At 44.3% G+C, this 288,358-nt stretch overlaps 1 protein-coding gene across 1 annotated transcript; it reads right to left on the bottom strand.

Annotated features, from left to right (window-relative positions):
• Nucleotides 1-81,263: 81,263 nt before the first annotated feature.
• Nucleotides 81,264-216,048, bottom strand: LOC126160746 (uncharacterized). Its single transcript, XM_049916926.1, has 3 exons — nucleotides 215,611-216,048; nucleotides 154,378-154,468; nucleotides 81,264-81,679 (listed from the first exon to the last, which is right to left on the bottom strand). The coding sequence occupies exons 1-3, from the start codon at nucleotides 215,662-215,664 to the stop codon at nucleotides 81,264-81,266; spliced, it is 561 nt and encodes a 186-aa protein (XP_049772883.1). The 5' UTR covers nucleotides 215,665-216,048.
• Between the last annotated feature and the right edge of the window lie 72,310 nt (nucleotides 216,049-288,358).

Raw genomic sequence — 288,358 nt, 5'->3', positions numbered from 1 at the left:
AAAGGAGGGTATAAGATGAACATCAACAAAAGCAAATCAAGGATAATGGAATGTAGTCGAATTAAGTCGGGTGATGCTGAGGGGATTAGACTAGGAAATGAGACGCTTAAAGTAGTAAATGAGTTTTGCTATTTGGGGAGCAAAATAACTGATGATGGTCGAAGTAGAGAGGATATAAAATGTAGACTGGCAAGGAAGGCGTTGCTGAAGAAGAGAAATTTGTTAACATCTTGTATAGATTTAAGTGTCAGGAAATCGTTTCTGAAAGTATTTTTATGTAGTGTAGCCATGTATGGAAGTGAAACGTGGACGATAAATAGTTTAGAGAAGAAGAGAATAGAAGCTTTCGAAATGTTGTGCTACAGAAGAATGCTGAAAGATGGGTAGATCACATAACTAATAAGGAGGTATTGAATAGAATTGGGGAGAAGAGAAATTTGGGCACAACTTGACTAAGAGAAGGGATTGCTTGGTAGGACATATTCTGAGGCATCAAGGGATCACCAATTTGGTATTGGAGGGCAGCGTGGAGGGTAAAAATCGTAGAGGTAGACCAAGAGATGAATACACTAAACCGATTCAGAAGGATGTAGGTTGCAGTAGGTACTGGGAGATGAAGAAGCTTGCACAGGATAGAGTAGCATGGAGAGCTGCATCAAACCAGTCTCTGGACTGAAGACTACAACAACAACAACAACAGGCCGTGCATAGACTCAGCCTTACTGGTGTGGTGAGATGATGACTGGAGGGGAGGAAGGGAGGACACGGGTGAACAAAGAACTCCGAAAATGGCAAATTTTTCTAGACACAGTCTTTATCATGGAAATGAATAGCTGGAAGAATTCTCCGACCATATCTTCAATATAGATACCACATCAAGTTCACGATCTAAGCGGAGACGGACTGTGGCTTGCAATTCTTTGACGTCCTCATCCGCCGAAAAGCAAACGTGTGTCTTAACTGCAATGTTCACCGGAAGCCATCTACACGGACTGGTATCTGCACGCTAGCAGCTAGTAACACCCGGCACAGAAACGTTCTGTCCTGACGACCACGCTCCGCGTAGCAGAAGTTGTTTCAGAAGCTGAAAACAAAACCTGCTTAAAGGACTCATCGACTTACGGACAGTTTTCAAACAAAACGTCTACAATAAACAATAGGTTTCGTCAGCTATTTCATCAAAGCCTCGTAAACAGAAGCCCCGAGGAGGATACGAAGGAACTTCGGGTTTTGCAGCTCTGTAACTGATTAACAGGAAAGATTAACTTGCTCCTAAGACATAAATCGATTTAATCTTCAGGACTCCAACAAAAATTTGACGATTCACAGGTCTGTGAAAGACGATGTGGCCACAGAACTCCAGTAATGTACAGAATCCCGTGTGGTTGCACACAGATTTATGTTGGATAAATGTGTGCACCAATGAAAAATGATGCATAGAACCGGAGAGATGTCTCCTCCAACAGCGTTCTGAGAAATCAGCGGTAGCATAGCAAGCTCGAAAATGGGCAACAAATTAAATGGCAAATGGTTTCTAGGATTTCATCGTAAAAGAAGCGATCGAGATCAAAATTTCTGAAAACACCGTCGATAAAGACGAAAGGCTGCAGCTAAGCACAGTTTGAGACCCGGTCATAGGAAGAGTTAGGCGGGCACGATGGTGTTGCAAGCAAAATACTATCCTACATGACGCCACACTGGGGGCCAGTGACGTCACAGACTAACGCTTCTCTGTAACGACGGCAGCAGCAACCAGACGAGTCGCCACTTGACAATGGCCGAGTAGTACTTGGCCGAAAGCCCGTGGATTTTAAACCACATGTCATGGCTGGAAGCCCGAGAGAATTGTAGCTGCAATTTTTATTGTTTATTGCAAAATCGCAATAGAGTCACATTCTAACTAGACAAACGGATTCGGTTGACCGACAATCATCCTTAGCTCATACTTTTACTCTTATTCCAGTTACAGTGAAAGTATGATCTGAAGGTGATTGTTGGTTAACCGAAACCGGTATTGTAGTTGCTATTGGACTGTGCTGTGATCAACACTATTACAATTTGCATTAACTAGGACACTTTTCACTTGATTGCACACGCCAATGGACTACTGCCCTAACAGCCTGCAGAAAACATTCTGGTGCGAACAAGAAATTGTACACGGTTCGTCAGTCCACATGTAGAATCAGGGCAAGCCATTGGATGTTGAGATGGCAAGACAGAACGTGAAAGACCATCCACAACGAAAAAATTTACAGAACCACTGATTTCTCTAGTGTAGGTCACAATCTTCTTTACAGGAACTCTTGCATCGTTCGAAATCCTTTAGTTTTTCTTTTCTTCCATGGTCCTTTCTGGTGTCGATCTGAAACACATGAAAAAATCTACATTACCGTGTTATTGGACCATGTTATTATGCCAACTTTTATGGCCATTTAGTAGTATCGCGGCGCTACACCCTGGTGCCCAGGTTGCCGACATGTCGGTTCTGTGACGTTCCATCTTACTCACAGGTCACGGGCCGATCGACCAAACCTCTCCCGGAGGTAAGGCATTCCGGCTATGTGATGGAGTTCCGCTGCCGGAGAATCCCGAGTTACGGCTGAATTTTGCATCCCCCGCAGGCGGTCGACAAGGACATTGACCTCGTTTCCCCAGCAAAATTTTGAAAATATTCGTCTGTATTATGCTTTTTCTCTTTAACTGTTAGTCATTATTCTTTAACTATTTGTTCAACCAAGTAGAAAAGTTCATTGTTGTTAAATGACACTTTTGAATAAAAAAATGGTTCAAATGGCTCTGAGCACTACGGGACTTAACATCTATGGTCATCAGTCCCCTAGAACTTAGAACTACTTAAACCTAACCAACCTAAGGACAGCACACAACACCCAGCCATCACGAGGCAGAGAAAATCCCTGACCCCGCCGGGAATCGAACCCGGGAACCCGGGCGTGGGAAGCGAGAACGCTACCGCACGACCACGAGATGCGGGCACACTGTTGAATAGTTCTCAGTTATGTTAAGTGCACCTCTTTGTGTTAGGTACCGAAATTAAATAAGTTAATCACTTTCAGTATTTTACTATTCTTGCACTGGTGGTGTTCTCGGAGTCAGTAATGTCGACACGATAGGACCCTGTTAGGTGCATGATAGAAATGAAGTTCATTTACGATATAACAGTTGCTACACTAAAGATTCTGTCATTCAGTTAAGACTGCCTTGTGCAATCTATGGATGAAACCGGTCGGATCTTACTTTGATGAGTTGCTGCTGGTTCGATGGAAGGTATTATTCATCGACATGTATGGTAACGGTCTCTTCTTTTATCGTCGCTCCATATAACATGATAGGACCCACAGCACTCTTCTTGAATATTGATTCATCTCTATGACTATGTACATTTACAACCGCATAGTACGCCTGACCATATATTGAAAATCTTGCAGTTCATTCGTTACATCACCGCCCATCGCGTCTGCACTTCACCACTTGTCGGTAGTAACTCCTCTCCACCGTCTGTTTCTGCCCGATTCTGCGTTTACGCGCCCAGCGACAATACGCCTTACTTCAAATGTCTTCTTTGCCTCTATACAATAGCAAACTCCCTGACTAGGCCAGCGCTTCTTATTACAACAAAGTTACAATTTTTTTAATTAGTTCCTCTGAATTAGTTCTTCGACATGCAATTCTGTGGCAACATTAATAAATTAATAAAAGGTACACACGACAGAAATTACATCACACTTACATTATTGTTGCAGAATTAATTATGAGAAATATGTGTTGTTGTGGTACATAATTAGTCGAAGATACCGAGCGCATCACCTTGAAGGACTCCCACGAAGGTCTGGCGCTCCGAGGATAAGCCACCCTGAGGCCCGACTTGGAAGGTTCTTCCATCCAAGTAGGAGTTCAAAGGTACGCACGGCATTAGAATTCCCTGCACTAAGGTTTTGTACAAGAAACCGTCTTGCCACACTAAGTAGAAAGTACGCGAGATTTCTTGGAACAACGCTCCAATTCAACGAATGTCAGCCGTTGGCTGGTAGTGGCATGTCCCTTTCTGAATCCAAACTGGTCTTCAGTAAGCAGGCGCTTGGTTTCAACATGTGCGGGAGGTGACACAAAAATGTGGAAACACCAAGAACTCATTAAAATACCTAATACGGTGTAGAAAAAGAACTGTCACTGAGAATGGAATTTTCACTCTGCAGCGGAATGCGTACTGATTTGAAACTTCGTGGCAGATTAGAACTGTGTGCCGGATCGAGACTCGAACTCGAGACCTTTGTCTTTCGCAGTATCCTTTCTTCCAGTAGGGCTAGACCTGCAAGTTTCGCAGGGGAACTTGCGTGAAGTTTGGAAGGCAGGAATCGAGATAATAGCGGAAGTAAAATTGTGAGGACGAGTCGTGAGTCGTGCTTGGGTAGCTCAGTTGGTTGAGCACTTGCCCGAGAAAGGCAAAGGTCCCGGGTTCGAGTCTCGGTCCGGCACACGGTTTTAATCTGCCAGGATGTTTCAACTGGCACTCAAACCACTTTCCAGTAGACTCGGAAAGGATAAAGTGCTATGTGGTGTTTAAGGTTATCTTACAGCGTTCTTCCTTCATAATAGTGGGAATTTCAGGTATCGATGAAGGGAATGGATAGCGATCACGCAGCATTCACGCCAAAGCAGACCACAAAGGCTGAATAGTATTAAGTACTTTTGATTGTGGTGCCAAAGGGAGATGCGACAGTTCATCCTCGTGCTCACAGAACCTGTCCTGGACCATTCCATATGTGTGATCAGAGCTTTGTTGTCTTAGAACATAGAATCACTACTGAGGAACAAAGATGGCACCATGGGATGGATCTCATCACCTAAAGTGGTAACGTAATCCTTGGCAGCAATTCGACCTTGCAGAGCAGCCATGGTGGGCATTGAATACCACAGTATGTCTGCCCGAAAATCACCACCAGACACCCGCCATTTTTTCACTTTTGGGGCGTAAACTCCGCCAGAAATTGTAAACAGTGTGAAACAAGACTCATCCGACCAGATGACTCTCATCCATTGCTCCGTGGTCCTGGTTTTATGGTTTCGGCATCATATTTTCCTGTTACGGCCATTTGTATCACTGATGAGCGGCTTGTAATTCAGTACCACAGTATGTCTGCCCAAAATCATCACCAGACCCCCACCATGATTCACTTTTGGGACATAAACTCGGCCAGAAATTGGAAACAGTGTCAAACAAGACTCATCCGACCAGATGACTCTCATCCATTGCTCCGTGGTCCTGGTTTTATGGTTTTGGCATCATATTTTCCTGTTACGGCCATTTGTATCACTGATGAGCGGCTTGTAATTCAGTACCACAGTATGTCTGCCCAAAATCATCACCAGACCCCCACCATGATTCACTTTTGGGACATAAACTCGGCCAGAAATTGTAAACAGTGTGAAACAAGACTCATCCGACCAGATGACTCTCATCCATTGCTCCGTGGTCCTGGTTTTATGGTTTCGGCATCATATTTTCCTGTTACGGCCATTTGTATCACTGATGAGCGGCTTGTAATTCAGTACCACAGTATGTCTGCCCAAAAATCACCACCAGACACCCGCCATTTTTTCACTTTTGGGGCGTAAACTCCGCCAGAAATTGTAAACAGTGTGAAACAAGACTCATCCGACCAGATGACTCTCATCCATTGCTCCGTGGTCCTGGTTTTATGGTTTCGGCATCATATTTTCCTGTTACGGCCATTTGTATCACTGATGAGCGGCTTGTAATTCAGTACCACAGTATGTCTGCCCAAAAATCACCACCAGACACCCGCCATTTTTTCACTTTTGGGGCGTAAACTCCGCCAGAAATTGTAAACAGTGTGAAACAAGACTCATCCGACCAGATGACTCTCATCCATTGCTCCGTGGTCCTGGTTTTATGGTTTCGGCATCATATTTTCCTGTTACGGCCATTTGTATCACTGATGAGCGGCTTGTAATTCAGTACCACAGTATGTCTGCCCAAAATCATCACCAGACCCCCACCATGATTCACTTTTGGGACATAAACTCGGCCAGAAATTGGAAACAGTGTCAAACAAGACTCATCCGACCAGATGACTCTCATCCATTGCTCCGTGGTCCTGGTTTTATGGTTTCGGCATCATATTTTCCTGTTACGGCCATTTGTATCACTGATGAGCGGCTTGTAATTCAGTACCACAGTATGTCTGCCCAAAAATCACCACCAGACACCCGCCATTTTTTCACTTTTGGGGCGTAAACTCCGCCAGAAATTGTAAACAGTGTGAAACAAGACTCATCCGACCAGATGACTCTCATCCATTGCTCCGTGGTCCTGGTTTTATGGTTTCGGCATCATATTTTCCTGTTACGGCCATTTGTATCACTGATGAGCGGCTTGTAATTCAGTACCACAGTATGTCTGCCCAAAATCATCACCAGACCCCCACCATGATTCACTTTTGGGACATAAACTCGGCCAGAAATTGTAAACAGTGTGAAACAAGACTCATCCGACCAGATGACTCTCATCCATTGCTCCGTGGTCCTGGTTTTATGGTTTCGGCATCATATTTTCCTGTTACGGCCATTTGTATCACTGATGAGCGGCTTGTAATTCAGTACCACAGTATGTCTGCCCAAAAATCACCACCAGACACCCGCCATTTTTTCACTTTTGGGGCGTAAACTCCGCCAGAAATTGTAAACAGTGTGAAACAAGACTCATCCGACCAGATGACTCTCATCCATTGCTCCGTGGTCCTGGTTTTATGGTTTCGGCATCATATTTTCCTGTTACGGCCATTTGTATCACTGATGAGCGGCTTGTAATTCAGTACCACAGTATGTCTGCCCAAAATCATCACCAGACCCCCACCATGATTCACTTTTGGGACATAAACTCGGCCAGAAATTGTAAACAGTGTGAAACAAGACTCATCCGACCAGATGACTCTCATCCATTGCTCCGTGGTCCTGGTTTTATGGTTTCGGCATCATATTTTCCTGTTACGGCCATTTGTATCACTGATGAGCGGCTTGTAATTCAGTACCACAGTATGTCTGCCCAAAATCATCACCAGACCCCCACCATGATTCACTTTTGGGACATAAACTCGGCCAGAAATTGTAAACAGTGTGAAACAAGACTCATCCGACCAGATGACTCTCATCCATTGCTCCGTGGTCCTGGTTTTATGGTTTCGGCATCATATTTTCCTGTTACGGCCATTTGTATCACTGATGAGCGGCTTGTAATTCAGTACCACAGTATGTCTGCCCAAAAATCACCACCAGACACCCGCCATTTTTTCACTTTTGGGACATAAACTCGGCCAGAAATTGTAAACAGTGTGAAACAAGACTCATCCGACCAGATGACTCTCATCCATTGCTCCGTGGTCCTGGTTTTATGGTTTCGGCATCATATTTTCCTGTTACGGCCATTTGTATCACTGATGAGCGGCTTGTAATTCAGTACCACAGTATGTCTGCCCAAAAATCACCACCAGACACCCGCCATTTTTTCACTTTTGGGGCGTAAACTCCGCCAGAAATTGTAAACAGTGTGAAACAAGACTCATCCGACCAGATGACTCTCATCCATTGCTCCGTGGTCCTGGTATTATGGCTTCGGCATCATATTTTCCTGTTACGGCCATTTGTATCACTGATGAGCGGCTTGTAATTCAGTACCACAGTATGTCTGCCCAAAATCATCACCAGACCCCCACCATGATTCACTTTTGGGACATAAACTCGGCCAGAAATTGTAAACAGTGTGAAACAAGACTCATCCGACCAGATGACTCTCATTCATTGCTCCGTTGTCCTGGTATTATGGCTTCGGCATCATATTTTCCTGTTACGGCCATTTGTATCACTGATGAGCGGCTTGTAATTCAGTACCACAGTATGTCTGCCCAAAATCATCACTAGACCCCCACCATGATTCACTTTTGGGACATAAACTCGGCCAGAAATTGGAAACAGTGTCAAACAAGACTCATCCGACCAGATGACTCTCATTCATTGCTCCGTTGTCCTGGTATTATGGCTTCGGCATCATATTTTCCTGTTACGGCCATTTGTATCACTGATGAGCGGCTTGTAATTCAGTACCACAGTATGTCTGCCCAAAATCATCACTAGACCCCCACCATGATTCACTTTTGGGACATAAACTCGGCCAGAAATTGTAAACAGTGTGAAACAAGACTCATCCGACCAGATGACTCTCATACATTGCTCCGTGGTCCTGGTTTTATGGTTTCGGCATCATATTTTCCTGTTACGGCCATTTGTATCACTGATGAGCGGCTTGTAATTCAGTGCCACAGTATGTCTGCCCAAAATCATCACCAGACCCCCACCATGATTCACTTTTGGGACATAAACTCGGCCAGAAATTGGAAACAGTGTCAAACAAGACTCATCCGACCAGATGACTCTCATTCATTGCTCCGTTGTCCTGGTATTATGGCTTCGGCATCATATTTTCCTGTTACCGCCATTTGTATCACTGATGAACCGTTTGGAATTCCAAGTCGCCCTGCAGTTCCCAGCTCATGGAGCTCCTTTCGTGTTGTTTTGGTGCCGACAGGGCACGCGAGTGCGTCATTCATTCCTGCAGCGACTTTTGCGCTGTCGTCCTCTTATTTTTCGCCACAATCCTCTTAAAGGGCATAATTTCGTAAGTGTTGTGACTTGGCGCATTATATTGTCGCCACTTTCCCTTTGCGTGGTACAAATCTATGGAAGGGTGCCTCTTGGAAAACCGACACTTTGGAAACTTTAGTTATGGAAGCACCCACAAAATTAGCACAAACTATCCCCCCCCACGTTTGAATTCACTTAGCGCCAACTTAATGCACTCACAACAACACAGAACACTGTTGTGACCACGACTGACGCTTGCAACGGATTGAGGGCGTACCGTCCATGGTAAATACACTCCTGGAAATTGAAATAAGAACACCGTGAATTCATTGTCCCAGGAAGGGGAAACTTCATTGACACATTCCTGGGGTCAGATACATCACATGATCACACTGACAGAACCACAGGCACATAGACACAGGCAACAGAGCATGCACAATGTCGGCACTAGTACAGTGTATATCCACCTTTCGCAGCAATGCAGGCTGCTATTCTCCCATGGAGACGATCGTAGAGATGCTGGATGTAGTCCTGTGGAACGGCTTGCCATGCCATTTCCACCTGGCGCCTCAGTTGGACCAGCGTTCGTGCTGGACGTGCAGACCGCGTGAGACGACGCTTCATCCAGTCCCAAACATGCTCAATGGGGGACAGATCCGGAGATCTTGCTGGCCAGGGTAGTTGACTTACACCTTCTAGAGCACGTTGGGTGGCACGGGATACATGCGGACGTGCATTGTCCTGTTGGAACAGCAAGTTCCCTTGCCGGTCTAGGAATGGTAGAACGCTGGGTTCGATGACGGTTTGGATGTACCGTGCACTATTCAGTGTCCCCTCGACGATCACCAGTGGTGTACGGCCAGTGTAGGAGATCGCTCCCCACACCATGATGCCGGGTGTTGGCGCTGTGTGCCTCGGTCGTATGCAGTCCTGATTGTGGCGCTCACCTGCACGGCGCCAAACACGCATACGACCATCATTGGCACCAAGGCAGAAGCGACTCTCATCGCTGAAGACGACACGTCTCCATTCGTCCCTCCATTCACGCCTGTCGCGACACCACTGGAGGCGGGCTGCACGATGTTGGGGCGTGAGCGGAAGACGGCCTAACGGTGTGCGGGACCGTAGCCCAGCTTCATGGAGACGGTTGCGAATGGTCCTCGCCGATACCCCAGGAGCAACAGTGTCCCTAATTTGCTGGGAAGTGGCGGTGCGGTCCCCTACGGCACTGCGTAGGATCCTACGGTCTTGGCGTGCATCCGTGCGTCGCTGCGGTCCGGTCCCAGGTCGACGGGCACGTGCACCTTCCGCCGACCACTGGCGACAACATCGATGTACTGTGGAGACCTCACGCCCCACGTGTTGAGCAATTCGGCGGTACGTCCACCCGGCCTCCCGCATGCCCACTATACGCCCTCGCTCAAAGTCCGTCAACTGCACATACGGTTCACGTCCACGCTGTCGCGGCATGCTACCAGTGTTAAAGACTGCGATGGAGCTCCGTATGCCACGGCAAACTGGCTGACACTGACGGCGGCGGTGCACAAATGCTGCGCAGCTAGCGCCATTCGACGGCCAACACCGCGGTTCCTGGTGTGTCCGCTGTGCCGTGCGTGTGATCATTGCTTGTACAGCCCTCTCGCAGTGTCCGGAGCAAGTATGGTGGGTCTGACACACCGGTGTCAATGTGTTCTTTTTTCCATTTCCAGGAGTGTACAACAGCGCCAGCATCTGCATTTATGTTCAAACGTGCATATCTGGTAGTGTTTTCACATTTTTGTACAACTTATGTATGCTTGCAGGTTGGGTATTCAGGCGCCAAATAATTGTTGATATTCATGGTGAAACCTCTAGCTGTCATTTATTTTGCACAATTTCGGTACTAGTTTCGGTCAAGCTAAGCCTGAAAATGATCATTGACCAAAACTGGTAGCGAATTGTCCAAAATAAATGATAGTTGAAGGTTGCACCACGAATTTTAACGATCTTGTAATATAGCCTGTCGAAAACTTGGGACTGTCTTGCTAGCAGGCTGGTGGTCCGGTTACTCTTCGACGAGAGATGATCCTCACCATCCTTGAGTATTGGCACCCCCTCACCCGTGCTGCCACGCGGTCGGAGGGATTCTGTTACGCGGATGATGGTGTTGAAAGCACCACCACATGCACTACATCTAGTAGTGCGCTTCCAGTCGGCATTTATTTCCACATTACATTCAAGTAACTGACAAAAAATAATCATAATCAAATTGAATAAGAAAATAATAATCAGCATAAATAAATAAATGAAGAAAGAAAGAACAATGTACTCTAATGTCAATAAAACCATCAATAAATGTTTACGTTTTGAAGAAAAGACGGTCGCTTCATAAAAGTAAATTACCTGATTTGTAATGTAAATCTTTTAACCAAATAATTAACAGATTATTTATACCACTTTAAATACCTTTGACATTTACTGTTAAATCATACCTTTATATCATCGCCTTAACTCAAAACGTTCCGATGTGTTGCTTTAGTTCTATAACAGTGGTTCCCAACCTAACGGCAATTTCCCTATGGGAGGAAAATGAAACTTTGCGAGGAGTAACCCAATATGGATTCAGTGATGCTTTAGTGACCACTCAAAATGATTTTTTTGAAAGTAATCACTATTATGATACTCTCTAACGTGTAACGGAGCGTCATCATAAGCCGTTTGACAACGGCTGACCAATAAAGGCATCCTCTAGACATTTTCATGCACTGCGACATTGAGCGATACGCATCCCTGCGGCTCCTGGTTATTTTCTATTTCCAACTACCTACCCACCTTCTATTAGTGTTTCACAGTCTTCGGTTATTTCTTGGAATCCATAAGAGAATTAATTAGCTTTGGCCGTGTGCCATCCACCTTCATGGCTGCTGTCCACCAAACCTCGTTGCTATTTTGTTTATTTATTTATTTACACGACAAGTTCAGTAGGACCAAATTGAGGATCAAATTCCAGAGTCATGGAACGTGCCACTACACGTAATTACAACATAAAAGTAATAACAGATAAAAATAAAACGTTTGTGAACCCGAAAAAAGTCAATCCATAAGTTTAAGTAAACGCAATCAACAATACAACAAGAATCAGCTTAATTTTTCAAGGAACCCCTCGACAGAATAGAAGGAGTGACCCATGAGGAGCCGGCCGGAGTGGCCGTGCGGTTCTGGGCGCTACAGTCTGGAACCGCGAGACCGCTACGGTCGCAGGTTCGAATCCTGCCTCGGGCATGGATGTGTGTGCTGTCCTTAGGTTAGTTAGGTTTAAGTAGTGCTAAGTTCTAGGGGACTGATGATCTCAGCAGTTGAGTCCCATAGTGCTCAGAGCCATTTGAACCATTTTTGAACCCATGAGGAAACTCTACAGTTTCGATTTCAAAGCGCGTGGATTACTGATGATATTTTTGAATTCGAGTGGTAGCTTATTGAAAATGGATGCAGCAGTATACTGCACAAGAATTAAGGAAGCCCGATCCAAACGCAGTTTTGATTTCTGCCCAGTATTAACTGAGTGAAAGCTGCTTATTCTTGGGAATAAGGTAATATTGTTAACAAGAAATGACAGTAAGAAATATATATACTGAGAGGCCAATGTTAAAATACCAAGACTAATGAACAGGGGTCGACAAGAGGTTCGTGAACGTATTACCCGAACCGCCTGTTTCTGAACCAAGAATATCCCTTTAGATTGGAAAGAGTTAACCCAAAATATCGACGAGGTGATAAAGGGATTAACATTTTGCTTTGCTTATCTTGATGACATTTTGGTTTTCTCTCCGGATAGTCAAACACATGAACAGCATCTGTGTCAACTTCGCAAGCGTCTATCTCACTACGGAGTCGTTTTAAATGAAAATAAATGCGTCATGCACAAGAACCAAGTCACTTTCCTCGGCCATACTGTGTCATCAGAAGGTATATTGCCTCTGCCAGAGAAGATCGCGGCGATACAGGCCCTTCCGAAACCGACAACCTACCAAGAGCTACGACGATACATGGGATTAATAAATTTTTATAGACGTCACCTACCAGCAACGGCTGCGGTGCAAGCACCACTCACTGATGCACTCAAGGGACGGCTATGCAATTATTTGTTGTAAAAGTAGACTAATTTTCATGTCGAACGATCACTGACTTGAGATAGATGAATAGTAAGAATGGCAGCATTAAGTCTTTGAACAAGATGCTGAACGTAGGCTTTCCACGACAGTTTACTATCTACCTGAAAACCTACAAATATGAACTGTTCAGTTTCACTAATCATATGCTCATTCTGTGAAGTTAAAACGTTCAGGTTTTGTTGAATTGTGTGTTAGAAACTGTAAAATCTGACTCTTACTGTGATTTAACGTTAGTTTATTTTCTACAAGCCATGAACTTATGTCATGAACTGCACTATTTGAAACTGAGCCAATGTTGCACACAACATCCTTTACTACCAAGCTAGTGTCATCAGCAAAGAGAAATATTTTAACGTTACCTGTAATACTAGAGGACACATCATTTATATAAATAATGAACAGGAGTGGCCCCAACACTGATCCCTGGGGCACCCCTCATCGCTAGCATAATTATGTGTTCGAATCTAGTCTGTTCCCTAACCCGTTTATTTGGTTTCCTGTCTTTCCAGGTAATACGCAACGTGCATCTCTCCATGCGTAGCTGAGCAGCACTCAAAGTTTGAATAGCTTTCATTTTAAAAGGCCAGGGTCTAATGTCAGGGATCATGAGCACTCGAAACATCTTAATTTTCTTTTTTATTTCTTTTGCTGTTCGTCCAGTAGTAGTAGTTATCACTCGTCGGCATTAATAAATTGTGATCGCAACTTTTTCTGATGTGGAAAAGTGGCAAGTAGATATCAGGATTCACGGAATATTTTCAGACGATGGAGTTCGCGCGAAAGCTCTATTTCTTGCACCTCAAAAAGCAATACACTTCAAATAGGTTTCCTTGAAACGTTCGGTGATTAGTAGCTATTATTGATGGGTTGATCATTAGTAGCTATTATTATTGGAAGAACTCTTAAGAAAACGGATTCCATTCGCAGCTTACAGGTGTAAACGTACACCTTCGACTACAGTGGCAATGGAAACAAAAGAGAAGAACTGAATTAACATTATTTCCTGGGGTAGTGAAAAACGGAGAGAACATCTTAGTTTCAGTTGAATATCATTTGCATTTTGAAAGACGAGTGTCAATTATTTGCAATTTAAGTTTTAATTAGGTCCCAAAGTTTGTTCTGGATATTGGATATCATCTGATGTGGTCTCAGAAGGGTTGGTTCCACTGTTCTATAAAGACATTGTTGTATGATTTGTCTAACATATGAAAATGATTGTTCTCTTCTGTGCCTTCCTGTACCATTACTCCGATTATCTCATTATTTTTATAACTGCTCGTCTAAAAATATTTTATGGATAATAACCATCCATACGGATGAGAATGAGAAACCATGTAAAAATTTGCGATAACGATCGTTGTTAGTAACAAATCCATTCCATGCTCACTAGACTTACTGAAGAAATTCATGATGACGTATTACCGCTATAGTTTTTGATATATGGGGAAAGGTGCAAAGTCAGTGACATATCTGAGTAGCAAAACTGGCACACATATCACTTGATTTCTGGACAGATTCACTGCGATAGTGAGACACCCCTGGCAGCGCTGTGGCTTAGGATCTGGGTTGAAAATACGTGACGTACAAGCACCTGGAGCAATTTAAAACAAATTTTGTGTATATGTGACTCATTATTTGTATAAAAATACTGTGTGTGTAATTCAGCCAATGATAAGGAAAGCGTTTCTTAAGAAGAGAAATTTGTTAACATCGAGTATAGATTTAAGTGTCAGGAAGTCATTTCTGAAAGTATTTGTATGGAGTGTAGCCATGTATGGAATTGAAACATGGACGGTAAATAGTTTGGACAAGAAGAGAATAGAAGCTTTCGAAATGTGGTGCTACAGAAGAATGCTGAAGATTAGATGGGTAGATCACATAACTAATGAGGAAGTATTGAATAGGATTGGGGAGAAGAGAAGTTTGTGGCACAACTTGACCAGAAGAAGGGATCGGTTGGTAGGACATGTTCTGAGGCATCAAGGGATCACCAATTTAGTATTGGAGGGCAGCGTGGAGGGTAAAAATCGTAGGGGGAGACCAAGAGATGAATACACTAAGCAGATTCAGAAGGATGTAGGTTGCAGTAGGTACTGGGAGATGAAGAAGCTTGCACAGGATAGAGTAGCATGGAGAGCTGCATCAAACCAGTCTCAGGACCGAAGACCACAACAACAACAACAACAACAATTCAGCATTACTGCCGCAAGGGCTGGGCTGATGATGGAAAGGGTGACATGTAGAACCATGGATGTGTGTGATGTCCTTAGGTTAGTTAGGTTTAAGTAGTTGTAAGTCTAGGGGACTGATGACCTCAGAAGTTAAGTACCATAGTGCTCAGAGCCATATGAACCATTTTAACTTGTAGAACCGCCTGCAAACGACCTGTACCAACCCGCAGTAGGCCCGAGTTAGCGTTCGAGTGTGGATCCACCCCGCGTTATGAACAATATGCTACATCCAGGATAAGGTTTGAATGTGGATCCGCCACGCACAGTATACGGAGCGAAGTTGGGATGCAGATCCACAAGATACCACATCCGAGTTAATGTTTGAGTGAGTATCTGCCGCTCACTATATATCCAGACCAATGTTCAGAGGCGCTTCCACCACACGTCAGGTCAGGGATAGGGCTCGCAGGTGGACCATCTACGCGTTACGTCCGAAGATGTGTTCTATGTTCGAGGCTGGGTCCACCAGCGGGAGAACCGAGACCTGTGATCCGTCCGCGGCACAAGCACCTACACAGACATACAGAAAACAGAGCAAACGCGCTGCAAATGTTAAATAAGTGGGTAGAGACGACTGGATGCAATCGAATACAGTGCTATACTATGCCGCCCTATCAGAAAAATGGTTCATTTGCGCTAGGTGTCGGCAGCTGTACTACATTTACAAGCAATTTTAGGACACGGAACGAGAGGTGATGTCATGACCGCATGGGTAGAAGTGACATGAAAGTGGATAAAATTGCGAAAAACGATGGGAAACACGTATAAGTTGAGGGGAGATACACCTAAATGTGGCGAATATGATGAAGTACTTCTGGTTGTACATCTGGTTGTACATCGGAAGAAGTATACGACAGCAAGAGGAATCCGAGAAAACGTCGACGTGGAAGCAAAGGGAACCAGGGAAACAGTCTCTTTTTTTCTCAACGAAGCACCATTCTACTGCATGTCGATTGAGGTAAAAGTGATACACGCGTTTTGACTACTGTCTTTGACGCTTTTCAGTAAAACAGAAAACCATCTTCCCTTAAACTTACATGCATGTACGTTAAAGGATAACAGAGAGTGGACGGAGTGATCACATGAGATGGAGCTGTAATGAGGTACGATTTAATGGCAGACTGATGATGCATTCTAGTGAGGGAGAGAGATGTTGCTGCAGGTCATTTGACCATTTTTTCCGCTGTTCTGTTAGGATGCATCAGTCGCTTGACATAGCCTGCATTCGACTCGTATACAACCACGTGTTCTGTATGTGACTTAGCGCACTGTCTACTTCCGATCGTTAACAACAAACGTCTCTGTCATCAGATGACTTCCATCTCTTGTGTGATGAAACGTGATCATCCTGTTCCGACACGTTTCTCTGAACGAATGAAGATTTATGCAATGTACTCTATTCCTCTGTAGCATCTTGGGTGTAAGACTGAGACATTTGTTTCACAACTAAGATGATTCTAAGTTAGCGATAGGTGAATGTAAGGCATTGCAAACCCCCTGTATATATCTTCTTGACAGGTGTTCTGTTTACAGAGTTAGTGATGGCATGACGTGTAATTTCACACGTCGGACGTCGCTGCTATGCGTTTATCTGTTTCCTTGTTAGAGGCATTCCTCTTTACTAACGACCATTTTATATAGGACTGATGCGGGCATAGTATAATTTTTGAACCGTGATCTAATGTGAACAGTGGACGCTATACATCTCTGGAAAGCTATATTGTGCATGTATCACAGAGAGCTGAAATTTTAAGGAAGTAGTTTTTTTCATTTTACAGTTTTTGTACCATAGTTTATCGCAGAGAAATCTGTAAGAAGGTTGTTTGTCATGCGCTGGAAATGTATTTCTTACATTGGAATATTAACAGCGTTGCATTCCACACGACTAATAGGTTGGAACTGAAGCGATCTAACACTATAGCCTGTTTTAAGTGCAGAACCGTGTAGCCTTAAGAGTGCGTGTGTCTATTTTCTTTCTTACCAATACCCTCCTGGTACAGATCCTAGATACTAGAACAATACTTTAGAAATGGTAACGTAGTTCATTTACGTAAAGTGCTGCGAACTCCATCCGTCCGAATTCCCATCATGTATGAAAACCACCTGATTCTTGTTCTCCTTAACCGCCTGCTATTACATCACAACACTTTCAAATCTGTTGCTATACACCGACAAGGAGTGATAACCTCCTCGACATGCTCACATCTCCGAGTGGTTCTAGGTGCTACAGTCTGGAACCGCGCGACAGCTACGGTGGCAGGTTCGAATCCTGCCTCGGGCATGGATGTGTGTGATGTCCTTAGGTTAGTTAGGTTTAAGTAGTTCTAAGTTCTAGGGAACTGATGACCTCAGCAGTTAAGTCCCGTAGTGCTCAGAGCCATTTGAACCATGTTCACATCTGGGGAAATCTTGTGCACTTGGATGGGTGTGGACTCCGCAGTCTCCATCCATTCACTAGACGCTGAATGTAGCGGTCTGCTCCTGATCAGCTGCAGATTAAACCAGTAACGGTGCTGCAGGCAGGTTGGCCAAAGACTGTGCGAGAGGATCTTTCGGCCTCTAATTTTATCCTAAGACTACGAGAATGCCCTGTACTAACATCCGCATAGAGACATAGTAAATTATGAACTACGCTCGAGGTGTTAGAAATACGTAGATCGCTACCTGGTATACTTGGATGATGTATATGTTTGAGAATTAACAATGTATGGACGTACTGCAGTCATCTGTCTACATTCGCAGAGCTACTCGCAAAATACAGGAGCGGCGGTTTAGCGATGATACTGAAATTGAGAAGCATGCTGTCGCAACATTTGTTAGTGTTGAAGTTACTGTGAAATTGCTAAAATTGTTCTCACTAACGACTGTGATACCAATTATTACAGTACATCGACGGTGTCTTTTCTATCCTATCTGTCCACTAGTATGCTGTTGATTACCACATACTGAATGACTGACTTCGCTTGTTTAAGATGGAGAAAGAGTCTTGGTGGATGGGCAACACCTTCTGGGGATGGATGGCTAGCACCAAAAGAGTGTTCACGTACATCACTGCAGTGTGAGGAATCAATCGAAACGGAATGCAGACTCATCAGCTATCCCATCAGTGTGACAGAATAGTTTAAATGCAGAGATCGTCAATCACCTTTGGCGAGCAGTTTGGAAACGCTCCACTACGCGAAAAACTACTCCAGTTTCCTTACATCGTAACTGCCTTTTATTTAAAATCATTCAGTGTGTGTGTTATGGTAGCAGCAGCAGCAACATGATTTACACCGTGCGACGTCTAGTTTTCTGTGTGATGCAATGGATCAGGACGTGTTAACGTCAGTTTAGAACCTGAAACAGATCTGGCACACAGTCTGTATTTGTTTTAGATATATGGAAGAGGGAGATGCACTAAAAATCTTATCAAGTTGTCTATCGGATAAAGGTAGTGGAGCTTTTGTAGTTCGAAATTTTTCTCTGTTAGATAGTACAGAATATGATGGTAGAATGCTGGGATGATAGAGGTGAATGTGTAGGTAGGCTGTTTAGGTTTTTATGTTGGCAACGCCACGTAGCGCTCTGTGTGAAAATCACTGACTGTGCTGTGTGCAGTCTGTGGCTGGTTTGCATTGTTGGAATTTTTGCTATTGTAGTGTTGGGCAGTTGGATGTGAACAGCGCGTAGCGTTGTGCAGTTAGAGGTGAGCCGCCAGCAGTGGTGGATGTGAGGAGAGAGATGGCAGAATTTTGAGAGCACATGATCTGGATGTGTGTCCATCAGAAAGAGTAAATTTGTAATACTGTATATCATGAACTAATATATATATATATATGATGACTTTTGAATATTATTAAGGCAAATACATTGTTTGTTCTCTATCAAAATCTTTCATTTGCTAACTATGCCTATCAGTAGTTAGTGCCTTCAGTAGTTAGAATCTTTTATTTAGCTGGCAGTATTGGCACTCGCTGTATTGCAGTAATTCGAGTAACGAAGATTTTTGTGAGGTTAGTAATTCATGCAAGGTATAGGTTATTGTTAGTCAGGGCCATTCTCTTGTAGGTATTATTCAAAGTCAGATTGCGTTGCGCTAAAAATATTGTGTGTCAGTTTAGTGTTGATCAAAATAGGTAAAGAGAGAAATGTCTGAGTACGTTCAGTTCTGCTCAGCTGTTTGAAAATCAGGTAAGGTAAGAGGTTTATCAGCACAGTAATTCATTAATTTTTCTAAGGTGATGTTTCAAATGGACCCTAAGGGATGCGGACCTGCTTCTGCCTGCAGTGCCTGTTTGATGTTGGGTCTTCCTAATTTTCCCGATAAGAAACACCACTGTAACTTTCATACTCTCTTTATACTACCTCGAGTTGCAGGAATTGGTTTCGTTTGGCGTCGACCTTACAGATCGTACACAGTTGGCGGAGCTTGACAACATTTTCCCATTTCCATCGAATGGTCAAAACATGGCCCTGTCGCACTAACTCAGCTTAGTAGATGTAGCTTTCTCCGACTTCTACTCAGTTCCAACTTAAATTGAAACGATCACATGCGCAAAGCTGCAGGGATGGCAGTGCAGAGTCTAAGGGACATTTGCAAGATGCATAGAGACTATCTAAAATTTTACTGTAGCAGGTTCGAGAAAGGTGACTCGTTTCGAGACATGAGAGTGCAAGAAATGTGATTCACTAGTGGCTGTAATCATTAGAAAACTTCCCCATAGGATCCAACGCAGGGATGTCTCTGAATGGAAACACTTGATTGCAAATCACGGACAGCATTTCTACCGGAATGCGTGCACTACGACCTCAATCAGCACACCATCTAGTGTTTGTGATCGTTCTCTACCAGTCATCAGCTATATCCCAGTGGATTTATCGCAGAACCGCTGACGTGGCATCGAGAAAGAATGCGTTTCAAATCCTGGAGAAATATCTAGCGGTGGAATGAGGGAGTTGCAAATTCGTTAGCTGAATCACTTTCTAAATTTGGCAAATTTATTATGAGCTTAAACCCGTTGACGACGTGTAACCGCACCGCTGGTCTGATAATATACGTACACTCCAGAGATCACCATCTATATTAACTGTCGTGGTATTTGTCTGGAAAAACCATTTCATTTGGAGATAATGTCATACCTCGATTTATAAGGCTTCTATCGTTAGCGATACTTGTTAGCACCTGTAGAACCAAGAACACTTGCAATAGTAACATGGTCGTTGCAATCATGTTTTCAACAACTGGCGGCTTGTAAGATGATTATGTCTTTCTCTCCAAGACACGGCGGTACCACTCGGAAGAAAAACTTATGAGACACATACACCCATCGCCGATTTTCGCTCAATGTTATTTTGTATCACCAGCAATCAGTTATTTACGAAGTACTAGTAGTAGAGGATGCGTGATAGGTTCGCCTTGTGCATCAGGCTTATAAAGTATGTGCGTGTCTTTGTGTGTGATCCGACATGTGCAAAGAAAGTGACTATATCCAATCGTAAGGAAGGTCTCGATTGGACTTGGAATACTGTGATAGCAGAGGGAAAAGTATGTCAAGTCATGGAAATGGTACAGATATTTCCATTTCCAGAGCCAAAACTGTCAGCAGTGGGTATTTCCGATACTTTTCTCATTGTCGAATGTCGCTCAGTTGAGACTGCAACCATAACCTTTAATTGTAAATACAGCGATAAATTATATATGTAGCCGGTTTCCTATGAAGATTCTGTCTGGGGGTGCATGGCACCCAGCGGCGGGGACGTGTGGATGGAATGATTAACGTTTCCAGGCAATTGTAGGAGCTGTCCGAATGAAAGGTCCTATTGGGATACAGGTATGTAGCTGACTTGATCGTGTCGTCCTCTAGATGGCTGAATAGCAAACTAATACTTAGAAAGTGTTGGGCAACCTTCGTGATCAGATGTGTTCTCAGTGGAAATTTGAGAAGATTCAATATAGACATGTGTTTGCGCTCGACTATTATTCCCTCCCATGTAAACTGGCTGTTGAGTGCTTCTGCACATATCCCGTCTTTATTTGGTTGAGAGAACATCGATTGCGGTGTGTGTTGCGTGTATCTAGCAAGTGAAAGACGGGTGGAAGACACATTTGCTGGCTCTCTAGGCATGAGAAACATCTTAGCTGATTTTGTAAATTATAACGATGCTTTTTAATCTTTTATATCACTGACATCGGTATTCGCGAGTGGAAATATCAGTTTCCTCTATTTTTTTCGAGTTTTCACGTGAAGATCTTCGCAGGTACAAAAGCAATGCATCATAGCCCCAGCAACAGTAAACATGTTTGTGACTAGACGCATCTTGCATGTGGGATGGGCTGTCCTGTTCGGATCATTGGGGAGAATGCACTCTATTATTCTGGGAAGCATTGCAGCAGATTTCTAAAGCACGACCAGAGGATACTTGGCTGTTATTTACATAGACATATGACGTCAATAAAACACACTAAGAACTCTAACTGTATACCCAAAAATAGACACGACTTTCACCTGCTGGCTACAGGTGTCAGCTGCATCTGGCTCGCATCAAATGGTTCAAATGGCTCTGAGCACTATGGGACTTAACTGCTGAGGTCATCAGTCCCCTAGAACTTAGAACTACTTAAACCTAACTAACCTAAGGACATCACACACATCCATGCCCGAGGCATGATTTGAACCTGCGACCATAGCAGTAGTGCGGTTCCAGACTGTAGCACCTAGAACCACTCGGCCACTCCGGCTGGCTGGCTCGCATCCAGCTGGTCCTGCAAAGCACATGTATGGAGTTGGCAGCATCGGCATGAGGGTGCATTGGATCTCTGTAGGGAACAATTCACTGATACGTCATGGTCAAATTTCTTAACGACAATTCGAAAGCGATTTTACATGCAGGAATGAGTGTTAGTGCACTGCATTATTTTCGGCTGTTTAAGTGTTGTGAGTGTCTTGACAGAGCGTTATATATGAATTATTTTTTGACAGTTTACGAGTTGTTTGCATTTCTGTACAGCAGTCTACTACATTATTTCGGTGGTTTACTATGCTTTGCAGGTCTGTAGGCTGTGTATTGTGACCCAAAGCATGTCAGTGCAAGTGTTTCTATCTGTGTAACAAATAAACTATGTGAAATCCGTCGCTAAATAAATTACTCCAAAATAAATAAAATGTAGTGCCTCCTATCCAGCAGCCCAGAACAGGCTGAGTCCTTTCCCCGCCCCTTTCCCCCCAGACCGCCATGGAATGACAGTGCCCTCTGGTAGCAGTACTGTGTGCTAGGTTAGTTGGACTTCGGTCCGCATGGTGAAGACATTGGATGGAGCTACTGCCTAAGACAAATTGTTTAAATAAAGACTTATGTCCATCCTATCCCGTAGCCCAGAACAGGCTGAGTCCTTTTCCCATCAACGCCACGGAAGAGGTGGTGGTCAGACGATTTAGGTTAGTGGAGGTGGCCATGTGACCTATTTTACCGCCAAATTTCAACTTACCCTATACGTCATTGTGATGTTGGCACTTCTATCGCCGCCATCTTGGATCCACCATGTTGTACAAATTTGGCAACAATGCAGAGTGGGGCCATACGAAGTTTGCCCTACTACTGTTGTAGTATTTTATGGTATGCAAAACAATAATCATAGAATCATTTGTGGTTCACTTCTTGTACTTTAATTTGAAATTATTTTTCGGAATAAATCACATATCCGAGGGAGTAGTCATAAACCTTTTAATTATCACCCGAGTCGCCGTGCCAGGAAGTTTATAAACAATATTATCTCTCTTTTTGAGTTTAGCAGCTGCATTTGGAAGATGCTGTAATGAAAGAATGTGATCTCACAATGGTAGGCCTATGTTTTCATTTACTTGGCTATACGTCATAATTTTATAATGAAGCCTACCTATGCAACTGCTTCTGTTACATTGCTACTCCGCTTATGTGTGGGTATGCTGGTGAAATGCACTAACAGCTGTAAGACTACAGCTAAGTCATTTTTAACAAGAGTACTAAACAACTTCATTAACCTGGTTATCAAGTGATAAGAAGATATACTAACATCTACTTTTTTTTCTTTTCGTGTCAAACGACGAGCTTATATGTTGAGAGAGGACCTGTCAGCTATACGACATGGAAGTGAAATATAGCTACAACTAGCAGCCACAACTATGGGTAGTCATCAGTACAAAAGCTGCCGCTACATGGGTATCCAATCACAATGAAGAGAACTCAAAGCATAAAATAAATGAAATATCAAACTTTTATATACGGAAATAAATGCACGGCGAAGGCGGCAATTTTGTCTTTCTCGTAGTAATGTAATGTCCGATCTTAGATCATAAGAACTGATTATTGATCTCTTTTCGTTAGTATATGCCGATTAAGACTGATGAATATTGTCACTCATCATAGTTTATTGTAATAAGGTAATATGCATTTTGACCGTTGTCCAAATTGATGATTAATTATTAAAGCCTGACTGGTTTTGGCGTTTTGTGCGAAACTGAGTACTTAAATGTGAATGCGGTATTTGCTGCCTAGCGAACAAATATAGGGTTTTGTTTTTCTTTTTTGAATAATAAAACAAATTTTAGCGGTATCTGAATTCTTCTCACTGAAAATAAATCGGGGATTAGTTGTATTCATTACCTTGTTATCGTAGTATGTAAACACAATCGAAGTAGCACGGAAATATTGTTTACTAGTGGGATATTTCATTAAATGTTCTGCGGGCGTACTGAGTGTTTAGTCACTAATAAAACTGACTTAGGCTTTGCAGTAAGAGTCTACCTCAGAGATGGGGTCGAATGATGATTTTTTCCAGCAAGTAATTTGTTGGAGTGAAGACGTTTCTAAGAATGTGGTGATTCTAAGAAGTCCAAGGACAAGTTTGAGATTTGCCAACTAACGTACAATACGAATAACTATTTTCAACGAGAATTGGTGAGCTGAATTTCCAGGAATAAGGTTACTACTATAAAACTAACCTGAAACAGCTGCTTATGATTAATATCATCAACGTTATGTCTAGTGCGTTTTGGGAACTCTCATTGCACACTGAGGTTCCTCGTTATTATTCATGTTCAGTATTGGGTGATGCAGCAGTGACTCGAGCTGAGGTGCTTTTCTGCAATAATAAATCTGATCTTGACTGCAAGCCAGACAGTTACACTGTTTTGTACTTATCAGAATCACCACATCTTTCTGAAAAGAGTATTCCATTCATACTTAACAATACTTATAGTACAAACGAAGGGAAGCTGGGAATATTCTTAAGTTATTGTTTAATTACAAGACAGTATCGACGGTGCGCTGTGTTTGGCATTTTTAAAAGTGTTAGGCACATTATACTCAGGAGAGATTTGTTACACAGGTCGACTTCAGTGTTGTCAACAGGCAAAGCTTAATACCTTTAACTTACTTTAATGAGATACCCATGTCGACAATGGAAAAAAAGGTACCTGGATAGTTTCTTTTCCGTTTCTCACAAATATTGAATTCACAAAATCAGATTCGGAGAGATTGTGTGCATATGGGGCTCACTATTACTTATTTAGACAGACGGTACGAGACGGAATTGAGCGAAACCCCTAACGCCGCTTCAAAATTTGTTACGTGCCGTACAATAAGATAAGTAAATTAAATAAAGTGATAATTAAAACTTTACGACCACTTATCGTAAACCTACAAGCAATTACACCGGACCCAAGCTGCTGCGATACAGAGCGAACGTCCCTGTAGCCTATAAGATCGGGAACGTTCCAGAAAATCAGCTTGCGAGGCAGAGCAGGCACTGGGCTTTTGTGATGTCGCGTCAGAGGCTGAACATGAAGTCATCGTGGCCAGAGTCGGCTACCGGGAGCAAGAATGCGCTGATGATACAGTCCATCAGTGCAGACTGCAACAGCAGCAGATAGTTCGCACTGAATCAGATCAGTAGCTGCTTCAATGCTGAACGACGACGGTCTAACCATCCAGAACCACCTCACTACAGGGTACAAAAGCCACTGCGCATTTACTGTATCTGCTCACAGGGTACTTACGAGAACATCTCCACAATGGGTCGGAACGGTGCCTGTTGGCAAGCACAGCCTAAAGTGGTTTCCAACTTGTTGACCCTGACTAAGGAGTTCAGCAACGAGTACCGTGATTCAAAATTCGAGAGAAATTTTAAGCATTCGGAGGGGGTCCTGCACCAACTGCACCAATCTTAGTTCGATATCTACATTTATTACAGGAAATAACAGGAATGAAAAACCGAAAACCGGTTATTTCTGAAACCGGTGGTTTTGAACAGTTTTATCACTCAGGTTAAACTCGCATGGAACAATCCTATATAACCGAAAATCGGTTGTTTTAGCGATAATCGCTATCCCTCGAATACATGGCTATCTGTGGTAGATCTGTCTACTTTTTACGTTAATAATTGATATTGACAGATTACTATTTTGACAAATTCATATGTTAAAATTAGAATTCATTTATGTAAAATTTTTTTCTACAGATAGTGTTGATACTTCGTGATTCATTTATATTTATTTTAATTTTTCTTGTTTTGGTTATTTGTGTTTCAATTAGTGTAGTTTTTTAACTTTATTGGAGCGTTTGGCACAAGTGTTTGGAGAGCACTGTTCAACAAGTTGCCCCGCAGCTGAATGACCCCTCCATGTCCTCATGTTAACCCGTGAGATCATAGTGTATGGACTGTAGATAAATTTAAACATGTAACGTTATCGGGTGAATAACTTTTGTTGTTACACCAGATTTACGACCGGTTCTTCATCAGATGGTGCGCTTCTCGTCTCGGAAACCCGCACATTACGTCTACCCACAAGCTTGTACCCTTGGTACGTGAGCGCAGGGACGGAAATCCGCACGTTGCTCGCACCTAGTGAATACGAGAGGACATAGCGACAATACCGTAGAACTCAGTGAGGACAAACAAATCAGCAATACATCCATCTCTCCCACTCACAGTTTCGATGCACAGCTCAAGGAATTTGACCACAGCAGCCGGACATGTGAAAAAATCTCGTTATTTGCAGCGCGACAGTAATCGTTTCCGGTTACGCTCTTATCCAGGCGACCGGATGCTCTAAGCATCAATCGCACCGAGAAGGGCAGTATTATCGCAAAAATCGTGTTAAACAGAAACAGAAACAGAAACAGTGTGACGAACAGAAATAAATTTCCAAGAAAGTTCTATGCTATGGTGCCGGGAGGCAAATGCGAATATTATTCAAAGATTTTTCTGTCTACTTTGGTAGTGAACCAATGTCACAGAGGAATTATGAATTTCGAAGTTGGCGATACTGTCCATTGATGCTTTATTTACTCAGTGACAAACATCGGATGTGCTGTTGAGTTTGTTTACTCAGAATTTTTTCTGTATGTACCCATCTAAATTGTTTTCTTTTAATTTAAGTACCTGGAAAGCAAATCTGCAATTCAGATTCGTTAACTAAAAGTTCAGTTGTAATGTATATACTTCAATCTGACTTGTGTTTCAGTTAACTGAAAACGTAGGGTTACGTTTTATGACTTCGTTGTATGAATAGAAACAGTAGTCGTCAGTGTTTCTACAGAGGAAGACTAAGAATTTTACGGAAATGGCACTGTTATAAACCCAGGAGATAATGCTGTGGTTAAAGCATATGCAAAAACTAAGCAGTCACTGAGATTGTCTGCAAGCAAAATTAGTTATTTGTAAGCCAAAAGTTATGCCGAACGAACACGTACATTTGATCAGATCATGAAGCATAATTTAGTCTAGGAAATTTTCGAAAGTTCTCCATTACGTCTGATTCTACCTCCCACTTCTAGATTCAGACACATGATCGTTTTTAAAGATGATGTTAATGGCTTAATGTATTAACAGAGAAACCAAGTTCATCGGTTTAATGTTACAACAACGAAATTAGACATAAACCACTGTTTATTGGGAAAACAGATATTTTAAAAATCAGAATTCATGAAATATTCCTAGTTTTGTACTAAATAAAACTTTTCTGAATCAGATAAATTTTGTTTCTTACTCTCCTAGGACCAAAACAGATTTTTTTTTTGACACGCCCCTTTTCACTCTAAGGTCCAATAGACGGGAACAACAAAAATATTAACATTGCTATTTCTATTCACCCCTTTGTGTGGGATGAACAGAAAAACCAAATGTTTATTTTTGTTTATGTTATAAAATCATGAGCTAGGCCACAAAATCAATTATAAGTTGGAAGTTAGGCCCAAGAACCATAATCTCAAATATATTTTTGATTTTATTACTCCTTTTTAAAATTATCAATTTTTCCTTTTAAAGTTGAAATTGTTCTTATTCCCCTACTTTACAGTGTCCTTAGGTAGACACCCATCTGTGATTCCCTGGTACCTGCGCAGTAATTGATAACATCATGTTTGCTGTGGACTACAGAAACGTTATTACGAACACCTGCATCCGTTGTGGTGTGATACCTTATCCACACGTGGTCTGCCGGCACTGTAGCTCAGCGTGTTCGGTCAGAGAGGCGTAGGTCCTCTGTAATAAAAAAACTTAGTAAAGGAATCAACGACCCACTTGAACGGATGTCGTGTGACGTCCGCCCAGACCAGACGAACAACATCGAACAAAATAAAGAAGAAAAAAGAGGGGTATCATTGTTGATTGGTAATCAAAACATCCTCGGTCCCGAGTTCCAAACACGCCACCGCTTAAGTTTTGATTAATAATCAGCACTGACAGCCGAAGACTTCCGGCATAAGAAGTAACCCTCGTACTGCCAACGGCCTCGTCAAAGAGGGCGGAGGAGCGAACAGAGGTTCAGGGCACACTCTTGTCCTAGGGGTGGGAAACTGCACCAAAAGGCAGAAGAATCTGCAATGATCAGCGACATGAGAATGCACAAGGCAATGGAAACCACTGCATTAAAGAAACATAACGTATATCCATAGGAGACGTGGCCTGTAATTAAAAAAGTCTCATGATGATGTCTCCATTGGCAAAAGATTCCGGAATACTCCCCCATTCCGACCTTTGGGAGGGGAATGCCAAGGGTGAGATGACCATGAGAAAAAGATTGAATAACAAACGAAAGGATAATGTTCTACGAGTCGGGGAGTGGAATGTCAGAAATTTGAACGTGGTAAGGAAACCAGAAAATTTGAAAAGGGAAATGCTAAGGCTCAATCTAGATATAGTAGGGGTCAGTGAAGTGAAGTGGAAAGAAGACAAGGATTTCTGGTCAGATGAGTGTAGGGTAATATCAGCTGGAGCAGAAAGTTGTAAAACGGGGGTAGGATTCGTTATGACTAGGAAGGTAGGCCAGAGAGTGTGTTACTGTGAACAGTTCAGTGATAGGTTTCTTCTTATCAGACTCGACAGCAAACCAACACTGACAACGATAGTTCAGGTGTACATAGCGACGTCAGAAGCTGAAGATGAAGAGACAAAGAAAGTATATGATACTGAAAGGGTAATACAGTACGTAAAGGGGGACGAAAATATGGACTTTGGGGGCTGGAATGCAATTGTAGGGGAAGGAGCAGAGGTAAAGGTTACGGGAGAATATTGAATTGCGCCGAGGAACGAGACAGGAGAAAGACTAATTGAGTTCTGTAACAAGTTTCAGTTAGTAGTAGCGAATACCCTGTTCAAGAATCACAAGAGGAGGAGGTATACTCGGAAAAGGCCGGGAGATACGGGAAGATTTCCATTAGATTACATCATGGCCAGACAGAGATTCCGAAATCAGATACTGGATTGTAAGGCGTACCCAGGAGTAGATATAGACTCAGATCACAATATAGTAGTGATGAAGAGTAGGCTGAAGTTTAAGATATTAGTCAGGAAGAATCAATACGCAAAGAAGTGGGGTACGGAAGTACTAAAGAATGACGAGATACGATTGAAGCTCTAAGGCAATAGATACAGCAATAAGGAATAGTTCAGTAGGCAATATAGTTGAGAGGAATGGACATCTCTAAAACAGGCCATCACAGAAGTTGGGAAGGAAAACATAGGTACAAAGAAGGAACTGCCAAGAGCCCATGGGTAATATGGGTAATAGAAGAAATACTTCAATTGATCGATGAAAGGAGGAAGTACAAACATGATCCGTGAAACTCGTGAATACAGAAATATAAGTCGCTGAGGAATGAAATAAATAGGAAGTGCAGGGAAGCTAAAACGAAATGGCTGCAGGAAAAATGTGTAAACATCGAAAAAGAAATGACTGTCGGAAGGACAGACTCAGCATACAGGAAAATCAAAACAACCTTCGACGACATTAAAAGCAAGGGTGGTAACATCAAGAGTGAAACGGGAATTCCACTGTTAAATGCAGAGGAGAGTGCGGATGGGTGGAAAGAATACACTGAAAGCCTCTATGAGGGGGAAGATTCGTCTGATGTGATAGAAGAAGAAACAAGAGTCGATTTAGAAGAGATAGGGGATCCAGTATTAGAATCAGAATTTAAAATAGCTTTGGAGGAGTTAATATCAAATAAGGCAGAAGGGATAGATAACATTCCATCAGAATTTCTAAAATCATTGGGGGAAGTGACAACAAAACCACTATTCACGTTGGTGTGTAGAATATATGAGTCTGGCGACATACCATTTGACTTTCAGAAAAGCATCATCCATACAATTCTGAAGACGACAAGAGCTGACAAGTGCGAGAGTATCGCTCAATCAGCTTAGCAACTCACGCATCCAAATTGCTTACGAGAATAACATACAGACGAATGGAAAAGAAAATTCAGGATGTGCTAGATGACTATGAGTTTGGCTTTAGGAAAAGTAAAGGCACGAGAGAGGCAATTATGACGTTGCAGTTAATGGAAGCAAGACTAAAGACACGTTCATAGGATTTGTCGACCTGGAAAAGGGGTTCGACAATGTAAAATGGTGCAAGATGTTCGAAATCCTGTAAAAAGGTGGGGTAAGCTATAGAGAGAGACGGGTCATATACAATACGTACAACAGCCAAGAGGGAATAATAAGAGTGGGTGACCAAGGTCGAAGTGCTCGTATTAAAAAGGGCGTAAGACAAGGATGTAGCCTTTCTTCCCTACTGTTCAATCTGTACATCTAGGAAGCAATGATGGAAATAAAAGAAAAGTTCAGGACTCTAATTAAAATTCAACGTGAAAGGATATCAATGATACGATTCGCTGATGACATTGCTATCCTGAGTCAGAGTGCAGAAGAATTACATGATCTGCTGAACGGAATGAAAAGTCTAACGAGTACACAGTAATGATTGAGAGTAAATCGAAGAAAGACGAAGGCAATGCGAAGTAGTAGAAATGAGAACAGTGAGAAAATTAACCTCAGGATTGATGGTCACTAAGTAGATGAATTTAAGGAATTCTGCTACCTAAGCAGTGAAATAGCCAATGATGGACGGAGCAAGGAGGACATCAAAAGCAGACTGGCAAGAAAGGCGTTGCTGGGCAAGAGAAATCTACTAATGTGAGATATCGGCCTTAATTTGAGGAAGAAATTTCTGAGAATGCACGGGAAAACCGGAGCAGAAGAGAATCGAAGCATTTGAGACTTGGTGCTACAGCTGGCCGGGGTGGTCGAGCGGTTATAGGCGCTACAGTCCGGAACCGCGCGACCGCTACGGTCGCAGGTTCGAATCCTGCCTCGGGCAGGATGTCCTTAGTTAGGTTTAAGTAGTTTTTAGTTCTAAGGGACTGATGACCTTAGAAGTTAAGTCCCATAGTGCTCAGAGCTTTTTCTTTTTAAGGTGCTACAGACGAACATTGAAAATTAGGTGGACTGATAAGGGAAGGAATGAGGAGGTTCATCAGCGAATCGGAGAGGGCAGGAATATGTGAAAAATACTGACAAAGAGAAGGGACAGGACGGTAGGACATCTGTTTTGGCACCAAGGAATGACTTCCATGGTGCTAGAGGGAGCTGCAGAGGGCAAAACCTGTGGAGGAAGACAGAGATTGGAATACATTCAGCAAATAATTGAGGACGTAGGTTGCAAGTGCTACTCTGAGATGACGAGGTTAGCACAGGTGAGGAATTCGTGGCGGGCCGCATCAAAACAGTCAGAAGACTGATGAGGAAAAAAAATATACCGATATTTTATCGAACAGCCCTAGCTCCTAGCGCGGGAACGAGGCGCTCTCAGCCCCGCCGCGCCCCCCGGCTGGGCGCTGCGATGCTGGCGCGCCAGTCGGTCTTTTACGGCGGCGCCATAAAGGCCAGGCCGGCTCACGCACCGCACCTCACGCACGCAGACGCAGCGCGGTGCCAGATGCGTGGGCAGCATATGGCGAGCGGCCGCCGCAGATTGGAATCGAAAGGAGTCAATTACGGCGCCTGGGCCTCTGCCCTGCCGCTGCCGCTGCCCCTGCTACCTGCCCGCCGGGCTGACGTCTCTAAATCTCTCTCGCTGCTCGCTCCGGCCGAGTGCTGCGAACCACCCCGGCAGCGCCACAGGTCGGAAGCGGCGCGTCCTCCGTCTTCCTGCTCCAGCGAGCCGCGTCCAACTCGCGGCGAGGCAGTAGATCACGACCGTGACATGTCCCTAGACAACGTTTGCTCGCTAGTCCGCTCATCAACGTTTCTGAAACAATGAAGACTATAGGGTGATTTTTTCCACCGTGTGCAAACTCTACGGATTGATCGATGAGAGTGTGGTGTCACCGCCAGACACCACACTTGCTAGGTGGTAGCTTTTAAATCGGCCGCGGTCCGCTAGTATACGACGGACCCGCGTGTCGCCACTGTCAGTAATTGCAGACCGAGCGCCACCACACGGCAGGTCTAGAGAGACGTGCTAGCACTCGTCCCAGTTGTACAGCCGACGTTGCTAGCCATGGTTCACTGAGAATTACGCTCTCATTTGCCGAGACGATAGTATCATAGCCTTCAGCTACATTTGTTACGACCTAGCAAGGCGCCATTACCAGTATAGATATTGAGATTCTATTAATGTATCATCAAGAGCGATGTTCTACAAATGTGGATTAAAGTTAAGTATTCCAGGAGCTACGTACTTTTCTTTATAGCATTCATTACGTATCCTGTTTCAGACCTCACGCCAGCCTGCGTGAGTTTAAGCGCGTGCCTTTCGGCTTCCTCGCATTGTGTCTAGGCTGTCTTGTCTAGACACAACAGAGAGGATACGGAACAAAAAAGATCTAATCGACTTATGTCCGTAAATGCGTGGTTTCCATTCCAGAGACCATGTATTCAACATACATTGTTACAGAGACTGCGGCCTAATACGCGCTGTACGATGCAGCCACAATTAATGTTTTCCATACCCCTCAACTATGCGTGTACGCGCCGTAGCATCTTCTGTCTCACACGTTTACATAGGCCAGGCTGCATCCGAATAGAGTGGCAAAAGGCAGTAGAATACGCTGCTCGAGGACCTCCGTATCTCGAATGTGCTCTGCATACACGATACTTTTGAGATGGTCCCATAACCAAAATCGCACGGGTTGAGACCCGGTGAACGAGCAGGCTATGCAACTGGCCCCCTCCTCCGATCCAACGACCAGGGAAGACACGAGTGAGATGCGTCCGGACGTTAATGGCTAAGTGGGCTGGAGCACCACCATATAGCAGCCACAAAACCCTTCGAGTCATCAATGGTACTGCTTTCAAAAGGGAAGGCAAAGTCACGCCGCAAGAAACACCGACAGTTCCGCCCTGTTACGCGACGTGCAAGGAAGACTGGACCCAAAATATGGTAGCCAATTATCCCGGCCGACAAATCCCAGCTGCACCGATGCCGATAATCGCTGTCACCATACCATGGGGTTTCTGCATACTGTCCCACAGATGACTATTATGAAAGTTGAAGATACCACTCTACGTAAAGGGGGCTCATCTGTTAATAGAATGTATGACACAAATCCCGGAACAAAAGTGCTCCCGATGTGGAAAGTCTGTCGCTAGTAGGCCCTGCATGCATTGTACAGGCTGTTTCAAAAATGACCGGTATATTTGAAACGGCAATAAAAACTAAACGAGCAGCGATAGAAATACACCGTTTGTTGCAATATGCTTGGGACAACAGTACATTTTCAGGCAGACAAACTTTCGAATTTACAGTAGTTACAATTTTCAACAACAGATGGCCCTGCGGTCTGGGAAACTCTATAGTACGATATTTTCCACATATCCACTATGCGTAGCAATAATCTGGCGTAGTCTCTGAATGAAATTACCCGAAACCTTTGACAACGTGTCTGGCGGAATGGCTTCACATGCAGATGAGATGTACTGCTTCAGCTGTTCAATTGTTTCTGGATTCTGGCGGTACACCTGGTCTTTCAAGTGTCCCCACAGAATAGAAGTCTCAGGGGTTCATGTCTGGCGAATAGGGAGGCCAATCCACGCCGCCTCGTGTATGTTTCGGATAGCCCAAAGCAATCACACGATCATCGAAATGTTCATTCAGGAAATTAAAGACGTCGGCCGTGCGATGTGACCGGGTACCATCTTGCATAAACCACGAGGTGTTGGCAGTGTCGTCTAAGGCAGTTTGTACCGCCACAAATTCACGAAGAATGTCCAGATAGCGTGATGCAGTAATCGTTTCGGATCTGAAAAATGGGCCAATGATTCCTTTGGAAGAAATTGCTGCCCTGACCAGTACTTTTTGAGGATGCAGGGACGATGGGACTGCAACATGGGGCTTTTCGGTTCCCCATAAACGCCAGTTCTGTTTATTGACGAAGCCGTCCAGGTAAAAATAAGCTTCGTCAGTAAACCAAATGCTGCCCACATGCATATCGCCGTCATCAATCCTGTGCACTATATCGTTAGCGAATGTCTCTCGTGCAGCAATGGTAGCAGCGCTGAGGGGTTGCCGCGTTTGAATTTTGTATGGATAGAGGTGTAAACTCTGGCGCATGAGACGATACGTGGACGTTGGCGTCATTTGGACCGCAGCTGCAACACGGCGAACGGAAACCCGAGGCCGCTGTCGGATCACCTGCTGCACTAGCTGCGCATTGCCCTCTGTGGTTGCCGTACGTGGTCGCCCTACCTTTCCAGCACGTTCATCCGTCACGTTCCCAGTCCGTTGAAATTTTTCAAACAGATCCTTTATTGTATCGCTTTTCGGTCCTTTGGTTACATTAAACCTCCGTTGAAAACTTCGTCTTGTTGCAACAACACTGTGTTCTAGGCGGTGGAATTCCAACACCAGAAAAATCCTCTGTTCTAAGGAATAAACCATGTTGTCTACAGCACACTTGCACTTTGTGAACAGCACACGTTTACAGCAGAAAGACGACGTACAGAATGGCGCACCCACAGACTGCGTTGTCTTCTATATCTTTCACATCACTTGCAGCGCCATCTGTTGTTGAAAATTGTAACTACTGTAATTTCAAAAGTTTGTCCGCCTGAAAATGTACTGTTGTCCCAAGCATATTGCAACAAACGGTGTATTTCTATCGCTGCTCGTTTAGTTTTTATTGCCGTTTCAAATATACCGGTCATTTTTGAAACACCCTGTAAGTCATAAGGGTAATAACAATTGTCATGAGAATGTTCCACATGGTCGTCTGGTTTACCTCATCTGGTGTCCGAACATTTAGGGTACGTCTTTCATGAATTCCTGATTCCTGAAACGACCCTATCTCAGACAAACGGCGAAACACTGTTGCAAACATGGAATGCTGTGATTGTTGTAGCGGGGATAGGTCTCCTGACAAAACCTTGTTGCCCTCCGCCCATTGGCTTTCCGTAAGTGAACACCATGTCGGCATGCTCTCGTTTCGAATACGGAACCATTGTCTACAACGATGAATCACATCCACTACAAGGTGAGTCAGCAAGAGAAGTGCATCGGACACAACATTACCAATTACTATGGCAGGAGATGGTGCTAGGGCATGACGTTTGAGGAACAGCACCACCCTCTAGGAGGAAGCCATGCATACCGTTAACTGTGACTGCATGTTAGAGCGCGTATTAGATCGTAGACTCTGTAACAACGTATGACTGAATAAATTGTCTCCATCATGGAAACCATGCATTTCCGGACGTAAGTTCATTACACCTTTTTTGTTCCGTATCCTTTCATCGGTCAATTCCTAGAGTTTGAACACGGTGGAAAAAATCACACTGTAGAGACATGTACCGTGAAATTCACTGACTGAAAAAAAGTGAAACACTTACAGTACATGGTCGGATGTCAATGAAATTCTGTGTACTCACACACCGTCGGCGAGTAAGCAAATGATTAGAGTCGCAATTCCCTGTGACAGTTACAACAGCAACCAGAATGATGTTCGTTAAAGAACATCTTCTATATATTACGAGCTGCACTAGAAATGTTTTCTTTGCTAAAACCGGTTATCGGATTTATAACCCATCATCAATGGCATCTGACACAGAGGAAAGAATACTGTATGTACATCGGTTTTTACAAAATAAGTGTACATATAGCAGCAGTAATTTAAGTCAACTCACATTATTTACGTCTCTAGTAGTGACATTTATGTCAGTTAATACGAAGGAATATGAAATCTGCCCTGTAACATATCAATGATGCGATTCGCTGTACATACAGTATTTGACGTGTGTTACTGCTGTCAGATGTTTGGCAGTGACAGTGTTTGATAACGTGCGACACATCTCTAATACGGAGTAAATGTGGAATTGACTGTCAAGCAGTCTACATTACCTGTCCTTTGTTATTTCTAAGATTATATATATAGTGTGTCTGTGTGTGTGATTCGCATTCATATACGTAATTATAATGCTTCGACAGTTGGTACATGAGGGTGAAATATAGAAAAGATATCAAATTGCGAAATAATACAAAATATCACGCAACATTACACAACTTTACATGCAAGAGAGATCCGCCAAACGAAAATTATTCGGGTAAAACCCTGTTGAAAATTTGTTTATACATATAATTCCGCTATTACGTTTGTTCATTAAGTGCTTGTGAACTTGTTTTGTCATGTGGGTGTATATTTCAGTATCCTCAACCTTTTTCTGCTTTATGGAGAACATTGATGTTTTTGTTACTGTCATTAGCAGAAAGCTTCTATTCTCTTAAATGAGAACTGAATGCTGAGGGATTGGATTCAATAACATTATATGTTCTCCGACTACCGTTTCCAATATTCTCCCTGTTTGTCCAACGTAAAACTTATAACGTTCACTAGTTTATACACTCTCGACATAAATATTTGGCTCTTATAGTGTATGACACGTGATCATACATTGTTCTATCCTGAAGCCAAATTGCAGCCTAATTTTTCGAAAGAGACGATTTATTGTCGGAAATGTGACACCAGTATGGTAAAGTTATAAACTTATCTTTTTCTACTTGCTTCTCTTTTGTAATGAGATCCGGTTTTTATTCTTACTGTGTCCGTTTTGTCTTTTTTTTCTATAATATCTTAACTAGTTTTGGGTCATAGTCACTGTGAGATGGTATCTTGCCCAGTGTACGTAGTTCAGCTTTGACATTCGCCTCGTTTAAAAGGTATTTAATTGTCATTCGCTGAATGTTGCTCGTGTTTAGTGTTCTTGGCAGGCCTGGTAAGTTAGATAAGGAGCATAAACAGTGTCAGATCGTCGGTGAACATTACGAAGCACACGAAGATGTAGCGTAAACGTGTGAGACAGTGTTATCAGAAAGTGTTGTTGGTATTGGTGTGACCTTCAGTCCGAAGACTTTTTTGGTACGGTTCTCTATGCTACTATATTCTGTGCAAGGCCCGTCATCTTCGCATAACTACTGCAACTTCCATCCTTCTGAATATGTTTACTGTATGCATCTCTTGGTCTCCCTCTATGATTTTTACCCACACCACTTCCCTCCAAAAATAAACTGGTGATCGCTTGAAGTCTCGGAATGTGTCCTATCAACCGATCTCTTCTTTTGGTCAAGTTGTACCACAAATTTCTTGTCTCCCCAATCCTATTCAGTATTCCCTTATTAGTTACTCGATCTACGCATCTAATGCTCAACATGTTTCTGTAGCACAAATTGTCAATAGCTTATATTCTTTTCATGTCTCAACTGTTCATCGTCCATGTTTCACTCCCATACATGGCTACATTCCATACAAATGCTTTCAGAAAAAACTTCCTAACACTTAAATCTCCATTCTATGTTAGTAAATTTCTCTTCTACAGAAATGCTTTTCTTTCCATTGCCAGTCTACATTTTATACCTTCTCTACTTCGGCCATCATCAGTTATTTAGATGTCCAAACAGCAAAACTCACCTATTCCCTTAAGTGTCTTGTTTCCTAATCTAACTCTCCCGACATCATCTGATTTAATTCTACTACAGTCCATTATTCTTGTGTTGCTGTTGTTGATGTTCGTTTTATATCTTCCTTTGAAGACACTACCCATTCCGTGCAACTGCTCTTCGATGTCCTCTGTTGTCTCTGACAGAATTAGTGTCATCGGCAAATCTCAACGTTTTTATTTCTTTTCTCTGAACTTCAATTCCTATTCAGAATTTTTCTTTGGTTGCCCTTATTGCTTGCTCATTATATGGACTGAATAACATAGGGGATAGGCCACAGCCGTGTTTGAATCCCTTCTCAACAACTGCTTCCCTTTCATGCCCCTCGACTCTTATAACTGCAATCTAGCTTTTGTATGAATTGTAAACAGCCTTGCGCTCCATATATTTTGTCTCTGCTACCCACAGGATTTCAAAGAAAGTGTTCCAGTCAATATTGTCAAAAACTTTCTCCAAGTCGACAAATGCCATAAACGTAGGTTAGCTGTTTTTTTCTTAACCTGTCGTCTAAGATAAGTCTCAGGGTTAGTATTTCCTTGTCCTACATTTCATCTACATCTACATCTACATCTACAAGATTACTCTGCAATTCACATTTAAGTGCTTGGCAGAGGGTTCATCGAACCATACTATCTCTCTACCATTCCACTCCCGAACAGCGCGCGGCAAAAACGAACATCTAAACCTTTCTGTTCGAGCTCTGATTTCTCTTATTTTATTTTGATGATCATTCCTACCTATGTAGGCTGGGCTCAAAAAAATATTTTTGTATTCGGGAGAGAAAGTTGCTGACTGAAATTTCGTAAATAGATCTCGCCGCGACGAAAAACGTCTTTGCTTTAATGACTTCCATCCCAACTCGCGTATCATATCTGCCACACTCTCTCCCCTATTACGTGATATTACAACACGAGCTGCCCTTTTTTGCACCCTTTAGATGTCCTCCGTCAATCCCACCTGGTAAGGATCCCACACCGCGCAGCAGTATTCTAACAGAGGACGAACGAGTGTAGTGTAAGCCGTCTCTTTAGTGGACTTGTTGCATCTTCTAAGTGTCCTGCCAATGAAACGCAACCTTTGGCTCGCCTTCCCCAAAATATTATCTATTTGGTCTTTCCAACTGAAATTGTTTGTAATTTTAACACCCCGGTACTTAGTTGAATTGACAGCCTTGAGAATTTTACTATTTATCGAGTAATCGAATTCCAACGGATTTCTTTTGGAACTCATGTGGATCACCTCAGACTTTTCGTTATTTAGCGTCAACTGCCACCTGCCACACCATACAGCAATCTTTTCTAAATTGCTTTGCAACTGATACTGGTCTTCGGATGACCTTACTAGACGGTAAATTACAGCATTTCTCCGGAATCGAAACTGATCTTCCCCGAGGTCGGCTTCTACCAATTTTTCCATTCTTCTGTAAAGAATTCGTGTTCGTATTTTGCAACCGTGACTTATGAAACTGGTAGTTCGGTAATTTTCACAGCTTCCAGCAACTGCTTTCTTTGGAATTGCAATTATTAAATTGACAGACGGACTTCGAAAGGGGTCTCTTTGTGGGTCTCCATTTAGCCGGCTGGTCGAATCGTGCAATACAAAAATTCGTGGGACATTCGGATGTAACTGTGACCCGATGTTCGACTGAAGGGGAATGTGAGTGAAGACATTTTCGTCGTGAACGTACTAGCTGAACGCGTCTGACCACCACAACGGAGGATCGCCGTGTTGTCCACCAGGCACATCGCAACCCCTTTACGTCTGCGCATGCCCTCCTCAAGCAAGTAATGGAGTCTTGGCAACTTCCTATGTCATCCTGCAACATTGGCCGAAAACAAGCAGCAGCAGCTCTAGGGCCTGCCATCTCAATCGTAGGCTGCCGTTACTGGCACAACACAAATTGCTGTTTTATGATTGGTGCCTTGGCAGGCATAGATCACTGACGAATGGTGTCACGTGGTGTTCAGCTATGAACCGCGGCTGCTCCATTACCCAGGATGATCACTATCGGCGAGGGTGGCGGCGACCTGAAGAAAGTTTCCACTCTACCACTGTTTTGGAGAAGCACAGAGCTGTTACTACTGGCGTGATGGCCAGGGGAGCCTTCGGATGTGACTTCAAGTCACGGCTGATTGTGATTGGAGGGACTCTGACGGCACAACGGAGCCCCTAAACGTCCATGGAGAAAAAAAGAAGAAAACTGACTTACGGGTGTTGAGGAAGTGGCATGCGAGATGGTGAGATGCAGGAGCTGGTCATCGGAAGAGAGTGTGAGATGGAAGCCACGCTGATTAATAGGGAGGAGGGGGAGGAGGTGCTGGTTCAGGTTTTAATGGATGCGTCTGGAGAGGGTGGATTCGAAGACGTTACAAAACTCTGAGATGAAGCAGATGGGGCGTTAGGACGAGGTATCAGTTGGGGGTTTGAGTGATTTGAGGAAAAGTAGTATTTTGGAGTTTTTCCTCAGTTCGGGATAGTGAGCTATGGAGAGGACAATGGTATAAAAAGTTGAAAGGGTGACTAGCTAGGATACAGGACATTCTTTAAGGTGTCTATAGGTAAGGCAGCAGTGACCAGGGGATGTTTTGCGTTTTCTGTGAAGTACTTGTTTGATGTCATATGCTGTGATTGGTGTGTTTAATTGTTTGTGCTATGTTGTCCAAGTACTGGAAACTGGGAGCCAGGGGTGAGGCAGAGGTGTTTGTGCATTCGTGAACGGTGCAGATGAGGGAGTAATCAAAGTGAGGGTCATCAGGGATGGAGAAGACGTCGGAGAGATAGGATGGAAAGGTGTCAGTTTTGCTCAGGTTGTCAGGTAAGGAATGATTGTTATGGAAGAGCGGATGGTATGGGATGGAATTACTGCAATTGAGACAATGGAATGCTTTCCATTACTTGGAAGAGTTAATGGGGAGTGTAGCGTTGAGTCTCGAGTATGTCTGACGCCAGTACCGACGTGTGTGTTTCAGGCTAGCCCAGAGTATTTAATTTTTTCGGCACTGTACACATCTTGTAGGCATTATCATTTCCCCCACAAGCGAGATGAGCGTAGGTTGCATAAAATTTGGAAAGCATTTCTGGAGTGCACTTTTACCTTGCTCCATCATGACAAAAATGCCTGGTCACCTGCAGATAAGGGACGCCGGCCTATCTCCGCCATCGGCTACAGGCCGGTTGACAGTAGTTGGCGCCCATCGCAACTGGACGTCGGTAGTTACCTGGGCAGCCGGTAGGCACCAGCACATGCGCCCAGCCGGTCACGTTTGCACCATTACGGCTATCCGCATTCCATCAGATGTTTGGCCGCAGCTAAATGATACTCATTTACTTCTGCCGCGTGCCTCATTACCCTGATAAATGTCGATTTTGTCGAGTAAATACCTTCCTCAGACGTGCAACCAGGAAACTGTGGCCGGGGGCAGCCTTATGAGCGAAAGAGACATAGCCGACTTTATCGGCTTCTCTGATTCGGCAAAATACCCTTATTTCTGATAATGTTTTGATGTAAACTGCGACAGTAAAACCTAAATTTTTTTACATCTTAATTATAGGGAATTTTTTTTACTTTATTAAATAATCACATTATCTATAAGGAAACATAGAGAGGTACGGAAGTGCCCCTTCAGGCATTTGATAAAAGCAAATTATGTTATATAATAGTATAGTAATAAATCACGCATACACACACACACACACACACACACACACACACACACACATATATATATATATATATATATATATATATATATATATATGTCCAATGATGGACACGCAATGCCAAGAGAATAATATCGTGGTCAAGTAGTAGCAGCTGCTTTTCCAATAAAAAAAAATCCGTACACAAATGTTCTCTCAGCACACGCAGCATTCTTAACAGGTGCAGCACACTTCAGTGATACGCTAGAATTCTCCAAGAAATCACAGGTACATTTCAAAAACTCAGTTATCTAAACTGATGCATAACTTCACATCTTGAACTTTAAAAATGACAAATCGATAAACTGGAGTATATATATATATATATATATATATATATGACAAATGACAAATCGATAAACTGGAGTATATATATATATATATATATATATATATATATATACTCCAGTTTATCGATTTGTCATTTTTAAAGTTCAAGATGTGAAGTTATGCATCAGTATATACTGGAGTATATATATATATATATATATATATATATATATATATATACTCCAGTTTATCGATTTGTCATTTTTAAAGTTCAAGATGTGAAGTTATGCATCAGTTTAGATAACTGAGTTTTTGAAATGTACCTGTGATTTCTTGGAGAATTCTAGCGTATCACTGAAGTGTGCTGCACCTGTTAAGAATGCTGCGTGTGCTGAGAGAACATTTGTGTACGGATTTTTTTTAATTGGAAAAGCAGCTGCTACTACTTGACCACGATATTATTCTCTTGGCATTGCGTGTCCGTCATTGGAAACACGCGGTGACGTTAGAGTAGACAAGTGCAGTGGTGACTAAGGAAATCACTTCACGCTGAGAATAATATCAAAACAGTTGTGCATATACTAGCAAGGGTTTCAGCGGTCCTCGTGAAAAATCATGATGGGGCCTCCCGGCCAACGACGCCATACGCTCATTTCATTTATCACGATAAAAACTTACGGTAAGCCGACTGAACCGCCCTGTGCAATAATGTCGCGATCGCCGCGCGGGGTAGCAGCGCGGTCTTGGGCACCTTGCCACGGTTCGTGCGGCTCCCCCCGTCGGAGGTTCGAGTCCTCCCTCGGGCATGTGTGTGCGTGTGTTTGTTTGTGTGTGTGTGTTGTCCTTGGCGTAAGTTAGTTTAAGTTAGATTAAGTAGTGTGTACGCTTAGGGACCGATAACCTCACCAGTTTGGTCCCATAGGAACTTACCACCAACCAATGTCGTAGTCTACTAATACAGTACCTGCAGAGAATTCTGTAGAGGATTCCATAACCCCAGAGTGCCATATTCAACAGTGGTTACTCTGTGTTTTTGTAGACTGGTGCAGTGCCCAGCTGTCATATTTCATCTGAATAGCTGGTAGTTCTTTGCTGTTGCTAGACGCTTACAGTGAACCTTCACCCACATTTCTATATATTTGTGTCCCGCCTGGTAGGCGGAGCATGGGTCTGCTCCTGTAAAGTGAAGGGTAGGCCGAATGTAGGAAGCTAGGAGGAGCAGGTGAGGTAGAACTCTCGGTACTGCAGTGTGAATTTAAATCACCTTCACTTTAGCAAGAAGATGAATACGTACCTCTGCACTGAGGAGAATGTAGCTGCGAAGCCGGATGTCTCAAAGCTCACAGAAATTACACAGGCAAAATCTGCAGTGACTCGCCCACTATGAAATAGAAACAATGTTGCTCGGTCGTCTACTCGCAATCAAATGGGCTGAATCTGGAGCGGCGCTCGTAGAGCTGCACAGCGCCGACTAGAGGGCGCTGTCGTCGGTGTCGTAGTGACAACCCAGCAGAGCGCGTCTACGTTGTAGCATTGTAGTTATCGGTACCACATATACAGGGTGAGTCACCTAACGTTACCGCTGGATATATTTCGTAAACCACATCAAATACTGACGAATCGATTCCACAGACCGAACGTGAGGAGAGGGGCTAGTGTAATTGGTTAATACAAACCATAAAAAAATGCACGGAGGTTTGTTTTTTAACATAAACCTACGTTTTTTTTAAATGGAACCCCGTTAGTTTTGTTAGCACATCTGAACATATAAACAAATACGTAATCAGTGCCGTTTGTTGCATTGTAAAATGTTAATTACATCCGAAGATATTGTAACCTAAAGTTGATGCTTGAGTACCACTCCTCCGCTGTTAGATCGTGTGTATCGGAGAGCACCGAATTACGTAGGGATCCAAAGGGAACGGTGATGGACCTTAGGTACAGAAGAGACTGGAACAGCACATTACGTCCACATGCTAACACCTTTTTATTGGTCTTTTTCACTGACGCACATGTACATTACCATGAGGGGTGAGGTACACGTACGGACGTGGTTCCGTTTTCAATAACGGAGTTGAATAGAGTGTGTCCCGACATGTCAGGCCAATAGATGTTCAATGTAGTGGCCATCACTTTCTGCACACAATTTCAATCTCTGGCGTAATGAATGTCGTACAAGCCGCAGTACATCTGGTGTAATGTCGCTGCAGGCTGCCACAATACGTTGTTTCATATCCTCTGGAGTTGTAGGCACATCACGGTACACATTCTCCTTTAACGTACACCACAGAAAGAAGTCCAGAGGTGTAAGATCAGGAGAACGGGCTGGCCAATTTATGCGTCTTCCATGTCCTATGAAACGCCCGTCGAACATCCTGTCAAGGGTCAGTCTAGTGTTAATTTCGGAATGTGCAGGTGCACCATCATGCTGATACCACATACGTCGACGCGTTTCTAGTGGGACATTTTCGAGCAACGTTGGCAGATCATTCTGTAGAAACGCGATGTATGTTGCAGCTGTTTGGGCCCCTGCAATGAAGTGAGGACCAATGAGGTGGTCGCCAATGATTCCGCACCATACAATTACAGTCCACGGTCGCTGTCGCTCTACCTGTCTGAGCCAGCGAGGATTGTCCACGGACCAGTAATGCATGTTCCGTAGATTCACTGCCCCGTGGTTTGTGAAACCCGCTTCATCGGTAAACAGGTAGAACTACAACGCATTCTCTGTTAATGCCCATTGACAGAATTGCACTCGATGATTAAAGTCATCACCATGTAATTGCTGACGTAGCGACAAATGAAACGGGTGAAAGCGGTGACGATGCAGTAAGCGCATGACACTACTTTGACTCAGTCCACCGGCTCTCGCAATGCCCCGTGTACTCATGCGTGGGTTCATGGCAACAGCAGCTAACACACCAACTGCACCCGCTTCTCCTGTGACGGGCCTGTTACGGACCCGTTTGCGTGCTACGACCATACCTGTTGCATACAGTTGCCGGTAGATGTTTTGCAATGTGCGGCACGTTGGATGCTCTCTGTCCGGGTACCGTTCTGCGTACACCCTGTAGGCTTCAGCTGCATTTCGTCGACACTCGCCATAGATGAGTATCATCTCCGCCTTTTCAGAGTTCGAATACACCATGGTCACAGTTCCTACAACACTACACTATCACAGACGTCAGGTAACACGGTGTACTACAGTTGGTCTGCGTGCGGAGACGAATGCAGAATAACAATAGCAGCAAGCGCTACATGCGGACACTGCGACAGCTAGACCAAACCACAACAGTGCACTACAGCCACACTCGTAAACACGGTCGTCATCGTAAACATGTCCCTGCAGATGCTGCTCGCCGACCGTGGCCCGTGTTTGTTACAACACGCAACTGAACGTCGGAGGTTTCAAGCGTCAACTTCAGGTTACAATATCTCCGGATGTAATTAACATTTTACAATGCAACAAATGGCACTGATTACGTATTTGTTTATATGTTCAGATGTGCTAACAAAACTAACGTGGTTCCATTTAAAAAAACGTAGGTTTGTGTTAAAAAACATACTTCCGTGCATTTTTGTATGGTTTGTATTAAACAATTACACTAGCCCCTCTCCTCACGTTCGATCTGTGGAATCGGTTCGTCAGTATTTGATGTGGTTTACGAAATATATCCAGCGGTAACGTTAGGTCACTCACCCTGTATATTGGTTGCAACTGTCTTCTGACTGGCTATTGAGGCCGCCACGAATTCCTCTCCTGTGCCAACTTATTCACCTCAGAACAGTATTTGCGCCCAACCTCCTTAGTTACTTGTGGGATTTCTTTTTACAAATCCCTCAAGTCCTAGGAACTTATTCCAAGATGACTTAACAAGTATCTTGTCATCCTGTTCCTTCATCTTGTCAATGCTATCCCAGTATTCTTCTTCCCGCCTATTCTGCGAAACTCGTTCCAATTTTTATCAGTCCAATTAATCTTTACATTCTCATATGGCACGGCGTATCAAACACCTCTTCTTCAGCTTTTCACTCAATATAGCACTTCAAGCGTGGTCAAAATGTTTGAATGACGTAGACATTTTCCCGCCTTTCACTCAAGAGGCTCTTCTTATGAAGTATTAAAATTTGAGACCTAGAAAGTAGTATACCTTCCTATTGTGTACCAGGCTTAAGAGTACACAACAAATACGATGAAGGACCACCACCACACAGACACAACCACTTTCCTGGCACCTGTCAGTTTCCAGCTGCAGTCGCCAGATATCGCTCATAAATTCGGGCCACTTTCTGCTTTTGCGCCACATCCATCTGCAATAGTGCTTCCAGCTGCCAAATGGATTGCTGTCGACCGTGGACTACATTGCTTTCGCCTTGTACTGATGGAGATAAAGAACCCTCCGCTAACAGGCTCAAAACACGAGGTACTGGAGACACTCGCCGAGTGTGGTCAACAGTTTAGTTTAGTGCCGGCAGACAGCTCAGTACAGGTCATGTCATTGCGATGTGGAGAACAGTTTTGTAAGTTCTTCTGAGAAGACAGCATTCCGACTTAGCAGTCATTGTTTACAGAGTAATAGGACAAACCCGAGTGTATGCAATATTATATGAAGTCGCAGTGACAGTATCATAGAATACTAAGAGGCAAAAGTATTTAGATTCCATTGCATTAGATGTAGGACATCCAGGGTCTCGCTTCAAACTGTACCGAGGTTAAGTACTATATTACATCGTAACTCTAAATAAATGTTATTGTTTATTTCTCACTCTGCTGCCATATTTCTGTTATAACACCGCCCTGCCAAAGCAAGTGTTTAAGTTGATATTTACAGCGAGCATTCTGCCATCGTTTAAAGAACTATAGCAGTAAAATCATTTTTCTTTTGTCGCGAATGTCTGGGCTGAACTAACAAAACCATTCAGTTACATCATTCCCAACATTTTCTTCGACAGTTTAACAATCTTGTAGATAAAATTGCAACAAAATCTCAGATGGTCAAATGGGAACCCCAAGACTTTATTGGAATCATCCAAAAAAGTTTCGTATATAAATCAAGGAGTCCAAAAAGTACCGAGACTGGATTCGTAAAAAAAAGAAACGTTAAGATAGGTTGCAAACCTTCTAGTGTTATACATAGTCTCCTCCCACTCCCCCCCTTCAGTGCAACACACAGAACGTCCATACAACCACGTGACACTGTCAAAAATATCCTTCTTTGGAACGTGGTTCAGCTTGAGGATCACATTGTTTTGAATGTTGGTTATTCGTCAAAGCGTTGACCTTCCATGTGGATTTTTACACTTCGTCGTTTTGTGGTCAGTCTGTATTGTTAACACCAAGTCTCGTCACCAATGATGACTTTTTTCCAGAAAAGAACTGCCTATGTTTTGGATTTCAATCAACTCGCGTGTGCGGGACAAAATATGCATACAATTCTCTCCAAAACATTCTGGAGAAGGTTTTGAACACTTGATTTAAAGATGTTGCTCCACTGCGATACGTGGCCCAGCAACGTTGACACACTGTGGCCACATGTACACCGATTAATACTTCCTGCTCACAACTGACTGGTCGAATACACATCTGTTGCTTATAGTTAGTTGAAGCTGACACCATAGTATGTGCGCTGAAGTCGCTTGTACACCACAAATAAACTCATTTTCAGAACATTTCGGACAGACCGTGTATAACTGTTTTCGTTACCCTTTCCTCCTGGTGGAATAGAACTTCTTTTCATTACTCTCTTTGGAATCATAGTGTTATCTACCGTATTATTTTAAGCTATGTTCTTTTTCTGATTTCGTCAATTAACTATATCTTCCTTATGTCAGTACTGTAATTCACGGTTACATTATCGTAATCTTCTTTCTCTCTAAAACTTGTAATTCATGGTTATGCTTTATTATCGAATCCACTGTCTCTCACAAACTTCCATACTTCTTTCGCAAGATCTGTCCTTCAAATGTTCTTACGTTGTTAGCGTCTATCAAGATTCATCCTTCCGATTTAGTAACACGTATTCGTGGAAGGCAATAACATGGCCTCGAGGAGTGGCAACGTCGTTAGAGGCGCCATGTTACGGATTGCGCAGCCCCACCCGCCGGAGGTTCGTCATCCCTCGGGCATGGGTGTGCGTGTTGCAACAGTTAGTTCAAGTAGTATGTAAGCCTAGGGACCGATGATCTCAGCAGTTTGGTCCCTTAGGAATTCACACACATTTGAACATATTTCAGCAGTAACATACTTTTAATTTTGTTGTTCTTACAACCGAAATTTCTCAAAACACCTCCAAGTTTAAAATTAGGTTCTATTACCTGTTTGTATCCGCTTTCTGATATCCTTACTCTCGTTACTATCGTTCCATACTTCGATATCCAATAGCTGGCAACTCTGAAATCTTATTTAGTTAGCTTTTCATTTTGTGGTTGTTCATGTTTGCTGCTGTGAAGCACATCTCCTTTACTGAGCAACTGCTCATAGCCCTTAAGGTACGTATTTTAGAGCCAATGTTTACTGGACACGTTTTCTTGTTTTTGTCCATGCTGCCGCCTCTGAAAGTTGCCCACTCTGAAGTCTCAGCAACAACAGTACTGGTACAAGTCTGTATTTACGTATTCCACTGTCAGAGGTATCAGAACGATTTCGATTATAATTTAGGACTAGCTCGTTTCCAGACCAGAGTCACTTACCTCAAATTAATTCATTTACCCTTCTCAATCACCCGTGAGAGTTTGTAACATCATCACGGTATCATCCCATATACTACATACAAAGGGCGTTCAAAAAGAAACGAGCCTGAGTCAGGAATGCGAAAACCGGTGACAGGAGGGTAATATCGTGCCGGGTTTAACGAGATGTGGTTCCGACCAGAGCGTGGAAGTCCACTGCCCGTCGCAAGACGGCACACGTGCACGTCACGTGACGATACATAGCTAGCAGCAGCATGCATCAATCGTCCAACGCTGCCAGCCGCATTGCAAACAGTGACATAGAGGCGTCAAAAGAAGAGCAAAGAGGTGGTGTTCGTTTTCTGACAGCGGAAGGAGAAGGAGGAACGGACATTCATCGACGAATGTCACAAGTGTACGGCGAATACTGAATGTCCCTTGCAAGGATCAAGGCGTGGCACAAGCGCTTGAGGCTAAATTTGTAAATTTGTGGTAAGACCTTTATGGGACCAAACTGCTGAGGTCATCGGTCCCTAAGCTTACACACTACTTAATCTAACTTAAACTAACTTACGCTAAGAACAACACACAACCATGCCCGAGGGAGGACTCGAACCTCCGACGGAGGGAGCCGCGAGGACCGTGACAAGACGCCCAAGACCGCGCGGCTACCCCGCGCGGCACGCCTCAGGGAAGGACGGGTGTCGTTAGCCGATGATGCACGGTCTGGAGCACCACACTGCATTACCGATGACATCGTCTAGCTGATGGATGTATTCATTACCCAAGACCGCCCGTTCGTTGCTCGTGGTCTAGAGGCTATCGTTGCTGCCTCTTGATCATGCGGTCCCAGGTTCGATTCCCGGCCGGGTTGGGGATTTTCCTCTGTCCGCGGATGGGATATTTTCGTTGTCCTCATCATTTCATCATCATTCGTGCTAGTGGCTAGATTGTATTGTGAAAAAAAATGGAATGCGTAAAAATTGGGACTTTGCAAGGGTGCTGATGACCGCGCATTTGAGCGCCCCACAAATCCAACATCATCAATACCGCCGAGTGACTGTGAGAGCCATATCCACCGTGGTCGGATTGAGCTCCGGAAGTTTTCACACCGAAGTGAAGGAACGACTTCACATTCGCAAAGTGTGTGCCCAACGCGTGCCCCACAGTCTTCAACCAAGCCAGGAAGCATGTCGAATGGCCCACTGTCTTGCTCATCTGCAGCGCTATGCTTGGGAAGGGAATGCGTTCCTGGCACGGGTGGTGGCTGGAGATGAGTCATGGTGTCATCACTTCGAACCAGAATCAAAACGATAAAGTGTCCAGTGGAAGCATCCATAGTCACCACCACCAAAATAATCCAAGAATGCAGGAAAGGTTACGCCGATGTTCTTCTTTGGCCAATATGGCCCACTTCTGATTCACGTCCTGCCGCACGGGACAACAGTGAATGCCCAGCGTTGCTCGCAAACTTTGACCACCCTTCGCCAAGCGATCAAATCAAAACGACCAGGCAGTCTCACCCGTTGACTCATTCTGCTCCACGACAATGCAAAGTCTCTTACGGCCAACACAGTCGCGGCACTCCTGCAGAGGTTCAAATGGGAGGTTCTCGGCCACCCTGAATATGGAAGTTAATAGGAATATAAAAAAAGGGAGGAAGGTTTATCTGTTTAGCAAGAGTAATAGAAGGCAGATTTCAGACTTCCTAACAGATCAAAACGAAAATTTCTGTTCCGACACTGACAATGTTGAGTGTTTATGGAAAAAGTTCAAGGCAATCGTAAAATGCGTTGTAGACAGGTACGTGCCGAGCAAAACTGTGAGGGACGGGAAAAACCCACCGTGGTACAACAACAAAGTTAGGAAATTACTGCGAAAGCAAAGAGAGCTTCACTCCAAGTTTAAACGCAGCCAAAACCTCTCAGACAAACAGAAGCTAAACGATGTCAAAGTTAGCGTAAGGAGGGCTATGCGTGAAGCGTTCAGTGAATTCGAAACTAAAATACTACGTACCGACTTGACAGAAAATCCTAGGAAGTTCTGGTCTTACGTTAAATCAGTAAGTGGCTCGAAACATCATGTCCAGACACTCCGGGATGATGATGGCATTGAAACAGAGGATGACAAGCGTAAAGCTGAAATACTAAACACCTTTTTCCAAAGCTGTTTCACAGAGGAAGACCGCACTGCAGTTCCTTCTCTAAATCCTCGCACCAACGAAAAAATGGCTGACATTGAAATAAGTGTCCAAGGAATAGAAAAGCAACTGGAATCACTCAACAGAGGAAAGTCCACTGGACCTGACGGGATACCAGTTCGATTCTACACAGAGTACGCGAAAGAACTTGCCCCCCTTCTAACAGCCGTGTACCGCAAGTCTCTAGAGGAACAGAAGGTTCCAAATGATTGGAAAAGAGCACAGGTAGTCCCAGTCTTCAAGAAGGGTCGTCGAGCAGATGCGCAAAACTATAGACCTATCTCTCTGACGTCGATCTGTTGTAGAATTTTAGAACATGTCTTTTGCTCGAGTATCATGTCGTTTTTGGAAACTCAGAATCTACTATGTAGGAATCAACATGGATTCCGGAAACAGCGATCGTGTGAAACCCAACTCGCTTTATTTGTTCATGAAACCCAGAAAATATTAGATACAGGCTCCCAGGTAGATGCCATTTTCCTTGACTTCCGGAAGGCGTTCGATACAGTTCCGCACTGTCGCCTGATAAACAAAGTAAGAGCCTACGGAATATCAGACCAGCTGTGTGGCTGGATTGAAGAGTTTTTAGCAAACAGAACACAGCATGTTGTTCTCAATGGAGAGACATCTACAGACGTTAAAGTAACCTCTGGCGTGCCAAAGGGGAGTGTTATGGGACCATTGCTTTTCACAATATATATAAATGACCTAGTAGATAGTGTCGGAAGTCCCATGCGGCTTATCGGGGATGATGCTGTAGTATACAGAGAAGTTGCAGCATTAGAAAATTGCAGCGAAATGCAGGAAGATCTGCAGCGAATAGGCACTTGGTGCAGGGAGTGGCAACTGACCCTTAACATAGACAAATGTAATGTATTGCGAATACATAAAAAGAAGGATCCTTTATTGTATGATTATATGATAGCAGAACAAACACTGGTAGCAGTTACTTCTGTAAAATATCTCGGGGTTTATGCGTGCGGAACGATTTGAAGTGGAATGATCATATAAAATTAATTGTTGGTAAGGCGGGTACCAGGTTGAGATTCATTGGGAGAGTCCTTAGAAAATGTAGTCCATCAACAAAGGAGGTGGCTTACAAAACACTCGTTCGACCTATACTTGAGTATTGCTCATCAGTGTGGGATCCGTACCAGATCGGGTTGACGGAGGAGATAGAGAAGATCCAAAGAAGAGCGGCGCGTTTCGTCACAGGGTTATTTGGTAACCGTGATAGCGTTACGGAGATGTTTAACAAACTCAAGTGGCAGACTCTGCAAGAGAGGCGCTCTGCATCGCGGTGTAGCTTGCTCGCCAGGTTTCGAGAGGGTGCGTTTCTGGATGAGGTATCGAATATATTGCTTCCCCCTACTTATACCTCCCGAGGAGATCACGAATGTAAAATTAGAGAGATTAGAGCGCGCACAGAGGCTTTCAGACAGTCGTTCTTCCCGCGAACCATACGCGACTGGAACAGGAAAGGGAGATAATGACAGTGGCACGCAAAGTGCCCTCCGCCACACACCGTTGGGTGGCTTGCGGAGTATAAATGTAGATGTAGATGTATACACTCCGGACCTCTCTCCCTGTGATTACACCATTTTGGTCCCCTTAAAAATGCTCTGAGGGGCAAACGTTTCACCTCGGACGACGACTTCCAGCTGTACGTACGGAACTGGTTAACATCGCAAACCCGGGAATTTTATAACACAGCCATTCAGCGCCTTGTGTCATAGTGGTACAAGTGTCTCAACAGCCAGGGAGAATACTTCTAACATACAGGTACTGATTTCTGTAATTATACCTCCGGCTCGTTTCTTTTTGGACGCCCCCTATACATGGACAAGCGCCGGCACCTGTAACTTCAAAGTCCTGTAGCGTAGCTGGATGACGTCTACGGATCCAGGTTCCTATTCTCATTTTGTTCATCAAGACAGTGTAAGGTTGTTACTTTGATTTGCTATGATGAAAGCGGTACTGATGGACAATAAAAGCGGGTTAAAAGCTGTGAGCTGCCTGGGGATGTTAACCTTGCATTACTGCGCAACTGTTTCACCAGGTATCCAGTCTAGCTTACCAAATTCCCAACCAGACTAACATTAATTATAATCTTTTAATAGTCATACGACAACCGGTGATATATATATAAAAAGTGAATTCAAATAAAAAGAAATAAATCAGTTTATATTTGGAAATTTATTTTAACATTGATCATTGAAATTTCAGCATATTAAACGTGAGTTATAACTGAGCTGGTGCCTTATTTAGGACTGTGAAAATGTGAGTTTGCAATCTTACGGAACACATCAAATATGGAGGCAAGATCGGGAGACTGCATACAACACTGCATTCATAAAACAACACACAAAGAACGTTGAAACGTATGCAAGAGAAAGTTAACCACTACCAACAGATTCAAATTTTCACCCAAAGAAGATACGTTCGTAGCACAATCCTGTCCGTCATGTAATTACCACACACTGGTATACTAAATTCATACTCTGTGAAATATTGGCGAAAAGAATAGCTGAGGGCTACTTTGATGATTACACCACTTGCTTCCCGTGGTCAACTTGGTTTACACAAAGAGTGTAACTGCACAATAATTTTGATAATTAAAATAAATTAGATCGAAAAGCAATTTACAAAAGAAAAACCTCGAACTGGTTACTAACGTCTTACTGTTAACCTGACGGGTCAAACAGTTATATAAGCACGTGGTACTGGTCTCGCAAAGTACACCCCACGTGGGTTGAACATAAAGAAAAGTTGCTATATTGAAAAATATTGTCAAGACGAGACGTTATAATCACACAAGCATTCGCATTTAAGATTGATCTTAGTTAGAGTTACTGATCAACACGTGGTTCCACTTTACTCACGAAGTAGTGACAAAGCAACTACCGGAAAATAATCTGAACTTCACACGAGAATTACACTGCGCTGCAATTTAAGATAACATTAGATATTTTAGAGCTAAACCTGAAATAAAGGTGATTAAATTTTCAGTTAGGCTGAACTTAAGAAATCCATTGTCCTACGGACTTAGCAGACACGCGCTTAGCCGGAGATCTTACCACTTCAGACGCTCGCCACGGTCCGACTGACCTGCGCCCCTACCGAGCGTGCTTCCCAAATACAAACGGAAGTGACCAGAGGGGCAGCTTCATATACCAACATGACAACGGACGGACAGGACCATACTAAGGATAGAAACCTCTTTGCTTTTAGAAAGCGTAGCTACCTGTTCCGACGTTGGTCCTACTGTTCTCTAGCAGACAGGCTTGTCTGCTACCCTCAAGCATGCAACTACAAATACATTTGCTCATTCATCCTCTCACACAGAAGGGAAGGGGGATGACAGTATCTTATCATACACAGTGTATAAAAGAAAGCGGATGTAGGTTCCGTATGAGACTGTGTGACATGAATTACATATAAACTGTGTTTTAAAGTGTAGTAGTGTGACAGATCGTTCTTGTTTATGTGTAAAAGTAACACGTTCCACTACTCAGTCTCCTCCCAGATAGTCAGAAACGCCACAATAAAGTTAGAAGAGAAATTTATGCCGTAAATGACAACAGATTTAAGAAATTAACATGAAAGGAATCCAACAGAGACCTTTCAACAGCTTCTACATCACCTCGAAGTCTGTCTGTATATGAACATGTGAACGATGTGGCTGTAGTAATTTTGTACATAATGCAAGAGATGTTCCTTTCCACTGAACGCGTGCTGACTGTAGCCGCACTATGAAATCAGTGCGGTAGTTTGATACTGCTACAGATCAGGGCCCTTTCTTTATTGCACCACGGAGTATCCATTACCTCCTCCAGACCCCGCCGCCAGCAGCTGGGAGTACACATGGAGTAAATAATTTGTTACGAGCTTGTCACTTTTTATCGCGGCCTCGAAGACTTGTCACATTCCCCGCGAATGCTCCCGAGGGAGAAAAACGACGCCGCAGCTGGCGTCGCGGGACGCGGTGTCGGCCACCCGCGTCATAGTTCCGTCCCCGGCAGCAAGTGGCGGCGGAGGAGCGACGTATTTGTCTTGCGGCTCGCTCGTTCTCCAGCGGCGCGCACCTTCTTTGCTGCGCTGGAACTAGACCGTCCACCAGGACTAGACCACTCGCAGCGTGCGCGCTTGTTTTGCTCTGCGACACTGTGGAATGTACGCCGTGGTGTCCTCGCCTCCTGTCTCTGTGAAGCCGGAGAGTGCCGGAGCTTTTCATGAAACTTTGAAACTTGTATAGCACACGCAGCAGCTGTCCTTTCTGGGATCTCCGTGCGAACCGCGTCTCGCCTTTCTATGCAGAAATCCTTTCGCTATTTTTTTCACTCGCATGCGGAACACGAACCTTCTTGACGTTCTCGGATATCGCTGTCGATCTACTTGAAACGGAGGAAGATTTACTAGCATTCTTGAATGGGCTAGATCTTTTGCTTTTGCTCTACAGTTCGCAAGCGTGGTACCGTGGAGGGTACTTCTAGAACAGTCGATCCCAGCCTTTCTTAGACCATTACACCTCGGTGCAATAAGACATTAACTAGTACGCTGCCCTCCTCCCCCCTCCCCCCTTTCGTCTATTCCTTCCTCCCACCCATATTATCAGTAACTTTAGCACCTAACTGAACTGTAGGATGAAACACTTTTATTTTTAAAATGATGAAAGATGAATGATATTTAGTTTGTGTGTGTTTGTGTGTGTGTGTGTGTGTGTGTGTGTGTGTATGTGTGTGTGTTAGAATGAATGACCAAAGAATTCGTAGTGCATTGCAAGTGCTACCCACAGCTCCTTCTCAGATAAGAAAGCTAACTATCCACAGTGAAGGCAGACACTTATCACAAAACATACTTCCCCTGTATTGCGCCTCTTCATTGTTGAACTTGCTCGTCCGCCGCTCGTGGTCTCGCGCTGGCGTTCTCGCTTCCCGAGCACGGGGTCCCGGGTTCGATTCCCAGCGGGGTCAGGGATTTTTCACCTGCCTCGAGATGACTGGGTGTTTGTGTTGTCCTCATCATTTCATCATCATCCAGGACAGTGGCGCAATTGGACTGAGCAAAGGTTGGGTAATTGTACGGGCGCTGATAACCACGCAGTTGAGCGCCCCACAAATCAAACATCATCATCATCATCATCATCGTCTTGAACTTGCTTGACCTGCACACTGCAATTGCATTTTAATCCGCCAAGCTAAAATGTGTGCGCTGTATTTACTGCTCGTAAATCACTAAACTGCTGCACTCTTTACTTCTGAACTGGTAGACTTTAGGCAGTTAATGCATCGCGTCTGATCACAGCCACTAAGAGAGATAGTAATAATAATAATTATAATAATGTGTACACCACTATAGTATCTCTTATCTGTGTCACGCTGTCAATTAATTCGTTTACCTATTTCGAAGCGAGCAATGAAGAAATTTCTGGACTACTGCAGGTACTATCTATAACTTGGAGGAGACATTTTCTTGAGATATTTAGCATTTTTTACCCATGTGTCTCACTTTTATGTTTAGTGATGTACGGGACTAAGCAAAACATTTGTGTGTAGTGGTGGACTATGTGGGGAACCTGTAACCTCCACCGCATTGATACTACTAATTGAGAGAAAGTAATTATTGGTAACTAACATATTCAGTGTTAGAGTCTTACAAAATTGTGATAACAGTAATGATCTTTTGAAAATAATTTAGTTTCGTGACTGAAACAAAATCAAGTCATTCAGTTATTACCCTTTAGAATATGTCAGTTTACCCCTCATGGGATAATTACCCCCAGGTCGGGAACCAACGTTCTAATACTACCATTTCCTCCTCCTCTTGTCCCATTCGGGAATTATGGCGTAATGGTTTTTTCGCGAGACAAACGTTCGAAAAATTTATAGGAGGTATAGTCATATCACCTCGCAAAAACCAAGCTGCGACCACGAAACTTTGTGATACTGTTTACCCCTGTCTACAAGTTCATTCATCAATGTGGCTGCAAGTTCATTCATTTGTGCGGCACACTCTTTCCAGTGATCTATAACTTGGAGGAAACCTTGGTTACACAAATCTGCGTTTTCGATAGTGAGGAAACGCTCCACCTCGAAAATCATTTCGTCATCGTTTTTGGAAGTCCCAGCCACGCAATCGTTACTTCATCCGACGGAGGAGGAAGAAGTCAGGAGACTATAGCGGTAAGGCGAAACTAGTCGGGCCAAAGAAGCAGCACGTGTTGTCCCACGCAGAGTGAGCTGAAGCACCGAAGCTCAAAAAGTTATAGGTACGGAAAGCTGGCTAAAGCCGGAAGTAAGTCGAGGTGAAATTTTTTCAGACGACCTAACAGCGTTCAGAAAGGATAGATTAAATACAGTTGGTGGTGGAGTATTTATTGCTGTCAGAAGTACACTCCTGGAAATTGAAATAAGAACACCGTGAATTCATTGTCCCAGGAAGGGGAAACTTTATTGACACATTCCTGGGGTCAGATACATCACATGATCACACTGACAGAACCACAGGCACATAGACACAGGCAACAGAGCATGCACAATGTCGGCACTAGTACAGTGTATATCCACCTATCGCAGCAATGCAGGCTGCTATTCGCCCATGGAGACGATCGTAGAGATGCTGGTTGTAGTCCTGTGGAACGGCTTGCCATGCCATTTCCACCTGGCGCCTCAGTTGGACCAGCGTTCGTGCTGGACGTGCAGACCGCGTGAGACGACGCTTCATCCAGTCCCAAACATGCTCAATGGGGGACAGATCCGGAGATCTTGCTGGCCAGGGTAGTTGACTTACACCTTCTAGAGCACGTTGGGTGGCACGGGATACATGCGGACGTGCATTGTCCTGTTGGAACAGCAAGTTCCCTTGCCGGTCTAGGAATGGTAGAACGATGGGTTCGATGACGGTTTGGATGTACCGTGCACTATTCAGTGTCCCCTCGACGATCACCAGTGGTGTACGGCCAGTGTAGGTGATCGCTCCCCACCATGATGCCGGGTGTTGGCCCTGTGTGCCTCGGTCGTATGCAGTCCTGATTGTGGCGCTCACCTGCACTGCGCCAAACACGCATACGACCATCATTGGCACCAAGGCAGAAGCGACTCTCATCGCTGAAGACGACACGTCTCCATTCGTCCCTCCATTCACGCCTGTCGCGACACCACTGGAGGCGGGCTGCACGATGTTGGGGCGTGAGCGGAAGACGGCGTAACGGTGTGCGGGACCGTAGCCCAGCTTCATGGAGACGGTTGCGAATGGTCCTCGCCGATACCCCAGGAGCAACAGTGTCCCTAATTTGCTGGGAAGTGGCGGTGCGGTCCCCTACGGCACTGCGTAGGATCCTATGGTCTTGGCGTGCATCCGTGCGTCGCTGCGGTCCGGTCCCAGGTCGACGGGCACGTGCACCTTCCGCCGACCACTGGCGACAACATCGATGTACTGTGGAGACCTCACGCCCCACGTGTTGAGCAATTCGGCGGTACGTCCACCCGGCCTTCCGCATGCCCACTATACGCCTTCGCTCAAAGTCCGTCAACTGCACATACGGTTCACGTCCACGCTGTCGCGGCATGCTACCAGTGTTAAGGACTGCGATGGATCTCCGTATGCCACGGCAAACTGGCTGACACTGACGGCGGCGGTGCACAAATGCTGCGCAGCTAGCGCCATTCGACGGCCAACACCGCGGTTCCTGGTGTGTCCGCTGTGCCGTGCGTGTGATCATTGCTTGTACAGCCCTCTCGCAGTGTCCGGAGCAAATATGGTGGGTCTGACACACCGGTGTCAATGTGTTCTTTTTTCCATTTCCAGGAGTGTTGTTTACTTCGTAGTGAAATTGAAGTAGAAAGTTCCTGCGAAACAGTATGGGGAGAGGTTATACTTGACAATTGGACTAAACTATAAATTGGATCGATTTGCCGATCCAACGACTCAGAAATTATAGTTGCTGAACAGTTCAAAGAAAACTTGAGTCTCATTTCAAATATGTACCCCACTCATAAAATTATAGTCGCTGGTGACTTCAGTCTCGATATGCTGGAAAAATTATACGTTTTAAGTCGGCAGCAGGCATAAAACGTCATCCGAAATTGTACTGAATGCTTTCTCAGAAAATTATTTTGAACAATTAGTTCATGCGCCCACTCGAAGCGTAAATGGTTGCGAAAGCATACTTGCCCCCTTAGCAACAAATAATCCTGGACAAATAGGGAGAATCGTGACGAATACAGGGTTTAGGTACCACAAGGCAACTGCTGCTAGGCTGAATACCGTAACACCTACAAACATAAAAAAGAAACACAAAGTACATCTATTTAAAAAACCTGATAAAAATGCTCGTAAAGCCTTTTTAAGAGACGGTCTCCACTCCTTCCTATCTGGTCATGTAAGCATACAAAGATCTGGAATGATTTCAAAGAGTCGGCCGGGGTGGCCGAGTGGTTCTAGGCGCTACAGTCTGGAACTGCGCCACCGCTACGGTCGCAGGTTCGAATCCTGCCTCGGGCATGGATGTGTGTGATGTCCTTAGGTTAGTTAGGTTTAAGTAGTTCTAAGCTCTAGGGGACAGATGACCTCAGAAGTCAAGTCCCATAACGCTCAGAGCCATTTGAACCATTTGATTTCAAAGAGACAGTCTCGACTACAATTGAGAGATATATACCACATAAATTAATAAGCGACGGTACTGATCCCCCATGGAACACAAACTGGGTCAGCTTGCTGTTGCAGAAGCAACGAAAAAAGAATGCCAAATTTCAAAGAACGCAAAATCCCCAAGAGTGGCGAAGTTTTGCAGAAGTTCGTAATATAGCGTGTACTTCAATGCTAGATGCTTTTAATAATTTCCACAATGTAACTCAGTCTCGGAATCTGGCATAAAACCCAAAGAGATTCTGGTCATTCATAAAGTACACCAGTGGCAAGACGCAATCAATACCCTTCATTGCGCGATAACAACAGTGAAGTCACTGATGACAGTGCCACTAAAGCGGAGTTATTAAAACACCGTTTTCCGAAACTCCTTCACCAAAGAAGACGAAGTAAATATTCTTGAATTCCAAGCATGAACAACTGCCAAGATGAGAAACATAGAAGTAGATATCGTCGGTGTAGCAAAGCACAGTTTGTATACCAGTCAGGTTATTTTCAGAGCAGTAGCTGATACAGTAGTTCTATAAAACTGCTCAAGTCACACCAATACCAAAAAAGAGAAATAGTAGTAATACGCTGAATTACAGGGCCATATCACTAACGTCGATTTGCAGTAGGGTTTTGGAATATATATTGTGTTCGAACATTATGAATTACCTCGAAGAAAACGATTTATTGACACATAGTCAACACGGATTCAGAAAACATCGTTCTCGTGAAACACAACTAGCTCTTTATACTTATTAAGTAATGAGTGCTATAGGCAGGGGATGTCAAATTGATCTCCATGTTTTTAGATTTCCAGAAGGCTTTCGACACCGTTCCTCACAAGCGTCTTCTAACCATACTGCGTGCTAGTGGAATATCGCCTGGATTTGTGATTTCCTGTCAGGAAGATCACAGTTCGTGGTAATAGACTGAAAGTCATCGATTAAAACAGAAGTAATATCCGGCGTTCCCCAAGGAAGTGTTATAGTCCCTATATTGTTCCTGATCTATATTAACGACATAGGAGACAATCAGACTAGATCTATTAGATTGTTTCCAGATAATGCTGTCGTTTACCGTCTTGTAAATCATCAGATGACCAAAACGACTTGCAAAGTGTTGTAGATCGGATATCTCCATCGCGCGAAAAGTGGCAGTTCACCCTGAACAAAGAAAAGTGTGAAGTTATTCACATGAGTACTAAAAGAAATCCGGTAAATTTCGATTAAGCGATATGTCACACAAATCTGAAGGTTGTAAATTTAACTAAATACTTAGGGGTTACAATTACAAATAACCTATATTGGAATGATCACATAGATAATGTTGTGGGTAGAGCAAACCAAAGACTGCGATTCATTGGCAGAACACTTAGAAGGTTCAACAGGTCTACTAAAGAGACTGCTTACACCACGCTTGTCCGCCCTATTCTTGAGTATTGCTGTGCAGTGTGGGATATGCTTCAGGTGGGACTGACGGACGACATCGAAAAAGTTTAAAGAAGGGCAGCTCGTTTTGTACCATCGCGAAATAGAGAGATAGTGCCACAGACATGATACGTGAATTGGAGTTGAAATCATTAAAACAAAGGCGTTTTCCGTTGCGACGGGATCTTCTCATGAAATTTCAATCACCAGTTTCCTCCTCCGATTGCGAAAACATTCTGTTGCACCCACCTACATAGGGAGAAAGGATCATCTCGATAAAATAAGAGAAATCAGAGCTTTCACAGAAAAATTTAAGTGCTCGTTTTTTTCCGAACGCCGTGAGAGAGTGGAACCTTTGAGAGACTGCTTGAACCCCCTACCAGGCACTTTATAGTGAATAGCAGAGTAATCATGCAGGTGTAGATGTAGGTGTTGGCGTAGAACAAAGACACCCCTTTCGGCTAGATATGTTCCCGTAGCCTCTGTAATTTGTGTTAAAAAGGTTATATGTCAGAAACTGAACTGGACTTGTTTTTCTGTTCTTAAACTCTCGTGTATGTCTATGTTGATTGTGAACCTGAACAACGCAAGCGTTGTGGTTAGGTAAAGGCTATCTAATAAAATGAATCGCCAAATCCACTTGAATCTGTGTAACTGTTTTCCAATTATCTTTTGCCAAAAATAATTAGAAAACGTACCGCTGTACGCCTAATAAGTCGTTCTGTGAAATTCTGTATTGTGCAGTGCAGTTAACAGTGCTACAGTGCGCGACGACACAGGAACTGACTTGCAGTTCCAACACACAAAGTTAACAGAACAAAAAATTCTACATAAAATTATAAATTGAATTTTGAAATAGCAAATGACCAAAACGCTTATACAAAAAATTGCGCTGTAAATTTAATGTGCGGAAACTGACTAAACAAAATTCCTAACATGAAATGGTGCACACACTGATGTAACACTGCAGTGTAAGGATAAGGCTGTCTGACAAAAAAAATGAAATCTGCACTGAACTTTAATTAGACTGGGCCTGATAATAATTTTGGAATGCAATGTTTAACTGTTACTAGCCTTACTACGTTCTCACTGACGTTAAACTGGCCCTAACAGATTTTCATGATTTACCTGTGGCAACGGAAGCTCGGTTCTGCTCGAAAATGATGAACGTTGAAATAAAGTGCAGCACGACGTCCTGTGCAAGTGCCATGCTGGGACGCACAGCAATGACAAACAGACCGTGCTCCAGTTCTAGCCTCTGTGCTCCGGGAAACGCAATGCGGTGGCACACAATTACAAAACAAAACTTTTGTTAAGACACAGTGGAAGATGTTGCATTTACTGTATGATGTAGAGGAGACGAGCATTCAAAACCTATACTGCGAAACTCATTCCTCAATAAATACAATCACCTTTACTAAAATTTCTTCCTATCAAAAAATATTACTCTGCAATGAAATTAGTTAATAGAATTGTATTGGAGTGGTGCATATACAGGTCTGACTGCTAGCTATGTGAAAAAAATAATTTTACTCAGTCACATCTCGGCCATCAAAATATCTAACCGAAACTAATAAAGAGAAAATGGGTTAATACAGGATGTGGCACATAAAACTGCCCATTATTACTCAACGATAATGTTCCAGTGTGTGCGCACGTGTGAATACGAATGGGAAACGAGAAGCTTTCCAAACAGTCGCGCACGACTCTCTGATGTACCGACACTGCGCGCAACTTTGTTGTTGCGTAAAGTTACGTTGTGCAAGACGCGACAGTTGGCTGCGACTGCGACGCTGCCCCCTCCTCTTTTCCCACCCTGGCAGACGGCGACACGGCCGCAACACGACTGGAGTCGTCGCTGTTTCCCAAGCTCGGGTCGGCGGCGGCGGATTCAAATACATAAGAAAAATAAGAATTCCGATTTTCTTGCTGTAAAAAATACTGTATGTTAATGCAACAAAGTTACATCGGCTCCCAGAGTTAGTTTTTCGATACAGATTCTCCTTTTACTTTAAAAAATTGAAAAGTATCTCTTCCGGTTTTGCGTGTTTTTTTTCGCTGTATATTACTTTTCTATCAATTGTGAGGAAAGTAAAAGGCACAAAAAATTGATGTTTGCGTATCTTACAGTTTCACATCACAGCTTGATAATGAGGTGTCTATTTTTCCGATATTCGTCACAGTTATTCCGATACCTAATTTACAAGTAACCTATTGCATAAAATTTGAATTGTGTACAATGAAAAATGTGGTCGCTGGCTACCTTACGTATGGTTCACGTTAGGTCATACATCGTTGCCGATGAAAAGAAGCTAACATATCGAAATTATTTTTAAAGTTGAGATCAGAATGATATCGATGTCCGTTTCCGAGATTTGGGCTCATATATCTCCGGGAGCGTCGCGACTAGCCGCCAGTTCTGTCGACGCGCAACGAGAATCGTGTGGTCATCACACGATAGAGAATGCATTTTTTTTTGTTTCGCTGACACATTTGGACCTAATTAAACCATTTTATGAAACTTCCTGGCAGATTAAAACTGCGTGCCCGACCGAGACTCGAACTTTCTTCGGTATGAGTTACTAATATTTCTCCATATGCTCTTGACAATTTCATTTAAAATGCCACGAAATGTAGGTTTCTTAAAGCCAAGTGATCAAGCAGAACCCATTTTCTTGGTTTTGCTGAGGCATCTGAACCTGTTCCAAGCTTTCTTTCTCGTTTATTTCTCTGATACGAGACCCGAATATTCCTCCATCTGTTTTTGCACATTTCACCTAAAATTCCAATGAAAGATAAGTTTATTAACAATAAGCGCACGATAGCGTCATTGCATTGTTTCAAGTTCTTGACAACAAGATAGGGTTACACCTTAAACATCTCTATAATTTTCATTCTGAACGTCTACAGTATACACTGGCAGAAATGTGGAAGAAATAATGTCCATGCTTGTTCACAAAATTTCCCCAAATTATAATTGTCAGTTTCTCCCATGCAGAAACTTTTGGAACAAGCTAAGGCAACTTTCATAGCTGACTGACTCTTTATTCCCATCCAAATGAACTTCCATATTCTTATATTCTGACAGCATACATCGTTATGGATGACATGAACATTTAATCTTGCCAAGCTGCACTCAAAAGATGACTCCAGGATTTACAAACGACGAATTTCAATTGTGAACTGTGTCAGACCAGAAGGGCCTTGTGAAACAGTAGTGCACTTTTGGCACAAGTTTTTTGAGCACCATCTTCTACCAATGAATTGAAGTGAATGTGACAAATTACTTATTGCAGCATACTGTTTGCGCAATCTGTTGAGAAACGCCTTCCTCAAAAACGAACATCTATTGATTACAGAAAGCTGTACAACAATCTGGTGGTGGTTTTTCACAACTAGGAGGTATCATCAAGACACCAATCTACCGTTTACTTTCAAAGTGAAGGTATTGTAAAATGTAACTTTCTCGTTGTACTTTAGATTGTTCATTTTATAATGTACTTGCCGTTTTCAATTTTTATCGTCACAAAAAAGAGTAATGCGAAAATTGACCTTCAAGTTCATTTTCATCATTCTAATTCTACATCTGCATGGATTATACTGATTTTCATAACAGGCCTGAAAAATTTGCATTAATGGGAAAATATTATATATTTCACTCACCTGCCAGTTTCAACTGTGCACCAATTTCTTCCTAAATTCTGTCTCTGAACATAGTGTCTCTATATTTAGGGTTCTTCAAATCGTAAAGGCAAGGATGTTGCGAGACCAGCTCACAGAGCATCACATCCTGTGACTGGCTCATTTTAGTTTTCCTTGACTGGCTCGACATGTTTCTGGCAGCCGTATGTCTTTGCGTCGTCCGACTTCCGTCGCAACACTGCTCACTGGTGCAGTGCTGCGGCAGCTGCCGCAACAGTCGCGCGTTGCATCCCAAACTCGAACTGCGCATGCGCCAGCAGGCAACTTCTGACGTCGCGTAGCGACCCGTCGCAGTCGCTAGTGTGCATCGCGTCTTGGACAACGTACCTTTAAGGCAGCTGCGGCCGCAGCCATTGAAACTTGTCGAAACCAGTTGAGAAAATGGCCTCATCGTGTGAAGCTGGTCTGTGTGAGTGTGTGATAGTGCCGTATTCGTTACCCAAGCGTGTTGCCAATTTTGAATCGTTCGTTCGCACTGGACCTTATGTGAAAACAAAAAAATTCTTTCAGGAGAAATTTCCAGGAAGTTCTGTGCCAGCAAAAAACACCAAACAGGAATTGATTGAAAAATGGCGGCGTACAGTATGGGTTCAAAACGCTCCCAGGAACAGGCCACCACCTGTCTGCACACCTGAGATAAACAGGCAGGTGCAGGAGATAATGACAAGAAGTCCTGGTAAGTCAACCAGAGACTGAGTCAACAGGTTCATACTTACAGACGCATCATCTTTTGCATTTGTATCTCTGCGCTCTGGTAGCTATTTCCAGACAGCTCAGAAGCGTCACAAACACCCAACTCGCACCCTCACTTACTTCTTACTGAATGGTATAGGCCACGACAATGTTACTGACATCCAAGAGTCACATTATTTTTAGTCAGAACTTCCGTGGCATAACATTTCGACTACTGGAGACTTCTGTTTGAAAAGTATCCAGTGTACAAATATTAGCTATGACATACGAATGAAAAATGCAAATTTGTATTTACAAATACACAAGAAATTAGTTATATAACTTAACTATCTTGAGGTGATAATTAACAACTCTTTTACTAGCCTTCGCCGGCCGCGGTGGTCTAGCGGTTCTAGGCGCGCAGTCCGGAACCGCGCGGCTGCTACGGTCGCAGGTTCGAATCCTGCCTCGGGCATGGATGTGTGTGATGTCCTTAGGTTAGTTAGGTTTAAGTAGTTCTAAGTTCTAGGGGACTGATGACCTCATATGTTAAGTCTCATAGTGCTCAGAGCCACTTGAACCATTTTTTACTAGCCTTCGAATACTCATCTTTTTTTTTTTACTCATGCTCTCGGAATTTCTACGGTGCGTGCTTGGTGCTGTGTTTTTTACAGCACGCACCACCAGGCAGCACCACAGGCGTCGACAGGTCCACTGCTGAGAGAGCGTACGTATAGCTCAGCGATTGCCACACCAAGAAGTCGCAGAGGTGGTGCCGCCAGACAAGTGGTATGAACCGGCGCCACAGCAGAGTGGGCAGTCCCAAATCAGCTCGACTGCCTAGGAGACCGCCTTCTACTTGTGTACTTCGCGCCGCATCGTCTGCTTCTAGTAAGTCCACGCCAGCCCATATTCAGTCAACATGCTAGTGGCAGGAACTGCTGGTAACCCCGCCTTAGGTTCTGGAATAGTAGTTGAGCTTCAGGATCTGAGACGATTTGTGCAAAGTTGAGTATTCGTCAACGGAAGTGTGTATTCTTGTCGCTAATCTTTATCAGTGTTTCTGTTTCTCCTCTTTCTCCTCTCACAGTGTTTCCCTAGGACGCTGCAAATAGTTGAGAGTGGCGACAAGTAAAATCTCCTTTTGTGGTTGTATCAAAATTACAATACAACAGAGACTATACTGAAACATCCCACGTAGGTGGGTAGAGTGGGACAAACTATCCTTCTCTTAGGTTAGCTATTTGCAATGGCGCCTCACGCACAAACCCGTGGAAGAAAGGTCTTCCACTGTGACAGCGTGGCTGCGAATACAGTTTCAATGAAATGGTGTGCAATAGCATTCCTATATCCCGGGGGCAAACGGCAAAGCCACTAGTGGTAACAACCCAGATTTCCCCCGCCAAAGAAATCCATAGCTGTTCACACAAGTTCCGGTAAGATCATGACGATCTCCTACTTCGACTGCGGAGGCCCTCTACTCCTAGAGTTTCCTCGAGCGTGGAATGCTGTCAGATGGAATCATCCTGTTGCACGATAACGCCCGTCCTCACATAGACAATCAGGCGAAGGCCACGCTTCAGCGATTTGGTTGGAAAACATTTGCAATATCCTGCGTACAGCCCAGATGTCTCACCGTGTGATTTTCGCACCTTTGGCGAACTGAAGAAAGATATGCATTAAAGTCGGTTTCAGTCGGACGAGGAAGTACAAGAGTGGGTGCGGTTGTGGATCCGCCATCCGCTGACCACATTTTACGAAACAGGAATCGATCGTCTCGCCTCCCAGTGGGATAAATGTCTTGATGTATGTGGCGATTACTTTTCAGTGGTAGCATTCCATGATCCCATCTTGACTTGTGTTAAGTTTTCATTTGACTGCCTCTTATATAAACCAAGAATTTCGGAATCCCCGCCAATTCAAAAGGAAACTTAAAAAATAACTACCTCATCAGTTACTGCTACTGCTATTTATCGGATTTTTTCTACAAATGAAAGTTACGTTACTTATATTAATTATGAAGCTACACAACAAATAATAGGGTTTGTAAGGAAGCCTCTCCTTGTATCATTGTAACTAGTTCCTTCGAAAATAGTCATCATGTGAATATTAAGGTGCCAATATGAGATAAACAATATCCATTTAAAGCAAGTGTGAAAGACGGAGAATTTTTGAAAGGACCTACACTCCGCTGATTTATTAGCTGTATGTAGCTGACATAGGCGCAAAAAGTATTAAGAAGTACGGTAATGTTTGTTACTTAGTTAATTTTTGTTCCATGAAACATTTTGCTCGATTAATAGCAATGGAAAATGGAAATGAGGATTTGGCGTCATTGGCTGGGAGGTCCCTTACGGGGCAGGTCCGGCCGCCTTGGTGCAGGTCTTATTGCATTCGACGCCACATTGGGCGACCTGCGCGCCGTATGGGGATGAAATGGTGATGAAGACAACACAACGCAACACCCAGTCCCTGAGAGGAGAAAATCCCCCACCCAGCCGGGAATCGAACCGGGGCCGGTAGGACGGCAATCTGTCAAGCTGACCACTCAGCTATCGGGGCGGCCATTAATCGTAATGAAGTGGAACGAGTCATTTTACATTCACATCGCCAATTAATTTGCAAGTTAGTAATTCCCACTCACCCACTTTTTCGATCTGTTTTCAAATTTTACTTGCATTACTGTCAGGTATTTTGTATCACTGGGTACGTGATCAAAGATTTTAGTTGCAGCATTGTGCACCCTTTTTGTGGTAAAGACAACCTTCATGTGAAGTGATGAACGTCATTTTTCCTTCTGGTATTGCAATTATTCCATTTGAACTGTTGTGGATCTTAAACAACAAATTTCATGATGCAATAAATACACTGCGAAGCAGCAGTGAGAATGTCTAACTCTTGAAAAGGATGTGTACAAGAAGATCGTGGTAGTGTACCACGTATTACTTTTACAGCAGGATTTTGAGCAACGAAGACTTTCTTTCTTAAAGATGAGATATCGCTGAACATCGTTCGATATGAAATTATTGAATTAATATGAACGCCTAAGAATATTGAAGTTTCTACCCTATTTATTATTTTCTCATAATGTGTCACATCTATTGAAGCAGTAGTCCAAATGTAGAGAACTGAATATGTTGAGCCTTTTTAAAATTGAGGGTGAGACCATTCGCACAAAACAAGTCATTGGTATGCCAACAGTGGACCTAAGACTGAGCCTTGGGGGACCCTGCATGTAATTCCCCCCCCCCCCCCCCCCAGTCAGAATTACATTCTTTTGGTGAAAACCATGTTATCCACTGGTTGGCTATACCATCAAACCCCAAAACTTCAATTTCTCTAGGAGAATAATGTGATCCACACAGTCAAACACCTTAATGGGTATTAGCTTTCTAACAAATAAAAGATGTTATTTTTTTTATTATTTCACTTTCGACATCCCTGAAGGTGTTTTTTCTTGATGGAAACTTTGGAACACAATGAATAAATATATGAACTGACAGTGCATTCAAACACACGTGTTAGCGGTAGATAGTGTGACTTGGCAGACAGAGGAATGCAGTAAATCGTTCTTTCTCAGATGTTGTATTTAGCCTTTTATCTCCAGATTTCAAGGATCCGAAAGAAGTAATTTCAAATAATTTACGATTCTGCTTTCCTATATAATAACTAGCTTTCCATATTCAGATATGATTGTTGTTTACAGCCACTTACTGCTACGATGCATAAACCCTTATTTGCAAAGTATGCACAGAAGGTAGGTTAATTTTAGATCACCTATTAATATCTCACAACTGACAGAATTTTTATTGAAATGAGGATGATTTTTGTGGCCATAATCTGAATTGTATATATATATATATATATATATATATATATATATATATATATATATATATATGTGTGTGTGTGTGTGTGTGTGTGTGTGTGTGTGAATTCCACACTTCCTAACTTTCACTACATACAAACACAGTAAACACACTTGGCTATAGCCTAGGCACTATTGTACACACTTTCGTACGCATTTTTATTGTTAATGTCTTCCAGTTTCTGAGTTATTGTACGTCTTTGAGGATCTTTTCTCTCGTGATACATAGAATAAGCATTAAACATAAGTGCATAAATTGCCGTGAAGAACAGACATTATATATTTAATTTTTCTTCGATGCGCAACATACATGAGCGTTGGGTTTGTGTAAAGAGCAGTGCTTGTCTTAATATAGGAACCACATTCGTTCTCTTTACTTCAAAGTATACGATCTTGAAATTCAGTTCACAATTCATATTTACATATCCTAAATTTTACTTAGCAAAGTTCGCTGACTTCAGCGATTTTAAGATACAGTGTACAGTTGCATAAACTCTTTCAGGAAAATAAATGTCAAGTAATTTTTAACTCTCTATTTCGACGAGTTCCTTTCCAATGTTCCTGTCAGAATGCCACTCACTTCAGACGATTTTTCAGCCTTTTCAGTAATGTAAGCTTTGCTTTTTCAATTCTCCACCCTACATGTTTCGTAGGGATGCTATGTTCTGAATTGAATTGTGTAGAATGAAGAGGTATGGAGTGTTAATTACAGCAATTTTTCTTCGTTATGGAAAGGATTCCTGAATGTTTTGTATTTTCTTAGCAATGACAAAACTTTGACCACGAAGATTTTCTTAAAGAAAAAGAGGTGAAAATAAGGATTCTGAAAGTGCACGTCTCGTTTTTGTAAGAGATTTTGAATCTAGACTAACTACATTTATGATTTGAATGGTTTTATTCACATATAACATTTGGACAACGAATCATTCAAAAAATATTTACAAAACATACCATACATATATGTCTTTACTCACACAGTGACACCTGCACACAATTTTATACTCTTATTTCACATATTATACACAACAGAAAGTGTTTTACACAGGTTTGTACAATGTCAGTTATAGTCTCCGATACTCAGGACTTTCACAGTTCAGCAGTACAGTACAGTACAGAACAGTTTGATTCGTTCTGAAACTGTTGCCAAACCCAACAAATAATATGAACAGGTAATTTGGGCTCAGAGACACAAACATTCAATTGAGCCTTAGTTCTCGCGACAACAAAACAACAGACAGAGTTATTAAAACTACAGTCAGATCAGTGGCATGGAAAACGTTTCACTACTTCTTACATGTCTGGCAAAAACTGTTAACAAAAAAAACTGCCATCGGCGGCACAGAAGCGAATACAAGTATTAAACGACAGATATTTCTATTAATGTCTGAGATCACGATAAATTGCTACGTAAACATCATAGTTAGAGATCTTCAATTGGCAAATTGTTCACGTGACACATTAGCTTCACATAGGTAAATGTCTTTTAAGTCGCACTGCTTCAGATAAGGGAAAATAGGTACAAGATGAAGCAAGTTCCTTAGCGTAATTTCTAACAGTTATGTGGACACGTAACTGAATGCTTTACATTCTGTACTGTTACATGGCAGAGTATCAGTACATTGCACACTTAAAAATAATTTCTGTGGAGCAGAGCATTTCAGAGATAGGATTACAAAACATTTGAAATAAAACACAGTGGGTAGTATACATTTTAATAACCTCCACTGCCGTGGCATGATCATACACTGACACTGGTTGTGAAAAACTCGTGAAATAATCGTTACACTGTCAGATTTGTATTTTACACTATGTTGTGTACTTTGAGCAATGTTCCATCACGTGTACGTTTACTTCTCGGTGCTGTGATGTATGTTGACAAATATTGTGTCAAATTTCATTTATCGTGCAATGTGAAACACAGAATGACGAACATCTCCAGTCAAAAAAAGCATGTAGGTGTACGTCGTAAATTTGTTGCACCAACGAAAAATAACGTATGTCTATGTGACTGCATTTCTGAAAATGTCATAGGCAGACGCACATTCATGAAAGGGCAGTGTATTATTTAAAGGAAAGTTCTGGATGAATGATTCACAACAGTCGCAACAAAAGCGCAGCGCCAGTGCCATATGACGTCAAATCCGTCAACAGAAAGATTTTCATATTTATTTTGGCCGTTTAGCAACACTTGCTGTAAATTCAAAACAAAAGAGGGAACAGGGCTACTGCTTTAAAACTGTAATTACAGTTGTAGTTGATTGTGCTGTAACTAATAATGTCATTATTTACTTCTTTGATAAATGTTGCTTGCGAACATGAAAAATGTAACAAAGAAAACTGACAATACGTTAAGAAAGTTAAAGTATATTTTATAATTATTTTCTGATGGCTTGCTTCAGGTTACCGAAAAATGGAGAATCAGAGCAAAGAACATTTACGTGAGGAGAAGTAATACAGCACGTCACAACTGATCGAGGTAACAGCCAGGAGAAATTTTACTTGTTGAACACCGTGCAGCAACGCGATGTTGATAAGGAAAGCAAATGGAGCGAAACAGATGGGTGTGAAGCAATGAATAAAAGTTTGTATCGATGTTCGTGAAGAAAAGCATTCCTGTCACCTTGCTTTTCGGAATCATCCCAGAGGAATGATGCTGTAGCACTTTCAGTGAAACTCCAAGTGTGCTGAAGTTAGCTAATGCTCGACTTCAATAGTCCTAACGTCAAGGCAACGTAAAATAGTAAATGACGAGAAAAGTCTTGAAAGCATCACATCATTACGCAATCAGTTTTACACTTCAGTCATTTGCGTTTTGGCTGCTGAGTTCAACAAAGCCGTTAGCGAAATAAGACTGGCAATACTGCCAAGAAAAAAAAATTGCTAAGCAAGCGATGTGTCGTAGTAGAAACATAGTCCTTACTTCTAGACTGTATGCATGTTTTAGTTGGTTTGTTTTACACTTCACCGACTGAGCAATAGACTGAATTCCAACCTCTGCTTCATTTAGCGTGTTAATTCTCCGCAGATTCTGTTCTCCTAGTGAATTTGTTACATTCTGCGAAGCGTGTGACAAGATTGGGAATGAGTCCCTATTCCTTCGTAAAAGCCTCCAGGCGAACGTTCAACAGCTAGCGATCGAGATGGACTGTAAAACAGGTATGCTGATTGCAGTCTACAACCTGTAAAGATCACCGCGGCAGCCAAGACAGTTTCAGATTGCCCATACCGTAAACGTTGACTTCGTTAAAGGTGGAGCAGTAGCTCAATTTAAGCAACAACGGTAGACGAAACTGCTCATGGCCAGGCGTTCGTCCTCAACTAACTTCCAATCTAATTTTGAATCGGAATACCGAAATAGAATGTTAAAAATTGCTTCTTCAGTACAGGTGTTGTTTGTCGTAAGTACTACGTTGTCTCGTTCTGTCACACGCTGCTGAACATTAGCGGCGTGCAAATATTGAGAAAGGGCAAAAAATAAGAAAATGAGAGAGGTAAACTTGTATTACTGTTATGCGAAACTACATTTCACTTATAGGTCAGTTACTTGCAATAATAAGAAAATTAATGGGGTTACGTTATTTGGAGTGTCAACAATTAAGAACGAGAGAGCAATATATTGAAACTTCGTCGTAAACATGTCGAACAACTAAGTAATTGTTAAATAAATTTACAATGTAGTTGGCTGAGTAACTGAGAAGGTAGAAGTTAAATGTACAGGGTGTTTTCATGATAACAAAAGTTTCCGGGATAATGTAGGAGGATAAGTCCATTAATTGAGCTAAGGGACCCCGGTTCGGAAACTACCGAGACGAAAGTAATAAGCGAAAATAGTTCTGATACCCCTGACGGTGCAATACACGTACGAGTACTGGTATTGCTAAAGATTGCAGGGTAGGCAATTTTCAGAGGTGGTATAGTATGCAGAAAAACAAGGCAAAAAGTGCCTGGTAAACATGAGCTCTAAAATACATACCTGAAGAGCTATGGGCACTTCTTCGTCTTAGTTTCTGTGAAACACCTTTCTTCTGCTCAACGAGTGCCTATAACACTTAAGGTGTGCGTTTTAGAGCTCGTATTTATTGGGAATTTTTTTTCTTGTTTTGGTCCACACTACCTCCTCAAAAATATGGAAATCAAAGGCCTTGCTGTATAAGAGATGTGTTTCGCAGTATCGGAGATGAGCAAGTGCTCTTAGCTCTTGAAGTACGTATTTTAGAGCCCATGTTTAGCAGACTCTTTTTCCTTGTTCTGATCGATACTAACATCTCTGAAAGATACCTACCCTACAGTCTTGGCAACAACAGTACCGGTACATAAATTCCACTGTCAGAGGTGGCAAAATGGTTTTCGCGTATGAGACTCGACACGGTCGTTACCCGACCAAGGTCCCTTACCTAAAATCGATACACTTACCATCCACCATCATCCCTGGAAGTTTGTAACACCATCACAGAATCACCCTCTATATTATTTAAAAAAAAGATATGAAACTATTTCTACAGCACCAGACGGGCTAGCGAAGTGTTGTCTGTACTCCTACAAGACAACCTGTGGTTTAATACAATCATTACGTAATGGCTGTTGTTTACCCCGCGTTTCGCTACGGAACAGATTGGCTGGGCTGGGCAAACTGCAGAACTTGCCACTCCACGGCAGACATTAATATTCAGGGCCGTTTCCCGGCCGGCTTTGATGAATTGCGCTTACGTTAATCGTCCATCAAGCCATTAAACGATCCTGCGCAGCTAATAGCAGGTACAGGGCGTTCCGGCAGTCGTGCGACTGTCCAGTTGGCAGCGGTACTGCGCGGGGTCTCCGTACTCCCAGCTGGCCAACGGAAACAGACGACGGCACACCCGTTGAAACAAAAGGCTGTGGTGGGTTGCTGCATAGCGCTAGTAATTACTCACCGGATAATCGCGTCTGTGATTAATTAGTCTTGGCTGGACCCCGAAAGAAGGGAGGCTGTTGTCGACAAAGAGGGAGCACTCCGCTTGTTTCACCTACCCCCCACCCCCAAAAAAACCTCTAACTCACCATAGACAAACCCAGTATTCAGTATTCAATGGCGTGTACTGAATCATTAGCAGTCTCTTATAACAAGTTGTTGAATTTGGCGTTAACCTACTCCCAGTTTGGAAAACAGTGGACAGTATTTTACCCATCTTCAGCAACTATAGTGGGGTGTATCGAAATAATCACCAACCAGTTGCATAATAGAAATTTTATTTCCTTAAATGGTTTCAGGTACTTCAGCGCACCTCTTCAGAAGCGTCTGAAACCGTTTAAGGGGATAAAATTTCTTTTTGCTGCTGGTTGCTGATTATTTTGATATAGTTAATGGTCAGTCTGAAAACTTGTGATAAATTCTGTGGACGCTCTTGGGTGGGAATGTTAAATCTCTATAATGTACCCAGTCACGCACCCAACTTCCTACACGGAGAACTCCCTGAAATTTCATACATAGTCAGTCAGTGTAACTTTTTATCAGTCAGAGTATCTTTGTACCAGTTATTAGTCTTGTTTCAGATGGCTACTGCGCCACAAACGTGCATTATTTTGTGTTAAGGGCAACAGTTTTATTACGTCTGTGATTTCCACGTGGTATTTCAGTTGTCTTTCCACCGTCTGCCAAGGTCTTAGGCTTTTGATTGTTGTTTAATTGCGTTGGCTATGGAGAGAGCTTCTGCGATTGTGATTTATGTTGAATAATGCCAGATCGAGACAAATATCTTGATATTTCAAAGTAAACTTGCAATACTGAATTAACAGTGATTTTAATTTCAGGTATGATCTAAATCTACCAGAGCATTAGACGTTAGAAAAATACTATGTTTTTTAAGACTTGTCTAAATTTGCCCTGAATGACAGTCTAACTTCGTACCCGTACTAAAATTGAAATTTTACTATAATGGGGCATGTTAGTACACGTTTTCACCTTCCCAAACATCCAGTAACTATAGACGTAAAATGTTACAATGCCTGTTCTGATGTGTAATTTATTTTGTGTCCAGTATTAACAAAAAATGGAAAAAGTGATACGTCGCCTCGATTGACTCTAACTTGTTCAATATGTTTTTTTACTCCTTAGCATCGAACGAACCAGTTTCAAACGAAATCCCACCGATGATACGCCATGGCACCAGTAATAGATGCCAAAAAATCTTGGTCAACGTCTCTTTCACTCCAAACTTTTTAATAAACGATGTGTATTAGAACAGTGTTAAGAGAATGAATCCATGATTGCGGTGTTTGTGATCCAAGATTCTACTCTGTCTATTTCGCTATTGATACAGAAGTCCTACAAACACCACAATGCAATCTTGACCAAATACGTATTGCAATAACTAACGTGCATTATACTTTGAACAGTTACTGTATATATTTTGTACTGATTTGGTACTTCCACAGCGTGACGCAACACAGACTGTCTGATACCGCTAACTGCAGGAAGCCTAGATCGGTAATTAGCGTAGTTATTTGTCAATTTATGGCGTATCCCTTGACATTTAGAACGATGTTCTTTGCATGTGATGCAGTGATTGCAAAACTAAGGAGAGGATTGAAGCTAAAATATTTCGAGAACTGTTTAAGATATCGTGGCAAGGATTACGATAAAGGACAGCTCGTTAGCAGCATATTTCACACTTCCTGTTACAGGCTTTTAGGGATTATAGAAGGGACTTAGTAGATAAACTTTTGATAAGGAACACATGTCAGGAAATATACCGTTGGGACGTAAAATACGTAGAACGGATCAGTTTCAAATCTTCCTCTTCACGGTACGCACACAAACTGAGAAGAGGGCGCCGTCGTCAGACGCCGTTGTAATTGTGACGTCACGTACCATTTTCTTCCTATTACAACAATGGCACTTTCTTCTTCGAAGCGGACGTCCTTCGTCAACTAGAAGAGAACCCGACGACCAGTACTCGAAACACTGCCCGTGCCATCGGCTCCCGTAGAGCACACAGTTTAAAAGTTTAATGTCTCCGCTGTGTGCGTACCTTGAAGTACGAGATTTGAAAGTCATTCGATCTTCACACTTAATTTTATATCCCAACGGTGCATTTCCAGACATCTTCATCTAAACTTTACCTTCAAGGACCCCTCCACAACCACTGGAAGCCTGGAATACAGACTGTGAAACACGCTGTAAAGGCAAATCCAGTTTCATGTTCTTGTTTTACCCGCGGAGACATTGAAGCAATCATGTTTTGGGTAAATGTAACTGAAAAGATGGGGGGAGGAGTATACTGGAACGGAGCATCTTTTGGTTAAAACTGGTGGGGAACTACTGTTCAGAAAGCGACAAGTTTTGCCCTGGCGATCAATGTTTGCATGTCAAAATTTGTGACTTCGGATTGTGCGGACACTTGTGGCTTTCAAATTCAGCACTTCCGTCGCCTCTTGAGAAAAAGATTCGCAAGAAAACTGTAACAAGCCTCATTAACATTATGGCCCTCTTTTGTGGGCTCCTGAACGACGTTAAAGAAACGTGCTTGTGGCTTAATTTGAAAACTGGGAAAAAATAAAGCTGCATTCTACAACTCACTCCTGCGAATATTACTGTCGAAATATTTAGCTTCAGCATCTTCAACATATCGCGAAGTATTTGGCACTTTATGTGAGTCATCTTCTAAACATAGACACGACCTGACCCTAAAACTGAACAGGAATTTACGGGAATGTAGCCTTTCTCGCGAATTCTATTGATGGAATCTTTTCAGATTATCAGCCGACTCGTAGCTCCGTGTTGTCCTAACGTCTGCACAAGTTGCCTATTCTTCATCGTCAGGCGAAGACTTTGCCTGAAGATGACTAGCAGAGAAATCGTAGAAACATTGAGATAACACCACGCCACGGGCTCAGCCGATAATGCGAGAAGATTCCTCGATGAATGGGAATGTTTCTCTCTGAAATATTCTGAAGTAACTGCCCCCTCTTTGTCTCCAAACGCCCTATCGGCACTGAGAAAGTGTCTACAGTGGTTGTCTGGCCACGAGGTCAATCTTAGATGTCAATCTTTTGTCGGGGTCCGCTCCTGAATCAATATTTCATCCTGCAAAGAAAATTTATGCGAATACTAAATAGAATAAGTGCTGGCTAGGATTTGAACCTGGTTCTTTCCAGTTGACCCATCGCAAAGTTTCATAACGGCGTACATTCTGGCACGAAGCAAAAGATTCATAGTGGAAATGACTCCCTAGGCTGTGATTTAGCGGCTCTCCACTTTTCCCAAGGACAGCCAGTCCAGGGAGCTATGCACGAGAGCTTCTACGAGTTTTGGGGAAGAGGGTTCGATACTGGTAGAGCGTACCCGTTGTGGCCCGTGATTCGCTCCTGGATGGCTACGACGACATGAACACTGCCCGGCAAACGCAAGTGACCAGTTTCAAATCCCGGTGTGGCTAACAGCTGCAGGATACGGAGGTGCTTCGCTGCTTCAAGCTGGCGTTTTGGTGCCTGAACTAGCAGCCGTCGTCTGGGACAAAAACTGCGGCCAGCGGCCACAGAGAAAGAGTCGGCAGGTGGCGCAGATGCGGCTGCGGGAGGTCGTGTGAGGAGCCGGGACGCTCCGCTGAGCAGCTCCGCACCTGTATCGCGCTCCGGCACGCGTTCCGGACACCGCTCCGAGCGCCGTCTTCAGGACTACACAGGCGGCTGACGGCCGACACAGGGGCAATGTTGGATCGATCCCACTTTACGCAGCTTCTTGTGAAACTAAATCTGGAAAGGTACAACTTCTGGAAGTTCCTAGGCTTTCGCGGCTGGAGTCAACATCCATTATATTATTCATTGTAAAATATGCCAACGTTCCAGCCGCTATTGCAAACGGCTTCCATCTTTACACCACTTGCCGTAGTGGCCGAAACTGTCGTACACGTTACATGACGCAGCCATATAACCGAAAACTTATATATCATCCTCAGACCTAATATGTAACCATTATGAAACGCAGCCCGTCATAAGGGCGAATATTCAAAGAATTTTGCCACTCTGACAAGATGCGATTCGCAGTAATCAGATGTCTAGATCTAAGGATTACCTGTAGCAATGGTCTAAATCGGTTACGGTACTGAAGGGCACCGTCGTTCTTCATTATCATGTTGTCTGCAACCCTGAATAATTTTATGGAGATAGAACTTCTTATCATTCATTATGTGTTCAAATTCCGCAACTGCGCTGATTCCTAAAATTTATCGTTTACTTAGCCATCTCGGTAACACATTTTTTTAAAGAAATGATTAGTTTCGGTCAAAGTTAATCATCTGCAGATCTGAGAGGTTACATAATCAACCTGTCATGTCCATAAAGAACTACACACCAGAATAACGTATTCTGTTCACATGGCTACGACAGGTTGCTTATGCAGCTACATAGGTCTGAAGATGATCAACTTTGATTTTAAAAAGTCGCATCAAGAAAGTAAAGGTGCGACTGAGAGGGCAAAACAAACGATAAGTTGTAAGCATCACGTGTTCCTTAACATGTTTCCTTCAGCGATGTAGATGGACAAATAGAGTTACCCGAAAGTAGATAATTTAAAACTTCTAAAGAAATTACAAGTTTGTTTGTTTGCACATCATCCGTAGAAGTTGCATAAACATTAGTCTCATGATCTTAAACCGCTTTATCTTTTTCCAGTGTAGTTTACTTGCTGCAGACGTATTTCGCCTTTACTGAAGATGCATTCTGTAAAAGGCGAAACGCGTATGGAGCAAATAAAAAGCTTTGCAGCGAGATGATGGCGTTTAAATTTATAAAAAGATGCTTTAAAAATTGATGTCAGAGAGGCCCCTTCTAGGTTCCGCTCCTACGTCCACTGGTAACAATGAGTATGCATCAAGATACCTGCAAAAATGTCATAACAACCAAATTAGCAACAAGAGTGTCTAACTGGTGGCATGTGTCATATGAGGGAATATTGATACGCGTTCGCTTCCTTCACGGTCTTGTAGTACCATCAGACGAACTTTTAAGCGACATTTCATTGTGTTTCGTCTTTTCACCAGAAGGATGGGAGCAGGAACAGTCGCAACAGGACACAGAAGTTGCTTGGTTGGTAATCGGAAAACATTCCGTTGTCGCAGTTTGCCGAGACAGACCGCATTCATAAAACTTGCCTGCGTGAAAAATATGGCCACTTGTAAAAATGTCTGTAATACACGCAACGAACAGATATCAGAATTGGCAGCTAATGGGTGTTACTTTAGAAAAGGGGTGCCTGATATGGAAGGTTGGGGTTTACACTGCTTTTCGGGATTGAAGGACACGTAAAACGAAAGGAATTGAAAATAGTACCAATCGAATTCAAAAGAAAACAGAGCGTTTAACTTCTTTCAGAGAACTTAATAACGCATTATTTTTTTAAATCACTAAAAGCTATTGAAACCTTAATGAGATAATAATATTTATTTTGCAGTCACCTGAAGGCAAAGTAAGTGAAGAGTGGTGCGATCATATGAATTACCAAAATTCTGTCGGACGTCTACCAGTGTCAGTTTTAGTGTTCCTGAACAGTAAACCACTTGACAAGGGTAGAAACCCAAGAACGTTATAGTATTCGCGCGCTGGTATGTACAGTCTACGTATTCCCAACTGCCAAACATTGCTGCAGGAAAATCCAAGACCTTACCACGGTATTGCCTTACTCTCCTTGAGACCTCGTAATACTCGATTCATTGTATTAGTCTTACGTGGCTGACTTTATGACATATGTTTTGTAGGCTGGAGAAGCCTTTTTGTACTTTACGCTCTGATTCTCCATATGTGGATTTTCCTATTAAATGTTGTAGGTAAAATGAAGTCAACAAGACATTTAAACTGAATTTCAGCCGACACCTTTGCATGCAGACGAGGAAAGACTGATTCTTGGTGGAGAGTTTCGTTATTCTGTGTTTCAGGTTAGTACAAAACTATGTTCATTCGTTACATTGTTTTCTAATTGCAGATCAAGTGAGCAACAATTGGTTACGTATACTACTTCAAATATGACATCACAGCTATGAAAAGAAAACTGGTTATTTTAAGATTTACATTTTACTGCAGTGATTCAGTGGTCAATAAAAATGTATCAATTAACTTAACGTCATTACATTAAGTGATGTTAAAATAATTTGGAAAGAAACAGTCGTAGATTAAGTAGACATGTGACAGCAACAATACATTATAACATTCAGCAACATTAAACACTTGTAAGCAATTGTTAGAAAAGTCACCAACACTAAGTGCAGTAGTATGAAGGAAAATATAGTTGATAAATGACGTTGCTATTTTGACATACAACTTTTGAAATCTGATCCACTTCTCGTGTTGCAACTGGAGACATGGTACTGTAAACAACCATGAAGCCGACATTACGATTTGTGTAGTCTAGTTCAAGTCAAGAGATTGGCAAAAGCTTTATGACATTTCAAAATGAACAAATTTTGTTACGACGTTCCACAATTCGCTTACAATTGGACATTATTTAACTCTTGTTTTGGTACACAAGTCATACTTAAGATATTGAACAGACATATGCATGTATGCTTATTGCCTCGATTCTGGTTAAAATACCTTCAACCATTGTTGTTACACAGCGCCTAATGTCGCTGACGCTATCTGTAGGGAAGAGGCGTGCAACGAAATAGCTTGACAAGGTACAACACATAAAGAGCTGCAGAATAATTTTAAGTTTATTCTTCTACGAGATCCTTCTGAGACACATTGCACTCCTATAGACATCGCTCTCCACGTCTTCATTACTCGAAGACCAGCTAACTTGTTTTCGTGTTTTACTTGACGTAAACCTCTTCTTGCTGTGTTTTGTGAAGTTTTCTGCAAGGTATTGAAGAGAGAAAAAAAAATTAGTATTCCAGTTCTAAAGCTTTTTCCGACGTACATGTTCTTCAAAAGATTCGTTTGTTTCACCGGAGAGTTTCCATTGCTTTGCACGATCAATCAGCAGTGGATGTTTAGTTCAATGGTAGCCAGTGCATGGCTTGGCCATGTCTTGATGACGACGTCAAATTAGGTTGTATTACGCAATAAGTTTCACTTCACACTTCTAGCGCCTACACAGTCTAAATGAACCATACAATACTGAATATCTACGCTGTTGCGCGTATTCTCGCGAAGATAGAAAACATAATGATTGCCTTCACCTTTTACGGTCACTGTACACTACTCAACATCCCTTATCGCAAAGGCACACCGGGACGAACAGGTTCACGCATTGTTCAGTGACCTCCGTGAGTCACAAAACGTCCAAAGAAAGACAAGAAGAAGGCTCCTCAAATGACTGTTCATTCGGTATGAGGACGACATCAGTTCATCAGGAGAGCGCAGGTAGTGTGCTGGAGGTGGTTGGTGGTTGATGAACAGTGGACCATCTGTACAGATGGCTCAGCAGTCACAATGATGGAGGCAACAACCAGAGTCTGGCAGGGTTGGTGGGCCAACAGGTGCTTCTGGAGCCCCACCATAAGATGATCTCTTTGTCACTTGCGATACTGGGTCACCCACCATAAGATGATCTCTTTGTCACTTGAGATACTGTGTCAAGGATGGCACAGCCAAGTTTGGAGGGCAAACAGGCGCTGCTGGAGGCCAACCATGAGAGGACCTCTTTGTGGCATTAGACATCGGGTCGCGGATGGCACAGCAAAGTTTGAGATCGTTGATGGCAGCTGGACATCATCCAATGAAAACTGTAGAGATGTCTAGATGGTACTGTCCAGCTTGAGGTCGTCGATGGCGGCTGGACGTCGTCCAGCACCAGTGGAAGATGCTGGGGACGGGACTGTCAGTAGAGATCTCCTGAGGACTGGACGCTGAGCCGAGGCGTTCACAGCGAAGGCGGGCGCACCTCGACCAGAGGCAGCCTGGGCTGGTGGTCGAGTAGGTGCTGGCGCAGGCCCAGCACGAGCGGGTCGTGCGCCGCGAAGCTCTCCTCCTCGACCAGGAAGCGCAGCGCCTCGCGCATGCAGTCGGTGTAGCCGGCCAGCAGCAGCGCCTCCTCGAGGCCCGCGGCGGACGCATCGGCCGCCGCCAGCGTGTGCGACGCCACCTCGCGGCCCTCATCGCTGTCTGAGTCGCTGTCGGAGTCGCTGCAGCCGCCGTCGCCGCCGCTGCTGCTGCTGCTGGTGCTCAGGCTGACCGCCATCGCGTCACTGCCCGTCGTGCTCGAGACCACGTCCTCGTCCTCGTCGATGTCATCGGGCAGCCCGTGGGACAGCAAGGACGCTATCCTGTCCGCGACATCTGCCAACACAAACAGTAGCACGATGGTAAGGAGAGATATTTCACAGGTGCGGGTGCAGGTAGCCAGACCACGAAGCGTAAGACCTACACTACTGGTCATTAAAATTGCTACACCACGAAAAAATGCAGATGATAATCGGGTACTCATTGGACAAATATATTAGAACTGACATGTGATTACATTTTCACGCCATGTGGGTGCTAGATCCTGAGAAATCGGTACCCGGAACAACCACCTCTGGCCGTAATAACGGCCTTGATACGCCAGGGCACTGAGTCAAACAGAGCTTGGAAGGCGTGTACAGGTACAGCTGCCCATGCAGCTTCTACACGATACCAGAGTTCATCAAGAGTAGTGACTGGCGTATTGTGACGAGCCACTTGCTCGGCCACCATTGACCAGACGTTTTCAATTGGTGAGAGATCTGGAGAATGTGCTGGCCAGGGCAGCAGTCGAACATTTTCTGTATCCAGAAAGGCCCGTACAGGACCTGCAACATGCGGTCGTGTATTATCCTGCTGAAACGTAGGATTCCGCACGGATCGAATGAATGGGAGAGCCACGGGTCGTAACACATCTGAAATGCAACGTCCACTGTTCAAAGTGCCGTCAATACGAACAAGAGGAGACCGAGACGTGTAACCAGTGGCACCCCATACCATCACGCCTGGTGATACTCCAGTATGGCGATAACGAATACGCGCTTCCATTGTGCGTTCACCGCGATGTCGCCAAACACGGATGCGACCATCATTATGCTGAAACAGAACGTGGATTAATCCAAAAAATTACTTTTTGCCATTCGCGCACCCAGGTTCGTCGTTGAATACACCATCGCACGTGCTCCTGTCTGTAATCCAGTGTCAAGGGTAATTGCAGCCATGGTCTCCGAGCTGATAGTCCATGCTGCTGCAAACGTCGTCGAACTGTTCGTGTAGTTGGTTGTTGTCTTGAAAACGTCCCCATCTGTTGACTCAGGGATCGACACGTGGCTGCACGATCCGTTGCAGCCATGCCGATAAGATGACTGTCTTCTCGACTGCTAGTGATACGAGGTCGTTGGGATCTAGCACGGCGTTCCGTATTATCCTCCTCAACCCACCGATTCAAAAATTGCTCTGAGCACTATGGGACTCAACTGCTGAGGTCATTAGTCCCCTAGAACTTAGAACTAGGTAAACCTAACTAACCTAAGGACATCACACACATCCATGCCCGAGGCAGGATTCGAACCTGCGACCGTAGCGGTCTCGCGGTTCTAGACTGCAGCGCCAGAACCGCGCGGCCACTTCGGCCGGCCCCACCGATTCCATATTCTGCTAACAGTCATTGGATCTCGACCAACGCAAGCAGCAATGTCGCGATACGATAAACCGCAATCGCGATAGGCTACAATCCGACCTTTATCAAAGTCGGAAACGTGATGGTACGTATTTCTCCTCCTTACACGAGGCATAACAACAACGTTTCACCAGGCAATGCCGGTCAACTGCTGTTTGTGTATGAGAAATCAGTTGGAAACTTTCCTCATGTCAGCACGTTGTAGGTGTCGCCACCGGCGCCAACGTTGTGTGAATGCTCTGAAAAGCTAATCATTTGCAAATCACAGCATCTTTTTCCTGTCGGTTAAATTTCGCGTCTGTAGCACGTCATCTTCGTGGTCTTCAAATTTTAATGGCCAGTAGTGTATTACAGCGCACTGCAAAGCTTAAGGCAGAGATACACTGAAGCGCCACAGAAAGTGGTACAGGCATGCGTATTCAAATACAGAGATATGTAAACAGGCAGAATATGGCGCTGCGGTCGGCAACGCCTCTGTACAACAACAAGTGTCTGGCGCAGTTGTTAGATCGGTTACTGCAGCTAAAATGACAGGCCATCAAGATTTAAGTGAGTTTATAGTCGGCGCCAGAGCGATGGGACACAGCATCTTCGAAGCAGCGATGAAGTGGAGATTTTCCCGAACGAGTGCACCAGGAAATATCAGGAATCCGGTGAAACATCATATCTCCGATATCGCCGCGGCCGGCAAAAGATCCTGCAAGAATGGCACCAACGACGACTGAAGAATCGTTGAACCTGACAGAAATGCAACCCTTCTGCAACTTGCTGCAGATTTCAGTGCTGAGCCATCAATAAGTGTCAGCGTGCGAGCCATTCAACGAAACATCATCGATATAGGCTTTCGGAACTGGAGGCGCACGTGTCTGCCGGCCGGTGTGGCCGAGCGGTTTTAGGCGTTTCAGTCTGGAACCGCGCGACCGCTACAGTTGTAGGTTCGAATCCTGCCTCGGGCATGGATGTGTGCGATGTCCTTAGATTGGTTAGATTTAAGTAGTTCTAAGTTCTAGGGGACTGATGACCTCAGATGTTAAGTCCCATAGTGCTCAGAGCCATTTGAACCATTTTTTTTTTTGAACCCACTTGTCTACCCTTGGTGACTGCACGACGAAAAAGCTTTACGCCTTGCGTGGGCCCGTCAATACCGAAACTGGACTGTTGATGAGTGGAAACATGTTGCCTGGTCGGACGAGTATCGTTTCACATTTTATTGAGCGGATGGACGTGTACGGGTATGGAGACAACCTCATGAATCCATCGATCCTGTATGTTAGCGAGGCACTGATCAAGGTAGTGGAGGCTCTATAATGGTGTGGAGCGTGTGCAGTTGGAGCGATATGGAGCCCTTGACAGGTCCAGATACGACTCTGAGACGTGACACGTACGTAAGCACCCTGTATGATCACCTGCATCTATTCATGTCCATTGTGCATTCCGCCGGACTTGGGCAATTTCAGCAGGGAAATGCGACACCCCACACGTCCAGCATTGCTACAGAGTGGCTTCAGGAACACTCTTCTGGTTTTACACACTTTCACCGGCTACAAACTCCCCAGACATGACCATTAATGAGTAGATCTGGGATGCCTTGCAACGTGCTGTTCAGAAGAGGTCTCCACCCCCACGTACTCTTACGGATTCATGGTGTCAATTCCCTCCAGCACTACTTCAGACATTAGTCGATTCCATGCCACGTCGTGTTGCGGCGCTTCTGCGTGCTCACAGGAGCCCTACACGGTAATAGACAGGTTTCTTTGGCTCTTCGGTGTACGTAAAATAAAATAACGTATTTAACAACTCGGTGGAAATGAATGAAAATGTGGGAGCATGTTGCCAGAGGTCTACCAGTCGTGCAAATGGTTCAATGGCTCTGAGCATTATGGGACTTAACTTCTGAGGTCATCAGTCCCCTAGAACTTAGAACTACTTAAACCTAACTAACCTAAGGACATCACACACATCCATGCCCGAGGCAGGATTCGAACCTGCTACCGTAGCGGTCGCGCGGTTCCAGACTGTAGCGCCTAGAACCGCTCGGCCACTCTGGCCGGCCCTGTCGTGCACCATAAGCTGGACGTCATATGGCCAGATAGGCCCGGTCGCACAACGCGAGGCATTTGAAGGAACAGGAAAAGACAGTCTGTGTCAATTAGCGAGCAGTTATGTTGCACTGTGCTTGTGTTCTTCGCTACAACAGCCTAAAAATCAGCCGAAATAGCAGGTTCCAGTATCGGCCGAGAATACGGTTTTAATGTGCCACGAAGTTAGATTTTGATGTAACTTGTCATCGCACTTGGACACAGTTCAACGTCGAAAAACGGTCTCGCAATAACACGCCACGCCAAACAGTCCTTTAGCAAAGTGAGCAGTACCGTTTCTTTTTGTCCGACTGTTACTATTGGCAGTCACTGTGCATATAACTTAAAGATTCCATCGACATGAACGAATTACTTTAGTGACTGGTAAGCACCTTTACACGACGCAGGAGAACGATCTAAGAACTATGGCGCCTACATACCTTTAACTCCACACGCAGCAAGCGTTTTCCAACTCTATACATTCACTGACTGTGAATGCTGCCCTTCTTACTGAACAATCCCGTTACATTACAATAGGGACTTAGCCGCTCAATGGTGCCATATTTGGAGCAATTAATAACATTCATCTGCATCAAAGGCGAGATAAGTACGCGTCGAGTGCTACCAGAAGATTAATGGCAGTGGACCGAGATGGTAATGGGTTTCCGAACTGGTTTACAGCTCGTGGCGGTACGTCATTCATTTGTTTCGTCCAGCGACGTTCTGCGCGCCCGAGCTTAACGCTCTGGTTCCTCCTTTTACGGTCTCCGTGAACGACGCTGCTCACAAATAACTCTCGTCATGTGCTGCTGCTGCTGTTGTCATTTTACACGCTACCTACCGGAACAGCCGGAGAGCGCGCAACTATTCGTCAATATGTAATGAGGTGTCACACTGCAAACAAATGGTCCGCACCTAAAACGTGTGTCCGCCCAGCATGCGCCGTGCCATTACAAAAGCTCCTATTTTCCGTCAGTGTTATTAAATGAGCCGCCATCTTTCACTCGTGGCTGCCTGGTGCTGATCAGTTATTTTACATACCCGTTCGCTACTGCCGCTCTAAGCCATCATCATTTGCTCCATAAAGAAGACACCAACGCTATACATCTAGTAATTCGTACAAGATTAGCTGTAATTAGGGGAAAAAATGACAATAGATGTTGGGAAGATTTATGTCTGGCAAATGCGCATTCATTATGAGGCTCTCAGTTACTCGTTCCTCGATGGTTTTATTAATATTTAAGACCCTGTAGAAGGTCAGGTCATTCTAGTGGGCGCAATGGCCGAGTTTCTACAAGAATTGCAGACGTAAGCTCTCGAAAGGTTGAAGGATGCACCTCAGAGACAAAAAGGCGAAGTAGGTCTTCCATTCCCCAAAGATTCGGCGCCGTGCTTCAATGTTTATGGTCGATGTACACTCATGCTCATAAATTAAGGATAATGCTGATACATGGTGAAGCAACGCTCTGGTTGGCGGTTTAATGGTTTAAATCACCTCGGGGTATGACCATGCGGTGCATTTGACCTGCGGTCGTCGCACGGTGGCGCTGGCAGCAGTCCACATACGCAGAGGTGTGTTGGTGCATATCAGAGTAAGGTGCAGCGAGTAAGTGTGCAGACATTTTCAGACGTGCTAATGGTGACTGTGTGTTGAAAATGGCTCAAAGAACGCGTATTCATGACGTTATGAGGGGCAGAATACTAGGGCGACTGGAGGCTGGTCAAACACAGCAGGTTGTAGCACGGGCCCTCCGTGTGCCACAAAGTGTGATCTCAAGATTATAGCAACGGTTCCAGCAGATAGGAAACGTGCCCAGGCGCTACAGTACGGGACGTCCACAGTTACAACAGCACAAGAAGACCGATATCTCACCATCAGAGCCCGCAGACGGCCACGGAGTACTGCAGGTAGCCTTGCTCGGGACCTTGCCGCAGCCACTGGAACAGTTGTCTCCAGACACAGTCTACAGACGACTGAACAGACATGGTTTAGTCGCCCGGAGACCTGCAAGGTGCATTCCACTGACCCCTGGTCACAGAAGAACCCGTAAAGCCTGGTGTCAAGAACACAGTACATGACCATTGGAACAGTGGTCCCAGTTTATGTTCACAGACGAGTCCAGGTGTAGTCTGAACAGTGATTCTCGCTGGTTTTTCATCTGGCGTAAACCAGGAACCAGATACCAACCCCTTAATGTCCTTGAAAGAGACCTGCATGGAGGTCGTGGTTTGATGGTGTGGGGAGGGATTATGATTGGTGCACGTACACCCCTGCATGTCTTTAACAGAGGAACTGTAACAAGTCAGGTATATCGAGACGTCATTTTGAACCAGTATGTCCACCTTTTCAGGGGTGGAGTTGGTCCCACCTTCCTCCTGATGGATGATAACGCACGGCCCCACCGAGCTGCCATCGTGGAGGAGTACCTTTAAACAGAAGAAATCAGGCGAATGGAGTGGCCTGCCCGTTTTCCAGATGTAAACCCAATCGAGCACGTCTGCAACGCTCTCGGTCGACGTGTTGCTGCACGTCTTCAAACCCCTAAGGCACTTCTGGAGCTCAGACATGCACTGATGCAAGAATGGGAGGATATACCCCGGCAGCTGCTCGACCACCTGATCCAGAGTATGCCAACCCGTTGTGCGGCCTGTGTACATGTGCATGGTGTTCATATCCCATATTGATGTCAGGGTACTTGCGCAGGTAACAGTGGCGTTTTGTAGCACGAGTTTCCGGACGGTTTTCTCTACTTATCACCAATAGTGTGGACTTACAGATCTGTGTCGTGTGTGTTCCCTACGTGCCTATGCTATTAGCGTCAGTTTTGTGTAGTGCCACGTTGTGTGGCACCACATTCTGCAATTATCCTTAATTTATGAGCATGACTGTACTTAGCGACTGCGTAAAACTGCTAACGAATTGTAATACAAACTCCTATTGGCTCCTTCAAATATTTCATCCCTCCACTCTCGAGTGCTAGACACAAAGTCTAGCAAGTCACGGAATATATGCGAAATTTACATTGCTGAGCAAACCTTAAGGACGAAATTAGCTTTCGCTTGATACGTCCCTGCTACCAACATACCTGGATTAAAGTTGGACCATACATATTAAAAAAAAACTGTTGCAATATAGTACAGAAGATAAACGAAAGAAACACGCAATGAGACGAACAGAATGATACTTTCATTCAAAGGCGATAATTACACTGGAGCCCCCGTGATTCGTGATGGTCCCCCGAACATTACAAATGTGGGACATAGGGTATGCGTTCAACATCGACGACAGAGCATGCTCTGCAACTCCCATGCTGACCACGACGTTAGTAAGGAGCTGTCAACGCCAGGGCGGGTGACAAATGCTGGACGGTCGTTGGTGCAGGTGGAAGTGTTGGAATACGTCTTGCAACTCACGCCACACGTTCCCCATAGCATTTAGGTCGAGGGAATTGGCAGGCCAGTCCATTCACCGAATGTCCTCTCGTTCGAAGAGTTCCTCCGTCTGCCAAGTTCGACGCGGTCGTGCATTATCGTCTACAAATATGAATCCAGGGCCGAGTGCATCCCTGAAGAGTCGCACATGGTGAAGGAGTACAGTATCACAATAAAGTTGACCAGTGAGCCTTCCATGTGCAAATACACTCGGAGGTCAGTATCCTCCCATGCAACATTATGCCGTTATGCCAAACACCTCGACCACCGAAACAATTATATTCGACAATGCTGGACGCCGCTTCATACGTCGAGAGGTGGGAACATGTGATGCACCCAGGAACATTCTCGAACACTATCATTTCACATGCTCATTTCCGTTCGTCTCCTTGTGTATTTCTTTAGCTACCTTCTGTGCTATACTGTACCAGTTCTTTCTATGTATGGTGGAAGTTTCATCGAGCCGTGTTACATAATGCAAAAGGTTCTAGCATTTGTAGACTTAGAGAAAGCTTTTGACAATGTTGACTGGAATACTCTCTTTCAAATTCTAAAGGAGGCAGGGGTAAAATACAGGGAGCGAAAGGCTATTTACAATTTGTACAGAAACCAGATGGCAGTTATAAGAGTCGAGGGACATGAAAGGGAAGCAGTGGTTGGGAAGGGAGTGAGACAGGGTTGTAGCCTCTCCCCGATGTTATTCAATCTGTATATTGAGCAAGCAGTAAAGGAAACAAAAGAAAAATACGGAGTAGGTATTAAAATCCATGGAGAAGAAATAAAAACTTTGAGGTTTGCCGATGACATTGTAGTTCTGTCAGAGACAGCAAAGGACTTGGAAGTGCAGTTGAACGGAATGGATGGTGTCTTGAAGGGAGGATATAAGATGAACATCTACAAAAGCAAAACGAGGATAATGGAATGTAGTCCAATTAAGTCGGGTGATGTTGAGGGTATTAGGTTAGGAAATGAGACACTTAAAGTAGTAAAGGAGGTTTGCTATTTAGGGAGCAAAATAACTGATGATGGTCGAAGTAGAGAGGATATAAAATGTAGACTGGCAATGGCAAGGAAAGCGTTTCTGAAGAAGAGAAATTTGTTAACATCGAGTATAGATATAAGTGTCAGGAAGTCATTTCTGAAAGTATTTGTATGGAGTGTAGCCATGTATGGAAGTGAAACATGGACGGTAAATAGTTTGGACAAGAAGAGAATAGAAGCTTTCGAAATGTGGTGCTACAGAAGAATGCTGAAGATTAGATGGGTAGATCACATAACTAATGAGCAAGTATTGAATAGGATTGGGGAGAAGAGAAGTTTGTGGCACAACTTGACCAGAAGAAGGGATCGGTTGGTAGGACATGTTCTGAGGCATCAAGGGATCACAAATTTAGTATTGGAGGGCAGCGTGGAGGGTAAAAATCGTAGGGGGAGACCAAGAGATGAATACACTAAGCAGATTCAGAAGGATGTAGGTTGCAGTAGGTACTGGGAGATGAAGAAGCTTGCACAGGATAGAGTAGCATGGAGAGCTGCATCAAACCAGTCTCAGGACTGAAGACCACAACAACAACAACATTCGTCTTACGTTTTGCACACCAGAGTATACAGTTCATGAGCTTATGAGATCTTACATGCACTTGGATGGGTCACCGTCGGATCTGCCGAATGCCGTTGGCAAGCGGGCTGCATTCCGCCATTGTGAGGCCAACTGAGGAGCTACTCGATTGAGAAGAAGCGGCTCCGGTCACGAAAACTGACAACGGCTGAGAGGGCGGAGTGCTGAGCCCTCCTTATCCACATCCAGTGACGCCTAAAGGCAGAGCACCGAGCGAGGTGGCGCAGTGGTTAGCACACTGGACTCGCATTCGGGAGGACGACGGTTCAATCCCGTCTCCAGCCATCCTGATTTAGGTTTTCCGTGATTTCCCTAAATCGTTTCAGGCAAATGCCGGGATGGTTCCTTTCAAAGGGCACGGCCGATTTCCTTCCCCATCCTTCCCTAACCCGAGCTAGCGCTCCGTCTCTAATGACCTCGTTGTCGACGGGACGTTAAACAACACTAACACTAAAGGCAGAGGGTGGCACGGCGGCCGGTCTGTACCGTTGGGCTTTCAAGGCATTTTCGGACGGTCGTCTAAACAAGTCACGCAATGTCCTCTACAGAGAGCTCTTCCTTTCGCAACTGTGAATTGAACAATTCCACGTATCACGTGAATATAATGTCGCTGAAGATAGTATCGGCTGTGAGCGTGACGACTTCTGGCTGGGTGAATACGATACGTGACACTGCTGAATTATATTCAAGTGTTTGCAATACACAGAACACTCCATATCTAAGGCCATACGGGCCGCTGCACCAGCAGTTTCTAAAGGACCTCAAATCGCCGAAAACGATCGCCACCAAATGTTAATGGGTGAGAACCTTTTAATGACAGCGGTCAGCGTTGTCAGCACAACGACCAGTGAGCAGCCATTTTATCTAGAACCTCACCACGTTTACCAACGGTCACTTCGTGTCACGTGGAGTGGAGTGAAGAAATACCGTTTTTCGACGCAATATCAGCTTTCAGTTACGTTAGCCTTTGACCAGATAGTGCAGCTCATCGAAGGCTTTGGTGTCAACTTTGATGCAACTTATATACAGACAACATGATATTTTTCTCTTTTCTTGTGATGCACTGAGCACAGTAGAGTGGAGGTTTCGTTGAGGGAGGAATGGGGTCCAGCGCCTCCTCTCCCCCCCCCCCCCCCTCACCAATCGCTTCCACCACTCAGATTTCCACATATCTTCAGGTGAACCTCAGTTGGCTTACTGAATGAACCTGCAGCCACAAATTTAAAAAAAAAATAGTAATAATAAATATTGTTATTAATCCGTGTGGCTCAACAGACTGGTGCTAGTCTCTCAGTCGGACGGCACTACTACGACTTGCGTGAAATGGGAACTTAAAATTTAAAATGCAGTCCAAACCACGTGTTGTTTCAGCCATATCTTGACATAATGGACAAGTGAACGCTGAAATATTTCGTGGTACGACCGGGATTCGATCCCGCGAACTTTCGGTTTCTAATCAAGTGGGTACGGGACCACCAGGCCCGATGCAGTCTTCTGAATGTCTGTTTCTGCTTGCCTTACTATTGTACTGACGTGATAATTAATAAAACTAACAAATCAAACAATATTTGGAGAGAAAAAAATATTTAATGCAGGAAAGCTGTAAACACTATTTTCAGAACTTGCGTTCTTCTGATTCCTTTGACTCTTTTATTTATTAGTTAATGAGGAAATAAATAAGAACTACTCTTATTAACAACAACAATTGTCATTTTGGGTGAGTATGTTTTGTAGCAAATGTATTCAGTATTTAGTAAGCTGACACTTGGGGTAAGAATAACAACAGAGTGATTGTGTTAGTAAATTTGGCGACCGTGTCAGGATACTGAAGATTGGGTTCATCTCTTAACGAATGCTGTGCGTGAGTAGCACACACTACCCCAAATAGAGGTGCTACTCACAGTCTCGGACGTGTATTGTTTACAACGCTGGCGAAGTACCATCACGCATGTGTGCTTCCTACCCTTACAGTTCCCAGACCTGATCGTCCCAGTTCGATGCATCTCTTTCCAAAGCCGTTACCCGGCGGCCGCTTCCAAACAGGAGGGCGTTTAAGACAATGCGACCGTGACTCGGCGCCTGTTACTCGACACGATCTGCCTGGCGCGAGAAGACAGCCGGCCTTCAGATACGCATCGGGAAGCCGCTCCGGAGAGCCGCGTTGAATCGGGAGGGACGAGGGGTCAGGCTCCATTACCGGGTCGAGTCAACACTTCCCTTTTTTTCGCGCAGCGCGCCGCCTCTGCCGGTTTACTTACCGAGGTGCGGGACGTGAGCCGAGCGCCTCGGACGGACCATTACTCTGCCCGCCCGTGTGGAACATCTCCGGACAAGTGGCCGTCTCCCATTAGCTGCCTGACCCTCCCTGGCGCGTGATATCTGCCAACCGTGACCGCGGCGAGCAGTAAACGCGCGGTCCGTAGCGCCAGGCCTCAGTGGAACGAATGGAAACCATACCCTTCGACTACTTACGGACATTCGACAGCATTAATGTACGTAATTATCTTCAAGTGTCTGGAAATAACGGTAGGTGAGGATAGAGAGATTGGTTACCGTTCTGTGTCGGCACTGGCCCGAGGCGAATGAGAGCTAGTGCCGAAGAGATTATCCAGCTGCCTCCTACATCAATCTGCCACTTAACTGAGCACGCTTATGCTGCCTGTTGCTCCTTGACATACGCCTGTACCCTGTTCAAAACTAGGACTGACAGCGACGAAACAAGCAGTGGGGTGAGGGCCGTGGGAGAGGCACGTCACGCATTCACCAAGATGTATGGTTACCATGACCATCAACACTTTCCAAATCTTCACTTCCCAGTAATACAACATTTCCAGCATGTTTTAAGCGTCAGTTTCAGGTATCTTGCTGCCCTTCAACCGTATCTACATACGTAACCCACAAGCCACCATACGAAGCATGCGAGAGAGTACTTTGTGCCAATTCTGGTCATTCCCTTTCCCGTTCCAATTGCAAACAAGGAAAAATCAGCTGTCTATATACTTCTGCACGTATAAAAGCAAACACCAGCTGCAAATATGAATTAGAAAACGCCTTCAGTCACAAATGTTCGTGTTTTATTAAATACACAAAGCATTTCACACCCTGGGGGTGTTCATCCTCCTAGCCAACTGGATCTTCATCTTTTTCCAGTACTATTTGCCGGTGCACTTTCCTAAAATTTCCTTTCCCCAGAACATCTATTTTGTACACCTAAAACTTTTTATAACTGCCGCTGTCATTTATCATTACCATTATTATTATTTCTTTCCTTTCTCAGACGTTATGTCTGGTTAAAAATGGAAAGCTTTACGGTATATGTTACATTGCATTTAGGAACTTTCGGGTAATTGAAAATGTATCAATAATTGTATGTATTAATAATTGTATGTATACGTTTGGATGTAGCTGTATTGCGTTGATGTACTGGTGGATATTTTGTGGTATGACTCCTGTACTTGATAGTATAATTGGTATAATGTCAACTTTATCCTGACGCCACATGTCCTTGACTTCCTCAGCCAGTTGGATGTATTTTTCAATTCTTTCTCCTGTTTTCTTCTGTATATTTGTTGTATTGGGTATGGATACTTCGATTAGTTGTGTTAATTTCTTCTTTTTATTGGTGAGTATGATGTCAGGTTTGTTATGTGGTGTTGTTTTATCTGTATAATGGTTCTGTTGCAGTATAATTTGTATTCATCATTCTCCAGTACATTTTGTGGTGCATACTTGTATGTGGGAACGTGTTGTTTTATTAGTTTATGTTGTATGGCAAGTTGTTGTATTTGTACATTGTCATGTCTTCTGGGGTATTCTGTATTTGTTAGTATTGTACATCCGCTTGTGATGTGATCTACTGTTTCTATTTGTTGTTTGCAAAGTCTGCATTTATCCGTTTTGGTATTGGGATCTTTAATGTTATGCTTGCTGCAATATCTGGTGTTTATTGTTTGATCCTGTATTGCAATCATGAATCCTTCCGTCTCACTGTATATATTGCCTTTTCTTAGCCATGTGTTGGATGCGTCTTGATCGATGTGTGGCTGTGTTAGATGATACGGGTGCTTGCCATGTAGTGTTTTCTTTTTCCAATTTACTTTCTACGTATCTGTTGAAGTTATGTGATCTAAAGGGTTGTAGTAGTGGTTATGAAATTGCAGTGGTGTAGCCGATATATTTGCATGAATGATTGCTTTGTGTATTTTGCTAGTTTCTGCTCGTTCTATAAAGAATTTTCTTAAATCGTCTACGTGTCTATAATATAGGTTATTATTATTATTATTATTATTATTATTATTATTATTATTATTAGTAGCAGCAGGAGAAGTAGTAGTAAAATTACTTTATTAGTTCATAGTCAGTATTATTTATTCACATTGCCACTTCAGACACGCAGATCATTGTAATACTATTTGCCATATTAAAAATCGATATTTATTAGGAAACTGTGATGTAAAAAATGTACTGTATGTGTGAAAAACTGGTCTGATGTAAGAGGCAGCGTGATGCCCCTAATCAGATCGGGCTAAATAAACAAATAAAAATAAAATTCGCGTAGGAAACAAGGGAAGAGGAAAAAACTGTGCTGCCAGAAGCATGCTCCTCCACACACCATAAAGGGGCTTGAGGTGTGTCGTTATAGATCACCACTTCGAGGGGACGTTAAACGTTAATCTTCCTTCCTTCTTTCATTCTCGATGCGAGAGTAATTTTCTGCTGACCACCGTATCCTCTGCGAACGCGTCGAGACTGCAACGGAAGTTGGCCGGCAGGTAGTTAATATTCATTTGTTGCAGATGATGCGGAGCAGTTCCTCAGTGGCGCGCGGCGCCCCTGCCGGGGGCACAGTGGAACCTGCGTGCAGACGCGGGGGAACTTCGCAACGGCCTTGTTCCCACCGCACCGGCCAGCCCTGGACGTCTGCGGAGGGGTCTGGAGAAGGGGCTGGAGGCCAGCCGCACCCGTGGGAATTCCGGCGGACCGCGCCTCTGCAGTCGCATCGCAACCGCGACCGTCGCCGGAAGTGACCCCTGACTGCACGCAAAGAGTCCGTCTTGGGGGAGGTGAGACGCTCGCAGGGAAAGCGTGGAGTTTCGCACTGAGTGCGTAAAACGGAGTCGGCAGGCCATGGAAATCTGATACAGCAGCACCCCCCCCCCCCCAACACTCTTCCCCACAGAGCTATCCTTTCACGCGATGAGGACCTGCCAAGGCCAAACTGCCGCCTGGACTGGGGGGTTGGGAGAGCTGCAGACCGGATGGCAGAGCGCAAGAGTCTGCCAACCGACCAGGTAGTTCCGTAGGGGAGGGAGGTGGCATTCAGTCAATGTCTCGCTAACTATTGCGTCTGTGGCACCTGATGCGACCTGTCGCTCAGTGGCGGACAATACTGGATGCCAATGAAAGCCGCCAAGGGTCTCACGTTCACCAGTCTCGTCTCGGTTATTCCATTGTGGTCTACTCTCCTGCTGGACACAAAGACACTGGGAATGAAGTACAGAACTTAATGCAACAGTGCTGGTGGGTAAGGAGGGTGAGACCGTTTTGTATTGTTCCCAGATAAATTATCCCAGCCCAAAACAGAAAACTGGTGGGCCTTACAACTGCACATCAATTCTTGACATTTGAGTGTCAATATTCTTAGCGCGTTACCAGTGGAGACTAAAGAATGTGACATATTTTTAATACATCAAACTATTTGCAGCAGGAGAGGCAGTGGCACAACTGCAACTATACGGACACGCCTGAACAGCTCAGTTAGTAAAAGCGTTGCTCCCAAAAGTTTAAGTTCCAGGTTTTAAATTCCAGATTCGGATACTGGTGTGCCACAAAGCTGTAATCTGCCACGAAGTGTTTATGTAGTTTCACGAATTCTGATGAGGCTCTACATAGTTTTTATGACACTGCCTCCTCCGAGGACCAAATAGTTTCGTTTTCATTTGTTACCTAGAAGTGTTTTGGCAATATGAGCCACCTTCAATGGGTCCCGCTTCATTCCCTCAAGTGCATCATATTAAAGCAAAACCCTTGTAAGGTAGCATGAAACTTGAATGCGAATTTCTAACATGACAAGCCACGGATCAAGACATTGAAGTGGATGCAGTATTTGTTGACTTCGGAAAAGGACGTCAGTTAGTACTAAACATACGCTTATTATCGAAACCACGATTGTATGGCGTATCTAGCGAACTATGAGACTGGATTGAAGATTTCGTGGTAGGGAGGTAGCAGCATGTTATCTTGGATGGAGACTCATCGAAAGATGTGGAGTAGCGCCGGGTGTGCCCCAGGGAACTGTACTGGGACCTTTGCTGCTCATGTCCTACATTAACCACCTTGAAGACAATTTTTTTTAGTCATCAGTCCTCAAACTGGTTTGATGGAGCCAGCCACTATTATTTGGTGGATGTGTTCCAATCTCTGTTTTCCTCTAAAGCTCCCTCTAATACTACAGGAAGTATTTCGTAATAACATATGTCCAACCATACTATTCCTTCTTGTTGTTACGTTTTTTCCACATATTCCTTTCCTAAGCGATTCTCTGCAGAACCTCGACATTCCTCACCTTATTAGTCCACCTAATTTTCAACATTCTTCTGTAGCACCGCATCGTAAATGTTACGATTCTCTTATTTTCCGCTTTTCCCACAGTCCATGTTTCACTACCATACAGCGCTGTACTCCGACGGTACTTTCTCACAAACTTCTTCCTCAAATTAAGGTCTATGTTTGACATTAGTAGACTGTCGTGTCCCACTGACGTGTCCTGAGAGGGAGTGGAAGGACTGCGTTGGTGCGCGTCAGAGAACTTACTTGGCATGAGGTCTCGGTGGTGTGGGCCGCCAACTCCTCACTGCTCCGTTGTAGAGAAGGCTGCAAGGTGAGCTAGATTACGGAACTCGGGTAGGATCTTAGGGAAGCTTTCATGTATGAACACTCGATGTATAGAACGATTATACTGGAAGTACCCCTGGCACTTGTGATTTAAATAAGATTCTATATACAGTCTCCAATGATTGTCTATCTGGCTATGCAGTTGCCATTCCTAACTTCCCAAACCTAAGTCCTAATACAGCAGAGGCGAGCGCACCAGACTAACTGTCAGCTGTGTCGATTCAGCCTAAGTCCCTACTTGTTGCTGTGCTCGATATTCTCCTGCAACTCTTGCAGCATCCCCACGCAGACTAACGTGGACCGGCGTCCTAAGTACCTCACTCCATCACTGTCCTTCGATCTAGCGGCTATCCACTTTTATAGGGGGTAGTGCACCCGGCACCACTTGTTCTAGAAGGTTCTAGCAGGTTCTAGCACCCCCGAACTTTGAGCCCTGAGTAGGCTAGTCACGCGGCAGCATGACGATGATTGTTTACGCTGTAGCACAGTGATGCAGGGGAAATGTGTGTGTGTGTGTGTGTGTGTGTGTGTGTGTGTGTGTGTGTGTGTGAAAATAATATTGGTCCTAGAACTCATCCCTGAGGGACTGTCAATATTTTTGTTTATGTTTTGCATTCCGTTTCCGTCGCTCCCACTTTACTGTAGCTGAGAAGTTCGCTGTCAACCGAGCGTTAAAGCCCACAGAGAGGAGAGTGTTTAACGCAAAACCGAAAGCAGTAGGTTGTAATAATATTGGTTCAAATGGCTCTGAGCACTATGGGACTCAACATCTTAGGTCATAAGTCCCCTAGAACTTAGAACTACTTAAACCTAACTAACCTAAGGACATCACACACATCCATGCCCGAGGCAGGATTCGAACCTGCGACCGTAGCAGTCCTGCAGTTCCGGACTGCAGCGCCAGAACCGCACGGCCACCGCGGCCGGCCTGTAATAATATTCATGGTCCTTAATTTATTCCTCTTTTTCAGCATCTTTTTTTTTTTTTGTGTCTTCTGCTGACACGGTTGGTTTTTCGCGGCGCAGTACATTATTAGCATCGAGGGCGCAGAGGGGGTGGGAGAGCGGCGGCTGAAACAAGTTTGCCGACAACAAAGGGCGCGGGCCGTGGATGTGGAGCAGCAGCAGCAGCAGCAGCAAGCAGGGTGAGGGTCGCGCACCGCAGTACCTGCCCGGCCTGGGAGAGGCCTGATTACCGCAGTCTCAGGCCAGGGGGCCGGGGACCGAGCTCTCGCGCGCTGTGTCTGCCGCGGCGTGGCGTGGCCGTTGGGCGGCGCATCTCGCCAGGACAAAAACGAAAGGAAGAAAAAAAAACTGGTACAAAAAAGAGTACGGAGGGGCGGATCTGTAGCACGGCTGATGGACAGCGTGTCCTGCGCGTGGAAAAGAGACCAAGAACTAGGGATGGGAAAAACCGACCGGTTAAAACCGATACCGGTATTTTAGTTATGAATAACCGATGTTTTCGGTACTTGTTTCTCTCAGTTATAACAAGTATTTTTTTTACAAACATCCGAATAAAGAACCGAAATATCACAGCCATCATACAACAGTGCTAAAATTTTTAGTGTTTCAATAAATGTCTTTTTAAGAAAAGTGTAATTTTCATTCATAAAAATTACATTGGCTTGAAAGACGGAAAATGGGAAAAGTAAGCCGGCCGCGGTGGCCGATCGGTTCTAGGCGCTTCAGTTCGGAACAGCTCCACTGCTACGGTCGCAGGTTCGAGTGTTGCCTCGGGCATCGATGTGTGTGATGTCCTTAGGTGAGTTAGGTTTAAGTAGTTCTAAGTTCTAGGGGACTGATGACCTCAGATGTAAGTCCCATAGTGCTCAGAGCCATTTGAACCATTATGCTGCCCACCCCATGTACTTCCTGCTCATGGAATATAAATGTCTGTCATAAAGTTACCTTCACGTCTACCACAAACTGTAATTAGGAGGCAATAATGCAATGGGTGTTCTCTAAGACAGGAATGACATGCAGAAACCGACGAAAGCAGCGGGACATTGATAATGGGGTAGCTCAGGTATAAAATATGACGCGCGAAAAGCGGTGAAGGATTTATAATTTTCAACATGACAGAGAATAGCCCAGTTACACTCTCAATGTCTGGCAAACTTCGCTATAAATCTCTGAATTGCTTACCTTCAGCAGTAATTTTTTTCTACTTATGGCGATATTTGTTCGCCGTTACCTGTAAGCAAGGAGGCGTCTACCCCACTCCGAGTTCCCATGCAAATTCTGTTGTGTCCCGGACGCAGCGGTGGCGGCTCTTTCACGTGTGTTGTCCCGAGTAATAGCTCCCTATTAGCATCTAAAGTGGCGAACAGCCGCATTTGGAAGAGTAATTTTCCTCGACATCTGCGTAATCGGCAAATATCTTTCGCCACCCAGCAAGTGCCAAATAAGATAATGAAATATGCGTACATCCCGGAAATATGTGCATTGCCGTTTTGCTGTGTTTGAACGACACTCCCTCGTCAGTCATACAGCCATACACATAAGAAATTCGTAAACTTACTTGGCCATAAGCGTAACTGCCCCACGTTGTTATTCTTTCATAATTATTGGTTTTTGAGAGTGAAACCGGGGTAAGGATGCCAAGTACAAAAATAATTTGAAAAGACGAATTAAAGAAGTTGCCGTAGAAAGCGATGATGTCCAGCCAACGTGCTGGAGTCACGCCCCTGAGACGTGCTTTGCGAGACACCATAGTTTCATATATTTGAACTACAAACGGCGATGCAATTCCCACAGGAAGAGAGGACTCAAATCTGACGAGAACACGTATTCTAAATATGTACGCTTTTTACGGACGTACTAACTATGGATGACATCATGGAATGATCCAGCTACGGCACACATAAATTACGAAGCTATCCAAATTTATCAAATATTCACTAATGAATATGCAGGATAACAACAGTTGTTTTTGATCTGTCGGTGGTAAAATTAGTAACTTCTGTTACTCTCGCTTTGGTGTAATGATGAACAAATTCCGAGTATGCGCTTCTGATCTACCTTCAAGAACAATTAAAAACACGATAAAGGTAATTCCTCTTTTATATTAGAAATGATGAAATACAAGTTATCCTTAATGTTAAATATTTACGTAATTTAAAAAACTAATCAACACCTAAAAATTTTTTCTATTAATATTTTCGAGACTGATTTGTTACTGAGTAGAGAACTCACGTCACATGGCGAAATTCTAACCGAATGGAACAGCATGACAGTTATTACGTTCTACCAAGCTCGTATAGCATCGTTCATGGTTGTTCAAAGCAAAAAAATGGTTCAAATGGCTCTGAGCACTATGGGACTTACCATCTCAGGTCATCAGTCCCCTAGAACTTAGAACTACTTAAACCTAACTAACCTAAGGACATCACACACATCCATGCCCGAGGCAGGATTCGAACCTGCAACCGTAGCAGCAGCGCGGCTCCGGGCTGAAGCTCCTAGAACCGCTCGGCCACCCCGGCCGGCATTTAAAGTAAAAGCTGAGCACGATACGCAGTTTACACATGTTGACCAATTACTAATAAAATCTGTTGACCGAACAAGACAGAAACCGTACTCACTCTGCATCTATGAAGAGGTGAAACAAACAGTGATCCCAAGCATTTTACCTTTTTTGCGTAACTGTCTTCTGCAATTCCTCACTACTGCGATGAAAATCAAACCTTCCGTTTTTCCTTGACAATCATCCGATACCTTTAAGTTTTTTTTTTCTGAAGTATCTTCGTTGATAGTGTAGAATATACAAGGTTCGAAAAATTGAACTGGCCCGAAACATATCATGCATCTTAAGACAAGCATGACATATTTTTCGTGCCAGTTTTACAGGAGGTGGACAAAATATGGAAAGACCACAAACACAAAACAAGGATGATGAAGGTGGACAGCGATCACGCACTTTTCTCTCCAAAGGAAACCACGAAAGCTCAGTAATATTGAGATCTGGTGTCTGCGATGGCCAGACTAGAAGTGACAATTCGCCTTCACAAAACCAATCCCTGACGATGGGAGCTGTGGCAACTGAGGCCCTGGCGTCTTGGAACACAGCATCACCACTGGGGGACAAACATTGTACCATGGGATTGACCTAATCAGTCAAACAGACCACATAATCCTTAGCAGTCATGCTATCTTCCAGAGCGCACATGGGTCCCATGGAATACCACGTTGTGGCTGCTCAAATAAACACCGAACCACCGCCACGTTTCACTCTGCGGACGTAAACTCGGACAGAAGTTGGAAACTGTGTGCAACAAGACTCACTGGGGCCAAAGGACATTATCCCACTGCTCCATAATCCAGTTTCCATGGCTTCGGCACCACGTTTCCCCGTTATGGGCATTTTCATCACTGATGAGTGGGTTTGGAATTCCAGCTCCCCCTGCCATTCCCTGCTTAAGGACCTCTGTCCTTTTTTGGTCGTGACTGCGTCCGCAGTGGTTGGGAAGGGAGTGAGACAGTGTTGTAGCCTCTCCGCGATGTTATTCAATCTGTATATTGAGCAAGCAGTAAAGGAAACAAAAGAAAAATCCGGAGTACGTATTAAAATCCATGCAGAGGAAGTAAAAACTTTGAGGTTCGCAGATAACATTGTAATTCTGTCAGAGACAGCAAAGGACTTGGAAGAGCAGTTGAACGGAATGGACAGTGTCTTGAAAGGAGCATATAAGATGAACATCTACAAAAGCAAAACGAGGATAATGGAATGTAGTCCAATTAAGTCGGGTGATGTTGAGGGTATTAGGTTAGGAAATGAGACACTTAAAGTAGTAAAGGAGTTTTGCTATTTTGGGAGCAAAATAACTGATGATGGTCGAAGTAGAGAGGATATGTAACGTCCCTTAGCAAAAGACATATTTTGCAGTAAAGAGAAAATATTATGCATCGTATTCAGTTATTGTATGGAATTATGTATTTTTTTTATTATTATTTATTTTAGATAATATCTGTGTCGGCGAGTACTGAAACCGCACAGACGATAAATATCATACAGAGATGAAAAATATCCCTAGTATAAATAATACATAACGAACATTAATTTCTCTGTTTTCTTCTTGGAGTTACGTGAGAAGGATAGCCTGTGACGTGATATTGTATGCTAGCGTAGCATTCTTTGGTCAAGTTTGTAAGAGGGACGCCATTAGGCAAGATTGTTAAAAAGGTGTGTACTACTCAAATTGTTTAAATGTTTGAATAGAGTTATTTAGTGAAACCTTGCATTATGATTCATGTCAAGCTTGCCTGGTATTTATCCCATCCCTTTAAGACATTTTCAGCTGTTTAAATATTATTCGTGGCGCAGAGCGGCGCTACGAACGAGCCAGCCGCTGCCGCGGTTCATTTAAATTGCAGTACATGAAACCTATCATACCGCAAAGAAGCGGTCAGGTAACAGTGAAGTGAAAATTTATTTCTTTCAGCCTTCGAAGTTGCAGAGCAGAGCAGCAGATTTTATGATGTGTTTTACAGGCTGACGCGGGCTGCTGATAATATAGTACTAATAGTGAAAAGAGATAATTTATTTTCATCACATGAAAGAAATCTTGCTGTGCGTAGTTCTGGTCTGGCAACCTTATAGTAAAAAACATCATTTTTCTCCGATAATAGTCTCATGTTCTCGGGTTAGCCGTGATACTTATTGTTGTCTTACTATTAACAAAAATCCACTGCAAAATTAAAATGTTGAACAATCTTTGCGAACTGTAACATCAGTATTTCATAACAAAGTAATTATCATTTTTCAATAACTATAAAGTAGGGAAGATATGTTGATTTTTTATAGTGAGTTACAGTAACCAAAAATGTTCCTTCAATAGAAAGCCAGATACAGAACAATAAGAACCCAATATATTCTGTTTTGTTGAAAATTAATGATTATAAGGAAATTCTTGGCCCAGCATTACTAAAAGGTATTTCGCGGCTCTTTTCGTATATGCGTTATTACGCAAATAATAATAATCACAATAATAATAAAACAAAAACAAAATAAATAGAAAAGAGTAATTTACGAGTTACGCGAAAGATATAAAATGTAGACTGGCAATGGCAAGGAAAGTGTTTCTGAAGAAGAGAAATTTGTTAACATCGAGTATAGATTTAAGTGTCAGGAAGTCATTTCTGAAAGTATTTGTATGGAGTGTAGCCATGTATGGAAGTGAAACATGGACGATAAATAGTTTGGACAAGAAGAGAATAGAAGCTTTCGAAATGTGGTGCTACAGAAGAATGCTGAAGATTAGATGGGTAGATCACATAACTAATGAGGAAGATTGAATAGGAGATTCAGAAGGATGTAGGTTGCAGTAAGTACTGGGAGATGAAGAAGCTTGCGCAGGATAGAGTAGCATGGAGAACTCCATCAAATCAGTCTCAGGACTGAAGACCACAACAACAATAACAACAGCGTCCGCGAGCGCGACATTCAGTTCTGCAGTGACTCTTGCAGATGTCGTTCTGTGATTTTTCGTCACAATACTCTTCAACGACCGTCCATCAAGGTCACTGAACACACATTGTGACTTAGCGGATAATGTTTTCCGCTTTCCCTGTATGCGATATAAATGTTCGATATGGTGCCCCTTGAAACACCAAACACTTCGGCTAACTTGGTTTCGGAAGCACCTATTATACGAGCACCGACAATTTTCCCCTGTTCGAATTCATTTAGCTCCAACATAAGGCTCTCACAACTACACAGAACACCGTTCGGATCACGATAGACACTTGCAACGTATTGAGGTTGGTTGGTTGGTTGGTTTATTTGTGGGTGGGAGGGGGGGGGGGGGAAGGGGCCAAACAGCGATGTCATAGGTCCCATCGGATTAGGGAAGGACGGGAAGGAAGTCCCGGCCGTGCCCTTTCAGAGGAACCGTCCCGGCATTTGCCTGAAGCGATTTAAGGAAATCACGGGAAACCTAAATCAGGATGGCAGGGTGCGAGTTTGAACGGCCGTCCTGCCGAATGCGAGTCCAGTGTGTTAAACCAGTGCGCCATCTACCTCTGTCGTACCGAGGACAGTGGACAGGTGCCGCTCATGGCTAAATACGCAACAGAATCTGCAGTCTTGGCTAGCGTCTACATTCATTTTTAGGCACGCATTTCTCGTTGTGTTTGCATGTTTTTGCCCAACCCCTGCATTTTGACCGTTCTGTATTTTTAACATACCATAAGAGGCTCTAATGACTTTTATGCTAACAGTGAAACTAAATTAATCGTGCTTTTAATCCTGCTACGCCACTGACGATGCTGTGGTAGAAAATTAAGAGCCTGCATAGCGTGGTGGCATTCCTTCCTTGTAAAATGCGAGTCATGCGATCTGCGCTCGCAGTGGACGTGGCGACGAGTCTTAGATACTGCACTCCCTTTCATAAGGACAGCGACTGTTATCTTCATCCAGCCATCCAGATTTACGTTTCCCTGGTTTCCCTAAACTGCTTACGTAAATATTGGACTGGTTGCTTTCAAAAACGCCACGGCTCACTTCCATCCTTCATCGATACGAACCTTTACTCCTTCTCTAATGACCTCAACGTCGACGGACCGTTTTAACCATTGTCTTCCTTCGTTCTTGGTAAAACAATTTGTACTAACTGGATGATCACACAGTCAGAGGTCAGTTTATCCATTAATGTCTTTCGAGACTAATGTGTGGTTTGACGCGGGAAGATCGTCTTGTGCTGAAGAACAGGACCTTCCTCTCTCCATGCTTCCAATGTGAGAAGCGTGAAGAGGAGCAATAAAAACTTTTTATAATGTCTGACCTCTCTGTTTTCTTTTAAAGTCGTATAAAATAGCCACTTGTTACTCAGTATAAAGTGGGCAAACCTTGATTTAAATGGAGTCTTGAGGAACAAGTAGAGTTTCGGAACACAGGTCCAACGATTCTACGAAGTGTCGAAATTATAATCGGCCCCCTTCGACAGCAAACATTTATCCTCTTATTCTGCTGACAGGCGTGAACACGTTCGATATACCTAATGCACTCTCAGAAGCATTACAATTCCGCTTGCAATCCGCCAGCTTCCATGACCACATTTTCTGCTGCAGTGGTCTCCTAGCGGCTTGATTTAGCGCCTGTAACTTCGACAAGCCGTAGCGCTATTTCCACATATGACTGCGTATACTCAATCTGTTCCTCGTGACACCCAAGATAACCTCCCCAAGTTTGTCAGAATTGTTACTGTCCACATGCGGCTGACTACCTGTAGAAAAACATCTAGAAAGGTTGTCAAACAGGTTCACGAACCGCTTTCACAACCTCAACAGATACGAGAACAAAATTTTGACGCCACAGGAAGTACGAATGCCTGGTTTTACGGCATTCTACACTGATAAAATTTTGTCGAGCTTCCAGCTGCGTCACGTAGGTAAAACTACACGAGCTTTCGTCCGAGCGCCCCTCAGCTATTGTCAAGTGGTGACCATCATGTGACTGCTGTAGCCGCGCTGCAGTCTGTGACGTCACTGATGCTCAACACAGTCCGTATAAGGTAATATTCTCGTTGCAAGGTGGGCCGGAGTGGTTGGGCGGTTCTAGGCGCTTCAGTCTGGAACCGCGCGACCGCTACGGCCGCAGGTTCGAATCCTGCCTCGGGCATGGATGTGTGTGATGTCCTTGGGTTAGTCAGGTTGAAGTTCTAGGGGACTGATGACCTCCGATTAAGTCCCATAGAGCTCAGAGTCATTTGAACCATTTGAACCTAAAGATTGGAAAACTGCTCAAGTCACACACATACGCAAAAAGGGAAACAGGAGTAATCCTCTGAATTGCAGGCCCATATCGCTAACGCCGATTTGCAGTAGGGTTTTTGAACCGTATACTGTGTTCGAACATTATGAGTTACCTCGAAGAAAAACAAAATATTGACACATATTCAGTACAGATCAGAAAAACTCGTTATTGTGAAACACAACTAGCTCTTTATACTCTTGAAGTAATGAGTGCTATCGACACGGGATGTCAAATTCATTCTATATTTTTAGATATCCAGAAGCCTTTGGAAGCCGTTCCTTACAAGCGTCTTCCAACCAAACTGCGTGCCTATGGAACATTGCATCAGCTGTGCGAATGGATTCGTTATCTCCTGTCAGAAAGGTCACAGTTCGAAGTAGTAGTTGGAAAGTCATCGAGAAAACAGAAGTAATATCCGGCGTTCCCCAAGAAAGTGTCATAGGCCCTCTATTGTCCCTGATCTATATTAACGACATAGGAGACAATCTGACTAGCCCTCTTAGATTGTAAGCAGATGATGCTGTCGTTTGTCGTCTTGTAAAGTCATCAGATGACCTAAACGAATTGCAAAGTTATTTAGATACGATATCTGTATGGTGGGAAAAATGGCAGTTGACCCTGAATAAAGAAAAGTGTGAAGTTATTCACATGAGTACTAAAAGAAATCCGCTAAATTTCGATTACGCGATAAGTCACACAGACCTGAAGGTTGTAAATTCTACTAAATACTTATGGATTACAATTACAAATAACCTAAACTGGAACGATCACATAGATAATGTTGTGGGCAGAGCAAACCAAAGACTGCGATTCATTGCCAGAACACTTAGAAGGTGCAACATGCCTACTAAAGAGACTGCTTACGCCACACTTGTCCGCCATATTCTGGAGTACTGCTGTGGGATCCACATGAGGTGGGACAGACGGATGACATGGAAATAGTTTAAAGAAGTGCACCACGTTTTGTATTATCGCGAAACAGGGGAGATAGTTCCACAGGTATGATACGTGAATTGGAGTGGCAATCATTAAAACAAAGGCGTTTTTCGTTGCGACGGTACCATCTCGTGAAATTTCAATTACCAGTTTTCTCCTCCGATTGCGAAAACATTCTGTTGGCACCTACTTACATGGGGGTAATGATCATCACAATAAAATAAGGGAAATCAGGGCTCGCACAAAAAATCTATGTGTTCGTTTTTCCTGGGCGCCGTTCGAGAGTGGAACGGTAGGGAGGTGGTTCATTGAACCCTCTTCCAGACACTGTATTGTGAATAGCAGAGTGATCACCTAGATGTAGATGTAGATATAGAATTGTGACATTTTCGGCCGTGAACGTTTACACATTACGAGAAAAGTTTACCAGTATATCAGGAAGCTACAGTGACATCTCTACTTTCTTACAGCCGGCTAGATGTCTGAAAGATCATACTGCGTCATTCCCACGCTCGCGCGCTGGGTCTGGGCAGGGGTTGGCCGGTGGCAAGTGCCCGACCTCTCGTACGGTCTCGGGTCGGCGACGGCGGGCAGTCACGCTCGGTGACCGCAAGAAGCGGAACGAGTCCTTCTGGGAAGAGGACACACAGGAGCGGCAGCAGCAGCTCCAGGGGCGGGACAGGCGTCTCCGTGCCGCTTTGTGGTTCCGCTCTGCGCTGACGACGCAAACGCACCGCGACGGCGGCCAGAGCAAACAGGCAGATGTCCGCAGCCGGCCGGGTACAGTGGCGTACCGCCTACAGTGGCGTACCGCCCTGTTCGCTGGTAAACAGCCAGGCAATCGATCCCTGTTCACAGGTCCGTTGCGAGTGCTGATTTTCAGATCTCGGAAACTTGGAATGCCCAGAAGTTGAGAAACACTGTAATCTGTTTGCACTACTTCCCAAGTAAAGCAAGCAGGTTTTGCAAGTTGCGATGTAACTCTATCCAACTCACCGCACTTTAAGTAAACCCGAAATCGACTGCGACCAGTCGATCCATTCCGAATGGACTGCGTCAGATGAAAACTGTTTTTTTCACAAAAACCAAAATTCTACATAATAAAAGGCGCTTCTCCCAGTCCCATACAAAATTCTATCAAAAGCCCTGCTCAATCGTGTATCACCAATTATAGAGGGAAAACTTGGAGAATATCAAGCTGGCTTCAGACCAGGAAGATCCTGCGCCGAACAAATTTTTAACCTCAAAACAACAATGAACTATTTATCTACAAGGAGCAAGAAATATTTCATAACATTCATTGATTTCAAAAAAGCTTATGACTCAATCGATAGGGACACACTCATCAAAACACTTCGAGAATATGAAATAGATGAAACAACAATCACCATAATCAAAGAAACATTAACAAATACAGCATCAAAAGTAAAATTCCAAGGAGAAATTTCACGGCATTTCGAGGTCAAAACCGGCGTCAGACAAGGAGATGCGCTGTCCCCAGTACTCTTCAACTGTGTTCTGGATAAAGTCGTAGCAGAATGGAGAAAACTCACGCAAAAACATGGAGTTGAGAAAGTCCAAATTGGAGGGAAGTGCTACAAAGCCATTGAAACCAACTGTTTTGCCTTCGCTGACGATCTCGCCTGTTTAGCTTACACACAAAAAGACACAATAAAACAAATAGAATTACTTAAAGAAACTGCTGAAAAAGCAGGCTTGCAAATTTCATTTGAAAAGACAGAAATCATTACAAATATCAAAAGTCCACCAAAGAAAATAACAACGAAATACGGGAAAATAGAGGTATCTAAACATTTTAAATATCTTGGTGAACTAATTCAGCCTTTGGCAAAAGGTCATCCAGCCTGCAGGGCTAGAATACAAAAACTAGGGACAGCAACTCACTACTGCAGACAAATGTATTCAAAAAAATGTATATCCAAAAACATTAAACTCAGACACTACCAGACTGTCATTAGACCGCAGATACTATATGCATCAGAAACACTGGCAAATTTTACATACGCAGAACAGATAGAAAATCGTGAAAGAAGAATTGTGAGGACAATTCCTGGACACAGGAAAATAACAGATGATCAAGGCAAGCCTGTATACAGACTAAAAAGCAACAAAGAAGTGTATACGAAGTGCAGCAAAATTACAGACGAAATTAGAAAAAGAAGATGCTCCTTTTATGCTCACATCATGAGGATGAACCCGAATAGGCTTACAAAACAAATATTTTCGTACATTGAAAATCTAAAAAATAAAAATTTATGGTTTATCAACACAGAAAGAGATCTAAAAGAAATGGACATAGATCAGGAAACAATATTTAACAGAAACCTTTTTAGAAAAAAACTGAATTCATTCACGGGTTTCGGTGTGAAAATTAAGAAGACTTGTGGAACTAAATGGTCTGAAGAGAGAAAAGCCGCCTTCAGCGCAAGAATGAAAGAAGTGTGGATTGAGAGAAAGAAGACTTCCCAGAAGCGCAAGAAATAACTGTTTTCACGGTCTTTAACGGCCAAATTTGTATAATAATAATAATAATAAAGGTGCTTTTGATGTATCGGGTTGGTGCGTAAGTTCTTAGAGTTTTTCCATAAGTTCAACAAATGCACGTAACAGTGGGGACTTCGCAGTAGAAGTGAGCAACGTGAGGCGATTTGTACGGCCTTTTCAAGGCGATGAAACGGGTGTGCATGACAAGCCACGGCTCGGTCGACCTTGCACAGCTGTCATCCCTCGCAATGAAGAGCGTCTTGATCAACTCACCCGTGCTGATCGGCGGATAACGACCAGAGAATTGTGTGCAAAGCTGAATGTCGGCTGTAATGCTTTAGATACAATGTTGGAACATCTTGGTTACCTCCAAGTCTGTGCGAGATCGGTCCCGCGGATGCTTACAGAACAACAAAAAACTTATTGAACGGAAATTAGTAGGGACCTGCTGGATCAAAATGAAGCTGAAGGTGACAATTTCTGAACAGCATCTTCACGTCACCACTATGAGCCGGAATCCACAAGACAGTTCTTGAAATGGCGACATGTAAATTTTCAGTCAAAGAAGAAATTCAAGACACAACCGCCTGCAGGCAAACTGATGTGCACAGTCTTCTGAGACAGCTAGGGTGAGGTTCTCGTGGATATCCTGGAGCCTGCAGAAACTGTCAATACAGCAAGCTACAAGATGACACTGTCCAAGCTGAAAGCCCGGCCAGAGAAAAAGACAAACTTTTACCTGCAACATGATAACGCCAGGCCTTACACCAGTTTTGCGACCACGTAACTGATTGCAAAACTCGGCTGCACTGTCTTACAACATCCACCGCACGATCCTGTTTTAGCAGCTTCAGATTTCCATCTCTTAGGGCCTCTGAAAGATGAACTACCTGTCGAATATTTTCAAGACTCGGAAGCTCTTGTCAAAGCTGTAAGGAAGTGGTTAGCCTCAGCTGGTTCCCATTTTTACAAGCGTGACATACAGGCTTTGGTTCATCTTTGGCAAAAGTGCATAGCGAATGGTGGTGACTATGTGGAAAAATGACTGTCTCTAACTGAAATATTGCTCTATTTAGCTGTGGTGTTATGGTTTATGTATCTCCTGTAGCTTCCAGGAATAAAAATAGGAGGCATTACGTTCGGAACGACCCTCGTATGTACAGTGGTGGCGTTGGGAAATAGCGTCTGTCTGTCCAACTGAAGTATGCGATTCGTATGCTCTAACGAGGACACTTTATGCATTTGCCTGCATAGTCTAATCTTGAAACTTCTTTTCATGGCGAAGTGCATTTCTTACACTTACGCTGCATTTACATGCACCACCAGAATTTATCTTTTTCTAGACTATTTTCAACAGTCGCTGATGCAGTTTTCCGAGGCATCCTGTCACTGAGAAGATGTAATTGCCGTTCACCGCATACACCACGCAAGCTCATTGTTTTCCGGTTATTAGGCAATGCAGATAGCAGAAGACAAAAACATTTGTCCTTTCACAGATCGCACCTATATGGTGCGGTGTGCTACACTCTGAGGCCGTATAGTATGTGGTTTGCGTTTCATGTACGCGTTCAGTATTCACCTGCGTCACTTCACGCCTTTTCGCTACGCTTTGCGTAAGCTTGCCATTACCAATTGCTATTCAAGTCAGATCACGTTATCAGTGGGTCATGTTCACTGTCTGGTGGCATAGTTCATAATGTCGTATGACCACGCTTACTTTCAAAACGAGTAGGAGCTTACAGTCTGTTCATCTTATTTATGCGATACATATGCAACAGTTAACAAACGCAGTTCATGGTAGATTCAATTAATAGCAAGTTCGTGTATTAAAAGGAGGGGAGAATTAGAGGTACAAGGTTAGTTAGGAAACGCAACTCCTAAATATACACATAGAGAGAGAGCCACCCGGTGTAAGTACAAAGTGATACCGTGTCAGAGCCGTATCGCCATGAGATCGGTTGGGAAACTCTGGTTTACCCAGGGTCATCCATCCCATTAGTGCCGGCGAGAGCGAGTTCAATCAACGTCCTCTTCGCGAGGCCTCTACAAGGGTGCGGAGCCGGAGCGAAGAACAGGGAGGGTCATGTCCGAGCAGTATTAAGCGGGAACGCGCCAGTCGACCAATTAAACGCAGAGCGCGGCCATGTAATGAATTCCGCCCATTAGCATGGCGGACGGGTGCCCGAGGCATCTCTGCCTTCACTCGCGGCACAGCGCCACGCGAGAGAACAATGCGCCAGTACTGCTGCCGCCTGACGGAAACCCATTAAGTTCCACGCGCAGCAACCGGTGGGGCCACCCGTCCACTTAGCAGCTGTTACCCGTAGATCTGCAGACAACGGATCAATCGTGAACAGTTGAAAGACTGCCCGATCACTGTAGCTCTTGGGAAGAGGAGCATTTATCCAAGCAAGCTACAAAAACTTCAGTAACAGGGTGCCAATGATACTTGAGGCTGCGTGGGAGGTGTTCCGGCGAAATGTTGTTCCATACATCGCTAATTACAGTGTGTAAAATGTAAATAATTATTTGTAATTTAGTTTTTGAGACTCTTTTCACAGGGGAAATAACAAGTAACGGTTGGATACCAAGAAGTTAGTTGGAATCATCTTTTGGATGTTACATCTCTTCTTATTTTCCGTGGGCGCTAAGAAAAAATTGAATTAATGAATTCCGCCTTATACAAGAGCCAGTTATATAGTTCTTGTACGAACAAAATACGGTCCAGAACTTCATGTGGTACCTTCAGTGAGAATTTTCGTTCATCTTGTTTCTCACATGATATTTGTCAACAAAGTTTCTACCTTGTACTTTGCTTGTAAATTACACATGCGTATGTAACAGCTATAAATGACAGCGGTAAAGGAAGTGAGTTCTTGAACACGTTATAAACAACGTTATAAACACGTTATAAACAACACAATATAAAAAGATACGTAATAGGCTGTGAAATTTATGGTAGATGTAAAGTTACCAACATACAACAACTAATAGCGTCATGTGAGGAAGAAAAGAAGCAAAAAACCACACATAAAGTGCTGAAACAGAGCTATGCAACGGTGTCTTGTACAAGGCAAAAGTGCTCTCATTGGAAAACAGCGAAGCTGTCTTATGAAACAAGTTCACTGTTACCAGTCACTGTTTATATATATCCACAAGACATTTCAAAGATTTACACCTCCATCATCAGGTGGATTTATGTGTGTCAGTATGATATATGTGTCGTGTGTTACAACTCTCAGGTAACCTATGCACTGTCTAGTAGAGCGGGTTGAGTTGGGTTGTTTCGGGGCAGGAGACCAGACAGCGAGGTCATGGGTCTCCTTGGATTAGGGAACGATGGGGAAGGAAGTCGGCCGTGCCCTTTCAAGGGAACCATCCCGGCATTTGCCTGGAGCGATTTAGGGAAATCACGGAAAACCTAAATCAGAATGGCCAGACGCGGGATTGAACCGTCGTCCTCCCGAATGCGAGCCCAGTGTGCTAGCCACTGCGCCACCTCGCTCGGTGTCTAGTAGAGAAATAAAACTAAACGTAAATGTGAAAATAAAACAACTAAAATAGAAAACCTCCGGTGGACACGGGCTTATTTATCTGTTGTAATACATTACATATGGACAGTCACACTTTGTAAACAAAGACGGTGTCTTGAAATTACTAGATGCAAATAATACATAGCAAAAGCAGAAACACTATTTCAAGGTACAAAGAAGAAATAACAAAACAAAACTGTTATTTCGGAGTATGTATTAAAGCATTTGTGCAAATCTTTGATTGTATAGATGGATAGATGCGTTATATACATTTCAAGTGGTACACAAATTCTTTTCTGTTAAGTGTGTAGTGTTTAAACTGTGTACTCATTTATGTAAACAGGTAAAATTAAATGCAGTAATTACGTTGCCTACAGTGGCAAAAATATATATAAATTTAGGCTGGGATTGATGGAGGATGAAAGGAGTGAGAGAAAGAGAGCGAAGCTTTGGCTATGCCACAGCCGTTATTCTGCGAAGTATGCAAGATATTAATGCAGTGTTAATGTAATCTATGTAAGCTGTGTAGCATTGTGACTCTCTGAGTCTGCAGCAGGGTGTTCACTGTGGTGAAACGTCTCAGTACACACTGATTGTGTGCCGGAGCGGGAATGGAACCCAGAGAGACGCAGAGTGAGAAATAAAGCTATGATGGCGGATCACGAGTCAAGTGTGGTTAAAAGACTAAATCAAATCGTTGTATCTCTCCAGAAGAAAACTCGTGGTTTCTTGTTTAGGACTATGAAAGACTACGCAACCATCAACGGTAGTTTCGGGGGCTATTCAGTTATGTTCTCAGAGAGTTTTGGTACATTATAGGCCCTAAGGGCTCTTTACAGAGTAATAATGTACGAGGTCTATTCCAAAAGTAAGGTGCGATCGGAAACCACTGTGAGAATCAAAATTGTTTAATTTGCTACACTTACCTACACATTCCAGCTGCCTCTCGACATAATCGCTGCTCCGACTTACACATTTGTGCTGGCTTTGTACCACCTTTCCAGTACCCTAGTCATAGAAGGCAGCCGCCTGCGCTTTTCGCCAATTCTCTACGCTGATCTACAGCCCGTTGGCTGTGCCAAAAAGTTCTCTTCAAACCCAGCGGTTTATGCGAGCAGAGCTGAAATTCAGGGACATATAGTTACCGGCTGTATTGGGAGTGATCGAAGACTTTCCTTCGCAAACGCTGCAGGAGCATCTTCATTGCCCCTGCAGAGTGTGGCCGAGAATTGTCATGAAGAAGGAACCGCATGACAGTTGTGTTATGTGGGATGCTTGACATCAGGCGAAATCTCTTACTTGGCCCTCATACTTCGCCGGAGACACTGTTTACCTAGGCATCTTTATGTGCGCACTGTGCACTCAGAACTGAAAAGAGAGACGGGCATACTAGAGACACTGCCCAACACATATGTACAAAGCTTTATCGAATTTTCACTGTGGTTTCCATTTCGCGCCGATCGGATCTTACGTTCCGGATAGCCCTCGTAAGTAGAACTTACTCGGATTGTTACCACATCACATTTGTTTTTTAGAAACAAACTTCACAATACTGAATACACATATACAGTCACGAAAAAGTACACAAAACCAAGTGATGGATCAACTCCCAGATGCAAAAGTGTGTTGTGAGTAGCAAGCACCGTGAGTGAATGGATCAAGTTGTTTTCAATGCAGACACACAACACATAACCGTCGACTTTTGCGTTGTTTGTTCAGAATTTCAGTGCCATAGAAATACGAAGGTAAATGGCGTAAGGAATAAAACGAATTACCGCAAACCACTTGTTTCTTATACCAAAACCCTGAACAACCGACATTTTGTTGCTAAAATTCGGGTTCTCCCCGCGTTTCGTCACATTCGAATTCTTGGAAATCTTTACTGTACTTCTGAGACGTAAACGATTACATTTTAAAAAAAAAATTACAGTGTGATGTCTGTCGACAACATTAGAAAACTTGAATAATTAATTTAGTGGTAGTTCGAAGTAAGTCGATTCCGTTGGAAAACAGTAAAACTTTATGTGTCCTGCAGTACTGCATTTTGTTCTGGTGCCACGTGACCGTTTTCAATCCCGCCCACCTGTGAAATCACGAGACCTCTGCCCCTGTTCCAGAAAACAGAATGTAATGTTTCTTCTGTAGGTAAGTTTGATAACTGAAAATTACAAGAAACAGAACTGGACGTGGTAACGAAGGAAATAAGTAAAACCATTGAAATTTAACGTCTCGCCGGCAACTGCGTCATTAAGTACGTAGCGGTAGGTCAGGTATAAAGGGATAACAGAAGGAACTATTTGGATTTACTTTGAACTCATTTAATGAAACCACAGAATATATATTTGAAGATCCCCCCAAAGCAGAACTAGTACGTCAACTAGACTCGTATGGCCACAGGTTTGCCAGATGGAAAATAAACTTCAAGGAGACAAAACTAGGACGAGGCAAGACTACCGATATATGAAACAAAGTGACAATGTAGGACAAGTATCTAAGAAAATTTTTTGGACACTATCAAGGAAATTTCTGGCAATAAGGGACTTTGGAAAGAATGAACAAAAAATGACGAACAACTACCATATATGAAAACGAAAAAAGACGCAGAGATAGAGGAGGTGACAAAGTAGGATCAAGTGCAAATACAGTCAGTTAAAATGTTTTTAGTAAGAACTTCTTTTAATTAAAATGGGAGAAGCAATGAAATGTTTAATCAGAACTAGTTAATTGTATTTTAACGTCTGAATCAATACTAGGGTATTCGGAGCTTTATTTATTCTTATTAAATAACTGCGCTCCTCTCGCTGCTTTGCTTCCAGTTCTTATCTCCAGAAATTCCTAACTTCATAAAAAAAGATCCTCCCGAGCTATCGAGGAACAATGTTGCAAGTTCTTATCGCAATAAAGTTAGGAAACTCATTTCGACTGGACGCGGTGTAGGTTTAAATCCCAACGCGGCACAATTAGCGCCTGCGGAAAGCTACTAATTAAATTGGAGATCTCTGCGACAAATTAGGCCCCGCTCTGGATTCTGGCTCTTCGCGGTTCGTCGCTAATTGAAGAGGCTCTCACGGTACGCGCTTGCAGAGTAATCCGAGCACTCAGCGAAACGAACGAGAGCTGCCCTCCAGAGCAGGGCGTGTTACGTGAAAAAAAATTGCTTTGCATACTGCTCTCATTTGACTCCGTACTTCACTTTAAACTTGTCGTGGTGGCCATTTTCGCAGCAGCTGTATATAAATTGCAATAGTGCGAAAGAAAACACGTTTTTCTTGCTGCACATTAAGGTCTTTCATTTAATTTGTGCACCCAAGCGCGGTTCACCTTAGTTACAAGGTATCTTCAGCGAACGTCCTGAAATATTACAGGAGTATTTTCGTTTGTAAATATAGATTATAAATTTAAAGTAGTTCTTTGTAGTACTTATAATAAACTGGAAAAGTACTTACTCATCGAATTTTCTCATTACGCGAGTACTGAAGGGCAATCGGTTTCAATTGTTAAAAACCATTCAAGAGCTAAGATCGTACAAAATATTTTTTGTTCAAGGCAATCGGCTTCAACAGTCTTATCTGTCATCTTCGGGTCACAAGAACATTTTTTTTTTGTAGTAAAACATGTTCATTTTACAATGAACCTCCTGCCCAAGATGTCAAGTGGATAAAACCCAGCACCTTATAAAAGTCTGTCACCGCTAAAATATTTAAAAACACACAACACCTTGTCCAAAAACCCATGTATATGGACATGGTGCTCTGACTTTTTAAATATTTTAGTGGTGACAGACGTTTATAAGGTGCTGAGTTTTATGTCAAGTGGTTGACATCTTTAGGCATGATATTCAGCCTAAAATGAAAACGTTTTACTACCAAAAAAAATGTTTAAGATCTGAAGATGACAGCTAAGACTGTTGAAACTTGTTGCCTTGATTGTTTTTTTTATTTTTTATTTATTTATTTATTTATTGCGAACCTGGCTTTTGAATGGTTTTTAATACTTGCGGATCAGAGTCTAATTCATTATTCGTATGCCAAACAAACAGCTTTCTCTCATGTGGAAAACTGTTTGATTGCAGTTTTCTTTGTGGTCACTCCTTTATACACAGGACGATTCCGTGGTGATCTTACAAACTTTCGGGGATGAAGGAGAAGGATAAATGAATCAGTTTCTGATAAGGGACCCTGGTACGCAAAAGCCGGAGTTGAAAGTTATAAGCTCAAATTGTTCTGCGAGCGGAGTGCATGTACCAGTACTGTTGTTGCTAAGATTGTAGGTTAGGTGGAGGTGGAGGTGATGCTAAGGAACAAAAGAAGAGAAAGATATGTAGTGAACATAGGCTCTAAAATGCGTGCTGCATGAGCTATGAGCACTTTTTCATCTTTGCTATTGTGGGACACATCTCTTCTGTTGAACAAGTGCTCGTAGTTAGTCAGGTATGCATCTTAGAGGTCATATTACCAGACGGTGTTTTCTTGTATTGGTCCATACTCCCCCACCTGAAGTTTTTTTTTTTTTTTTTTTTTTTTTTTTTTTTTTTTTTTTTTTTTTTTTTGAGTCATCAGTCTTCTGACTGCTTTCATACAACCCGCCACGAATTCTTCTCCTGTGCCAACCTCTGCATTTCAGAGTAGCAACCTATGTCCTCAGTTACTCGCTGGGTATATTCCAATCTCTGTCTTCCTCTACAGTTTTGCCCTCTACAGCTCCCTCTAGTACCATGTAAGTCATTCCCTGATATCTTAACAGTTGTCCTATCATCCTGTCCCTTCTCCTTGCCAGTGTTTATCACATATCCCTTCCCTCTCCCATTCTGCGCAGAACCTCCTCGTTCCTTATCTTATCAGTCCACTTAGTTTTCAACATTCGTCTATAACAACACATCTAAAATGCTTCGATTCCCTTCTGTTCAGATTTTCCGAAATATGGAATGCAAAAAGCATGCAGTAGAAGAGGTCCACTGTCAGAGTATCAGGGCGACGCACCAGAGTCCCTTATCTCAGATTCGTACATTTACCCTTTTGCATCATCCCTGATAGTTTATAACATCATCACGAAATCACCCTTTATGTACAAATAATTTAAGTTTATATTTATACATTACCATACCACAATGATTTTCAGGTAGAGCAAGGGTAATGCAATGATCGTATGGCACTATTAGCCAGGAGAGCTGTCTGAAATGTTACGGCCGCCAGGTTCAAGTCTTTCTATCTGACGCCTCTTCGGCGACTTGAGCGTCTTTGTGATGAGGAAGAGATGAAATGATGAGGACAACACAAACACCCAAACCCCAAGAAAAGAAAATCACCACGAAAAGAGCTCAAACACAAAACATGCTTGAGCAGAGAAAAACTTAACAGAGCCTTACATAATGCTTAATATCTCTCCAGTAAGGCGGACGCGTTCGATCTTCTCGTCCCAATCAGGAGCGAAGTTTGCGCAAAGGCAGGTGTCGCCTGACAGGGGAGCTGTCCGTCACAGGACGATCCGGGCTGTTGCCGCCGCTCGTAATAACACGGCGGGACCCCTCGGGAGCGCTATTATTCCACTGTCGCGGGCATCCAGGGAGAGGCCAGAGCAGAGAGACAAAAACCTCGCCGCCAGGCGTCCGCCACCTGCCGCGATGCGCCGCTGTCTCCCGGAGCGATTGTTGCTGCTCCAGCGCCTCCGCTGGACAGCCCCTCCCCGTCACCCCTTCCCTCCCACAAACAGAGCTTATCTGTGAGAACACGGCAGATTTGTCAGGAACGGAGCAGCTTGACGGCGGACCCCTCCGGCCGTTTGCTCCCCTCCCACTCTAGCTCCCGGTCTGTGTGTTCTTGACACACCGGGCTTCCTCCGGAGGTGTCTTTTTTTTTTTTCTTTTGCTCGCGCAAGACGCGCGGCGCGTCCGTTTTGTTTTTAAGACGGAGTCCGCGTGAATGGCGAGTCCGGGCAACCAGGTGCGCACACAATGAGCCCAGAGCGAACGCCGGAAGCCGTTGGCCCCTCAGGGCGAAATCTCAGCCGCCGACGGCAGCGCAGGACCATCGGCCAGACTGTTTAGGCACTATATACTCTCGCAACGTTCATGATTGTTGATGGTGTTAGGACAGCAACCAACCGAATCGTTGTGATTCATCCTCAGACTGTTTACATGCTTTCTTTATGACTTGTGGCGTGTTTTTTACAGATTAATTGTCCTAAAATATAAATAATACATAATTATAAACACGCCACACACAGATGGTTACGTTACAGATTTTCGTTGCATGTGACTTACGTAAAACATCGGTTTCGAGTGTTTGTTTTCATAAAATTCGTCCACCAGATTTTATGAAAACAAACACTCGAAACCGACGTTTCACGTAAGTCACATGCAACGAAAATCTGTAACGCAACCATCTATGTGTGGCGTGTTTATAATTATGTATTATTTATATTTTAGGAGAATTAATCTGTAAAAAACACACTACATGTCATACAGAAAGCATGTAAACAGTCTGAAGATGAGTCACAACGATTCGAAACCGGTAACGGTATCCTTTGAATAAAGGAACTGAAAGTAAATTTGTGACTGGTTGCTGTCCTAACACCATCAACATTTATCTTCAAACAACAGCCACGGTCTCCATCATGTCATCATATGATAAAATTGCACGTTCATGATTTCTCGCATCTGGGAAATAGGAGCAGATCGAGGAAGAGGACAAGGAGGAGGAGGAGGAGGAGGAGGAGGAGTGTGAAGGGGGCGGGGAGCGCGGGGCGCTTTCATGACCCCCCCCCCTCATCATTTTAGAGCGTATATATTTTTAAGATAACTCTCAAGTATTATTCAGTCTCAGTTGTACATATTAAATTAGATCGTATGTTTCTATAACTCAGGATCATCTTCAGATCTAACAAGTTGCGTCAGCAATGTGTCTTGTCCCTTCAGGAAAGTCTATCATATTACTGGCAGTGCTCTAATCTGTCACTTGGTGAGGACGGAGAAATTTTCAGGACCACAGATCAATTATTGCCCATAATTGGCAAGATGACGAAATCTTGTTGGAGTTCTGGTCCTTTACTTTGAATTTCAGGCTTCGGTACCTCGATGCTTAATTACACAAGCACTTCCTGCCTTCGCAGAATTGGCTCTACTTCTGCTCCCGAACGCCAGAGCTGGGAGCCCAATGTGTCACTGAACAGCGCAGATTGTACACGCTACCCCCTCCCTGCTAGTCTGGCTACAGGACTCCAAGTGTGGTGAGGCGTCCGAATCTACGAGGTGTGCCCAGAAAGTAAAGCACCGCATTTTTTTTTTCAGTCTAAATCAATGTTACGGAAGAAAGACGTTACGTATGTATTATCTGAAGTCTTCTGAGTTAGCGCGCCAAGTTTCCGTCACTCCGACAGATAGCTCAGCTGCAGGACAGTTTCAAAAAGGCGTATGTAGGTGATGTACGTTACAAGCAACGAGCAGTCATTGAATTTCTCACCGGCCGTGGTGGCCAAGCGGTTAAAGGCGCTACAGTCTGGAACCGCGCGGCCGCTACGGTCGCAGGTTCGAATCCTGCCTCGGGCATGGATGTGTGTGATGTCCTTAGGTTGGTTAGGTTTAAGTAGTTCTAAGTTCTAGGGGACTGATGACCTGAGAAGTTAAGTCCCATAGTGCTCAGAGCCATTTGAACCATTTTTTTGAATTTCTCACTGCAGAAAAAGAAACCTTGGGGAATATTCATAAACGCTTGTGCAAAGTCTATGGAGCATCTGCTGTCGACAGAAGTGCAGTTAGTCGCTGGACACGGAGGGGGAGGTCATCAGAAGGCGGTTCGCCGGAGTTCCACGATTTGTAGCGATCGGGGAGACCATCCACGGCTGTCACACTTGAAATGTTGCAGCGACCTGATGTTGTCATTCGCGACGACAGACGCGTTACGACTCGCCAGTTGGCCCTGCATCTGTCAATCAGCAAACGAAGTTAGGATACAATCAATCACAAGCACTCCTGGATATTCAAAAGTGTGTACACGATGGGTCCCGCGGTGTCTAACGGTGGATCACAAATCAAACAGAAAAAACATTTGTCTTGAATTTCTTGCAACGCTTTGAAACTAAGCGGAAGGCCCCCTTGCCCCGGATTGTGATAGGTGATGAAACCTGGGTTCACCATTTTGAGCCCGAAACAAAACGACAGTCGATGGAATGGCGCCATTCCCACTGCCCTCAGAGCAAAGAATTCAGAGCTACTGCTTCCGCCGGTAAGGTCATGATCACAAAATAATTTCGCATCGGAGGAGAAAATTGGTGACTGGTATTTCGTGAGAAGGTTCCGCAGCAACGAAAAACTCCTCTGTTTTAATTATGTCCATTCCAAATTCTGTATCATTTCAGTGACACTCTCTCCCCTGTTTCGCGATAATACAAAACGTGCTGCCCTTCTTTGAAATTTCTCGATGTACTCTGTCAATCCTATCTGGTGAGTATTGAAAGGTGGCTACACTGAGCCACAGCGCCAGAAATCGCGCCAGCGTGCATGGGGGCTTAATTTTTTATATATATAATATGAATGCAAATATTTTTAGTAGCTGTATGTCCGATTACGCAAGTCTCGTAAACGGCTGGCCCTGACTAGTATTATTACGCAATCTGACTGCTTAGAATGACAACAAGAATGTAAGAAAATTTCTGTTAGCACAATTAATTAATTAAGTCCCCAGCAACTATAAAATCTACGAATCCAACAAAGCACAAGTGTAGCTGTTCTGTATGTGGTAGTATGACTCAACGCACATCTGGCACGGTTCTTCTTCAACAAGACAAGAATTTTTAAATATCATTTATACTGACGTGATAAAAGAAAATTAGAAATACTATAATTGTGCAAGAAACCCAGAATTACACTCTAATACAAGAACACAAGCCAGATGCTTTGTTGACTGAACCTGTAATGACACATTATTCAGGACACACAAATAAATAGACAACATAATATTTATTACCTTCATATATATTGACGAAAAGCACTCTGACCATTACAATATCTCCATTGGAACAACATCTGCTATCTCTCCCATCAAATAACTGCATAAACATGGAACAACACTCTCCACTACCACATCTCACTCCAACTTCACGACAAGCAGTGTCCACCACAACTTCTCGGTAAGAACTGCTTGCCGCTACGTCTCAATAATCACTGCCAGTGGAGGCGGCGGAACAATACTCTCTGGCGCGATTTCTGGCGCTGTGGCTCAGTGTAGCCACCTTTCATATGCCCTTCTCTGGCGCGATTTCTGGCGCTGTGGCTCAGTGTAGCCACCTTTCAGTATCCCACACGGCGCAGCATTATTATAAAAGAGCACGGACGACCGTACTGCAGGCAGTCTCTTTAGTACATCTGTTACATTTTCTAAGTGTCCTGCCAATAAAACCCATTCTTTGGTTAGACTTGCCCACAACATTTTGTACGTGTTCCTTCCAATTTAAACTGTTCGTAATTGTAATTCGTAGGTATTTAGTTGGATTTACGGCCTTTAGATTTGAATGATTTATCGTGTAATCGAGGTTGAACGGATTCCTCATGTGGATGACTTCACACTTTCCGTTATTTAGGGTCCATTATCAACTTTCGCACTATACAGGAATCTTTTCAAAATCGTATTGCAATTTGTTTTGATATTGGTATGACTTTACTGGTCTATAAACGACAGCGTCATCTGCAAACAACCTAAGATGGCCACACATATTGTCTCGTAAATCGTTTATTTAGATGAGGAACAGCAGAGGGCCTGTAAAACCACCTCGGGGAATGCCAGAAATCACATCTGTTTTACTCGATGGCTTTCCCTCAACTACTGTGAACTGTGACCTGTCTGACAGGATATCACGAATCCAGTCATATAACTGAGATGATATTCCGTAAGCACGCATGCTCACTGCATGCCGCTTGTGTGATACAGTGTCAAAAGGCTTCCGGAAATCTATAAATATGGAATCAATTTGAAATCCCTTGTCAATAGCACTCAACACTTCGTGTGAGTAAAGAGCTAGTTGTGTTTCACAAGAACGATGTTTTCTAATTCCGTGCTGATTGAGTATCAACGGACCGTTTCCATCGAGCTAATTCATAATGTTCAAACACAATTTGTGTTCCAAAATCCTGCTGCAAATCGACGTTAATGATATGGGCCTGTAATTTAGTGGATTACTCCTACTGCCTTTCTTGAATATTGGTGTGACCTGTACAACGTACCAGCTTTGGGTACGGATCTTTCCTCGAGCGAACAGTTGTGTATGATTGTTAAGCATGGAGCTATTGTATCAGCATTCTCTGAAAGGAACCTAATTGGTATACAGTCTGGACCAAAAGACTTGCTTTTATTAAGTGATGTAAGATGCTTCACTACTGCGAGGATATTTACATCTACATTACTTACTTTGGCAGCTGCTTTTGATTTGAATTCTGGAATATTTACTTCGTCTTCTTTGGTGAAGGAATTTCGGAAGGCTGTGTTTAGTAACTCTGCTTTGGCAGCACTGTCCGACGACAGTATTTCCATTGCTATCGCGCAGAGAAGGCATTGATTGTGTCTTACCGCTAGCATAATTCACATACGACCAGAATCTCTCGGGATTTTCTGCCTGGTTTCGAGACAAAGTTTCGATGTGAAAACTATTACAAGCATCTCACATTGAAGTCAGCGCTAAATTTCGAACTTCTGTAAGAGATCGCGAATCTTGGAGATTTGGCGCCCGTTTAAATTTGGCATGTTTTTTTTTTTCATTGTTTCTGCAACAGTGTTCTGATCCGTTTTGTGTACCAAGGAGGATCCGCTCGGTCGTTTGTTAATTTACTTGGTGTAAATCTCTCAATTGCAGCCAATACTATTTCTTTGAATTCAAGCTACAACTGATCTACTCTTACATTGTTAATTTGGAAGGAGTGGAGATTGTCTCTCAAGAAGACGTCAAGTGAATGTTTATCTGCTTTTTTGAGTAGGTATATTACACTTAATGACAGACAGAAAGAAAATATTTGTTGTGGTGGTCTATTTAGTTTGTGCGATGTGTTTGTACATTGAAGTAAAGTATAAAGTTTTTGTAGTTGATGTTCGATAACTTTTGACCGGCAGTGTATCTATATACAGATGAACAGTTCAGATTGTCACTGGTCATCTTCAGATCACGTAAGCAGCATGTTGCAGTTGCTTGAGACTATTCACTTGAACATATTTTATGGAAAAAATTGTCTTTTAGATATTTCATCTTAAAGTAAATAGTTGCAGTTAGAAATTACTTTCTGTGCCAAAGCCGGTTCCGCTCATTAAGCGAAGTTTCTTTTATTTCTCTCCCTGTGGACGAGAAGCTCCATAGTTTTTCTTCTTTTAATGGTGTGGTGATTTACCTTGGCGACGAAAGCGGTTTCGCGTAAATTAAATGCTCTACCAGACCAAATTAAGTTGTTAAATTAACCAAGCACTTATCGTTAAATCGTTCAGATTTTATTAATTGAGTCCTTAGCAAATAGAGGTGGACTCATAAATGTGAGACGTTCCGAATTTCACTTTATTTTCAGTGGACGGATCGACAGATTAACAGCGTAAGTGATTCCGATACTTAAACTGTCGCTAAGAATCTTAATTTTTCTTTCAGCTCGCAGGTAGTGGAAGAGGCTAATAACGAGGTAACTTGAATATTTCGATAGTGATATAAAGGCGTCAATAAAGTGAGGTTCCTCTCACGCAACCTGACCGTAACGCCGGAATGAGAGTCCGTAAGGAAGTGCACTGACCGCAGCCACGGTTTGTGGAGAGCAATGAAGAACTAATGGTCTGCAAATCACTTCGTTCTGGGAGCAGCAGTCGGCGGCTTATTTACATTCTTATTGGAGGTATCAACTCTCTGGGCTGCCTCAGAGGGGCGACTAATTGAAGGACTAAAGACGTCCCTAATGAGTTAATTACTTTGAATAGGAGGAGCAGGAGCGTTTGCTGCGCGCTTAATTGAGAATTCTGTGGACGCTGGCACGCCTGTCTCCAGCGGGGCTGTTCGGTCCCCACGAAAGTCCGTCCAGCGCCTCGCCCAGCGTGCTTATTAAGGGCGTCCGGGTGGGCAGAGGGTTCATGACCTGCCCTTCAGCCTAGGTGGCATATTTTTTTTTTTTTTATACTCGCACGACGCGTGCCTGATGATAAAATCGACCGCCATCCTAGGAGGTGATGGAGTGGAGGGTGGTCTGGTGAGTGGTCACGGTTCACTGGATATTACAGAAGAGCTTCGCAGAGTAAGGGGTTGGAACGTACAGTAGTTGGACACAGACGACTGTTGTGAGAGAAGGTAGTTTGTTAACCGATATCACTTCTTCCCTTTCCTGTTCCAGTAGTGATTGCTGGTAAGCCGTGTGAGATCGAATTTCTTTAATTTTACCTTAGTTTTCTTTCCACGAGATATACTCATTAGGAAGCATTATACTGTTTGACTATTTTAGGGCCATACGCTCTCGTATATTTAACAGCAAACCACAGAAGCAGCGTCAGTCACTGCAGTTTGATCTTCCTCCATGACGCTGTCGCTCTTCCTAAATGAGCCTCTAACGAACGTACTGCTCTTCTGTGTATCTTCTCTGTTTCCTCTGTCACTCGTACCTGGTAAGGATCCCAGACTAACTAAGTACCGGTGGAACGAGGGTTTCGTAATCTACCTCCTCAACTTGATGGAGAATTGCTTCTGAGGATTCTTCCAGGGAATCTCAGTCTGGCATCTGCCTTAACAGACATACGTTTTATGCGGTTGGCCCCCTTCACCCCGTGGTGTACCTGTGGTTTCTGCCTGAAACCGCCATTTTATTAATTTCGTTTCGAAGTATCACTGTGTTTCGCTTGCAACCATCGATGCTATTGCAAGACAGAGACATCCTGTGGTACACTGACGTACTTCTACGAATTTAGTGCGCTGTAGCAGTCACTTACATCGTTGAAAGCAACAGGCGGCTCGGAGACTGTGCTACGTAACTGTAGGAAAGTGTGCCTTTTTTCAGTGATCATACTGAGGAGACCATTTTGTATTAGACATTATGAGATTGGAAGTTTCGTGATGTGCTACTGTGTTTAGGAAAAATGCGTAATTGCTTTCAAATACATATCATGAAATGGTGGGTGTTCCAGTATTCCACAGTGAAACACCTCCTTAAAACGACTGATTGTTTACTTTTTTTGCTAGTTTGTTCTTGTATTTGTTAATTACTCTGATATTAAACGTCAATTTTGGAAAATTTTTTAAAATTATATTCCAAAGTGGAGCCATTTCTTTACAACAACTGACGGTTTAGTTTTTATCAATTTCTTCTTGAATTCTTTGCTAAATATCTTGAGAAAGGTCAATTTTGCGATTTTTTTTTTTACATAATTGAGGCTGAAAGGGATAATCACTTCATAAGCAGATGTGACTGCTTCCAGTGAAAGCTCTACAATCGACCACGAAATAACGGGTCTTTCTATCTGTTCACGTCCGCCTGTGTGGCTGAGCGGTCAGGGCAGCTCACTGCCATGCGGTGGATCCGGGTTCGATTCCTGTTACTTGAAGGTTGTTTACATCTACATCTACATCTACATCCATACTCCGCAAGCCACCTGACGGTGTGTGGCGGAGGGTACCTTCAGTACCTCTATCGGTTCTCCCTTCTATTCCAGTCTCGTATTGTTCGTGGAAAGATGGATTGTCGGTATGCCTCTGTGTGGGCTCTAATCTCTCTGATTATATCCTCATGGTCTCTTCGCGAGATATACGTAGGAGGGAGCAATATACTGCTTGACTCTTCGGTGAAGGTATGTTCTCGAAACTTTGACAAAAGCCCGTACCGAGCTACTGAGCGTCTCTCCTGCAGAGTCTTCCACTGGAGTTTATCTATCATCTCCGTAACGCTTTCGCGATTACTAAATGATCCTGTAACGAAGCGCGCTGCTCTCCGTTGGATCTTCTCTATGTCTTGTATCAACCCTATCTGGTACGGATCCCACACTGCTGAGCAGTATTCAAGCAGTGGGCGAACAAGCATACTGTAACCTACTTCCTTTGTTTTCGGATTGCATTTCCTTAGGATTCTTCCAATGAATCTCAGTCTGGCATCTGCTTTACCGACAATCAACATTATATGATCATTCCATTTTAAATCACTCCTAATGTGTACTCCCAGATAATTTATGGTATTAACTGCTTCCAGTTGCTGACCTGCTATTTTGTAGCTAAATGACAAAGCATCTATCTTTCTGTGTATTCGCAGCACATTACACTTGTCTACATTGAGATTCAGTTGCCATTCCCTGCACCATGCGTCAATTCGCTGCAGATCCTCCTGCATTTCACTACAATTTCCCATTGTTACAACCTCTCGATACACCACAGCATCATCTGCAAAAAGCCTCAGTGAACTTCCGATGTCATCCACCAGGTCATTTATGTATATTGTGAATAGCAACGGTCCTATGACACTCCCCTGCGGCACACCTGAAATTACTCTTACTTCGGAAGACTTCTCTCCATTGAGAATAACATGCTGCGTGCTGTTATCTAGGAACTCCTCAATCCAATCACACAATTGGTCTGATAGTCCGTATGCTCTTACTTTGTTCAATAAATGACTGTGGGGAACTGTATCAAACGCCTTGCGGATGTCAAGAAACACGGCATCTACCTGTGAACCCGTGTCTATGGCCCTCTGAGTCTCGTGGACGAATAGCGCGAGCTGGGCTTCACATGACCGCCCTTTTCGAAACCCATGCTGATTCCTACAGAGTAGATTTCTAGTCTCCAGAAAAGTCATTATACTCGAACACAAAACGTGTTCCAAAATTCTACAACTGATCGACGTTAGAGATATAGGTCTATAGTTCTGCACATCTGTTCGACGTCCCTTCTTGAAAACGGGGATGACCTGTGCCCTTTTCCAATCCTTTGGAACGCTACGCTCTTGTAGAGACCTACGGTACACCGCTGCAAGAAGGGGGGCAAGTTCCTTCGCGTACTCTGTGTAAAATTGAACTGGTATCCCATCAGGTCCAGAGGCCTTTCCTCTTTTGAGCGATTTTAATTGTTTCTCTATCCCTCTGTCGTCTATTTTACTCGTTCGGAAGACTAGAACGCTGTGCACTCAGCCTGACGGTGTCAATTGAGGAGCTACCTGGCCGAGCAGTCACCGATTCTCGTCCACTGACTCGACATCAGCCGTTAGAACGGAGTCCGTCCATTTGTGGAACATTCAGATGTGACAGCGGCCCGACTGTCGACTGCGTGGTAACGCGAGGGCAGGCATATTCGTCACCAAGGCTCCGGACGACCACCTCTGACCACCACAAGAGAGGACCACCATATTGTGAACGGAAGAGAGGATTGCCTTATTAAATACCGGGCACATCACAGCGCCTTCTTACTGTCGAAAGGACTGAGTCAGCGTATAGAAAAGACAAAATAACATTCGGTGAAATTAAAAGAAAACGTGTTAATATTAAGACTGCAATGGAAACTCCACGGTTAAATGCAGAACAGAGAGCGAATAGGGGAAAAGAGTACTCTGAAGAACTCTTTGAGGGGGAAGGTTTGTCTGATGTGATAGAAGAAGAAACAGGTTCCGATATAGAAGACAGGGTCCAGTATTAGAATCGGAATTTAAAAGCGCTTTGGAAGACTTAAGATCAAATAAGGCAGAAGAGATAGATAACATTACACTAGAATTTCTATGATCATTGGAGATGTGGCAACAGAACGACTATTCGCGCTGGTGTGTAGAATGTATCAGTCTGGCGATATACCGTCAGTCTTAATATCATCAACACAGTGCCCAAGACTGCAAGAGCTGACAGGTGCGACAGTTGTCGCAAAATCACCTCAGCACCTCATGCATCCAAGTACTGAAAAGAAACAAATATATAAAGAAGGAGTGAAACGAAATTTCAGGTTGTATTAGATGTGGGTCACTTTGGCTTTAGGAAAGAAAAAAAAAGGTTCAAATGGCTCTGAGCAGTATGGGACTTAACTTCTCAGGTCATCAGTCCCTTATAACTTAGAACTACTTAAACCTAAGGACAACACACACCTCCATGCTCGAGGCAAGATTCGAACCTGCGACCGTAGCGGTCGAACGGTTCCAGACTGCAGCGCCTAGAACCGCTCGGCCACTTCGGCCGGCCTAGGAAAGGAAAAGGGACCACAGAGGCAGTTCTGACGTTACGGTTGGCAGTGGAAGCAAAATTAAAGAGAAATCCAGAAACGTTCACAGGATTTGTAGGGCTCGAAAAAGCGATCGACAATGTCAAATGTTGCAAAATTTTTGAAATTCTGAGGAAAATAGAGGTAAGCTACAAGGAGAGCGGGTAGTATACAAAATCTACAAGAACCAAGAGGAAATAATAACAGTGGAAGACCAAATACGAAGTGCACGGATTAAAAAGGGCCTAAGGCAGGGATGTGTCTTTCGCCGCTGGCGTTCAGTCTATACATCGAAGAAGCCATGACGTAAATGGCAGAAAACTTCAAGAGTGGGATTAAAATTCAAGGTGAAAGGATAACAGCGATAAGATTCACTGATGATATTGCTATCCTCAGTGAAAGTGGAGAAAAATTACACATTATGTCGATGACAATTAACAGTCTAATGAGTATGGAATAGGATTGAGAGTAAATTGAAGAAAGACGAAGGTAATGAGAAGTAGAACAAATGAGAACAGCTGGAAACTTAACATCAGGATTGATGGTCCCGAAGTAAATGAACTTCAGGAATTCTGCTAGCTTAGCAGCAGTATAGCCAATGACGGACGGAGCAAGGAGGTCATCAAAAGCAGACTAGCACTGGCGAAAAGGGCATTCCTGGCCAAGAGAAGTCTACTAAAATAAAATATCGGCCTTAATTTGAGGAAGAAATTTCTGAGAGTTTACGTTTGGAGCACAGAATTGTACGGTAGAGAAACGTCGACTGTGGGGAAACCGGAACAGAAATGAACAGAAGCATTTGAGATGTGGTGCTATAGACGAATGGTGGAAATTAGGTGGATTGAAAAGGTAAGGAATGAGGAGGTCCTGCGCAGTGTCGGAGAGGAAAGGTGTTCATGGGAAAACACTGACAAGGAGAAGGAACAGGATGATAGGACGAAACTTTTATTGTTCTAGAGGGAGCTGTAGAGGGCAAAAACTGTAGAGGAAGACAAAGACTGGAAGACATCCAGCGTATAATTGAGTAAGTGGGTTGCAAGTGCTACTCTGGGGTGAAGAGGTTGGCACAGGAGAGGAATTCGTGGCGGGTCGCATCAAACCAGTCAAAAAACTGATGACTCAAAATAAATAAATAAATACTCTGTGTCTTCCATCCGTGAGCACCTCTACGGCGTGTGGAATGGTGCCGTGAGCTTGAAATATAGACTGCTGTTGAATGGCGTCGGACTGTGTTTAGCGATGAACCCGGTTTTGCACTCTCCCAGATAACCGTTGTTGGGCAATATTGCGGAGACTTGCGGATATGTCCCATTCTTCCAATATTTGGTAGAGGCCCAGCGATGTTACTCCTGGCATCATGGTGTGAGGAGCCATGGGGTGTGACTTCCAAGTCATGGGTGGTAGTGAAAAAGAGAACTGTGTTGGCACAACGATATGCCACGGACATCTCGTCTCCTCATGTATGCGAAAAGATAGTTGTGTCATTTTTCAACAGGATAATGCTCATCCACGAATGGCACGTGTCTCTACGAACTGATGTTGCTTAAAATCCGTCTTGATTGCAAAAAAAATTTTTTTTTTTTTTTATTCATATGACCGGTTTCGGTTCATTCAGAACCATCTTCAGATCTGATATTTCAGTTACAGGAGTAACCCGTCCAAATCCAGCAACTTTCACATGCTACGTCACATTTTTTTTATGTGACGTAGCATGTGAAAGTTGCTGGATTTGGACGGGTTACTGCTGTAACTGAAATATCAGATCTGAAGATGGTTCTGAATGAACCGAAACCGGTCATATGAATAATAAAAAAAAATTTTTTTTTGCAATCAAGACGGATTTTAAGCAACATTATAAAATCACTGATTGCTGTTATCCCATAAGACATTATGTCTGTTTTTGCAAAATCTCTACGAACTGTCTGCGCGATGTTAAGGTACTCCCGTGGCAAGCAAGAGCCTCAGGTGTGTTCCCAATAGAACATTTGAGGGGCTGTCTCCGACAACAACTCGTTCTAGTGCCAGCATCCAGGTTATCAATGCCAGGTTGCTTGGAAGATGATACAATGCCTTTCTAACCGAATCAGTGCACACATGAAGAACAGAGGTGGTACAATTTCATACTGATAAGTGGGGTCGTACTAACAAGTTCTTTGTGAATGTGACTCGATTTTGTAATGGCTCAAATGGCTCTGAGCACTATGCGACTTAACTTCTAAGGTCATCAGTCGCCTAGAACTTAGAACTAATTAAACCTAACTAACCTAAGGACATCACAGACATCCATGCCCGAGGCAGGATTCGAACCTGCGACCGTAGCGGTCGCGCGGATCAGGACTGTAGCGCCTTTAACCGCTTGGCCACCACGGCCGGCCTCGATTTTGTAATCACAGAAATAGTATAACATATCTTTTAGGTCTATGAAGTTTTATTTCCTTTCCCCCTCCCATTCCGGGTGCTTTACTTTTCTTCTCTCGCATTATACATGGTATAGGGAAACAACGTAAAACCTAATCTGATGTGACAAGAGTTACGGGATAGCTGCCAATATCGTTTCGGACCTCGTTTTGCCCGGCTTAGTACAGCAGCTCGACGTGGCGCGGATTCAACAAATCGTTGGAAATCCCCTGCAGGAATATTGAGCCATCTTGCCTCTATAGCCACCCATTACTGCGAAAATGTTGCCGTTGCAGGACTTTCTGCGCCAACTGACCTCTCGGTTATATCCCATAAATGACCGGTGGGATTCATGTCGCGCGATCCGTTTGTTCAAACCACGCTCTCTAATTGTTCGGAATGTTCTTCAAACCAATCGCGATCTACTGTGGCTCCGTGACACACCCTAATGTCATCAATAAAATTTCAATCGTTATTTGGGAAAGTGAGTCCACGAATGGCTGCAGATAGTCTCCTAGTAGCTGAAGATCCAGACAACCCAATCCAGTCCATGTATACTTAGTCCACAGCATTATGGAGCAACCACCAGCTTGCACAGTGCCTTCTTCACAACGTGGGTCCAAGGATTCGTGGTGTCTCAGCACCATTCAGACCCTATCATCGGCTCTTACCAACTGCAATCGTGTCTCATCTGACAGAGCCACGGCTTTCAGTAGTCTGGGGTCCAACCGATATGGTGACGAGCCCAGGAGAGGCGCTGCAGGCGATGTCGAGCTGTTAGCAAAGGTACGAGGGCAGTTCAATAAGTAATGCAACACATTTTTTTTTTCTCGGCCAATTTTGGTTGAAAAAACCGGAAATTTCTTGTGGAATATTTTCAAACATTCCCGCTTCGTCTCGTATAGTTTCATTGACTTCCGACAGGTTGCAGCGCTGTACGGAGCTGTTAAAATGGCGTCTGTAACGGATGTGCGTTGCAAACAACGGGCAGTTTCTTTTGGCGGAAAACCAGGGCATCTCAGATATTCATAGGCGCTTGCAGAATGTCTACGGTGATCTGGCAGTGGACAAAAGCACGGTGAGTCGTTGGGCAAAGCGTGTGTCATCATCGCCGCAAGGTCAAGCAAGACTGTCTGATCTCCCGCGTGCGGACCGGCCGTGCACAGCTGTGACTCCTGCAATGGCGGAGCGTGCGAACACACTCGTTCGAGATGATCGACGGATCACCATCAAACAACTCAGTGCTCAACTTCACATCTCTGTTGGTAGTGCTGTCACAATTGTTCACCAGTTGGGATATTCAAAGGTTTGTTCCCGCTGGGTCCCTCGTTGTCTAACCGAACACCATAAAGAGCAAAGGAGAACTGTGCGGAATTGCTTGCTCGTCATGTGGCTGAGGGTGACAATTTCTTGTCAAAGATTGTTACAGGCGATGAAACATGGGTTCATCACTTCGAACCTCAAACATAACGGCAATCAATGGAGTGGCGCCACACCCACTCCCCTACCAAGAAAAAGTTTAAAGCCATACCCTCAGCCGGTAAAGTCATGGTTACAGTCTTCTGGGACGCTGAAGGGGTTATTCTGTTCGATGTCCTTCCCCATGGTCAAACGATCAACTCTGAAGTGTGTTGTGATACTCTTCAGAAATTGAAGAAACGACTTCAGCGTGTTCGTAGGCACAAAAATCTGAACGAACTTCTCCTTCTTCGTGACAACGCAAGACCTCACACAAGTCTTCGCACCCGAGAGGAGCTCACAAAACTTCAGTGGACTGTTCTTCCTCATGCACCCTACAGCCCCGATCTCGCACCGTCGGATTTCCATATGTTTGGCCCAATGAAGGACGCAATCCGTGGGAGACACTACGCGGATGATGAAGAAGTTATTGATGCAGTACGACGTTGGCTCCGACATCGACCAGTGGAATGGTACCGTGCAGGCATACAGGCCCTCATTTCAAGGTGGCGTAAGGCCGTAGCATTGAATTGAGATTACGTTGAAAAACAGTGTTGTGTAGCTAAAAGATTGGGGAATAACCTGGTGTATTTCAATGCTGAATAAAACAACCCCTGTTTCAGAAAAAAATGTGTTGCATTACTTATTGAACTGCCCTCGTACTTGCGTCGGTCTTGTGCTGACATAGACCAATAACACCAAATTTCGCGGCACTAATGGATTCGTTCGTTGCTCGTCCCACATTTCTGCGGCTATTTCACACAGTGTTGTTTCTCTGTTAGCACTGACAGCTCTATGCAGTCCCCACTGCTCTCGGTCGTTAAGTCGCCGGCCACTGCGTTGCCTGTGATGAGAGTTTGCCTGAAACCTGATAGTCTCGGAACACTCTTGACACTGTGGATCTCGGAATATTGAATTGCCTATCGATATCCGAAATGGAATGCCCCAAGTATCTAGTTCTAACTACCATTCCGCGTTCAGAGTCTGTTAATTCCCTTCGTGCGGCCATAATCGCGTCGGAAATCTTTTCACATGAATCACTTGAACACACAGCTCCACCAATTCACTGCCTTTTTATACCTTGTGTACGTGGTGTGTCGGAAGTTCCATGCGGCTTTTCGCGGATGATGCTGTAGTATACAGAGAAGGTGCAGCATTAGAAAACTGCAGCGAAATGCAGGAAGATTTGCAGCGGATAGGCACTTGGTACAGGGAGTGGCAACTGACCCTTAACACAGATAAAGGTAATATATTGCGAATACATAGAAAGAAGGATCCTTTATTGTATGATTATATGATAGCGGAACAAACGCTGGTAGCAGTTACTTCTGTATAATATCTGCGAGTATGTGTACGGAACGATTTGAAGTGGAATGATCATGTAAAATTAATTGTCGGTAAGGCGGGTGCCAGGTTGAGATTCATTGAGAGAGTCCTTAGACAATGTAGTCCACCGACAAAGGAGGTGGCTTACAAAACACTCGTTCGACCTATTCTTGAGTACTGCTCATCAGTGTGGGATCCGTACCAGGTCGAGTTGACAGAGGAGATAGAGAAGATCCAAAGAAGAGCGGCGCATTTCGTCACAGGGTTATTTGGTAAGCGTGATAGCGTTACGGAGATGTTTAGCAAACTCAAGTCGCAGACTCTGCAAGAGAGGCGCTCTGCATCGCGGTGTAGCTTGCTGTCCAGGTTTCGAGAGGGTGCGTTTCTGGATGAGGTATCGAATATATTGCTTCCCGCTACTTATACCTCCCGAGGAGATCACGAATGTAAAATTAGAGAGATTAGAGCGCGCACAGAGGCTTTCAGACAGTCGTTCTTCCCGCGAACCATACGCGACTGGAACAGGAAAGGGAGGTAATGACAGTGGCACGTAAAGTGCCCTCCGACACACACTGTTGTGTGGCTTGCAGAGTATACATGTAGATGTAGATGTAGATACTACAAGCATCTGTATATGTGCATATCGCTATCCCATGGTTTTTGTTGCCTCGTTGTAATTTAATGTTGACTACATACATACCGCAGTAACAAGAGTCCCAAGTCACGTCGCTGCAATTTAATGTCGACTCCGTACGGTTCAACGTCGCTCACTGTGGTACGTCTTCACCGCGTGGAAGGACGAGAGTGGCGCCGGAGGAGAGGGGGTGGGGGAGGGGAGTAGGAGTCTGCAAAAAACCGCCGATGAAAACCGCCGCGATTTGAGTTGCTCCGTCGTACGACCCCGCCACCAGACATACTCGTTAGCCATTTATTAAGACAGCTCAGCTCGGCTCGGCTCGAGGGCTGACGGCCGCGCGCCGCGAGCTGTCCGCCCCAGCCATTAAAAGACGAAAAATCCGCGCTCGGCCATCCCATTAAGGACAGTCTCTTTTATTTTTTTTTTCACTGTACCTCTGCAGCAGCTTCTTCGTAATTTGGGCAAAGTAGGGCGACTAGTTGCTTTGATCTTGTCTCAACCTAAATCATTGTATGCAGAGCAAAGGCAGGAGAGGGGAAAAGAGAAGCAGTGAACGTTAATTGCAATGCTTGCTCTCCGCAGCTCGGTTATTAACGCGCAGAAAAACACGCGGCGGCAGTTGGCCCGGTCGGTCCGCAGGCGGGAGGCGCGCGGCCGCTGCCTGCCGAACTGCTGACACAGCTGCCGGCTCGTCAGCAAATGAGCTGTCAGCCAGAGCAACGCCTCGTGTTTCATCCGCGCTCGTATTCCGCGCCAGCGAATTACTTTGGTCTGAGTACCGCCAGGTACAGCGGCCGGAGAAGTAATCTGCTAGTCGCCAAACCCCCGCGCCAGCTCCCTGCCCCGGCACAGTGCTAAGCTTTGGGGACAGGGCAGGAATATCCCGCAACGCTTTCTTGCAAATGTGGTTTGTCTGTGGCTTTGGCTAACATGCCAGGAAGGCGTAGAGTGTACATGTATACCATGTGGGTGACCTACTGCATTATTTGACTGTCTTTATTGAATCACTGAACAACAGAGCAAAATATGCAATTGGTCTAGCTACTTGTTAAGAGAGAGACCTCACTGGGATGAAATCGGACCAAATCGTGGATAACATACGGTGTGCCTCGGTAGTTCAAAAATGGCTCTGAGCACTATGGGACTTAACGTCTGAGGTCATCAGTCCCCTAGAACTTACAACTACTTAAACCTAACTAACCTAAGGACATCACACACATCCATGCCCGAGGCAGGATTCGAACCTGCGACCGTAGCAGTCGCGCGGTTCCGGACTGAAGCGCCTAGAACCGCTCGACCACCGTGGCCGGCGCCTCGCTAGTAGATAAGCTTTACCTGACGCACAAAACATTCGTCGCTTCTCAGCGTGTTTATTTCTATGTTCAGATAAACACGACAGAGGGATGGAACGTACAAACATCAATAATTCTTCCTTGAGCGATACAATTCGAAACATATACAGGGTGTTCGAAATTTCCCGTTACAAAACTCAAGGACTTGTAGAGCGCAGAGAGTACATTATATTTTGAATTGGAACCCATGTCCGGCGGCCGGCCGGACTGGCCGAGCGGTTCTGGGCGCTACAGTCTGGAACCGCGCTACCGCTGCGGTTGCAGGTTCGAATCCTGCCTAGGGCATGGATGTGAGTGATGTACTTAGGTTAGTTAGGTGTAAGTAGTTCTAAGTTCTAGGGGACTGATGACCTCCGAAGTTAAGTCCCATAGTGCTCAGAGCCATTTGAACCATGTCCGGCAACTACAGTTTCCTTTCTATACGTACCATGGTTCCAGCTCAAGCGTTTTACTCATTCACTCGGGTCGTGTGACTAGGGCCTCTCGTCGGGTAAGCCGATCGCCAGGTGCAAGTCTTTCGATTCGACGCCACTTCTGCGACTTGCGCGTCGATGGGGATGAAATGATGAGGATTAGGACAGCGCAACACCCAGTCCCTGAGCGGAGAAAATCTCTGATACAGCCTGGAATCGAACCCGAGCGCTTAGGATTGACATTCTGTCGCGCTGACCACCCAGAGGGGGCGGACACTCATCCACTTCTACTTGAGGAATGGATTTAGGCATCACGCAGTACAGTTATTAGATAACAATTCGAAAGGAAATACAACAAAACATCCATTTATCATTTAAGCATATTTTTTGTGTTAACACTTAAACATTACGTGTTTACATTAATGATGGATCATAACAGCGGATCGATGTGGCGACCTCCAGCTTGTTACAGACATTGTATCTACGATACATGTTCTAATAAAGAGCCTCCATCCCACATGGCGTCTCTTCAATTTCCAGTGCAGCTGCCAGAACTCGTGCCACCAGGTCTTCCTCTATCTCGACAGGAGTCACGTAAATTAAACTTTGCATAAACTTGGATGAGAGTTGGTACTAGTAGGGGCAAAAAGGAATCACTTTTGCCGTATGGTACAAAAGTCACAAGTGCATTCTTGAAAGATTATCTACTGGACTTCCCTTAGGCCAATGTTCTCAGTTCATTTCAGTGCTTCAAATGCAACACGTGAACAGTGAAATCTGATTATTAGCTCAATTGTATCTTACTGGTAAGGAAGAGTAAGTTTTCATTGCTGCTTGCAGTGACGCATTCTTGCATAAATAATTACTTTCATTATTATTATTATTATTATTATTATTATTATTAGAATTATTATGTTGTGTTTACATCAGAGTTTCTACTGATTTTTACAGATTCTTCTTTAGTGATTGAACTTTAACGGAGTTAACTGACTTGTGTGTCATTTATGGGGAGGCATGATGCAGAGCCGGCCGGAGTGGCCGAGCTGTTCTAGGCGCTTCAATCTGGAACCGCGCGACGCTACGGTCGCAGGTTCGAACCCTGCGTTGGGCATGAATGTACGTGATGTCCTTAGGTTAGTTAGGTTTAAGTAGTTCTAAGTTCTAGGGGACTGATGACCTCAGATGTTACGTCCATAGTGTTCAGAGCCATTTGAACCATTTGGCACGATGCAACAGTTGAGGAGCAACGCCCTGTATGCAGATCGGTTTCCAGGGAGGAGGTCACCAAACCATGTCAAATATCAAAAAATTGATGGCCGTTTTCATGAAACAGCATCGCTTAGGCAAGACCGACAGGAATCTGGAGAACTTTGCAGTGTGCGAACAGTTCAGTTTGATTACGGCGAATTGATGGATGGGTGGAGGGATATGGTGTTATGGGCGCTCAACAGTGTAGTCTTTAGCGCCCGCCGGCGAATTGAGGGCAACCTCACAACCAGCACAAGATCAGTAGTCAGGGAACTAAATGCGTCCAACGCCATTATGTGGAACAGTCTGCACGAGACGGGCATGTGTCCATGTAAGTGATAGTATGGCTCAAATGGTTCAAATGGCTCTGAGTACTATGGGACCCAACAGCTGAGGTCATCAGTCCCCTAGAACTTAGAATTACTTAAACCTAACTAACCTAAGGACATCACACACATCCATGCCCGAGGTAGGAATGGAACCTGCGACCGTAGCGGTCGCGCAGTCCCAGACTGAGGCGCCTAGAACCGCTCGGACACGACGGCCGGCTAAGTGATAGTAAGTACAAGATCTATCAGCTGATGACTTTCCCAGCGGATGGAACTCTGCCGATGGTACGTTCGCCTAACTGTAAATATCCCTGACTTCGAAGAGTGTGCTTTGCTTACCGAGGCTGCCTTCACAAAGGAGGGAATGTTCAATAGCCGCAATAGCCATCTCATCGAACTCGAAAATAGTAAGTCAACACGTGTGTTGCGCCATCAACAGAGACTGATCATAAATGTGTGTGCTGATATTATTTACGAACATCTGATTGCGCAGTATTTTCTCCTTAAAACACTCGGTGGAGAAAATTACCGCATCTTTCTTCGCGAAATACTACCGAAAATATTGGAGAATGAGCCATTAGAAGTCAGTTAATGATTACGGTTCCAGCATGAGGAGACCCCTCCACACTTTGCACTGGAGTCGGAGAACATTGTTGCATAGCAACGGTTGCCCCAGTACCGTGGCCATCACGTTCTCCCGACCACACTAACACGAATTTCTTTCTTTTATAGGGGGGGGGGGGGGAAGGGAGGGGGGATGAAGCGTTTGGAGTTCGAGTCACCGACAGACGCTGCAGAAGAAGAGTTATCCCATTTGGCTGAAGCTGAAACGCTTGGTTGTTTTGAACATCTTAAACAATTATTAGGAGACGATGTCAATTGTGCGTTAGTGTAAACGGACGGTATTTTCAGCGACAGATCTAAAACAATCTCTTGTCAGTTTCAGCACCGTCCTTGATCATCAATTGCATCCAGGCCTTCCGGGTGTTTTTGTATTCACTCCTCTAAACACACTTACGTACATAGTTTCTTACACCCTGTACATACAAGACATTAGGGGTAAAGGCGCAATTATTCTGATAATTGGTACCTTAATAGCCGCTTGGGATTAGCCGAGCGGTCTGGGGCGCTGCAGCCATGGACTGTGCGGCTGGTCCCGGCGGAGGTTCGAGTCCTCCCTCGGGCATGGGTGTGTTTGTTTGTCCTTAGGATAATTTCGGTTAAGTAGTGTGTAAGCTTAGGGACTGATGACGTTAGCAGTTAAGTCCCATAACACTTCACACACATTTGAACATTTTTGATACCTTAATATGTGTTCATTTCGGTGTGTTGTTTTTTCTCTGCGTCTAACAGTCTTCCAGAAACATTCATCATGTAATTTACTGTCTGATGTCTTCTGCAAGGTCTGTAAATGCGCCATGAAGTGGACTGCGCCTGTGAGTGCAGACTATCCGTTTTGAGTTCATGCGTCACGCTGCGATACCTGACCTGCTACCAAGGGGAAAATTAATGGTTTGCTTCCCCCACCTCGCTCGGTAGACTAGTTGGTACCAGACGAGAGAACGCCCCCTCGCCTCTTGGAACACACTCAACCGTCTTCTAACCATTGTGACAAGGTGCAGATCCAACCCACTGGAATCAACGATGTGCGAGTGTGGTATTGAACAGACTACAGACCACCTGTTGTAGCGCTGTCTGTGGCCAGCCTCGAGCACTACCGAAGATCTGGCCGAAGCCGCAGCCAACACACTCTCTGTGGACAAATATTTTAAAATATTAAACACGGTTGGATGCAACACCTGTAGAATGGAATCTTCGTGACGATAAAGTCAAGTACAGCCACTCAGCTGGAGGAATGTATGGTTTATTCAAACGTCTTGACCTAGGTTTCGATGTCTTTAATGGTGTCTTTTTCTGAAGGATCAGTGGGTGCACTGGTTGCATGACGTTGTGGAGGTACGTTAGAACTGTAGCAATAATGCACCAATGAAACATAAAATTCACCTTCCTTGTGAAGAATACGTTTTTAAATAAGTCGCAGCCTAGGTCAAGGTGTTTGACGAACAGCTCATTTCTGCAGCTGATTACTTTATTTCACTTTATCCTTACGAAGACACCTGCAGTAACTACTTCAGGTATAATTATCATTACACATACATGCACCTCATTGTGTATTTCTGTTTTAATTTATGGGACATGTAACTAAGTTGCTGAATAAATAAGCACGGACTGGGCAGGAAGAAGCTGCTTGCGTGCAAGTGGCGCCCGCTGCCGTGCGTACAGAGCGGTTGCAGACGGCTGTCCTACTTTCTGGGCCGCTTCTGCAGCGGAGACGCGTGTGCTGCGACACGCATCTACGCACGGCGGCAGCAGGTGTCCGCCGGGCCGCACGCAGCGCCCGTTAAGGCAACCACACCTGTCTGTGTCCCCCCCCCCCCCTTCTCTAACCTCCTCCTCCCCTACTCTTACACGGCTCTTGTGCCCCACATTCCGTCCCCCCAACCGTCGCTCTCATTATTATAAAGACGTTAACACGTAAGTCACTATCAAACAGGCATCATGACCAGCATCGTGAATCAAAGGCTGTACGGTAGCCTCAAGAGCCACATCGGCACACTTCACGTGGAACCAGTACCTTACCTTGTAACAAGTTAATAAGGAACATCATTACAGAGGATGGGCACAGAGAGAGTAGTCTGCCTTGCATACTAATTCAGAAATAACATTCAGACCTCTGCATGAAAAATATTCTGAGGTAAAACACAGTAGCACGGAAGATAAGATTTTGCATGAAAAATAGCATGAAATTCAAAAACATCGATCGTGTGAAACACATCTAGCCCTCGGTATCTGTCATACGCTGAGAGCCATGGACTGAGGCACACTGACGTGCTCTGTCTTACTGTTTCTGCAGTTTGCGATACAGTATCATGAGAAAGGTGTAACCACAACAGAGGTCAATATCGCACGGCTGTACAATGGTGCTCGATTCGGAAGTAGCTAGCTAGAGACCTGGTAGTAACAGAAATTTTCACCACCAGAATTTGGCGAGTGGACAAAGATTGTTGATTCAACGTTTGCTTACCATGGCAGAAGACATGACAAACAGATAGAAAGATAGACAGATTGAGAGACAGAAGGAGAGAGAACTACTACATTGATACCTAGGCGCCTAAGGCGTCCTCGCACCGAACCTTGAAGCGTTCGTGGACGAGCTTGTCGATTTTGTGACGTCATAACGTGGAATTTCATATTCCAGAGCATTACTAAGTGTGAAAGACAATGACACAAGTTATAATTTTGCTTCGTGGGATCCTGCCTCGGGCATGGATGTGTGTGATCTCCTTAGGTTAGTTAGGTTTAAGTAGTTCTAAGTTCAAGGGGACTGATGACCTTAAAAGTTAAGTCCCATAGTGCTCAGAGCCATTTGAACCATTTTTTGCTTCGTGGAGGGGAACGTGGCCAAAATGAGATGCAAGACACCTACGCCACGAGCAGAACCTAACGTAAACCATACTGAATGTCTTCGTTTTGAGGTGGAGCCCATATTTGGTGAGTTTTATAAAACAGCTCACGTCCTATGAATTTAGGCAACAGTACATTCATGATTTCTCAAAACGTGTTGTTTTTGGTAGGACTTAAAATAAAACGACGGGAAACATCATATTTGTGGTAAAGAATTTTGTTACGAGGCTTACTCGGAAAGTAAGGTTCGATTAGGTGCGAAATGGAAACCACTGTGAAAATACTATGGAACTTTGCACACATTTGTCAGGCAGTGTCTTTAGTGTGCTTGCCGGTGGCTTTACGTCGCTCTTTTCAGTTCATAGCGCAAAGTGATCACGCAGCATAATGTGATCACGTAGAAACGCCTAAAATAAGAGCGTCGCCCGCCAAGTATGTGGATCTGGTGAGAGAGTTCGCCTGAAGCTATGCAACTCATATAACATAAATGTCGTGCATTTCTCTCCAAGACAATTTTCAGCCGCATTTTGCAGGGGCAATGAAGATGGGAAGTGTTATATCACCCACAATACAGCCTTTAATTGACTCCCTCCGCTGTTCATGTCTACTCACATCAACAGCTGGCTATGAAGACAATATTTTGGCACAAACAGCGAAAGACAATTGGCGAAAGCACAGGCGGTTACTTTCTGTGACGAGGGTACTGGAAAGTTTGTACAATGCCACGACAAATGTCAAAATCGGAGCGGTGACTATTTAGAGAGCCAGCTGGAAGGTGTGGCTAACTGTTGTGAATAAAAAGTTTTTGATTTTCATTGTGGTTTTCATTTCGCGACCAATCGGACCTTACTTTCCGAAAGGCCCTCATATTTGGTTGTTTTCGTATTAAAAGTCAAGTGTTACGGAACTATGCCTTTTCAAGGCACACAGTAACTGAATATTAATTAAATAAGCCTCGTTCTTGTACGATTTATTATAATTACTTGTCAGTTAATGACACAGCGGCGGATAAAGGCTTCAGAACACGGCCACATCGAAGACATAGTCCCACATAATACCTGTTCACTGCAGGACATAACTAACGTTGCAGTTTTTTGCGTGTCAGTTTACGTAAATTGCGTAATTTGTGAACCAGATACGGCCGGCAGCTGCTGCTGGAGGTCACAGGGGTCGCAGAGCACGATAACGAAGCACGTTATGTTCCGTGTGTTGCAGTAGTTCATTTCTAAGAGTGCACCAATCTCTGTAGGAACCACGTCACGACGAAAAACCACTCCCGTATGAAGACGGATTTAATACCGTGAAGGCTATCGGGAAATCTTTTTACCAGATTGCTTCACTGTACTTTTTCCGCAAACCTACATTATTGCTGACAAGATCCGGAAGAGTGATCGGAGGTCCTCTCGGCCAAATTGCTATCAGCCAGTGTGTTTTTTTTTTGGTCTAGTTCGATTTGATTCTGCGTCGCCGTATCTCTAGAGTGTGGTGTCCGCTGCTTATCGTGCTCGTATGAGCGCTGCTACCGCCAGTGGTTGGACTGGTGTGGCAGTATGGTTTGCCACAGGAAGGGAGACTCGCGGTGGGGAGCGGACGGTGCGTGAGATGCGGGCAGATAGCCCGTCGCCGGCACCTGCCGGGACCCTCGGCTGATGTGGCGGACGATACAGCGCAGTGGGCGCACGGCGTTACCGGCGCGGCGTGGCCGAAGCGCTGCCCTGTCGCTCCACCTTACTCAGTGGCCAGTTACCCAAGTGACAGGCCCTTCCTGGCCCCGCAGGGGTGTGCTGCGCCTGATAGAGTAGGTAGCAGACACAGGAAATTTCACCCTTCAACGGCTACATTTCACCTTCCACAGCTACATCTACATCCATACTCCGCCAGCCACCTGACGGTGTGTGGCGGAGGGTACCTTGAGTACCTCTATCGGTTCTCCCTTCTATTCCAGTCTCGTATTGTTCGTGGAAAGAAGGATTGTCGGTATGCCTCTGTGTGGGCTCTAATCTCTCTGATTTTATCCTCATGGTCTCTTCGCGAGATATACGTAGGAGGGAGCAATATACTGCTTGACTCTTCGGTGAAGGTATGTTCTCGAAACTTTGACAAAAGCCCGTACCGAGCTACTGAGCGTCTCTCCTGCAGAGTCTTCCACTGGAGTTTATCCATCATCTCCGTAACGCTTTCGCGATTACTAAATGATCCTGTAACGAAGCGCGCTGCTCTCCGTTGGATCTTCTGTATATCTTCTATCAACCCAATCTGGTACGGATTCCACACTGCTGAGCAGTATTCAAGCAGTGGGCGAACAAGCGTACTGTAACCTACTTCCTTTGTTTTCGGATTGCATTTCCTTAGGATTCTTCCAACGAATCTCAGTCTGGCATCTGCTTTACCGACGATCAACATTATATGATCATTCCATTTTAAATCACTCCTAATGCGTGCTCCCAGATAATTTATGGTATTAACTGCTTCCAGTTGCTGACCTGCTATTTTGTAGCTAAATGATAAAGGATCTATCTTTCTGTGTATTCGCAGCACATTACACTTGTCTACATTGAGATTCAATTGCCATTCCCTGCACCATGCGTCAATTCGCTGCAGATCCTCCTGCATTTCACTACAATTTCCCATTGTTACAACCTCTCGATACACCACAGCATCATCTGCAAAAAGCCTCAGTGAACTTCCGATGTCATCCACCAGGTCATTTATGTACATTGTGAATAGCAACGGTCCTATGACACTCCCCTGCGGCACACCTGAAATCACTCTTACTTCGGAAGACTTCTCTCCATTGAGAATGACATGCTGCGTCCTGTTATCTAGGAATTCCTCAATCCAATCACACAATTGGTCTGATAGTCCATATGCTCTTACTTTGTTCATTAAACGACCGTGGGGAACTGTATCGAACGCCTTGCGGAAGTCAAGAAACACGGCATCTACCTGTGAACCCGTGTCTATGGCCCTCCGAGTCTCGTGGACGAATAGCGCGAGCTGGGCTTCACATGACCGCCCTTTTCGAAACCCATGCTGATTCCTACAGAGTAGATTTCTAGTCTCCAGAAAAGTCATTATACTCGAACACAATACGTGTTCCAAAATTCTGCAACTGATCGACGTTAGAGATATAGGTCTATAGTTCTGCACATCTGTTCGACGGCCCTTCTTGAAAACGGGGATGACCTGTGCCCTTTTCCAATCCTTTGGAACGCTACGCTTTTCTAGAGACCTACGGTACACCGCTGCAAGAAGGGGGGCAAGTTCCTTCGCGTACTCTGTGTAAAATTGAACTGGTATCCCATCAGGTCCAGAGGCCTTTCCTCTTTTGAGCGATTTTAATTGTTTCTGTATCCCTCTGTCGTCTATTTCGATATCTACCATTTTGTCATCTGTGCGACAATCTAGAGAATCTTGGCGGATCTTTCGACTCCTCTGTTACTGTCGATAGCGCAAGTGCTGCACAAGACGATGTGGCATGGGCTCGACTAATGTCTGAAGTAGTGCTGGAGGTAATTGACACCATGAATCGTGTAGTGCTGTCCATAAATCCGAGGGGGTAGTGATCTCTTCTGAACAGCATGTTGCGTGGCATCCCAGATATGCTCAGTGATGTTCATGTCGGGGAGTTTGGTCCAGCGGAAGTGTTTGAACCCAGAAGAGTGTTCCTGAAGCCAATCTGTAGCAATTATGGACGAATGGGGTGTCGCGTTGCCCTGCTGGAATTGCCCAATCCCGTCGGAATGCACAATGGACATGAATGGATGAAGATAAGACAGAGTCGTATCTAGACGTATCAGGGGTCCCACAGCACTCCAACTGCACACGCCCCACACCATTACAGAGCCTCCACCAGCTTGAACAGTCCCCTACTAACATGCAGGGTCCATGGATTCATGAGGTTGTCTGCACACCCGTACACGTCCATCCACTCGAAACAATTTGAAACGAGACTCGTCCAACCGGTAACATGTTTCCAGTCATCAACAGTCCAATGTCGATAATGACGGGCCCACGCTTTGTGTCGTCCAGTCAGAAGTGTACACGGGTGGGCCTTCGGCTCCGAAAGCCCGCATAGATGATATTTCATTGAATGGTTCACACACTGACACTTGTTGATGGCCCAGCATTGATATCTGCAGCAATTTGCGGAAGGGTTGCACTTCTGTTACGTTGAACGATTCTTTTCAATCGTCGTTGGTCCAGTTCTTGCAGGATCTTTTTCGGCCGCAGCGATGTCGGAGATTCGATGTTTTGCCGGATGCCTAATGTTAACGGTACACTCGTGCAATGGGCGTACGGAAAAACCCTCACTCCATCGCTACCTCGGAGATGTTCCATCGCTCGTGACCCGACTATAACACCACGTTCAAAATCACTTAAATCCTGATAACCTGCCATTGTAGCAGCAGTAACCGCTCTAACAACTGCGCCAGGCACTTGTTGTCTTAATAGGCGTTGTCCACTGCATCGCAGTATTCTGGCTATTTACGTATCTCTGTATTTGAATACGCATGCTTGTACCCGTTTCTTTGGCGCTTCAGTGTACGTGTGATGTCCGTTCTTCCGGACATGTCCGAAAGTATACAGTGGGTGGCCAATAAGTAATGCAACACTTTTTTTTCTCGGCCAATTCCGGTTGAAAAAATTAGAAATTTGCTGTGCGATGTCGTGGAATATTCGCACTTCAACCCTATTTCGTGCTTCAGCCCCTTATTGTGTAGCTTCAGTGCGCCGACTTCAGGCCTTAGTTGATGCTGAAGGGGTTATCACGATCCATATATACGCTGTATCACTCGTCAACATAACTGGTTTACACAGGCTGTCTGTAACTGCAACCGTAATCAACCATCAACTGCCAACTACCCTATGTAAGCCAGCACGCTTCCGTGCTCGTTGTCATCAAAGATAAAATTTTCTGGGTTGATACGCCACATTACGTCCCTCGCCAGTTTTCCCTACACGATCGACGTTTCGGTACTTCTGCTGAGACCTTCTCCAGAGTCTTTGGTGTTCCCACCTGAACCGTAGATCGTATAAACGGGGTGCTCGATCCAACACAGATGAAAAGAAGCCAAAGTTTCATAGAATACGTGAATACTTCGTGAGGTATCAAGACCCGTTAAAGTCTAATATATATATATATATATATATATATATATATATATATATTTTTTTTTTTTTTTTTTTTGACTGGGCCAAATATCTCACCAAATAAGCAACAAACGAAAAAACTACAAAGAACGAAACTCGTCTATCTTGAAGGGGGAAACCAGATGGTGCTACGACTGGCCCGACAGATGGCGCTGCCATAGGTCAAACCGATATCAACTACGTTTTTTTTTTTTAAATAGGGACCCTCATTTTTCATTACTTATTCGTGTAGTACGTAAGGAAAAAGGAATGTTTTAGTTGGACCACTTTTTTCGCTTTGTGATAGATGGCGCTGTAAGAGTCACAAACGTATAAGTACGTGGTATCACGTAACATCCCGCCAGTGCGGACGGTATTTGTTTCGTGATACATTACCCGCGTTAAATTGGACCGTTTACCAATTGCGGAAAAGATCGATATCGTGTTGATATATGGCTATTGTGATCAAAATGCCCAACGGGCGTGTGGTATGTATGCTGCTCGGTATCCTGGACGACATCATCCAAGTGTCCGGACCGTTCGCCGGACAGTTACGTTATTTAAGGAAAGAGGAAGTGTTCAACCACATGTGAAACGCCAACCAAATGATGATGCCCAAGTAGGTGTTTTAGCTGCTGTCGCGGCTAATCCGCACATCAGTAGCAGACAAATTGCTCGACAATCGGGTATCTCAAAAACGTCGGTGTTGAGAATGCTACATCAGCATCGATTGCACCCGTACCATATTTCTATGCACCAGGAATTGCATGGCGACGACTTTGAACGTCGTGTACAGTTCTGCCACTGGGCACAAGAGATATTACGGGACGATGACAGATTGTTTGCACACGTTCTATTTAGCGACGAACCGTCATTCACCAACAGCGGTAACGTAAACCGGCATATAGTATTCACTATTGGGCAACGGAAAATGCACGATGGGTGCAACAAGTGGAACATCAGCGACCTTGGCGGGTTAATGTATGGTGCGGCATTATGGGAGGAAGGGTAATTGGCCGCCATTTTATCGATGGCAATCTAAATGGTGCAGTGTATGCTGATGTCCTACGTAATGTTCTACCGATGTTACTACAAGATGTTTCACCGCATGACAGAATGGCGATGTAGTTCCAACATGATGGATGTCTGGCACATAGCTCTCGTGCGGTTGAAGCGGTACTGAATAGCATATTTCTTGACAGGGGGATTGGTCGTCGAAGCACATTACCATGGCCCGCACGTTCACCGGATCTGACGTCCCCGGATTTCTTTCTGTGGGGAAAGTTGAAGGATATTTGCTATCGTGATCCACCGACAACGCCTGTGTGTGTGTGTGTGTGTGTGTGTGTGTAGCAATAATGGCGTAGCTAGCACACGGCATCCATTGCTTACAACGACAGTCACGGATGCTGCAGGTGTTTCGTTTCTGCAGCGGATAAAATGGAGCTGTACCGAACGATTGCCTTTAACTTAGGCCGGTATTACACTATCAAATTTCTCTGTCAAAGATTTGATCAAAGATGTGATCCAATATTCCGTCCAATATATTTGACAAAGATCTTTGACGTAGCGCTAGAGGGGGTATTACACTGTCATCAAATTTTTCGTCAAAGTTCAAGATGGCTGACAACAACTTGTTATTAACCGCAGCAGTTCTACGTACTCCAATTGCATTGTGTGCACATGCGGAAAAGAAGTGGGGAAAAAATGGAACCATACATACGAGGTTGACAGTCTTAAAAGTCCTGGGATTACAACTTGATAATAAATTCAGTTGGGAGGAGCACACCACAGAACTGCAGAAAGGCCTTAACAAATCTGTATTTGCAATTCGAGTGTTAGCAGACATAGGCAACATAAAAATGAAAAAGCTTGCATACTTTCATTCCATAATGTCATATGGGATAATATTTTGGGGTAAATCTTTAAGTCAAACAAGTTTTCATGGTCCAAAAGCGTGTAATACGTATTATTTGTGGAGTAAATTCACGGACCTCCTGCAGAAACCTCTTCAAAGAACTGGGTATACTAACTACTGCCTCTCAGTATATTTACTTCTTAATGAAATTTGTCGTAAATAATATATCTCTTTTTCCAACAAACAACTCAGTTCATACATGCAATACCAGGAACAAAAATGATCTGCACAAGGACTTAAAAGCACTTACTTTAGTTCAAAAAGGGGTCCACTACTCAGGAAAACTCATCTTCAATAATTTGCCAGGAAACATAAAAAATTTAGTTAGAAATAATGATCAGTTTAAAAGGAGCCTGAAAGACTTACTACTGGCTAACTCCTTCTACTCCATTGGCGAAATTTTTAATAGAAACAAATGATGTATTTATTCATACTATTAGTATTGTTATTTCAGCTTTAAAAAAAATCGACATGTTCCACATCCACGAGGCTCTCCTCAGCACGGATCTATGGAACGAAAAAGTAATCTAATCTGGATGAAGCCGTGGGTTTTACGACGACACGATAAAAGCATTCAACAAAACTTGTTACGTGAGCTTACAGTGGAAGACGTCAAGTCGTACATCAATTACTTAAGAATGGATCAGCATACATTTCTGTATGTGCTCAATGAAGTGTATCCTCATATCACAAAGCACAATATTCACTTAAGAACTGCTACATCTTCAGAAGACAGGCTCACTATAACACTCCGATTCCTTGCTACAGGAGAGGGTTATGTTAGGTTAGGTTAGGTTAGGTTAGGTTAGGTCTCCAATCTTCTTAATCTATTTTTGTATTCAGGGTGCCTCACGTTGTAAAGCGCCTCATCAGCTTCAGACATCTGTATTAATTTTGTAGTTGTCGGCACACACTAATTGTATTTACCGGCAATGGTTATAAAAACACTACAGACGACAGTACGCTGCAGCGATGCTAGCGCTCCATGTGGTAACATATCACATTGCAGTGAACAGAAGACAAGCGGTTTCTTTGATCAAATATACAGCGAGGCCCTAGATTTGATCAAATATTGGACGACATTTGACAAAGTCCCTATTACACTATCAAATATCTTTGACAAAGATATTGGACAAAGATATTGGACAAAGAAATTTGATAGTGTAATACCGGCCTTACGGAGTGGAGCGCGGCGCCGGTACATGGGCGAGGTGCGGCAGCGCTGTTTGTTGTGGAGTTGTAGAGAGTGCGGTAATTACTGGCCGGTGCAGACCGCAAGGCCCCGCGCTACAGTTAGGCCGGCCCGCGGTCCATCCGGCCGCCCGCCCGATCGTCCGCGTTGTCTCTGGTCGCTGCCGTCCCGGGCCTGTAATTCCGCATTAGCGCGGGGCCAAAACGAGAACTGGGAGCCCCTAATTACACGTGTTACTGATCACCGCGGCCGCAGGAATGCGCGGCAGCTATCTGTCGCGGCCGACGTGGGATCTGGAGCAGCCGACCGTGGAAAAGTGGAGTAATGCCGTACAACCCAGCCACACACTGGCGTTCTCTTCCTTCTCGAGTTTAGACACGTGTCTGTTGTAATTGCAGTCTGTTCTCTTGTCGGTTTAGTCTCGTGTTTCTTTAATTACTGCGTTTACAAAGCGAGATTTTCTTACTTTCCACGATACAGAGTATGCCACAGCATGTACGTAACGCGAAAAACTGTATATGCCACATGTATACATTGTAAGAAAAAAAAAAGAGAGACGAAGGAATTATCCGAATGGAGCCGAAGTGATGTATATACAGGGTGGTCCGTTGATCGTGACCGGGCCAAATAGCTCACCAAATAAGCGTCAAAAGAAAAAACTACAGAGAACGAAACTTGTCTAGCTTGAAGGGGGAAACCAGATGGCCATATTTGCTATCGTGATCCACCGACAACGCCATACAACATGCGTCAGCGCATTGTCAATGCATGTGCGAACATTACGGAAGGCGAACTACTCGCTGTTGGGAGGAATGTCGTTACACGTATTGCCAAATGCACTGAGGTTGACGGACATCATTTTGAGCATTTATTGCATTAATGTGGTATTTACAGGTAATCACGCCGTAACAGCATGCGTTCTCAGAAATGATAAGTTCATAAAGGTACATGTATCACATTGGAACAACCGAAATAAAATGTTCAAACGAACCTACGTTCTGTATTTTAATTTAAAGCACCTACCTGTTACCAACTGTTCGTCTAAAATAGTGTACCATATGTTTGTCACTATTACAGCGCCATCTATCACACAGCGAAAAAAGTGGTCCAACTAAAACATTCATATTTATTTACGTACTACATGAATATCTAATAAAAAATGGGTGGTCCGATATAAAAAAAAATCCTGTTGATATCCGTTTGACCTATGGCAGCGCCATCTAGCGGGCCAATCATAGCGCCATCTGGTTTCCCCTTCAAGCTAGACGAGTTTCGTTCTTTGTAGTTTTTTCGTTTGATGCTTATTTCGTGAGATATTTGGCCCGGTCACGATCAATGGACCACCCTGTATACAGTCCAACAACTGATTACAGTTTCACAAAATTTCGATGAGCTTCACAAATTGAGCAATTCAATATCGCGCTCGTCCGCCTGTGGCCCTTATACAAGCAGTTATTGGGCTTGGCATTGATTGAAAGAGTTCTTGGATGTCTTCCTGAGGGATATAATGCCAAATTCTGCCAACTGGCGCGTTAGATCGTCAAAATCCCGAGATCGTATGAGGCCCCTGCCCATAACGGTCCAAATGTTCTGAGTTGGGAAGAGATCCTGCGATATTGCTGGTCAAGATAGGGTTTGCCAAGCACGAACACAAGCTGTAGAAACGCTCGCCGTGTGCGGGCGGGCATTACTTTGCTGAAGTGTAAGACTAGGGTCGCTCGCCATGGAGGGCAACAAAACGAGGCGTAGAATACCGTCGACGTACCGCTGTGGCGCTGTACCATGGATAACAAACAAAGGGGTCCTGTTATGAACAAGAAAACTTAGAGAGGCATAATGTTGCATGGATGTACTGACCAAATCTTTGATAATGGTCGACTCACCGATCAACATTATCCTGACACTGTACTTCTTCCGAGCGCGCGTCTTTTAACGGATGAATTTCGCCCTGACTATATCTTTACGGAAGAGACCGCATCGAACAGCGTAGGTGGAGGAGCTGTTGGAACCAGAAAGGACTGACTTGCCAGCTCCACAGATTTAAATCACATTGAGCTCGGATCGAATGTGTCTGGGACACATATGGCAGCACGTCCACATGCACTAAAGACCATTCAGCAATTGTCAACCGGCCTGAGGGGAAATGGAACGCCCTACCACAATAAATCCTTGTCAACCTTGTGGCCAACATGGGAGCATGTTGCAGAGAAGACGTTACTGCCAGTGGTCATCACACATGCCATTATGAACCATGTCTCGCCTTTTGTGACATACAAGGGACCTTCATAAATCACGGTAACTTCTGTGTAACTAATGTCTTTGAACAGAAGTGTCATTTGTGTACGTCTCTGGGCATACTTCTTTCAATTACCCTCTGTACTATACTGTAGCAGTCCTGGTGCAAGATTCGCCCAAGTACAGGGTGATCATAAAGTCAGTATAAATTTGAAAACTTAATAAACCACGGAATAATGTAGATAGAGAGGTAAAAATTGACACACATGCTTGGAATGACATGGGGTTTTATTAGAACAAAAAAAAACAAAAATTCACAAAATGTCCGACAGATGTCGCTGCACAGCAAGACTGCTACCGTGACGGGTGACAGGTATGCCGATACATTACAGAATCGCATCATCCCCAGCCTGGCTGATAAACACCTGCTGGAACGTACGATGTTTATGCAGGATGGCGCTCCACCCCATATTGCTAGACGCGTAAAGATCTCTTGCGCGCGTCGTTTGGTGATGATCGTGTGCTCAGCCGCCACTTTCGTCATGCTTGGCCTCCCAGGTCCCCAGACCTCAGTCCGTGCGATTATTGGCTTTGAAGTCGCAAGTGTATCGTGATCGGCCGACATCTCTAGGGATGCTGAAAGACAACATCCGACGCCAGTGCCTCACCATAGCTCCGGACATGCTTTACAGTGCTGTTCACAACATAATTCCTCGACTACAGCTATTGTTGACGAATGATGGTGGATATATTGAGCATTTCCTGTAAAGAACATCATCTTTGCTTTGTCTTACTTTTTTATGCTAATTATAGCTATTCTGATCAGATGAAGCGCCATCTGTCGGACATTTTTTGAACGTTTGTATTTTTTTGGTTCTAATAGAACCCCATGTCATTCCAAGCATATGTGTCAATTTGTACCTCTCTATCTACAGTATTCCGTGATTTATTCAGTTTTCAAATTTATACTGACTTTTGGATCACCCGGTAGATTACTTGGCAGTGAACTATCACGCGAAAGCTACTTCCGTCCTTACGTTTCGCACACGAATGTACAAGGAGTAATTGAAGTACTGAGCTGTAGTTCTGAAAGCACCCGTTACAATGAAGACCCAAAGAAACTGGTACACCTGCCTAATATCGTTTAGAGCCCCCGCGAGCACGCAGAAGTGCCGCAACACGACGTGGCACCGACTAATTTAACCTCTCATGTGGTGCTGGAGGGATTTGACGCAATGAATGCTGCGGTGCTGTCCATAAATCCGTAAGAGTACGAGGGGGTGAAGATCTCTTCTGAACAGTACGTTGCAAGGCATCCCAGATATGCTCAATAATGTTCTTGTCTGGGAGTTTAGTGGCCATCGGAAGAGTATTCCTGGAGCGACTGTGTAATAATTCTGGGCGTGTGGGGTGTCGCATTGTCCTGCTGGAATTACCCAAGCTCGTCAGAATGCACTATGGACATGAATGGATGCGTGTGATCCGACAGGATGCTTACGTACATGCCACCCGTCACACTCGTATCTAGACGTAACAGGGGTCCCATATTTCTCCAACTGTACAACGCCCCACACCGTTACAGCTTCGAGGTTGTCTCCATACACGTACACACCATCCGTTCTATACAATTTGAAACGAGAACCGTCCGACCAGGCAATGTGTTTCCAGACATCAACAGTCTAATGTCGGAGTTGACGGGCAAAGGCGAGGAGTAAAGCTTTGCGTCGTGCAGTCATCAACGATACACGAGTGGGCTTTCGGCTCCGAAAGCCCATATCGACGATGTTTCGTTGAATGGTCCGCACGCTGACACTTGTTGATGGCCCAGTACTGAAAGCAGCAGCAATTTGCGGAAGGGTTGCACTTCTGTCACGTTGAACGATTCTCTTCAGTCGTCGTTGGTCCCGTTCTTGTAGGATCTCATTCCGGGCGCAGCGATGTCGGAAATATGATGTTTTACCGGATGCCTGATATTCACGGTACACTCGTGCAATGGTCGTACGGGAAAAAGCTCACTTCATCGCCACCTCGGAGATGCTGTGTCGCATCCCTCGTGCGCCGACTATAGCACCACGCTCAAATTCACTTAAATCTTGGTAACCTGCCATTGTAGCAGCAGTAACAGCTCTAACAACTGCGCCAGACACTTGTTGTCTTATCTAGGCGTTGCCCACCAGAGCGAAGTATTCTGCCTGTTTACATATCTCTGTATTTGAATATGGCATGCCTATAGCAATTTCTTTGGCGCTTCATTGTATAACTGAAAATCGTATACCTGGGCAAACACTAGCGGACACAAACGTCCCAGCTGTGCAGCAACGCGCCAGAGGGTGGTACTCACCGTGGATGCGGACGTGTCCGTGCGCCAGCTGCTCGCCCAGGTCCACGAGCTCCCGCAGACCCTCCCTGCTGATCATCTGGTCGGCGGTGAACTGCAACAAGAGGAAAAACGCGGTCCGCGTCAGTCGGTTCTGTTCTGGTCTCCGCGCGGCGGCGGTTTCACGCTCGGCAGCGCCACAAAATTTCTTAATAACTCGGCTGCAGAAGGGCCGCCTCAGTTCCTTCCGATGAAGAAGACTGCACCACCACGAAATAATTAATACGGCCACGCCCCTCTGACAGTGTTTTGCGGCGTTTGAAGCTGGTAAGGATGACAGATTATGCACTCCGGGTGGGCGTGGCCACTCTCGTTCGCCTAACGACGACACGGGCCCGACTTCTCGTTCGCTGAACACGCCTGGTTTGCTTGTCGTGTTGTAGAGGCGTACAAGAACACTCCCGTGCCATAACACGACTCATTACAAGGGTCAGTTGAAACGTGATCGGTATAGATATGCCGTGCTGTGCCGAACGGCAAGTGATTTGGGGACGATGTTGCCCTCGCTGTACAAGGAACTTCAAAACAGAACATGACTCTATTAAATCAACTTCCCTGTCATCACCTACAGTGCTATCATGTAAATAGCAACAAATCCGTTTTTTATATCTGAATGTTATTTCCTTTTTACGCGAATATGATTCTCCTATTCAGACTAAAAGTTAATCATTACTCTATAAAATAAAAAAAATTAAAGTATACATGGTTGATTAGGATATCTATAGTGTTCCGTGGTAACTATTACATTATCTATTATCTACTAGCTGAGTATTTATTTTAATCTTCTATTAGTACAAATTCTCCTCCCACCTCTCGTTTCATCTCCTCCTTCATCCCCTCTCTGTCCGTCTCTTCTCTTACACCCTCTCTCTCTCTCTCTCTCTCTCTCTCTCTCTGTCTCTCTCTCTTCTCCACACCCCCACTCTCTGTCGATTTCCTCCTGCGCTCCCGTCAATTTGCTTCTCTCCCCTCTGTCCATCTGGTCCTTCACCCTCTATTCATCACCTCCTTCCCTCTCTTAGTTCTTCTCTTCCTCTCCTCTCTGTATATCTCTTCCCCCTCCCCTATCTCCGCCTATCTCCTCTTCACTCACGCTTTCTTTCTAACCCCCCCCCCCCCCCACCTACTCTCTCCACGTAATAACGATCACTACAATTGGGTACTGGTGCTTCTTACCCCCACAATATTTCTTTTAAGACTGTAGCTAATATCCAGAATGAAATTTTGATTCTGCAGTGGAGTGTCCGCTGATATGAAACTTCCTGGCAGATTAAAACTGTGTGTCGGACCGAGACTCGAACTCGGGCCGAGCAGTTCCGTACACGAGCGCACCGAACGGTCTTGTTTTCGAAACAGAGCCCTAACATTATTCAGTAAACATTTCGAAAGCGATGCCGAACGATCTTAGCGAACCGAAATACTGTTGTCAGTTCTCCTCGCGCCAGCCAATGAAAAGCAATCTGCCTCAGATCCGCGGATTCGCACTGCAGCGCCACAGCGGCACGAACTCGAAGCGGCATACAGCCGAAACACGGGTATTATGTCATTTTATTCTCATTCACATCGATGTCTTGTTTTGGATTTTACATTTCGGAATATGAGTTAGGAATGAAGTGTAGTACCACATTGTAGAAATACGTCTATAGAAACACCCGAAAAATTCGTCATTTTTTCTGTTTTCCGTCGTTCGTTAGTTGCTTCAAAATTCATGGCGGTAAATTCCGTCCATGCAACTAACTGAAGGCAGTTTGTTTATTGCCGTATGCGTTTCGCTTCCTTTATTCGTGATGATGCTTGACAAATAAAAGAAACGAAACGCAGATGGAAATAAACTGCCTTCAGTTACTTCTGTAGACGGAACACATCACCACGAACCCGAAAAATTGTTTAAGAGAATGTCAAATAATAAGAAGATGCATAGAATGTTGTTGTAGCTCGCTCCTAGAGGTCCAAATGATACATCAACTATTTGGTTCTTAAAAACAAAATTTTAAAAATCGCCTTTTCGAGAGCGTGTGGCGAGTGCAGCTATAGAAGTTCGTTGTAGTTTATAACATGCATCTGAGGAATCAACATGTTTCATATATGGTGGTATAGTCTGAAAATATTGTGGCTGGAAGCTGTCATCTCTGTCTACTGTTGTTAAGGATTCGATCGCAGATAAATACTAGTGACAAGCTACAGTATAAAGACGATTGCTGCTGGTTTCATTCACAATAATTTACGTTGTGCTCTTACATTCCTGTCCGACCACACTCTCGGGAATCGCTACGTGGTGAATTATATGTGACAAGAAGTAGTATAAATGTCACTGTCAGTTGTTTCATGCACAGTAATTGCATGTTTCATTTCTTAAACATATGGAAGTCATGAAATCGGAGATACTCGTTACTGAGAAAGCGCTCTCTTACGCGTAAATTGCAACGAATATTTCAGAAAATTGGTTAACTTCGCGATTAACGAAGTCTCAGACTGTGTTGCAGACACGAAGAGGAAAAAAAATATTTTCGCATCCAGCAGTTTACGAACCTACGGTCTTTGCGCCGACAGTTCGTCGCCGTACTAACTTCGCTACTACAAGTCGTACGCTGTGGGTACTTCATTTTATCTAATTCCATTCGAGAGAGACGCAGGCTGACTTCGTTACCGAATGATGCGGGCGTAAGCCGTAAATGCATGAAATTTTGGGAGGTTTCATCTATCAGACTTCACAAAATTCCTTTGCATTGTTACTTAAAAGTTTTAAACGCATTTCGACAGTTGATAAGTAAACCATTTGCGGAAAAGAGTACGCGAAGTCACTAGTAATTTCAGCTAATACTCAAGTAATATACGTAAGCAGAGCCGATGTCTTGATATTTAATGATCTTTAAACTCTTCATTGCTTAAAAATAACAGGTATTTCGAGGGAATTTGACCGAAAACGGTTTTTTTGATGTTTTAATCATTCACATTAACAACCTAACCTGACCATATTTCTAACAAAGGAAAATAGTACATTATGAACTCACTTACCAACTGGACGCATCCTATGACGATTCTTTAGTAACACAATCACTAAAGCCAAAAGCTAAAATGGCTCATTATATTTAAAATAACAAATTATAGGTGTAAATAAACCACAGCTAACCGAACGACAGGGCCATACCGAAATCCAAAACCTCTCGGTACAGTTATCGAAAAATCGGCGGGAGGACCGTTCGGTAACAACTCTCAAAAGCTTACCGAATAGGAAATTCGTATGAAGAACAGAAAATGACGTCAGTACCGGGACTAACCTACTGCACCAATCGGTATGAACGATATAGAACAGAGCCTGTGGCACGAATCAGCCCAGCGGATTAGTGTCGAGGTCGGGTGTGGCGGCCAGCCTGTGGGCGGTTTTTAAAGCGGTTTTCCATCTACCTCGGCGAATGCGAGCTGGGTCCTCTTACTCCGCCTCTGTTACACTATGTCGTCGATTGCTGCGCTAACACTGTCTCCACATACACATACACTATAATTACTCTACCAAGCAAACATTTGGGATTACACTTGTCTGGTATGAGACGTTCCTGTGGCGAGGGGGGGGGGAGGGGGGTTCCACTGCCCTGGGGGCCAAACCGCACAGTAACCCTGGGTTCGGTGTGGGGCGTCGGTGGGGTGGGTTGTCTGCTGTGGCCTGTTGTGGGATGGCGGACCACTGAGGGCTACGGCGGGATGAAGCCTCTCCGTCGTTTCTAGGTCCCTGGTTTCAATATTCAAAAAATGGTTCAAATGGCTCTGAGCACAATGGAACTTAACTTCTGAGGTCATCAGTCCCCGAGAACTTAGAACTACTTAAACCTAACCAACCTAAGGACATCACACACATCCATGCCAGAGGCAGGATTCGAACCTGCGACCGTAACGGTCTCGCGGTTCCAGACTGTAGCGCCTAGAACCGCTCGGCCACTCCGGCCAGCTTTCAATACTCATTGTTGCACAAAAATGTTCCACAGGCTACATACCCTTCATATATCGTCAGTTTCTAGATGCTTCCGATCCCTAGCGGAAGCTAGTAAGACACCGATTGCATACCGCAAACACCGGAATAGAAGTGAGGTAACACCCAATAGGTATGTAGCTCATCAAACGTACAGGTAACGCGGTTACGATCTTAACCGACCAAGGTTACCAGAAAAACTACCGTAGTTATGCTTACTTATGATAATCTACTGTACCCTACGGTAGTTTTACAATTGTATGAAGATCCTTTCGTGCAATACAATACTCGGACTGGGGCCAGTCGGTGTTGCTTGTATGAACTGGCGGGTAGTATATCACAAAGAGGTGCCGTGCGCTACCAGTAGCGTGACTTACGGGAGCGCTAGGCGCCGCAGCGTGGATCGTATAAGCCGCTCTGGAGAGCCAGTAGTGGTACCGCGGGAGCCACCGGGGGCCCCGATAAAAACAGCCAATTACGGGCCCGGCGGACGGCGCGGCTGCGCTATAGGCAGAGGGAGGTAGGAGCAGGAGCAGAGGCAAAGGCACGCAACACTGGCCAACCCGTCTTGCCGGCAACGGCTCCAGTCGGTCGGGCCCACACCTCTGTGTGGTTCTCCAGAGGGCAGCCTGCTCGTAACTGTACGGTAACCTACAGTTCACAAGACTTCCTGCAAACGTACCGTCATTTTGACGTCGTACGCTGCATGCAAAACGGAAAGGGTTGTCTATCGACTTTCGTGATGGTTCGGTCCACAACACGCGAAGCAAACATGACGTTCAAAATAATAACATTCACCTCATGCGCAGGGAGAAATGGACGTTAGTCTTTTTCTTTACTGCAGAGTACGTAAACTTCGAAGTTACGCCGTTTATAAATGTACAATGGTCTACATTCATGTGGACTGGGTGGTGGAAAAGGGAGAAATTAAAAGTCAGCAATAATTAACTCCGAAACTCACTGAAGAAGTTACACTGTTATTCCCAATAAGTCTTCATCAACTTTTTAAAAAAAAAAGAAAAAGATGCAGGATCCAACCAGCATCGAATCCAGTAACGTATACATACAACAGTGCTTATTAAAGTACCTCAACAAAATCAGCTTATTTTTAGAAACAAGTTTCAGGAATCAGGATTTGGTCTGTAATTAGGAAGGACCAATTAAAGCAACCATTCATTTAACTGATGTTCTATGAATAAATGCTTTTTCGAAACATTGAGGATCTCTCGAAGCTCGGCCGGTGTGGACGAGCGGTTCCAGGCGCTTCAGTCTGGAACCGCGCGACCGCTACGGTCGCAGGTTCGAATCCTGCCTCGGGTATGGATGTGTGTGATGCCCTTAGGTTAGTTAGGTTTAAGTAGTTCTAAGTTCTAGGGTACTGATGACCTCAGATGTTAATTCCCATAGTGCTCAGAGATTTGAACCATTTGATCTCTGAAAACACGTCGGTGTTGATAAAATTTGTTGTAACATAATTACAAGAAAGTCTTACTGGTAGTTACAGATGTATTTCAACTGAAGTTATTTTTGTTTGATAAAAAATTGTTCTAAAAGAACTAGCTCGTTAATTTTCTTTTTATACATGGCTGAAAGTAAGTTTTCTTTAAAATTCTTTTGCAAAATTGTCAGTCTTTTCTATGCTTTCTATTCTAATTAGTAATTTGTTTTACCCGATGATCAACACATTTTGAATACTTAGTCGCATTTGCGTGTTTCATGCTTGATTTGTGTGTTATTGACAATGGCAATTCACTACACAGAGAGAGAGAGAGAGATAGACAGACAGACAGACAGAGCATTCTTATATTTACGTAACATCGAATATTACAGAACATACTTCTGTTAACTTGTGCCAGAACCTTGAAGAAACGTGAAGATGAAAAAAAAAAAAAAAATTCTGGAAGCGGCACGAAGCGAACCTGCTACGTAACTACACTATATTCTGGCACTCAGCGCTTATAAGCGCTACACCAGGACGAACTGCCGATAGCTTACCTTCTCTATTCTAACTGAGAACTCATGGAGGCCTTAACAGCCAATACGTCACTATGCATTGATTAATTACAACAAAGTGTACCGAGAATGACCTGCCCTATAAGTCGTCAGTGTGGCATGCCTTGAAACGGCATACTTTCATAACATGCAAGTTACGATACGAAATTTCGGAAGCCAGACTGGTGTTGTCCAACCACCCAGCACCGAATTTTAACGAAAATCAATAGCGGTTCCTGCGGTCACCGGTACGTGCGTGTCACGCAAAAACGACGTCAAGTTTGCACAAAGTCCTGTGAGTCGTAGTTTTCCCGTAACTGTACGCATCATCACTAGCATTAGGAGATCAGTATCTGCAAGTAAGAAAACAAGTTACTACTCAAAGGACTCTTAATGTGATAGTAATCAATCTTCCGAATTGTTGACGTCATTCTACAGTCTCTCCATATGCGCATACTACTGCACCCAACATTATAAGTTTCTTGTTTTACTAGTTTTATCATCCCATACAGTTTTTACTTAATATCTTAAACATGGCCGTGGAACAGCGACTGTGTAAATCTGAAAAATCAGCCAACCAGTGGCAAATAATGGTTTATTGGCCCTTGACCATGGTTTCGATATTTGTAAAAACATCTTCTTCAGAAGTAGTGGCCTTATTACATGATGGCACAATAGATTAGGTGAAGCCGAGCGGCTCTTGTCATAAATAAAATTGATGAAACAAGAATTATTGCAAGTCATGGATTATAGATAGCGCCAGAATACACAGTTATGAAGTACAACTCAGTCGTAGAAAGAGTATCACGACATACGCCGTTGAGAAATTGGAGGTAACTAAAAGGAAAAATAAATAAATCTAAGTCCACTGATATATATTTTTGGCGAAGAAGTTGTCGCATCCTTAGACTATAATGCATCGGAAAGGACAGAATATGGGAAGCTGTAGGAGAAAAAGACATTATTCTTCATGCCATATATAGAAAATGTGGCATCTCCAGCGAATGGATGATAACGGATTACCTAAAAGGACATTACATTAATGACATCCCAGAGACACATATCATGGCGGCGGTCATTGACGTGAAGACAAAGCTATGATGGCAGAGGATTGGAAACCACCGAACAGTAACTCGCGACCACAGACCGCACTCAGAACTATTGAGCCTGGGCTCTAGCAATCGCGTGTTTGGCTAAATGTCTACAAGTGCGAAGCAGTTCTGTTCACACGCAGACAGAAATATGCGCACAACTATAGGACTACACTTATGGGCAATACGTTTCCGTGAGGAAGTCAAGCACCTCGGTGTCCGGCTGGACTGGAAACTGCCGGCCGCTGTGGCCGAGCGGTTCTAGACGCTTCAGTCTGGAACCGCGATGCTGCTACGGTCGCAGATTCGAATCCTGCCTCGGGCATGGATGTATGTGATGCCCTAAGGTTAGTTAGGTTTAAGTAGTTCTAAGTCTAGGGGACTGATGTTAAGCCCCATAGTGCTTAGACCAGTTTGGAACGGAAACTCAACAAGTCGCTGGGGGGCCCTTGCAGAAATACTGACCCATGCTACTGACCCATGCTGCCTCTATAGCCGTATATAACTGCGAAAGTGTTGCCGGAGCAGTATTTTGTGCACAAACTGATCTCCCGATCATGTTCCATGAGTGTTCAATGGGATTCATGTCAGGCTATCTGGTTGGCCAAATCATTCGCTCGAACTGCCCTGAATGTTCTCCAAACCAATCGCGAACGAACTGTGACCTGTGCCCCAATGACATGGCGCATTGTCATCCACACAAATCCCATCGTTTTTTGGAAAGATCAAGTCTATGAATGGCTGCAAAACGCCTCCAAGTACCCGAACATAACCAGAGAACCCAGTCGATTGCTTGTAAACACAACCCACTGCTTACACAGTGGCTTGTTGACAACCTGGATCCATTGCTTTGTGGGGTTTGCGCCACGTTCGAACCCTGCCATCAGCTCCAACCAACTGAAATGGGGACTCATCTGAACAGGGCGCAGTTTTCCAGTCATCTGCGACCTAACAGATATAGTAACGAACGCAGGAGAGCCACTGCAGGCGATGTCGTGCTGTTAACAAATTCACTCGCGTCGGTCGTCTGCTGCCATACCCCATTAACGCCATATTTCACCGCACTGTCCTAATGAATACGTTCGTCGCTCGTCCGACGTGGATTTCTGCGGTTACTTCATGCAGTACTACTTGTCTGTTAGCACTGACGACTCTACGCAAATGTCGCTGCGGTCGGTCGTTAAGTGGAGGCCGCCGGCCACCACGTTTCAAATTCCAGAATGAAATTTTCACTCTGCAGCGGAGTGTGCGCTGATATGAAACTTCCTGACAGATTAAAACTGTGTGCCCGACTGAGACTCGAACTCGGGACCTTTGCCTTTCGCGGGCAAGTGCTCTACCAACTGAGCTACCGAAGCACGACTCACGTTCGGTACTCACAGCTTTACTTCTGCCAGTATCTCGTCTCCTACCTTCCAAACTTTACAGAAGCTCTCCTGCGAACCTTGCAGAAGTAGCACTCCTGAAAGAAAGGATATTGCGGAGACATGGCTTAGCCACAGCCTTGGGGATGTTTCCAGAATGAAATTTTCACTCTGCAGCGGAGTGTGCGCTGATATGAAACTTCCTGGCAGATTAAAACTGTGTGCCCGACCGAGACTCGAACTCGGGACCTTTGCCTTTCGCCGGCAAGTGCTCTATCAACTGAGCTACCGAAGCACGACTCACGTTCGGTACTCACAGCTTTACTTCTGCCAGTATCTCATCTCCTACCTTCCAAACTCTACAACTGCTAGTTCTGCAAGGTTCGCATGAAAACTTTTGTAAAGTTTGGAAGGTAGGAGACGAGGTACTGGCAGAAGTAAAGCTGTGAGTACCGAACGTGAGTCGTGCTTCGGTAGCTCAGTTGGTAGAGCACTTGCCCGCGAAAGGCAAAGGTCCCGAGTTCGAGTCTCGGTCGGGCACACAGTTTTAATCTGCCAGGAAGTTTCACGTTTTCAATTATTGGGAGGTAATGTCTGAATTGTAGTACTGTTGGCACACTCTTGATACTGTGGATTCCGGAATACTAAATTTGCTAACTATTTCCGAAATGGAACGTCTCATGCTTCACGCTCCAACTACCATTCAATGTTGACAGTCTCTTAATTCCCTGTGCACTGCCACAATCACGACGCAAAAACCTTTTCACGTGGATCACCTGGGTAGAGATGACAGCTCCGCGAGCGCACTGCTCTTTATTTTACCTCATGCACGCGATACTAACTTCGTTTGTAAATGTGCTTATCGCTATCCCAAGACTTTTGTCATCTCTACATCCCAATAAACTACATCTCAAAAAACTCTGGACAGAACTTTAACGTACAAAAAACACCTTTCCAACTTGGCCAAGAAGATAGAAACACGAGTGAACCTTGTGAGAAAGCTGGCAGGCAGTACATGGGGAGCAACCACATCAGTCCTCCGAGGAGCATCTCTTGCACTGGTATACTCTACAGCAGAATACTGTGCACCAGTTTGGCTCCGAAGCGCCCACGTAGTGAAAGTAGACGTCCAACTGAACACAGTTATGAGAATAATTAGAGGTACAGTCCGGTCTACTCCTACTTGCTGGCTACCAGTGCTTTCAAACATCTGTCCAACAGACCTCCGTCGAAAGGTTGCTCTTTACAACCTCTGTCAGCAAGTTTCAGAAAACAACTCGATCCTTCTTCATGACGATATGCTATCACTGCCCAGGTAACGCCTCAAATCCAGAAGACCAGCATATGAAATGGGAGTCCAAATGCTATCCACAGGATTCGACCAGGACGCAGAGTGGAAACGTGAGTGGCAAGCTACAAGAGCCCGAAACCACGAACCTGTAGACAGTCCAACAGTTCCAGTTCCAGGCTTCCACCAACCAAGGAAGGTGTGGGTGCAGTTACACAGATATCGGACCAAAGAGGGTAGGTGCAAATACAACATGCACAAGTGGGCCTTTTCAAGAGAAGGTGTATGTGACTGTTGTGACACCCAAACAATGAGCCACATTGTGAATGAATGTCCAATCAGACGCTTCCCTGGTGACACTGAGAAGCTCCATCGAGCATCCCACGAGGCACTCCGCTGGATCGAGTCTATCAACATCCGATGGAGTCTGAGCCGTTTTAAAACTTGTGTACTGTATATAATTTCACATGTTCATTTTCATATATATTTCTTTGTTTTGCTAAATGTGTATTACTGTGATTGAAGGGTACGATAATAATAATAATAATAATAATAATAATAATAATAATAATAAGGATACAGACAAAAATAGGAATAGATAATACAAATATTAAAGAAGAACTAAAAGAAAAATATAGACAAAGACTAACAAAAATACTGAAAAAAGAATTGACAAACAAGACAAAAGCTATAAATACCTAAGCTATACCAATATTGACCTACTCATTTGGAGTAGTGACATGGAGTAACACAGACCTAGAAGCACTCAATACACTTACACGATCACAATGCCACAAATATAGAATACATCACATACATTCAGCAACAGAAAGATTCACATTAAGCAGAAAGGAAGGAGGAAGGGGATTTATCGACATAAAAAACCTACATTATGGACAGGTAGACAATTTAAGAAAATTCTTTCTAGAACGAGCAGAAACTAGCAAAATACACAAAGCAATCACTCATATAAATACATCGGCTACACGATTGCAATTCCATAACCACTTCTACAACCCTTTAGATCACATAACATCAACAGATACGAAGAGAGTAAATTGGAAAAAGAAAACACTACATGGCAAGCACCCGTATCATCTAACACAGCCACACATCGATCAAGACGCATCCAACACACGGCTAAGAAAAGGCAATATATACAGTGAGACGGAAGGATTCATGATTGCAATACAGGATCAAACAATAAACACCAGATATTACAGCAAGCATATTATTAAAGATCCCAATACCACAACAGATAAATGCAGACTTTGCAAACAACAAATAGAAACAGTAGATCACATCGCAAGCGGATGTACAATACTAGCAAATACAGAATACCCCAGAAGACATGACAATGTAGCAAAAATAATACATCAACAACTTGCCATACAACATAAACTAATAAAACAACACATTCCCACATACAAGCATGCACCACAAAATGTACTGGAGAATGATGAATACAAATTATACTGGAACAGAACCATTATAACAGATAAAACAACACCACATAACAAACCTGACATCATACTCACCAATAAAAAGAAGAAATTAACATAACTAATCGAAATATCCATACCCGATACAGCAAATATACAGAAGAAAACAGTAGAAAAAATTGAAAAATACATCCAACTGGCTGAGGAAGTCAAAGACATGTGGCATCAGGATAAAGTTGACATCATACCAATTATACGAGGGCAGTTCAATAAGTAATGCAACACATTTTTTTCTGAAACAGGGGTTGTTTTATTCAGCATTGAAATACACCAGGTTATTCCCCAATCTTTTAGTTACACAACACTATTTTTCAACGTAATCTCCATTCAATGCTACGGCCTTACGCCACCTTGAAATGAGGGCCTGTATGCCTGCACGGTACCATTCCACTGGTCGATGTCGGAGCCAACGTCGTACTGCATCAATAACTTCTTCATCATCCGCGTAGTGCCTCCCACGGATTGCGTCTTTCATTGGGCCAAACATATGGAAATCTGACGGTGCGAGATCGGGGCTGTAGGGTGCATGAGGAAGAACAGTCCACTGAAGTTTTGTGAGCTCCTCTCGGGTGCGAAGACTTGTGTGAGGTCTTGCGTTGTCATGAAGAAGGAGAAGTTCGTTCAGATTTTTGTGCCTACGAACACGCTGAAGTCGTTTCTTCAATTTCTGAAGAGTAGCACAATACACTTCAGAGTTGATCGTTTCACCATGGGGAAGGACATCGAACAGAATAACCCCTTCAGCGTCCCAGAAGACTGTAACCATGACTTTACCGGCTGAGGGTATGGCTTTAAACTTTTTCTTGGTAGGGGAGTGGGTGTGGCGCCACTCCATTGATTGCCGTTTTGTTTCAGGTTCGAAGTGATGAACCCATGTTTCATCGCCTGTAACAATCTTTGACAAGAAATTGTCACCCTCAGCCACATGACGAGCAAGCAATTCCGCACAGATGGTTCTCCTTTGCTCTTTATGGTGTTCGGTTAGACAACGAGGGACCCAGCGGGAACAAACCTTTGAATATCCCAACTGGTGAACAATTGTGACAGCACTACCAATAGAGATGTCAAGTTAAGCACTGAGTTGTTTGATGGTGATCCGTCGATCATCTCGAATGAGTGTGTTCGCACGCTCCGCCATTGCAGGAGTCACAGCTGTGCACGGCCGGCCCGCACGCGGGAGATCAGACAGTCTTGCTTGACCTTGCGGCGATGATGACACACGCTTTGCCCAACGACTCACCGTGCTTTTGTCTACTGCAAGATCACCGTAGACATTCTGCAAGCGCCTATGAATATCTGAGATGCCCTGGTTTTCCGCCAAAAGAAACTCGATCACTGCCCATTGTTTGCAACGCACATCCGTTACAGATGCCATTCTAACAGCTCTGTACAGCGCTGCCACCTGTCGGAAGTCAATGAAACTATACGAGACGAAGCGGGAATGTTTGAAAATATTCCACAAGAAATTTCCGGTTTTTTTCAACCAAAATTGGCCGAGAAAAAAAATGTGTTGCATTACTTATTGAACTGCCCTCGTACTATCAACTACAGGAGTCATACCACACAATATCCACCAGTACATCAACGCAATACAACTACATCCAAACGTATATATACAACTACAGAAATCTGTAATTATTGATACATGTTCATTTACCCGAAAGTTCCTAAATGCAATGCAACATATACCGTACAGTTAAAAGGAAGTCACGCTTGATCGAGGTCCGTGTCACTTTCCATTTTTAACCAGACATAACGTCTGAGACAGGAAAGAGAAATAATAATAATAATCTCAACAAATTTTGTGGCGAAACTTGAGACAAATTGCTGCGTCCGTATGAAGCCGCGTCTTGGCGTACCGACTTTGAGCAGTTGGCAGCTTTGCTAGTGTCCATGATGACCTGCGGAACGATGGCTGCCTCTCCGCTTCAGGCATCACGAAACACTTAACGCCACCGACCGGGCCTGCCTCGCTTCCAAATAATAACAGCAAACCGAATGGAAGGTTAACCAAGCGTGGCGCGAGAACAATTGAATCAAATGGTACGTCCTGGCGGATGCCCGGGTATCAGTGGCGCGTAACTCGTTCCGCCGGCACGCCGTACCCCGGCTGGCTACTGGCGGACACCGTATTTTGGCGCCACTGATGGACAGACGGGTAATAACAGATGTGGGTAATAGCAGGTGGGGGCCGCCCACGAGCCGAGGCGATGCACTGATACTGGCGCGCCAGCTCTAGCCTGCTGGAGGAATGCCGCTGATTGATAAAAACTGGCCCCGTCCTGTTATTGAGTTCTCGCCGGGCGGGCAGCGGCCCCGGTTTTAATTGAACCGCGACGCTTGTTGAGCCTGCCACAGCCGCGTCGGGTCGAAAACGCGTTACTGCCCGAAATATTTCATCCTAGCCGGACAATTTACAGCCTCGCGCACTCGCCACTTTACGCCCTCCCCTGAAACGGGCTGTCTCAGCGACAGAAAGACAGAAAGAGAGAGAGAGAGAGAGAGAGAGAGAGAGAGAGAGAGAGACAGAGACAGACACTGCTAACAGGTCCGGTCTCGACTCTCTGACGTCAAAACCTCCTACCGCTCGTTTGCAGTTGCATTTCTGTAATTACTTCATTAATATACAGCGAGGTAGCCTATGCCAACTCTTTCATTAGGTAGCTTATACGGTAGAAAAAGCTTCTGCAAAATGAACGTAAAAGAAACCGTCTGAAATGGGGCAATAAATTGTCAGACGTTGCCTGGAACTGCGAGAGGGTACCTGATAATGAAGTTATAAGTACCGCGGTGAGTGAAAAACTGTTATGGGACCACTGCGTGGACGACGGAAAACTGTGTCCTATTATTACAAGCAACTGGCTGCTCATTTCATATATAGCTTTACTGTGCGCACTTGACGTAATTATACTTTCATGCCTCGTCTAAATAGCCGAGCAGAAAGAGAAGTTTAAGGAGTACCGGACGATGAGCGTGGTACTAAAGGTACCGGTTATTATGAGATCTTGTAAATGGAAATAAAGATTTCAAGAAGAACCGTTCTTACTTCTCAGAATGTGAAAGGGCTTACTTATATGAAACAAAATAGCGTATTTGAAACCTTGAAAGAAAAAAAAAAGTAGGTACAGAGAAAGAAAAGTAGTGCCCAACGTCATCTGTGCACAAGCTCAGATGGAGCAAGGACGCGAAAGTCAGTGTTTTTCCATCTCGGCACTTCCGTTAATCAATTTAGGGAAAACACGGACAAATTAAAGTTGTACGCCGACTGGAAGTCCAGTTTGCTAACCACTGTACTACTCAGCTGGAATGAAACTACGAGATACAGAAGTAATATTTGTAACGTGTAGCATTTCTAATATTTGTAGCTTAAAACATCTACAGAACATACCGGAAGACTTAAATCGTAGCCAGAGAAACAGGCCTCCGAAATGAATATGGCACAAAACATCACTGCAGTCCTGTTGAACTTGTGCATCGATATGGGGAATAGAGATGAGTGTCCAGGCTCGGCGATGAGTTTGCCTTTACGTCTGGAAGTAAAAAACACTAATATTCATTGTTAAGCGTAATGGAAACGTTGCTTGACACGTAATACGAGTTCTGAGTTAAGAAAATGAAGATCAAATGTATTTAGAATAGCTATAACGAAATTGTAGAAGTATTTAAAAATCAGAAACGCGGAACAAGAACTTATCCAGTCATTGGAGTAACTTACGGGGGCATATTTGAAAGCAGGACTGCGAACAAGACATAAAACGCATGTAATCAACGTACCAAAAAGAAAAGATTACAAATTAGCTATGAAATTATATAAGCAATTGCAGATCTTTTTTCGATTTGTTGCAGACAAAGACTGTGTGGAAAAAAAACAGAAAAGTAAAAACTGTAGTTTCTGGTAAACTAGATAGGGGTTTCAAAACGAAGCTTTCCATATGTCGAAAAGGGAAGAAATATTGGTAATAGTGACTGTCTCTTGGAATCGAGTGAAGAATTTCCCTAGTCTATCATACCTACATTCGCCTGGCAACACGTCGCTCCCACTTACATTTAGTTTCCATCACAGTCTGTTATGTGTTCCTTCCTTTTTCCTTTGCCTTCCTGTCTCTCCCAACATCCATTTCTTCATTGCTGGCTGACAAGGGGATCATAAGAACTGTCCCCTCACCATTTTGGTTCATATCCATTTTTTCAATTTACTGGGTTCGGACCATGCCCATTGAGACGTCTTAGTAGTGTAATTCCAATGAAGACGATATCAATTGAGTCGTTGTACCTTGTATCGCTCCTGTATAGAGCCTGTGTATGGCAAGAATGGCTCATGTGAGCACATTGACAGTTGGTCTGAAGCTGGTTCAGTCGAGTACGTAGTTCTAATTTCATCTACTAGAGGACAGTAGCGGACAGGACTAAACAGAAAGAACTATAATGTAGTTAAGAATTTTGACCACCAGAGTGCAGTAGTTCACAGAGACATTGAAGACACAGGTTCAGAGAATGTTTTTTTGAATTGTTCTGTTTATTTCTTGAAGGATTTTTTGTTTATTTATGTTTGTAGAGTTTTGTTTATGCTTTTAGTAGTGTGAATGATGCGTGACTGTGGTTTGAAGTAAATATGTAGATCGCTGTTCTACTGGTGAACGCTGTACGAACTAGTGTGAGGAAGTTTTAAGATAGTGTGATGATGATGATGATGTTTGGTTTGTGGGGCGCTCAACTGCGTGGTTATCAGCGCCCGTACAATTACCCAATCTTTGCTCAGTCCAATTTCGCCACTTTCCTGGATGATGATGAAATGATGAGGACAACACAAACACCCAGTCATCTCGAGGCAGGTGAAAATCCCTGACCCCGCCGGGAATCGAACCCGGGACCCCGTGCTCGGGAAGCGAGAACGCTACCGCGAGGCCACGAGCGGCGGACGAATAGTGTGAATGCAGACGGCGGGGAATTATGTATCACAATATGTTAAGTAAGTCTATGGTAAAAGGAAAGCTAATTCGAGCACAAATGAAAATAGTTAATAACGTAAAGTATAAACAAAATATCAGAATGTTAAATATTTATTCGGGAAAAAGTACTTCTCGAAAGTGTGTTATTTCTTGACTGGTTAGTCATGAAAAGCGCGGTCTAACACGAGAGAATAATGTTTTTCTATTGGCCTTAAAGAAAACTGATCACTCACAACGGAGTATTCTTCGCGCGTCTTTTCTCTTGGAGATATAGAATGCTTGAGCAGTCTAAGGGTGTCGGAGTCCAGCCTTTCCATGGAACGGTCGTGTGTAGTATGAGCTCCGAAGGAAGTTATAATTTGTCAGTTTTACTTGTGCTACATGTTTCAAAATTGTTTTAAAGTGAAAGTATATTTCTTCCGGTGTGTTTTTTTTAGAAAGTACGGATTTCTTAAGTAATTTTGTGTATGAGAAAAGACAGTAATTTCGCGTGGCATATTGAGCAGACCGGTGACTGAAAACTTGAGTACATTAGACACCGATAAACTTAATAGTATGCGAGCATTTTCATTTAAGAACAATCCGGGCTTAGTAGCTGTTCATAATTCGGGAAATACGCTACCATAAACTTACTAACATGAATGAAAGGGTTTGTGCGTGGCTGTGTTAAGACTAGCACGGGCTTGCCAGTGAACATGTGCATTATCAAGGTTCAGAATATACGGATGTTTTGCCAGTATTTCCACGTTTCATTCAAAATTAAGGCCTTTCCCCGATTCTTCGAATAGTTCCTTTGAATGCTGCCTGATGCGAGTTGCAGTACGGTAGGTTACTGCTCGGCTTTCCTACCGGCGTTCTACTGCAACGATTTCGCAGGTAGTTGCAGGTAATGGACGAAAGAAACCGCGCCGCCGCGCAACGTAAGGACAGCACAACACCCAGTCACCGAGCGGAGAAAATCTCCGACTCTGCCGGTACTCGATCCCGGGTCCTTCTCTTAACAATCCGCCGCGCTCACCACTCAGTTGCCGAGGTGAACTTGATTCAGACTGATAAGGTGTGTGGGGCACACTAGGACTTCAATATATCTAAACACGAAGATACAGCTCTCAAACGTTTGCAAGAAGATCAAGTTAGAAAATTTTAAACGTGTTTATATAATTTGTATGGTCACTAGTATTTAAGAGTTACGCAGCCGAGAGAGTAAACGCTTAGTTTCGTATGCACGAGGTCGCTAAATTGAATCTTGCTGCCGGTACTTTTTTTATTCCCACGTAATTCTAACAGCAGATTTATTATGACTCTGGAAATTATCAGTGTTTAATGATTCATTTATTATTTTCATAATCTTTATCCTAAAACAGAAAAATCCTTTTGGTTAGGAGATTAGAAATAAAAAAAAGATACATGACAACTTTCAAATAAATCATTGTAATAATTTTATTTGTATTACTGTATCTACATCTGTGACAACTATAATGTGTAACCTATGGAACACTGCACGAATCAGTAACACACTGGACGTAAAATCAGTGAAAACAATAATTACTGGGACATACTGCCGAAATTTTGCATGCGCTTGATTTTTACAATTGCAAAACAAATTTGGTTTACGGTCATAAGCGGTTCTCGGTCATGACACAATTTCACGGTGTACCATGCCATAATAAAACATATCACAGAATATTGGTGCAGACAACTAGTGATGTACGACTAACCGAAATGTTATGCAATTTTTTTCCGGTAGCTGTCTATTCTGGTTGATGATGCATGTGCAGGTTTTTTAATCGTTTTCTAAGGTTTCTTCATCTGCCTGTAAAAACAGACGTTGCAAATTGTCGCCAGTGAAATACACTTTTGGAAAAATTTACTTCGATACTGCAAGTTGGCAGACCCCTCGCCATACCGAAAAGTTTTTTCGTACAAAGCTTTTCGTTTGCCCTCCAAATAAATCGAGGAGCAAAAGAAATTCACGAATGGCTTCAAGGCGTTGCTTAGAAAATTCTTGCATAAGGCTGTTGCGAATTTGGCGGACTTCGAAAATATTATCATAACTTTTTTTTTATCATTAAATGTTGAAAATTTGCTGTCATAATAAACCTGTTGTTAGAATTACATGGGTATAAAAAAGGTACCTGCAGTGAGATTACAGAACTAAGTGCTTAACCGCTCTGTTGAGGAGCCCTTAAATGCTTGCGGCCGAATGAAATATACAAGGCTGTCTAAAATTTTCAATCTTGGTTTTCTCCAAAACGGATTACAGTCTCGTCTTCCTGCTTTGAAGTACTAGTCGTGTCCTACAAACCTTGTCAGTACCAATCAGATCTGTCAGCAGAAGTTCGTATGGACTCTTTGTCAACGATCCCCAGGTTTTTATTTGTTTTTCACATTAAAAAGACTATATCTCGCTACCAATAGGTAATATTAGTAACATTTACTGAAGTCATCGGTGACAGTTACCAATACTGACTTACGACAGTAAAGCAAGGACAAAAACGAAAAAAAATATTTGCAGGTCATGTAGCCAAGCTAATGGAGGATACATGAACAAGAGACGTTGTTTGCTCGATTTGCAGAAAGAGCGAGACCTAGTTAGGGAGATGACATTAGGAAATGTGTTAGATGAACATGGATGCATATAGAAGAGTACTGAAATGTCTGTAAAAGTCTAGAGGAGACATTCTCAGCTCTTGGTGTGAAATGCCTGATGATGATGCTAACAGGAACTGTGAGAAAAGTCTCACCTGAGGACATCGGGTAGGATCGGATCTGCACCTACCTGCGCAGTGTAGGTTCGGAACACAAAACGTGCCGCTTGCAGCCTCCACGCCTCGTAAAATCCCGGCAGCGAACCACGGACTCCAGTCTCAGCGCCGACAGCTCCCGACACGCTCTGATTGCGACTTTACGGTCCGCTGAGTATCGTGAAAAGATTCACGGGCCACGCGTATTTTCTTATTCGCGTCTATCGAACTCCGATAATTGCAAAGTAATATCGCGGGAACATTTTACGGCCCCGTTTTGCGCAGTTGGGTGCTGGCTCTTCTCATTTCCCTTCTTATGGCGTAACTTGGGTGCTACGCCTGTGTACTAATTCGTTGCAGTAGAGTGGCGCGTTTGGGAGAATCCCAAGGGTCGTTTGCCCTTCTCTGAGTCAAGACAGGTGAACGACACGTCGCGAAACTGCAACTCATTTGCTGAGGGTTGCTGTCTGTGTCGCTACCCGTTGTAAATCCGTGAACTGCGTTTCAGAAACAAGACAAGAGAAACGGATGCATCATAACGGTCGGGTAGGAGCACATCTACATGTGCAAGTTTAACATGCGACAAAGAGCCGCGCAACAAGCCCTGAGCACGTCCTTTTCAACGCTTTACGTCACAGTAACAAAAGTCCGCGTGGTGTTAAACTTTTTGATTGACACGTTTCAGCCATGGCTCGCCATCAGAGACCGGAATTTTTCAGCAGTGATCCCTTCCCTTTCCTTACCTTTCTTCCCCCTCCGCCTTCAATTTACACTCCTGGAAATGGAAAAAAGAACACATTGACACCAGTGTGTCAGACCCACCATACTTGCTCCGGACACTGCGAGAGGGCTGTACAAGCAATGATCACACGCACGGCACAGCGGACACACCAGGAACCGCGGTGTTGGCCGTCGAATGGCGCTAGCTGCGCAGCATTTGTGCACCGGCGCCGTCAGTGTCAGCCAGTTTGCCGTGTCATACGGAGCGCCATCGCAGTCTTTAACACTGGTAGCATGCCGCGACAGCGTGGACGTGAACCGTATGTGCAATTGACGGACTTTGAGCGAGGGCGTATAGTGGGCATGCGGGAGGCCGGGTGGACGTACCGCCGAATTGCTCAACACGTGGGGCGTGAGGTCTCCACAGTACATCGATGTTGTCGCCAGTGGTCGGCGGAAGGTGCACGTGCCCGTCGACCTGGGACCGGACCGCAGCGACGCACGGATGCACGCCAAGACCGTAGGATCCTACGCAGTGCCGTAGGGGACCGCACCGCCACTTCCCAGCAAATTAGGGACACTGTTGCTCCTGGGGTATCGGCGAGGACCATTCGCAACCGTCTCCATGAATCTGGGCTACGGTCCCGCACACCGTTAGGCCGTCTTCCGCTCACGCCCCAACATCGTGCAGCCCGCCTCCAGTGGTGTCGCGACAGGCGTGAATGGAGGGACGAATGGAGACGTGTCGTCTTCAGCGATGAGAGTCGCTTCTGCCTTGGTGCCAATGATGATCGTATGCGTGTTTGGCGCCGTGCAGGTGAGCGCCACAATCAGGACTGCATACGACCGAGGCACACAGGGCCAACACCCGGCGTCATGGTGTGGGGAGCGATCTCCTACACTGGCCGTACACCACTGGTGATCGTCGAGGGGACACTGAATAGTGCACGGTACATCCAAACCGTCATCGAACCCATCGTTCTACCATTCCTAGACCGGCAAGGGAACTTGCTGTTCCAACAGGACAATGCACGTCCGCATGTATCCCGTGCCACCCAACGTGTTCTAGAAGGTGTAAGTCAACTACCCTGGCCAGCAAGATCTCCGGATCTGTCCCCCATTGAGCATGTTTGGGACTGGATGAAGCGTCGTCGCACGCGGTCTGCACGTCCAGCACAAACGCTGGTCCAACTGAGGCGCCAGGTGGAAATGGCATGGCAAGCCGTTCCACAGGACTACATCCAGCATCTCTACGATCGTCTCCATGGGAGAATAGCAGCCTGCATTGCTGCGAAAGGTGGATATACACTGTACTAGTGCCGACATTGTGCATGCTCTGTTGCCTGTGTCTATGTGCCTGTGGTTCTGTCAGTGTGATCATGTGATGTATCTGACCCCAGGAATGTGTCAATAAAGTTTCCCCTTCCTGGGACAATGAATTCACGGTGTTCTTATTTCAATTTCCAGGAGTGTATATACACCGAAGAGCCATACAAACTGGCACAGCTGCACAATATGTGTAGGGCTTCCGTGATCACGCAGAAGTGCCGCAACACGACGTGGCATGGACTCGAATAACGTCTGATGTAGTGCTGGAGAGAACTGACACCATGAATCCTGCAGGGCTGTCCATAAATCCGTAAGAGTACGAGGGGGTGGACATCTCATCTGAACATCACGTTGCAAGGCATCCCAGATATGCTCAACAACGTTTATGTCTGGGGAGTTTGGTGACCAGCGGAAGTGTTTAAACTCAGGGGAGTGACCCTGGAGCCATTCTGTAGCAATTCTAGACGTGTGGGGTGTCGCATTAACTCGATGGAATTGCCCAAGTCCGTCTTAATGCACAATGGACATGATTGGATGCAGGTGATCAGACAGGACGCCTACGTACGTGTCACTTGTCAGAGTCGTATCTAGAAGTGTCAAGGGTCCCATATCACTCCAGCTGCACACGCCCCACATCATTATAGAGCTTTCACCTGCTTCAACAAATGCCTGCTGACATGCAGAGACCATGGATTCATGAGACTGTTTCCATACTCGTACACGTCTATCCGCTCGATACAATTTGAAACGAGATTCGTCCGACCAGGCAACATGTTTCCGGTCCTCAACAGTTCAATGTCGGGCCCAGGCGAGAAGTAAAGCTTTGTGTCGTCCACTCATCAAGGGTACTGGAGTGGGCCTTCGGATCCGAAAGCCCATATCTGTGATGTTTCGTTGAATGGTCTGCACGCTGACACTTGTTGATTACCCAGCATTGAAATCTGCAGCAATTTGCGGGAGGGCTGCACTTCTGTCACGTTGAACGATTCTCTTCATTCGTCGTTCGTCCCTTCTTGCAGGATCTTTCCCCGGCCGCAGCGATGTCGGAGATATGATGTTTTACCGGATTCCTGATATTCACGGCACAGTCGTGAAATCGTCGTACAGGAAAATCCCCACTTCGTCGCTGTCTCAGAGATGCTGGGTTCCATGGCTTGTGGGCCGACTGTAACACCACTTTCAAACTCACTTAAGTCTTAAATCTTAATAACCTCTCAGCAGTAACCGATCTAACAACTGCGCCAGACACTTGTTGTCCTGCATAGGGTTGCCGACCTCAGCGCCGAATTCTGCCTGTTTACAATCTCTCTCTTTGAATACGCATACCTATACCAGTTTGTTTGGCGCTTAGTGTATAATGGATAACAGTTTCCGAAAGAACAGACACCAATCATTCGTGTAATTTTCAGTCTGCTTTTACGCTAGCATTGACGGCTCAGTGACATGAAGTTTGCTAAGAACGATAAGTAGCTCGGATTCCATGCTCAACTGTAGATGTCCTCTTCTCTGTAGGATAACTGGGATAGGTTAAGAGTTCGCTAGTCGTCGAAGTGATGTCCTGTTGCAAGGACATGGAAACGGGAAGGTGAACATCCTCCTTGAAGGGCTCCTAGCCAATCATGCCGAAGCGTGAGCTGCTAGGATCACAGCTGGAATGTGTGGTTTACTCACTTTGCCCTTGTACCTAAGCACCCGCTTTCTTCGCGTCCCGACAGAGGGCATGCACGCTCTCCACCGCACCATCTTAAAGGCGTTTCACGTTAAGTTCGTGCTCAGTCATTACCACCGACTGGTGCACGACGGACATCCACAACCCTGTCACTCGTATGGCACGTAGACACCATGAGCATTTGCCGAAGCTGGAATTTGTTTCTGAGCGGGTGTGTAATTCTATATTCTACCATTCTACATGCCGGAGAAGCAGGTCCCTCGGATTTGACGGAAGACGGCCTTTGAACCTTGTCTGCTATCTTTGTCTACAGAAATCACACGCAAAATAAGAGTTGTGAGGCGCAGTCCTCGGCGCTTGTTGGACTTATTTGCTGAGCACCTTAATGTGTAGACTGTACGAACGTTACTCGAAGCTATCCACTGTGCCGCAGTTTTTTATTGAACAATTTGAACAATTTCAGGTTTGAGTTAACCCTATTTTATTTACAGAGTTTACCTGTTCCAACTCGGCTTGCTTGCATCGCTAATTTTGTTTATGTGGCAGTTATTCTGATGGATTGTCTAATTCCTGTGCCGGCCGGAGTGACCGTGCAGTTCTAGGCGCTACAGTCTGGAACCGAGCGACCGCTACGGTCGCAGGTTCGAATCCTGCCTCGGGCATGGATGTGTATGATGTCCTTATGTTGGTTATCCTGCCTCGGGCATGGATGTGTATGATGTCCTTATGTTGGTTAGGTTTAAGTAGTTCTAAGAACTACTTAGAACTACTTAAACTACTTAGAACTACTTAAACCTAACTAACCTAAGGACATCACACACATCCATGCCCGCGGCAGGATTCGAACCTGCGACCGTAGCAGTCGCACGGTTCCAGACTGGAGCGCCTAGAACCGCTCGGCCACTCCGGCCGGCTTTTATTTATACATTCTTTTATAGAACGAAACAGACTTATTACAACGTAAAGGTTTACTTTATGTTGTCATAAGTCTGCCTAGTTCTATAAAATAATGTATAAATAAAATTTTAACAACAGCGCTCGCATGGTTTTGAGTAAAACTGCAGGTAGTAAAACTGAACTTACCTTACACATGTAAGCAAGTTTGTTGTGTACATGTGTAAATTCTCTCCTGGCTGAGGTTCGCAGCCTTCCTAAATGTTCGGCTAATTGTTCCTAATCAGGACCCTTTAATGACACAACCGCTACCTGTTTATGAAAGTTTAAATAATGTTCATCTGATGTAAGCAAAGGCTGTATTTCATCTTGTGTTTATATGTGCTCATTGCCTGTTGTGATCTTACGTGCTTGCAGGAGTTAACTGATGTGTTAACTAAATGTTTTATTTCTGCTTATTCTATTACTACGGAACTTTTATTAATGGAAATGGTTTTCTGTCTGTTCTAGTAGCACCTGAACTGAAATTGTGCTTTATTGAGTTTATTTTGAGACAAGACTTCCTGAGTGAGGTCAAGCTCTATTAAAGGCCATAATTTGAAATCTAAAATTAAACATTACTCAAATTTGAAATTCTGAATGTTTATTATCGATTTTATTGGATTGCATTTATCTGAGTCACATGTAATAAAAAGAATCATAACAGCTGTTGGCGCAACGTCTTAAGTGAAATCGAGTGTTTTTTTTTTTTTTTTTTTTTTTTTTTTTGGCCTGGCACATTACCAATCCCAGCTCCCCGCTTGCTAACGTTTCACAACCCATACGACATTAGTTTTATCAGAATATCAGAGTATCGTTTCAAGTGATAGGTATCGTAACGTTGGTGTTCATGATTGGACGAGGGGCTGTAGACGGTGTCTTGAGGATGGAAGTCTACGGGGGTGTTGAAGTTTCAGAAGTAACGCCTGCTGCTAGATCACATCTTCGGCAGCAAGTATGAGCTTGTACCACTGTGCTTAACCGCTCCGCCTCTTTACAGCATCATTGCGAGAACTGTTCGCGATACATCAGTGTACAATCTCACATTAGCTGTTCTAACAGCAGATGCTGGTCCCTGAAACTTCGACACTCTGTAGCGTCGTCGAACGAAGTTCCCGATATGTTTATGTAACCTCAATTTGTTTATATATATTAGCCCTCTAAGTGCCCTTAAAGATTGTTGCTTACCGTTTTCTACACCATGATATACAGGGAGTTTCTCCTAAAAGTCGTCAGGCGTATTTCCTCTGGTGTTTCGGTAAATATCCTTGATTTTGCTTTTCATTGTGTAGCTGGACTCAGCCCAAGCAAACCGGTAAGAAAATTAAATTTCTTTCACGCGACTGGTTGCTTATCATTTCATTATTTATACCAAAAAAATACTGGTGCGATGCACAGTGTCGACAGTAAACGTTGGTTTGTTTCCCGTGGCAACCAAACCGGGTTTATACGTCCCCTTTCGATAGAGCAGTCCCAAATCACTCCAATTCGCTTTATCTGTACGTATTATCAGGGACACAATAACCAATACTCCAGCAACAACTGAGTAGCGCTACTGCATGATGGTACCACTCAACACTTACCAAAGCGGGGCTATTCACCATTTTTAATGTTCCTGTTAATGCCTGTCGGTTAAACAAATATCGCACTAGACTAACCTGGGACCTCTAAATGGAACGGGCACGTAAAATTCCGCTTTAAAAATAATTTTCTTTGTAACGGGCAACAAACCGACGCTTTCCGTTGGCAATGGGCATCGCAAGACGCGATGAACAGAGTTTGTTTGGGCTGACTTCAGTTACACGCAGCAAAAACGAAATTGCACGGAAAATATGCCCGCGAATCTTAGGAGGGACAGCCTGTATTGCAAATTTTTCGCTTTTCAATAATCCTCGCCGACAGTCATGCCGAGGTCTGTAAAAATAACGAAAACAAATTGTTGGTTTCGACGGATTCGTAGCGCCGAGACACATACTTGTTACAAAGTATTCGTTACTGAACGGCATTACGTATAAAAGAAGAGGGCAGATCGGAAAGTAACGCACAATAATTTGTTACTGTCTGGTATTGGAGCTGGAATGCTGGAATTTCCGAGAGATATAATTTGAAGTTTGAGCTACACAGGATATTTTATTTTCATGTGCAGCTCTAGCGAGAGAAGCCTGGACAACGAAACGAACTTGGTGTGTATGTTAGTGTCGTCAGCTTGCGAAGAGCAGCGACTAGACGTTCGATATTTTCGGGCCAAAGGACATAGGCCTGCACCGAGTGGAATTCACAGGGACATGCGTGGTCTATATTGGAACGACTTCGTGGACCGTAGCCACGTCTGCAGGTGGTGTGTGTTTTCCCAAGAGGGCCGTGTGAATCTTACCGATTCGCCACGTTCCGAGCTGCCTATTACAGCTGTAGCTCCGCAGAATTTCGGAGCCATTGAGGCAGTAATTTTGAAGGACCGGCGTGTGCTGCTGCGAACGTTATCGCAGGTGTACGATATTGTTCATGACACGATGAAATTTCGTAAAGTTTGTGCTCGCTGGGCGCCTAAGAACCTGACAAGTAACCACAAGGGCAAGGGAATGATGACAAGCTTGTTTCACTTAACGCCGCAGAGGGGCGTGACTTTCTGAAAGGAATCGTCACTGGTGGTGAGTCGTGAGCGTAACACTACACACCCAAACCACAGCAGGCCTCTGTGGGGTGGGAACATGCCAGTTCCCCAGTACGACAAAAATTCATTGTGAGTCTGCTAGGAAAGTGGTTGTGACAGTGTTATGGCATATGAATGGCGTGTTATTGGTGGACTTTGCTGAACACGGGACCATAGTGAATGCTGAAGCTTACATTAACACTGTGGATAAATTTCGTCCTGTTAATTCGTAACAAACGCCACAACATTAATGCTGACGATGTCACACTTTTTCTTGACAATGCTCGCTCCAATTTTGCTACTCCTGCTCGTGAGAAAAACGCCAAATTTGGGTGGAAGGTGCTCCAGCATCTACACTCCTGGAAATGGAAAAAAGAACACATTGACACCGGTGTGTCAGACCCACCATACTTGCTCCGGACACTGCGAGAGGGCTGTACAAGCAATGATCACACGCACGGCACAGCGGACACACCAGGAACCGCGGTGTTGGCCGTCGAATGGCGCTAGCTGCGCAGCATTTGTGCACCGCCGCCGTCAGTGTCAGCCAGTTTGCCGTGGCATACGGAGCTCCATCGGAGTCTTTAACACTGGTAGCATGCCGCGACAGCGTGGACGTGAACCGTATGTGCAGTTGACGGACTTTGAGCGAGGGCGTATAGTGGGCATGCGGGAGGCCGGGTGGACGTACCGCCGAATTGCTCAACACGTGGGGCGTGAGGTCTCCACAGTACATCGATGTTGTCGCCAGTGGTCGGCGGAAGGTGCACGTGCCCGTCGACCTGGGACCGGACCGCAGCGACGCACGGATGCACGCCAAGACCGTAGGATCCTACGCAGTGCCGTAGGGGACCGCACCGCCACTTCCCAGCAAATTAGGGACACTGTTGCTCCTGGGGTATCGGCGAGGACCATTCGCAACCGTCTCCATGAAGCTGGGCTACGGTCCCGCACACCGTTAGGCCGTCTTCCGCTCACGCCCCAACATCGTGCAGCCCGCCTCCAGTGGTGTCGCGACAGGCGTGAATGGAGGGACGAATGGAGACGTGTCGTCTTCAGCGATGAGAGTCGCTTCTGCCTTGGTGCCAATGATGGTCGTATGCGTGTTTGGCGCCGTGCAGGTGAGCGCCACAATCAGGACTGCATACGACCGAGGCACACAGGGCCAACACCCGGCATCATGGTGTGGAGAGCGATCTCCTACACTGGCCGTACACCACTGGTGATCGTCGAGGGGACACTGAATAGTGCACGGTACATCCAAACCGTCATCGAACCCATCGTTCTACCATTCCTAGACCGGCAAGGGAACTTGCTGTTCCAACAGGACAATGCACGTCCGCATGTATCCCGTGCCACCCAACGTGCTCTAGAAGGTGTAAGTCAACTACCCTGGCCAGCAAGGTCTCCGGATCTGTCCCCCATTGAGCATGTTTGGGACTGGATGAAGCGTCGTCTCACGCGGTCTGCACGTCCAGCACGAACGCTGGTCCAACTGAGGCGCCAGGTGGAAATGGCATGGAAAGCCGTTCCACAGGACTACATCCAGCATCTCTACGATCGTCTCCATGGGAGAATAGCAGCCTGCATTGCTGCGAAAGGTGGATATACACTGTACTAGTGCCGACATTGTGCATGCTCTGTTGCCTGTGTCTATGTGCCTGTGGTTCTGTCAGTGTGATCATGTGATGTATCTGACCCCAGGAATATGTCAATAAAGTTTCCCCTTCCTGGGAAAATGAATTCACGGTGTTCTTATTTCAATTTCCAGGAGTGTAGTACACAGTCCGGACATTGCACCGTCTGGCTGTCATCTGTTTGGTTCCAAGAAGAAATTCTTGGCCGCCCAACCCTTTGCGACCGATGCAGAAGTGAAATCAGCAGTTCCCAGATGACTACACTCAACCAAACGGACTTCCACGAACAGGGAATATTGAAACTGGTACCACGAATGGAAAAATGTGTTGTGAACGTTGGCGCTATGTAAAAAAGTAGGTAAAAGATGTAAATTCATTTGCGATTTTTTTGTTACCTATTACACTGTTTGGTAACGAAATTATTTTTGCGTTACTTTCCGATTTTCTCTCGAACTCGTTACCGCTGACGAATAAGCCTAGTGGCGTTTGTTGGCAGGACACACATCTGCAGGTGTGCATCGCAGCTCTGGATGAAAAGTTAGGAACGAAAGCTATTCAGGGACCACGACCATGCAATTTATCATCAGATAAGACGTCCGGTCGTGGAAGCCTTAATTGAATGAACCAGGTAAGTACTTACGCGAGAAAATCCGATCTTGCGACCGATATGAAGAGCTCGGCATCGTGCTCTAGTTGTCAATGAGCCAGTCGACCGGCATGCCAGATGACTTGGATACCCGCGAGGTGCCCGTTAACGCGACTTCGACGACGTCCGTTCCGCAGGCCAAATCCGAGTTGTTAAAGGCGCTAGGACGTTGCGGACAGCGACAAAACACTGCGGACTGAAGAGTTGCCGCAGGGCAAGGGCGACTGACTGCGGAGTCCATGTTCCGGAAGGCCGCCAGCTGCCGGTCTGGAGGGCTGGCGGTTTAAAAGGCTCAAGGGAGGTTTCCGGCGCAGCTGGACTCCAGAACACGCTCCAGTGGCCGGCACCTGCCGACGACTGCGCAAACGGCCGAGGCGAGCCGTGCATCCAAACACCGCGACAGGCCTATGGGCCCGTAGATCCTGGCAGCTGCAGGCGGACGCTTACACTGGCTTCTCAGGGAGGCGCATGCACTGGGTTCATGCGTCACTACTCGAGCGCGTAACGAAGCCCTCTTAGTCGGAGTGAGCTAGTTGCTACCTCTCTCATACCATGCGAAGTGTACATCAGCGCGATCTTACGGATACTTCACGAGTTCTTAAGGTTAGTACATCATTAGTTGCCGGCCGCGGTGGTCTACAATCCAGCGTCCGGCCGTCCTGATTTAGGTTTTCCGTGATTTCCCTAAATCACTCCAGGCAAATGCCGGGATGGTTCCTCTGAAAGGGCACGGCCGCCTTCCTTCCCCATCCTTCCCTAATCTGATGAGATCGATGACCACGCTGTCTCCGGTTGGCCTCTGTAATAAAAATACTGAGTGGAAGGATCAACCACCGCACTTGAACAGGATGTCCTGCGACGTCCGCAACGACAAAACACAACGATCAATAATCAACAATGAGAAAAAAAAAAGCGGTTCTGGCGCTGCAGTCCGGAACAGCGGGACTGCTACGGTCGCAGGTTCGAATCCTGCCTCGGGCATGGGTGTGTGTGGTGTCCTTAGGTTAGTTAGGTTTAAGTAGTTCTAAGTTCTAGGGGACTTATGACCTAAGATGTTGAGTCCCATAGTGCTCAGAGCCATTTTAACCATTTTTTACATCATTAGTTGGTTAAAACATTAATTAGAAAGACTCTCCAAGAAGAAAAAAAACGACACGCAATGAGGAATTATCCCAACAAGTCGGAAATCAGTTGATGTGACGCACATGACATGCCAAATGATTACAGTTTCAGGAAAGAGCCCAACAAACTGAGCGTGACAATAATGCGTTGGTCCACAAAAATGGTTCAAATGGCTCTGAGCACTATGGGACTTAACTTCTCAGGTCATCAGTCCCCTAGAACTTAGAACTACTTAAACCTAACTAACCTAAGGACATCACACACATCTATGCCCGAGGCACGATTCGAACCTGCGAACGTAGCGGTCGCGCGGTTCCAGATTGCAGCGCCTAGAACCGCTCGGCCACAGCGGCCGGCTTGGCCGGCGACAGTCAGGTTAGTGTCCTAACGGTGTATCTCCAGACACGTCCGGACACCCTGTATAAAGATTATCATAATTACAATACCAGTACTAATGAACATATGGAATTTAAGAAATATCAGCCCTGTTAACATAATTTCCTCATTGTTGTCGAATATGGGTATAGTAATGGCATCTACGTGACAATAGTACAAAATAAACCAATGTGGAGGTGTAGAGTGGTAAGAGAAGGAGTGACAATTAAAGGAAAGGAATAAGATTAGCAGATGACATGGAAGGAAGAAAACACCAACCGTAGGGGACGAGAAAGGTGTAGCTGTATCACAACGTGACGGACATACTGATTTCCAGTATTTCTTTTATGATGAAAGCTGAAGTTATAATCTCTTCTTGAAGGCAGAGTGGTTTTGAATAAGACGTAGGTTATGGATTAATTTGTACAGCTGACATGGAGAATAAGAAATACGTATTTAGTTACGTAAAGGTAAAGACAAGATTCTAGTCCTGCGCGACCTGGTATTTCATTTATGGAATGATGACAGGTATTTCATGTGTGGGGCGATGCACTGAGAACAGCAGTGGCTACGAAACCTATGAAGTAAAAAGAGCGTGTGCAAACGGTGTTGCATGTTTGGTTGCATTCAACCGAAAAGAGTACAGGAAGGACCGACACGATGAAACAACCGAATATTACTCAAGCATTTATAGGTAGCTCGAGTCGTCTTGAGCTAAACTACCTAACAGTAGTAAAGATTTTCCAGGACTAAAAGTTGAACTAATTTTTAATTAGTTTGAGATGAAAATGATTTTCTAAGTTTTTGGATTGAATATAGGCAGAAGAGAGATTTCCTGCATTCTTTAACACTTTCTTCTTCGCAATGTAGATGCTCGTCCAAGATTGCGCCAACGTCTTTTGCCGGTTTTTTTGTGGTAATTGTATACCGTTAAGACGCATTGGAGGACCTGTTCCACGAAAAGGATTACTGATCAACTTTCGGTGTGGTTTGAGAATGACCTGTCGCTTGTTAAGGTTAACAGAGCTCCTCGTATGTGATTGTCTACAGCTGTTAAATAATTTGGAGAAAGCATATTTGCGTCAGCAGCTGTGCAACGGTTTAGTTTAAGACCATGCTTTGCACCCAGCACGATACAGAGCAAAAATCGTCATTCACACTTCACACTGCAGCTGCCGTGTCCCTAGGAGTGGCGCTTAGGTACAATTGGACATTGTGAGCGTGTAAGTGGTAGTTCCAAGAGTGAAGCACTAGTGAAACATCGTTTTACACTGTGAGGAAAAGCACTGAGCCAAGGACTCAACCCTGGGAGACACTAGAGAGCACGCTTTTTGCATCATGACATCACCGATCTATAGACGACTCGTTGAAATCCGCTTTTGAGGTTGTTGTTGTTGCGGTTGTTGTGGTCTTCAGTCTCAAAACTGGTCTGATGCACCTCTATCTTGTGCGGGCCTCTTCATCTCCGAGTAACTACTGCAACCTACATCCTTCATAATCTGTTTACTGTATTATCTTTACGCCTTATCTCTACTGTACTATGACTACGATTTTTACCCCCTCCCCCTCTAGCCCCTCTCTCACATTTCCCTCCAATACTAAACTGGTGATCCCTTGATGATCCAGTATGCGCCCTATCAACCGACTCGTTCTTTTGGTCAGGTTGTGCCACAAATTTCTTGTCTTCTCAATTCTATTCAGTACCTCCTCATTAGTTAGGCGATCTATCTTCAACATCCTTCTGTAGCACCACATCCCGAAACCTTCTATTCTCATTTTGTCGAAACTGTTTATCGTCCATGTTTCACTTCCATACATGGCTACACTCCCGAGAGATACCTTCAGAAAAAAAAACTTAAAACACTTTCGAGGTAGGTGCACAGTATTCCATTAGGTGCACAGTATTCCACTGTGGCAACGGTACTGAAGCACGCTACGTACATAATAATAAACTATTGGAGATCCAAAGCTAGATTAACGCCCCTTGCACACCATTCAGTATGCTACTTTCATAAGCTATTAACGTCAATGTCACATGTCTCCCAGTAACGCCCACTACGTCGGTAATATCTTTGTCTAGTATTAGGTGAGTAATGAGATCAGAGAAGCAGGTCTGCGTGGTGTCCGGTACTATCTCGGGCGATGATCATCGGCGCACGTAAGATAAGGAAGACCGCCCGGACCAGTTCGTGTCGGGCCGTTCTGCAGCGCGCTGGCCGGGACCCCCGACTGCCAGCAGCGCCGGAAGTGGCCGCCAGGTGGCAGCACCTGTCGATGGGAGACCCCCCCCTCCCGACGACTGTGGCCAGAACCCCACCATAGCGGCTGCCAAAGACGTGACGTGTGAGGCCTCGCTAGAGACGCAGCCAGACTGCTGATAGAGTAGGCAGCGTCTGCTCTCGCTCAAAAAGCTTCCAGCGTCAGAGTTGGCGGCAGTGTAGCAAGAGGCGAGGAAAAACTTGTATATGAATGATGTGCCCTTACCAGTAACTGCAAAATATTTCTGTTTGCTGATGACACTAGCTTAGTAGTAAGGGATGTTGTGTGCAATATTGGCTCGGTTTCGAATAGTGCAGTTCATGACCTAAGTTCATGACTTGTAGAAAATAAACTAATGCTGAATCACAATAAGACTCAAGTTTTACAGTTTCTAACGCACGATTCTACAAAAACTGACGTTTTAATTTAACAGAATGGGCGTATAATTAGTGAAACTGAACATTTCAAATTTCTAGGCGTTCAGATGGATAGTAAACTGTCGTGGAAAGCCCGCATTCAGAATCTTGTTCAAAGACATAAAGCTGCCATTTTTACTATTCGATCGGTATCTGAAGTGAGTGATCGTTAGACACGAAAATTAGTCTACTTTGCTTATTTTCATTCCCTTATGTCGTATGGTACTATATTTTGGGGTAACTCCTCCCATTCTAAAAGGATATCTTTGACTCAGAATCGGTAGGTTCGGGCAATAAGTGGTGTAAGTTCACGAACCTGCTGTCGACTCCTGTTCACGAGTCTGGGTATTTTGACATTAGCCTCTAAATATATATATTCCTCACTGTGATTTCTTGGTAACAATATTAAATTATTCCCAAAAATAAGCAGCTTTCACTCAGTTAATACTCTGTAGAAATCAAACTTGCATTTGGATCGGATTTCCTTAACTCTTGCGCAGAAAGGCGTGCATTATACTGCTGCATCCATTTTCAATAAGCTACCACTCGAATTGAAAAATATCGTCAGTGATCCAAGCGCTTTCAAATCGAAACTGAAGAGTTTCCTCGTGGGTCACTAGTTCTGTTCTGTCGAGGAGTTTCTTGAAACATTAAGCTGATTCTTGTTGTATTGTTGATTGCGTCTACTTAATCTTATCGATTGACTTTTTTCTGGTTCATAAACATTTTATTTTTGTCTGTTATTACTGTTATGTTGTAATTTCATGTACTGACACGTTCCATGACCTTGGAGATTTGCTCCTCAATTTGGTCGTACGGAACTTGAGGTGTAAATAAAAGACACGTACGTAAAGGGAGTATAGAGACACATTTAGAGGATGATCATACAATATTCTGCAGAGTAGTCAGTTGGTTGAGCTCTGGTCTTCCTCCGGCATTCTAAGTACCAGGAGCATTAGATCAGCAGCGCAGCGAGCTACATCTTGATAATGCCACTGTTCACCAGCTCGTACAGTAGCTTATACACTATGTGATAAAAAGTATCCGGGCACCCCCAAAAACATATGTTTTTCATATTACGTGCAGTGTGCTGCCATCTACTGTCAGGTACTCCATATCAGCGACCTCAGTAACCATTATACATCGTGACAGAACAAATGGGGTGCTCCGCGGAACTCATGGACTTCGAGCGTGGTCAGATGATTGGGTGTCACTTGTGTCATACGTCTGTACGCGAGATTTCCACACACCTAAACATCCCTAGGTCCACTGTTTCCTATGTGATAGCGAAGTGGAAAATTGAAGGGACACGTACAGCACAAAAGCTTACAGGCCGACCTCGTCTGTTGACTGACAGAGACCGCCGACAGTTGAAGAGGGTCGTAACGTGTAATAGGCACAGACCATCACACAGGAATTCCAAACTGCATCAGGATCCACTGCAAGTATTATGACAGCTAGGCGGGAGGTGATAAAACTTGGATTTCATGTGCGAGAGGCTGCTCATAAGCCACATATCACGCCGATAAATGCCAAACGACACCTCTCTTGGTGTAAGAAACGTAAACATTGGACGACTGAACAGTGGAGAAACGTTGTTTGGAGCGACGAATTACGGTACACAGCGTGGCGATCCGATGACAGGGTGTGGGTATGGTGAATGCCCGGTGAACGTCATCTGCCAGCGTATGTAGTGACAACAGTAAAATTCGGAGGCGGTGGTGTTATGGTGTGGTCGCGTTTTCCAAAATGGTTCAAGTGGCTCTGAGCACTATGGGACTTAACTTCTAAGGTCATCAGTCCCCTAGAACTTAGAACTACTTAAACCTAACCAACCTAAGGACATCACACACATCCATGCCCGAGGCAGGATTCGATCCTGCGACCGTAGCGGTCGCGCGGTTCCAGACTATAGCGCCTTTAACCGCTTGGTCACCCCGGCCGGCCGCGTTTTCCACGGAGGGGGCTTGCAGCCCTTGTGGATTTGCGTGGCACTATCACAGCACAGGCCTACAGGTACACTGATGTTTTAAGCACTTTCTTGCTTCCCACTGTTGAACACTAGTTCGGGGATGGCGATTGCATCTTTTTTCAACACGATCGAGCACCTGTCCATAATGCACGGCCTATGGCGGAGAGGTTACTCGACAATAACATCTCTGTAATGGACTGGACTGCTCAGAGTCCTGACCTGATTCCTATAGAACACTTTTGGGATGTTTTGGAACGCCGACCTCGTGCCAGGACTCACCGACCGACATCGATACCTCTCCTCAGTGCAGCATTCTGTGAAGAAAGCATTCTGTGAAGAATGGGCAGCCATTCCCTAATAAACCTTCCAGCACTTGATTGAATGTATGCCTGCGAGAGTGGAAGCTGTCATCAAGGCTAAGGGTGGGCCAACATCATATCGAATTCCAGCATTACCGAAGGAGGGCGCCACGAACTTGTAAGTCATTTTCAGCCATGTGCCCGGATACTTTGGATTACATACCTTACGTTGGTGCACCGTTTAATGCTACTGTCTGAGGCTGTATAAGAACTGATAACCAAGAGCACGAAGATTACTTGCAAGGAGGTTTATGCGCTACGTGTACCGAGGACATTGTAGAAATGTGTGGTTTGGATATTCTTCCTCTCCCCAAACTCACAGAGGGATGGTGCTTAGATTGAGCAGCTCGAGATGTTTGTTGAACTTACAACGATTAAATTTCAACCGTGGAATAACTGTCGCCCAGCCCCTTGATGTTCGTGTCTTATTATACCACGGTGTTCTTGGAATCGTGGGATGAAGTAACGCACAGTCAAGGTCTTTGATTTTAGATGCTCGCGACCATTCATCTTGCCAGACGGAGGACAACCGCTTCCTGAACAAGGGTACCATGTCTGCGAGATATTTGTAGCTGTACAGATACGAGCAGTCCATAGCTCGTTTTCAGGCATTCCTTTTTATATATCTTGTGACTAAAGCCCTTCTGGCCTGTTAATTATTTTATATGTGACACGTAAGTACTGCCGAGGTCTTTTATTGTTAGTGTCTCTAGTAGTTCAGCTGTGAGCTTAGTCACTAGACGCAAATACACTGTCGCACGGTACTACTAATCATGTGGCACAGATACCCAGTTTTACAACTCGTACTAAGGGTACCGGTTTACAAGAAAACTGCAGACCAGGGGAATACATCGCATTCTGCCTGTCCCCTACCAAGCATTCAACAGCGAATGTTGTGAAGTGCAAAGAATTAACCCAATCAAAACTGTATCTAGGCTACAAATTTCAACAGCGTATGTAGTATATCAAGAGAAAGATTCTAGCGAGAGATACCCCTAAACAAGCAACCACCTACGTATGGCAGAAGATAAGCGGGTTTGTCTTCTAAACTAGAGGACACACCAATGAACTGAGTTTGCGGTAACCTTGTCTACTCGTCTCGATCACCAGAGGCTCTTTCCAACGGGCAGCGTTATCGTTCTGCGTCACCAGTTCGATGGCTACCAGCATGGTTGGTTTGGCGACCTTCGGTGCCACGACATTAATGGCAGGGTGGATACGAAACCCACAGTCCAAACATCAAAATAAAAGTCAAACACCGTCTCACTGTAGTGCGTCTCAAATGATTCCGTCTGATTAGACGATTAAGAAAGTTAATTTTTTTATCTAGGAAAAGTGTAATGAAAGTTACCTATGTATTTTTATCGATGTTTTAATTAATCAACAGTAATTAAAATATGGTATTTTAAGTAAAACTAATTATTGGATTCGAAGTATACGTGAACTGCTTCACAAAGTTTTTCTAAAATAGTATCGAAATTAAAAGGAGGAAGTTTCTCATAACATGCTGTGCAGGATTAGTGCTGAGGGGAGCCACCCCTCACAAAATGTCTCACGCCACTGCGAAGAGAAGAGGAAGGAACGAAGATCCGTGTTTAATGTTTCGTCGACAACGAGGTCATTAGAGACGGAGCACAAGTTAGGATTAGGGAAGGATGGAGAAAGAAATTGGCCAATTCAAAAGAAGCATCCCAGCGTTTGCATTAAACGATTTAGGGAAATTCCGGGAAACCTAAATCTAGACGTCCGTGGATTTGAACCGTCGTCCTTCCGAACTAGAGTACAGTATGTTAATCACTGCGCCAAGTCGCTCCGTGCCACTGTAAATAAGAGGTGGTTTTTACTTCCAATACATGTTAGTAACGAAGAGGTGCCCAGGAGCAGTTATCGGCTGAGATCACTATTTAGGAACGACGAAGAGCAGGATGAGTTTTAAGCGACTAGTTAGGAAGAATCTATTTGTGAAGAAGTGAGATATCAAAATTCTAAGGAATGAATAGGTGTGCTTGAAGTTCTCTGAGGGTGTAGATACTTCAGTAATGTACAGCTCAAGAGGAAGTTCAGCTGAAGAGGAATATTCAACTCTGAAAAGGGTAATCACAGAAGCTGGAAAGAAAAAGGTAGGTACAAGTGAGGTAACTGCGGGGAAACCATGAGTAGCAGAAGAAATACTTCAGATGATCGATGAAACAAGGAATGTAAAATTGTTCAGGGAAACTTAGGAATACAAGACATCTATGAATGAAATAAATAGGAAGTACAAGGATGCTAAGGCGAAATGGCTGCACGAAAAAATTTGAAGAAATCGAAGAAAAACATTGTCAGAAGGACTGACTCAGAGAATAGAAAAGTCAAAATAATATTCGGTGAAATTAAAAGTAAGGGCGTTAAAATTAAGAATGCAATGGGAATTCCAATGTTAAATCCAGAGAAAAGAATGGATAGGTGGAGAGAGTACATTTAAGGCCTCTACAGGGATGGGAGTTGTCTAATGACGTGATGGAAGAAGAAACAATAATCCACGGGGAATAGATAATGAATCATCTATTAGAATCAGAATTTAAAAGACTTAAAATCAAGTAGGGCAGAAGGGAATTCCGCCGGAATTTCTAATGTTATTGGGGGGAGTTGCAAGAAAAAGATTATTCACATTGGTGTGTAGAATGTACGAGACTGGCGATATACCACCAGACTTTCGGAAAAAACATCATCCACGCAATTCCTAAGAAAGCAAGGGCTGACAAGTGCGAGAATTATCGCTCACTCAGCTTAACAGCTCATGCATCCAAGTTGATGACAAGAATAATAAAAAGAAGAATGGAAAAGAAAATTGACGGTCTATTAGACGACGACAAGTTTGACTTTAGTAAAGATAAAGGCACCAAAAAATAGTTCTAACGTTGCGATTGGTAATGAAAGCAATGCTGAAGAAAAATCAAGGTAAGTGCGTAGGGTTTGTTGACGTGGAAAAATCGTTTGACAATGTAAAATGGTGCAAGATGTTCGAAATTCTGAGCAAAGTGGGGTAAGCTATAGGGAAAGATGGTTAATATACAGCACGCACAAGAAGCAGGATGGAACAATAAGAGTAAAGACCAAGGACGAAGTGCTCGGATTAAAAAGGGGTGTGTGACAGGGATGTGTCTTTCGCCCCTCCTGTTCAAATCTGTACATTGGAAAAGCAATGACGGAAATAAAACAAAGGCTGCAGAGTGGGATTAAAATACAAGGTGAAAGGTTATCAGTGATAAGATTCCCATATGACATTGCATTCTCAGTGAAGGTGAAGAAGAATTACAGGATCTTTGAATCAAATGATCAGGCAAGTGAGTACGGAATGTGGACTGAGACTAAAGTAATGAGAAGTAGCAGAAAAGAGAATAACGAGAAGCTTAATATTGAAATTGGTGACCATGAAGTAGATGTAGTTGAGGAAGTCTGCTACCTTGGTAGCAGAATAACTAGTGGCGGACGAAGTACGGAGGACATAAAAATAAGATTAGCACGAGTAAAGAGGGCATTCCTGCCCAATAGAAGTCTACTGGTATCAAACGTAGGCCGTAATTTGAGGAAGCAATTTCTTAGAATGTTCGTTTGGTATTGTATGGTAGTGAGACATGAACTGTGGGAAAATCGGAACAGAAAAGAATCGAAGAGCTTGAGATGTGGTGCTACAGGAGAATGTTGAAAATTAGGTGGACTGGTAAGATGGGAAATGAGGAGATTCTTCGCGGAATCGGCGAGGTTAGGAATATATGGAAAAAACTGACAAGAAGAAGGGACATGACGATAGGAAATCTGTTAAGACATCAGGGAATAACTGCTACCGTACAAGAGGCAGCTGTAGAGGGTAAAAAAGGAGAGGAAGACAGAGACTGGAAAAGATCCAGTAAATAATTGAATGCATAGGCTGCAAGTAGAGAGATTAGCGCAGGAGAGGAATTCGTGGCGGGCTGCATCAAATCAGTCAAAAGACTAAAAAAACAAAAACAAAACCACTTTAGTTGCACCAAGAAAGCTGGTTATTTTTTATACTGTTTACAAAGTTGTTCTCATCTGAAGCAGTTTGTTTAGGATAGGATCCCGGGTTTCTGAAGAAAGCAACGAGTTGATTAGAATTATATCACAGTTCATTACAAGTGACTCAAATACAGAGAAACGCGACTTTTGAACACATTGTAGTGAAGTTTTATTACCATAGCACTTCTGAAAAAAATTTAGAGGAATGGGTATTGCTTCGTGGGAAGTGTGTTTACACACTAACTGCAACAGCATAAAAATGAAGATCGTTAAAGGCAGCAATCGCGAAAAGGGAGGCACTAAGTGGCAATACGCAGAGCACGCACTGTGCTTGTCGCTGGTCGTTAACTGGACCAGCTCAGCTTTGGTGCTGTAAAAAGCATCGGCCGTCGCCAGAGGGCTAGTAGCTGGCCGAGTCTCGTTGCGTGGCCTGGCCGGCAAGTAATTATTCTTTACTCTGCACCGCTGATGACCGCCGGCAGGTCCGCACGTCATCAAAGTCACGCATCACACACGCGTAAAGAAGTTATCGACACGCCCCCTAGCGCTGCGCCGCACTAATATCCAGAAGAAAGCCATTACCGGCCATCTAAAACAAATTATTGCGACGCAGTAATCCGGGCGGGCTCATTTTTTTTCCCGGGACGCACTATCTCCCGAGGAATGTAATTCCCAGAAGCGGCATTTAAGACGAGAGCTCCCGTAATTTATTTGTACAGAGGACGCTAAAGCGCGCGCCGGCCCGGGTCGACGCTCCAGCGGTACGTTTTTACCGGCTTTACCGCTCCGAAGGTGGCCTCGTAAGGGGACGCCCGGCATAAAGTCATTAGGGTCGCAGTCTGGAGGCAACCGCCGGGTATCGAACCAAGGTCTCCGCTCTCAAATTGACGCTTCATTACTACAGTCGACCTGTCCCCTCTGCAAACTATTTCTTTCTCGGGTCGTAGGGGCCAGAAGTATTCAATAGGCTGAGTAATCTGAGCGCTCAGATTGTTTACGCATGTGCAGCCTGTGGTGTCACCGCCAGACACCACACTTGCTAGGTGGTAGCTTTTAAATCGGCCGCGGTCCGCTAGTATACGACGGACCCGCGTGTCGCCACTGTCAGTAATTGCAGACCGAGCGCCATCACAAGGCAGGTCTAAAGAGACGTACTAGCACTCGCCCCCAGTTGTACGGACGACTTTGCTAGCGACTACACTGACGAAGCCTTTCTCTCATTTGCCGAGAGATAGTTAGAATAGCCTTCAGCTAAGTCCATGGCTACGACCTAGCAAGGCGCCATTAACCATTTCTAGAGAGAGTCTCACTTGTATCATCAAGAACGCTGTATACAAATGATGGATTAAAGTTAAGTATTCCCGCAGCTACGTACTTTTCTTTATAGCATTCATTACGTATCCTGTTTCAGACCTAACGCCAGCCTACGTGAGTTGACGCGTGCATTTCGGCCTCCTCTAAATTAGTGTGCGTTGTGTTGGCTAGCCGGCCGCGGTGGTCTAGCGGTTCTGGCGCTGCAGTCCGGAACCGCGGGACTGCTACGGTCGCAGGTTCGAATCCTGCCTCGGGCATGGGTGTGTGTGATGACCTTAGGTTAGTTAGGTCTAAGTAGTTCTAAGTTCTAGGGGACTTATGACCTAAGATGTTGAGTCCCATAGTGCTCAGAGCCACTTGAACCATTTGTGTTGGCTAATCTGCCGACACAACACAGCCGTGTTATGTACGTTTATGCGGATACTGGCTCGCTTTTTACGTGATACTTCGTCTGGCAATACAAGTTCGAGCACCTGATGATGGCATAATGGAATGCCGAAACCCGTTGCCTCTGAAATAAATCAGAGATCTACGCCTAATCCATACTGCGCAAGCCACCGTAGGCTGCGTAACGGAGGGTCCCTGTACTGCTACTGATCATTTTCTTTTCTCGCAAAGTGAGAGAGACGAAAACGACTTCCCTAGCCTCATGAAATTTATCTTCATGATCCTTCCCTAAATGTACGGTACGTTGATGGCAGTAGAATCTGTTATCTCCTGCCTACGCGTAGAATATGGGGTGCCTCGAAAACCTGCCTTCTCGGATCACTAGACAACAGTTCAAGCAAATCGTATTAATGAATTTTTATTACAGTAAGATAAATGACGACACTTTGAGAAGTTACAATGATTTGTTCGAAGCATTGGGCGACAGTCAAATAAGAAGTTTCTTCAGTATATACAATTCTAATACACTCCTGGAAATGGAAAAAAGAACACATTGACACCGGTGTGTCAGACCCACCATACTTGCTCCGGACACTGCGAGAGGGCTGTACAAGCAATGATCACACGCACGGCACAGCGGACACACCAGGAACCGCGGTGTTGGCCGTCGAATGGCGCTAGCTGCGCAGCATTTGTGCACCGCCGCCGTCAGTGTCAGCCTGTTTGCCGTGGCATACGGAGCTCCATCGCAGTCTTTAACACTGGTAGCATGCCGCGACAGCGTGGACGTGAACCGTATGTGCTGTTGACGGACTTTGAGCGAGGGCGTATAGTGGGCATGCGGGAGGCCGGGTGGACGTACCGCCGAATTGCTCAACACGTGGGGCGTGAGGTCTCCACAGTACACCGATGTTGTCGCCAGTGGTCGGCGGAAGGTGCACGTGCCCGTCGACCTGGGACCGGACCGCAGCGACGCACGGATGCACGCCAAGACCGTAGGATCCTACGCAGTGCCGTAGGGGACCGCACCGCCACTTCCCAGCAAATTAGGGACACTGTTGCTCTGGGGTATCGGCGAGGACCATTCGCAACCGTCTCCATGAAGCTGGGCTACGGTCCCGCACACCGTTAGGCCGTCTTCCGCTCACGCCCCAACATCGTGCAGCCCGCCTCCAGTGGTGTCGCGACAGGCGTGAATGGAGGGACGAATGGAGACGTGTCGTCTTCAGCGATGAGAGTCGCTTCTGCCTTGGTGCCAATGATGGTCGTATGCGTGTTTGGCGCCGTGCAGGTGAGCGCCACGATCAGGACTGCATACGACCGAGGCACACAGGGCCAACACCCGGCATCATGGTGTGGGGAGCGATCTCCTACACTGGCCGTTCACCACTGGTGATCGTCGAGGGGACACTGAATAGTGCACGGTACATCCAAACCGTCATCGAACCCATCGTTCTACCATTCCTAGACCGGCAAGGGAACTTGCTGTTCCAACATTACAATGCACGTCCGCATGTATCCCGTGCCACCCAACGTGCTCTAGAAGGTGTAAGTCAACTACCCTGGCCAGCAAGATCTCCGGATCTGTCCCCCATTGAGCATGTTTGGGACTGGATGAAGCGTCGTCTCACGCGGTCTGCACGTCCAGCACGAACGCTGGTCCAACTGAGGCGCCAGGTGGAAATGGCATGGCAAGCCGTTCCACAGGACTACATCCAGCATCTCTACGATCGTCTCCATGGGAGAATAGCAGCCTGCATTGCTGCGAAAGGTGGATATACACTGTACTAGTGCCGACATTGTGCATGCTCTGTTGCCTGTGTCTATGTGCCTGTGGTTCTGTCAGTGTGATCATGTGATGTATCTGACCCCAGGAATGTGTCAATAAAGTTTCCCCTTCCTGGGACAATGAATTCACGGTGTTCTTATTTCAATTTCCAGGAGTGTACAAGTGAAATTATTCAGTTCCTAAGTCGCTGCTATAGAGCAGCTAGTCTTCAACTGGGCTGCAGCCAGGTGGGGCGGCGCTTATGTCCTCTTCGTGTAGATGCCGCTGCTATCTCATTTTCGTCCTAGAAAGGGGGATGAGCGTACTATTGACTGACTTCTTCTTCACAGCCCTCTGTGCTTTAATGTTCGTGACCGGCGTGCCGGCGCTTGAATCCTTCTCCAGTCAGCCCCAAATGCCAGTTCTCCAAATTTTTTTTTTCAGTAATGTTTCTTGAAAAGAACGTCGGCTTCCCTCCAGTGATTCCCATTTGTGTTCCCGAAGCATCTCCGCAACACTTGCGAGTTGCTCGAAACTACCGGTAACAAATGTAGCTGCCGACCTCTCAATTGCTTCGATGTCATTCTTTAATCCGACCTGGTACGGATCCCACTTACAGTCTCCTTTACAGATGAACCACAATTCCCTAAAATTCTCCCAACAGTCTGAAGTAGACCATTCACCTTCCCTTCTACAGTCCATACATGCTCATTCCATTTCATATTGATTTGGAAATACAGCTGTTTGTTTATTTATTGTTGGTTATGGAGGGGAATTTTCTTCTGACCGGCACGTGTTAACATCGTTTCGCTGAAGGTTATTTTTAAAGAGCTGTGTTCCTGGGCTTTTTTCCGCTCGTTCGCTCTCCTTGGTGCTTGTGCTAGACTTGTCCGGGTAACCATGAAACACAGTACAACAGATCTCGAATTGTTCTTCAATTAAATCAAGGAAACGGTGCAAACAACTCGATGCAACAGCTAAAGCGCATCAGGCAAAGGAGGAAAGTGACGGCACACAAACATCTTACCCCTACACCACGTCAGGTATGAAATACCAATCACCTCAGTAACATCGTGACACTACTGGAAGGTAATGGATGTTTAGCAAAAGCTCGATAAGAGCGCGTATAGAAAGTTCCTGAGACGGCCAACCGCATCTTTGAAATTGCGCTAACTTCAACACGCGCTACTCGCCAAACGGTTGGTCTGACGAAGAAAGTCACTGGATCTCGTTATGGGAAATTTTATCCTGTCTGCTTTCACAAATAACTTCGCCGTTTTCGAGTTATGAGGGAAAAACATAAAAAGCTCATTTTTTAGTAGTTTTGCCATTTTTGACCCATTTCTGGGCCGAAATTTTGGTGGCTTTTTGAAAATTCGAGTTCAGCACCCTCGAAAACGTAGAGAACGCTTGTATAAAAAACTGCTACAAAACTTTCCGTCATTTGACCATTTTGAGCATCATTTGACTGGGCTATAACAGGTCTACACTCCGACAATGACGATAGACTACCCAACTCCGACTGATTATCTCCGTGTATCTACCTGGAGATAGATCATCGGATGACAGCCGTTTCTTTATATGCAGTAGGGATATCACATTCAGCTGTATTTTTAGGTTTTATTTCAGTTGCAATCACTTTCGATTTACACTACTCCATCTTCAGGCCCCTGAATACAGCGAAGTATCTTTTGTCATATATTTACAATGTCAAATATGAAGCTATCTACAGTTACTTTTAAGACTTATTACACTAAAAAAAAAAAAAAAAAGAAGAGTGGCATCGTTCAAGTGGTCTCAGAGTCCCGTACGCTGTACGATGAATCATGAATCGTTTAGTGCGGAGGGCAGATGCTAGACCATAAATCGATGTGACAGTTCTTGGTAGTTGTAGCTTCTCTGGCAAGAAACAGCCTACAAGACTCTTGGGAGACCCTCCTTCTACAACCGCTCTACTGACAGGTATCATCTGCGAGGCGGAATGCCTGGAGAAACCTGACAGACAACTTCGAAGAACAACTTCGCGACTGACCGTCCGGGACGAAGCAGAGATGCCCAACAGGCTCCAACGGAAGGCAGGACTAGAAAGCCATTGTACGCACTCCGAGAACTGGTCTTCATATATGTTTCTAAGAACGCCCCCATGTACACTTCATGTAAGGATCAGGAGTACCCACATTTAGAGGTATTAGAAGTGAATTGCCGATCTCTCGTAACGCAGTATCCGTTTGGAATGTAAGAAGGGTGTACCATCTTACACATTAAGGTCGTTAGAGATATAGCAGTACTTCAGTTTGGACGCTACGGGATACAAAAAGTTGGCAGTAGCCTTTATTGAAGGCAGCGGTCCGACTTTTACTGAAGTGGGTACCGAGGCTAGACCTATGCATAAAGTCCGCAAGCCTCTTTACAGTGGGTAGCGGAGGGTACTTCTGGCCCCACTAATTGATCCCCCATGCCTTTTCTATTCACGAATGACATGTGGAAAGAACGACTGTCGGTAAAGATCGTATTACTTCTGACTTCTCACACTGTCTTGTCATGGTGATTTCGCTACATCTACATCTGCATGCCAACTCTACAACGCACACTCTGAAGTGCCCGGCAGAGGGTTCTTCGTACCACCTTCAGACTATTTCTCTACCATCTCACTCTCTAAAAGCACGAGCACGTGAGAAAAGCGAAACTTAAATCTTTCTGTAAGAGCTCTGATTTTTCTTATTTTGTTACGACGATCATTTCTCGCTGTGTAGGTTGACGAGAATAAAATATTTTTGCTTTCAGAGGAGAAAGTTGGTGGTTGAAATTTCATGAAAAGATCTGTAGCGAAAATTGCCTTTCCTTAATGATTGCCACCACAACTTGCTTATCATATTCGTGACACTCTCTCAACTATTTTGAGATAATACAAAACGAGCTGCCTATCCTTAAAATTTTTCGATGTCCACCGTCAAACCATATCTGATGTGGATACCATACCGCCCAGCAATACTCTGGCAGATGACGAACAAGCGTAGTGTAGACAGTCTCTTAAGTACATTTCTTGCATCTTCTAAGTGGACTGCCAATAAAACGTAGTCTTTGCTTCACCTTCCCGACAACATTATCTATGTGATCGTTCCAGTTTAAGTTGTTCATAACGGTAATTCCTAGATATTAAGTTTAATTTGCAGTCTTTAGATTTGTGTTATTTGTTTTAAGAGATTTCTTTTTATACTAGTATGGATGACCTCACACTTTTCCACATCTAGAGATAATTGCCACTTTTGGCACCATACAGATATTGTCTCTAAGTCATTTTGCAGTTCGTTTTCATCTTCTGATGACTTTACTAATGGGTACATGATAGCATCAACTGTAAATAATCTAAGATGCTGCTGAAATTGTTCCCTAAATCATTTAGTCGGCCTGTGTGGCTGAGCGGTTCTAGGCGCTACAGTCTGGAAACGCGCGACCGCTACGGTCGCAGGTTCGAATCCTGCCTCGGGCATGGATCTGTGTGATGTCCTTAGGTTAGTTAGGTTTAAGTAGTTCTAAGTTCTAGGGGACTGATGGCCTCAGATGTTAAGTCCCATAGTGCTCAGAGCCATTTGAACCATTTTGAACCTAAATCATTTATATAGATTAGGAACACCAAAGGGGCCTATAGCACTTCTTTGGGGAACGCAACTACCACTTTTGTTTTACTCGATAACTTACCGTCGATTACTACGTACTGTGAAATTTCTGGCAGGAAACTACGAATCCAGTTATACAACTGAAACGACACTCCATAGGCATGCAATTTGATTAGGAGCATCTTATGAGGAACGGCGTCAAAATCCTTCCGGAAACCTATAAATACGAAATCAATTTGAGGTCCCCTGTCGATAGCACCCATTACTTCTTGCGAATAAAGTACTAGTTGTGTTTCACGAGAACGATATTTTCTGAATCCGTGCTGACCATGTGGCAATAGACCGTTATCTTCGAGGTATTTCGTAACATTCGAGCGCAGTATATGTTCCAAAATACTACTGCAAATAGAGATCATTGATACGGGTCTGCAATTAATCGGCTTAGTCGTATTTTCTATCTTGAGTCATGGTGTGCCCAGAGCAACTTTTCAGTCTTTTGGCACGAATCTTTCGTCGAGCGAGCGGTAGTATATGATTGCTGAGTAAGGGGCGATTGTATCGGCATACACTGAAAGGGCGCAAATTGGTACTCTATCTAGACCGGAAGACTTGCCTTTATTAAGTGATTGAAGCTGCTTCGTTTCACCGAGAATATCTACTTGTAAGTTACGTATGTTGGCAGCTATTCTTGATTCGAGTTCCGGAATATCTAGTTAACCTTTGGTGGACGTATTTCGGAAACTGTGTTTGACACTGTCGCTTTAGTGACGATGTCATCGGTAAGATTAACATTGCTATCGCGCAGTGAAGGTATTGTATTTAGCCACTGGTCTACTTTACATACGACCAGAATCTCTTTGGATTTTCTGTATGATTTCGAGACAGATTTTCATTGTGGAAGCTGTTAAAAGCATCTCACATTTAACATTTATTTTTCAATCTGAAGAATTCGCTGAAGTTTCGAGTTTCAGTAAGACATTGCCAATCTTGCAGCTTTTGTGCTTTTTAAAATTTCCGTTGTTTCTGCAACAGTGGTACGACTTGTTTTGTGAACAATGCGTGATCATTCCCGTCTTTTATTAATTTATTCGGCATAAATCTCTGAATTGCGTTTATGCCTGGTGCATGCTCGAGGTAATAACATGTTTCCCGAAACTTATAGAAACGCGTACTCTCGAAGTTTCGCGAGAAAACCTGTCCGTCATACACAACGCCTCTCTTGTACCGCCTGCAACTGGAGTCTGTTGAGCGCCTTCGTAACGCTCTCGGGCCGTGTAAACGATCCCTTGACGAAACGCGCAACTCTTCTTTGGACCTTCTCTATCCCTTGTATCAATCCAATTTTCCGATGGTCCCCTAAGACACAGCTGCCCCAGAATCAACCGAACAAATGTCTCTATAAACAAACTCTTTCGTGGATGAATTGCATTTCGTTCAGATTCTCCCAATATTAGTCGCCGGCCGCGGTGGTCTAGCGGTTCTGGCGCTGCAGTCCGGAACCGCGGGACTGCTACGGTCGTAGGTTCGAATCCTGCCTCGGGCATGGGTGTGTGTGATGTCCTTAGGTTAGTTAGGTTTAAGTAGTTTTAAGTTCTAGGGGACTTATGACCTAAGATGTTGAGTCCCATAGTGCTCAGAGCCATTTTTTGAACCCAATATTAGTCTCGTATCTAATTTTACAGCTATTTGTAGTAAGTCTCATACCACTTCCGGATATTTACGTTAGTTACTGTTTGCTCTGATTTGTCAATAGTGTAATCAAAATGGTCCTCTTCTCACGATTACGCGTTCAGTACCGTAACTATTGAATCACCCAACGCTGTTACGTGAGTGGAACAGGCTGGGTGTAATCAGTGCTGAAGGCACCACAAATGCCATGCGCAGCTTAAACAATTATTCACCCAGGAATCTGAGTGTGGTACACAATATTAGCGTGCGTCAGAAAACCGATAACTGCAATACCTTTTAGCCATTGTTACACATGTTTCTTTCTTACCTTTCCGGCAGCTCGAATTTGAACCAATTCATCCATCTAGGAAGCTTGAAGTAGTCGGCTCTTATTTGGTCTCTTTCGCTTCTCTAATACCGTAAGGATTTAAATTTAAGGTAGCCCACACCAGAAATATTACTTAGTCTTCACCATTTTTACTATTCGTAACAATTTGCGCAATTTGACGCTCATACAGCATTCATCTACATCTACATCTACTCCGCAAACCACCTGACGGTGTGTGGCGGAGGGTACTTCGAGTACCTCTAACGGTTCTCCCTTCTATTCCAGTCTCGTATTGTTCGTGGAAAGAAAGATTGTCGGTATGCCTCTGTGTGGGCTCTAATATCTCTGATTTTATCCTCGTGGTCTCTTCGCAAGATATACGTAGGAGGGAGCAATATACTGCTTGACTCCTCGGCGAAGGTATGTTCTCGAAACTTCAACAAAAGCCCGTACGGAGCTACTGAGCGTCTCTCCTGCAAAGTCTTCCACTGGAGTTTATCTTTCGCGATTACTAAATGCTCCTGTAACGAAGCGCGCTGCTCTCCGTTGGATCTTCTCTATCTCTCCTATCAACCCCATCTGGTACGGCTGTTGAGATTCGTAATATAATTACGTAAAGTGCATGTGCCTGCATTCTCCGTCGAAAGACAAGTATCTCACTGTCATGCTACTGTCTCCATTGCCCTCTTAATGTGACTTTTGACGCTAGAGGTAACGAGTCAGTTGGATTTTCCAATAGACTGGATAGAAGTAAAAATAATTGGCAACAAAAATAAAGACAATGTATTATGGTGTGCATAAGCTCGTAGCGTTTTTTTGTAAGTTTAATAAACACAACATATAAAGAGGAAGTTTAGTCATCAGTAATACATCCTCCTTCACTATTTTCTACAGTCTGTCAACGCTGCAGTAACTTCTCGATTTCGCAACCGTAGAAATCACGTGGTTTTGAGGCGAAGAAATCGGTTGTTCGCTAAATAACAGAGAAGGTGAAAAACAGTAGACGCAAGTCAGGTGAATAGGGTGGGTGCGGAATGACTTCCCAACCCATCTCCTGTACAGTATTTTTTGTCAGTCTAGAAGAATGCGGGCGGATGTTATCGTGGAATACGATCACTTAACGCAGTCTTCCTGATCGCTATTCTTGGATTGCGTCTACAAGACGTTTCATTTGTTGGCAATAAATGCCAGCCACGGTAATGGTTGCATCTCGAGGAAGCAATTCGTAGTACACCATACCGTAGCTGCCTCAACAGATGCATAACATTTTCATTTGGTGGATGCGAACACGTCTTGTATTGGCAGTTGCTGTTTGTTTGGGCTCAACCATTCCTTTTTTGTCTTTATGTTAGCATAAAGACACCGTTTCTCGTCACCAGTAACGATACAGGAAAGGAATGGTCGGTGTTTCTCAAGATCCAACTGATAACTATCAATCGGATATGCACATACATATGCAAATACAGGGAGCGAAAGGCTATTTACAATTTGTACAGAAACCAGATGGCAGTTATAAGAGTGGAGGGGCATGAAAGGGAAGGGAGTAAGACAGGGTTGTAGCCTCTCCCCGATGTTATTCAATCTGTATATTGAGCAAGCAGTAAAGGAAACAAAAGAAAAATTCGGAGTAGGAATTAAAATCCATGGAGAAGAAATGAAAATTTTGAGGTTCGCCGATGACGTTGTAATTCTGTCAGAGACAGCAAAGGACTTGGAAGAGCAGTTGAACGGAATGGATGGTGTCTTGAAGGGAGGATATAAGATGAACATCAACAAAAACAAAACGAGGATAATGGAATGTAGTCGAAATAAGTCGGGTGATGTTGAGGGTATTAGATTAGGAAATGAGACACTTACAATAGTAAAGGAGTTTTGCTATTTGGGGAGCAAAATAACTGATGATGGTCGAAGTAGAGAGGATATAAAATGTAGACTGGCAATGGCAAGGAAAGCGTTTCTGAAGAAGAGAAATTTGTTAACATCGAGTATAGATTTAAGTGTCAGGAAGTCATTTCTGAAAGTATTTGTATGGAGTGTAGCCATGTATGGAAGTGAAACATGGACGGTAAATAATTTGGACAATGAGAGAATAGAAGCTTTCGAAATGTGGTGCTACAGAAGAATGCTGAAGATTAGATTGGTAGATCACATAACTAATGAGGAAGTATTGAATAGGATTGGGGAGAAGAGAAGTTTGTGGCACAACTTGACCAGAAGAAGGGATCGGTTGGTAGGACATGTTCTGAGGCATCAAGGGATCACCAATTTAGTATTGGAGGGCAGCGTGGAGGGTAAAAATCGTAGGGGGAGACCAAGAGATGAATACACTAAGCAGATTCAGAAGGATGTAGGTTGCAGTAGGTACTGGGAGATGCAGAAGCTTGCACAGGATAGAGTAGCATGGAGAGCTGCATCAAACCAGTCTCAGGACTGAAGACCACAACAACAACAACATGCACATATCACCATCCGCTGATTTTCTGATTTTGGTTAGCGCATATTGTACCCATACACCCAACTTTGACCTTCCCCACTGAGGCAATTGTCACACGATAGTCGAATAATCACAGTTCATCACATGTGCCAGTTCTCGAGTCCACTGATGTGGGTAATTGTGGATTAATGTGTTTAAACGATCTTCATCAAAGCCGGAAGGTCTTTCTGAACGTGGAGAGTCACTAATGTCAAAACGACCCTCCTTAAAACGAGAAAACCATTTTCTTGCCGTGCTCTGTCCAGTGGCATTATCCGCAAATATGGCGCAAATGTTTCTGGCCACCTCCGCTGCTGTCACCCCTCTACTGAAATCAAACATAAGTATATGTCGGAAACGCCCCGACTTCCCTATTCGCGACTTCATTTTCTAGCGTCCACAACTCCACTCGCGAGCCTCAAATGACAAAAGATAATATGTTAACTCAAACAACAACAACGAAATGCAAATAAAAAATGACCACCGAAATATCGACATGCATAACAAAAAAAGCTACGAAATTACGCTCCAACATAAAAAATATCACGTTGCTAAACAGAATTGACTGTTATTCTTTTTTTTTTATTATTTGTGAGACCGTATCCAGCAACTTAAGATTTCTGTAAAGTGCCAATGAGCGGAATTGTCAATGTTACTAGCAGAGAGCTGCGGGAATGGAGACAATCTGTGGCAGCATGACGTACGCCCACCAATGACGATCTGCCTATGGGCTGTTAATGGTCACCACAACAGAAGCCACGACAGTAAGTTGTTCTTAGAGAAGTCGACGCAGGAAACCTCGAGATTATACTCAGGGCTGACGCCGTACGTAAAACCGAGAACGTTTTATACACTCGCAATTACTGTCAAAATCGCGTCGTAAATGAGTTCGTAACACTGCAGCGCAATCGTCCGTATAACTGCCTCCCAAGATATGTAGTGAATGAAATTATTACTGTCGTTCGCCCTTCTGCAAGAAGAAGATGCGGTTCTCGTAAACGTATCCAACGTGTGGGCAATGGAATGGCGATGCACAGTCGTGTTAGCAGTTTATACCATCGACAGTTTTTCCGCACAGTATCCTTGTTAACCAAGACACGTTAACAGCTGTTTTAAACTACGATTGCGCACACAGTACCCAGCAGTAAATTGCTATATGATGGTCTGTGAGCCAGTGTAGTAGTTTCAAAACCCGTTATTGGATCCGTTTGGTTATGAATTCCGGTTGCTTTACAGGAACAGCAACTACCACACTTCTGCAATCTTTCACTGAAAGAAATACAGCAAGAGTATACTCGATGTGCTGAGCCAGTAGCACTTTCAAACAGAAGGAAATTATCTGGTGGCTGAACGCTGAACCACTCTCCTTACTAATTCCTGACAAATTTTATTAATTGCGCTATTTCCACAGCATCAATTAGCATGGTTAAAAACTTTAATTAGCTTAATTAATAGCTTATATTCTTCGCTAACCTTGTATCGCCACTCATCTTTTCTTTTTGTCTCACGGCAAATGCTTTTTGACTGCATTACATTCCTCCTCTAATACGCGAAAGCCATATTAACTCTTGATGTCCAATTTTAGGATCCCTTTTTTATTACATGAATCTGTCATTAATTAATGATTCCACTTACCCGGTCCCGGAATATTGTAGATGTGAGGGAAACGCGCTTTTCTCCGCCCCCCCCCCCCTCCTCCCACCCTTCGTCAGAAACTGGTTCCCTACGCCCCGAAATATGCCTTAAATTACCTGAAACTTTTTCCGGGTGATTTAGGCGAGCTGTGCCGGTAACCCGAGGCCACATAATCCTCTCCAGCTACAAGGCAGGTGCGGAGATGTGGGCGCGTAGCTCGGGAAAAATGAAATATCGATCTACCTGCGGAGGTTGCGTCAACTTCGTAATTTAGTAGCACTTGGTACGGTCTTAGAATTAAAACACTGCGTACTTTACAACACGTTCTCCGAAAACTGTTATACGGAAATCTTTCGGACGTCATCTTCTTCCTGTTTCATTACCAATCTATAAAATAGTCGGCAGCAATTGTTTTTCTCCAGTTTTCTTCTATCTTCTGCAAGTCTCTCCAGTTCCGAGATCATTGTCAATTTCAGGTCTTCCTCGCGGATTCAGCCCAAGCACTTTTCCTTGCCATACGTCCATAGTGAAGGGGCAATATCTGTATGTGTCCAACCCACTGGTGTCTCCGTTGCTTGATCTCTACAACGGTCTTTCATATGTAGCTGAAGACTTCTCCATTACCCGTTCTCTCTCTCCATGAAATCCTCAGAATTCTCCTGCAACACTACGCCTCAGTAGTCTGTAGTATTTTCGTAGCTTCTTGTTGTTGTAGAATGCTGTTTTAGGTTGTACAATTTAGCGTCATTATGATGTACCGTCCTTTGCTATTCAACGACCCAGCTGCTTCAAGATGGTGACTTCCTTCAAATTCTCTTTCTCCAGATTCTGAATCAAGTCGTTACAAGGGAAATCTTTCTGAAACGAAACGCAATAAAAGTTTCGCTCGAGTGTTCTGAAAGTCTACGAGCACTGCGGGAAGTATGTAAGTTCGTAGGTTTTCGCGGCTGGAAGAAATTTCCATAAATATTTCTTGGTTGCACACCGCCTCGTGTTGTAAAAGGTACCAGCGTTTCGGCCTCTGTAGCGACATACATCACCATCATTACCATCATCAGACATCAAACCAAACACTTTCTTGATGTAATCATCTTTGCCTGTCATTCTCATCTTTACCATTCGGTTGCAGTTGCTCTAGTTCAATGGACTAGTAACTCTTTGTAACATGGATGATCTGCTCCTGCCTTTTGTTATTTTCCCAAGATCTATCCTTCCAGGATGTGTTTATGAAGCTGTTATGTCGAGTCAGGTCTCCATTAACTTACTTTTTCTTCTCTGTATGAAGTTAATGAATGTCTATTCCTCTTTAATTTCTTGTACTACTTGTGCACTCAGCCCCTGTGAGGCCAATTGAAGACCTACTTGATTGAGAAGTAGGATGACACGGCGGTCGGACGATGCAGTTGGGCCTTCGAGGCCTGTTCGGCGGTGTTTAGTTTATAGTTGTTTATAAGATTTTCTTTCAGGCCAGGATGCTTTTGTGGCTGCTCTGCTTACCTACACCTCTAATGCGTCTATTTCTTTTCTTTTCTCGTTACTCTAGCGTCCAACTTTCACAGCCATAACTTCAAACGCCCCAGATAAATACATCGGGGTGTGGAATACTTTTTACTACATGACGCGAGCTACAGCCTGAAAGAATTATATAAAAACTGCGGAAAGTACTTGACATGTTAATGCAGTCCTTCATTACTTATTCTGTTTGAGAGAGTAAAATACATTTGTCGATACCGCATAGTATACTGTAAGTCACCAATTTCCGCTAACGAAACCTCAGACGGAAAGTAATGCCACCAGTTGTTAGTGAGATATCAGCATGGAATGTTTCTCAAAATATTGTCTACTTGTCACCATCTTTTTTTTGATGAGTCCCATACTCCTTTTACAGAGTGTAGTGGAGCGACGCGGGAGATCCGCGCCGCCTTACTAGGCAAGGTCCTAGTGGAGGTGGTTTGCCATTGCCTTCCTCCGACCGTAATGGGGATGAATGATGATGATGAAGACGACACAACAACAACCAGTCATCTCGAGGCAGGCAAAATCCCCGACCCCGCCGGGAATCGAACCCGGGACCCCGTGCTCGGGAAGCGAGACGCTACCGCGAGACCACGAGCTGTGACCATCTACAAAATACAAAGGAAAAGTAGCAGTTCCAATTACTCTACCGATCATTTTAACGCTATTTATGGTTGCCAGGTTGGGTTGTAAAAGGTTTAACGGCTGTTAATGCAGATATTTTTATATCTAGTACTTCGTATATGCACACAAATGTGTGTTAGTAGTTTTTTGACTGTGTCGAACAGTCGTCCTACAAACATGTCAAGAACTTTACGACTTGGTGTTTTCTCAAGGGTCATATTTTACCACTAAGTGGTCTATCCCTGTCAGTATAGACTAACCGTTATGCGTCCACACATCCACACTTCAACACCTGACCTATTGCCCAGGGATAAATAAGCATTAATGGCATTCCACGTGTACCTGAAGGTACCAACCAAATTAAAAACATACGACTTGTTGTAGTGGCTATAATTATTAGTTTTCAATTGACGTAAATACTGATGTCGAGTTTTTCAGTATACCATCATCAATCACCAACAGACATGCCTGCACTTATACCCGTTACATTCTGTAGAACAACCGTCATCAGGCCAACTTAGGTTCCACGTAGCTGCAAAGTTGGAAATCGAAATGCCGTGTGGTTAATGGTATACATTATCGAGCTAAACCAATCACAACACCTTCGGTGAAAACATGTTTAATTATCTTCTTAGCACTGAATTTATATTATAAGGGGTTCAACGACAACTTTCTAACTAATCCAATATAACTACATCATAACTTGCGGAACTACTCCTTCGATTTACATCTAGCACTACATTTTTAACGTCACTACTTGCTGTGACAGCGGTACGAGTGATGCAAAAATCCTCAGTATATTAGCGCTGATTTTATGTACAAATTACCATCGTCCGTTTAGAACCATCTGCGCTGCTGAAAGGGATCGTTAACACACACTGTGTGAAAAAAATTTCCACGTGAAAGTCGGTGTGTTATTGATAGTACACGACTGAAATATCACTTGGATAGGTCGCTTGCAGCATTACCTCTTCATTCCTTGCAGAGATAAACTTGTCTGTGTAATAACTAAGCAAAACGTTACTCTTTAGAGAGAGAGACAGAAGCTCGTTAATCATAACTTCCGAACTCGGTGAAGCGGGTTGAGAGCAATTTGCTGCAAGAAACCTGAAGTTTGTAAAACTCGTTAGCCAACGTTTTCTCGTCTTTACAGAAACATTTGTTTACTGTATGAAAATACTTAAATTTTATTTATATTTATTTTAAGATCCCAATGTACAGTTTACAGTACCGTACTAGGAAAGATATAACTGCTATATTTTTTCTTTGTCCAGCATGAGAAGCGACTCCATGAATCTGTGTGTAAGTAAGAAGTGGTGACTTGGTGTGTTATAATTACAGCAACTATTTCCATAGATCAGCGTCTCACTAAATGAGCGTCTTACAATTCTAACAACTTTCTGGGTTTCAGCCGAGACTGAGAAGAACGCAACTCACCCTTGTGTCGAGTGTACCAAACTATCATCATATAAACATGCTTAGATCTGTAGTTAAGCTGGCTACGTCGCATAAAAAGCCATACAGCAGGTGAAGAATGAATTTATTCACCAAAAATGTATGCTTGATACGTTTCTGATTTTTTTTCCACCTTCAGAAACCCAAGTGTACGGATAGCACAAAGGCAACAGCGTTTAAATAATTCCGAAACGCGTCATGCATGCTTTGTGATCAATAAAGTCATTCTCCATCTGCTGTACGACTTTTTATGCGACACAGCCAGCTTAACCACAGATCCACGCATATTTACTAGAATGATCACTAGCCTCCTACGTGACTACATGTCACGCCTTTATCCCCATCTTCATATTCAACGTTAGACCCTGATAAGGGTCTAACATAAGGATCTCTTCTATAGTCCAAAGCAAACCACAGTACGCCTTTATAAGACATTAGCAAGACTAGCGCTATGGAAGTGAAGTCTGGACAATGAAAGCAAAAAAACCTGCGAAAAAACTAACAGCCTATGAAATGTAATTCTTGAAAGGAACAGCTGGTTACATCAAATGGGATCACAATAGGAATGAAGCTGTTTCGAAGGAACCCGTCACACATTACATAAAGAACTGCTAGAGAAAAACATCTACAATCATTGAGCCCAAAGAGGACCCCAGAGTCCATACTGCACTAGCAGACCAATGAGTGGTCTAAGATAGCTGGGTCGACAAGTGAGGAAATGGCAGGAGGACGTCTGGACGAGACAGTAAGAGACCTAGAGGCCTTACACTTCACAGGAAGCAGACGAAGCAAAAGAAGATTATTTCTCGGTTGAGGGGTCTAATACAATAACAACACTTGTCGCCAAGTGTTGTCTGATTTTTCTGTGTCCGACGCGTTTTGCAATTCAGTTTACATTTACAAGAAACGATACTTTCAGCAGATTTAGCAGCAACTGTGGCGCTAAAGACAAATCTGTAATCCTACATAATGGATCTGAAACGTGTCGGACATATACAAAATGATAAACTTCATGGACTAGAAACAAGAGCGATTTTGTGATTGCTAAATAGTTAAACGTAAATGATACCGTAGGGCGCTTGCAAAGAAATTAAAATACAAGCTAATAGTGACCATCTGAAAAAAAGAAGCTGACGCGACATCGTGAGACGTTCCAGGTACATTTTTGTTCAATCAGAGTTAGCGTTCTTCATCCATTGAAGTCACAGACGTACTATAAACTGTTAACCAAAAGTGTTTTCATAACAGTATTGTAACTTGTAACGTAGTGTTGCGTGCATAGATTAAGCGAGACCAAAATCAATCATATATTGTTCTTTCTTTAATTTAATGGCTATATTCAGTCTAACATAACTCCATAAAGGGATATAGCATTTTATTCGTTTGGCACACGGCCTTGTGTAATCGTTTCTAGCTAATCAGTGGTGGGAGGCCATACGGTCACATCCAACTGCCATGTAGTTGCCTTTGGTATAAGGTTTAAATGACTCTGAGCAATATGGGACTTAACAGTTGAGGTCATCAGTCCCCTAGAACTTGGAACTACTTAAACCTAACTAACCTAAGGACATCACACACATCCATGCCCGAGGCAGGATTCGAACCTGCGACCGTAGCGGTCGCGCGGTACCAGACTGAAGCGCCTAGAACCGCTCGGCCACTCTGGCCGGCTTTTGGTATAAGGTCACGTTTGTGTCACTGATTATGTTGATAGAAGAGAGGGGTTAATGTTAATAAGAAACAAACACAGACGTATTGATACGCATTTATTGTGTCATTCGAAATAACATCATCTCGCTACACGGCCAACAGTCTTCATAACAAATGCTCACAGCCTATTCGCAGGGCGCCGTAACCGGTCGTGACGTAATAAACGTTATGAATACAGCTGTGGTGATTTCTTATAAATATTAACAAGAATAAACAAACTGTCGATCTCAAGATCATCTAGATTAGAAGAGAAAGAGCTCCAGATCAGGTGTAGCCTGTCTAGGAAGGAAGAGGCTGCATACATCTGTCTGCACGATGACTTAAGAAGTGCTCGTCAGTTTTGATCTCCTATTAAGTCGGAACGATTGAAGAGACATGAAACGAACTGGCAAATAACAGGTGTACTACCCACAGTGGTTTCTCTTGCCTGGCTAGAGACTTCTTCAGAAAAGCTCAACGAATAGCAGTGGGTGAAGTAATTTACCACAAGAAGCAATATTTATAAACCAACTGAGTGTCACAATTATTAAGATCATGGACTCATAATCAGTATCAGCGCAGTTTAAATTACCGTTCGGTCATCTAGAAGTAGGGTGTCTATGGATTGTCTGAATCAATTACGATGAATCTCTCTGCAACGTTTCTCCGTGCCGGCCTTTGTGGCCGAGCGATTCTAGGCGCTTCAGTCAGGAACCGCTCGACCGCTACGGTTGCAGGTTCGAATCCTGCCTCGGGCATAGATGTGTGTGCTGTCCTGGGGTTAGTTAGGTTTAAGTAGTTCTAAGTTCTAGGGGACTGATGACCTCAGATGTTAAGTCCCATAGCGCTCAGAGCCATTTGAACCATTCGTTTCTCCGTAGATTTTACGAAGTGATTTATTTCACTATTCACCTCCAGTCCGAACTTAAGACCCGTATTTATTAATCTGGCCGTCGACTCAGCCTAAAGGCCTGATGTATCTTCCTTCCAAGCTGCTCTCAAGAAGACACGAACAATATATTGAAGATGGGTCTACGCACGTCCTATTGTCAATGTGGTTGGTTGGTTGGTTGATTTGGGAGCGGGTACCAAACGGCGAGATCATCGATCTCATCGGACTGGGGAGGGATGAGGACGGAAATCAGTAGTGCCCTTTCAAAGAAACCATCCCGGCATTTGCCTGAAGTATTTAGGAAAATCACGGAACACCTAAATCAGGATGGCCGGACGCTGGTTTGAACAGTCGTCCTCCCGAATACGATTGCCAGTGTGTAGTCTATTGTGTTGTGATAATAGTAAAGATACCTCTTGATCCAGTGCGGTGATCAAATGATGTTAACAAATACGCTGGGCCAGTTTCTAGAAGAAAAAATACCCATTTTCAGGTACACTACTCATTAGAGACGATAGTTTAGAAGGAGAAGGTAAATCAGATTTGGAAATCTGTTTCTTAAAATTATACAGTTTCATGATAATGAAAAGCTGTTTATCACGCGTATCCCACGAGCACTAAGGAGTAAAACTTTGACGGTTATTAGAAAATCATTCGATACCGTTTTGTCAAAGGGTATTGTCACAGAAAAGAAAACATTCTGCCTCTCCGTATTCGTGACTGGATTGAGGATTTATCGACTGGTAGAGTTCAGCATGTTATCATTGACGATGAGTGATGCACAGATCAGGAATAATTTCAGATATTCCAGGGCGTTAGTGTTCACGTAACGTTTTAACGGTTTAGAGAACAGGTCACTATTGGCTGCAGACTGAGTCCATCTGACGTTGTCGTCTCTGAGAATGTGCCGGAGCCGCCACAAGTTGTAAGTGTACAAGTATGACAGGTATGCCATCCAGCTGTAAGAGTTGTGACATAGCATCAATTGTTTCTTTAAAGAAACTGAACATAATGTAGCACTTCTTAAGTTCACTTTTTATAAACTACAACTGGAACCGTAGGCAACGTAAATATAGTTCACAACATAAAAATACCTCGGAGTAATAGCCTGTGCGGATTTTAATTGGGTGTGTCAAGTAGAAAGCGATACACAAGTATGTGTAACACATGAAAGACTTCTATTCATTCATAGCGTACTTGGGAACGAATTATATAGTCTGAAACTCATTTGTATCCTCTGCATTACGGTGCAGGGCAAGTGTGTGGACTGCACATTAGTTTGGGCTACACACAAGAACGCACAGTGGCAGGTAAGCACTACGACGATCGTCCATTAGGGATATTGTAGGAAATCGTAAGTATGTACCTTATTAACAATATAAATGCAGATAGCAGCGATCATTCACTTACAAAATATATCTCTATAACCTTGAACTAATTTTCGAGGCTTTTCAGTCTATAACTCAGATTATTCATGCTGAAGTTTACATATTCATGTTTTTAGCGAGATGTTGGGTACTGGAGGTTGCCTCACTATGACTAAACACTTCAGTTTACGTCATGAATACACAAACTTGTGCATGTCTTATCTATAAATTCGTCGGAAAAGTCTCGAAACTAGTTCATCGAAATACACATTTCACAAACGATGGTCGCTGTTATTCGTATTTATAATCGGCATAATTACGAATTACTAACTGTGAATGGAACTAACTGAAACATTTACACGCGATACAATGAAAATAGCCATCTGTCACGTATTTTGCAGTGATACGTGAAGTAAAGAGGCTGAAAACTCTATTTTGCGAACGGTCTCGCTCACCGTACGGGATATTTGAACCAGCTATAGCTTTGCTAATTATCTGTATTCGAATGCAAAAATGTTGAATGTTGTGAACTCGTGTTACGTCCACAGTTTATAACGTTTTAGAAGGAATTAGTGAGTGAATAAAGGTATATGATACTTCTAATGACTACTTCTAACACAAGTACACAATATTATCACTTCTGAACTTGATCAATCCCAACACTGAATGCGTAAAGACAAGGAATGCAATCATCTGAAGATGAGCTTCAGCCCGAAACCGATCGCGTATTATATAAACCGCCTTCAGTTGTAACTGGTAGGGCATATTTTTTTCAAACATCACTCTATAAAGGAACTGTCACACATTTCTACGGCATCCAATATGGAAAAAATTAACCAGAAGCGGAAAATACGATTTTGTCTTTACTTGTAAATCTGAATCCACACACAAGAAACAATACAGAGATGTGCCAGAAGCTATACTTGATTTTTTGTCAACAAATCAGTATGATAGAAAAAATGTTAACACTTTTACTACAAATAAGAGTATTTAAGCAAGCAAACAGGTTGTCAGCCTGAGTAGTTTTGCCGGTAAACGACAGCGGCAGGAGTACGTATTCTGCAGGAAGAGGATATCCTGGTCGTGTATAACACTCTGTGCTCTACAAGACGGCGCCACTTCGCCGGCTGGCCGGAAGACCGCCTTCCGTTTCCTACCGACGAAAGAAGGCGCGGCCGAGCGTGCATGCAAATTGCGACAGCAATTACCCGGAAAATTTAAAACGCCCAGCCACTCCCACATCAAAACTTTTTAAAGCACCCTCCCCTCTTGTAGGTGGGTGGCGGTTTAACACTACAGGAAGTAAAGTATGTGCCCGCCCGTGCGAGACAAGTGGGTGTGAAATGAATGGGACACTGACGGAACACAATGGACGGTTATGCCCCCCCCCCCCTCTCCCTCTACCTCCCACTTCCAGAGTTCTGTCGCCGACGCATGGCACGTATAATGGCATTCTGTACTTACGTCAGCCAGACAGCTTTGTTCCTCGATGATACACGGCGTGATCCTGTCCTGCATCGCTGAGCCGGCTTCTGCTCGTCTCGTCGTCGTCGAGTCTGCGGTGGCCAACTTTCGCTCCCCGACGATGCGCTTAGTGTGTCGAAACGGAGTCCCCAGCACGGGAGAACCTATCACCTGTCACGCGACAGAGGCATAGCGTCGCCTTTGCGATTGTCACTGCGGCAGTTAATAAGAAACTACACTGCGTTTCAGTACACCACAGTCACTTGTTTACGTCGCCAGTGGGGAAGCGATGATGCGCTGTAGGCGATCTTGCACAGTGGTGCACGGGCGGGTGCGGCGCGGCGGCAGGCTCGAATCTCGTGTTCACGCACGCACGCACTCCCACGCACTGACCGACTACCGCGCGGGTCTCCGCTTTTGCCGCGACTGCACGCGGTGGACGTCTTGCGCGTTCTGCTCCCGTCCGCTTCAAAATACCTCGGCGCGGTGCCCTTCCCACCACCGCGGCGCCGACCAATAGCACCGCGCCCGGCCGCTGACGTCACCGTGTACCTGCGCAGAAAAACCTGCGTAGCGAACTCCCCTCACCTCCCTCGCGCTGTCTCGCTGCTCTTCTTCTCCTCTCTCTGTCTCTGTCTCTGTCTCTCTCTCTCTCTCTCTCACTCTTGCCCCATCCCTAAGCGCACCCCTCTTTCCGCCCTCTTTAGCAAATTGTCTCCCTTTTATCTGGTAGAATTCTCTGCGTACACCGAACCCCTGTTATGTGAAACGTCCGCACTCCCCTTTAATTAGATTCCACGGTAATTCCGAAACTTCTGACGGCAGCGTTCCCTTGCCTTTTTACTGCACCAACCTCTCCTCGAGGGAGGTCCCTGTAAAGTGCGTTTTTGTACGCTGTCATCCACAAATGACTTGTATTACATTTTCCACGCATCGTAAGGAGTTATTACAACCGCGTTTTCTATCAATAGAGTGAAAACTACCACCGCGGCTATTGCCGCGATCGGGTTACAAAGTGGCATTTCTCCGCTCGTAAAAAGGCGGTGGTCAGTTTGGTGTGTATTCAATTTAACACGGCTACGGTTAGACCAGGTGTAATCATCCATCATGGTAACATTACGGCCCTCTGCGTAGCCGCCGGTGTTGGCTCTTCTTGGAGCCTCGACGAACAACACGCCGTTGTTACAACGTATATCTCCCGTAATTTCATTTACCGGCCGTCTAAGAGTCCGTCACGCGTCAACTTCCACGAAAGTAGCATATGAAGAATACCTCTGGAGCACGTTATTAGAAAGTTATTTTGAGCATACAGAGTTTCTCACGGTATGCTTTCTAACTTGGGAACAGCGATTTGTCAGCTTTCTTCCCTGTCGTCTGCGCCAGTAACAAAACAAACATTTTGTATTACAAAATATCACCAGGCGTCTGTGCTTTTCCTATCCGTCCAATACGTTCTCGTGGAGAATTTATTTCATGCTTAAGAAAATCGACCAAAGAAACACGTACATCATGTATCTGGCATGGTTTAAAATTTCTTTTAAATAGAAAGAACAGAGCTGCAACGGTAATAAACATTGAAAAAATGCAACGAAGAATATGACGATAGTACACTTTTCGAAGCCTATAAGTGCCAGAGCACGATCTTCCTTAGAGACCGACAGTGTTTAATATCAACTCGAAGACGAAAGCAAGAAAAGAAAAAAAGGAAACGACGCACCACGAAGGAAATATCTGAATAGGCCGGAAAACGGTAGATGTGATGTACATGTACAGACAAACAAATGATAACAGTTTCAGAAAAACCGGATGATTCATTCAGGACGAAGAGCTAAAATTGAGCAAGTCAAATACGCGTTGGTACACCTATGCCACTAATGCAACCTCTTGTTCAGTTTAACATTGAGTGATAGAATTTTTGGATGTCCAATATCGTGCCAAATTATGTGCAAGCGGCGCAGGAGATCGTCAAAATTTCCAGTTGATTCGATGACCTTGCCCATAAAGCTGCAGATGTTCTCAGTAGGGGGGAAGGGTTCAGGGACCTTGCTGTCCGGGATAAGGTTCAAATGATTCAAATGGCTTTGAGCACTATGGGACTTAACAGCTGAGGTCATCAGTCCCCTAGAACTTAGAACTACTTAAACCTAACTAACCGAAGGACGTCACACACATCCATGCCCGAGGCAGGATTCGAACCTGCGATCGTAGCGGTAGCGCGGTTCCACACTGAAGTGCCTAGAACCGCTCGGCCCAGGGGAAGGTTTGGCAAGCAGGAACACAAGTAGTAGAAACACTGGCCGTGTGCGGGCGGGCATTATCTTGCTGCAATGTAAGTCCAGGAAGGCTTGTCATGTAGGGCAGCAATACCAGTGTAGAATATCGTAGACGTACTGAAACGTCCCCTTAGAACAATTTATAAAAGACTGTGCTTAAACTGACACACAATGTTTTTAGCGCAACGCAATCTGACTATCAAAGATCCCTGCAAAAGAATGGCCCTGACTAACATTAAACTATACCTTTTACAAATAACTTACCTCACAAAAATCTTCATTACTCGAACTACTGCAATACAGCGAGCGCCACTATTGCCAGCTAAATAAAAGATTCAAACTACAGAAGGCACTAACTACTGATAGAGATAGTTAGCAAATGAAAGATATTAATAGCGAACAAACAATGTATTTACCTTAATGGTCATAAAATATATATATAGCAGTTCATGACAAATTACAAAACTCCGCCATCTCTCTCCCCACATCCACCACTGCTGGCGGCTCACCTCCAACTGCGCAACGCTACGCGCTGTTCACGTCCAGCTGCCACTGCCCAACACTACAATGGCAGTCAACAATGCAAACTAGCCACAGACTGCACACAGCACAGCCAGTGATTTCACATATAGAGCGCTACGCAACGCTGCCAATAAGAAAACATAAACAGCCTACTTACAGTACCGCTATGCTATAAGGGTGCCGTGGATGATAACCCACTGGGTCAAGCTATGAAATGAACTGACACTCCAGACCACTACTCCTGGTTGTCGGGCCATACGGAGGACGACAGTCAGTATCCCACCCCTGTCCGGGGCGTCTCGAGACACGTCTTCGCTGGTCATTGGGTTTGAGTTCGAAGCGAGACTCGTCACTGAAAACAATTCGCCTCCAATATATTGAGCAAGCAGTAAAGGAAACAAAAGAAAAATTCGGAGTAGGTATTAAATTCCATGGAGAAAAAATAAAAACTTTGAGGTTCGCCGATGACATTGTAATTCAGTCAGAGACAGCAAAGGAATTGGAAGAGCAGTTGAACGGAATGGACAGTGTCTTGAAAGGAGGACATAAGATGAACATCAACGAAAGCAAAACGAGGGTAATGGAACGTAGTCGAATTAAGTCGGGTGATACTGAGGGAATTATATTAGGAAATGAGACACTTAAAGTCGTAAAGTAGCTTTGCTATTCGGGGAGCAAAATAACTGATAATGGTCGAAGTAGAGAAGATATAAAATGTAGACTGGCAATGGCAAGGAAAGCCTTTCTGAAGAAGAGAGATTTGTTAACGTCGAGTATAGATTTAAGTGTCAGGAAGTCGTTTCTGAAAGTATTTTTATGGAGTGTAGCCATGTATGGAAGTGAAACATGGACGATAAATAGTTTAGACAAGAAGAGAATAGGAGCTTTCGAAATGTGGTGCTACAGAAGATTGCTGAAGATTAGATGGGTAAATCACATAACTAATGATCGTAGAGGGAGACCCAGAGATGAATAAACTAAGCAGATTCAGAAGGATGTAGGTTGCAATAAGTACTGGGAGATGAAGAAGCTTGCACAGGATAGAGTAGCATGGAGGGCAGCATCAAACCAGTCTCAGGACTGAAGACCACAACAACAACAACAACAAGTGAGATTCCGAGCTGAGATCAGAAGAGTTTCTTTTTCCAATTTTGAGGTGAACAGTGGTCATAATGTTCAAGCTCATGAGTGTATATCTTTTTTTTTCTTTTTTTTGAGTCACCAGTCTTCTGACAGGTTCCATGCGGCACACCTCGAATTCCTCTCCTGGGCCAACCTCAGTGCTTTATTGCCGCGTTGCCTTTTTGTGCTGCACGAAACACATTTTATGCTTCTCTGACTTGTTCCACGATGGAACATACTCCTGTGTGGAACTTTGTCTTCACGTATTGCACTGGTCCACAGTAGATTTTTTGCAGAAACCAAACTAGACGGTCTTTGTAGATTTTGATGCACTGAACACGAATATCACGATTAGAAGTGTAACCTAGCTCAGGGCTAGAAACAATTTGGTACTTTACGTTTCCCGTAAATTGCTACCGTAAGCAGTAGCGTATACACATTAATCAAACATACCTACACTACTGGCCATTAAAATTGCTACACCAAGAAGAAATGCAGATGATAAACGGGTATTCATTGGACAGATATATTATACTGAACTGACATGTGACTACATTTTCACTCAATTTGGGTGCATAGATCCTGAGGAATCAGTACACAGAACGACCACCTCTGGTCGTAATAACGTCCTCGATACGCCTGGGCATTGAGTCAAACAGAGCTTGGATGGTGTGTACAGGTACAGCTGCCCATGTAGCTTCAACATGATACCAGAGTAGCGACTGGCGTATTGTGACGAGACAGTTGCTCGGCCACCATTGACCAGACGTTTTCAGTTGGTGAGAGACCTGGAGAATGTGCTGGCCAGGGCAGCAGTCGAACATTTTCTGTATCCAGAAAGGCCCGTACAGGACCTGCAACATGTGGTCGTGCATTATGCTGCTGAAATGTAGGGATTTGCAGGGATCGAATGAAGGGTAGAGCCACGGGTCGTAACACATCTGAAATGTAACGTCCACTGTTCAAAGCGCCGTCAATGCGAACAAGAGGTGACTGTAACCAATGGCACCCCATACCATCACGCCGGGTGATGACGAATACACGCTTCCAATGTGCGTTCACCGCGATGTCGCCAAACACGGATGCGACCATCATGATGCTGTAAACAGAACCTGGATTCATCCGAAAAAAATGACGTTTTGCCATTCGTGCACCCAAGTTCGTCGTTGAGTACACCATCGCAGGCGCAATGTCTGTGATGCACGGCAAGGGTAACCGCAACCATGGTCTCCGAGCTGATAGTCCATGCTGCTGCAAACGTCGTCGAGCTGTTCGTGCAGATGCTTGTTGTCTTCCAAACGTCCCCATCTGTTGACTCTGGGATAGAGACGTGGCTGCACGATCCGTTACAGCCATGCGGGTAACATGTCTGTCATCTCGACTGCTAGTGATACGAGGCCGTTGGGATCCAGAACGGCATTTCGTATTACCCTCCTGAACCCACCGATTCCAAATTCTGCTAACAGTCATTGTATCTCGACCAACGCGAACAACGATGTCGCGATACGATAAACCGCAATCGCGATAGGCTACAATCCGACATTTCTTCTCCTTTCACGAGGCATCACAACAACGTTTCACCAAGCAACGCCGGTCAACTGCTGTTTGTGTATGAGAAATCAGTTGGAAACTTTCCTCATGGCAGCACGTTGTAGGTGTCGCCGCCGGCGCCAACATTGTGCGAATGCTCTGAAAAGCTAATCATTTGCATATCACAGCATCTTCTTCCTGTCGGTTAAATTTCGCGTCTGTAGCACGTCATCTTCGTGGTGTAGCAATTTTAATGGCCAGTAGTGTAGTTTATTCGTGTCACTCCTTTGCCTTCTTCTTGTGGTTGGTGTCCGCAGCATAAATCAGCCAATACAGCAGCAGTCCACCGTCATGTGTACCACTCTTCCTCGAGACGTCTGGTGGAACCACTCGCCGTGCTCATCACTGAAAGCAACACAGTTCTCTGGGAATATATCGAGGTGGAGTAGAGGAAGCGTATCCTTAGCGTCATATTGCAGCAAATGACCTTACAAGCGTGAAAGAGTTCTTCCACAAAGTCCCAGCAATTTCCGTCTCTCCTGTTACTCAAGAACAATGTTGGCATGAAAACAATGCCACGCATGGAACTGATCAGGGGGTAGAGTGGACTCAACACGTGTATCCCCCAACAGCTGGCGTATCTGTGGACCGATGAACATCTGCTTTGTGATCTTTTCTGAGCTGGGTAGTGGAAACGTCTTACACAAATACTGAAATGCTGTTTCATTACAGTGGACAGCATAAATAAATTTAATATACCCAAAGACTGGAAAGTTGCTCAGGTGATACCAATATTCAAGAAAATCAGTAGGAGTAAGCCATTAAATTACCAGCTCAGATCATTAAGGCCCATATCATTAACGTCGATAGGCAGCAGGATTTTGGAACATATACAGGGTTATTACAAATGATTGAAGCGATTTCACAGCTCTACAATAACTTTATTATTTGAGATATTTTCACAATGCTTTGCACACACATACAAAAACTCAAAAAGTTTTTTTAGGCATTCACAAATGATCGATATGTGCCCCTTTAGTGATTCGGCAGACATCAAGCCGATAATCAAGTTCCCCCCACACTCGGCGCAGCATGTCCCCATCAATGAGTTCGAAAGCATCGTTGATGCGAGCTCGCAGTTCTGGCACGTTTATTGGTAGAGGAGGTTTAAACACTGAATCTTTCACATAACCCCACAGAAAGGAATCGCATGGGGTTAAGTCGGGAGAGCGTGGAGGCCATGACATGAATTGCTGATCATGATCTCCACGACGACCGATCCATCGGTTTTCCAATCTCCTGTTTAAGAAATGCCGAACATCATGATGGAAGTGCGGTGGAGCACCATCCTGTTGAAAGATGAAGTCGGCGCTGTCGGTCTCCAGTTGTGGCATGAGCCAATTTATTCGTCGACTTCCGCGGGCTACGCGTGAAACTTGCCCGCACGCGTTCAACCGTTTCTTCACTCACTGCAGGCCGACCCGTTGATTTCCCCTTACAGAGGCATACAGAAGCTTTAAACTGCGCATACCATCGCCGAATGGAGTTAGCAGTTGGTGGATCTTTGTTGAACTTCGTCCTGAAGTGTCGTTGCACTGTTATGACTGACTGATGTGAGTGCATTTCAAGCACGACATACGCTTTCTCGGCTCCTGTCGCCATTTTGTCTCACTGCGCTCTCGAGCGCTCTGGCGGCAGAAACCTCAAGTGCGGCTTCAGCCGAACAAAACTTGAGTTTTTCTACGTATCTGTAGTGTGTCGTGACCATATGTCAATGAATGGAGCTACAGTGAATTTATGAAATCGCTTCAATCATTTGTAATAGCCCTGTATTGTGTTCGAACATTATGAATTAGCTCGAAGAGAACGGAGTTAGAAAATATCGTTTCCGTGAAACACAACTAGCTCTTTACTCACACGAAGTGTTGAATGCTATGGACAAGCGATTTCAAATTGAATCCGTATTGCCGGCCGCTGTGGCCGAGAGGTTCAGTCTGGAACCACGGGCCTTCTACTGTCGTACGTTCGAATCCTGCCTCGGGCATGGATGTGTGTGATGTCCTTAGGTTACCAGAATGAGATTTTCACTCTGCAGCGGAGTGTGCGGTGATATGAAACTTCCTGGCAGATTAAAACTGTGTGGCCTTACTAGCGTGAAAGAGTTCTTCCACAAAGTTCCAGCAATTTCCGTCTCTCCTGTTACTCTTGCACTTGCAATAGCACTTGCCTGCGAAAGGCAAAGGTCCAGAGTTCGAGTCTCGGCCCGGCACACAGTTTTAATCTGCCAGGAAGTTTCGTTCTTAGGTTAGTTAGTTTTAAGTAGTTTCTAAGTCTAGGGGACTGATGACGTCAGATATTAAGTCTCATAGTGCTTAGAGCCATTTGAACCATTTTCGTGATTCCGTATTTCTAGATTTCCAGAAGGTTTTTGATGCTGTACCACACTAGCGGGCTTGAGTGAAATTGCGTGTTTATTGAATATCGTCTCAGTTATGTGACTGGATCCGTGATTTCCTGTCAGAGATGTCACAGTTCATAGTAATTGGCGGAAAGTCATCGAGTAAAACTCGGGCGCTGATAACCTCGCTGTTGTGCGCCCTAAAACACCAATCATCATCATCATCGAGTAAAACAGATATGTTTTCTGGCGTTCCCCAAGGTAGTGTTATAGGCCCTTTGCTGTTCATTATCTATATGTACGATTCAGGAGACAATCTGAGCAGCTGTATTAGGTTGTTTGCAGATGATACTGTCGTTCATCGTCTAGTAAAGTCATTAGAAGATCAAAACGATTTAAATTGGATATCTGTATAGTGAAAAATTGGAATTGACTTTCAATAATGGGAAGTTTGATGTCATCCACATCAGTACTAAAATGAATCGGTTAAACTTCCGTTACACGATAAATCAATTAAATCCAAATGCTGTAAATTCAACTAAATATCTGGAAATTACAATTACGAACAACTTAAATTGGAAAGAACACTTAGAAATTGTTGTAGGAAAGGCGTACACTTAACCGACGAATGCAGACTGCGTTTTATTGGCAGAACACTTAGAAAATGTAACAGATCTGCTGAATAGACTGCCTACACTATGCTTGTCCGTCCTTGTCGGAGTATTGCTACGCGATCTGGAGTCCTTACCGGATAGAACTAACGGAGTTCATCGAGAAAGTTCAAAGGAGGGTAGCACGTATCGTGTTATCGAGCAATTTGGCAGAGCGTTTCACGGATATGATATAGGATTTGTGGGTAGAAATGATTAAAACAAAGGCGTTTCTCGTTGGGCGGAATCTGCTTATGAAATTTCAATCACCAGCTTTCTCCTTTGAATGCGCAGTTATTTTGTTGACGCCGACCTACATTGGTAGAAACGATCATCATAAAAAATAAGGGAAATCAGAGTTCGCACAGAAAGGTATACGTCTTTATCTCCGCGCGTTGTTCGAGATTGGAATATCAGAGAATTATTGTGAAGGTGATTCGATGTATCGTCTGCCAGGTACTTTAGTATGATTTGCAAGTATTCATGTAGATGAAGATGTAGATGAATGTGCAGTGGTGGGACAACAACTTCGTTCGGATTCACTAGAGGTTCTGCGGCAATATTTTTTGACCTAGGCACCAGAGCTATTCGTGGAGGCCGTTTCCTCTGTATGCAGCGTATTTATGAGTGGCTATCCTACTCACACAGATAGCAGCAATATTTTATGTAACCCCCTTGCAAGGCCAACAGTATCGCAGTGAGTTTGAAACCTCCACGTACCAGCAATTCATGTTTCTTGTAATTAACACAGCTTACAACGGATTTCAATATGTACAACTATCTTTGCACTTGACAAATGCAAGGATGTAGAGGCTTATCTCACTAGGGGTAAGATAGATACTGCCTACAGGAAAATTAAAGAGACCTTTGGAGAAAGGAGAACCACTTGTATGAACATCAAGAGCTCAGATGGAAACCCAGTTCTAAGCAAAGAAGGGAAAGCAGAAAGGTGGAAGGAGTATATAGAGGGTCTATACAAGGGCGATGCACTTGAGGACAATATTATGGAAATGGAAGAGGATGTAGACGAAGATGAAATGGGAGACACGTTACTGCGTGAAGAGTTTGACAGAGCACTGAAAGACCTGAGTCGAAACAAGGCCCCCGGAGTAGACAACATTCCATTGGAACTACTGACGGCCTTGGGAGGGCCAGTCCTGACAAAACTCTACCATCTGGTGAGCAAGATGTATGAAACAGGCGAAATACCCTCAGACTTCAAGAAGAATATAATAATTCCAATCCCAAAGAAAGCAGGTGTTGACAGATATGAAAATTACCGAACTATCAGTTTAATAAGCCACAGCTGCAAAATACTAACACGAATTCTTTACAGACGAATGGAAAAACTAGTATAAACCGACCTCGGGGAAGATCAGTTTGGATTCCGTAGAAATACTGGAACACGTGAGGCAATACTGACCTTACGACTTATCTTAGTAGAAAGATTAAGGAAAGGCAAACCTACGTTTCTAGCATTTGTAGACTTAGAGAAAGCTTTTGACAATGTTGACTGGAATACTCTCTTTCAAATTCTAAAGGTGGTAGGGGTAAAATACAGGGAGCGAAAGGCTATTTACAATTTGTACAGAAACCAGATGGCAGTTATAAGAGTCGAGGGGCATGAGAGGGAAGCAGCGGTTGGGAAGGGAGTGAGACAGGGTTGTAGCCTCTCCCCAATGTTATTCAATCTGTATATTGAGCAAGCAATAAAGGAAACAAAAGAAAAATTTGGAGTAGGTATTAAAATCCATGGAGAAGAAATAAAAACTTTGAGGTTCGCCGATGACATTGTAATTCTGTCAGAGACAGCAAAGAACTTGGAAGAGCAGTTGAACGGAATGGATGGTGTCTTGATGGGAGGATATAAGATGAACATCAACAAAAGTAAAACGAGGATAATGGAATGTAGTCGAATTAAGTCGGGTGATGTTGAGGGAATTAGATTAGGGAATGAGACACTTAAAGTAGTAAAGGAGTTTTGCTATTTGGGGAGCAAAATAACTGATGATGATCGAAGTAGAGAGGATATAAAGTGTAGACTGGCAATGGCAAGGAAAGCGTTCCTGAAGAACAGAAATTTGTTAACATCGAGTATAGATTTAAGTGCCAGGAAGTCATTTCTGAAAGTATTTGTATGGAGTGTAGCCATGTATGGAAGTGAAACATGGACGGTAAATAGTTTGGACAAGAAGAGAATAGAAGCTTTTGAAATGTGGTGCTACAGAAGAATGCTGAAGATTAGATGGGTAGATCACATAACTAATGAGGAAGTATTGAATAGGATTGGGGAGAAGAGAAGTTTGTGGCACAACTTGACCAGAAGAAAGGATCGGTTTGTAGGACATGTTCTGAGGCATCAAGGGATCACGAATTTAGTATTGGAGGGCAGCGTGGAGGGTAAAAATCGTAGGGGGAGACCAAGAGATGAATACACTAAGCAGATTCAGAAGGATGTAGGTTGCAGTAGGTACTGGGAGATGAAGAAGCTTGCACAGGATAGAGTAGCACGGAGAGCTGCATCAAACCAGTCTCAGGACTGAAGACTACAACAACACAACAACAACAACTATCTTTAGCTAAGGCAGTGAATGCGATGAATGGTCTTTCGTTAGCATTGTGTAATAGTATTACCTTCAGGCCTGTTTTCAAGCCATCTATAAATAATACTGCCCCCCCCCCTGCCCCCCTCTTTAGGCTATTAATTTTCAGGTCTTCCAACAAACCGTCAATGTCACTCTGAACGAAATGTTGCCTTCAGTACAGAAATGGTTCAAATGGCTCTGAGCACTATGGGACTTAACAGCTATGGTCATCAGTCCCCTAGAACTTAGAACTACTTAAACCTAACTAACCTAAGGACAGCACACAATACCCAGCCATCACGGGGCAGAGAAAATTCCTGACCCCGCGGGGAATCGAACCCGGGAACCCGGGCGTGGGAAGCGAGAACGCTACCACACGACCACGAGATGCGGGCTGTACAGAAATGACACTCATGTTTTTTTTTTTTTTTCGCTGCTCCCGAAGCACAAACAAACGTGCTCTGTCAGTGAGTAGCTTCCACTACTGCAGTCCTGAGGCCAAGAGTTCGGCTTTACGTTTAGTAAGATCTAAATCGCTAATCATATCACTGAGTTCACACTGTGTGATTTTGTGCGCGTCTCCAGACCACGACGTTGGCGTAACTGTAGCGTCATTGTCACTGGCGTATGATTCCAATTTTCCGGCTGTATGTGTTGGTTCAGCAGCATCGCCACCACTACTTGATGGTCTTACTTGTGGGGGAGCAGCAAGAAGTGACAATCCTGCGCCATGAGTCACGGGGCGAATGACAGATGGGATGTCAGGGTACTGTATCTTCCCCTTGGTATTAACTCCTTTTCCTCGAGTGAACTGCCATACAAAAACAGCAATCCGATCCATGATTTGTGGGTTCACACCAAGTAGCATGAACACCAGACTTGATGGGGACGTTCTTACCATGCATCGAAGCATTCAGTGCCACTTTTAAACTGACAGTATTTTGGCGATACGTTGACGACACTTTTATAGTGTGGCCTCATGGTCAGGACCGTCTCCAAGAATTTTTACGTCACATGAACTCCATACATGAAAACATAAAGTTTACCATTGAGATAGAGAAAGATGGTTGTCTGCCATTTTTAGACGTTTTGGTGCGACGGAAGATTGATGACACACTTGGTCACTCTGTGTACAGAAAGCCCACTCATACAGACCTGTATCTGCAAGCTACTAGTTGCCACCATCCAGCACAAACAATGGGCGTTCTCAAAACCTTGATCCACCGTGCCCATACCATCTCTGACGCCGACAATCTTCAAGCGGAACTGGAACACCTACAAAAAGTATTTCTGAATAATGGTTTTTCACCTAGGCAAGTGAACAGAGTGATGAAGACCTACAAGTGACGGAACAAGGAAGAGGAAGAGGCCTTCAGGTCGACTGCTTATCTACCATTTATTGGGAATATTCCTTCACAGATAGGCAGAATATTGAGAAAGTATCAAGTGAGAGTCATCTTTGGCCCTCCTTCCAAAATTTCATCATTGGTGGGATCCGTTAAAGACGACCTGGGCCTGCGTAAATCAGGTGTTTACAAAATTCCGTGTGATTGCGGCAAATCATATACAGGCTGTTACAAAAAGGTACGGCCAAACTTTCAGGAAACATTCCTCACACACAAAGAAAGAAAATATGTTATGTGTACATGTGTCCGGAAACGCTTACTTTCTATGTTAGAGCTCATTTTATTACTTCTCTTCAAATCACATTAATCATGGAATGGAAACACACAGCAACAGAACGTACCAGCGTGACTTCAAACACTTTGTTACAGGAAATGTTCAAAATGTCCTCCGTTAGCGAGGTACATGCATCCACCCTCCGTCGCATGGAATCCCTGATGCGCTGATGCAGCCCTGGAGAATGGCGTACTGTATCACAGCCGTCCACAATACGAGCACGAAGAGTCTTTACATTTGGTAGCGGGGTTGCGTAGACAAGAGCTTTCAAATGCCCCCATAAATGAAAGTCAAGAGGGTTGAGGTCAGGAGAGCGTGGAGGCCATGGAATTGGTCCGCCTCTACCAATCCATCGGTCACCGAATCTGTTGTTGAGAAGCGTACGAACACTTCGACTGAAATGTGCAGGAGCTCCATCGTGCATGAACCACATGCTGTGTCGTACTTGTAAAGGCACATATTCTAGCAGCACAGGTAGCGTATCCCGTATGAAATCATGATAACATGCTCCATTGAGCGTAGGTGGAAGAACATGGGGCCCAATCAAGACATCACCAACATTGCCTGCCCAAACGTTCACAGAAAATCTGTGTTTATGACGTGATTGCACCGAATTAAACATTACCTTCCTTCAATTGGGCCAACTGGCGGTGAATCGAGGAAGTACAGTACATACTGACGAAACTAAAATGAGCTCTAACATGTAAATTAAGCGTTTCCGGACACATGTACACATAACATCGTTTCTTTATTTGTGTGTGAGGACTGTTTCCTGAAAGTTTGGCCGTATCTTTTTGTAACACCCTGTATAGGGCAAACACCACGATCTGTGCAGGAACGCATTGTGGAACACCAACGACATACTCGCCTTCTCCAACCGACCAAGTCCGCAATCGCCGAACACTGTATTTCCACAGATCATTCCATGAATTACAACGACACAAAAATTTTGGCCCATACATCAAACTTCTGGAGCTCGATTATCAATGAATCTGTGGAAATAAGATTGTCTGACAACAAGACTCTCATAAATCGAGATAGCGGTTATCAGATAAACTCTGCTTGGAATCCTGTTATACGGAAACTTCGTAGTCAACGTAGTTATCTGCATAAAGATGAAAATCGACCTGATATCGATACGCCAAGCTTTCACCGTGGAGGGCAAGAGGCGCACGGAGCTGTTATGAACGCGCACGCTGAGCAGCGCATGCGCAATGTCACCTCAGCGCGTACTCGCCAGTACTACTACAGTGGCACTCCCCTGAAGATGGCCAGAAGACTCTGCGCCAAAATATCGTGGCAGGACATTACTGACATCCGGCAGTTCTCCCGTGTTTTTATGGAACAATCAGTACGCCGGGAAAGCTTTAAACATCACACCATTCAGTGTTGACGAACACGAGGTGTAACACACGTGTACAGTCCACGATTTATCTTCGTCTTTAGCTAGACACCCGAAATTTAAGGCGTATGCTTGTTTCACTGATTTAGTCGTGTCGCCTTCTTAAACCAAATCTGCACAATCGCAATAAAAGTTTTCAAGTCTGTTACGGTGAATGTGTCCACGCGCACACTAATACAATTGTCCAGTTTCAACGCTTCACCTCACATACACGCACTGCCAACCGCCACGATACTCGTTCCAGTAGCAAGAGAACTAACGTAGCAAAAGATAATGTTCTCCTGACAGACGGCAGATTAAAATCGCATCTCTTTTCTACGAGGGTGAATCAAATGAAATCCTTAAATTTGTAATAACAAATCTAAATTTCGCGCCGTTACCCTGTAAGTTGGTAAGCGTGCTACAAACAGCGTGCAAAATGGCCTGTAGGTGGCAGCATAGTGCAGATGCACACATACCGTCGCAGTATCAGTATAAAGATGGTCGCCCCACTTACAGCTTGCACCAGGGAAGAACGGCGTTCTGTTATTCGGTTTTTGCGTAGTGAAGGTGTGAAACCTATTAAAATTCACAGAAGAATGAAGGTTCAGTACGGTGATGCATGTTTGTCAGAGCAGCAAGTCTACGAATGGAGTAGGAAGTTCGCAGATGGTGTGATGTTTACAAATTAGTCATGGCTCAGCACACCACATTGTGCATGATGTACTCCAGTTTCACAAAGTGTCCGCAAGATGGGTGCCACTGGAGCTTAGTCCTGAAATGAGTGAACGACATGTTGATGCTTGTGAAGAACTTCTTCGGCGCTTTGAACGAGAAGGTGATGGCTTCCTTGCAAGAATCGTTACTGAGGACGAAACCTGGGTTCACTTCCACCAACCGGAAACGAAGAGAGCGAGCAAAGAATGGCGCCATTCCTCATCACCAAAACCAAAGAAGTTTCGAACAGAACCATCAGCATGGAAGATTATGCTGACTCTCTTTTGTGACGAAAAAGGCTTCATTTTTTATCATTACATGCCTAGAGGGACCACTGTCACCAGTGAATCATACACAGATCTCCTAAAAATCAGCTGCAGCCTGCAATCAATTCAAAGCGACGTGGACTGCTGTCAGCAGGTGTCCTTTTGCAACATGACAATGCAAGGCCCCACACTGCCCGTACAACTGTTGCAACAATCACAGACCTGCATTTTGAGTGTCTTTCTCATTCAATATACTCACCAGGCTTGCCCCAAGTGATTTCCGTATGTTTGGACCACTCAAAGACGCACTGGGAGGAAAGAATTTCAGTTCTGATGAAGAGGTACGCTACGCGGTGCATGAATGGTTGCGTGGACTAACAAAAGAATTTTTTTCTAAAGGAGTTTATGCACTTTGTAAGCGCTGGAGGGCTTGCATTGATCGTGGGGGAGTTTATGTTGAAAAGTGATACAGCTTTGTACCACTTCTGCACAATAAATAATATTTTAAAAAATATTTAAGGATTTCATTTGACTCACCCTCGTACGTTCGACAATGTTGCGCACATGCGTCATGGTGTAAAGTAACGTTACAAAATTGTGCTGGAAGCGTTCACTTCACTAACTTACGACGAAGTAATCCGTGTCACAAAGATTCTGCATGTAGCCATTAATATGTCTCATACGAGTGACTATGAAACGTAAACACACACTATATTTACTTGTAACCCTGACCTAGGAGATAATTTTAACCTTTATTATGTGTATACGCAGACTTGAGAGACGAATGAAGATTTGTAGCAAGGCCGCGATTTGAAACCGGGTCCCCGCCTCCCTAGACAGATGGAGTAAGTACCACGTCATCCTGCACAGTGGGTTTGCACAACTGCACGAACTACACTAGCTCGCCCCCCTCCTCAGTCCAAATTCCAGTTCATGCCTCAGCCCTCTCGGTATTCCCCCTAAATTCGAACAACTTTCCTGAGACACTTCAGTAATTGAATAGCACCTCATGATCGAACGAAATGGGGACCAGGCCTGAAACGCAGGCATATGTCAGAGGTTGAAAATATCACTACAGTCATAAGGTACTTTTATCTAGAACACGACCGGTTTCAGACTCTTATTCGCCCATCTTCAGGTGTCGTAACTTGGTGCTGTGACCCCGAACGCCGGGGTGGACGAGTGCAAGACCCGGTGTGCTACCAGCGAGCACACAGCCCGAAACAGGTCGTGCTCTAAATAAAAGAATCTTACAACTGTAGCGGTATTTTCAGCCTGTGATGTAACGCTCAGTTGCGGATGTTCCTCCAACAGGATTGTTCGGCAGGCATATGTGCTTTAATGAAATGAAACTATATGGTTCCAGAGACCTTTTCAAGTCTCAAACATCTGTGATGTACAGGGTGTTTCAAAAATGACCGGTATATTTGAAACGGCAATAAAAACTAAACGAGCAGCGATAGAAATATGCTTGGGACAACAGTACATTTTCAGGCGGACAAACTTTCGAAATTACAGTAGTTACAATTTTCAACAACAGATGGCGCTGCAAGTGATGTGAAAGATATAGAAGACAACGCAGTCTGTGGGTGCGCCATTCTGTATGTCGTCTTTCTGCTGTAAGCGTGTGCTGTTCACAACGTGCAAGTGTGCTGTAGACAACATGGTTTATTCCTTAGAACAGAGGATTTTTCTGGTGTTGGAATTCCACCGCCTAGAACACAGTGTTGTTGCAACAAGACGAAGTTTTCAACGGAGGTTTAATGTAACCAAAGGACCGAAAAGCAATACAATAAAGGATCTGTTTGAAAAATTTCAATGGACTGGGAACGTGACGGATGAACGTGCTGGAAAGGTAGGGCGACCGCGTACGGCAACCACAGAGGGCAACGCGCAGCTAGTGCAGCAGGTGATCCAACAGCGGCCTCGGGTTTCCGTTCGCCGGGTTGCAGCTGCGGTCCAAATGACGCCATCGTCCATGTATCGTCTCATGCGTCAGAGTTTACACCTCTATCCATACAAAATACAAATGCGGCAACCCCTCAGCGCCGCTACCATTGCTGCACGAGAGACATTCGCTAACGATATAGTGCACAGGACTGATGACGGCGATATGCATGTGGGCAGCATTTGGTTTACTGACGAAGCTTATTTTTACCTGGACGGCTTCGTCAATAAACAGAACTGGCGCATATGGGGAACCGAAAAGCCCCATGTTGCAGTCCCATCGTCCCTGCATCCTCAAAAAGTACTGGTCTGGACCGCCATTTCTTCCAAAGGAATCATTGGCCCATTTTTCAGATCCGAAACGATTACTGCATCACGCTATCTGGACATTCTTCGTGAATTTGTGGCGGTACAAACTGCCTTAGACGACACTGCGAACACCTCGTGGTTTATGCAAGATGGTGCCCGGCCACATCGCACGGCCGACGTCTTTAATTTCCTGAATGAATATTTCGATGATCGTGTGATTGCTTTGGGCTATCCGAAACATACAGGAGGCGGCGTGGATTGGCCTCCCTATTCGCCAGACATGAACCCCTGTGACTTCTTTCTGTGGGGACACTTGAAAGACCAGGTGTACCGCCAGAATCCAGAAACAATTGAACAGCTGAAGCAGTACATCTCATCTGCATGTGAAGCCATTCCGCCAGACACGTTGTCAAAGGTTTCGGGTAATTTCATTCAGAGACTACGCCATATTATTGCTACGCATGGTGGATATGTAGAAAATATCGTAATTGTAACTACTGTAATTTCGAAAGTTTGTCTGCCTGAAAATGTACTGTTGTCCCAAGCATATTGCAACAAACGGTGTATTTCTATCGCTGCTCGTTTAGTTTTTATTGCCGTTTCAAATATACCGGTCATTTTTGAAACACCCTGTATGTATTCAGACTGAAGCGACGGATGAAAATTTGTACCAAGGCCGGCATTTGAATCTGGGTCTCCTGCTCACTAGACAGATGCTCTTCAGTCTACACATATCATAGATGTTTGAGACTTGAAAAGGTCTCTGGAATCACACAGATTCATTTACTTCTAATCTTGATATTCGTATTCAATGAATCTAAATCTAAAAAGCACAGCTACTTTCGATTCTGTAAAAAATAAAAAGCGAATATTTTTGGGCCAGTGTTATTTTTACCATGTAATGTATTCTTAACCGCTACCAATTCGCAGTTTTGATTTGTGGCAGAGCCATATGCACTTTTAATAAGGAACTTAAACTTTGTGTTCTGCCTCACGGCAGGTCTTGTCACGGGGGAAGCTTCGTCAGAGAAGTCCACCGCATGAGCGTCTAAGGAAGTGATTGCAGTGGTGATTTCCCGTTGCCTTCCACTGATGATGATGAAATGATCATGAGGACAACACAACATACACTCCCTGAGGAGAGAAAATCTCCGAACCAGCCGGGAATCTAACCCGGGCCCCTCGGCGTGACAGACCTCCGCGCTGACCACTCAGCTATCGGGGCGGACCATTTCATAAAACAAAAAAAAAAAAATCGAGAGTTGTCCAGAAGTCAATAGAGACTTGTGGGTGTACGATGGACAGAAACACAGGGGGATTAAGGAGCAGACTGAAATAGAAGACGTAATTATGGCCGTAATTGTAGGACTTGCAGCCAGACATGTCGAAGGTCTAACGAAGTAACAGGAAAAGGCTGAGAAGGTTGTTGGCCGATGACATTAGAAAATATGCAGTACCGACATGACTAGCAGCTGATGCTGCTGTTACCGATAATAATGATCGGTTCTATACTTCAGCTACGTTTCACAGAATTCCATACATTGCTTCCTGAGTAACTGTCTTCTTTCCTTAATTTTTTGCATTACTAAAAGAAAGATTTTTGGTTCTTTTGGCAGCGCTGATCCTTCGTAGTTTTCTTGGACTTTAAAGAAGCGGTTTTATAACTAGGCAGTGGTTCTTGTGAGTGAAAATAAATTTGAGCCCTTGTTCAGATTCCGTACTAAATAAAATGTCTTGACACTCTGTAACCAAAATGGTACTGATACAGAGGATGACAGACTAGAGGCCGAAATACTAAATGTCTTTTTCCAGAGCTGTTTCACAGAGGAAGACTGCACTGTAGTTCCTTCTCTAGATTGTCCCACAGATGAGAAAATGGTAGATATCGAAATAGATGACAGAGGGATAGAAAAACAATTAAAATCGCTCAAAAGATGAGAGGCCGCTAGACCTGATGGGACACCAGTTCGATTTTACACAGAGTACGCGAAGGTGTACCGTAAGTCTCTAGAACAACGCAGCGTTCCAAAAGATTGGAAAAGAGCACAGGTCATCCCCGTTTTCGAGAAGGGACGTCGAACAGATGTGTAGAACTGTTGTTGTTGTTGTTGTTGTCTTCATTCTTGAGACTGGTTTGATGCAGCTCTCCATGCTACTCTATCCTGTGCAAGCTTCTTCATCTCCCAGTAGGTACTGCTACCTACATCCTTCTGAATCTGCTTAGTGTATTCATTTTATGGTCTCCCTCTATGATTTTTACCCTCCACGCTGCCCTCCAATACTAAATTTGTGATCCCTTGATGCCTCAGAACATGTCCTACCAACCGGTCCCTTCTTCTTGTCGAGACCTGTTTCTCTAAAGTAGATCAGTTGTAGAATTTTGGAACACGTATTTATGTTCGAGTATAATGACTTTTTTTAATACTAGAAATCTACTCTGTAGGAATCAGCATGGGTTTCGAAAAAGACGATCGTGTGAAACCCAGCTCGCGCTATTCGTCTACGAGACTCAGAGGGCCATAGACACGGGTTCCCAGGTAGATGACGTGTTTTTTGACATCCGCAAGGCGTTTGATACAGTTCCCCACAGTCGTTTAATGAACAAAGTAAGAGCATATGGACTATCAGACCAATTGTGTGATTGGATTGAAGAATTCCTAGATAACAGAACGCAGCATGTCATTCTCAATGGAGAGAAGTCTTCCGAAGTAATAGTGATTTCAGGTGTGCCGCAGGGGAGTGTCGTAGGACCGTTGCTATTCACAATATATATAAATGTCCTTGTGCATAACATCAGAAGTTCACTGAGTCTTTTTGCGGATGATGCTGTAGTATATCGAGAGGTTGTAACAATGGAAAATTTTACTGAAATGCAGGAGGATCTGCGACGAATTGACGCATGGTGCAGGGAATGGCAATTGAATCTCAATGTAGACAAGTGTAATGTGCTGCGAATAAATAGAAAGAAAGATCCCTTATCTTTTAGCTACAATATAGCAGGTCAGCAACTGGAAGCAGTTAATTCCATAAATTTTCTGGGAGTAGGCATTAGGAGTGATCTAAAATGAAATGACCATATAAAATTAATCATCGGTAAAGCAGATGCCAGACTGAGATTCATTGGAAGAATCCTAAGGAAATGCAGTCCGAAAACAAAGGAAGTAGGCTACAGTAGACTTGTTCGCCCACTGCTTGAATACTGCTCGACGGTGTGGGATCCGTAACAGATAGGGTTGATAGAAGTGAAGATCCAACGTAGAGCAGCGTGCTTAGTTACAGGATCATTTAGTAATCGCGAAAGCGTTACGGAGATGATAAACTCCAGTGGAAGAGTCTGCAGAAGAGACGCTCAGTAGCTCGGTACGGGCTACTTTTGAAGTTTCGAGAACATACCTTCACCGAAGAGTCAAGCAGTATATTGCTCCCTCCTACGTATATCTCGCGAAGGGAGCATGAGGATAAAATCAGAGAGATTAGAGCCCACACAGAGGCATACCGACAATCTTTCTTTCCACGAACAATACGGGACTGGAATAGAAGAGAGAACCGACAAAGGTACTCAAGGTACCGTCCGCCACACACCGTCAGGTGGCTTGCGGAGTGTGGATGTAGATGTAGGTAAAGCCATAGTGGTGAAATTTTGTTTACTGAAAAACATCGTAATTGACGAAAACTAAGTTTGCTAGGAAATTTTACTAGGCTAGGATGTTGCTATGTTAACAGATAACCTAAATAGCATACACCAGCTAGTAAACATCAAGTCACAAAAGATGCATAGTAAAATTTCATGTACAGTGTGAACAAAAAGATAGCCAACTTCACACAGTATCGTATACCAAAATATATTATAACAGTAAGCTGCACCTTCTAGCATTGACTATTCATATTGCCATAATCAGGGTATGATCCTCTATTACAAAGTGATGATTTTCAACAGATATTTTAAAAATTAGAATCAGTGGGAGAATACTGGATAACTTTTTGTACAATTCAGCTCCTCACTACTTACCGAGAGAGAGGCAGCGAATGGTGGAAGGATTAAATTTTCTTTTATTTACCTATTTTATTTGATGTTTCGATTCTATGTATCTTGAAACGTGTAATGCAGAAGTCTGGGGATGACGTAGTATTTTTCAGTCTTTTTGCGATGTATTGTTGGAAATAATAGCAAAATAACACTTTCCGGTACAACTACTATGTTACGACTTACCTCATCTAAATTGAAGAGCGACGGGCGATGTGTACACACCTCAGAGCCAATATCAGTTAAATTAAATAAATCAAATTACTATCAAATCCACCTTCATCAACAGTATTTCACCATCAAATCCGTTATAAACAAAAGTCTATTGTAACCCACCTCCTCTTAACTATAAGCTGCACCTTGACCTTACTTCATAAACCGGTTATTTTGAACGGTTTTCACAGTCAGGTTAAACTGGAGGTGAAAAAACAGGTGTAACCGAAAACCGATTGTTTCAGCGATAACCGCCGTCCCTACTGTCAGGTAAATTCAGCAAGGAGCGAACATCGCAGAAGTTTTAACTCGACAGTGCGAATCTTTGTCGCAGTGTTGTTCGCTTACCAGTGGTCCAATACTCACGGAATTTGAGTATACGAGCGACGTTTACAGATAGATTGTGTTCCCCGGCGACGACTTCATCGCACATCAGTTTTATTTACTACTGTGCGGGAACCCGAGAAAAAAGGAAGGTCGGCCGAGAGATGCGTGCCGCGATACGGAGGTCGCGTTATCACCATATTTTATGCACATTACGTCCGAAATGGCACGTTTTGTCACAGTCAGTTTACTTTACGCCCGGCGGCTGGCGGAAACTGATTGGGACTGGTTTCGGCCCACCTTATCTCTCCGTCGACGGGATTTTTCACGGTTTCCGGGCGCTGCCTGAGAGAGAGAGAGAGGGAGAGACTGCAGCGCTGCGCAGCGGCCGCCGCGGAAGACGGATGGAGATTACCCTCTCGCTCGAGGGTGGCTGATAGGCAGAGGAAAGCGACACCGGACGCGGCGCCGGGGTAGCGCCCAGACAGTTGACTGCGCCGTAGGTCTGCGCGGGCAGCAGTTCCGATTACGCGACGATGGGCTTGCCTTATCTGCCATCGGAGCGCTACAGCGCCGTGATGGATGCTGTCTCATTAGAGGGACGAGTCTCCGTGAGTGCGCCGACAGGTCGCCGGGTATCTCCTTACAGCCGTACCGCAGTGTCGCCACCTCGGGGGGACCTGCCAGCAACCTCTAAACACTTGTAATGAGCCGTTATAAATGACCGAGTGCTTCTCGCTTCTTTTGTGTCCCAGTTGTATTCATCTTTTGTCAGTCTGTCAGTGCGCATTAGCATTATTAACACATATGTGCAGTCGAGGTAAGGCGCGTACGTCGCTTAAGCAGGACTATTCTGTGTAACTTGGTCCTTGCTTTTAATGTAAATACACTGAGGTCCACGAGACTCAGAGGGCCATAGACACGGGTTCACAGGTAGATGCCGTGTTTCTTGACTTCCGCAAGGCGTTCGATACAGTTCCCCACAGTCGTTTAATGAACAAAGTAAGAGCATATGGACTATCAGACCAATTGTGTGATTGGATTGAGGAGTTCCTAGATAACAGGACGCAGCATGTTATTCTCAATGGAGAGAAGTCTTCCGAAGTAAGAGTAATTTCAGGTGTGCCGCAGGGGAGTGTTATAGGACCGTTGCTATTCACAATATACATAAATGACCTGGTGGATGACATCGGAAGTTCACTGAGGCTTTTTGCAGATGATGCTGTGGTGTATCGAGAGGTTGTAACAATGGAAAATTGTACTGAAATGCAGGAGGATCTGCAGCGAATTGACGCATGGTGCAGGGAATGGCAACTGAATCTCAATGTAGACAAGTGTAATGTGCTGCGAATACACAGAAAGATAGATCCTTTATCATTTAGCTACAAAATAGCAGGTCAGCAACTGGAAGCAGTTAATACCATAAATTATCTGGGAGTACGCATTAGGAGTGATTTAAAATGGAATGATCATATAATGTTGATTGTCGGTAAAGCAGATGCCAGACTGAGATTCATTGGAAGAATCCTAAGGAAATGCAATCCGAAAACAAAGGAAGTAGGTTACAGCACGCTTGTTCGCCCACTGCTTGAATACTGCTCAGCAGTGTGGGGTCCGTGCCAGATGGGGTTGATACAAGACATAAAGAAGATCCAACGGAGAGCAGCGCGCTTCGTTACAGGATCATTTAGTAATCGCGAAAGCATTACGGAGATGATAGATAAACTCCAGTGGAAGACTCTGCAGGAGAGACGCTCTGTAGCTCGGTACGGGCTTTTGTCAAAGTTTCGAGAACATACCTTCACCGAAGAGTCAAGCAGTATATTGCTCCCTCCTACGTATATCTCGCGAAGAGACCATGAGGATAAAATCAGAGAGATTAGAGCCCACACAGAGGCATACCGACAATCCTTCTATACACGAACAATACGAGACTGGAATAGAAGGGAGAACCGATAGAGGTACTGAAGGTACCCTCCGCCACACACCGTCGGGTGGCTTGCGGGGTATGGATGTAGAGGTGACCAAAGTCATCGGATACCTCCTAATATTGCGTGGCAACTCCTTTACCCCGGCGTACTGCACCATCTCGACGTCACGTGGACTCAACAAGTCCTTGGAAGAGCCCTGTAGAAATACTGAGTCATTCTTACTCTATAGCTGTCCATAGTTGCCAGTGCACGATTTTGGGCGCGAACTGACCTTTCGATTATCTTCTACATACGTCCGACGGGATTCATGTCGGGTGATATAGGTGGCCAAATCATTCGCTCGAACTGTCCAGAATGTTATTCAGACTAGTCGTGAACAATTGTTACCGGTGACGTGACATCGCTGTTTGGTAACCTGAAGTCCATGAATGGCTGCATATGGGCTCCAAGTAGACAACATAACCATTTACAGTCAATGCTCGGCTCACTTGGACCAGAGGATCCAACCCATTCCATTTAAACACAGCCCGCACGGTTATGAAGACACCACCAGCTTGCACCTTGTTGACAACTTTGGTCCATGGCGTGGTGGTGTCTCGAACCCCACCATCAGATCTTACCAACAAGAAATCGGGACTCATCTGATCAGGCCACGGCGTTCCAGTAGTCCCTGGTCCAACCGCCGAGCCGGCCGCTGTGGCCGAGCGGCTCTAGGCTCTTCAGTCTGGAACCGCGCTGTTGCTACGGTCGCAGGTTCGAATCCTGCCTCGGGCATGGATGTGTGTGATGTCCTTAGGTTCGTTAGGTTTAAGCAGTTCTAAGTCTAGGGGACTTAGAGCCATTTGAACCATTTGATATGGTCACGAACCCAGGAGAGGCACTGTACGCGATGTCGTTCTGTGAGCAAAGACACTCGTTCTCGCATCCCGAGCACGGGGTCCCGGGTTCGATTCCCGGCGGGGTCAGGGATTTTCACCTGCCTCGAGATGACTGGGTGTTTGTGTTGTCCTCATCATTTCATCATCATCCAGGAAAGTGGCGAAATTGGACTGAGCAAAGATTGGGTAATTGTACGGGCGCTGATAACCACGCAGTTGAGCGCCCCACAAACCAAACATCATCATCATCATCAAAGACACTCGCGTCGGTCGTCTGCAGCCATAGCCCGTTAACAGCAAATTTTGCCGCCCTGTCCTAATGGGTACGTTCGCCGTACGTACCACATTGATTTCTCTCGTTATCTCACGCACTGTTGCTTGTCTGTTAGCACCGACTACCCTACGGAAACGCTTCTGCCCTCAGTCATTAAGTGAAAGCCGTCCGCCACAGCGTTGTACGTGGTGAGAGATAATGCCCGAAATTTGGTTATTTCGTCATACTCTTGACACTGTGGATGTCGGAATACTGAATTCCCTAACGATTTCCGAAATGGCATGTGCCATGTGTCTAGCTCCATCTACCATTCCGCGTTCAGAGTCTGTTAATTCCTGTCTTATGGCCATAATAACCTCTGAAACGTATTCGCATGAATAATTTGAGAACAAATGATAACTCCACCTGTGCACTGTCCGTTTATACAGTGTGTACGAGTTACTACCGCCTTCTGCACATGTGCATAACGCTATCTCATTACTTGTAACCGCGATGTAGGTCCCTCCATGTGGTTCCTATTATAGGTATTTTACTGTTGTTACTGTGTCCAGTGATTTTTCACAACTAGCGTAATCGAACACTAATGATTCTCCCCAGTACGTTACATTTATTTACGTTCAGTGTCAACTGCCACTCGCTGCACCAGTCATTGTTCGTCCACGGTCTCCCTGTGTCTCGTTACAGCCTTTTGACATTGCAACCATCCTACAAACAACAGCGTCACATAAAAAGATCTTGGAGCTTCCACAGTTATCCACCTAGAAAGCTTCTATCAGGTTAGTCATCTCCGATAAAATCGTAAATTAAAAACCTTACCAACAATGGCAAGAAAGAATTAGTATTTTATGATACAGATCGGCAATCACTGACGTTCTACCTAAAAAGTGAACTGAGAGGCGCTGATATTCTTCCTAAAAAGTGAACTGGGAGCTTTCAGATCAAATCAAACGTAAGATATACGTCATGGGAAGACTTGAAGGACAAATTTTTTTGCATTTTTCTATCACCTTGATTAACAATAACGCTTTTTGGGTATTTTCAAGATTCGTGCCTTTAACAGTTTTCTGGTTCAAAAATGGTTCAAATGGCTCTGAGCACTATGGGACTCAACATCTTAGGTCATAAGTCCCCTAGAACTTAGAACTACTTAAACCTAACTAACCTAAGGACATCACACACACCCATGCCCGAGGCAGGATTCGAACCTGCGACCTTAGCAGTCCCGCGGTTCCGGACTGCAGCGCCAGAACCGCACGGCCACTACGGCCGGCAGTTTTCTGGTGTACGTAAACGTTTCACTCAGTAAGCATACAGAGTTAAAGCAGTTGAGTCCTACAGTACTTTTACATCAAGTTTCCATAGACCAGCCTACTGCTCTGTTCACATTTTTGGCTGCAGTAGCAACTGTCACCATTCGAAAAATCCTACACGACGGAGAACCTTGTTCAAGAAAACATAGTACATCATAAAAATTCGCACACGTCGTAAATTGTGCTCTGGATAAAATGAGCGAAGTAAGACAATGAACTGATCTTAATATCGATTCGAGTAGTGTTGAAAAAAATTGTTAATTTTCATTTTGAAAGAAAATGTAGATAAACCGATAGCAACTCGTGCGTCTGTAAGAAAAGCTCTGTGCATAGTCTGCCATAATATCCACTCAAATATTGTTAAAAAATCTTTCAGAAAATTCTTGGACGTTATAATCCTAAATAAACTAATCGGCTCTAAGACCCATCATGGATCAATCATGCATCGAAGCAGAAGACAACAATCGTTAATTCGGAGTCGAAAAATGCGTTAACACTACCCCCTCACCACCGTTTCATCCACACATGTATTAAGGAATGGAAGATTTTGAAACAGTTCCGTATCGAGAAAGCTACTAACCGCCAACAAAGCGTCACGTTCTGATGGAATTCTTGTTAGACGCACCCCGGTATATACTGCGGCTTGAAGCGCTTCTTTAGCTCTTATTTATCGAGAATTCCTCCCGGAACAAATCTTCCCGTATGAATGATGGAGTGTTTAGATCACTTTCGTTAACAACAAAGACAATAGAACAGATGCACAGAATTACAAACCTTCATCACTAACGTCATTGGTGGAACACGGCTCGTTTTTTCTCACTCACATCTTGCTAATAGTAAGGGAGGCGAATAGACACATGCTTTATTTCCCCTATTTACGGAAAGTGTTCGCCGCTGTACGATAACTTTTACTGATGACAAGACAAAGGTTATTCGGATTACGTTGTCATCGATGTGAGTGGCTCGAAGAAATTTTGGCTGACATCCAGAAAGTAATACCAAGCATCAGTTCATCGTAAGCAAACGTGATTAAAACAAATTGTGGCTTAAGGAAGCGTAATAGGATGATGGTCTGAGTACACGTAAAATATCAGGTAGGGTCAGGAGTAGTCTCCGATTGTTTACTGACGATGTTACTGTCCATAGGAGAATACATTCCTCACCTAATTATAAGGAAATACACAACCCATACTGAGGAAAAGCGTGTGGGAGAACAAGGCTAATGGCGTGTCATGTATTTTACAGCAATTCACAGGCGATTTACTAAATATAAAAAGTTACATAAGACATTTTGTTTGCTCAAAATGGGATTTCAGCCTTTCAACAAATCAAAATATGTAACCCAGGAGAGCCAAATTCCCATTAAAGAAGAGTGAACTCTATGCCACCATATTTGAAAACCAGAACTTACTTTAGTAAGTACCTTAAAGATGACGACCAGCCCACTAACTATTGACTCTAATTAATAATGACTCATGACAGCAAAATAATCTTATGCGCAAGATCAGCTAGGTAAACAGCTTAATTATGGATATTAAACAATATCAGCAAGGCAATGAAGAAGATTCTACCAACACAAGGAACCAGTGCTTAAGCCTAGATTACTAGACCATCTGCTGTTAGTAACGATTCGCGCTTCCCGCCAATCTGGTATCGCCAGTATAGGGCGTAAAAGAAGACTTCTTGCACTTATTTGTACGTGACATACCACTGCATATACTTAAAATGTCATTAACTGTTGCATAAACTATAAATTATTGATAAAATTGAGTAATAAAATTTACGATGAAATATAAATTACTGAATAAAATATTTAGTAGTAAAATTTACGTTGGTTTGGTAAAAAGGTAACATTTCTCTTCTTCAGTGTTCTGGGACTGAGGCTGCAGTGTCATTGGTGGCTGTGGTGACAGAACGGATATGTTTCAATCAATAGGATTACTTCGAACAACAACCGACCCCAAATGCATGTAACTGCTGTTGGAGCAACCCAGAAACGTTCTCTGGCCACATGGCTGACGCATCGAAGTCTGCAGTGTGGAAACAGTCGGATCCCGTCGCACCATCAAAGTCACGCCTACCTGCTAATTGCTGTCCAGTCCATCTCCTACGGAAGAAGACTAGTCACGGACGGCGCTAATCCATCCACCTCGGCCAGTACAACAGCGTCGTATATGTCGCCCAGTTGCTTCGCTGACTGGTGGTGGTATGTCTTCCAAGTCGTAGTTGCACAATACCAACGCGTAATACGTGTAAAAGAATGTGACGACTGGTAGAAGCTGACTTAGAGGTGGATCAGTTTGCGTTGCCTAGAAATGCAAGAACATGTGAGCCAATGCTGACCCTAGACTGAGGAGAGGGAAACAGACATTTACAGTATTTGTAGGTAAAGTAAAAGTATTTGTCAATGATGGCTGGAATACTTTTCTTGGAATAATTTTCATGGTTGCGTTTCACAGTCAGGCTCACCTTTGAATGTAAAACTATCTATTCATAAAATCCACTATGTTTAATTTGGCCGTGTGGTTATCATCACGATTTTCGCACTTCTTAATGACCACACTACTGAAATTGCAATAGTGGGGTTTGTACTGGCGAAAGCTGTCATCAACACACCGTCAGCAAAGAGGTTGCAAGAAGATCGGTATAGGCGCGGGGTCAAGCGCGTGTATCATGAGAGAGGCCAAAGACAGACTCGCAAGCAACTATCCGACAACGTCCAATCGACCGCAAGTATTTAGATTGCCACCGCTGACCTGAGGGTCAGTCAGTCACAAACAGTCAGCCCAGTCATTCAGTTACAGTCACATAGTCAGTCGCAGACACTATTTTAGTTGCCATCTGTCAGTTCCCGTCACTGGCTACGAGAGTGTAGCGTTTATAGCGGACTTGTACATCACCTACAGTGACGCTAACGTGGACTATTATGGAAGTGATTGTACCACAACACATGGACTAGCTTGAAGATAAGTAGCCTTCTGTTCTGGTTAATAGAGAACCCTGCTAATACAAGTGTGCATTTTGTGTTGTAGAAAGAGAATACTGGCCACCAAACAACATCCTCTTCCTTGCTTCCCATTGTACAAGAGTCTATAGTGTCGTCGACGACACAAAAGATTTTATGAATATATAGCTTTACAGCGAAAAGAGAACTCGACGCCCCATAAAAAGGTTCTTCAGAAATTTGTAGTTAACAAGAATAACATACAAGGAGCGAAAGGTTAGTTACGATTTACACACTTATGAGAGTCGAAAGAGTAGTTACGAACTATCCCCGATGCTATTTAATTTGTACAGTGAAGAAACACCAAAGGAAACTAAGTAGGAATGTTGTAGTTGTTGTAGTGGTTTTCAGTCCAAGGACTGGTTTGATGCAGCTCTCCGTGCGACTCTGTCCTGTGCAAGCGTCTTCATCTCCGATTAATTACTGCATCTTACATTCTTCAGAATCTGCTTACTGTATTCATCTCTCTACAATTTTTACCCCCAAACTTGGTTATCCCTTGATGTCTCAGAATGTGTCCTATCAACCGATCCTTCCTTTAGTCAAGTTGTGTCACAAATTTCCTTTTTCCCCAATGCTATTTAGTACCTTCTCATTAGTTACGCATTCTATCCATCTAATCTTCAGCATTCTTCTGTAACAACACATTTCAAAATCTTCTAATCTCTTACTTTGTGTGTCCCTGAGTGCATATTTCACTTCCATAATTCGATGTTAACAAATTCCTGATCTACAGAAACGCTTTTCTTGCCGTTGCCAGTCTACATTTTATATACGCTCCACTTCGGTCATCGTCAGTTATTTTCCTGCCCAAATAGCAAAACTCATCTTCTACTTTACGTGTCTCGTTTCCTAATCACCTGATTTAATTTGGCTACTTCCATTGTCATTCTCATTCCTTTATTGACGTTCATCTTACATCTCCCTTTCAAGACACTGTCCAATTCCGATCAACTGATTTTTCTAGTCATTTGCTCTCTCTGACAGAATTACAATGTCATCGATAAACCTGAATGTTTTTATTTCTGCTCCCTGTACTTTAACCCCAAACTTTTCGTTTCCTTCACTGCTTGCCCAATATACAGACAGTAACCCTCACTCCCATCCCAACCACTGCTTCCCTTTCATGCCCATCGACTCTTATAACTGCCGTTTGTGCAAGTTATAAAGACCCTGTCACACCGCCAGCCGGGGTGGCCGAGCGGTTCTAGGCGCTGCAGTCTGGTACCGCGTGACCGCTGCGATGACAGGTTCGAATCCTGCCTCGGGCATGGATGGGTGTGATGTCCTTAGGTTAGTTAGGTTTAAGTAGTTCTAAGTTCTAGGGGACTGATGACCTCAGAACTTAAGTCACATAGTGTTCAGAGCCATTTGAACCATTTTGAAGCCGGCCGGAGTGGCCGAGCGGCTGTAGGCGCTACAGTTTGGAACCGCGCCACCGCTACGGTCACAGGTTCGAATCCTGCCTCGGGCATGGATGTGTGTGATGTCCTTAGGTTAGTTAGGTTTAAGTAGTTCTAAGTTCTAGGGGTCTGATGACCTCAGATGTTAAGTCCCATAGTGCTCAGAGCCATTTGAACCATTTTTGCACCATTTTGAACCCTGTCACTCCCTGTATTTTACCCGTGCTGCCTCCAGAATTTCAAACTGAGTGTACCAGCCAAGAATGTCAATAGCTTCCCCTAATTACAAATGCTATAATGATAGGTTTGCTTTTCCTTATCTTCTAAGGTAAGCCGTAGGGTCAGTATTGTCTCTCGTGTTCCTACATTTCTCCGAAATCCAAACTGGGCTTCCCAGAGATCGGCTTCTACCAGTTTTTCCATTCTTCTGCAAAGAATTCATGTTAGTATTTTGAAGCCCTGACTAATTATACTGATAGTTCGGTAATTTTAACTCCAGTCAACAACTGATTTCTTTGTAATTGGAATTCTTCTTGACGTCTAAGGGTAGTTCGCCTGTCTCATACATCTTGCACACCAGACGGAGGTATTTTGTCAGGGCTGGCTCTCCGAAGGCTATCAGTAATTCTAACGGAATATCGAGTACGCCAAGGGCCTTGTTTCGACTTGGTGCTGTGTCATTGTCGCATTATCATATCTCCCATCTCATATTCATCTACGTCCTCTTCCAGTTCTCCTACCTTGAAGTTCATCTCCCTTGTAAGGACCTCTTGTACTCCTTCCATTTTTCAGCTTTTCATTCTTTGCTTAGTACTGGTTTACCATCTGAGCTCTTGATATTCATATAGCTCTTCCTTTTTTCTCCAAAAGTCTCTTTAATTTTCCTGTAGGCGGTATCTATTTTTCCCCAAGTAAAATGTACTTCTAAATCCTTACATTTGTTCTCTAGCCATTCATGCTTAGCCATTTTGCGCTTCCTGTCAGTCTATTTTTTAGACTTTTGTACTACCTTTCGCCTGCTTCATTTGCTGCATTCTTTGTTTTGTCTTTTCAGTACTTAAATTCATTGCCTCCTGTGTTATCCAAGGATTTCTAATTCGCGTCGTCTTCTTAGTATTTAATCCTCTGCTGCCCTCACTACATCATCTATTAAAGCTACCCATTCACCTTCTAATGTATTACTTTCCCTTGTAATAGTCAACCGTTGTCTAAAACTCTCACTGAATCTCTGAACGAGCTTAGTGGAATTAACTCGGGTATTGCTGAGTGATAGGGACTGACAAATGAGATGCTAAAGATAGTAGACCAGTTATACTATTTGGGTAGCAAAACAACAGAGATAATACAAAATACTGACTGGCAGTAGCAAGAAAAGAATTTCTGAGGAAATAAAAGTGTTAATATTTAAATGTTAAAAGTCTTTTCTGAGGGTATTTGTCAGGAGTGTAGCCTCGTTAAGTTAAATGTGGACGATAAACAGCATACAAAAGAGAAAAAAAGATAGAAATGTGGTGTGGCGGAATTTTAACGATTTGATAGGCAGACACAATAGACAATGAAGAGGTACTGAAAGGAGTCGAGGAGAAAAATACCTTCGTGGCACAACTTGACCATAAGAGTAGTTAGGTGGACAGGACACATCCAGTGTCATCAGGTACTAAGACTGCTAATGTGCGTGGTGAAGGGTAAAAATTATAGAGGAAGACAAAAGCTTGAGTACAGTAACCAGGTCAAATGGATGTAGGTTGCAGTAGTTACGCAGATATGAAGAGGTTTGCACAGGACAAACTTAGATCGAGAGCTGGATCAAGAAACCTTGGAACTGAAAACCACAACAACGCTGGTTACATGACAATGAGATATATAAAACGCGATGTGATGTTCAAAAAGAAAAGAAAGAGAAAAGAAGATAAAGGGAGAGACAGACAGACAGAGAAAGCAAAAATGTCGCCGATGGAAGATACTATTTCTGACTTACTTGAAGAAAACTTCGATGATGCAACTCAGGATGACTTTAAGAGTATCATTACATTTCCTATGTGGAATTTAGCTTCCTGTTGGATTGCCAAGGGCAGGTGAGGCACATAGAGGTCACTGATTTTATTCCACCAAAACTCAGCACAATGTAAGAACAATGACAGGTAACCTGTGTACACTGCCGACGCCAGGGAAGCTGCAAAGTATTCGATCCAGTTGTGTAGAACGGCTCCCATCACATCCGTAAAATAAAAAAGAAACGCACAGTATGACAGCAGAACAGATTAGAGGAACCAGGGCCAAGTTGAGAAGGTTAGTAGCTAACCATTATCAATATGTTTATTTTTACAGATTGTTTATCTTTGATGGAATGCGTTAGCAAAAAAATGGCTCTGAGCACTATGGGACTTAACTACTGAGGTCATCAGTCCCCTAGAACTTAGAACTACTTAAACCTAACAAACCTAAGGACTTCACACACATCCATGCCCGAGGCAGGATTCGAACCTGCGACCGTAGCGGTCACGCGCTTCCAAACTGACGCGCTTAGAACCGCACGGCCACACCGGCCGGCGAATGCGTTAGCATAATGGCCTTTTACTGTATTGTACCTGGTTGCGTACATTTTTATTTTTATTCAAACACAATTATTTTCCCAGTTTTAACAGGTAATGCACAAGTATGACCTTGCCCTAGAAACTGGGGCAAGACAACAGTACTGACAAAAATTGCACACTTGTTTATCCTCAGGAAGCGTAAGAGTACATTACTTAATTCATCATCATCATCATCATCATCATCATCATCATCATTTAAGACTGATTATGCCTTTCAGCGTTCAGTCTGGAGCATAGCCCCCCTGATACAGTTCCTCCATGATCCCCTATTCAGTGCTAACATTGGTGCCTCTTCTGAAGTTAAACTTATTACTTCAAAATCATTCTTAACAGAATCCAGGTACCTTCTCCTCGGTCTGCCCCGACTCCTCCTACCCTCTACTGCTGAATCCATGAGTCTCTTGGGTAACCTTGCTTCTCCCATGCGTGTAACATGACCCCACCATCTAAGCCTGTTCGCCCTGACTGCTACATCTATAGAGTTCATTCCCAGTTTTTCTTTGATTTCCTCATTGTGGACACCTTCCTGCCATTGTTCCCATCTACTAGTACCTGCAATCATCCTAGCTACTTTCATATCCGTAACCTCAACCTTGTTGATAAGGTAACCTGAATCCACCCAGCTTTCGCTCCCATACAACAAAGTTGGTCGAAAGATTGAACGGTGCACAGATAACTTTGTCTTGGTACTGACTTCCTTCTTGCAGAAGAGAGTAGATCGTAGCTGAGCACTCACTGCATTAGCTTTGCTACACCTCGCTTCCAGTTCTTTCACTATGTTGCCATCCTGTGAGAATATGCATCCTAAGCACTTGAAACTGTCCACCTGTTCTAACTTTGTTCCTCCTATTTGGCACTCAATCCGTTTATCTCTCTTTCCCACTGCCATTACTTTCGTTTTGGAGATGCTAATCTTCATACCATAGTCCTTACATTTCTGATCTAGCTCTGAAATATTACTTTTCAAACTTTCGATCGAATCTGCCATCACAACTAAGTCATCCGCATATGCAAGACTGCTTATTTTGTGTTCACACATCTTAATCTCACCCAGCCAGTCTATTGTTTTCAACATATGATCCATGATTAATTAAAAATTAATATTTAGTTCTTGTTGGACAGAATTTAGCAAAAGGATTAGTGAGGTGTAAATTAATATAACTTAACATGAGCTCTTTCATTAACAAAATCAGGCATTGCAATCCTCTGAGAAAATCTTCTGGTGGTGGAGTGTCAGCCTCGATCTCACAACACTCGGGGCGCTGTGCTATACTGCCGTTGGAAGTTTTTCTTTATTGTTTCAAATGTTCTTATTCCAGCTTGTGTACTTCCATATCACTCAACATCACTTTTTAGGTGAGTTTATTAAAACGATTGCACTTTGCGGGTATGACTCTCCCGTATTTTCGCACATGGAATTTCTTTAAGAAATTGTTTAAAAGGTAAAAATACTTTTTAGTGTAATGGGAGCAGCTGGTTTTTGAAGGTCGTGGTTTTTCATTATGTTAATTGGGAAACGCTTTGGTCGTTTCTGTGAACTGGACTTAAAGTTGCTACCCCCTGAACAGGACAAACAGGACAATTTTCAGTTTCCGCGTGAGAACGCTGTCTGTGGTATGCGCCGCAGTAAAATCATTACCATTAAATACAATAAGCTAATGTGAAGCCTCCATCCAGTCGACCGCACTTTTAGATACGCTCGCCGCCGGTTACGCCGCCGCGTTTCGTACAGCCGCCACCGCGACACGGAGGCGCTGCCATGAACCAATACGCCGCTGCCAATGAGATGAAAACGTCCCCACTCCGGAGCTGCAGAGCGGGTGTACTCGAGTTCGAATATTCATGCACTGACCATTTTTTGTGTGTTTGCGAGTTGAATAACATTTACAGAGTTTCATAGTCGTCGAGGCTCGACATCTGAATAGGTTTCGTACTGAAGAGTGGCAGACTCACAAATCTTTCCTGAGTGTATATGTTTCAACAGTGAGAGCTACTATTAACAACTGACGCTGCGAAGTTATGTATTACACTACTGACCATTAAAATTGCTACACCACGAAGGTGACGTGCTACTGACGCGAAATTTAACTGACAGGAAGAAGATGCCGTGATATGCAAATGATTAGCATTAACGCAAGGTTGGCGCCAGTGGCGACACCTACAACGTGTTGACATGAGGAAAGTTTCCAATCGATTTCTCATACACAAAGAGCAGTTGACCGGCGTTGCCTGGTAAAACGTTGTTGTGATGCCTCGTGTAAGGAGGAGAAATGCGTACCATCACGTTCCCGACTTTGATGAAGGTCGGATTGCTGCTCGCGTTGGTCGAGATCCAATGACTGTTAGCAAAATATGGAATCAATGGGTTCAGGTGGGTAACACGGAACGCCATCATGGTGGTCGCATCCGTGTGTGGCGACATCGCGGTGAACGCACATTGGAAGCGTGTATTCGTCATCACCATACTGGCGTATCACCCGGCGTGTTGGTATGGGGTGCCATTGGTTACACGTCCCGGTCACCTCTTGTTCGCATTGACGGCACTTTGAACAGTGGACGTTACATTTCAGATGTCTTACGACCCGTGGCTCTACCCTTCATTCAATCCCTGAGAAACCCTACATTTCAGCATGATAATGCATTACCGCGTGTTGTAGGTCCTGTACGGGCCTTTCTGGATACAGAAAATGTTCGACTTCTGCCCTGGCCAGCACATCCTCCTGATCTCTCACCAATTGTAAACGTCTGGTCAATGGTGGCCGAGCAACTGTCTCGTCACAATACGCCAGTCGCTACTCTAGTATCGTGTTGAAGCTACATGGGCAGCTGTACCTGTACACGCCATCCAAGCTCTGACTCAATGCCCAGGCGTATCAAGGCCGTTATTACGGCCAGAGGTGATTGTTCTGGGTACTGATTTCTCGGGATCTATGCACCCAAATTGCGTAAAAACGTAATCACATGTCAGTTCTAGTATAATATATTTGTCCAATGAATACCCGTTTATCATCTGCATTTCTTCTTGGTGTAGCAAATTTAATGGCCAGTAGTGTATTTTTACTGTTTGATATAAGACGCACAACAAATTCTGTTCATGAACGGCACCTTTTCCTCACTCCTGCATCCAGTAAATAAACACACAGCGTGCGAGGAAATCACAACAAATTCGAGATCATATTCTTTGGCTCTATTCCCTGCAAGTTTGACAACAGCCGTTTTCAGATAAGCAGTACTCAATACACAACGAGTTTTTCAACTTTTGCCAGTGACCCTGACACAGTCATTGACGTTGGTAGTGTTAGATTTTTGGTGTAGCGACAACAAGAAGAAGGCATGAGTAAATAACGATTAAGAAACGCATATTGTCTACCTAGTCGTCTAGAACAGAGAATCGCCAGATATCTTACCAGTTATTCCTCCAGAGCTGTTATTAAATGTATTGAAAATTGTAGTTTACATCTACATCTACATTTGTGCCAGACACCACACTAGCTAGGTGGTAGCCTTTAAATCGGCCGCGGTCCGTTAGTATACGTCGGACCCGCGTGTCGCCACTATCAGTGATTGTAGACCGAGCGCCGCCACACGGCAGGTCTAGAGAGACTTCCTAGCACTCGCCCCAGTGGTACAGCCGACTTTGCTAGCGATGGTTCACCGACTACAGACGCTCTCATTTGAAGAGACGACAGTTTAGCATAGCCTTCAGCTACGTCATTTGCTACGACCTAGCAAGGCGCCATTACCAGTTACTATTGATACTGTAAAACATGTACCGTCAAGAGCGACGTTCACCATTTATGGATTAAAGTTAAGTATTCCACCAGCTACGTCAGTTTTTTCTACAGTCTAATTTCCTTGTCCTGTTCCAGACCTCACGCCAGCCTGCGTGAGCTGAAACGCGTGCCTTTCGGCTTCCTCTCATACCGGTGATGGCTCTCCTGCCAATCCACAACAACATTTATACTCCGCAAGCCACCCAACGGTGTGTGGCGGAGGGCACTTTACATGCCACTGTGATTACCTCCCTTTCCTGTTCCAGTCGCATATGGTTCGCGGGAAGAACGACTGCCGGGAAGCCTCCGTGCGCGCTCCAATCTCTCTAATTTTACATTCGTGATCTCCTTGGGAGGTATAAGTAGGGGGAAGCAATATATTCGATAGCTCATCCAGAAACGCACCCTCTCGAAACCTGGACAGCAAGCTACACAGCTATGCAGAGCGCCTCTCTTGGAGATTCTCCGTAAAGCTATCACGCCTACCAAATAACCGTGTGATGAAATGCGCCGCTCTTCTTTGGATCTTCTCTATGTCCTCCGTCAACCCGACCCGGTACGGTTTCCACACTGATGAGCAATACTCAAGTATAGGTCGAACGAGTGTTTTGTAAGCCACCTCCTTTGTTGGTGGACTACATTTTCTAAGGACTCTCCCAATGAATCTCAACCTGGTACCCGCCTTACCAACAATTAATTTTATATGATCATTCCACTTCAAATCGTTCCGCACGCATACTTCCAGATATTTTACAGAAGTAACTGCTACCAGCGTTTGTTCCGCTATCATATAATCATACAATAAAGGATCCTTCTTTCTATGTATTCGCAATGCATTACATTTGTCTATGTTAAGGGTCAGTTGCCACTCCCTGCACCAAGTGCCTATCCGCTGCAGATCTTCCTGCATTTCCCTGCAATTTTCTAATGCTGCAACTTCTCTGTATACTACAGCATCATCCGCGAAAAGCCGCATGGGACTTCTGACACTATCTACTAGGGCATTTATATATATTGTGAAAAACAATGGTCCCATAACACTCTCCTTTGGCACGCCAGAGGTTACTTTAACGCTGCAGACGTCTCTCCATTGAGAACACATTCTGTTTGCTAAAAACTCTTCAATCCAACCACACAGCTGGTCTGATACTCCGTAGGCTCTTACTTTGTATATCAGGCGACAGTGCAGAACTGTATCGAACGCCTTCCGGAAGTCAAGGAAAATGGTATCTACCTGGGAGCCTGTACCTAATATTTTCTGGGTCTCATGAACAAATGAAGCGAGTTGGGTCTCACACGATCGCTGTTTCTGGAGTCCATGTTGATTCCTACAGAGTAGCGCATTTTGAACTGTTGACAGTGGTTTAACTTTGCGAGATTTGTGTGGGTGTGTGTCTCCGTGTGAAGCCTTAGCGAAATCCGTGTGGTGCTGCTAGCTAGAAGCTGCTAGTCGTGTTATTAACCCTCTCGTCAGCTCGCTCCGGTCTTGGCTACTTCCAGTTCTCACGTACCCGTAATTTTAAACTGCGACGTTACGTTGCTGTAGAGCAACAAGTTAGATTTTAATGAGAACAAACAGGTGACGTCAGCGGCAGACGTGTACCGAGGCACGGCATCGAACACGACAAGGTGTCTCGGAACTGGCGAGGCAATCCGGACTTAATCCGGACACTTAAAGTCCCGGAAAGAGCTGCGGAGCGGTGCGTGTTAATCGCCGGAGACGGGCCCCGCTATCGTCGGTCAGTATCTGTGGCAGGACAGCCCTCGCGGCGTAACGAGCACCGCCATACCCGTCCACAAGGCTGCCGCCACCAGGCGCAGATAAGGCGAGCAAAACACACCGTCATATACCCATGCACAGACACACACACACACACACACACACACACAGAGAAAGGATAACAGGTCCTCTTCCCGACATATCTGCTGTGATTCGGTCACAGGAATAAAATCCAATTTATTTGACCCACACTCATTAACGATCTTGGAAACATACCTTTCTTCCGCAAGACTTAGCTATGACGCGAATGAGTAACCGTCTAATTTTGATGTCCTGTTGTGCATTACCTGCAGTGATACACTGATGAGCCTAAACAAAATGATAATCGTTATTCTTTGGCTTTGTCAGTGGGGTGATACGCGATCTGTTGATTTAAAACATGTGTGGATAGAATTCGTACGTCAAGATCGCAAATTTTTTTTAGTGATTACCGGTTTCGCAATATTAATGAGCCATCTTCAGACATAAATACAGGGCTATTACAAATGATTGAAGCGATTTCATAAATTCACTGTAGCTCCATTCATTGACATATGGTCATGACACACTACAGATACGTAGAAAAACTCATGAAGTTTTGTTCGGCTGAAGCCGCACTTCAGGTTTCTGCCGCCAGAGCGCTCGAGAGCGCAGTGAGACAAAATGGCGACAGGAGCCGAGAAAGCGTATGTCGTGCTTGAAATGCACTCACATCAGTCAGTCATAACAGTGCAACGACACTTCAGGACGAAGTTCAACAAAGATCCACCAACTGCTAACTCCATTCGACGATGGTATGCGCAGTTTAAAGCTTCTGGATGCCTCTGTAAGGGGAAATCAACGGGTCGGCCTGCAGTGAGCGAAGAAACGGTTGAACGCGTGCGGGCAAGTTTCACGCGTAGCCCGCGGAAAATTGGCTCATGCCACAACTGGAGACCGACAGCGCCCACTTCATCTTTCAACAGGATGGTGCTCCACCGCACTTCCATCATGATTTTCGGCAGTTCTTAAACAGGAGATTGGAAAACCGATGGATCAGTCGTGGTGGAGATCATGATCAGCAATTCATGTCATGGCCTCCACGCTCTCCCGACTTAACCCCATTCGATTTCTTTCAGTGGGGTTATGTGAAAGATTCAGTGTTTAAACCTCCTCTACCAAGAAACGTGCCAGAACTGCGAGCTCGCATCATCAACGATGCTTTCGAACTCATTGATGGGGACATGCTGCGCCAAGTGTAGGAGGAACTTGATTATCGGCTTGATGTCTGCCGAATCACTAAACGAGCACATATCGAACATTTGTGAATGCCTAAAAAAACTTTTTGAGTTTTTGTATGTGTGTGCAAAGCATTGTGAAAATATCTCAAATAATAAAGTTATTGTAGAGCTGTGAAATCGCTTCAATCATTTGTATTAACCCTGTATACAGGAACTGCATACAAAAGGTGAACAATAAAAATACATTCAATACTTGAATTTCCCTTCTGCAGTACACACCAGTCTAAAATGTTGTTCAGTATATGGCACTCATTGCACATCGTCATATGTTTTAGAGCTAAGTCGCCCTACTGGAATAAAAAAGCCTATGGGCACAACGGGAAAGTATTAAAACGTGACACAATAAAAGCGTGCAAAAATATATGGTGAATAATATGAAGTACCTCACCTGAAGTGAAAATCATAGTTGGTTATGTAAACTACAGTCACTAACCAAATGTTGTTACAGCGCCCATTTCGCTAGTGATTAACGTTGTCAATTTACGTAACCAACTACTTTTCACGCCATGTCAAACCAAACACCTTCCAGTCGTCTAATTTTCAAACTGTTATTTTCTTGGGCTACCAGTTTCGGCGACATATTACGCCATCTTCAGGACTCTTAAACGATGTGTAGGAATATTCCACCCTCGGTTCCTGTCAAAATAGAGGCCAGCACTGAAAGACTGTTATCTGTACATTTCTACTTCTGTAGATTTCTACTTGATAGAGCGATCACTTCAAACATATCTGCCGATTTCATCTCTGAAAAGATGGACATCAGAAACTTTTCAATGAAGGTGAGCTAATTCACATTACTCACCCTATACTTTTGCACGTTTTATTGTGTCACGTTTTAATACTTTCCCGTTATGCCTATACAGATTTTTATTTAACTAGGGTGACATAGCTATGAAGCATACCATCAGTCTCACACACTGAACAGGGTTTTAAACTAGTGTGTACCGCAAAATGTAAATTAAAATACTGGATATATTTTTAATGTTCACTTTTTAACCCAATTTTCTGTATTTTTAGATCTGAATACGGCATGGTAATGAGCCGAAACTGGTAATGAATAAAGAAAATTCGCGATCCTGACGCAGGATTTTTATCCACACTTGTTTTACAATAGTAATTGTCCACTGCGAGACTGACAACTGGTAGGTGGAGGTGAGAGCACCTAACCCGGTCTGGAAAGAGTATAAGAGAAGCAGAGACATATGAGCAGCCATTCTGTCGGCGATACGGGTGGTCAATGGGGAAATCCACTGACCAGATCTGACAACTGTTTTGTGTGTCGGAACCCGACATGGGTCGCGACACAGTTACTCAGAAACTGACGCTTAGATCAGAGGCGACACGAGATTTAAGGTCATCGGTTTCTCGGTACAGAGCGGTTGTGTACAGGAGTGCAAGGGCGACGAGGTCAGGCTTAGATTTTTCAGGACTCTGTAACCTGCCGATCACTTATCGACCTTAATGGCAGTGAAAAATTAAACCGCGTGTACCTAATGGAAATTTGGGAAAAGCATTCGTCACCAAAGTTAATCTGTCGGTAAAGTGGGAGAGAGGGTGACATCTAAATGAAAGGAAAAATGCAAATGAAATTGGTGGAAATTAATTTTGAAAAAGGATAAAGTTAATAAAGAAAGTAAATGTGCGGTCGTTACGTTGACAATTAACTGGCGTTAGTTAGATATTTGAGATTTGGGGAAAATTACGGTCGCCAGTCTTGTGGACGACTACTATAATAACTGAAAAAGAAAGGTTAATACAGATATAATTAGCACTAAAAGCGTGGCAACTGAAGGTTGACACGTGTTGTGTGTGTGAAAACTGAATGTTCGTCAGAAGTAATAAATTTCGCTACACTCTGACTTAATTTAGCAAAAGAATTAATAAAACCGGAAAATTTCGGAGTCAAAACGAGTATTTATGCTCGCAATTTCCGCCTGAACTATCATTTCCTGTTTAAGATTACCGACTTCGGTATTAATCACAACAATATCTTCTTTGATTTTATCAGCTTTTGTGTTAACAACTCCAACATTGTTCTTAAAAACATTAATAGCTTTGTTCGTATTGTCTAGCTTCCTGTCAATTTTTCAGACTGAGCTTCTTGCTTGGCAGACTGAGCTTTAATTTCTGCCGATTGAGTCTTGATTTCGTTAATTAAAACATTCAATAAATCAGTTAAATTCCCGGAAACTATCGGTTTTACTTCCGTAGCGGGTTTCTCTTTAATTGTCCCCCGTATTCGTCATCAAGGGGTTCAGATTTGATTTTCACCCGATTCCTAAACATTTTCTTAGGTTTGGAATACCATTTCTGCTCTTTGTTGGGTTTCGGCGGTCGCGTCTTTCATGCTAGCCGCCTGCCCCTGAACAATGGGTTCCGCGGTGCGCGTTTCCCCCGACCGATTGTTCCGTACCCAAGTCTACCAAATTTTGGTAATTGTTGCCTTCACTCATTTTACTAAATTTCAATATAAATGGAAAATCTCAAATCTAATTAGGATTCCTCCCACTACTTACTCTCGCTGACATAACGACCCGTTCGTAACCAGTACTTTGTTATAAGATTTGCACAATTCAAAATTCGTGTCCAGAACAACCTCAAATCCGAAGATTTTCCTGTCACCAAGTTGCCACGTGTAACCTCCCCCTCACTTATCGACCTTAATGACAGTGAAAAATTAAACTGCGTGCACCTAATGGAAATTTGGGAAAAGCAATCGTCACCGAAGTTAATCTGTCGGTAAAGATGGAGGAAAGGGTTACATCTAAATGAAAGGAAAAATGCAAATGAAATTGGTGGAAATTAATTTTGAAAAAGGATAAAGATAATAAAGAAAGTAAATCTGCGGCCGTTACGTTAACAATTAACTAGCGGTAATTAGATATTTGAGATTTGGGGAAAATTACGGTCGCCAGTCTTGTGGACGACTACTATAATAACTGAAAAAGAAAGGTTAATACAGATATAATTAGCACTAAAAGCGTTGCAACTGAAGGTTGACACGTGTTGTGTGTGTGAAAACTGAATGTTCGTCAGAAGTAATAAATTTCGCTACACTCTGACTTAATTTAGCAAAAGAATTAATAAAACCGGATAATTGAAAGTTAATTTAGTGACTGAAATTAATAATGAACTTAGTTTCTGAAGCACTGCGAAATTAAATTAAATAAGGTTAGTCTTGGGCTACCTCAACAATCATCTCAAAACCAACTTGTATGTACGCAATTTAGAAATAAGAGATTTAGCTTCGAATTTGAATTAAATGATTTTGAACAATTAACAATTGTAAAATTTAGTACATACCAAGCTGAGCTACAGTCACAGGTAAGCTAAAATATGGTAACAAAACTTGCACTCTTAATTTGTGCTTGTGTAATTAAAATATAGTTCTGTTTGTTTATTGTAGCCAGCTATGAATACTTTAACTGAACTTTGAAATTAAACCAGTGAAGTGGAATGATATTACTTTAATGCTGGCGTTTGAATTTCAACGACACTCGGGTTCATTTCGGAAAAGGAAGGGACCCTGCTTGGTGATGCATTTGGCCCAATGAGCAACAAAGGTTCATGCTAAGTTGCTGTATTTTAGTGATGCAAATGGAACAGTTTGAAAAGCTGAGGTCTGCCATACAGTTATAAAACTTTACGTGCTTTCAGTCTTCCTTGTTGGCTGACTGAACGTTTGAAGTCGTCGATCGAGGAGGTGGCGGCAATCACTTATTGTCGGCCGTCGCTGTTGCAGAAGCTGGATGTTGGCGCGCCTTCTTCACGACACGGTCACCAGGCGAAACGGGCTCTTGATGTGTGCCAGCTAATGTTTCCCGTCCCTGACACCGTGCCAGAAACTGTCGTAGCAATTCGAGCGCAATTACATGCTGCTAAACCCCGAAAGCGCGGCAACTCGCGGGAGCGCCATTCAACACATCTGCTCCTCCGCCCTACTCCAGCCAGACTCTGCTCTGCCATCGCTCCATGCGGCAGAGTTAACACTACCCAAGATACTAAACACTTTGGTTCTCCAAACGACCTATCGATGTAATCGATAGCATTGCTTTCCCTAGGCAAGACCCAGCATAAAAATACAAATAATATCTACAAAACAAACCAATTATACATCGACAATGCAGGTGGGTACAGATGCGGTCTTCTGCCATGGGTAAACACTGATACTACACGCACTGCGCGTGTGTTTGACTAGTAGTCACTTCTCGCCAGGTGTTGCTTCTATCTCCTGCACAGGCTTACATCGATAGTAGATCCATGGTCATAATCTTCTGACTGATCAGTATATATCTGTTTCGTTTTTATTTCGCCATTTTTGTGATGATTCTCGTTTTTGTACATGTTTAGCCCTTCTATCTTCTTTTCAAACCAGTTTAATCAATATACTACAACTGTAATTAGAATGGTAACGGTACCTGACGTGTATGAGGGTACCCAAGTGAAACGTAGTGATAACTGACCTTCTGTGTCACTGGAAATTGTACGAAAGATAACTGCATTCGCAAGACACTCCTTAATTCTGATGTGCAGCTTGGTTGACGCCATAAGAATGAAGTTACAGATAACCACAAAAAAAGAAAACGCCTCGGCTGAAAGTGGATGGTACTGGAGCATTTTAAATTCTACTCATCAAAGGCACTTGGCTTCAAACATATAAATATGTCATGGAGAGAAGACCCTGCGACCGAATGTAGTTTGCAAGACCTCGCTTGTGTGTAACAAAAATTTAACTGAGTCTTGAGTCGAATCTTACATTGCGTCTGAGTTGTAGGCAGCTCGAGCCTCTACTATGCAGACTATATCTCGAGTCTTTTGGAGGAGACAGCAGTTTTCAAGTGAGTTAGTGCAGCTACTAGCAACAGTCAAGCTGGCAACGCTCACAATCCCTTATCGCTCTGACTAAAATAGTTCATATTCCGTGCTGAAATATGAAACGAAACAAACAGACATCTTGCCAGTTTCGTGTTGTCATTATAATTATTTCCAACAATATGTGAAGCCGTGCACCTGCAATCTGCTACCTCACTAGTTGTGGATATCAGGATTAGTGTGTCTTGCCTGTAAAGGAGACCGCATAGAGGGCGTTGGTGTGATCTACCATTGAGTACTGCTCGAGTGTTTGGGATCCGTACCTGGTCGAATTGAAGGAAGACACCGAAGCAATTCATAGGCGAGCTGCTAGATTTGTTACCGGTAGATTTGAACAATATGTGTTACGGAAATGATTCGGCAACTCAAATTGGAATCCCTGGAGGGAGACAAGATTCTTTTCGAGAAACACTATTGAGAAAATTTAGAGACCTGGCATTAGAAGCTTACTGCCAAACGATTCTGCCACCGTCAGCATACACTACTGGCCATTAAAATTGCTACACCAAGAAGAAATGCAGATGATGAACGGGTATACATTGGACAAATATATTATACCAGAACTGACATGTGATTACATTTTCACGCAATTCGGGTGCATAGATCCTGAGAAATCAGTACCCAGAACAACCACCTTTCGCCGTAATAACGGCCTTGATACGCCTGGGCATTGAGTCAAACACAGCTTGGATGGTGTGTACAGGTACAGCTGCCAATGCAGCTTCAGCACGATACCACAGTTCATCAAGAGTAGTGACTGGCGTATTGTGACAAGCCAGTTGCTCGGCCACCATTGACCAGACGTGTTCAATTGGTGAGAGATCCGGAGAGTGTGCTGGCCAGGGCAGCAGTCCGACATTTTCTGTATCCAGAAGGGCCCGTACGGGACCTGAAACATGCGGTAGTGCATTATCCTACTGAAATGTAGGGTTTCGCAGGGATCGAATGAAGGGTAGAGCCACGGATCGTAACACATGTGAAATGTAACGTCCACTGGTCAAAGTGCCGTCAATGCGAACAAGAGGTGACCGAGACGTGTAACCAATGGCACCCCATACTATTACGCCGGTTGATACGCCAGTACGGCGGTGACGAATACACGCTTCCAATGCGCGTTCGCCGCGATATCGCCAAACACGGATGCGACCGCCAGATGCTGTGAACAGAACCTGGATTCATCCGGAAAAAAAATGATGACACTTTGCCATTCGTGCACCCAGGTTCGTCGTTAAATACACGATCACATTCACTCCTGTCTGTGATGCAGTGTCAAGGGTAACTGCTGCCATGGTCTCAGAGCTGACAGTCGATGCCGCTGCAAACGTCGTCGAACTGTTAGTGCAGATGGTGTTTGTCTTGCAAACGTCTCCATCTGTTGACTCAGGGATCGAGACGTGGCTGGACGATCCGTTACAGCCATGCGGATAAGATGCCTGTCATCTCGACTGCTAGTAATACGAGTTCGTTGGGATCCAGCACGGCGTTCCGTATTACCCTCCTGAACCCACCGATTCCATATTCTGCTAACAGTCATTGGATCTCGAGCAACGCGAGCAGCAATGTCGCGATACGATAAACCGCAATCGCGATAGGCTACAATCCGACATTTATCAAAGTCGGAAACGTGATGGTACACATTTCTCCTCCTTACACGAGGCATCACAACAACGTTTCACCAGGCAACGCCGGTGAACTGCTGTTTGTGTATGAGAAGTCGGTTGGAAAGTTTCCTCATGTCAGCACGTTGTAGGTGTCGCCACCGGTGCCAACCTTGTGTGAATGCTCTGAATAGCTAATCATTTGCAAATCACAGCATCTTCTTCCTGTCGGTTTAATTTCGCGTCTGTATCACGTCATCTTCGTGGTGTAGCAATTTTAATGGCCAGTAGTGTATATTGAGGGTGAAGACTTCGAAGATAAAATACGAGAAATTAGGGCTCATGTGAACGCATATTTGCGAGTGGAGTAGGAAAGGAAATAACTAGTAGTGGTACGGGGAACCCTTTGCCGCGCACATTAGGTTGCTTGCAGAGTATCTACACTCCTGGAAATTGAAATAAGAACACCGTGAATTCATTGTCCCAGGAAGGGGAAACTTTATTGACACATTCCTGGGGTCAGATACATCACATGATCACACTGACAGAACCACAGGCACATAGACACAGGCAACAGAGCATGCACAATGTCGGCACTAGTACAGTGTATATCCACCTTTCGCAGCAATGCAGGCTGCTATTCTCCCATGGAGACGATCGTAGAGATGCTGGATGTAGTCCTGTGGAACGGCTTGCCATGCCATTTCCACCTGGCGCCTCAGTTGGACCAGCGTTCGTGCTGGACGTGCAGACCGCTTGAGACGACGCTTCATCCAGTCCCAAACATGCTCAATGGGGGACAGATCCGGAGATCTTGCTGGTCAGGGTAGTTGACTTACACCTTCTAGAGCACGTTGGGTGGCACGGGATACATGCGGACGTGCATTGTCCTGTTGGAACAGCAAGTTCCCTTGCCGGTCTAGGTGTGGTAGAACGATGGGTTCGATGACGGTTTGGATGTACCGTGCACTATTCAGTGTCCCCTCGACGATCACCAGTGGTGTACGGCCAGTGTAGGAGATCGCTCCCCACACCATGATGCCGGGTGTTGGCCCTGTGTGCCTCGGTCGTATGCAGTCCTGATTGTGGCGCTCACCTGCACGGCGCCAAACACGCATACGACCATCATTGGCACCAAGGCAGAAGCGACTCTCATCGCTGAAGACGACACGTCTCCATTCGTCCCTCCATTCAAGCCTGTCGCGACACCACTGGAGGCGGGCTGCACGATGTTGGGGCGTGAGCGGAAGACGGCCTAACGGTGTGCGGGACCGTAGCCCAACTTCATGGAGACGGTTGCGAATGGTCCTCGCCGATACCCCAGGAGCAACAGTGTCCCTAATTTGCTGGGAAGTGGCGGTGCGGTCCCCTACGGCACTGCGTACGATCCTACGGTCTTGGCGTGCATCCGTGCGTCGCTGCGGTCCGGTCCCCGGTCGACGGGCACGTGCACCTTCCGCCGACCACTGGCGACAACATCGATGTACTGTGGAGACCTCACGCCTCACGTGTTGAGCAATTCGGCGGTACGTCCACCCGGCCTCCCGCATGCCCACTATACGCCCTCGCTCAAAGTCCGTCAACTGCACATACGGTTGACGTCCACGCTGTCGCGGCATGCTACCAGTGTTAAAGACTGCGATGGAGCTCCGTATGCCACGGCAAACTGGCTGACACTGACGGCGGCGGTGCACAAATGCTGCGCAGCTAGCGCCATTCGACGGCCAACACCGCGGTTCCTGGTGTGTCCGCTGTGCCGTGCGTGTGATCATTGCTTGTACAGCCCTCTCGCAGTGTCCGGAGCAAGTATGGTGGGTCTGACACACCGGTGTCAATGTGTTCTTTTTTCCATTTCCAGGAGTGTATGTAGATGTACATGTACGTGCAGAATGCACTGGTGGAGGCTCGTCTCTTAAGACCAGATAATGTTGTGCATATTGCGTTGCTTTGACTAAATATGAAAATAACGAGGGTAATTTGCCTGAAAAATGGCAGTCATAATGGGCTAGCTTAATGCCCCCGTCTGACAAATAGTCCCTAGTTAACAATCTACCCCCCACCTTTTGCAATCACATTTACATTTGCCTATTCGTTAAGAGAGGTACTTGCTATGGGGCATCTATTACCTTATACTGTGTCGATCCAAAACATTATGGGCACTTGGTTAACAGTGTGCAGGTACACCTCTGGAAACCAATACAACAGCAATTCTGTGTGGCATGGATTTGGAAAGCCCTAGGTAGATTTTCGGTGGTACCCAGCGTCAGATATTTACCGATAGGTCATACAATTCCCGTAAGTTATGGGTCGGTGGTTGGCTGGCTCCAGATAGTGTACTAGATGTGTTCCATCGCTTTCAGAACAGGCTAATTTGATGGCTTAAGACATCTACATGTGTACACTATCATCCTTCTCAAACCGCTGTAGCACGATTCTGGCCCAGTGAAACAGAGAGTTATTACGCTGGAAAATGTCATCGACTTCGGGACCAAGCATGAAGGGGTGGAAGTTATCAGCAGTAAAGTTCACGAAGTCCTTAGGTCCAATGGAGACGCAGGTGAATGTTCCCCATATCATAAATTTGTCACCACTAGCCCGCGTCTGTGGAGCGGTATTTGTTTCGAGCAGCAGATCGCCCGCATCTCGTGGTCGTGCGGTAGCGTTCGCGCTTCCCACGCCCGGGTTCCCGGGTTCGATTCCTGGCGGGATCAGGGATTTTCTCTGCCTCGTGATGGCTGGGTGTTGAGTGCTGTCCTTAGGTTAGTTAGGTTTAAGTAGTTCTAAGTTCTAGGGGACTGATGACCATAGATGTTAAGTCCCATAGTGCACAGAGCCATTTGAACCATTTGAACGAGCAGCAGATCGCGTGGATGACGCTGTGTCCAGACACGACGATAGACATTGTGTAAGAAGAGATGTGATTCATCCGACCATGCGATACGTTTCCATTGATCTACTGTCCAGCTTCGATGATTTTATGCCCGCTGCAGTTGTGGATGACGATGTCTTTGGGGACACGTAGTGGTCGTCTGCTGCTGCGTCACATGTTCAAGAATGTATGGTGCTGTGTCTGCGGTAGCAAGACAATACGCGAAAGATATTCCTCAGTCTGTTTTTACTGGGAAAAACCAATAAACAAGAACTTACTGACAAAGTACTCGAAACAAAACACAATTTTAAGCAAGAAACAAACTATGGCTCCCACTTTGGTTCTTGTAATAGAAGAATAATAAATGAAATGTTTTCCTCTCAAGTCTCTCGCTCGAGAAAGTCCACCAAAGAGAAGAGAGAAACAAAAGTGCTGGAGACTGGTCGACACAGCATTACCACAAAGCTATCGAGGGAGACTAGACTACCGTTACACGACCATCTTGAGTGACAGTATGAAAATGCCACTTCTGACGATCCCGGACTACCAGCAGGCGAGGCGCGTGAATGTTGTGGTCGGGCTGCCTGATCCGTACAAGTTCAGGCGGCGTGTCGAACTGCCTTCTGGCAGCCGGTGCGCCGACTTATAGGGCCAGTTGGTGGATGGATCTTCTGGGACTATTTTAAATTACGTGAGTGGCGTAGCAAAATATTCCGCTTGTTGATCGCGACCTCTAGCGCTGCTGTCGATCACCGGTGCTCGGGTAGCGCTCCCTGGCGGCCGCTGGCTGAGACACGAGGGTGTGTTTTCATCTCCGGTCGTACCGTAAACATCTGCTTTGGTTTCTCTCGCTGAGATGAAGGCATCCCGCATCTCTGTTCTGTCATGCGGGATGCCGATGTCGCAGGCGGACGGGACGAACTCTGCAGACGGTGTGCTCAGAAACACTTTAAACTGCACCACCATTGTATTTTGTCTTCAAAACATCCTCCTACTCCGCTTTACAGTGTGGACAAGTCTTTGGCCGCCACGTTCTCTGAGGATAACGTTTGAACCGTGCCGCGAGAACTGACATTTCGCTCACGTTCTTTCCTCTCACAGACATAATTTCGGCGAACTTCCGCCGGCAGGAGGTGCGCGGGCCCCGGGCCGAGCACTCTTAAAGCAGATCAACTATTTTCCGTTTTCCCGGTCGCGAAAGGAGGCTGTGTGGGGAGTATCTGACGAGAGAGAGAGAGCCGTCTGCAGCATGTCACGGCGCCCGCAATACCTAATCGATCCTACCACCGCCGTCAGATGTCCGCCAACGAACTGTACCGGCTCAACTTCTGTCAGGTTAGTTAAATTATGATTGTACAGTGACAGTGAAGCACTCGCCTTGGAATCACTATTCGACGGTCCTAGCTGTGCGGACGCGTGCGTGATTGGTGTTCTTTTTTACGCACAGTTCACCAAGCCTATCTGCTGGTATAATTTCGAGCGGCGTTAGGCTCAGTCTGAAAATATGAAAGTCCGCAGCTCGTGGTCGTGCGGTAGCGTTCTCGCTTCCCACGCCCGGGTTCCCGGGTTCGATTCCCGGCGGGGTCAGGGATTTTCTCTGCCTCGTGATGACTGGATGTTGTGTGATGTCCTTAGGTTAGTTAGGTTTAAGTAGTTCTAAGTTCTAGGGGACTGATGACCATAGATGTTAAGTCCCATAGTGCTCAGAGCCATTTGAACCTTTTTTTTTTTTTTTTTTTTTTTTTTTGAAAATATGAAAGCTTTGAGAGGAACAAGTTCCTCTCTGTGATACTGTTCAGTCTACTGTTATAGTTGTTTAGCAGTTTTTTCGTGACAGCAATGTAAGCCACTGGGCCGATCAGTCTGATATTGTTCCTAGCTGAAGACTGGAACGTGTTTTATTTTAATTTTTGACTTGAGTACATCTGTTCTCAACTGTGACCATTGCTTTCTTCCAACATAATTTTATGTAAGCAACATCTGTACGTCATGACAATTATCATCTTGGTTAATGCTTGTTGTCATAATCAATTTTCTATGTATTTTTTATAGAGTTTCTCAAGATTTCATTCTGATGAAGACATACGAGGGTTGGAACTTAAATAGTGGCAACTATTTGTTCACAACCGATACAAAAGAGTTACATATCTGCACCTGTTACTGTCCTTCAAAGTAGTCACCAGCGTTGTGTAGAACCCGTTGCCAGCGATGTGGAAGGCATAGTATACCGTTAGCAGAGCTTGTTCTGTTGATGGTGCAAATGGAGCGGTCTACTGCCCGTTGAGTCTGTGGAACAGTTCTGAAGCGAATGCCACGAAGTGGTTCCGTCATCTTCGCAATGAAATCAAAGTCACAAGGACTTAAGTCCGGGGAATATGGTGGATGGTACAGTACTTCCCAGTCCCACTAACCGAACAGGCAACCACAGCTTGCGCTGTATGCGCCCGCGCGTTGTCGTGCAAAATGATGGGTGGGGTGCGGAGAAAGTATCGCCGCTTCTTTCGCGAAAGCTGGTTACAGGTGATGCTCCAAAAACGAACATTAATACTGTGCATTGACGGTCTGACGTGGAGGAACGTAATGCGTTAGGATGATACCATCACAGTCGTACACGAGAACACCATAACTTTAGAGCGCTCCATTCGCACCATCAACAGAACAAGCTCTGCTAACGGTATACTACGCCTTCCACATCGCTGGCAACGGGTTCTACACAGTGCTGGTGACTACTCTGAAGGACAGTAACAGGTGCAAACATGAAACTCTTTTGTATCGATTGTGAATAAGTAGTTGCCACTACTTAAGTTCTAACCCTCGTACATAGAGGTGTCGAAACCTGTGTCAAAGTAGAAAACAGCTATTTGCAACCGGCTGGCTGTATAATCCCATGTTGAAAATTTACCAGTGTATTTGTTGTTTTTCCTGTATTTAATAATGAACTTCTGGGGGTTAAATAATTTCTGTCATCACTTGTAAATTTTCTGCCGGTATAGATAAACATCTACGAGGTTAACGATTTGTTCAGCTGGCAATAACCTGCTTATTAGTGAGCAAAATTCCTTATACACTCCTGGAAATTGATTTAAGAACACCGTGAATTCATTGTCCCAGGAAGGGGAAACTTTATTGACACATTCCTGGGGTCAGATACATCACATGATCACACTGACAGAACCACAGGCACATAGACACAGGCAACAGAGCATGCACAATGTCGGCACTAGTACAGTGTATATCCACCTTTCGCAGAAATGCAGGCTGCTATTCTCCCATGGAGACGATCGTAGAGATGCTGGATGTAGTCCTGTGGAACGGCTTGCCATGCCATTTCCACCTGGCGCCTTAGTTGGACCAGCGTTCGTGCTGGACGTGCAGACCGCGTGAGACGACGCTTCATCCAGTCCCAAACATGCTCAAAGGGGGAGAGATCCGGAGATCTTGCTGGCCAGGGTAGTTGACTTACACCTTCTAGAGCACGTTGGGTGGCACGGGATACATGCGGACGTGCATTGTCCTGTTGGAACAGAAAGTTCCCTTGCCGGTCTAGGAATGGTAGAACGATGGGTTCGATGACGGTTTGGATGTTCCGTGCACTATTCAGTGTCCCCTCGACGATCACCAGTGGTGTACGGCCAGTGTAGGAGATCGCTCCCCACACCATGATGCCGGGTGTTGGCCCTGTGCGCCTCGGTCGTATGCAGTCCTGATTGTGGCGCTCACCTGCACGGCGCCAAACACGCATACGACCATCATTGGCACCAAGGCAGAAGCGACTCTCATCGCTGAAGACGACACGTCTCCATTCGTCCCTCCATTCACGCCTGTCGTGACACCACTGGAGGCGGGCTGCACGATGTTGGGGCGTGAGCGGAAGACGGCCTAACGGTGTGCGGGACCGTAGCCCAGCTTCATGGAGACGGTTACGAATGGTCCTCGCCGATACCCCAGGAGCAACAGTGTCCCTAATTTGCTGGGAAGTGGCGGTGCGGTCCCCTACGGCACTGCGTAGGATCCTACGGTCTTGGTGTGCATCCGTGCGTCGCTGCGGTCCGGTCCCAGGTCGACGGGCACGTGCACCTTCCGCCGACCACTGGCGACAACATCGATGTACTGTGGAGACCTCACGCCCCACGTGTTGAGCAATTCGGCGGTACGTCCACCCGGCCTCCCGCATGCCCACTATACGCCCTCGCTCAAAGTCCGTCAACTGCACATACGGTTCACGTCCACGCTGTCGCGGCATGCTACCAGTGTTAAAGACTGCGATGGAGCTCCGTATGCCACGGCAAACTGGCTGACACTGACGGCGGCGGTGCACAAATGCTGCGCAGCTAGCGCCATTCGACGGCCAACACCGCGGTTCCTGGTGTGTCCGCTGTGCCGTGCGTGTGATTATTGCTTGTACAGCCCTCTCGCAGTGTCCGGAGCAAGTATGGTGGGTCTGACACACTGGTGTCAATGTGTTCTTTTTTCCATTTCCAGGAGTGTATTAAAAGTTAGTCCTATATTTGAAATTTTTGCTGATTTTCCTTGTTAGGATTAATAATTTCCAAATTTCGGAGGGGCTGTAATTTGAATGAACTGTATTACGTTGCTTTAAAAGGGACAGTTTGATCTTTCTTAAACTGTCAGTTCACCAGGCGGACTTCCTTTTCACATGTTTTAGATCTGATTTTTAAAACAACTTGCGTATTCGTTTTAGGAGTTGACGTTACCCGACCAATGTGTACTGAGTCCGTTTCCTGCCTAGTGAGCGTCTCGGGGTTTGAGTCCTGTCTCCCGAGGTGCCACACGGGACCTACATCTACACCTACATCTACATGGATACTTCACAACAATTCTCTGTTATTCCAACCTCGAACAGCGAGCGGAAAAAACGAACATCTATATCTTTCCGTGCGAGCTCTGATTTCCCTTACTTAGTTACGATGATCATTTCTTCCTTTGTGGATCGGTGTCAACAAAACATTTTCTCATTAGGAGGAGAAAGATGGTGATTGAAATTTCTTGAGAAGATTCCGCCGAAACGTGAAACGCCTTTGTTTGAATTGTGTCCACCTCAAATCCTGTAACGTGTCAACGACACTATCTCCCCTATTTCGTGACAACACAAAACCTCCTGCCCTTCTTTGAACTTTTTCGATATACTCCGTCAATCCTATTTGGTAAGGATCCCACACCACGCAACAGTATTCTAAAAGAGGACGGACGAGCTTAGTGTAGGCAGTCTCATTAGTAGATCTGTTACATTTTCTAAGTGTCCTGATGATAAAAGACAGTCTTTGGTTTGGCTTCAACACGATATTTTATATGTGTTCTTTGTGATTTAGGTTGTTCGTAATTGTAATTCCTAGGTATTTAGTTGAATCTAGGGCCTTAAGATTTGATTGATTTATCGTGTAACCGAAATTTAACGATTCCTTTTAGCACTCATGTGGATAACCTCACATTTTTCATTATTTAGGGTCGACCATACAGCATCTTTTCTAAATCGTATTGCAATTTGTTTTGTCTTCTGCTGACTTCACTAGACGACAAACAACAACATCATCTAAGAACAACCTAAGACGGCTGCTCAGATTGTCTCCTAAATCGTTTATATAGCTAAGGAACAGCAGACGGCCTACAACACTACCTTGGGGAACGCCAGAAATCACTTCTGTTTTACTCTAAGACTTCCCGTCAGTTACTAGAAACTACGATCTCTGTGACAGGAAATCACGAATCCAGTCATATAACTGAGGCGATATTCAATAAGCACGCAGTTTCACTACAAGCCGCTTGCGTTGCACAGTGTCTGAAAGCTTTCTGGAAATTACACCGTTTTGCTTGTTTATAACTCGATCACTTGCCTCTCGTGACTGCATTCTTAAAAGTAGTCCTAAAGGTAGGATACACCTCGAGATAAATAAACTGTGTTGGTGTTGTGAATGATGCCCAATTTCCACTCCCCCAGTCTTTCCACTCACCAAGCAGCCGCTGACTGGCTGGCTGTGTGTCAGTCTTGTCGCCTACTCGCCCACCCACTGTCCTTCAAACATTTTCCGTAGACGCTCAAGAGAGAAGCAAGCTAGTAGCCTCCATACTTTGCCGTTTCCGGGATTCTCGTTCCCAAGCACCGAGCCCTAACAATCTGTCCTTTGTCAAATTCGCTTATGACAGACGATCCTCAACTGCAGCCCGCATCGTCGCTCGATTGTTTCCCGATTCATCCCTCAACCACTCTTTTGTTTAAACCGTGCTGCAGTGCAGAACCTAAATGACCCTCTGTCTGAAAGGCTAGTACCCCGTCGTACTGAAAGGAAACAAATTTTCTGTTTTTGCCTGCCCGTTTTCGAAAAACTGGACATAACCACCTGTTAAAGGATGTCGAGCTCCATTTGCCACTCCATATTTTAGAGTGGCAGTTTACATAGACGCTACACCATTGCATGAAAAAGCGGCTTTTGTTCAACATTGGTCAGACCCGACACGGCTTCATGATTAGATATAAAGAACATACAGGCCCAAATAACAGAACAGCTTACGCACAGCACCTGCTCTGTACCAAGTAACGCGGCTGGTATGACAGAAGACACTTTGAAAATTTTAAATGTTGTCCCTAAAGGACTAAAGCTATCCTTGCTTGAGGAGTTGCAAAAATATAGTGAAGGAACAGTGAAAATTCAGATTTAATGGCTATTTTACCTTGTTCAGGAATGACCTAGAATTGACAGTATAATTACAGGTTTAAAACTGCTTCAGCACTTTTGGCTGATATGATGGGTTTAACAAAATGAAAGCAAGCACTGGGTATGTCTTGGATAAGGCACTAATGATATTTTTCAGTAATGCTCAGAATGTTTTAAAGTTATGTTTTATATTTTATATAGGATGTTTACGTAAGAGCGTAAAAAAATGTAACAGGACATAGAGAATGCTCCACTGAACAATTTGAGAAGGGGAACCTCTGGTCGGAGAAGCCAGCTTAAGGAGATATGGAAGTCAGCTTGTCTACCGCGTTATCTAGCATTACTGTCTTGCAGCTTATTTACAACTAACATGTGCACAAGTTTACTCATACTGCTCTGTTTATTTACATGTACATTTTTTAGATCCTGCAAGGAAACAAGGACGACGAGCCTGATTACCAGGAAGTCATTACGCACGTTTTGTTTGCTTTACTTGTCCTTAATGTGGATCTTTAGTATCGAATTTACATTGTCACATGACAGAACGTGTTATGAATCAACGACAGACCCATTCATTACTCAGTGATATTCAGAGATGTACAGTTCAATACGATGGAGCAGTACCTATACAATTTCGAAGAACTCGCTCACGTGCACCTTGTGTATGGGGAAATACATTGCAGTGTCCTCGTTGCTGAAACGCTGTACAGGGAACGATATTCTCACAGGCATCAACCGTCAAGACGAGTGTTTATTTCTCTCGATAGACGAATGCAGGTGTATGGTTCACAGGGAAGGAGAAACGAGGGACCTGGCAACATGAGGACCACTCGCACAACCGATTTTGAAGAGGAGGTTCTGAAACGTGATGCAACGGATGCCAGTACAAGTAATCGTATTGAACGTGAAATGGGCGCTGCACATACTAGCGTGTGGCGAGTACTCCACGAACTCCTTATCTGTATAAAAGATTTGGGAGACAATTTGAGCAGCTCTCGTAGATGGTTTTCAGATGACGCTGTCGTTTATCGACTAATAAAGTCATCAGAAGATCAAAAAAAATTGCAAAACGATTTAGAAAAGGTATCTGGATGGTGCGAAAATTGGAAATTGACGCTAAATAACGAAAAGTGTGAGATAACCCACATGAGGGCTAAAAGGAATCCGTTAAACTTCAGCTACACGATAAATCAGTCAAATCTAAAGGCCGTAAATTCAACTAAATACCTAGGAATTACAATTAAATTGGAAGGAACACATAGAAAATGTTGTGGGGAAGACTAATCAAAGACTGCGTTTTATTGGCTGGCCACTTAGAAAATGTAACAGATCTACAAAGGAGACTGCCTACACTACGCTTGTCCGTCCTCTTTTAGAATACTGCTGCGCGGTGTGGGATCCTTACCAGATAGGATTGACGGAGTATATCGAAAAAGTTCAAAGAAGGGCAGCACGTTTCTTATTATCGTGAAGTAGGGGAGACAGTGTCACTGAAATGATACAGGATTTGATGTTTACATAATTGAAAGAAAGGTCTTTTTCGTTGCGACGGAATCTTCTCACGAAATTCCAATCACCAACTATCTTCTCGGAATGCGAAAATATTTTGTTGACACTGACCTACATAGGGAGAAACGATCACCATGATAAAATAAGGGAAATCAGAGCTCTTACGGAAAGATATAGGTGTTCGTTTGCAGAGTATCCATGTAGATGTAGAACGACAATTACACCCATACTACCCACAATGAGTCCATGCAGTGCTCGTGACTGAATTTGCACCAAGCGTCGCATTGTGGCAGTGGTTGCTTCAACAATGGATTGATCAGCCAGATTTCCTCCAAATCGTGCTGTTTGTTGACAAGGTGTCATTTGATCGTGACGGTATTTCGAACAGCAGCCATGTGTGGGGAGAGGGAAACCTCACGCTGTAGTAGAGTCACACCATCAAGTACGTGTTACTGTGCATATCTACCCGGTCTTGCAGGCGACAATCTCATTGGGCCGCATCTTCTACCTGGCCGTCTGAATGGCCACTGTACTTGAGGCTCGTGCAGAGAGTTCTACCTCAGTTACTGGACAACGTACCCTTGGCTGTTCGTGAAAGGATGTGGATACAACAGGACGGTGCACCGCCTCACTTCAGTGTGAATGTCCGCAACCATCTGTATTTACTGGTCGCTGGACTGGAAGGCGAGGTCATATTCCACGGCCTGCGAAATCACCTGTCCTGAAACCCGTTCATTATTTTCTATGGGAGTATTTAAAGTCTCTTGTGTATGAAACCCCAGTGGACCCAAAGATGGAGTTAGTTGCCGTAATTGTAGCTGCCTGTGATGTGATTCTAAATACACCAGGGATATTTGTCGGGGTGCGTCAGAATCTTGTTCACTGATGTCATGCTCGCATTGAGGTTGATGGCCGTCAGTTTCAGCACATTTTGTAAGCTACAGTACAAACGGTACATTCATTGTGCCAATAATGGCTGTTAACTGTAACTAATGTAAATAAAAAGGCACAAACTAATGCGATTTTATTCCTATTATCTCCGTAACCTGGCTTCTACGACCCCATGTTGCCTACCTTAAACTGTTTAGCGAAGCATCCTTTATGTTCTATTAAATTTTTGCACTCTATTAAGCAAGCACCCTGCATACTGGCTACAGCCTGTAAGTGTGCACGGGAAAACGTGCCACAGTCAAGGTACTCGTCAAAGTTTGTTAAGGCCGGCTTATCAAAAGCTTATGTGGAACAATTTTGCGTTTGTTGTTACTGTGAGTAAGGCTGCATTGTTTTGGTTGGATGTCGGAAGCGGTGTTTTAGTAGTTGTATGAAAATGATTTGTTTGTACACAATATACATGCCAGATGAGACGTATAGATGAATCTCTGATAACCAGATTCGTTAGTTTTCATTATTTTTTATAAAAGCGTTTTATTTTATAATGTGAGATGAAGTTAGCATATGATCAATGTTATAGTTGTATCTTAGTGTGTAACACGGTATAGACCACTCGTCATCTGTCTGGGCAGCGAACGTGTGAAATGTACGGTAGGCACAACATTTATAAACGTCAGTGGTTTCAGTAACTCTACGTTAAATGTGAGGAATCTACCTTTTCCAGTGATGAGTGGGTTTTAAAAGTTTTAATATTTCACGATGTGAGCTGAATACAGCACACGATATAGTTCAAAGGTGGTAGTATAATGAACAAGTACTGATGGACTAGCGACCATGATGGTGAAAAATCGGCCAAGTGTGAGCAGGACTGAGGGTTCCGTGTAAACTTACTCCACTTCATCCGTCCTGGGAATCGAGAATCTCATCAATTTTTTCCTGTTTTTGATATACACTGAAGACTCAAAGAAACTGGTACACCTGCCTAATATCGTATAGGTCACTCGCGAGCACGCAGAAGTGCCGCAACAAGACGTGGCATGGGCTCGACCAATGTCTGAAGTAGTGCTGGAAGGAAATGCCACCATGAATCCTGCATGGTTGTCCGTAAATCCATAAGAGTACGAGGGGGCGGAGATCTATTCTGAACAGCAAGTTGCAAGGGCATCAGAGACATGCTCAATAATGCGCATGTCTAGCGAATTTGGAGGCCAGCGGAAGTGTTTAAACTCAGAAGTGTGTTCCTGGAGCCACTCTGTACCAATTCTGGACGTGTGTGGGGGGGGGGGGGGGTCGCATTGTTTTGCTGGAATTGCCCAAGTTCGTCGGCATGCACAATGGACACGAATGGATGCAGGTGATCAGACAGGATGCTTACGTACGTGTCACCTGTCAGAGTCGTATCTAGACATATCAGCGGTCCCATATCGCTCCAACTGCACATCGCTCACACCATTACAGAGCCTCCACCAACTTGAACAGTACCCTGGTGACATGCAGAGTCCATGGATTCATGAGGTTGTCTCCATACCAGTACACGTCCCTCCGCACGATACAATTTGAAACGATACTCGTCCGTCCGGCAACAATGTCGGTTCTGACGGGTCCAGGCGAGACGTAAAGCTTTGTGTCGAGCAGTCATCAAGGGTACACGAGTGTGCATTCAGCTCCGAAAGATCATATCTATCACGTTTCGTTGAGTTGTTCCCACACTGACACTTGTCGATGGCAAAGCATTGAAATCGACAGCAATTTGCAGAACGATTGTATTTATGTCATGAACGATTCTCTTCAGTCGTCGTTGTCTCCCGTTTCTGCAGCATCTTTTCGCAGCGACAGCGATGTCGGAGATCTGATGTTTTACCTGGTATTCACGGTGCACTCGTGAAACAGTCGTACGAGAAAATCCCCACTTCATCGCTACCTCGGAGATGCAGTGTCCCATCGCTCGTGCGCCAATTATAATACCACATTCAAACTCACTTAAATTTTGATAAACTGCCATTGTAGCTGCAGTAACCCATCTAACAGCTGTGCCAGGCACTTGTTGTCTTATATAGACGTTGCCGACTGCAAAGCCGTATGCTGCAAGTTTGCATATCTCTGTATTTGAATACGCGTGCCTATACCAGTTTATTTGGCACTTCAGTGTAGGTACTGGCAAGTGATTAGTCCCGGTAGGTCAAAGACCTTATCACCGTCTTCAGTTTATGAATTTGTTACTAGTTGTTATTATATTTTTTACTTGTTACCTTGAAACCTCGTTTCTTCAAATGGTTCAAATGGCTCTGAGCACTATGGGACTTAACATCTGAGGTCATCAGTCCCTTAGCCTTAGAACTACTTAAACCTAAGGACATCACACACATCCATGGCCGAGGCAGGATTCGAACCTGCGACCGTAGCAGCAGCACGGTTCCGGACTGAAGCGCCTAGAACCGCTCGGCCACAGAGGCCGGCCCTCGTCACTTGCCAAATTTCCTGATTCTGCGTCAACGGGAAGTACCCTATAGATTTTGATGAGTGTGTCCTGGAGTATCAAAATATGCACCATAAATGGCCTTATCTTTTGATTCTAGTGACTTAGAAGCGTAAATTTTTTCTCCTCAGAAGGACGGTAGGCCTTAGTATGTGACATAAATTTCAATTTGATATGTCAAACCGTTCAAGAGAAAAGCGGTTTAAACAGACGCACAGACAAAGAGACAGATGGATGAAAAACAACAAAAAAATTGTGTTCATCATCATCATCATCATCATTTAAGACTGATTATGCCTTTCAGCGTTCAGTCTGGAGCATAGTCCCCCTTATAAAATTCCTCCATGATCCCCTAGTCAGTGCTAACATTGGTGCCTCTTCTGATGTTAAGCCTATTACTTCAAAATCATTCTTAACCGAATCCAGGTACCTTCTTCTTGGTCTACCCCCACTCCTCCTACCCTCTACTGCTGAACCCATGAGTCTCTTGGGTAACCTTGTTCTCCCATGCGTGTAACATGACCCCAACATCTAAGCCTGTTCGCCCTGACTGCTACATCTATAGAGTTCATTCCCAGTTTTTCTTTGATTTACTCATTGTGCACACCCTCCTGCCATTGTTCCAATCTACTAGTACCTGCAATCATCCTAGCTACTTTCATATCCGTAACCTCAACCTTATGGATAAAGTAACCTGAATCCACCCAGCTTTCGCTCCCATACAACAAAGTTGGTCGAAAGATTGAACGGTGCACAGATAACTTAGTCTTGGTACTGACTTCCTTCTTGCAGAAGAGAGTAGATCGTAGCTGAGCGCTCACTGCATTAGCTTTGCTACACCTCGCTTCCAGTTCTTTCACTATGTTGCCATCCTGTGAGAATATGCATCCTAAGTACTTGAAACTGTCCACCTGTTCTTTGTTCCTCCTATTTGGCACTCAATCCGTTTATATCTCTTTCCCACTGACAATACTTTTGTTTTGGAGATGCTAATCTTCATACCATAGTCCTTACATTTCTGATCTAGCTCTGAAATATTACTTTGCAAACTTTCAATAGGATCTGCTATCACAACTAAGTCATCCGCATATGCGAGACTGCTTATTTTGTGTTCACCTATCTTAATCTCACCCAGCCAGTCTATTGTTTTCAACATATGATCCATAAATAATATGAACAACAGTGGAGACAGGTTGCAGCCTTGTCTTACCCCTGAAACTACTCTGAACCATGGACTCAATTTACCGTCAACTCTAAATGCTGTCTGACTATCTATGTAAAGACCTTTAATTGCTTGCAAAAGTTTGCCTCCTATTACATAATCACGTAGAACAGATAATAACTTCCTCCTAGGAACCCGGTCATATGCCTTTTCTAGATCTATAAAACATAGATACAATTCCCTATTCCACTCGTAACACTTCTCCATTATTTGCCGTAAGCTAAAGATCTGGTCCTGACAACCTCTAAGAGGCCTAAACCCACACTGATTTTCATCCAGTTTGTCCTCAACTAATACTCGCACTTTCCTTTCAACTATACCTGAGAAGATTTAACCCACAACTCTGGTCAAAGAGATACCTCTGTAGTTGTTACAATCTTTTCTGTTTCCATTTTTAAACTTTGGTGTGATTACTGCTTTCGTCCAGTCTGATGGAACCTGTCCCGACTCCCACGCCATTTCAGTTATCCTGTGTAGCCATTTAAGACCTGACATTCCACTGTATTTTATGAGTTCCGACTTAATTTCATCCATCCCAGCCGCTTTATTGCACTGCAATCTATTGACCATTTTCTCCACTTCCTCCAATGTGAACCTATTTCTATCATCATTCCTGTACCATTGTACATCGAAATCTGAAACATTACTGATCGTATTTTCACCTACATTGAGCAACTCTTCAAAATATTCCCTCCATCTGCCCAAGGCATCAACAGGATTCACCAGCAGTTTTCCTGACCTGTCCAAAATACTTGTCATTTCCTTCTTACCTCCCTTTCGAAGACTGCTAATAACACTCCAGAATGGTTTTCCAGCAACTTGACCCAAGGTCTCCAAACTGTTTCGAAAGTCTTCCCAAGATTTCTTCTTGGATGCTGTAATTATCTGTTTAGCTTTGTTTCTTTCTTCAACATAACTTTCTCTATCTACCTGAGTTCTAGTATGTAGCCATTTTTGATATGTCTTCTTTTTCATTTTACAGGCTGCCTTGACTGTGTCATTCCACCAAGCTGTTTGCTTCATCCTACCTTTACACACTACTGTTCCAAGACATTCTTTGGCCACTTCTAGTACTGTGTTCCTGTACCTTGTCCATTCCTTTTCCAGTGACTGCAATTGACTACATTCAACTAACTGGTACCTTTCTGAGATCACTGTTATGTACTTGTGTCTGATTTCCTTATCCTGAAGGTTCTCCACTCTTATCCTCCTACACATGGACCTGACCTCCTGCACTTTCGGCCTCGCAATACCAATTTCACTGCAGATTAAATAGTGATCAGTGTCATCAAAGAATCCTCTGAATACACGTGTGTCCCTCACAGCCTTCCTGAATTCCTGATCTGTTATTATATAGTCAATGACAGATCTAGTTCCCCTGCCTTCCCAAGTATACCGGTGAATGTTCTTATGTTTAAAAAAGGAGTTTGTGATTACTAAGCCCATACTGGCACAGAAATCCAAGAGTTGTTTCCCGTTCCTGTTGGCCTCCATATCCTCTCCAAATTTACCCATAACCTTTTCATACCCTTCTATTCGATTTCCAATCCTGGCATTAAAATCACCCATGAGCAGAACACTGTCCTTGTCCTTTACTCTAACAACTACATCACTGAGTGCGTCATAAAAACTATCCATCTTATCTTGATCTGTCCCTTCACAATGCGAATATACTGACACAATCCTAATTTTCTTGCTAGACACTGTCATATCTATCCACATAAGTCGTTCTTTTACATACCTCATTGCAGCTACGCTGGATTCCATTTCTTTCCTGATGAAAAGCCCTACACCCCATTGTGCTATTCCTGCTTTGACTCCTGACAGGTAGACCTTGTATTCTCCCACTTCCTCTTCTTCCTTACCCGAATGTCACTAATAGCTAAAACGTCCAATCCCATCTTACTTGCAGCCTCTGCCAGCTCTACCTTCTTCCCAGAGTAGCCCCCATTGATATTAATAGCTCCCCATCTCATTACCATTTGTTTGCCAAGTCGTACCTTAGGAGTCCCTGGTTTGTAATTAGAGGTGGGACTCCGTCACCTCCAAAGGTCCGAGGCATTTTGCTCTGATTGTTGCCAGCATCATATTTAAAGTACCAGGGAAGCAGGTTGCTAGCCTTACTTGCCCCGAGTCCCACTGGGTTTTACCCCTAACGGCTGAGGGACTAACCGGTGGATTTGGTAATCTTTGCCGTCTGAGCACAAAGGTGGCCACGACTCGGAATATGTCGGAGATGCCCAGCCTTATTCCAAAGTAACTGGTATCCCGTCTGTCAGGACCACTTACTTGGCCACTCATACGTTGCCCGTGGTTCATGAACTAGGACGTGATACCAGGAACCCACACCATTCGTGGTGTATAATTATAAATTAACAATTTTCGGATTTTTCCCTTACTTATACTGTGGAACATTGCTTCTTGCTAAATTTTATGATTCTAGGTCAACGAGAAGCACCCTAGGGTTTTGATGAGCCAAGGGACCATAGACCTTAATATGTAACATAATTTTGGACTTGATACGCCTAGTCGTTCCTGAGAAAAAGCGTTCGTAACAGTTGGATAGACAGACAGACAGACTGACAGACGAATAACAAAGCGGTTCTGTAAGGTTTTCGTTTTTACCGACTGAGACACAGAACCTTAAAATGGTAGTAATCTTATGTATAAATAAATAGTGGACTACTACGGTTACCGCACGTATGAAATGTTATTATTGAAGGGTGTCAATCTTAAAAATTTATACTTGATGATTATTTTATTAATATTTCTAAAGGAAAAAGTTACAATTGTTATGTCGGTCTTGACTGATAATTGTTAGTTTTGGGTACGCCATACTATGGTGCTACTTCAGTTTATTATAGTGCGTGATGAGTCACAATTGAGTATGTAAAAGAAAAGTAAATGATTGTAATTAATTGTAACAAAGCTTTGTGCTGGTCTGTTACCACTGAGTGAAAGTGGATGCGATGTTTGTTACGTATGAGGCTGTCGCATGTCATTGCTAGCGGCTTCTAGAGAGGTTACGAGGCGACTGGGATAGTGCAGTATTTCAGTTTGCTGCGTTTGATTGGAAGTTATTTATTTTGTGCGCTCAAATGAAGTTTTCCATTTTGTATCTATGAAATGATCACTGGTGAGGAATAATAAATATATGATTACTCACATGTGCGCTGATGTGAGCTGTATTATTACACTTTCGTCCAAGATATGTAAAAATATGTATTGCACAGACGAAAATTTTTTGTAGTGCCTCATGTAACGTTCAACTTGTACGCACAATCGTGGAAGTACATTCTAATTTTTGCCTTTGTTAACGCCATAAAGTCTTTCCGTCTGAAAAAGGACGTGATGGTCTGAGACTATTCATCACAAAGAAAAGACCATTGTCGCAACTGTGACGGATATTGAAGGAAAATACAGGATTGATAGCCCAACTTGGATGGTCCTGTCCTTCAGCAGTATGTTGGAATTTCTCATTTCTGTTATCCTCTCTGTCTCTTTCTCCAGCGAAACGAGATATGCTAGAAAAGGACGTCTGCCCCTTTCTGTAATATGTGGAGTCCAAAAGAGGTCGTACCTTATCGTGTGGCCTTGGAGTTTCCGACTCAGTCCTATTTGCAGGGGCGAATGAAGCACTCAGTTTGAATGTCCATTAATCAAAACTGATCACAGGGGTGTAGGTGAACAGGAAGGCCCATGCCACAGTCTTAACAAAGCCCAAACTTGACTGAAACACTTTCGCTGCTGTGTCTGTATATGTACATCCTGCTATGCCGTACCCCAGTGAATATGCTCGCCACTTGGGTTTTTCTACCGTGCTATCGGTATCTGTATGCGACCGAAGCAGCCGACATCTCATTGACGCGGACGATTTACTTCTATATCTAGGCGAATAAAAATGTTTGGAGGATTTATGATACAACATAATATGTACTTCATTGCACGCTGTCTTTTGCAAAAATCCTGGTTTGATATGCTGAATCGTTTATGAAATATGACGATTGTTATGAATACATGATTTGTGACCCGCAGTAACGTAAATGGGCACATCACGAGTGACTATCCGTCGGATATATCACCTAATAACTCGGGGATGAAATGAGATAATTTTAAATAAAATTTCGGTGTCTTACTATATTCCATCCACTGCAATGTATGAGCTACAATTAACCATACGCACAGTTTACGCAATTGGTTTTTACCTCTGCAAAAATCTTTAAAATTTCGCGCAATGTTTTACTTAATTCGTGTAGAGCAGTAACTAGGGCATGTATCGGAAAGAAATTCAGTCCTTTATAGAGTGAGAATATCAGACTATAAGACGTGCAAAAATCTTTTTTTTTCACAGAACAGTTTTCCTAAAATCGGATGATAAGTATTTCATAGCAGCTCGCAAGTTCGCCTAGGCCCGTCTGTTATGCACACGGCGGCCGGCGGTTGTCTTCTGATAGCGTGAATCACATAAATCACATATGTCTCGCGACTGGTAAACGTCATGCTCGATTTTGAAAACTCTCGGTGTTGGCATATATGAATGTGTGGTGTCTGTCCTTTCGGACAGCTGTCATGCGTTATATGTAAATTGAAGGTGGAGAGGGGAAAAAAGGAAATTAAAGGGAGGGGATCACTACTGTCAGCTGCGTTGGGACATGACGTGAAATCAGCGTCGATTAGTGAAAACGTGTACCAGACCGGGCGTCGAACCCGGAGCTCCTGCTTACTAAGCAGGTGCGTTAACCACTGCGCCATCAGGAACACAGCGTTCTGTGTCTGAAAGAACAGGCACCACACATTCATATATGTTGACAGGCCTAGTTAGGCGATGGATCCATCTTCTTCAGTGCAGACGCACAAATACGTCCGACCTCACGTGGGTTGGCTCTGAGCACTATGGGACACAACATCTGAGGTCATCAGTCCCCTATAACTTAGAACTACTTAAACCTAACTAACCCAAGGACAGCACACACATCCATGCCCGAGGCAGTATTCGAACCTGCGACCGCAGCAGTCGCGCGGTTCCAGGCTGAAGCGCCTAGAAACGCTCGGCCACACCGGCCGGCACCTCACGTGGGAATCTCACGGAGAGTACACGGAGGAAATTGGCAGGAACTGATGGCAAGTGATGTTCGATGGGAATGTGAATCGGCCTTGAGGAGTGCTGCGATTGTCAGCGCGGCTGTATCCCTGATGGTGCAGGGGTTAACGTAACTGCCTCGTAAGCAGAAGATCCTAGTTTCGAATCCCAGTCCAGTACACGTTTTCACTCATCGCCACTGATTCTGCGTCATGTCTCGATGCAGCCGACAGCAGTGAGCCCATCCCATTACTTTTTCCCCCCCTCTCCCCTTTCAATTTACAAGCACTGGCATAGGCACGTGAGTTCTTACAACCCGACTTTCGCCAGCACGGCGCTTACCATTGTGTCCCCTGTGACGGACAATGACTACGTGGACGCCTCGTGTTGTCTTCTCCGGGATACCGACAACAGTAGGGCTTAAGAAGTCAGTGAAAATAAGAAAACAGCAGTCACTCTTAGTAATCACTATTTCTATTGCCACTATAAACGGACTGTTCAATGAAAAGCTACGCCCGTTTTAGAAGTGAGTTCTAAGAAAACACCACATGATCCCATTAAGTGGCTGGTCTTAACCGCCAGCCAGCTCCCAGGAAGCACATGGCATTCTTCTTGAAACTAAGAAGCTTCGTTGTCACAGTCACACACGTCTGAAACACGTTGTGATAACGTTAACTTGTCCCAAAATTACTCATCTACACAGAATAGCGATATGTCTCGAAAACACACAGAAAATCGAGAAGTAGCTTCTTTTTCTTTTAAATGTAGAATGTAATTCTGAAACAAAATAAATGCAGTATGATGCTGAAGAGCCAAAGAATCTCGTACTCCTACTTATTATCGTGTAGGGCACCCGCGAGCAAGCGGAAGTGCCCCAATACAACGTGGCATGAACTCGATTAATGTCTGAAGTAGTGCTGGAGGGAACTTACACCATGAATGCTGCACGGCTGTCCGTAAATCAGTAAGAGTACTAGGATGTGTAGATCTCCTCTGAACAGCACTTTGCAAGGCTTTCCAGATATGCTCAACAAATTCATGTCTGGCGAGTTTGGTGGCCAGCGGAAGTGTTTAAACTCAGAAGAGTGACCGAGCGAGGTGACGCAGTGGTTAGACACTGGACTCGCATTCGGGAGGACGACCCCGCGTCCGGCCATCCTGATTTAGGTTTTCCGTGATTTCCCTAAATCGCTCCAGGCAAATGCTGGGATGGTTCCTTTCAAAGGGCACGGCCGAATTCCTTCCCCGTCCTTCCCTAATCCGATGAGACCGATGACCTCGCTGCCTGGTCTCCTTCCCCGAACCAACCAACCAACCATCAGAAGAGTGTTCCTGGAGTCACCCTGTAGCAATTCTGGACGTGTGGTGTGTCGCACTGTCCAGCTGGAGTTGCCCAAGTCCGTCGGAACGCACAATTCGCATGAATGGGTGCAGGTGATCAGACAGGATGCTTAAGAATGTGTCACCTGTCAGAGTCGCATCTACAAGATTGGGCCTTCAGCTGCGAAAACCCATATCGATGATGCTTCGTTTGAGTTGTTCGGCCGGCCGGTGTGGCCGTGCGGTTAAAGGCGCTTCAGTCTGGAACCGCGTGACCGCTACGGTCGCAGGTTCGAATCCTGCCTCGGGCATGGATGTGTGTGATGTCCTTAGCTTCGTTAGGTTTAATTAGTTCTAAGTCCTAGGCGACTGATGACCTCAGAAGTTAAGTCGCATAGTGCTCAGAGCCATTTGAACCATTTGAGTTGTCCGAACGCTGAGACTTGTTGATTGCCCAGCATTGAATTCTGCAGCAGTTTGCGGAAGGGTTGCACTTATGTAACGTTGAACGATTATTTTCAGTCGCTGTTGACCCCTTCTTGCAGAATCTTTTTCCAGCCACAGAGACGTCGGAGATTTGATGTTTTACCAGATTACTGATATTCACAGCACACTCGTGAGGTGGTCATACCGGAAAATCCAAACTTCATCGCTTGTGCACCGACTGTAACACCACGTTCAAACTCACTAAAATTTGATAACTTGCCATTGTAACAGCAGTAACTGATCTAACAACTGCGCCAGACACTTATTGTATTACACTACTGGCCATTAAAATTGCTACACTACGAAGATGACGTGCTACAGACGCGAAATTTAACCGACAGGAAGAAGATGCTGTGGTATGCAATTGATTAGCTTTTCAGAGCATTCACACAAGGTTGGCGCCGGTGGCGACACCTACAACGTGCTGACATGAGAAAAGTTTCCAACCGATTTCTCATACACAAACAGAAGTTGACCGGCCTTGCCTGGTGAAACGTTGTTGTGATGCCTCGTGTAAGGAGGCGAAATGCGTACCATCACGTTTCCGACTTTGATAAAGGTCGGATTGTAGCCTATCGCGATTGCGGTTTATCGTATCGCGACATTGCTGCTTGCGTTGCTCGAGATCCAATGACTGTTAGCAGAATATGGAATCGGTGGGTTCAGGAGCGTAATACGGAACGCCATGCTGGATCCCAACGGCCTCGTATCACTAGCAGTCGAGATGACAGACATCTTATCCGCGTGGCTGTAACGGATCGTGCTGCCACGTCTCGATCCCTGAGTCTACAGATGTGAACGTTTCCAAGACAACAACCATCTGCACGAACAGTTCGACGACGTTTGCAGCAGCATGGACTATCAGCTCGGAGACCATGGTTGCGGTTACCCTTGACGCTGCATCACAGACAGGAGTGCCTGCGATGGTGTACTCAACGACGAAAGTGGGTGCACGAATGGAAAAACGTCATTTTTTCGGATGAATCCAAGTTCGGTTTACAGCATCATGATGGTCGCATCCGTGTTTGGCGACATCGCGGTGAACGCACATTGGAAGCGTGTATTCGTCATCGCCATACTAGCGTATCACCCGGCGTGATGGTATGGGATGTCATTGGTTACACGTCTCGGTCACCTCTTGTTCGCATTGACGGCACTTTGAACAGTGGACGTTACATTTCAGATGTTTTACGACCCCTGGCTCTACCCTTCATTCGATCCCTGCGAAACCCTACATTTCAGCAGGATAATGCACGACCGCATGTTGCAGGTCCTTTACGGGCCTTTCTGGATACAGAAAATGTTCGACTGCTGCCCTGGCCAGCACATTCTCCAGATCTCTCACCAACTGAAAACGTCTGGTCAATGGTGGCCGAACAACTGGCTCGTGACAATACGCCAGTCACTACTCTTGATGAACTGTGGTGTCGTGTTGAAGCTGCGTGGGCAGCTGTACCTGGACACGCTATCAAAGCTCTGTTTGACTCAATGCCCAGGCGTATCAAGGCCGTTATTACGGCCAGAGGTGGTTGTTCTGAGTACTGATTTCGCAGGATCTATGCACCCAAATTGCGTGAAATGTAATCACATGTCAGTTCTAGTATAATATATTTTTGCAATGAATACCCGTTTATCATCTGCATTTCTTCTTGGTGTAGCAATTTTAAAGGCCAGTAGTGTATATAGCCATTGCCGACCGCGGTGCCGTATTCTGCCTGTTTACATATCTCTATATTTTAATATGCATGCCTATACTAGAATCTTTTTCGCTGCAGTGTATAAAGTCTGGGCCATGGCGGCTTTGATTATGGCGGGCATAGCACTCCGCTGGTGCCACTAACTACTTGTGCTGCCGATATCGGTCTTGATCTAGTGTCTTTAGTCGAAGGGTGTGTTGTTGGTTTTTGCCGGGCCCTGGTACTGACAGCTGGAGGGCACGTGTCTGGCAAGTTACTGGTTTTGGGAAACTCCTGCTATCCGGTACGGGCCTCGAGAAGCCGCGAGTGGCTAAATCGGTCGGAAGCAAGCTTTGCAGGCTGGATTAAGGAGTTGCGGGAAGAGCAGCGGACGCCGCGTGCAACCTGGTCAGCGAGTTCCGGTCCAACTCTGCAAGCTTAAATTTTACGGCACATCGAAGACCGACTGCACGAATTGGAGGTAATAACACCTCTGCTTGGAATACTGGAAGTCACGGCTCCTTCATACCAGAGTGGAGTTTTTTTTTATTGGTGTTCTTTTTTATTGGTACTTGCTATCGTTAGTGTTAATGTGGAATTAGACCCGTCATATTATGGCACCTCTGAGTGATTGTGTGGGTGAACATGGGCCAATGTAACTGATAATAATTTCTTGTTCCAAACCACATTCCATGCAAGTATAAGAGCATTGTCTGTTGTAAATTCAATTGGTCAAATTAATATTGTAACATAGTCTGTGTCGAAGGCAAGCCACTCTTTACAGATGATTGAGCCCTCGTAACTGGATCTGCCGGCGCTGAAGTTTCACCTTGTTAATTTTCAAGCAGTTTAAGGAGTGTTCAGCTCGTAACTTGTATCTGTACTCACTTCCGGAATAAGTTACTATTGCCTACATCCTAGATATTCTCGTTTGTAGCCATATTTGGGCAGATTACTGTTCCCTTTGGATGTGTGTCGGCAGGGTAGTTGTGCCAGCGGACGACGCGTTCCTGTTTCCTGGGCTCGGAGCAGAGACGTGTTTTCTTTCTCTGGCAGCGACACTTCCGTCGTCGCGCGACGTCTAGATTGGCCCGTAATCTGCCGACTATTATTAGCATTTCCGCTGGTGTGTTCCAGCTAGGAGTCGCATTTAAATTGTACGCCGTCCCAGCTTTTCTTGAATTTTTGGAGATGGTGTGTTTTATTGCTTAGGGGATTTTTTAGGGTTTATAAATTAAGGGCTTTCCTGCAGCCAGAACCAGTCGCGTGACATGTTATCCTTTCTGTATTTCAGGTGGGCGTTGTCTATTTGTTAAGGTGTTATCCATGCTTGGCAATTGTTAGTACCTTTAGGGGCAGTCATTTGGAATGCATTTTACGGGTAAGACTCGGTTTGTTGTACCAGCCTGTAGTCACTCCTAGTTGATATGACTTCTTACTTGTTTTTTAGGGACTTATATATATTCCTGGTTTTAAGCCCCGTTATTAATGGTAAAAATCTTAAAAGTTTTTTATTAATGAACTGATTCTGTTCAAGTTCATCAAATTATTGTGAGCATTGTTACTCATTCTTTGGCAAGGTTTATAATTTGTCATCATAATAACTGTTGCCAAGCAATAAAGCGTATTCCATAAAGTGAAAAATGATGAAATATATGGATCCACCTCTTACGTATTTTTTCTTAAAATTATCCCAATCCTTGCTGTGAGCTATCAAAGGCTGTAGCTTCTCTCACGCACCGTCTTTACATCTTGTAGATGGCTCTCATTCGTGCAACTGTTTTATATGTGATCTTTTTTATATAAACTTCAGTTTTTAACTACCCAACGTATAAAGCGAAGCCTGCGTTACTTACATCTGAGCTTACGTGAGCGTACCACTTCGTCTGTCTGTCTACTGTTACTCCAGGTACGACTGGTTCTACTAGCCA

This window comes from Schistocerca cancellata, chromosome 2 (assembly GCF_023864275.1).
Source record: "Schistocerca cancellata isolate TAMUIC-IGC-003103 chromosome 2, iqSchCanc2.1, whole genome shotgun sequence".
In the NCBI taxonomy this organism is placed as follows: Eukaryota; Metazoa; Arthropoda; class Insecta; order Orthoptera; family Acrididae; genus Schistocerca; species Schistocerca cancellata.
Note: the sequence above shows the minus strand (reverse complement) of the source record. Positions and strands in the feature narration are given on the sequence as shown.

Excerpts from the sequence above, each read along its gene's own strand:
- LOC126160746 (XM_049916926.1), bottom strand. The coding sequence starts at position 215,664 with ATGCAGGACAGGATCACGCCGTGTATCATCGAGGAACAAAGCTGTCTG. Across the intron at positions 154,469-215,610 it reads AACAAAGCTGTCTGGCTGAC|TTCACCGCCGACCAGATGAT; the intron begins GTAAGTACAGAA and ends CTCTTGTTGCAG. Across the intron at positions 81,680-154,377 it reads CGGACACGTCCGCATCCACG|ATGTCGCGGACAGGATAGCG; the intron begins GTGAGTACCACC and ends TTGTGTTGGCAG.